Genomic DNA, 288,358 nt, shown 5'->3' with positions numbered 1-288,358 from the left:
CGCTCAGTCCCAATCGGCCAGACCCCAGCAGCAAGCTAACCTACCGGTTGGAGCGTCTACCCCCTCGTGGTCAGTGCATGTCATAGTTCCTGGTTGACCAGTCGACTGTCTGCCCCCTGGTGGTCAGTGCACATCATAGAGCAGTTGAGCGGCCTTAGCATATCATTAGCATATTAAGCTTTTATTGGCTGAATGGCCGATCAGAGGACCAGACTTAGCATATTAGGCTTTTATTATATAGGATAATGGTGCTGTAAACTTTTGTGTGCAACTTTTTTAATTAAAAAAAGATTTTTATTGATTTCAGAGAGGAAAGGAGAGGGAGAGAGAGAGAGAAACATCAATGATGAGAGAGAATCATTCATTGGCTGATTCCTGCATGCCCCTACTGGGGGTTGAGCCCACAACTCGGGCATGTGCCCTTGACCAGAGTTGAACCCGGGACCCTTCAGTCCACAGGCTGACACTTTATCTACACTACTGAGCCAAACTGGCTAGGGCTGTGTGATGTTGATGTAGGTTTTCATTTCTCTTGTCTATATATGTAAGTGGAACTTCTGGGTCATATGATAACTCTATGTTTAATTTTTGAGGAACTATTTTCCAAAATAGCTGCACTGTTTTACAACCCCACCAGCAGTGGATGAGGGTCCCAATTTCTCCATATCCTTGCTAGCACTCTTTTTTATGTCTTTTTTTTTATTATAGCAACATTTGTTTTTATAAATGGTAGCTCTTAATATTTTGTAAAATATTTAGACATTTTTAAATTTCTTACATATTAAAGGCCTGGCTGGTGTGCCTCAGTTGGTTGGAGTGTCCTCCCATATACCAAAAGTTGAAGGGTTTGATTCCAGTTAGGTCATACAACTAGGTTTCAGGTTCAATCCCCAGTAGGGCATATATGGGAGGCAACTGATCAATATTTCTCTCTCACATTGATATTTCTCTATCATTCTCTCTTTTCTTTCCTCTTTCTGAAATCAGTAAAAAACATATTAAATATCCGTATACTAATTTTTTCTCTATGAATTCTGAACTTAAATATACTTATATTAATACATATTTTAAATATATTTTTATTGATTTCAGAGAGGAAGGGAGAGGGAGAGAGATAGAAACTTCAATAATGAGAGAGAATCATTGATCGGCTGCCTCCTGCAAGCCCCCTCCTAGGGATTGAGCCCACAACCTGCATTTTTTGTTTTTATTATTGCAATAAATAATTTCATTTTCTTGTAAAATCTCACATGACAAATTATCTTCAGAGCTTAGAACTAGATAAAACTTTTTCTCTAGTATAACAAAATATATAAATAAATATTTAGTAAGTATTCTTGATCTGCACAGCAATCTCAAGGAAGTAGATAAATATTCCCAATTGTATAAATGCTGAAAGTGATGCAATGCAAAGTGATTTACTCAAAGTCAGAATGCTCATACCTTCTTAGTTGTCACCCATAGTGTCAGTGGCAAAACTGATAACAGAATAGAGATCTTAGAGTGTCTCCCATTTCAGTTCTTTATAGTACCCCACCAACATGCATGACATCACTCTAACACAGACATTTTCTAACATCTGGAAAGTATTCCAAAGTAGCTCCTGTAGAGCTAACACTTAAACATGAAGTGAGTCCCCATGATAAGATGTGCAACTAATACGCTATTGTAATGATTGGGATAGTTCACTCAGGTTCCTTAGGATATTTTAAGAATTACAAACACTGCTATTATAATTTTAGGGCCACCAAAATTACTTTCTAAAATAATTTTTGAAACTAAACCAAATTACTAAGAAAATTACTTTGACACAGACAAAGGGACAAACTTCTGAAAGAGGAACGAAAGAGGTTTAATAGCTCTTATCTATTTCATTCCCTGAAAAAAACATGTTGAGTATTAACTTCACAAGGTAAATATAACAAATGAAAAAGGGGAGGAAATAGAAACCCATCCAATTCTTGAATCATGGATTGAGTTTTGGAAGACAGTTTGATCTTCTACTCTGTTTTGCTGATTCTCTCTTGGCATTTCCTATCTTCTGATTAGCTGTATTGTACCTTCCCATTTCCACTGGCATCTCTTTCCTTCTATGGAATTCATCCATATGTTGTCTTCTAGAAATTTCGTATAAGTGAGAGACCTGAAATAGGCTATTAAAGTATTTTTGGCGTTCATCCTCGACCTTTTTGTAAGCCCTTTCTTCTTGTTCCACTTTAACTGAATAGTATTTCACTTGATTTTCAAGACGCCTTTTCTCTTGGAGTAGCATTCTAAGTAATTTCACTAAATATCTTGTTGACAATTCCATGTAGACTTCAATAGTACCTTGTATATCTTGTTATGCCCAGAGCTCGGGGTCCCCAATAATCCACCACCAGGGAGCCTCCTCCGATGCAAAAGCAACGAGTCTTTATTGATCAGTTCTAGAATTGGCTCCCAGCCTCTATCCGGCACAGCGGTGAGGCGAGAGAGCGTGTCCCAGGAGAACAAAGGTTATATAGGGCTAGCTATTTGGGGTGGGCTTTAGGGGTGGCGTGAGTTACAGAGATTGGTCAGGGTTTTACAGCATAAGGGTCAGGAAGTGACCATCACATCCTGAAGGTTGGAGCCGTCCTCCACTTTAGCCTTATTAGGACCTTAGCTACATTTCTGGAGCTTCGTTGGTCCACTCAGGTGGGTGGTTGGGAAAGTTAGGACAATACCAGCATTCTTGTGGTCACTCTCGGGGGGGGGGGGGGAGCGGCTTGGGCTGAGGGCCCAGCCTTGCAAGACAAGATAGAGGAGAGGACAGGAAGAGTATGTCCCTGCTTTGTCCTTGAAGAGGGAGGAGGGTGCATTTCTGCTTAGTTCTGCTTAGTTCTTTCAAGTTCCGTTCTGTCCCTTCATTCCCCCCTTGTCTTGGAACTCACGGCTCAATCATGAGACGGACTGCATTTCTACCTCTCCCTCCGTCGCTAGAGGCCGGTATTGAGCTTGTAAGACCATTAATTGAACTACCCCTATGCGTTCTTTGACAAATTGAACTAGCTTGTTAATAATGTAGGGGCCAAAAGTTAGCAACATTAGGAGGATTACAAGGGGCCCAACGAGGGCAGAAATGAGAGTGGTTAACCATGGGGACCAATTAAACAGGGATTCATACCAAGACTGAGACCGCTCTTTTTCCAACTTCCACTTCTGCAATCCTTCCCTTATGAGGGCCATAGACTCTTTAACAACACCTGAGTGGTCAATATAAAAACAACATTCCTCTCCCAAAGCTGCACATAAGCCCCCCTGCTGCAGGAATAGCAAGTCTAGTCCTCTTCTGTTTTGGAGCACTACCTCAGATAAGGAGGTGAGAGAATCCTGTAAATGGGTAATAGATTTTTCAATTCTTTCTATGTCTAGGTCAATGGCTGCTCTTAGGGCTCCATAATTCTTGTCTTGTATGACAAGTGAGGATATTCCAGTCCCTGCTCCCGCTAGTCCCAATCCCAAGAGGGCGGCCATAGTTAAGGCTGTGATGGGCTCTCTTTTATTTCGGGGATTGGCAGCGCCGAATTTGTTAAGGACCTCTTTCTCTGAATGGTATATTAACTTGGGAATTAACTGCAGGAGCACGCAAAAGCCCTCCTTCTGGGAATTAAGGACCAGGGAGTGGACACAAGGAGCGAGGCCACTGGAGCAGGCCCACCATGCATTCTTGGGAGGCAAAAGGTATACTGCCTCTTCAGGGATAGTCAGAGTTTTGTTGCAGAGATGCAACTGCTCAGGGGGTACGTTGCCTACGCAGGCCCCCTGCCCCATTACTGCCTGGAGGGTTAGCCTTGCAACAGTTTGCTGCCACCTGCAGGAGCTGACAATCGTGGCGGTTGTATAGTTACCCTTAACCGCGATACCCTCATAGTACGGTGGCTCAACGTCTAGACAGAGCCAGCAAGATTTGGTCAGGTCAGGCCTGGAGGCGTTTAAAACATAATAAGCTCCTATAACCATGCTTATAAGTGGGTCTACTTCAGGCGGGGGGGTATGACTCAGAGTCAGGCTCTTCGTGGTAGGTGCGAGTAGGGTGTTAGGCAGTGATGCCGGGGCCCATGCTCATTCAGTTGTAGATACCCAGGGAGTGGTCAGCTGAGGTTGAGGAGCTAGTACTTTGTTGGGCCCCATTCCCACAGGGGAATGATAGTGAAGGGGGGTATTTTGAACCCGGAGGGTGAACAACATCCCAGGGTCCGCCCTACGCAAAGCCCCCCTGCAAGAATAGATTCGGAATCCCCAAGTCTTTCCGGTGTCCCATCCTGTAGCCTTTCTCCCCTCTTTTGTGAAGGAAATGCTCACGGGGTTGCAGTAGACACGGCCACTCTGGGGACACGGTGGAGCAGCCGGTCGCCCAACGGTGATTAGGTCACCCTTCTTGGGGGCCTTCCACCAGATGTGTCCGGTTGACACACATGACCAGGAAGCACAGAAGTAGTCTCCAGCATTTCCACAAGGGTCATTTCCCCGGGACCGAGCTTGTGAGTGTCCGGGGCAGACATAAAAATAGAGGGTTCTCCTTGGTTTTGAGTCCTCAAAAGCCTGGCATATTGCCGCACCCAGGCAGTAATCGCTGGTGTCGAGTGGGTTGGGAAGGAGAGTTAGGAGGTCTACTCGCAGTTCAGGGAACCAGGTGTCTTTGGGATGGATTTGAGAAGTCTGATTAAGGATCACCCCTGAGTTAGTGTCTATGATCTGCCAGGTGATATTATAAGGAGTGTGCGGGCTCCCAGTGGCAGGAGTGTTCACGAGTAAAGTTACCAACATCAGGTAGGTCGAGTGCACCGCAGCTTGAGCTTGAGCGGGTTGCGCTGGTCTTGGTCGATGCTCCATTGTGTGATGAAGTCTTCCTGGATTGCAGAGGGGTCAGCTGGGTGAACGTGGGAGTGATGGACCCAAGTCGCGATGCCGTCTACCTTGAGAGCGGTGGGTGTAGTCAGCACGACGATGTAGGGGCCTTTCCAGCATGGTTTGAGGGTCTCCCGGCGGTGTCTTCTGATGAACACCCAGTCACCTGGCTTGTACTGATGAGGCGTTGGGGTGGGGCCAGCCTCGTAGATGGCGCGGAGGCGCGGCCAAATGTCCTCATGTGCCCTCTGCAATTCTCTTAGGAAAGAAGATATCTCCTGATTTTAGAGTGTACGGGTTAGGAACGGTTGGGTGTATATCCATAACTCTTTTATTTACTTCTCGGAGGTCCTGGACTGGTCGGTAGTCATTCGTGTGGGGCTTTCTGACTGGCAGGAGGGGTGTGTTCCAGGCAGATTGGCATGGAACCAGTATCCCTAGGCTTCGCAGTCTTCGGATATGAGGCTGAATCCCCTTCCGGGCCTCCTGGGGCATTGGATACTGTTTGACTCTTATCGGACTTTCCCCTGGTTTTAACTCTACCAGGGTTGGGGCCCTGTGAGCGGCCAGTCCTACTCCCCCCGTCTCTGCCAAGGCGGTGGGGAATTCTTGTAGCCATCTGTCCATATTGTTCTCTCCTGGGGGCGCCCCCTGGTGGAGGCGATATTCATCCTCCAGTCTCAGAGTCAGAACCTGGATAGGATGGCCTTTGCCATCAGTGACCTGGGGCCCCCCTTGTCTGAAAGTTATTTGGGCTCCGATCTTGGTCAGCAAGTCCTGTCCTAATAGGGGGTAGGGGCACTCCGGTATTACCATGAAGGAATGGGATACCCGGCCTGTTCCTAGATCTACTGTTCTTCGGGTAGTCCATGAATACTGGCTTATGCCAGTTGCCCCTTGCACCCAGGACTTCTTGCTGGCTAGCTTCCCTTGAGGTGTGCCTAGGACCGAATGTTGTGCCCCAGTGTCGACAAGGAAGTTAATAGGCGTCCCCTCCACTCTAAGAGTTACCCTGGGCTCGGGGAGGGGGTCCGAACCCCGACTCCCCTAATCACTCAGTCCTCCCAGCTCCAAGACCTCCACCCGATCTGTCTTGTTTCCTTTTTTACCGGCCTTCTTTGGGCATTCCCGGGCCCAGTGTCCTATCTCTTTGCAGTAAGCACACTGGTTCCGTTGCAGCTTCTTCTTCCCGCCCCGGGCGGTCCCCTTACCTCCCTCTTGGTCATCGGCGAGCTGGCGAAGGTGGCGGGTCCACTCCTCAGGGTTCTCTGTGGTGGTGGCCAGCAGAATCTTGGCCAGTTTTCGGGTCTGCTTGTCACTGGCAGCCACCATGGCACGGGCTTGCCTATCCTCAGGAGATTCTCGGTTGTTATACACCTTTTCAGCCACCTCCAACAAGTCCTGAAAACTCTTTTCCCCTAATCTATCTATCCTCTGCAGTTTCTTTCTAATGTCTGTGGCTGACTGGTTTATAAAGCTCATGACCACAGCCGCCTTATTTTCAGGAGCTTCTGGATCCATGGGGGTATAGGTGCGATACGCCTCCATGATCCGTTCTAGAAAGGCAGCTGGAGATTCATCCCTTTCCTGTTGTACGTTCCCTACCTTGGTCAAATTGGTAGGCTTCCTAGCAGCCATACGAAGAACCCCCATCAGAGTCTGACGGTAGATTTTGAGCCTCTCCTTACCTTCTGCCGTGTTGAAGTCCCATTCAGGCCTGGTTAAGGGGAAAGAGACATCTATCTGGGCCCGGTTGGTAGTTGGATTCCCATCTACGCCGGGAACCACCTTCCGGGCTTCATTCAGGATTCTCTCTCTCTCTCTCCTCCGTTGTGAACAGGACCTGCAAAAGCTGCTGGCAATCGTCCCATGTGGGCTGGTGGGTGAAGAGAACAGAATCTAGCAAGTCAATAAGCCCCCCCGGTTTCTCGGAGAACTTAGGGTTCTGCGCCTTCCAGTTGTAAAGATCGCTAGTTGAGAAAGGCCAATAAAAATAAGGTTGATTGCCATCCGCATCTGGGGGTCCGGCAGCCCGTAAGGGCATGGTCTTGATAGTGGAATCCGGTGCAGCGACTGACAGCTCCCGCTGTGCTCTCAGGCGGGTGAGGAGCGGACCTCCCATCGGAACCACGGCCATTCCCGGAACTCCCACACCCGCACCCGGAACCGGAACTGCATCAGCTTCCCGCGACGGGGCAGGATCTAATCTCTCCGGAGTCCTGGGAAGCTGATACTGGGGAGGAAAGATTAACTCTTCTTCAGTACCCCCCTGCAAAACTGGGTAGAGGGGAGCTGGAGCCGACGGCAGGGTGGTTTTTTTCTCCTCCTTCTTCTTTTCTGCATCCTGCAAGGCAAGTATGGGTGCCGGCTCCGGAGGGCGTGGAGCCAGGAAGGGCTTGAGCCAGGAGGGAGGGTCCTCCACGAGATCCTGCCAAGTAATAATGTAAGGGAGTTGATTGGGATGACCCCCCTTCGGCCGAGATACGACTTCCCTGACCCGGCGAATGGTGGGGAGGTCGAACGTCCCCTCCGGCGGCCACCCGGCATTGAGAGCCGGCCACTCGCTGGAACAGAAAGTCTGCCATTGACCCTTCTTCACTTCTGCACTGAGGTTGTTAGCCCTTCCCTTAACCTCTTTAAAATGATCAACCATAATGCTTAAAGGAGTAGTTTGAGTCTGTCCCATAGCGTCTGTCCAGTGAGTCCACAAAATCAAACAAAAGAACACAGACTACACCAAACAAACAAAGACACCTAAGAACAGCTTTCCGACCCCGCGGAAGAAAAACTGAAAAAAAGCCAGATGGGGGCTTTTACACCCCGCCAGATGGAGGTGCAAGGCGTCCCTTGCCTCCTCCTGCCCGAGACCCACCAGTGCGTCCACTTAGATCTTTATCAGGCCAGACTGCAGAAGCGAGCTCGCATAAGACAGAACAGATAACACATAGACACTTACCGCAGACAGCAGACTCTCGGAGTGGAGTCCCTCGTGGGTTTTTCTTGGGGATCCCGGACGCGCCCCCAAAATGTTATGCCCAGAGCTCGGGGTCCCCAATAATCCACCACCAGGGAGCCTCCTCCGATGCAAAAGCAACGAGTCTTTATTGATCAATTCTAGAATTGGCTCCCAGCCTCTATCCGGCACAGCGGTGAGGCGAGAGAGCGTGTCCCAGGAGAACAAAGGTTATATAGGGCTAGCTATTTGGGGTGGGCTTTAGGGGTGGCGTGAGTTACAGAGATTGGTCAGGGTTTTACAGCATAAGGGTCAGGAAGTGACCATCACATTCTGAAGGTTGGAGCCGTCCTCCACTTTAGCCTTATTAGGACCTTAGCTACATTTCTGGAGCTTCGTTGGTCCATTCAGGTGGGTGGTTGGGAAAGTTAGGACAATACCAGCATTCTTGTGGTCACTCTCGGGGGGGGGGGGGCGGCTTGGGCTGAGGGCCCAGCCTTGCAAGACAAGATAGAGGAGTGGGCAGGAAGAGTATGTCCCTGCTTTGTCCTTGAAGAGGGAGGAGGGTGCATTTCTGCTTAGTTCTGCTTAGTTCTTTCAAGTTCCGTTCTGTCCCTTCAATCTGAAGGATCTCCACTGAGTTTTCCCAATTTCTCTTTCAGAGTAACTATTTGCTCTCTCAGTTGATAATTCACTTCAAGTTGTGTCTCATAAAGCATTTTCCATTCAATTTTTTTAATGAAGTTGGCTTTCTGTTCCGCTATCTTATGTTAGTTCATTTATTGAGAGTTTTACTAGTCTTTCTTATGGATTTCTTCCAATAACTCCAGTTTCAGTTGTTCAATGCTCATACCTTCAAAGTTGTCACCCATAGTGTCAGGTCAGAGACCTCTCCACGCCCTTCTCATCAGCACATCTTAGAGCAGGAGACCTGAAGGCTCACCCAAAGCTGAGAAGAAAGTGTTGTCATGAGCTGTTACCATGGTGAACTGAATTCTAGAATTCTTGGCTGCAGTCCCCCCAACCCAGCACCTTGCACATGTCATAACACTGCCTTCTTGTCTCCATTGATTCTTTCTTTCTTTTTTTTTTTTTTAAAAAATACATTTTTATTGATTTCAGAGAGATAGGGAGAGTGAAAGAGAATCATTGATTGGCTGCTTCCTGCACACCCCCACTGGGGATTGAGCCCGCAACCTGGGCATGTGCCCAGTACATAGTTATTACAATATTATTGACTATATTCCCTATGCTATGCTTTACATTCCTGTGATTATTTTGCAACTATCAACTTGTGCTTCTTAATCCTTTCACCTTTTTTACTCAGTCCCCAATCCCCCTCCCCTCTGGCAACCATCAGTCTGTTTTCTGTATCTCTGAGTCTGTTTCTGTTTTGTTTGTTTGTTTATATTCCAAATATAAGTGAAATCATAAGGTATTTGTCTTTCTCTGACTGGCTTATTTACTGATCAGAATGTCCTCTGCTGTCCGGAATGGTAAGATTTTATTCTTTTCTATGGCCAGTAATATTCCACTGTACTTATGTATCACAAGTTTGGTTTTTTTTAAATATATTTTATTGATTTTTTACAGAGAGGAAGGGAGAGAGATAGAGAGTTGGAAACATCGATGAGAGAGAAACATCGATCAGCTGCCTCCTGCACATCTCCTACTGGGGATGTGCCCGAAACCCAGGTACATGCCCTTGACCAGAATCGAACCTGGGACCTTTCAGTCCACAGGCCGACGCTCTATCCACTGAGCCAAACCGGTTTCGGCTACCACAAGTTTTTTGATCCACTCATCTATTGATGGGCACCTGTTGCCTCCTTTTGTCTCCATTGTTTCTGATGACAACGCAGCTGTTAATATTATTGCGGTTCCTTTGCATATATATAATTTTTCTCCTGCTGTTTTCAAGTTTTTCTCTTTGGCTTTGGCTTTGAACAACTTGATTAATATCTATCTAGCTGTGAATATCTTTGTGTTTGTTCTACTTGGAATTCATTGAGCTTCTTGGATGTGTAGCTTAAAGTTTTCCATCAAATTTGAGAAATTTTACCCATTATTTCTTTAAATACTTATGTCATTGCCCCCCCCCCCCTTTCTGGAAATCCCATTAAGCATATGTGGTGTGTTTGATGGTGTCTTCACAGGCCTTTGAGATTATTCAGTTTTCTTCATTCTTTTTTACTGTTGAGCCCCTTGAGTAAATTTTTTTTTTATTTGCTATACCCTTTAACTACAGAATTTCCATTATTTCTATAATTTATATCTTTTTATTAATATTCTCTATGTGATGAGTCATTATCATCATATACTTAATTTTTTAAAAAAATTCTTTATTATTGAAAGCTTTATATATGCCTCTTCCCCCCCCCCATTGACCTCTCCCCGCCTGCTCCCACTGCCCCCGCTTTAATTCTTTAAACATGGTGTCCTTTAGTTATTCAAACATATTTATAATAGCTTATTTGAAATCTTTATCTAGGCCCACCCAGAAACAGTGTATATAAGCTGCTTTTTCCTCTGTATGGGCTATGTCTTGTTTCTTTGTTTTTAAATATTTATTTATGTTAGTGATGTGCTTTGTAGTGTCTATTTACCCCGCAGTGTGTGACAACTGGAATCTCTGCTCAGTTTTTTAAAAAATTCTTGTTGTTAAACTTAAGCCTAGTTACCTAGGTTCACCCTTGGGTTATAGCTGGCACCATACATAGTTATTACAATATTATTGACTGTATTCCCTATGCTGTACATTTGTTTCTCCTTTGAACCCTGGGTTATTTGGAGTATATTATATAATTTTCAAATAGAGATGTCCTGTTATATTTTTGTTATTGATTTCTAGCTTAATTCTACTGTGGCCAGATAATATACTCTGCATGATTTCAGTCCTTTGAAATTTAACACTTGCTTTAGAGTCCATAGTATGATAAGTGTTGGTGAATCATTTCATTTGCATTTGAATAGAGTATATATTCTTCAGTTGTTGTTTATAGTATTCTATATTTATCAGGCCAACTTTGTTGATCATGTCCTTCAACACTTCTATTTGCTTAATGGTTTTTTTACTCTGCTTTTTCTACCAATGGAGTCTTTAGGGTTTTCTATGTACAATATCATGTTATCTGCAAATAATGAGAGCTTTACTTCTTCCTTTCCAATTTGAATGCCTTTTATTTCTTCTTCTTGTCTGATCGCTGTGGCTAGGACTTCCTGTACTATCTTGAATAAGAGTGGTTGACATTATTTTATTTTGATTCAATGTAATTAAACTACTGGCATCTTATTATAGTATATGAGGATTGAATTTTCTTCCAATTTTCTCTCCTCCTTTATTTTCCCAATATAGTTTATATCACAATTTAATGTTGGCATCACTATGATTACACAAATATTTCACTGATGGGTTAAGAATTGTATTATGATTACGTTTCCTTTTTGTACAATTTCTGTTTTTTCAGAAGTTAATGATGACCTAATTTATTTCCCCCATTACATAGTTTATTTGAAACTATCTCCAAGTCTTCCTATACCTTCCAACAGTCTTGTAAAATACCTATTGGTACAATTGTTCACATGGTCACATGAGCAAAGATTTCAGATGATCTCTTAGTTTTGTTGTTGTTTGGCTTTATTTGGATTTTGAGGCTTTTTCTCCCTAGAAATGTTGCTCCTGGGACTCTCTGGTCTTCTCCAATCTGAACCATTTGCTTTCTGAACTTACTGCACAGCTGTCATCCTGTAAATTCCTTTCACCTCTCCCCTGGATAAGCTCTATGTTTTGTGATTCTCTTTCTTGGTTTACATCCTTGTTTTGATTGTGCATTCCCATCTGAATAAGGGTTATTCTACCCTTTGATTTGATTAATAACTTAGGTGAAGATAAAATTCTTGGTTGAAAATAATGTTATTCTACCCTCTGATTTGATTAATAACTTAGGTAAAGATAAAATTCTTGGTTGAAAATAATCAGTTACTCAGAATTTTGAAGGCATCATCTCACTGTCCTCTAGCCTTTAATCTTGCTATTGTGAAGTCAAATACTTTGTATGTGATACATTTTTTTCTCTCATTAACTTTTCAGGTTCTTCTCTTTATCCCCAGTGTTCTGGAAACTCATAATGCTCTTTTGTTGGGCTCTAAGTGGACCCTTTAAATCTGAAAACTCAAGTCCTTCAGAGCTGGGAAAGTATTTTGGATTGATAATTTGCTCCCACCATTTTCTGTTTTCTTTCTGGACATTCCTATTGGTTTGATGATGTATGACTTGGATTGTCCTAATTTTCTTCATTATCATATTGTCCACCAAAGTATAAGCTACATAAGCACAGGGAATCTTTGTCAGTTTGTTGTTGACATAATATATTCCAAGAGCCTAGAACAGTACCTGACACATCGTAAGCATTCAAGCAATTTTGATGAATGGAAGCTCTCTTTTTGCTCTTCTTACTAGAGGCCTGGGGCACAACATTTGTGCACTCGAGCGGGGGAGGGGGTCCCTCAGCTTGGCCTGCACCCTCTCTCAGTCTGGGATCCCCACAGGGGTTGTCCGCCTACTGGCTTAGGTTCAATCCCCCTGGAAATCTCTTTTGCAGTCCGGGGCTCTCACATTCCAGCACCCCTTGCCCCTTACCATCTGCCTGCAGTGGAGGCAGGAGAGGCTCCCGCCACCGCCTCTGGGCTCACCAGCTGTGAGCCTGGCTTCTGGCTGAATGGCACTCCCTCTGTGGGAGTGCACTGACTACCAGGGGGCTGCTCCTGAATTGAGTGTCTGCCCCCTGGGGGGGTCAGTGATTCAGCCATTTGGTCGATTTGCATATTAGGGTTTTATTATATAGGATGTGTGATTTCCTCAACTTTATTTTCAAACCTGATTACTGAAATTTTGGTATTATATTTTAATTTTTCAGGAGCTTTTTGTTCTTTGATTATTCTTTCTTTTATATAATCATGATCTTGTTTTAGTGAGGCAATATCTTATTTCTTTAAGAATATTATTGTTTTGCAGACATTTTCTTTTGTTCTCTACACTGTCTGTTTTGTTTGTTTCAATCTGTCTTTTCTCTTTGTGTTGGCCTCTTTCAAGTGGAAGTTTTCTTTCAAATGACTAGTGACCTCTGGATATCCACTTCTATTTAGAGGTGAAGAACTAAAATGTATATTGGAAGTTGTGCTGCATAAAAATGGAGCTTAGTAACTTGTGGACAGACTTATTACCTGAAATTTCTAAGCATTTTCAGAGTCTTCTAAACTTCTTTATTGTTAGTATTCCTTTCTAACCCTTAACTTTCCTTTTAGCATTTATTTATTTAGCCTTTATCTCTAACCACCATCACCACCAAACTATTCATAAGCCCTACAGACTCAGCAGTTATTGGCTGCCATTCCATTTTATTTCACCCTTTATTTCTCTCTCAGCCAGCTTTTCCTCTTCCTATTTTCCTTCTTTTTCTACCTCAATATTTACTCAGCATCTGCTACAAGGCACTGTGCTAAGTGCTATCAATACAGAAATTAATAAGACATGGTCCCTTCCTTCAAGGCACTCACTAATTAGGGAGGGAGATAGTTGTACAGCCAATGGCATCAATATAATGTCATTCTTGCCATTATACAGGGATGCATCGGTTGCTATGGGAGGCCAGAAGAAGAGCATAGGGAAACCTTCCTGGAAATATGATGTTTGAGGTGAAAATGTGCTGTATCAGTTTCCTATGGCTGCCATAACAAATTGCCACAAATTGATTACCATAAAACAACATTCATGTATTATTTCCTAGTTCTATAGGGGAGAAATCTGGCTATAGGGTGGCTTGGCTGGTTCCTATGCTTTGAGTCTCATAAGGTCAAACCAAGTTATCAGCAGCTGTATTCCCTTCTGGGGCTCTGGAAATAAACTCACTTCCAAGCTCATTCAGGTTCATTGCCAAATTTAGTTGCCTGCCAGAAGCCAGTCTTTGCTCCCAGAGGCCATCATTCCTTCCACTGATATCCATATGGCTTCCTTCTAGCAACAGTTGGTTTGTTATAGGCACCTCTCACCGACACCAGAGAGGTGTTACCGGACAGCCCCTTGAGTCAATGGGAGAGGGCTGTTCCCAACCTCTACCCTTGTCTTCTCATATAAATGAATTTTTTCGAGAGAACTTGACTGTGTTGTGAAAAGCCAATTTATCAAAACAATTAAAGCATGTACCTTTATTGAAAAAGCAAAGCAAGGAAACCTATACATGTAGCTTATAAAGCACAGACGGGCTTTCACTAATCTGAAGGGCAGGTTGGGTGCGGGTCTGAGGTATTATATACCCTCCTGTGTATAGGTCTCAAAATTCTTCCGCTATTTTAGTACAGATTAATTCTCAAGGTCTTTTTTTTTACTTTGTTGTGGCCTTCCCAGAATTTATGAGAAGCACCTGGCAACTTTATCTTGCCAAGCCTTGAGACTACTGGCTTTTCTGTTTAGGGAGTAAAACTGCCCTTTTTTCCTTCCCCCTTTTCCCCTTCCTTTCTGCATTCTCTCATTAGGGAGGTTGTAAACCATTTGCTCTCATGTCCTTGGCTGGGAAAGATAATGGCTTGTTACAAGCTGGCTGCAAATTGCCCACACTGTTTGGCCTTGTTTTAACTTTCCTGTTTCAGTTTCCCTACTCCTCCTGCCATGGAATTCTGTAACAAGTTGAATTTCTCTCACACTTCAAACATCTCTTATTTCCCCGTCTGCCACACCTCTCTGACTCCAGCTGGAGAAAGTCCTCTGATTTTAAGGGCTCCTGTGATTAGATCAGTCCAACGGGATAATCCAGGATTATCTTCCCTATCTTGAAGTCCTTAACTTTAATTACACCTGCAAAGATGCTCTTGTTATATAATGTAGCATATTCATAGGATCCAGGAATTAAGACCTGGATAACTTTAGGAGCCATTCTATCTACAATAATTGCATGCAGGAAAAATGGGAGAAAGAGTATTCTGAACAAAAGCCTGAAAAGGTGAGAAAACATTTATTTCAGGAAATTACAAGCAGCTCAATATGACTGCCGCATGCATCAATTAGGTTGGACAAAGAAGCAGGAGACAGATAATAATGGGTCCTCACTCTTCCATCTCTCCTGTTCTCCTTGGTTCCTTTTGGGTGCATGATGATTAGAATGTTTATCATAATGATTAGAATGTTTCATCTCAAATCTCCCATATTGCTAGTTGAAACTATATGTCCTCCCCATGTGAATTTAACCTGGTTGATCCTAGTCTTCATCATGAAGTTATGCCAGCCATAACTATCACATTCATCTCACTGTTCAATTTACCTTTTCAGCTGATGCATTTGCCATTCAGATGGCCATATAAAATCCTGCGAATCCTGGTTTAATTTTCCCACAACATTACTTTCATCAAGTCACTACATTGCTCAATGGATCCTGATGTCTCTTATTTGCCTGTGGAAACCAAACCAAATTCTTAAGCCTGCATTGCCAAGTCTGAGTTTACCCTACTATGCCAACATTTTCACATACTCTATCCTAGTCAGCTTGACCTCTTATTTGCCTTCCGTCCACCATATTCACTCTCTCAGGTCTTTGCTCTTGTTTCCTTTTTTAAAATCAGAATATCTTATTCCCTCTCCCTTCTTGAATCCAAATTGTGCCTAGCATTTCAGACATCATATATTGTACACATCCTTCATAAAACTTTCCCCAAAAGTCCAGCTCCCCATTAACCCTTTATTCCTCTTCCTAACTTCCTACAACTCCTGATGCATGTCTGTACTATGCAGATTTGTACTAAATTATGTGCATTTCAATCCTCATTACAAACTTTGACTTTAATGATGCCATGCGTCGAAGTCTCATTTTTTGCCAATTGTACTATAAGCTACTTGAGCACAGGTCCCATGTCCCAGTAGATTTTGGATGGGATTTTTTTTAGCTCTTATCCAAATACTAGATATTTTGTATACAATTTAGAGAAATGTGAAAATGCATATGTATTTCTGTTCCGTGTGTAAATTAGTCACCTAAACTGAAACTCAAGAGGAGAAGCTTTCCCATAATATTATTATTTTTGGACAGAATTATTAAATATTTATCTCTGGCATCAGAAGTATTTTACCAAGTTTCTCTTTATATTTACACATTTCCATGCCAATGATTGTGTGTAGTTGTACTTGTTTTCTCTAGCTTTCCCCACAGGCCAGTATTCTTTCACTTGATGAAACATGTGGATGATTTATTGATGGTGGTGTTATTTAATCTAATTCTTGCATAGTTTTCACCAGGAAATGATGAGAGGAGAGAACTCCCCTTTGGAGAAGCTGCCAAACTTTGCCCTAAGACATTTTGCAAATAAGATACTGGATTTATTGCAAAACATATTCCAACATACAAAAGTGTATAGTAAATTCCATTCCAAATCACAAAGTCCATAACTTTCTAACTAGAGGGCTTTAGGAACTCAAAAACCCAAATCTTTCTTTGATTCTAAGCAGAAAACTATTACTGAAAGTGCCGACAGTTGATAAGTTTGAGACATATGGTCCTATTCTCTTTGTCCAAAATGAGAATGGTGGGTTTAGCAGTAAATTGATAGTGTAAGTAAATCTAGCACTTGAAAGAATTTAATTAAATTTCCCCCATCTTCAGTGTAAACACCAGACAGAATATATCCTTGTGGTAAGGAAAGGTAATGGAATTCCCCCATGGCAAATGGCTATTGCACTAGACTAGCTCCTGTAGAAAAGGCAGGAATGATGTTCATGTAGGATAGCCTGTAGTTAACAGCAGATAAGGACTCTCCAATTTTGAGAGAGAAATATATCACAACTAGCATGTCTGCTTCTGAGGAACACCATCCTTTCCTTCCTGTGAGCTGTAACATAATAGTTGATAGGTTCCACAGGAAAGGGGGAAGAACCCATCTTCACCAGCCTGGTAAACAATGTTGCAAGTGCAGCCACTGAATGGGGGGAAAAAGGAATGGAAACATGTAAGGTGCAGACTTTAATTGAGAAATATTCCAGGATAATACTAACAGCTAGGGAACTAACAACTACTTGGGGGAGGGGGTCTAGAAACCTGAACTAATTGAATTTTTGTGACTCTTGTGTTTCAATAAGAAAAGGAGTTCTTGCAGAAAGCTTTTAAACCAACTCAGATAAATATGCAATAGATGGTGATGTACCACCCCAAATCCAGTTGTGCCATTCAACACCATGTTTACATGGAAAATATCTGTAAAAAACATTTAGAAACAAAATTTTGCAAACATAGATGTTTCTAACTTTGTGTAGGTAGGACTTGAAGCTATTTCTAAAACAATGGCAATATAGATTGAAGAGTGGTTATAGGCCTGAATCTGAGCAAAGTTGTGAAGACAAAAGTTGTTTCATCTTTTTTTCTGTGCCTCTTCCCTTCCCACAGCCCATTTCAGTAGTGTCACTCAGAACCACTTACAATTGTTCTTTGCACCTCTGCCTTTACGTTCATGTACTTTCTTCTGCCAGAAGTGTCCTTGTCTCCTTGCCTCTTGTCAGCTTGAGGGAGTCCTTCTCCTTCAAGAATCAAAAGGCACCTCCTCCATGAAATTTCCCAGCTTCCCCTCCACCCCCACAAGAGGTAACCTCTGCTTCCTCTGTGCTGCTTCCTACATAGAAACTAACAAAAGTATTCATCATCACATCTGCAACATTTTCTCATGTCTTTACATGTTTGTTTCTTCCCTCTAAAATTGTAAGTTTCACTGAAAACAGGATCATGCATTTTTAACACCCAATATATCTGTAGCCTTTATTGCAGGAAACAGCACATAGTAGTTGATTAATAAATGTTTTCCAAATGAAAATTAATTTAATTAATTAAGTGTAAGGAATAAAGTAAATGTAATGCTAAAGCAGTGTGTCTCAAAAGGATCATTTTCTCATTTTTGATTATTTTATTGATCAATCCCAGTAGACACCTAGTTCTAGTTGATTTATTTGCAGGAATGTAAGAATAATATTTATCTCTACTCTGGCACTTAGATTGTCTCCCTCACATTTCTTATTATTATACATTTTATTCTTTCTCTAATAGACTGCCAGTTTCTTGAGGACAGATAAATGTTTCCTTTGTTCATTGTACACAATAGGCACTCAATAATCATTTTCAGAGTTAATGAATTCCTTATGTGTATATAGCTCTTCACAGCAACCCAATGAGAAATGTAAAACATCATTCACTCTCTCCCTTCTCTTGTCTTAGTTAAATAAACTGATGATCAAAATATACAAGAGCCCATATGGTGCAGCTCAGTGGTTGAGCATTGACCTGTGAACCAGGAAGTCAAGGTTCATTTCTGGTCAGGGCACATGCCTGGGTTTTGGGCTCGATCCCTGGTGGGGGATGTGCAGGTGGCAGCCAATCAATGGTTCTCTCTCATCATTGATGTTTCTATCTCTCTCTCCCTCTCCATTCCTCTCTGAAATTGATAAAAATATATTTTTTAAAAAAGAATATACCAGAGACTTGACCACCTTCAAACAGTGGGCAAGAATCAGGGCTGAAAATCCTGGGAGATGCCCTGCTTCTCACACTATCTTTTGCTCCTTTCCTGTTTAGACCAATCAGTTTCTCTCTGCAGGGTCACCTTTTTGGATAATTGTCCTCATTTGGTTCATTAATGTAAACAACCTAATTGAATGATGTGCTTTTGTTGTTTTTTTTTTTTTTTTTGCTAATTTCAACTTTTGTTAGCTTGCAATATAGCATAAAACAAGTATTTTTGTTTTTTAAACAACAGATTTATTTTATCACAGTTCTAGAGACTGGAAATCCAAAGATCAAGGTGTCAGAAGCAGTGTTGGTGTCTAGTGAGAGCTCTCCCCTTGGGTGGCCCACCATGTGCTCTGATGGCCTTTCCTCTTCGCTCATGCAGAGAAAGAAAATGAGCAAGCTCTCTCTTGTCTCTTCCAATAAGGATACTAATCTTATCAAAGTCCCATCTTTAGGACCTCACTTAATCTTAATTGATCCCTTAAAGGTCCCCTGTCTAACTACAGCCACACTGGAGGGATAGGACTTCATATGAATTTTGGGGAATACAAGCATTCTAGCAAAAACATCTTGTACAGTACTCTGTATCTTTTTGGGGAAACAGCTACAATCTAGATTGTTTTTAAAGCTTCTCAGCTCAAAATTATACTTTGTATTTTTAAAACATTTTAAAAATGGAGATATAATCCTATCTAATAAAAGAGAAACATGGTAATTAGCGTATGACCGCTACCCTTCCCATTGGCTAATCAGGGCAATATGCAAATTAACTGCCAGCCAAGATGGCGGCCGGCAGCCAGGCAGCTTAAAGCAAACATGAGGCTTGCTTGCTTCAGTGACGGAGGCATCCAATGTTCCCCACCTGCCACGGCCGGCCTCTGAGCTGCAACTCTAAGCAACTATGTTAAAAATATAGAAGCTAAACAAATCCCCAGAAACCTGCTTTAGTTGCCAGGCTTCAGCCAGCAGGATCGCAACATTGTTTCAAATACAGAAGTTAAACAAAGGCCAGAAACCTGATTTCACCAGAGGAGGCCTAAGAGCTGGAGCCAAGCCTCAAAGCTAAAGCTGGCCCAGAAAAAAAGAAAAAGAAAAAAAGGAGCGGTTGGGAGCTTCAGTCACCCACCAGCCTGAAAACAGCCCTCAGCCCCTCACCCAGACTGGCCAGGCAACCCAGCAGGGACCCCCACCCTGAAGGGTGTGTGACCAGCTGCAAACAGCCATCATCCCCTCATCCAGGCTGGCCAGGCACCCCAGTGGGGACCTCCACCCTGATCCAGGACACCCTTCAGGGCAAACCAGCCAGCCCCCACCCGTGCACCAGGCCTCTATCCTATATAGTAAAAGGGTAATATGCCTCCCAGCACTGGGATCAGCGGAGCTGCGAGGCCTCCCAGCACCGGGATCAGCCTGACAGGGGGCAGCACCCAAACCCCCTGATCACCCTGCGGCTCTGTGTGTGACAGGGGGTGGGGCCACAACCTCCCTATCGGCCCTGCTCTGTTCGTGACAGGAGAAGGCGCCCCAACCCCCTGATCAGCCCTGCTCTGTGCCTGATAGGGGGAAGCTCCCAGCCCCCTGATTGCCCTGCGGCTCTGTGTGTGACAGGCTGTGGTACCCCAACCCCCTGATCGGCCCTGCTCTATGTGTGACAGGGTGCGGTGCCCCAACCCCCCCCACCCCCCATGGGCCCTGCTCTGTGTGTGACAGGGTAGAGCCATAACCTCCCCATTGGCCCTGCCCTGAGTGTGACAGTGGCGGCGCCCCAACCCCCTGATCGGCCCTGCCCTGTGGGTGATAGAGGGCGACGCCCCAACCGCCACCCACTGGCCCTGCTCTGTGTGTGATGGGGTAGAGCCATAACCTCCCCATCGGCCCTGCCCTGTGACAGGGTGCGGAGCCCCAACCCCCTGATCCGCCCTGCTCTGTGTGTGACAGGGGGCGGTGCCCCAACTCCCCTATCAGCCCTACTCTGTGAGTGACATGGGGGAGCTCCCCAACCCCCTGATGGGCCCTGCTCTGTGCGTGACAGGGGGGAGCTCCCCAACCCTCTGATCGACCCTGTTCTGTGCGTGACAGGGTATGGAGCCCCAACCCCCCTGATGGGCCCTGCTCTGTGAGTGACAGGGGGGAGCTCCCCAACCCCCTGATTGGCCCTGCTCTGTGCGAGACAGGGGGTGGCGCCACAACCTGCCCATCGACCCTGCCTTGAGTGTGACAGGGGGCGGTGCCCCAACCCCCCTATCGGCCCTACCCTGAGCATGACTGAGGGTGGCATCGCAACCTCCCGATCTGCCCTGCTCTGTGCATGACAGGGGCAGCACCCCAACTCCCCAATCAGCCCTGCTCTGAGCCTGACCAGGGGCTGCACCTAGGGATTGGGCCTGCCCTCTGCCACCCAGAGCGGGCCTAAACCAGCAGGTCGTTATCTCCTGAGGGGTCCCAGACTGCGAGAGGCCACAGGCCAGGCTGAGGGACCCCCTCTCCCCCCCGAGTGCACAAATTTTTGTGCACCGGGCCTCTAGTCTATATATATAAAAGTCTAACCATCTGACCATCTGACTGGTACCTATGACATGCAATGACCACTAGGGGGCAGATGCTCAATGCAGGAGCTGCCGAACTGCGATGACTTGGCAACGGAGGTTCTCAGGTGATGCACCCTGGAACCAGAGAGGAGGGAGCCCGATTCTGGGGTGTGTTACCCGAGAACCACCCTCTCACAATCTGGGACCCCTGGGGGGATGTTGGAGAGCTGGTTTTGGCCTGATCCCTGCAGGTCAGGCTGAGGGGACCCCGCTCACTCTGCAGATGCCCTTTGAGCCACTGTGCCGCCCCAGGTGTGACTGGCTGGGGAGGGACCATGGGAAGTTGGCTCCAGGGCGTGTCTGGCCTATCTCGCCCAGTCCCGCCCTGCTGGCCACCTTCTAATTAATTTCCTTTCAATGTGCACAAATCTGTACACCAGGGCACTACTTAACATATAACATTATCTTAGTTCCAGTTGTACAACATAATGATTTGACATTTGGATATGTTGCAAAGAATAATTGCATGTTTTTGACCACGAGTAGCATATGTTGCAAAGAATAATTACATGTTTTTGACCATGCCATGCTTAACTGTCCAAAGGAGATCTTTCAGGGCCTGGCCTTTAGTAATGTATGACTCCTGTCTGTTTTCTGGAGCTACGACAAAGAAAGAAATCTGTCTCTGGAGCCATCCCAGAACCTATATCAAGTTACATCCAAATCCACATTGCCTTAGTAGTTAGTCAATCACACAATGATGTGAAAAAAACAATATTATGCATTTAATATCATGTATTATACTACTTCTTCAACACCCATTCAAATACATGACTGCATTTGAATTGTCCCTCAATCCTGAGAGAGAAGGTAAGGCAAGCATTTTGATCCCCACGTGAAAGATAAGAATTCAAATTCAGCATAATTAGCTACATTGCCTAGGTTTGGAGAGTACTATTTTCTTGGATGTAAAAGGAAATTTAGAAACTTAGAGACTATTTCAAAGAACTTTTATCAGGAGCCAAGTTGAACATACACTATGGGTAAAAAGACTGGAGCTCAATAAAACAAACCAGCCAAACAACAAAAGATGGGAAACCCTTTCGTAGATAACTGATAAATTTGATAAGGTTATTGTTGAGAAACAAGTATCAAATCAATAAAATTTTATTTTCATTACATCAGTGTCTGGCAGGAAATATGAAAGCAATGGTGTACTCTGGTTGGTTAAAATAGCATTGCAACATCAACAAGGAGAAAGTAAATTGTACTAATGCTACATACATTGCTAACTACCATGCAAAAGCTTCTAAAATACACTATGGAGGTTTCCTTTATGATTGTTGGCAAAGTTGAAGGAAGATCCTGATTTCTATTGATGTGCCTCTTAACCTTCCTGAACCTCAGTTTTGCATCTATAAAATGGGGGAAATGATGCCTACTTCATATGGGATTGCTGTAGGAGTGATCTAGTTCAGCATCTAGCATTACTGGATGGCTGAGTGGAGAGGAGATTCAGTAAGTGTTACTTTAAATTTTTTCCTTTAGACGTGAAAGATATTTCTCCCAAAAATGTAACAAGGATCAGCTAATTGTAACAGTTAGTTTTTAACTGTTAATAACATAGCTGGTATTTCTAACTAAACAAACCTTGAAATCCTAATAATAGTAAGTAGGTACTGTTGCCTTCCAAAGTACTTCCCTTTGGAGAACATCTATTTATTCTTGTGATGCTCAAAACATCTCTGGAAATAAGAATTAATTACCTTCAGAGCCAATTACAAGGCTCTAAAGAAACCCAATCTCATTTCTTAATTGTCATACTTAATTTCTTAATTCAAAATTTATAGCCCAGCTCTATCACTTACTAGTCTTATCCATTTGATTTGCCTCTTAAATGACCTTTGGCTATTCCCAAACAGCTTAATTTCACTTCATTTATTCCCCAGTGACCAGGATCTATTCCAACTGAGTAAATATGGACATGTGCCACAGGCTATGAAGGCAGTTATCAAGTATCTAATCTAATAAAAGACAAACATGCAAATTGACCATACCTTCGCTACGCCTTAAGCCATGCCCACCAGCCAATCAGAGCGACTATATGCAAATTAACCCAACCAAGATGGTGGCCGGCAGCCACGGAGCTGGACCGAGCAGGAAGCTTGGTTGCTCCAGTGATGGAGGAAGCCAAGCTTCCTGCGGCCGGCTCTGAGCTCCACTGAAGGCAACAAAGTTTCAATTATAGAAGATAAATAAACCCCAGATACCTGCTTTCAGCCAGCCGTGGTCACAGAGCTGGAGAGAGCAGGATGCTTGACAGCGGGCTCTGAGCTCCACTGAAGGCAACAAAGTTTCAATTATAGAAGGAAAATAAATCCCAGAATAAAAAGAAAAAGAAAAAAAGGAGAGGCTGGGAGCTTCTGTCGCCGGAGGGGCTTGGCCAGCCTCAAAACGGCCCTCAGCCCCTCACCCAGACTGGCCAGGCAACCCAGTGGGGACCCTCTCCCCTAAAGGGGGTGTGGCCAGCCTGAAAACAGCCATCAGCCCCTCACCCAGGCTGGCAAAACCTCCATGGGGTGAGGGTTCCCACTGCAGGGGGCTTGACCAGACTGCAGCCATCAGCCCCTCACCCAGGCTGGCCAGGCATCCCAGTGGGTGCTGGGGGCCAGCCCCAGCGGGTCCAGGGGTTCCCAAAGGTGTGGACGGAGTCGGCAAAGAATGTTTTACACGGAGACAGCGTTCAAAACTCTCTAGCTTTCCTTAGTCTCCGTGGATCTTCCCTGTGCCTGGCTGAGGCCACAGAGAGAAAGATCCCAAGGCAAGCTGAGCCTTTATTTTATAGTGAGAGGTAAACAAGGTAGTGGTTTCCATTAGTTACACAGTTCTTGTGAGTTTCACTTGTTTTGACCATGGTTATACTTCCTGCACTTCCTCAGCCCATTAGCTTCCCAGATAAGATCTAGGGAGCCTCATAAGGTCAAGCCTAATTATGCTAAGAGGACTGTGCCCTCTAAGCTGGGAATTGTTTGTGACTTTGCCCACAGGTCAGTTCGAGGCTTAACCCTATATCAGCTCCCTACATCTCACCCTTCTTTTATTTTTTTAAGCTACTATAATGAGAGTTTTTAAGCTACCATAATGACAGTAAAACTTAAGCATCAAACTTAAGCATCAAGAACAAAACTCTGGCTATTAAAGCAACAACAAAACAATGCCAATGCAAAACCCAAAACATTTTAAAACTTGAACATAACATTTTTAAAACTAGTAATAATAATAAAACAATGGCAATGCAAAACAGCAATAAGTGAGAAATCAAACCACAGTAACATTTTTCTACCAAATGAAAGTTTCTTTTGCCAATTTACTCAAGAGTCCTCTGACTTGGCTGAGAGAGTAGTTTCCATTTCTTGCTTTTCTACCATCTGCAGGGCCTCAGTTGTTAACTTCTTCAGCTGACCCCAAGTCAGTGGTTTGGTTGTCCTTGTTGATCTGGCTAGCGGGCGGTGTCACTGGCGACGGGCTTCCCAAAGTGTCACCGTGTTGTATGGCTGGATCAAAGGGTCCATCAGGGCCATGTTTGATGGTGGTGTCGGTGTCCAGGGAGGAGTCAACTGTGACCTCTGGGTCAGCTGAAATGGATGATACTGGGGAGGAGGAGGATGAGGCAGAGATGGACGGTAGTAGAAAAAGAAGAGAAAGCAAAAGAACTACAAGGCATGGAAGTGTTTAGAAAAAAGAGGACGAAGAAAGGAAGAAGGCAGCATCCTGACACAGCCCTTTCCTTCAGCTGCCCCTTTCCCTGTGGTCCAAGGTAGAAATGGGAAACAAGTCCCGTTGCAGTGAGAGGGCAGCTGCTGTCAGCCAGTCTCTATCTTTACCTGGGTCCCGATCTGAGCTGGGCCAAGTCTCTTTCTGTTCCCGATCTGAGCTGGGCCAAGTCTCTTTCTGTTATCTGGGTCCTGATCTGGGCTGGACATGGGAAGCGAGAAGCAGCCATGGGGGCAGGAGACCTTCCTCAGAAGGGGCGAGTGTTCAAGCCCCTGCACAATTGGGGGGGGGTGAGGATCTGTGCCCCACCTCTGTTGAACCCCAAGTTCTCTCCTACTGGCCCCCGGCTGTGCCTGTCTTAGGTTGTTCCTCCCTGAGGAATCTTACCCGTCTTTGGCTAACCAGCCATCTCTGGGCCAAGTAGGGTGATGTGAGGTTCAGTTCTGTCTCCTTGGTAGCCTATGCCCCTGTGGCCTCCATGCCCAGCAACTGCCTTGGGATCCCCTCGCCTGCTGGCGGGGCCCCGGCATTGGTCACATATCTTGGGAAACCCAGGTTTCTTCTCCAGAGAGGGCCCAGCTTACACCATTGGGCGAGAGACAGATCCATGGTACCAGCCACCGTGACGTCAGCAAGAACAGAGAACTCAGGCAACAGCTGTGGGCCCGGGACAGGGCTTTCTCAGCCCATGATGTCAGGCTCTTAGTACAAGACAACTTCACGTATGGGGCATATACCAGACACCCCCAGTCATGGCAGAAAAGGGAGGTGCCCTTCCTGGAACAGTAGGGTAGGGAGATTCTAGAAAAGGCTGTGTTCAGGAGAGAAGGAGAAAGGCCAAAGAACCAGCAAACAAGTAGTCAGATTTTTTTAAAAAAGGAAAAAGGAAAGGAGATGTGGGGCAAAGCTGGGACATAAGGACAGACAAATAGGAGGCACATGTGATCCTTCCAATGGACAGGTGGTTCCAGCTCAGGGCTGCACATCTGCTGCAGACGGGCACTGGTCAGGTGTGCTAACTCAGCCTCCCAGGGGTGACGGTCCCCAGGAGGGAGGCAGAGGCTGCTCCTTCTGGAAAGATATAAAACATAACCTCTTCCCCACATCATTACTAGATCTGGTAAAACTCTTGTCTGGTTTGTGTATCCTTCTACCAGCCTGAGTTGGCAGAGGCTATTGTACAGGAGGTCCGATGCTTTTTGGCTGCTGTACAACCCTCTGCATTGTATTTCCAAAAAATCTAACATATAACATTATTCTCTCCCCCACCCCTTTTTTTTTTAAATCAGACCAATGAGTAACATATTTTGAATTCCTGATTATTTCAGAGAAAACACATTTTATTTTTTCAAAAACAAGTTATACATTAGATATTTAATTAATTTCTCCCGATTCAATTTGCACTTTAAACTTTCAGAGCTTACAAGTCAAATATTAGTAGTTCTTTGATTAACTACACTTTTATATTTTTAAGAATAAATTTTAAAATCTAATAATTAACTTTAAACCATGTTTTTTCTGCCCGGGGAAACTGAGAAGCAAACTTGTAGGTATTAAAAAATGACTACTGGCAGAAAGCTGATTTCAAAGGAGCCACCTCTTGGCCGCTTGACCTTTTCTGGGAAAGTCGGCTAGCAAAAGGTGTAGCCATTGAAATGCAAATTAACATTCCTAAAGATGGCTGCTGGCTGGAATTGGATTACCTGCTTGCTAGGGGAAGGGCATGTCTACCCCTCCCTCCATTAAAAAAGGGTGTAGCTTTAAACTTTTTAATGGCAAGAAAAGAGACCTTAAACTTTCAGAGCTTCTAACCTTAGGTAGCAAATTAAATACTTAGCATTTTTCAAATCAATACTTTTACATTTAAGGATACATTTTAAATAAAATATAAGGCATTTTTAATTAGTAGATTAATTTCTATCATCTAGACTTCATACTAGGCATACTCAGATCAACATTTCAGTAGTATAAATCTCAATACTTTTAGATGATTTGAACTTAAAAGTTTTAAGTTTCCAGCCAATAAGCCTGGCATAGCTGCTAAATTTCAAAATGGACACAATTTCCCTGCTGGGGAAGTCAAGAAGCAAACCCATAGCCATTCACATGTAAACTTGACTATCAACTTCCTGGTGGTACTTGCCTCAGGGGCGGGAAATTTCAAAAGAGCTACTTTAAATCGCCTTGGGAAACCAGGCTGTATTTCTTTGTCAGGTTCATCTCTGCCATTTTTAAGGCCGAAACAGTCTTGGGTTTTTATTCTGTACACAGCAAAAGGTCAAGTTCAGCTCAAAACTATGCGCACTCGTTTTTAAACTGGCCTTTTCCCTTTACATGTGCACAGAAATCCCGGATGCATTTCGAAATTTTGTAAAACTTTTCAATTACAAGGACTTTAAATTAGAATATTTGGGGACGGGGCGTCCACACTGGATGGCCACATGAGCTTCTTTCTTCCCTTCCCCTACATCCTGCTTTGGGGGAAGTTTCAGCAAATGACTCAGATGGCATATATTTCCCAAAGTCATGCTTAATAGAAAAAGACATTTTAAATTTTTTCCTATTGCGCTTTCTAAAGTCATGGCTAGCACCCAAGGTTATCTTAGCTAAAGTTTCGTTGTCATAAGATGTTCTCCGATAATTTTTAAATAAAACATTAAGTAATCTCATTGTAAGAGAGCTTACAGCTCTGCCCTCTCTTGCCACCTTTGAATCTCTCCATACCAGAAGCGGATTCAGCAGCGGGGTTTCATTTCTTATTACAGATTTTAGATTCCAAACACAAATTAAGATATTAATTTGAACAAGAAACCACATTGAGGTGACCATGGCACTCTTTTTTTTTCAAGTTCTGATTAACTTTTTGGCAAACTTTTAATATCTAATGTACCTTTTTCAAGAAGACAAGGGTTATGTTCTATAATAACATGCAAAAACTGTAAGAGATTACCTTCTGAAACTTTAACTCCTTAAGCATGCAAATCAATAGTTTATCATAAAGTTTCTTACCTTTTTTTTTTTTTTAAAGCCGAATGTACTTTTTTAAAGCCAAATCCTGCCCCGTTAGCCTGGTTAAGAAAACGTTCCCAGCCTACTTACAGATCTGGAGAGCTAACTTTGATGTGTTAAAACTAAATAAAATGCACTTACTCAATCCGAAGCAGGCATTAAAAAGAAAAACCTCAAATGCTCTCTTATATCCATTTTAAGAGTAGGATTGTCGCTTTCTGCTATTACCTGAGTCCTGATTTATCACCCCAGGGAGAGCTTTCCAATCCTGCGCTTTCCCGAGGTGGAAAGGCTGCAGTGGGGTTAAGGATAAGGCTCCTTAGGCCTACCTTCTCCCATGCCTTTACATTTATCTTTCCAGCACCTTTCCTTCCTCAGAAAAGCATGGACACACTTGTATAAAACGTTCCGTCTGACTAGGAGTAACCTTAACTCCTCTGCTAGCAAGCATATGTGTTTAAAGATCAATACAGAGTCTTTTTCCTTTAGACTAAGTATGGCAAATCTTCTCAATCTAAGTTCTGTACTATCCACCTTCTTACCCTACTTATTCTCTATAGGGGGGTCTGCAGCACCCTATGGTGGAGTCCTATCCGTCCCGAGTGCAGGGGTTCTCAGTGTGTGTGGGGGGGCTTACCTAGGGGAATCCTGTTCGGCCTGTCCAGGCGCCATATGCTGGGGGCCAGCCCCAGCGGGTCCAGGGGTTCCCAAAGGTGTGGACGGAGTCGGCAAAGAATGTTTTACACGGAGACAGCGTTCAAAACTCTCTAGCTTTCCTTAGTCTCCGTGGATCTTCCCTGTGCCTGGCTGAGGCCACAGAGAGAGAGATCCCAAGGCAAGCTGAGCCTTTATTTTATAGTGAGAGGTAAACAAGGTAGTGGTTTCCATTAGTTACACAGTTCTTGTGAGTTTCACTTGTTTTGACCATGGTTATACTTCCTGCACTTCCTCAGCCCATTAGCTTCCCAGATAAGATCTAGGGAGCCTCATAAGGTCAAGCCTAATTATGCTAAGAGGACTGTGCCCTCTAAGCTGGGAATTGTTTGTGACTTTGCCCACAGGTCAGTTCGAGGCTTAACCCTATATCAGCTCCCTACAAGCGGGGACTCCCAGCCTGAAGGGGGTGTGACCAGCCTGCAAACAGCCATCAGCCCCTCACCCAGGCTGGCCAGGCACCCCAGTGGGGACCCCCACCCTGAAGGGGGTGTGACCAGCTGCAAACAGCCATCAGCCCCTCATCCAGGCTGGCCAGGCACCCAAGCGGGAACCCCACCCTGATCCGGGACACCCTTCAGGGCAAACCAGCCGGCCCCCACCCATGCCCCAGGGCTCTATCCTATATAATAAAAGAGTAATATGAAAACTGACCCTAACAGCAGAACGACTGGGAATGACTGGTCACTATGACACACAGTGACCACCAGGGGGCAAACGCTCAATGCAGGAGCTGCCCACTGGTGGTCAGTGTGCTCCCACAGGGGGAGCTCTGCTCAGCCACAAGCCAGGCTGATGGCTGCCAGTACAGCGGTGGTGGTGGGAGCCTCTCCCGCCTCCTCAGCAGCATTAAGGATGTAAGACTGCAGCTTAGGCCTGCCCCTCACTGGCAAGTGGACATCCCTGGAGGGATTCCAGGCTGCCAGAGGGATGTCTGATTGCCAGCTTAGGCCCAATCCCCCCGGGAAGTGGGCCTAAGCCAGCAGGTGGTCAGTCATCCCCCAAGGAGTCCCAGACTGTGAGAGGGCACAGACCGGACTGAGGGACACCCCCTCCGCCCCCCGCCGAGTGCACAAGTTTTTGTGCACCGGGCCTCTAGTCTTTGAATAATCTTCTAAGGATATTATTCAAAGACTACACATATGCCTAAGTTCTGTTTTTTTTGTTTTTAAATCCATGTTATCACTTTATATTAGCAGTGTATAGGTATATATATATATTTTTTAATTAAATCTTTATTGTTCAGATTATTACATTTGTTCCTCTTTTTTCCCCCCATAACTCCCCTCCTCCCAGTTCCCGCCCCACACTCCGCCCTCACTCCCCACCCACTGTCCTCATCCATAGGTGCACGATTTTTGTTCAGTCTCTTCCTGCATCTCCCACACCCCTTTCCGCCCCAAGAATAGTCAGTCCATTCCCTTTCTATGTCCCTGATTCTATTATGATCACCAGATTATTTATTCACTTGATTCTTAGATTCACTTGTTGATAGATGCATATTTGTTGTTCATAATATGTATCTTTACCTTTTTCTTCTTCTTCCTCTTCTTAAAGGATACCTTTCAGCATTTCATATAATACCTATTTGGTGGTGATGAACTCCTTTAGCTTTTCCTTATCTGTGAAGCTCTTTATCTGACCTTCAGTTCTGAATGATAGCTTTGCTGGATACAGTAATCTTGGTTGTAGGTTCTTGGTATTCATCACTTTGAATATTTCTTGCCACTCCCTCCTGGCCTGCAAAGTTTCTGTTGAGAAATCAGCTGACAGTCGTATGGGTATTCCCTTGTAGGTAACTTGGTTTCTTTCTCTTGCTGCTTTTAAGATTCTCTCTTTGTCTTTTGCTCTTGGCATTTTAATTATGATGTGTCTTGTTGTGGTCCTCTTTGGATTCCTTTTGTTTGGGGTTCTCTGCGCTTCCTGGACCTCTAAGTCTATTTCTTTCACCAGGTGGGGGAAGTTTTCTGTCATTATTTCTTCAAATAGGTTTTCAATATCTTGCTCTCTCTCATCTTCTGGCACCCCTATAATTGATGTTGGTACGCTTGAAGTTGTCCCAGAGGCTCCTTACACTATCTTCGTATTTTCGGATTCTTTTTTCATTTTGGTTTTCCGGTTGGGTGTTTTTTGCTTCTTCGCATTTCAAATCTTCGACTTGATTCTTGCGCTCCTCTGGTCTGCTGTTGGGTGTCTGTATAATATTCTTTATTTCAGTCAGTGTATGCTTAATTTCTAGTTGGTTCTTTATCACAACATCGAGGGTCTCATTAGATTTCTTGAGGATCTCACTACATTTATCGGCGGTCTCACCAGTCTTTTCGAGAGCCTTACTAAGTTTATCGGCAGCTTCTAGACAGTTCTTGAGAGACCTTAAAAGTGTGGTTTTGAGCTCTATATCTTCCATTTCTGACATTTGTGTCCTGTTTCTTTGTCTCCGCATTTTTTTATCTTTTCTTGGTGCACCCCCTAGTGGTCTTTGTGGGCAGTCTTGTTGTAGTTAAGCCTTGATTGTCGGCAATACCAGGGGTGATTTGACCTCCAGGCTAACTGGCTATGAGAGTCAGCTGTGTCTGCAGTGGGAGAGCTTCTGTGCTGGACCTCTAGGGTGGTGCTAATCTAGCCTTTGCCTGAGGCTATCTGGCAAATGGCTCTGTGCAGGGCTTGGGTGGGGCGGGTCCCCGGGGATCTACAAGGCGGGCGGAACAAGCAGTTATGGCTGCTCTCAGTCCAGTCCGCAGAGGCTCTGCCTCTCAGAGTCCCAGCAACTGCTGAAAACCTCGGAGAGAAAGCTGCCTTCGAGTTCCAACCGAAGCCAGACAGTCCCGCTTCTCCCATTTGAGTCTGGGTCCCTAAAGACTTGCCCGGATCTGGAGCTCAGAGTCTGAAACTCCCTCCCGATTGAAAACAACAACCTTGCCCTCCGCAGCCAGCCCGCTCCGCGCGTGCACTCCGCACCTGAGTATTTCACTTCAGCACTGCGCCTCCTCTGAGTCTGGGTATGATATTCTCTTTCCTCCTAGATGTAGAATTTCCACTCAGCCATCCTTCCTGTGGTTCTGGATGATGTCCGTTCTGTCCTTTAGTTATATCTCTGAAGTGGTTGTTCGAGGCAGCAATCTCCAGCGTTAACCTATGCCACCATCTTGGTTTCTCCTGCAGTGTATAGGTATATATTTAGAAGAGCATAAATGGAGTTGAAGATAAGACAAATGTCATAGCTTTGTTTCATTGTTGGGATTGTGTCACCATACTTATGTGCTCTATTTCTACCTTAGTATTTGTGACCTTCTTGAGTCCTGGTGATAAATGTTTGCTAAATGTTCATGGAACCATTCATCTTCTTACTTTGATTTTTAAGGACATGAGCAGTGTCTTATACAACTTTGGCTCCCACAAAGTACCCAGCATAGTGCCTCACACTGAGTAGAATAATAGATTTATCAATGTAAGAAACATCCAAACTTGTAGAGAATTTTTATAAGAATTAATGTGAGTCAAACTGACAACAATTGTCAGGAAGCAAGATATCTAATGATCTGTAGAAAGACAGTTTTGCAATTGCTTTTATGCATCTGAAATTAAGGAGGAAAGTTAAGGAAGATTAAATGAAGATGGGGGAAGGCCAGGTGGGGATTGGATTACAGGCTAGTTAATAAGATTATGTGCTCCTTAGAGGGTAGTTAGGACTTCCAAGAGGTCTGAAAAAGAGGATTACCCTGTCATTTCAAATATAAGTAAACGGAGATGCACAATGGACAATGTTCTTGTCTTATCTTTTTGATTTGCCTCTTAAATGACATTTGGCTAAGACAAGAACAATAGACAGGGCTTGCTTAATATAAAAAGAAACCTTTTACTAAAAGTTATACACCAGCAGCATGACCACTCACCACCTGCTCAGTTAGGAATTTTTGATCGGATCACACTGTGAGGTTACTGTCACCAGACTTTTCAGTTTTATTACAGAACCCTTTTTTGTCCACCAATTCATAGAGTGTTTATTAGAGCTAGAAAGAGCCTTAGGAGATTGAAACTCATGGAGAGAGAGTGATGAGCCTAGGTTACATAGGAAGTTGATATACTAGTTTAGGAGCAAGTTTTCAAACTGAGAGCTTCATACTTCTAAGTCAGCTGCAGTCACATTTGAATGAATAAACTAAGATATCCTGAATTTTGGACATCCTATATGGGTTGATAGTCTTATTTCAGCAATTCCTCTGATTTCTGATTTACTGCTGCAAATCACACTTTGGTATAATGGTCACAATCCAAGCCTCTGTGCCAGTCATTTCTTAGCATGTTACTACATATGTACTTTTCTTGATGTATAAGCAAAAGACAGTTGACACTCTATTATAACCTCCCCAGTCGGTCTCAAATACTTAACAATATAAACAAAATTATTCATAAAAATACACACTTTGCCCAGAATGTGTGGCTCAGTGGTTGAGCATCGACCTATGAACCAGGAAGTCACAGTTCAATTCCTGATCCAGGCACATGCCTGGGTTGCAGGCTTGATCCCCAGTAGGGGGCGTGCAGGAGGCAGCCAATCAATGAATCTTCCTCATCATTGATGTTTCTATCTCTCCCTCTCACTTCGACTCTGAAATAAATTTAAAAAGTATAAAAAATACACACTTAACAGATCAACCAAAGGACCTGTATACATGCATATACTAGTAAGCATGACCAATGGACACAGACAATAGGGGGATCAGGGCCTGTGCTGGGGAGGAGGGCTGGGAGCAGGCTGGGAGAGGTCAATGGGGGAAAAAGGAGACATATGTAATACTTTCAACAATAAAGAATTTTTAAAAATACACATTTAATTTCATTTCATTTAAATAATAATCTTAGCAGACATTAATGACATATTTGTTTGGATCAATATAAGCAGATCTAAATGTAAACAAACAATGCAGTTAGTTTACTTCAGCCCATATGGAATAGTAAGTAAATATCATCCAATTGGCAGTAACACACAAAATATGAGATTGTGTTCAACCATATCTCATGTGTTCAACCTGATCATATCTCACTGACTCCAAGAAAACTTCAAAGAGTGCATGAAAATATCTCACAAAGTCCAGTCCAAGCAAGAGCCCTCGATGTGCAATACCACAGTACAGGAAGCAAATTCTTCAATTAAAACCCATGTTTAATGTAAACAAATTTCACTGTCTTCTATGTAACAGATATTGGATCCAGGGAATTCATCTTTTTAAAGTATGTTTTTATTGATTTTAGAGAGAGAGGAAGGGAGAAGGAGAGAGAGATAGAAACATCAATGAGAAACATCAGTATTTATCAGCTGCCTCCTGCACGCCCCCCACTGGGGACCGAGCCCACAATCCGGGCATATGCCCTGATCAGGAATCAAACCAGGGACCTCCTGGTGCATAGGTGGACATTCAACCACTTAGCCATGCTGGCCGGGCCAGGGAATCCATCTTTTGAAGAAAACCATGGGACAAAATATTCCTTTTAAGTCATTAAAATTTAAAAATGAACTTACAGATATTCACATACTGCTCTTAATGACATGGAAGGGTAACATAATAGACATTCATATGAAAAACTCATGGTATAAAACAGTATGTACAATGTAATTATATGTTTAGATCTAGATTTGGTAGATATATCTTAAATGTAGTACCCTTGATATGGTGTGATAAAAATGTCACTTTTCTTCTATGGTTTTCCTCCCCCCAAAATAAAAGCATCAGGTAAATCCCACTAAGGGACATTCTACAAATACCTAACCAGCACTACTTAAAACTCTTAATGTCATCAAAAACAGCCGAAACCGGTTTAGCTCAGTGGATAGAGCGTCGGCCTGCGGACTGAAAGGTCCCAGGTTCGATTCCGGTCAAGGGCATGTACCTGGGTTGCGGGCACATCCCCAGTAGGGGGTGTGCAGGAGGCAGCTGATCGATGTTTCTCTCTCATCGATGTTTCTAACTATCTCTCTCCCTTTCTCTCTGTAAAAAAATCAATAAAATATATATTAAAAAAAAAACAACAAAGAAAGTCACGAACTGCCACAGTTAAAAGGTCCTTTCTGCCATAAAGGATGAAATAGTGCCATTTGCAACAACATGGATGGATCTTGAGAACATTATGCTAATTGAAATGTCAGTCAGAAAAAGCTAAGAAGTATATGATTTCACTCATATGTGGGATATAAAACTGAAACTCGTGAACACAAATAGCAGTGTGGTAATTGCCAGAGGGAAGGGGTGAAGAGAGAAGGTTGTCCTAATATAAGGTGACAGAAGATTTGACTTTGGATGGTGGGCACACGGTGCAGTATACAGATCTTGTAACATAGAAACCCACACCTGAAACCAACATTGTTTATGTTGAGCAATGTCACCCCAATCAACTTAATGTATTTTTAAAAAATAAATGTAATGTGGTAACTAAATATAATGGATGGGATCTTGGAACAGAAAAAGGACATTAGGCAACTGGGCTACTGTAGCTCAGTGACTGAGCATTGACCCATAAACCAAAAGCTCCCTGGTTTGATTCCTAGTCAGGGCACATGCTCAAGTTGTGGGCTCAATCCCCAGTGGGGGTGTGTGCAGGAAGCAGCTAATTGAGGTCTCTCTCATTGATGTTTTTATCTCTCTATCCCTCTCCCTTCCTCTCTTTCTAAAAAAAATAGATAAAAATTTTTTTAAAAGAAAAAGAACATTAGGCAAAAACTAAGAAAATTTGAATAAAATTTGCACTCTATTAATAATAATGAGTCAATATTGATTCATTAATTATAACAAGTGTACCATATTGATGTAAGATGTTAACAATAGAGAAATGGGTATGTGTTGTAAGGAAACTGTACAATCTTCACAGTTTTTCTGTAATTTAAATGTATTTTAAATAAAAGTTTATTTAAAATATATCTAACTGTGGTTATCTCTGGGTAGTAGAATTTTAAGTGAACTTTGTGTTCTTTCTTTTGAAGTACAAAGTTTTCTACAATTAACATGTATTGCTTTAGTAATAAGAAAAAATAAAATTTATTTGTAAAAGTACATGAATTTCCATTTTATTCACCAAAATAGCATGAAAGAGATTAACCAAAAAACATAAATTCATGTATGCATAGCCCATGGAAACAGACAATAATGTGGCGAAGGCCTGGGTGGGAGTGAGGGCTAGTTATAGGGTAGCAAAGGGATGGGAAATGGGGGACAGCAGTAATAGTGTCAACAATAAGAAATTAAAATTATATGTATAGATCAGATTTACTTACTGTGCATAGACAAGGTTTCTTTTTTATGTGGATTTGCAAGCCCTAAGTATCCACAGTCCCGTTTGGAAAATTTTACCTTAACCTTAGATGAATCTAAAATCCTGTTCATAGTACAGTCTTTCCTGATCACTCTGAAGTATGCTGAACTTTCCAGGCTATTTGAAAACTTTTGGAATCCCCACTTTAACTTGTTGATACCTTTTCCTATGTCAGATGCATTCCCAATTGATGTAATTAATTTTTAGTTAATTAATTAGGGTTAGATAGAGGGAAGAGTAGGGTAAGAGGTGACTTATAATCTACCTATAAATTATGAATAGTGGAACCAAGTTCACACCAAAAAGATCTTTTCCCAATCTTAATATGAAATGCTTATATTTCCTGACGCACAAATATGTGCCAAAAAAGATATACTTTTTCAAGCTAAATTCTCTTTATTTGCATAGTTTTAATTTTAGTTTGCAAATTAACATAATAGATAGAGAGGGGGGAAATAAAGGGCTTCTTTCCAATAAGGTACCTGGCACACTGTACGAGATGAGTACAAGTTTCCTTCCTTTTGTTATTAGATCCATGGCTCTTGCATCTTTTACACCACTTACTTGCCCTTGGATGTCATCTGAAATGTTCAAAAATTCATTCCCATCCTACCTCATGGTTTATAGAGCAAGGCTGGAGGGGCAAGGATGAAAAAGGGATGAACCTCATTTTAACCCATTAATTTTTTTTTAGTGCCTCCCAGGTGCTGGGGATACAGGCCTGGCACAGAGCAATGTTCAATAAATATTTGTTGAGTTAATGAACAAGGTTCCTGCCAATGGGGACTTTACACATCAGTGGAGGAGACAGACAAACACACAATTAAAATACAGTGTGGAAGTACAGTGTTGTATGGGATCACAGAGGTGGGACACCTAACCTTTTCTGAAGCACCCAGGAAGGCATTTTGAATGAGAAGACATCTAAGCTAAACCCCAGGGGATAAAGAGGAGTTAAGTGGGAGAGGTGGTGAGTACAGGATAGGAGGAGTTGGAAAAGTGAAGAGTACAGAAGCAAAACTACTCATGGTATATGTAAGGAATAATTTAGATATATGGGGTGTTCCTGTAGAGCAGTGGTTCTCAACCTTCGTAGTGCCGCGACCCTTTAATACAGTTCCTTATGTTGTGGTGACTCCCAATTTCATTGCTACAAACTGAACATAATTAAAGCATAGTGATTAATCACAAAAACAATATGTAATTATATATGTTTTCCGATTGTCTTAGGCGACCCCTGTGAAAGGGTCGTTTGACGCCCAAAGGGGTCGTGATCCACAGGTTGAGAACTGCTGCTGTAGAGGATTTATAAATGAAAAAAGTTTTAAAGTCAGTTTTGAACCAAATTAAGGAGATCTTCAAATGCCCAATTGAAGAATGTGTGTTACATGGAAGCATGAAGCCATTATCACTTATTTTTCAGTAGGACACTGACATGTACAAAGTAGTTTTTCAGAACAATATTCCAGGAATCTTGGGTTGACCTGGAAGAGACAGTGCTAGAGGTGGAGAGAAGAATAATGAGGCTCTTGCAGTGTGAGGTGATGAGAACCTTAACTAAGATAGTGAAAATCAGAAGAGGTGAAGGCAAATGGATGCAGGAAATGTTCAAGAAGTTGAATCATTAGGACTTCATGGCCTTATCAGTGTAAGGGAGAAATGGAGATGAGCCATAAAATAGATACTCATTAAGTACATGTGCTTCATCAGTTGATTTGACTTGCCATGGTTCTCAAACGTGATCTTGCATCAGAATCCCCTGGTGAGCTTATTACCACATAGATTGCTGCGCCCACCCATTGAGTTTCTGATTCAGTAAGTCTGCGTTGGGATCTGAGACTTTGCATTTCTAACAAGTAATGCCACTGCTATGGTGATATCACTTTGAGAACCATTGGGTTATCTTATCATATCTTTTTCAGCATAGCGGCCATTATGATCATGTTAGTCTTTTCAACAAATCGTACTGGAACAACTCGTTCGCCACAGGCAGAAGAATGAAATTAGACTTTTGACACACACTATATAAAAATTTACTCAAAATGGGTCAAAGACCTAATTGGAAGAGATAAAACTATAAAACTCTTAGAGGAAAACATAGGTTAACTCTTCATGACCTTGGATTTGGCAGAGCATTCTGGTATGATACCAGAAGTACAAGCAACCAAAGAAAATACAGATAAATTGAATTTAATAAAAATAAAAAACTTTTGCACTTCAAAAGAAACTATCAAAAGAGTAGATAATTTTGTTCATTAGATTCCACATTTCAGTGAAATCATATGATGCTTGTCTTTCTCTGATTGGCTCATTTCACTTGGCATAACTCTCTCCAGGTCCATCCATCCTGTCACAAAGGGTAAGTTCTTTTTATGGCTGAGTAGTATTCCATTGTGTAAATATACCATGGCTTTTTTATCCATTCATTTACTTATGGACACTTGGGTTGTTTCCAAATCTTGGTGAATTAGAAAATAGAGACAGTCTCACAAATAGAAATAAAGCTGAACGCTGTATAGGTTAGGGGGCTGTGCTGTGGGGGTAGAGGGATTGAGCAAAAAAGAGAAAAAAAGAAAAATAACTCATGGACGTGGAAAACAGTGTGGTGATTTCCAGAGGGAGGAGGGGCAAGGGAAGGTGGGGGAGGGGATAGGGAGGATGAATGGTGATGGAAGGAGGCTTCACTTGGGGTGGTGAACACACATCACAGTGTGTAGATGATGTATTGTGAAATTCTGCAACTGAAACCTGTATAATTTTGTTAACCCGTGTCACCCCAATAAAGTTAATAAAAAGGAAAAATAAAGAAAGTAGAAAGATAACTTATAGAATAAGATACCATATTTACAAATCATATGTCTGTGAAGAAACTTGTATCTGGAATATATAAGGAACTACTAACAACTCAATAATAAAAAGACCAATAATGCAATTTGAAAATGAAAAAAAGTATCTCAATAAACATTTCTACAAAGAAGATATACAAATGACCGATAAGCACATGGAAAGATGCTCAACATCATTAGCCACCAGGGAAATACAAGTCAAAGTGACAAGATACCATATCATGCCTACTAGGATGGCTGGAATAAAAATGTCAGACAGTGCCCTAGCCGGTTTGGCTCACTGGATAGAGCGTCGGCCTGGGGACTGAAGAGTCCCGGGTTTGATTCTGGTCAAGGGCATGTACCTTGGTTGCAGGCACATCCCCAGTAGGGGGTGTGCAGGAGGCAGCTGATCGATGCTTCTCTCTCATCGATGTTTCTAACTCTCTATCCCTCTCCATTCCTCTCTGTAAAAAAACAATAAAATATATATTTTTTAAAATGTCAGACAGTGACAAATGTTGGAGGGGATGAGGAGAAACTAGAACACTTATGCACTGCTCATGAGAATGTAAAGTGGCACAGACACTTGGAAAAGAGTCTAGTAGTTTTTTAAATAGTTACATCTAGAGTGATCATATGACACAACAATTCTACTCCTATACATACTCAAGAGAAATGAAAATGAAAATATATGTCCACACAAAAACATGAACACAAATGTTTATAGCAGCATTATTTATAATACCAAAAAGGTGAAAATGTGGAAATAATCCAAATGTCCATTAATTTATGAATGTATAAACAAAATGTAGTATGTCAACACAAGAATATTATTTGGCCATGAAAAGGAAAGAAGTACTGATTTAAATGTTACCACATGGATGAGCCTTGAAAAGATTATGTTAAGTGAAAAAAGCCAGTCACGCCGAAACCGGTTTGGCTCAGTGGATAGGGTGTCGGCCTGCGGACTGAAGGGTCCCAGGTTCAATTCCGGTCAAGGGCATGTACCTGGGTTGTGGGCACATTCCCGGTGGGAGGTGTGCAGGAGGCAGCTGATCGATGTTTCTCTCTCATTGATGTTTCTAACTATCTCTCTCCCTTTCTCTCTGTAAAAAATCAATAAAATATATTTTTTAAAAAAGCCAGTCACAAAAGACCACTTATTATATGAGTCTATTTATATGAAATGCCCAGAATAGGCAAATCTATAGAGACATAAAGCAGATTAGTGATTGCCTAGGGATGGGGAAAATAGGGGGATAGTAGGGCAGCAGCTAAAGGGTTTCTTTTTGAGGTGATAAAAATGTTCTAAATTCGACTATGGTGATAGCTGTACAACTCTGTGAAAATATATATATATTAAACATGCAAATTGACCATACCTTTGCTATGCTAACCAGCCAATCAGGAGAGTATGCAAATTAACCCAACAAAGATGGTGGTTAATTTGCATAAGTAGGCACGAAGCAGCAGAGCGAAGACTGAAGGCGGCTCCGGCTGGAGTGAAGGCCTGGGTCCCGGGTGCCAGAGGAAAACTGGTGCCAGCAGCCAGGGGAAGGGAAAGCCTATTGCACGAATCTCTTCATGCAACAGGCCTCTCGTCTATATATATAAAAAGCCAGAGACCAGAATGCCGGAATGACCGGTCGCTATGATGCCCACTGCAGACAGTGAACCGGCCTGATCAGGGGATGGGGCTGACTGGCCAACCTTCCACGGCCCCTCCCCGCAACCAGCCCTGCCCCTGTTCGCCTCCCCCACCCCAATAGGGGGCGGGGTCAGCTGCCCAACCTCCTGCAGCCCCTCCCCGTGGCCAGCCCCACCCCCGATGGAACCCAATCAGCCCATAGCCCCCCCCCCCCCACTGGCCCTGTCCCTGATAGCCCACCCAACCCAGTAGGGGGCAGGGCCAGCTGGCCAACCTCCTACAGCCCCTCCTCCACCGAGCCCCACCCCCGATCAGCCCCCCCACTCCGATCAGGGGCAGGGCCAGTAGGCCAACCACCCATGGCCCCTCCCCCAGGCCGCTGGCCCCCAATCGGCCCCCCATTTGGGGGCAGGGCCAGCCAGCCACCGCCCACAGCCCCTCCCCATGGCTGGCCCCACCCCCGATCAGCCCCCACCACCCCGATTGCCCACGGCCCCTACCCCCAGACAGCTCCACCTCAATCGGCCCCCCACACACACCAATCAGGGGTGGGGCTAACTGGCCAACTTCCCACAGCCCCTCCCATGGCCGCTGACCCCTAATTAGCCCCCCACCCCATTTGGGGGCGGGGCCAACTGGCCAATCACCCGCAGTCCCTCCCCACAGCTGGCCTTGCCCTGATCAGGCCCTGATTGTGGTGGGCCAGCTGGCCAACCTCCCGCCATCTCCTCCTCCTGACAGAACTGGCCCCAATCTGCTCCTATAGGGGCCAGGCCAGCCAGACTCCACCTGCGCACGAATTCATGCACTGGGCTTCTAGTAGTAAATAACATTGAATTGTACACTTTAAATGGGTGATGTGAATTATATCTCAATAAATCTTTTCTAAAAATAATGCTGACAAGAAATCCATAGGAAAAAATAGGAAGTGAAAAGCCTTCTGGGCAGAATAACATAACGAGAGACACATGGGAAAGAAATATAATATGTATAGACTAGCATAAGCAGTTTAATCAATTCAGCACTTTTTAACAGTATATTGCTGGCACTGTTCTAGGCACTGGGATATGCAGTGAACAAAACTGACAATAACCTCTGTCTTCATAGGGAAATATATTAAATAAAATTCCCATTGAAAGCATATAGTATATTAGAACTGGACAAGTGCTATTGAGAACAAAAAAAAATGAAACAAGAGGGATCGAAGGCACTGTATTAAGGGGATGCAATTATATTTATTTTTTAATTGATTTTTTTACAGAGAGGAAGAGAGAGGGATAGAGAGTTAGAAACATCGATCAGCTGCCTCTTACACACCTCCCACTGGGGATGTGCCTGCAACCAAGGTACATGCCCTTGGCCGGAATCGAACCTGGGACCTTTCAGTCCGCAGGCTGACGCTCTATTCACTGAGCCAAACCAGTTAGGGTGGGGGATGCAATTTTATATTGAGTAGTCTCACTACAGGAGGACAAGACCTAAGGAAAGGAAGGAAGCAATGTGCATGTGAGGAAAGAACTTTCCAGACAGATGGCACAGTAAGGGCGAAGGCTGGTCTCATCTTGGAGGAGCCAGATCATGTAGGGCCTTCTAGACAAATTTTACAAGTTGAAATTGAAGTGTTGTAGCCTTTAAAAATTTTTTAAATGCATATAGAACTTTTCTTAAAGGTTCCTGGACTAGACTCTGGCTTCCCAACGTATATCTCCCTCTCAGCAGCCAGAGTCCCCGCCCCACCATTTAAAAAAAAATGTGTATAAAACTTGATCTTCCATCAAGCTCTTGTTTTGTTTATATAAGTAGATGGGACAACTACAGACCCAGACAAGATGGAGCTCTGCTCAACTTTGGGACAGAAGGACCACAGTTGTCAGTAACAGAGATTACTTCCAATTAACGATATTTTGTATCATATCATTTTATGTCTATTTACACAGCAAGGTCCAGACCTAAAATCACAAGGCAAGAGAATACTATTTCTCATATATTTGGAGTTAACTCTGACAAGCTATTGGTTATAATTTAAATGTATGCACAGGTTTTTTAAAGTAGCATTTAATACACAGGGGTTCCCTATTTGATATTTACACTTTTAAAAAGCTTCTCTAGTATTTAACCATAGTTCTTCTACAACTGTAAGGACTTTGACTTTACTTTGAGCAAATCACTGGAGGGTTCTGTGGCTATAAAAGGATTACCCTGGCTACTGTGTTGAAAAGACACTAAATAAGGAGTATTGTAGCAGTAAGCAAGTGCAGTTGGGATATTATAGCTATAGTCCAAGAAAGTGAAAATGGTTGCTTGAACCAGATTCATTGCAGTGGAGGTGCTAAGAAGTGATCAAAGTTTGGATACACAGTTGACCCTTTAGCAACATGGAAGTTAGGGGGAGCCAACACCCGGACAGTTGAAAAGCAAGCATAAGTTTTGCCTCCCCCCAAATTTTTGTTGTCCCTCAGTATCTATTGGGGATTGGTTTCAGGACCACTCCTCAGATTCCCAAATCCGCATATGTTCAAGCCCCTATGTAAGTTGGCATAGATCAATGCATACAGCTAGCCTTTAGCATCCACGGGCTCCACACCAAAGACTGAGAGCAGCACAGGTATTTATTGAAAAAAGAAAAAAAACCCTGCATATAAGTAGATACATACAGTTCAAATCCAAGGGTCAACTGAATTATGAAGGTAGACCTTCTGTTTCTCCACATGGATCAGCTGGGGCATGAGAGAAACGAAAGACTCATGGATAACTGCAAGGGTTTGGCTTGAGCCACGTGAAAGCTGGAATTGCCATTTATTGAGATTTTTAAGACTGCAACAGAAGCAGGCATAGGATGAGACAGATGTAAGAAATATTAAGGAGGTAAATTTGGCAGGACTTGGTAGTTGTTTGGTTATGGGAAGCTAGGATGAAGGAAGAGGTGAGGATAACATCCAAAGTTCTGTTTTCTGTAAACGGTGAATGGTGGTACCATTTACTGTGATAGAAATCACAAGAAGGGGGTAAAGTTCTGGAGATTAAAAGAAAAAGCAATGATACGCTAAATATAGAAAATAGTAAGTTAGGACCGGTCAACTCCTTAGGCTCTCAAAGTGATCCTTTAAAGTAATTTTGTTAATCTTGTCCACATGGGAAGACCATTCACTGAGTTGATTAACACAAGTGATGTGATCAGCTTCAAAATTAGATTTCTCTGTGTAAAATAATTTTGCATGTAGACTTTTAGGAACTGGTTCACTACAGTGGACTCACTCCTCCACGCGCACCTGCAAACTGCTAATCCCTTAGCTTTCTGGGTAACACAAAATTGAATTCTAGACCATTCAAAGCTGAAGGTCAAACCAAGACAATTTCTTGAGCCATGGTGATCTCCTTAAGGAGTCCACTTTTAGCAGCAACAATAGTCCCTCTCCCACTGACATTGTCACAGCAACAAGGAAGTGTGTTGTCTTCTTTACCTTAAAATCCAGAAAATATATTTTATTTTTATTGCTATAAAAACTTTGAAAATAAAGGAAGAGCAGAGGTAGATGATTCTAATTTAATATTTTGCTGACACCTAGTGCCAGAACTCTGCATATTCAGCTAGCTGCTCCAAATTAAAAACAAAAGGATTTATACATTGCCATGAGTTTGAAACAGACAATTTATTATAGCAAACAACAATATCGATCTTTACATTAATTTTCACACCATCTCACATTTATATATCAGCCTTTTTAAAGCATTCAGACCGTAGTCCTTTTAAAGTACTAAGAATTCAATTTTAATGTGATTTCTTTACAGAGCATATGGAGGCCCCAGTAGGTTAGAATTTTACTTTCCATGGATCAATTTATATATATATATATATATATATATATATATATATATATATATATAATCTTCTTCATCCATTCATCTGTTTCCACATCTTGGGTTTTGTGACTAATGCTAGAGTAAAGATGGGAGTGCAGATATCTTTTTAGAATAGTGATTCCATTTCCTTTGGGTATATACCCAGAAGTTAGATTGCTGAATTAGGTGGTAGTTCTATTTTTAATTTCCTGAGGAACCTCCATACTGTTTTCCCCGTAGTGGCTATAACAACTCACATTCCCACCAACAGTGCACAAAGGTTCCCTTTTCTCCACAACCTCAGCAACATTTATTTCTTGTCTTTTTGACAGTAGCCAAAGAATGACTCCTTACAGTATGCAATGATTTTGAGGAAACAGGCATTATTTGCACACATATACAGTGGGGCCTTGACTTACAAGTGTCCCGACTAATGAGTTTTTCGAGATACGAGCTGTCTCTTGGCCGATTTTTTGCTTTGAGTTGCGAGCTAAAATTCGGGTTATGAGCCAGCTTCAGATACCCCACCACTAGCTGGCGCAGCAAACGTCACAGTGAACACCACAACATCAGCCCAGCATCATGTGTCTCACTCGTTCACTTTTTGATTTGACATAGGAGTAATCTGAATTATGAGCTCCATCATGGAATGAATTAAACTCGTAAGTCAAGGCCCCACTGTAATTTAAAACAGGGTTTGAACTATTTTGCGGTAACTAAATCACATAGGCAGTAGAAGCATCTAAGAGATTTGAGTTTGGAAATGTTATAGCTACAGAAGCAAAGCAAAAAATTAAAATGTAAGGTTTATAAAATTGAATGTAGCAGTTCTCTACTTTTAATCTGCCTCTGCTAGCTGTGTAATCTTAGACAAATTGTTTAACCTCCCAGAGTCTCAGTTTCCTGATATCTACACTAGGGATGGTGACAATAGTACTTGCTATGGGGTCGCTGTGAGAATTGAAGTGTATATACGATTCCAGATGCATAGCAAGTGCCCAATAAGTAATAGCTGCTATTTTCAAAATGGTATTAAAAAATAATTAGGCTTACTCTCTGCCTTCTCCTCCCTTGGAGTTTAATATGGTCCGTGTATCAAGAGAAGGAGATTCTCTGTGGTAAATGCTCCAGGATATTTTAGAAGGTAATTGTGACAACCTCAGCATCAGTAGCAGGTCCCACAGACCCAAGGTCGATGGCTCCTGGCAGGTGATGGAGGCATGTTTTCAGAGGGAGCATGAAATCAGCAGGAACAACCAGCTTTGCTCAAGGTTAGAGAAACAGGAGAATAAAGCTCACATTCTTTAACATTGCCTTAACACCCACTCACTGTTCTACAGTCCAAAGAAAAAAAATTGCTTTCTGAGGAACAAGGAGGTAATACAATGTAGACTCTAGGGTTAGACTGACCTGAGTTGGAATTCAAGCTCTGCCACTGACAAACTGTGTGATGTTGTATATGTCATTTAATTTCTTGGAGTCTTAATCCCATCGTTGCAAACTTGGGAATAATAGCACTTAAGTCTAAGGTTATTGCAAGAATACAGTGATATGATGAGTATAAATCAATTTGCAAATTCCTGGCATATAGTCTGTACCAATAAATAATTATCATTATACCATTCAACTTGCCATATCAAATACGGCCTTGATATTTGAACTAGCCTGATAATTTCAATCTGAAATAATCCATGTCTTTAGCTTTCTAAAGTTCAAAACTGATAATAATCACCATTTGTTATATACCTACCATATTCCAGGCATTTAGGTACTTTCTCTTACTTAATCTTCAAAACATCTAAATAAGGTAGATATTATTTTTCCCTTTACACATGAGGAACAGGAGGCTCAGAGAAGGTTAAGTAACTTGCCCAGGTTATGCAAGCAGCACAGCTAATATTCGAACCTGGGTTTGGATGCCAAATCTACTTTTTCTCAGTAGAGTAGTGTCCCACCTTTGTAAAACCACCTTCTCTGACTTCCCACAGCCTTCAGGGGAAAGGTGAAGCCCTTCAGTTTACTACTCCAGGCTTTTCTTTACCTGCAGCCGTGGGCAAACTACAGCGTTTGAAATGAATAAAACTATTGAAAAAAAAGACCATACCCTTTTATGTGATGATGTTTACTTTGAATTTATATTAGTTCACACAAACACTTCATCCATGCTTTTGTTCCGGCCCTCGGGTCCAGTTTAAGAACCCATTGTGGCCCTCGAGTCAAAAAGTTTGCCCACCCCTGTGCCTCTACTAACCCCCCTGGCCTCCTCGCCTACAGCTCAGTCACCTCTTCCAAAAAACCTTCTCTGGTGCCCTTTCTGAGTCTCCCAGAGCACCCTTGCCATATTTCTATCATGAAACTTGCCGCACTGTAATGTAAATATTGATTTAATTGTCTGTGTTCCTCAAAAGGCCATGAACTTCTTCGGGCACTGTGTCTCATCCATCTTTACATTACCACTATCTAGCAAAGTGCTTGGCCTAGAGTAGAAAGTCAGTCAATGGGTATTGAATGAATGATTGAGCGAGTTGATAAATTAATGAATATTAAGCAGGGAAGATCCAAATATAAAGCCCTACCACTTTTTATAACAGTGGTGCTTACAGTGGGGTCCCTGGACCAACAGCAGTGTTATCTGGGAACTTAGAAATGTAAATTATTGGCCCTGCCCCAGAATCAGGAATTCTGGGGGGCAGGGCCTAGCCATCTGTATTTTAACAACATTTCCAGGTGATTCAGATGCACGTAAATTAAGAGTATGGTTATACAACAGATTAAAATTGGCAATAAACATGCAGAAATAAACAACAAAATATAGTTATTAATACTAATCCCTTAAATTTAGTGGTACTTAATAGATTATAAAATGCTTTCCTATCTACTATCTTTGAAATTACAGATGAAATGGAGAGAGAAAATGATTAAGGAGTTCAGACCTGTTTTAGATACACTCTATTTAGTAGCTCACTGAATTCCAAAGAACTAACTCTTTCAGCTGACACATCTGGAAAATAAGAGTCTTGTGTCTCTATAGCAGTGATGGCAAAACCTTTGAGCTCCATGTACCAGCATTTTGAAAAACCCTAACTTAACTCTGGTGCCTGTCACATATAGAAATTTTTTGATATTTGCAACCATAGTAAAACAAAGACTTATATTTTTGATATTTATTTTATATATGTAAATGCCATTTAACAAAGAAAAATCAACCAAAAAAATGAGTTTGCGTGTCACCTTTGACACACGTGTCATAGGTTTGCCATCACTGCTCTATAGGAATGTTTTCTTGACCAGGCTTGGGTAGCAGTGGCCTCTGTGGTAAGCAGACCTTGCCATCAAATCCCTTTGGTTGAATGAAGATTCCAGGTGGGCAAGGTTGAATGTGAATGAATGCTAATTGGAGTTGTAGGAAAGCTAAAGCTATGGGGAAGAAGGCATACTCAGGCTATAAGTATTTTTAATACTTTGTGCAGGCATGACGTCTCTGTAAGTGAAAGCTGCAGCTTGCAAAACTATATGATCCCATTCTCATTTAAAAAAACATATTTTCACTCTCAGTAAAATTTTGTGAAAGGCACTAAAATATAATGGTGATTTTCTTTGGTTAGTAGGATCACACCTTACTTTTTTTTTTTTTTTTTTTTGCAAAGAACAATTTTTATAATGACAAAAAGATAAAAAAAGATATAAAAATTGGTTCTGTGTACCTGGGGAGACCTACATGCAGAGCCAACAGCTGGTGTAGCTGGAGGAGGGATTTGAAAGGGACGATTGGGATCTTAGAGGCTGGAAGGAGCTGGAAAGAATTCAGGACAATCGCTAACAAGGGGCCTCCTAAAACACTGAAATAAGAAGAGGAGATGTCCTGCTAGTTTTCTGCTAACTTGAAGGCAACTTCAAGCAAAAGAGAAGGAAAGCCCTGGGACATGGAAAGAACAGGGCTCCCCCTCATCCCTCCCCCAGGACTGTGAGAGGTCAGAGGGCTCACTTAGAAGGTGAAAGGGAGGGAAAATTATCCAGAACATTTAATGGCTCCAGGGCTCACAACTGAAGGACGTCTAAACTGGAAAGGAGGGATAAAAGAAGTGAACAACTGGTGCCTGAAGCAAAACGTTTAGCACTTTAAACTTGCACCAAGCTAATTGCCTAAAACAAGAATTATGTGCCTGAAACGCCTGTGTTCTGAATATAGTTTTGTACCCTAAGATTTTTTTCACGCTAGGGTAAAAATTGTCTGAGTTCTTGAAAATGATTGTCCAAGCAATAGTTACTTTGGAGTGGAGGTTGATACAGAATTAAAGCAAAAGTTCTGAATCTCAAGGGCATACTCTGTGGAGAGGTTACCCTCCCCCTATTTTTGAGCCTTGTGAGTGGAAAGTTATTATTTGAGCAGTTTACATTTATTAAGCAGATAGTGTTTGGAAGGCTAAGTGCTTATTCTTCACAGAGGCCCTATAAGCTAGATACAGCTATTATACTCAACTTTACAAATCAGAGAATGGAGATCTAGCTGGCAAAGGGCAATGTTAGGATTATCTGGCTCTGAAGCCCAAATTCTTCTATAACACTACCCTGCATTTGTTCGTCTTGAAAATGTCCTAAAGCAAGTAACAATAGCTCTAAAATACTAAAATTAATAATGCCTAGGGTGAGGTTATAAAGAAACCGTCATACTCTGTTTTCAGAGATGTAAATTAGTTTGACCTTGCTGAAGGACAATTTGGCAGTATTTACCAGAAGAATTTGGAATGCAAGTACAGTGGGGCCTTGACTTACAAGTGTCCCAACTAACGAGTTTTTTGAGATACCAGCTGTCTCTCAGCCGATTTTTTGCATTGAGTTGATAGAGTAATTTGAGTTAATGAGCTCCTTAATGAGTTCCTTAACGAGCTCGATCTCGGAACGAATTAAACTCGTAAGTCAAGGCCCCACTGTATCAGTTTTTTCAGTTATCTCAGTACCAGAAATTCACCTGAAGTATTAGCTGGCAAGATACAGGTGTGTGGAAGATATTCAGTAAAAAGAACTAGGAGCAACCAGTATCCTTAATAGGGAACTGGTTAACTAAATCATGGTTCTGCCATTAACAATACATGAGGTAAATCTATATGTTCTGAAATGGAAAAATCACCAAGATACAGTAAGTGTTTAAAAAGCATGGTACAGAATGCTGTATATAGTGAGATTACTTTTGTAGTAATTTAAAAACTACATATAGAAATTGGTTTGATAGATATACTAGCATATAAATAATGTTTATTCCCTGAAAGGAAATACAAGAAGCTTTTTAACAATAAATACCCTTGGAAAGATTAACTGATTTGTTTTATTATTTTTGTGTCATTTGGAGATATTTGGGTTTTTTAAAAAAATTATCAGCCCAGGACATGCTTAGAGAGAGGAAAGGAGGAAAGGGGAAGAGAGGGAAGGAGGGAGAGAGGGAGAAGGGGGGAGGGAGGGAGAGAGAGAGAGAGAGAAAGAGAGTTATCAGTATCTTGTTTTTCAGCCTTACAATATATATCTTGGCCATTTTTTCATATTGGCACTTCTCTTGTTTAATAGCTGCATGGTAATCCCAATTTGTGAATGTACACACACACACACACACACACACACACACATTACTTTTGATCATCTATTGGAGGACATTTAAATGACTTCCAGTTGTTTGCTTTCCTAGATGCTGCTATAATGAATCCCCCTCTTAATAAAGTTTAGAGCAGTGGTTCTCAACCTTGGCTGCACATTAGAATCAGCTGGGAATCTTTTTAAAATCCTGATTTCTGGGCCTCATCCTCCGGAAATTCTGTGTCTTTGTCACTAACATTGTGGCCTCAACCCATAACAAAAAAAAAAAAAAAAAAAAAAACAATTTCTGGAGGATGAGGCCCAGAAATCAGGATTTTAAAAAGATTCCCAGGTGATTCTAATGTGCAGCCAAGGTTGAGAACCACTGGTTTAGAAGGAACTTCAGACTGAGCATGACATTTATCAACCCTGTAGTTGCTGAGAGCAACCCAGTGGGACTCTGTCCTGAGGGGAGGAGTATGTTTTACTGCGTGGAGAAACAAAGAACTCTCACCAAAACACTTTGACCAACACATTCAGAGCTATTAGAGTTGCCAACAGGTGGGATGACCTCAAAAAGAAGAGCAGCGTGCTCTGGCAGTTTAGTGACAGTGCAGAAAGTTGCCAGACCGCTCAATGCTGATTGCTAGATCAGAAGAGGAATTTCTAGACTCGGTTACAAGCAGGGCTGGTGCAGCACTGTGGATTCCACCAGACAGTCTGGAGACAGCTAGACAAGGAGATGGGCAGCAGAGCTCCAAATCAGGCAACAGCACATGTGGAAGGAGCAGTGACCTATGGGGAAACCTGTAACTCATAGACCAAACCTCTTCCAGCAGAGGGCAGTGTCTCAGATATCAGGCGAGACCCGGACCATCTGGAGCCAGAGCTGAGGACTTCACTGGACTGATTGCACCAGCCCTAGGCCGAAGAGAAATTGAACTAAACTGTCCTTTGGATACTGTAAGTGACTTTGGGGAATACTCAGGGAGAGACACAGTAGGACTTCTTTACACTACTGTGATTTGCCTGTTTTCTATTATCTAACAATTTGAGTTTGGTAATATTTTTATACATTTTGGCCATTAGAGCTTGCAGGCAAGGAGTTTGAAGTCAATTTAACTGGTCTGGCCATTGAGTCTCACAGGTTTCTGGGTGCGTGCCTGAATCAAAGAGGGAGTGACATTCCTAAAATATAACCTAGCTTTCTGGGCCTGTGGATCTGACACAAAGTTTACAAATAGAAAGTTGGCAGAGGGAAAGATATGTAAGAAGTACCAATTTTATCTAAAAATAGAAAGTTAGTGTTTAACACCAGAGTCCTTCCCTTTGGAATTTCAATGACTATGAAGGATGGCCGTTAAAAACTTTGAGGAAAAGCCAGCTTATAAATTGCTGTGCATGCAGATAATGAAAGAATAAAAGAGGTTAATCTGCTGGAATAAACAATTTCCAATCAAATCTTCCCTGAATATTGTTTACCTTTCCTGCTGAGTAGTTTTGTTGGAATCAAAGGGAGGCAAAGCTGAGTTGGAGCACCTGTGAAGTCTATTTGCAATCCTTTTGTTTTCTGAACCTGGTGACAAGAAAGAGGAGTGACTTTTGGCATTTGCTGGTAGAGTCAAGGCAGATTTGTCAGAGGATAAAAGTACTGTGTATTTAATTATTTGCCAGGCACAGCTAAGTAAAACACAAAACATAGGAAATCAGAGCAATAGTGAAGTCTGGGGGTAATTTGCATGCATTTCTTAGAAAAAACTATCATTTGAAAAAAATACCAGCAAAGAGAATAAACTTTCTTGGCCGTTTTATGTTCCTTGCGACTTCTAGTCCATGGATGTTTGGCGTTCTCCGGTCGTTAGATAATTATTGGCCGTCCTGCACAGGCCAACGAGCTCATCAAGTACTCAGGCGGAGCTGAGGGCAGCTGAGACAAGGAGGGGCTTCAATGGCTTTCTGTGCTGTGGGACTGTCAGCAGCAGCAGAATCAGCAGCAGCTGCGGGCTGGCGCGGAAAGGAAGGGCGCTGGAGGTCCTGCGAGAGGCCCTTTGCCAAGGCCACAGCCCCGACCAGAAACAGTCCCCAGCCGTCTAGCTCAGCAGGGCGCGGCCCGAGCGCAAGGGCCTCGCTCCGAAGAGGTGGGACTTTCCCCACCGGAAGTGATCCGGTCCAGTCTCGGGGAACTGGGGCACCTCAAGCTAGTGTGTCAGGGAAACCCTTCCGGGTGTGTGCTGGGGGTGGGGGGTGGGGGGTGGGTGAGGAAAAAAAAGAGGTGGGTTTGCCTGGAGTCTCTGCGGGCCGCCGCCTCCAGGACGGCACCCGCCCCTCTCCCCTCTGCGAATAGCAGCGCTGGGGCGGCGGTGAGACTGAGGAGCCGGCCCGTAGCCATGGCCTTGGCTTGACTGAGCCTCCCGGGCGGCCGGGCGGGTGCAGACAGTAGGGTAAGCGGCGAAGGCTGCGCTGGCGGAGACAGCCGGTCGGGGGTGGGGGGTGCTGGGGGAGGCTGTTGGTTTGGGGCGGGGGGGGAGAGAGGGGTCAGGCGGGTAACGTGGGCCCCTTTCTCCCATCCCAGGCTGGACAACGCCCGCGGGAGCCGCGGCCCTGAGACCCGCCCGGCGGCAGTGGAGGGAGCGGAGCCCACAGGCCTGGGCCAGCTTAGCAGCGAGAGCAGGAAGCGGGGTCCCTGGGCCCCTTTGTGTGAAGGGCGGGGGAGAGGTGGGGGCAGCCCCTGGCTGCGGGCTCCTCCGTCACTCGCCTGCCCGCCAGGGCCCCAGATCTGCGGCTTCCAGCCCTCGCCTCGAGGGGCGCGTTTCTTCTCCCCACCCTCGCCGGGCTTCTCCTGGAGCGCCCTCCTCCCCACGCCCCCTGCCTGGGCTTTAGTTCCTATAGGAGGGGCATTTACCATCTCATCCCCACCCACCCCGACACTTCGCTCTCTCCCCTCCCCCCGCCTTTAACTTCCTCTTCTTTCCCTGTCGGGCCCTCCGCTTCTCTGCACTCTCCTCCCCAGTTCGCAGATTTCCGCCCACCTTCCGCCTCCCCAGCCGCACCGCAGCTAGCGGGGCGTTATTTTTCCTCCCTCGTGCAGGAGTGGGTGAAGGGGAGACTCATGAGGGAATACAAGGTGGTGGTGTTAGGGAGCGGAGGGGTTGGCAAATCTGCCCTGACTGTGCAGTTTGTCACTGGGACTTTCATTGAGAAATATGACCCCACCATTGAAGATTTCTACCGCAAAGAGATCGAAGTGGACTCTTCCCCGTCCGTGCTGGAAATTCTGGACACCGCAGGAACTGAGCAGTTTGCCTCCATGAGAGATCTCTACATCAAAAACGGTCAAGGTTTCATCCTGGTTTATAGTCTCGTTAATCAACAGTCTTTTCAGGTAACCAAACCAAGTCTTGTAATTTGTTAAAAGGGGGTGTGGTAATCCTACTTTTACTTCTGGTTTGCTTGAGCCGTGCGTTAATGACTATGTTTTGCTTTTGAAAGTTAGACATGGCGCATTTTTGAGGTTACCCCTGGCATAAAAAAGTATTGGGTTGTTTCTATAGAGAGTAATAAAATAACAACTGTCAACAAATATTTTAAACTTTTTTTTAAGCCAGAGAAAAGTGAAAAAGAAATAGGTCATGCCGCGTATATTTAGTTTGGAATATAACTTTCTAAAGTTGCTTGTTCAATTCAACAAGTATTGATTAATATACTCAACAAAACATTGACAAATAATCTCGGGTAAATACAACATTATGGAAGGAAAATTATTTGGAGCCTAATATCTGTTGCATATATAATTGCTTTGTGGTTGCTTTCCCCCACCCCTTCTCTGTGCTCACCCAAGTTTCTCAACCAGATTCATAAATCTTAGTGCTGCAAGACGAACTTGAGAACTGCCTTCTAGGCATTTTACTTACTTGGGGCATGTGAAGGAAAAGTTACTAATTAAAAATGTAGAATGCCCCTCCTTTTCTCCAGTTATCCAAATTGTTTCTGATAACACTATCAAAAGTACGGGGATCTGGGAACATTGAACAAATGCAGATTTATAATCCTGGCTGGGTGGCCAAACTGGAGATGGTCCAGTTTCCTCGGAAAATCTGTCCTGTCCTCCATTAAGAGACAGGCTGAAGGTTTAACATTATTTTAAGAGATGCAATAAATGTTGCTATTTATTCCTTGAAAATACCTCATATTGACCCATTATATTGACCTCCATTGATTTACGAAATGGATATTTTTCTACATTTAAAGGTATTCAGTTAATGCTGCTTACTTAAGAGACATTAAGTACTTTAAGTCAAGGCAATGTGCTAATTCCACTTTTCTTAGTATTTTAAAGTACTATAGTGTGAACTTTTTCAGTAACCAGATATAGCACTGCAGGATTTTTTTCTTTTAAAGGTAATAATTCCGGACGAATGAATAAAAGTTATATTGACCAAACTCAAGTCCATCTTATGTAGGCTTAAATTCCAAAGCAAGAATATCATAACAGCGTTTTCCCCCCAAAAGTAGTAAAGGTACTATTTGGCAGGCATTTTCTTTCTGAAGGATCTTGGGAAATTTGTTATTCTATTAGCTGACTCTCTTGAGGCTGGAAGTTTTTTGAAGGGTTTTTCATAGGATTTCAATTATATCTACTTCTGTTATAGCCATAAATACGGAGTGAAAATTCTGCAATTATTTCAACAGAGCCTTAAACTCTTTTAAACTTAAATGCCATAAGTTTGGATTCTCAGCTGAACTTGGGTTTCCATGAAGAGGCAGGGAAAAAGAAACTTAACCATTGAATTGATACATGATCATATAAAATTGTTGCAAATATCACATAACTATGTTTTTTGTTAATTTTCACAGCCCCCTCTTTTTTCTTCATCCTACCTGTGAATATTCTGTTTACTGTAACTAAATTAATCACATATTTATATTTAAGTTAAAACTTTTAAGTTATGAAAAATCAAAAAAGTATAATGTTAGTATAAAATCTATGATACTGTCTTTAATCAATACCTCCTCCCCCCAAGTTGATGCTACTGGAGAATTGCTAAGGCTCTTATCTTTCGTGATTGGTTGTAACTACTTACAAAAACAATACACTTGGGGTAAAATTTAAGTTGGAAACCCGAATGTAGGCAAAGAAAAGTATGACTTTTTCCCACCCAGATTTTCACCTGCCTGTCCATCCCAGGAGCTGCTCATTGTTACAATAGTTTCCACTATATTTAACATATTTTGAGGTATTTAATTTTACTGAGATAAAAATATACCATTAAATTTAAAATGAAACATATAAGTGCAGGAATCTATTTTTAACTTTGTTCTAGGCATGACACAGTGTTTTTGTTTCCACCTTAAACACTTTTCTCTCAAGTGCTCTTACTAAATGGCTAGGAATGCATAGATGCTACAATCCTGTGCTAGGATATCAAGTGTTAGGAGGAGTGATGACAAGTTCACAGGTTTAAGGAGATGGGAAAACACCTTTATATATGAATGGATTCATCATATTTGGGAACTTACTCTTTAAATCAGTATAGACTGTGGGAAAGAAGTGATTAAATGAATCCTAAAGTTAGTTTGCAACCTACATTTTATATTCTTGACAGAAATCCAGCAGGTAGAATCTGTGGAAATAATCTAGTGCCAACTTTAATGGAGAAAATGACATTTTCTCTATTTGGGTGTGTGGTTTTATTTTGGATTCAGCTTTACTCACCGAGGTGTGAGCTCTTATGAGATTGTAATACTTCTGTTATGGTTATGCAAACAGCATAATTTTTTTTCTTTTTGTGATTGTTTGAATAGGATATCAAGCCAATGAGAGATCAGATTGTCAGAGTGAAGAGATATGAAAAAGTCCCACTAATCCTAGTAGGAAATAAAGTGGATCTGGAACCAGAAAGAGAGGTTATGTCTTCAGAAGGCAGAGCTCTGGCTCAAGAATGGGGCTGTCCTTTCATGGAGACATCGGCAAAAAGTAAATCAATGGTGGATGACCTTTTTGCTGAGATCGTCAGGCAAATGAACTATTCATCCCTGCCCGAGAAGCAAGATCAGTGTTGTACAACTTGTGTTGTCCAGTAAAAAAGATAACCTCAATCATGGCCATACCGAGCAGGTTAGTCGTTGATGGAATCTTATGAACCAGAGAGTGTTTTGTTTTTGATCATATATAACAAAGCCGGTTAATATTAAAACACATTGTGCTACCTTAAATGTCTTTATTTTTAAAGTAACATTTTTCTTTGCACAAAATAGTCAACATTCAATGCCAAATGCCTGAAAAATACAGATAAGGGAAACAAAGGTAAGAAATTGCTTGCATTTCCATCAGAAGATGTATTTTTTCAAGTGAGTTACTGCTCTCTTTCTGCTTGATTGATAACATTCCTATGGGGTGGGGTGAGTTAAAGGATAGTACACCTTTTCAATGTTTTGGTGATTTAGCAGCCAGAACGCACAAGAGAGCATCCGTTAATAATTTCAAAAGATGATTAGTTTTGTTCTCTACACTTTTCTATCCTTGACTAGAGAGCTGCTGTAATTGAAATCATCAATTTACTAATCACCCAAATGCTTGATTTAACAGAATGATTATTTAATCAAGTTCATCTTCTGTACCTGGCACTTGAGGGACTTAAGTCACTTCTGATAATAACAAATTATAGTGCCAACAGTGTACCTTGACTTCATCATGAATATATGGTTCAAATGAGAATCTGGCAAAATCATCTGTGATGTGTTAGAAGAAACAGTTCTAAGCCCAGGAAATGTTTTTGTTCATTTTAATAAATAACAAACTTAATAAAATAATAACAAAACCTTGAAACTTTTCATTGAGTTAAATAATGACTTATTAAAATTTTTTCAACTGAATGAGTTTTTGGAAAAGTTGATATATAATACTTATTGAGCAGTTAAAATTAGATTATTTATTCATATCATGATTTTTAAATCTAGACATAAAAATTGGGCAAATAACTTCACTTAGTAACATTTAGATAATGAGATAAAACAACCAATAGTCTGGATGACTGAGAAATCATAGCAAATGCCAGACTAGCCCGACAACATTAGGAATGGAATTGATTATTTTGAGCCAAGACTGACCTCAAGTCTAGAAGGCAATGCTACAAATGGCAACAGGCATTTCAGATCGCAGTGATGATTTCTAATCAAAGGTCTGGCTTCATATGTTCTTCCTGGACAAAAGACTAACGGCCCCTAACTCGTCTTTTCGGACGAGTTCCTGTCAGGTAGTATCATCTTTAAAAAGGAAAGATGGCAACAGTGTTTTATTCAAAGTGCTTTCACTCATCAGCTTTTCAGCATACCAGAATTTGATGGAAACTCATTTATTTTCTTATGCCTAGTCACATCTGTAACCTTATAAAATCACCATTCAGACTATAGTCCAACATGTTTTACTGATAGTGTTGCACTTACACTATAGTCTTTTGAAGCGTATATAGGTGATCAAGACTTATGTTCTTGTTTCTATAATCTCTCGTCTTAAATGTAAGCTAACTTCAAGTTTGAACAAGTTCTGTATAGTGATTATATCTTCACCATTATGCTCTATTTCTCTTCCTGACACTTTTAACTGGACAAATGACAAAAGCGTACATGTTTTAATTTTATCATTTAAAAAAAATCAACCAGTTCTCAAAAATGTTCCCAATTTTCTTTCTACCATTGTTATAGACAGCTATAGAAAGTAAACAGAATAAAATTGGTCTCAGTCAAATCAGCAAATGGGCAATTTCTAAAGTGATTTTTAAGTCTTATTGTGGATTATTTCTGAATTTATTTTATTTTATTATTAGTTTTTAAGCGAAAGCAAAGTTTATTGAGAGATAAACAGACTCCCTTTTGCAGGGGGTGGACCCAAGTAGGTTTCCTGAGTTTATTTTATTTTGTAACTTTTGTGACCAAATTACTTTTAATCCATTTGGTTACCTACAGAAATGATTAAATATTTTTTTTTATATTTCAAGCCAAGTTTGTTTACATATTTTGTTAGCACACTAAAAATCAGAAAATATTAATACCAATAAGTGCTCATTTTTTATAATAATGGCTCAAGTTGCCTGTGTAGTTTTTTGTTTGGTTTTCATCTTTGCAAGCAGAATACACTATTGAAAGAGTGACCACGAAATAAAATATCTAATCAGCTGAGTTTCTGAAAATATTAAAGGGAATCCCTGATCAAGGTCTTTTAGAACAAAGCACATTATATGTAATTTTTTATATTCCATCAAATAAGATTGAACTGATGTGTATTGAAATCTGTAATCTGAGGTCCAGAAAATTTGTGGTTGTACCTCTCTCTTGCTCACTATTTATCTAAAAAAATTCTGAATCCTGTAGCTTGAGTCATGAAATTCTGAAGTCTGTCAGTCCCAAATCTAGATTGAATATCAAATTTTGACAAGTAAATGTGATTTGAGAAATGCTGTCCTTAATATTATGAAGAGTACCTTGTCCAAGTTAGAAATAGTAAGACTCGTGTAAGTCAGAAGTACTGTGATGGCTGAAAGAGAAAAATTAATGCTCTAAGAATTGCTTCTAATAATTCCTCATATTTATTTCTTACCACCTTTCAATTTGGGTCATCACTCTCTTGCCCAACACCTGTTTATTTGCATGGCTCCCAGGATTATTTCCTCACCTTTCAACACCCCACTGGCAGTAATCTTAGTGTAAGTTTGGATTCAGAGCCAGATTCTTTATGTACTGCTTTCAAGGCTGGTTTCCTTACTGACCCGAGGAGCCTTGCCATCAAGTGCACTGAAGGACTTCTTTTACTGTGCAGCAGCATTGTAATAGAAACCCAGGTCAGTGTTGCAGCCTGTTTCACTTTTACTAACTACATCAGAGAAGCTTTTACTAGCTCCTCTGTGTTGGTGTGAATAATTGATAGATGGCTATTTTGGTGTATATATACTGTTGTTGAGAATGATGGCTGTTTTGTTAATCTCATAATGATATAAAAGAATTAAATCACAGTGCTGGAGGGTGGTCAGGAAAAGGAGAGATCACATTCAGTTCGAGCTGGTTTCTCAACATTCTGGGATTTTTGTTGCAGTGGGTGTAGGATGTTTAGCAGCATCCCCCCGCCCCCAAGTTGTAATAAGCAGGAATATCTCCAGACCTGGACATATGTCTCCTAGGGGGCAAAATTCCCACTGGCTAAGAACCACTGATTTAGATGAATTGGGGAGCAGTAGCATTTGAGTCAGGCCTTAAAGAATAGGGGGGCAATGAAGAGAAAATGGGGGGACATCTGTAATACTCTCAACAATAAATATTTTTTAAAAGAATAGGTAGGATGTGAGTGGGTGGGCAATGGATAGAGGTGATTCCAAACAGAGGGAATGCCAAAAAGGAGTAAAATAATATCCTAAAATATTGTGTTGATTTCCTGAAAGGAAGATGGGAAGTGCAGTAAAGTTATCCCTTAAATGTGATAATTTGGTAAATACCCTTTTGGCAAATAGACATTTTTAAAAGATTAGTTTTCAAGGATTCCTATATCCCAGTCCAATATTGACAAAAGTTATTAAAAAAATAAACAGGAATAAAAAATGTGCTCTTCGCTATGGTTTGAAGATCTGCAAAATTTGATCTTATTTTCTTCATGTATTATGGAAAGGGTTCTCCCAAAGAGATAAATGGTACATAAGAGTACCAAACGCCAGGAATCAAGCTGAAAGAACAAAGATCATTATTTATGTCAGCCTCAGTTCATTATATATGTCATCCCGAAGAAAAAGGGAGATTCTTAATTCAAGACTAGCACATCATTTCACATGGCAGCAGAATGCCTGGGATGTTAACAAAGGCTCCTGAAAGGCTGAACAATTTATTAATGTCATTTTAGTCTAGCTGGCCTTACTATTTCTAAACACAGTGGAATTGATTAGTATTTTAATTTTTAAAAATGTGTGGAATCAATTGTTTCTATTATTTTCCCATCTTTTAATTAGATATGATATTCTGGGGAGTTAGCAGTTGTGAGGAGAAAACATGAAAATTAAATTACATTGTATACTTTAATGTGCTGGCATGTTCATATCCAAGTTAAATATTAATCATACCAGTAAAACACTGGGGTGGAATTCTGTTGCAGAAGTTACAATTTAGATAGATACTTCTCCCCGCCCCCAGTCCTATTTTGCACATCACTTTTAGTGGGGAAAGTAGCTTATTTTAAATGCTCATTTGTCATCCAGTTCAAAATGAGCCTGTGGCATGGTGGTTCTGAGTGGAGGAGAAAGCATGCTTTAGTGGTAGTGTGTACCATAAAGACCTGCAATGGCCCTAGGGTAGAAAGGGAGAACAGAGTTGCCTTGTCCGTTCTGCCCTGCTCATTCTCTCAGACCTTTACTAGCCCCTACAAGGTTCATGGTTTGTGACTCTTCAGAGTGGATAGGTGCCTGGTTAGACCTGCTCTGGGTGTGGAAGTGTCTGGTGATTAGAATGATTCTTTTTTTTTATATCTGTCCCCTCTTGAATTGCTTCCTTTAACCTCCAGATTAGGCTTTTATTGCAGAATAAAATGCATGGGAGCCATTTAGTTTTACTTCATTACCTCTGTGGCTTAGAATGAACCATCAGTAGAATTAACAAAAATTGCATCATGGAGTTGGAGAATTGCCACCGAGGAAGTATTCTAGCCATACTACAGGAAAGATTCCCCTCGTGGGATTATTTCTCAGTAGAATTCTAAAATCCAGAAGATAGTATCATTAAGAAAAACTTATCCTATCAAAAACATACCCCCAAATTCTTTTGATTAACCACAGTCTTAGGAATATTGGATACAGTAAAAGTAATTTAGAGTTGAGGGGAGCAGTGCCCTCCCTACCTGGTCTAATTCAAAGTTCGCAGCTAGGATCAAATCATTGGGCTCACACTGCTAACTGCTTATTATCAGTGGACATGGTTATACTATCTAAGATCTCAGAATCGAATTCGTCATATTAATTTAAACTTAACGAGATTTTATTTTAGGTCAGGACATAAGAAAACTTGCTTATCTCTTCTCTCCTACCCTGGGTTCACCATAAATTATTGGGGTGCGTGTTCTCTGTAAAGCAATGTTCCACATTCATTCAAGGATTCTTCTATAATAATCAGCTTTTGCTCTCTGTGTTTAATGGGTGACAGGTAAGCACTTTTAACTACCCCAGTCCTCCCACTCCGCCCCCAATAAGCTTTAATATTATTATGTGAATTAGGATAGAGAAACAAACAAGATATTTAACAAAAACATAGCTTCTATCAACGGAATTCCAGCCTAGCATTTTGCCAATATAACCAATATTTACTTGAATATGAAAATGCAGAGTAAAAAATGTGAAGGGAAATCTAGTTTTTAATTTTTTTTGATAAATTTCCAGAATATCATATGTCTAAAATGAAAAAAAAAACTTAAAATCAATTATGATTGCATATTTATATTTGCTAAAACTAATGCCAACAAATACCATTATATTTAGAAATTGTAAGTGCAGCTAACCTACAAAGTCACTCATAAACTGTTAAGCCTTTCAGGAGCCCTTGTTAAAATCCCAAGCATTCTGCTGCCACGTGAAATGATGTGCTAGTCTTGAATCAAGAGTCTCCCTTTTTCTTCATGCTGACATAAATAATGGTCTTTGTTCTTTCAGTTCTGTGGTACTCTCATGTACCAATTTATCCCACTTAGGAGACCCTATTTCATAATTTCCTGAGCAAAAAGTTTGGCCTGTTATTTGGGATTTTTCTTTGGCTCTTCCATAACGAAATCTAATTTGAAAAAAGTGAAAACAGTTACAAAAGAGTTTAAACAGAGGCTTCCAGAGTTAAGATTTGTTGGGTGTCTTGCTGGAAACTTGAGAGTGAGGACAAGGATCACTTGTGTTCTGTCTTACAAGAAGCAAGTTATACTTCTGCAGTGTGGCTGCAATATCCTGGGAATTAAAAAATATGAGTTTGACCAGCTGCCTATAAAGCTTCTAGAATGTTTTGTAAATGAATGAGAGTTGTTAGTACAGTGAAAATTTTGCTGTCACAGTGAGAAGCAATAACATTTATATTTTACATCTTATAAAATTCTAATCTGAGACTGTCCTTTTTGCTTAATATAAGTTTTTGCTTAATATACGTTTTTGCTTCAAGATTTATTACTCTAGAGAATTAAAATTTATTACTCTCTCGAAAGTAGCTGGTATTAATACTTTGTTTATTTAAAGGAATGCTTCCTATTAAAATTGTCAAGTATGACCCAGAATTTATCTATGTCTCTTTAAGTTCACTGGAGTATTGTCATCCTGTGGAATATTGATGGAGCAAATGTTAACCAGGTTTATAGAGGGTGGTAAATAATGCATATATCGCCTTTTATTTAATGTAGATCATGGTTAATAAGCTGGTTTGTATTCTTAGGGTTTATTTTGGCTAGAAATAAATAATCACTATTTCCTCAATCTAATTTCAGAGAATGCCTGAATTATTAAATCATCACATAATACAAGTTTTCACTGTTTTAGAGACATAATCAAATTTGAAAATCAAAAATCTTTATAATTGTTTAATTTGAAAAATGTGGATTAAAATTTATAGCAAATTTACTAATTCACATTAATTGAGGAAAATTTACAGTGGATTATAGAAACAACTTCCCAGAGAATTGCATGTATGACATATTGTGTTCAAATAGGTATGAAAATTCAAATGAGGGTAGGAAAATGAAATGGTCTTTAGTCTGGGTATCAAAGATTTAATCCTGACCTTGTAGAAATTTGTAACATAGTTGAGAAATGAAAAACTACCTTATATTTCACAGATAAAGTGCTTTCACATATTTTATGATATTTACCAAATGTCTGGTGAAAGAATTTTTACCCTTATTTTAGTAATGAGGAAACTGAACTTGCCCAAACTTAAATAACCAGTGTCCCAATTAACAATTTCCTTTAATACAAAATGTTTTAAATTTAATTGGAAAAAAATGTTTTTATAATAATTTCTAAAGAGATAAACTTTTGCCTATTTTTCCTAATATATTTGGGTGACAGAATTGCAACAATAATGAGCAGAGAGACATTGTTTAAAAGTAATTATTTTATGATATAGCTTCCAATAAAGAATTCTCTCAGGCTCTTTGAATACAAATAAAAGTGTAGCTGTCAAATCACATTGAAATTATGCATGTATAAACATTGGTAGAGTCCTTAGATTATCTTAAATTGGTTTCACTTGACAGTCTTTCATCGTTGCTATTCTACCATTTGTTTTTTGGCTTTATTTAACATTTTTTATTTTTTTTACATCAGATATAAATGTAATTCCACTCTCTGAAGCTATTTAGTGACCCAGCACAGTTATAGGACATTATGTTTGAATAATGGACACCCCCTCTCTCCAATAGTAATTAGAAGGGCAGAAGTCTAACCATTGTAAGAGCAGAGACTGAGACATCCCAATCATAGACGTTCCTATGGTTGGGAGAATGTCCTAAAAAGGGCAGATCAGAGTGGAACGTATGAACTCCAGTCACCAGCATATCTCAAGTCAGGGCACCTAGTAGGTGTTCAATAGCTAGACCCTGATGATATTACATTTTCATATTTTAAATTCTCAAAAAACAAAACCCCTAAATTTTGGGAAAGTTTTGTTCACATACTTATATTAGCATATAAGTAGTATACATTTAATTCTAATACCGTTTTCCATTAAAAAACAAATCAAATTCAAAGTAGAAATAACATGTGCTACTTTTATACTGTAAGATCATTTTTTAAACCAGTAAGAGCATTTTTTTATATTGTATGATGTATAATACAAGCATGACATATAATACTATTTAAAAAATAAACTAGGGTAGTTACATATGTGCAGTTCATTATATCCAATGCATCATTAGAGTGTTTCTACTTTTTAGTGACTTTTATGGACCATGGAAAATTACTTTTTTACTTAAACTGATGGTGAACACAGTACAATTTGACCTTAAGATAGTTATTCTGATCCCACTTCCATGTGTTTATAAATGTTGTCAGTATTCTCATTTTAAACGGTAATCTATGTTACTATATTTTTATGACATTTTTATCTTAATTGCAGATAAAACTCAGAGGAAATTTGCACAGATGCTGCTTTGGAGAACTTTACAACCTGGGTTGCAGAACTGAGCCTTGGTAAACCTGTCTCTATTACAGCATGTTGCCATACATCTAATTAAGTGCATAAGGTCTTTGGCCTTCAAGATCCATTGACCTTAAATAGAAATGCTTAGCACGTTTACCATATGTTTAAAATCTATTCTTTACCAATCAGTCCTTTTGTAGCTTTCTAAGTTCTTATTGATGGCTATTATGCAAGAATTAATTTTTAATATTTTAATTGATTTCTTTAATCAGTTTCTCAACTTGTATTTATTAAATACTCAAACTCAGTATTACCTACTCAATGCCTTTTAAAAGAAAGTTATAATGGAGAAAAAAAATTGAGCCTTAAACAAATGGTTACTTCTGTATATTACCTCGTACCAGTGCTTCATCCTATTTGTAAAATCTTTCTCCTTTAAATGGTTGGTTAATACTTTGAGACTTTGTTTACGTGTGGCAGTGTTGTAAAAAGAAACTAAATATCACATTTTCACCTGAATGGATGGAATATCCCTTTTCTTCAAGTGCAGTTTGTAATGTATTTTTGTAGTTAACATGTTCTGAAAGTCACAATTGATATTTGAAATTGACTGTAGAGCATTTAGCTGAAGAGTTAAATATTTGATTCCATTAGGTTTTCACATGTGTTAATCTCATTTACAGCATCAAATTGCAGCAGTAACATTTTCCTTTCTGTTAAGTTCTAAATTTAGTTATGACCTACATAGCAATGCCTTTGAAAAGGGATATTGTATCCATGGTAAATTAATTGTATATCTAAACAGAGATAGCTCAGCTTTGCCTATCAGGCTTGTAATTGACATCTAATAGACTTCTGCACATGTAAAATTGAATTCAAGTAAAATCATATACACTTTCTAGTTCTTAATATTTGTCTTTCCAAATAATAGTTTAAAGCAATATTGTTAAAGTTTTCTTGCACTATCACAATTGCTTTTTAGTTATTTTAAAGAAGCATGTTCGTAGTAGAGACGAAAATCTGTGTAACGGGAGGATAGCGCCAAGTCTCTGGGCTTTGTTTTTTTTTTTTTTTTCCAAATGTGCTTCTAATAGCCATTGCCTTCCATGTTGTTTACCTAATCAGCACATTTTGTCTGAATACTTGAACATTTTATCAATAACACAGATATAGAAACAGAAAGGAAATTTATAAAGAATAATCTTTTGGTTTAGTTTTACCATCATGACAAATGCTTTTTCTAGCAATGATTTTAACATTTTGTAAGTTTGACAGTATTTTGGTTTTGGGTTTTTATTTGATTTAGTTGTGTGCATTTAATTTGCAGAAGTTAATAACTGCAGCTCACCTACTGCACCAAAGTTCTCGATTTTAGGAGCCCAGCTTTAGTCATTTGAACATGCTTCTAAATAAAACAAAATTTAAAAAACCAAAACTATACTTTTCATCTATAATAATAGCTCAATAACTTTGTCAAGGAAAGGTCTAATATATGCAGTGATGGTTTATGGAAGGGTGTGGCAATTTTAAATTTATATTGTGTGTGATGTTCAAATAAAGTGATATCTACATTCATGTGATTTATTGGTCAGCATGACCATTAATTATTGCATAGAAATTGATTAAACTTTGATTTCCTTTTTTTAAATCGTGTTGCATTTGATTCCTGATCAAATTCCCTCAAAGTGAACCCTTGATCTTAAGTTTTGAATTTTATCTATCCTGAGATTATAAGGGTGGAGGCAAAACATTGTTTCTTATTTATTAACTGCTTGAAATGGATACCTAATTTTAAGTTTGCACTTTAATACCAAACTTAAAACCAAACACTCAAAGTTGGTTAAGTGATTGTGGTTCATCTTTATTTGCTGTGTGAAATCTGAAGGAATCAAATAATTCATGATGATTTAAATTTCTGCAGATGGATTTTTTATACAGTTTCTTTCCTATGGGTAGTTTTTCTCATTCATTTCCCCTCTTTCTCCCTCTGACTCCCCTCCCTTTCTCCCTTCCTTCTTCCCTATCTCTCTCTGTCACTAACCTCAGCAGCAAATTTAACTTGAATTCACTTAGGATCACAGGAATCAGGGGAAAGTGATTTAAAGGTGGTTTCTCCAGCACATTTTAAGAAAAGGGACCAAAAGTTATTTTAGCTTCCTTAATAGATTGCATGTCAAGTTGCTTATTAGGAAAATAAATTAATATTAAATGCAATATATGTCTTGTCTTTACTATGGCATCTGTTTAGGAGTTGTTCAAATCACTGCAGTAGGGCTCTGCAAATAAAATCATGTAGCCTATTATCATGGATCTAATGTACTGTAACTTTATCAATGAAAGCTAAAAATATCAAATAACAAGTACAAACATTGAACAATGACCTATAAAGATTTGTAAAAGTAAAATTTTTCCAATAGATTTCATTCTTGTCATTTTGTAAGACGACCCTGCAGTCCACCTGTTTGTAACTTTTTTAATAAAATAGACATATGTATTACTGAGGTTGATTTCTTGAATTATTTGCTGTATTGCTACTTGTTCTAGATTTGCTAGCTTATAAATCTCTTTCTCATAACTGAAAGTCATTACTTTTTATGAAAATGATAATGGGTATTACAGTACATGTTTAAACAAGTTAAATGTTCACTTGTGTCCTTAGTCTCCATTCGGGCATATGTGGGGGAAATTGTTATATATCTTGAAATGTGTATTTAATCAATTGAATCACAAATAAATTAGAAATTATAAAAAATGGGTAAAACAAAAATACATATAGAGAAAGTGGCCCCATAAATCTGTTGGCTGGGAATTGTCCAAGTATAGGTAATTTCAGATGGTATTAAACAATATTATCAAATTTCGAAATGCTTAATGAATTAAGAAAATTCAACATAATTAACTTATTTTGTTTTATCTAGTGAGAAGTTTAATAATGTACTGCCATAACTCAATAAATTGCTGAATTGAATAGCTTTTTTTAACCTTAGGTTTTTTAAACTCCTAATCTTTTTTAAAAAGTTGGACAGTTCTGTCTATCCAAATGTGTATGAAATGGATTACTTTTTTTTGTAAAAATGTTCATGCTTATATATGTCATAATATATAGAAAATATCTTATTATATTACCATTGATTACTGGTCCTTAGTTGGGCACCAACACCCCATGTGTACTTTTTTTAATTTAAAATCTTTATTGTTTAAAGTATTACATATGTTTCCTTTTTTTCCCCACTGACCACTCCCAGGCCACTCCCACCCCCCAACACATGCCCTCAGCCTCCTACTGTCTATGTCCATTACCCCATGTATACTTTACTAGATGCTGTCCTTGAAGTCCAAAAACCCTTTTCTACAATGAAGGCACTCATGATTTCAGGGCCCTCTCCCTTTTCCACTGAAGGAGTAGTATACCTTCATTTAGTAAGGTTAACATTTTGGGGGTGATGGGGAGTAAGGAGAGATTTATTGATTGAGAAGGTGCCAACTGAGAAGACAGGAGAACTTGTGGTGCCTCAAATCAATCTTTAAGAAGGTACAGTGTTCACACTTCTTTTATGTCCAGGGAAGGGGAAATGGGAGGGGCAAGAGGTGATTGACAATAGACATCTGACTGCCATCAGAGTCCAAGAAAGATTTGACACAGGGTTTCTGTAAATCTTTGATAAATAATCATCATTTTTGTACTTCTCAGGAGAGGCACCTCTGGTTAAGGGGCTGGTTTTGTAAAACTGAAGCAAGCAGAATTCCTCTAATGATTAGCATATTTATATGCAAGACTGAGCAAGAAGCCTGAAGGCCATTGGAACAACTCAGACTTGAAGAGCATTTCACTCTGTTATAATTACCCCCTTTTTGTTGTTCAGTCCTTAATCTTGAGGGAAATAGGACAACTGGGTCCAGGTTCAATTGATAGGGAGGGTTAGCTTTAAGATGGAATCAGACTTGTATGCCCGTTGTGCCCCTCTTACCAGGCTCTTACAGTGTCATGTGCTCCCCTCTTTCTCGATGGTCCCTGAGTAAAGTTAACATTTTTAGCCAAGTGAATAACAGAGAGAGGGGGTGAGAGGATGGAGTAGGGTAAGAGCTAGGGGATACTACCATGATGAGCCAAATCATTGTTGGATATCAGTAGGGTACTCTGTCACAGCCAGGTGACCTTTATTTCTTTCCCTTCTCTACCCTCTTCATGTTTTTCTTATCCAGGGAGAAGATTCATCTTGTCTTCACACTCCTCCAGGATATAGCAGCTTGAGTTCAAGATCCAAGGTTGTAAGACATTTTGCTGAGAAAAGGGTCCATTTTCCATAAAGGCTCCTGCTTCCAAATATATCTATCATTTAAACCTTGCTGCTATCTGACAGTTTGGACTTTATTGTCCCCATTTTGTTGTTGATGAAACCAAGGCTCAGGAAAGTTATGACTTCAGATCATAAAGGCAAGGTCAAACAATTAGAATGTTGTCAAAAGTTCTTTCAGACAAGCTGTAAAACAATTCAAAATTGGGTAGAGTCAAATAAGTGCTATTAAAATTCTAAAACTCATGGAAACAAGAAGGAATAACTTTTAAATCACTATGATAGTCCATATGTAACAGAATACTCTGGGTCCTATTTAAAAGTAATATATTTGTTATATTGCTAAGAGTTTGTATAAGACATAAGCTATTTTCATTATAACTATTTTTCTTTGGAAAGGCAATTGTCTTAAATCAGGATTTGGCAGCCTTTGGCCACTAGGCAGAATCCAGCCCAGTTAGTGCCAAAAAAACTGTAGCTAGATTTAGCAGCTGTATCCTGAATCTATTGCAGAGCTCAGCTGCACCCTTTTGCTACCTTAACGTATCATATTGGAATGGAGATCCGGAAGTGCAGCTGATCCCAAAGACATCCTTTGTCAGCAGCGACCTACTTCTGTGCTTATAAGCATTACTCTCTATACAGGCCCAGACTTCCGTATTCCCAAACCCAGTGGTCCTGCTATTATAATTCATGAGTTTCCCTCCATAAATGGTGAGCTCCTTGAATGCAAGGCTTTGCCTAAGTCCTCTATTCATACACAGTACTTACCTTTAGTGCATTATAGGTGTTCAAAAATATTTTTTAAAATTATAGTCACAGAATCAGTGTGGCAGATGGGTATTCACTCTCCAGAGAATTCTAAATCAAACATTTTCTACTGTTCTTTTTCATTTCTAGTAGTTAGGTAACATGGGAAAGACCTTTTCTCACCCATCTTGCTTCATCCTCTGCAGCATTAAGTTTGTTGGGGTTTTTTGAGGGGGTGGGTTGCGGGGGGGCTTGTTTTCTTGGCTTTCTGTTTGTTTATAATAGAAGTACTTGTTTCTAGACTCACTTCCAAGGGAAATGTATACTATAGAGTTGGTCCATGAGGACATAATGTAAGTATGGATTGAAGGGCCTTGAGTCTGAGATTAAATCCTCCAAGACTCTTGGAAGAAGAATACAATCAAGAAAGAGTATTTACTGTCCATGTCTGAATTTCCTTTCCAGTAGATTCCAAAGCTGACCCAGACCTATCCCAGCCTCATTCTTAGGAAAGTCAGAGGAATGTTCATATTGGCTCCCAAAAGCCTCTCAAATATTTCCCCTTTAATGAGGCAATAATTCCTATTTTCCCTGCAAAACCTCAGGTGATTTCCCATCTGTATCCCTGTAGTCATCCTTTCCAGCTTTCCTTTAATCCTTGTCTCCATTCCCTTAGTGTATGTACCAACTAACTTGTACCCCAGTGTAACCAAACTTCTATCCTTCCCCTCCTTTTTTTTCTGTATGTAGCTTAAGATAGTTTTATGAGTAGTAAAACTAATAGAGGTAAGATTTCTTACTTAGGTTCCACCAGCCTCGAGACTTAATATCCAAGTCCTTTGACACCAATAGTTGGAGACGTTTTTAGGTTGGCCTTAAGCCAATGTGAGGTTATTTCCAAAATATCAGCCCTATGTATGTGCTTCAGTATCTGTGATCTGTGCAGTCTGCCATATAACTGTAGACTTCCTGATGCCCCAGAAAGTCCTCCAGGAATTGGCTCCTGAGGCTCTACAGTCTATATACTTATACTCATGTTGTAAGCTCCAGGAAATGCCCTGAAATTAGTAGTTTGAAGCTCCTTCCAGCTACCCTAAAGTATAGGCAGTGGTGAGGCATGGGATGGGTGTGATGCAGGAAAGACTTAAGCTATGTTGAACTTTTCTTGGAGCTTGAAAGTGGACAGGTGTTAAATCTACAATTGTGAAATATCAAGATACCTGAGGGTTCTGACCCTTCAATGAATTCCAGTTTGGGGGTCATTGTTCCTCTGTTTAAGAGATAGCCCCAGGAAGCCCTAATACCAGTGGACACAGTTTTTGTGGTTTCCTAGAGTTCCTCTTTTGGACATTTCTACGCCTAGCCTTAGAAAAATCCCCAGATGAGGTGAAGACAATATGCCACCCCTCAAGATACCTCTACAAGTGTTTTTGGTTTTTTGATCAGGCCCCAAAATATACAGAATGGGAGGAGTGAATATTTAAAAGGTAAACACAAGGCTTTTATTACACTGCTTGGTTGCAAGCTGAGTCCACAGCAAGTGCGTGAGTCCTGCTCACTATGCCCTTGAGATTAAAGCCCTTGCTCTCTAACCCAAGAGAAGTCTGAGCTATAAGCCTTTCACTCTCCAGCTGGCTAAAAAGAATAGTTGCAATGACCTCAGAATGGAAATCTGGCCCAGAAAAGAGTGACTTCCCTTTATCAGTAAATAGTTGGTTGGTGAGGAAGATAACTAGTCTAAACAAAAAAAGGGGCAAGACGATCAGTGCCTTCATTTAACTGAACTCCTAAGTGTGTGCCAGGCACTGTACTATGAATTAAGTTTATAAGAGGAATGTGATATGGCCTTATCTTCTGGGGGAGCTTACATTCTTGTCTGGGAGACAACCTTGCAAGCAATAATTATGAAGCAATGTGATGTATGCTCTAATATCAGCATGTACCAGATGCCAGGGAGCCCATGGAAGGAAAGAGATTTGTTCTCTATAGGGTTCAAGAGAAGGTCAAAGGAAGTTACCTTGTGAGTTGATTCTTGACAGCTAAGAAGGAATTTGCATTCATGGCATTTTAGATAGACTTTGGGGAAGGAGACTAAGAAGAGGTATGGACCCTGAATGTTCCTGGAAGGCTTGGAAGACCTTGAATTAGCAAGCATAGCAAACCAGGTATGCTGGGCACAGTAGAAAGAAGAGATGGGGCATGAGGCTGGAGAGCAGCACAGGCTGCAATGTGAGGGTCTTGCATGCCATACTGAGCATTAGAGGATTTTTCCTGGCAGGGATGGGGAGCTGCTAGCAGGCTGCAGCAGAAGAATGGCAGAAATAGACAGATGATTTAGAAAAATACCAAAGTGGAGGATAAATTGGAGGGGATTTGCCTGAGTCTAGGAGACCTATTAGACCACAACAATTATATAAATGAGAAAGAGCCTTAATAGGGCAAAATTAGGGAGAAACAAGTCATGGTGCTAAATTGGCCTCAAAATATGGACTCAAGTCACAAATATGATATATCAAATTGTGCTCAAAATTTTCTCTTGACTCTCCAGGATCTATGGCATAAAACAAGCACTTTCAGATTCTAACTTAGCCTATCTCTCTAACCTCATTGTTTTCTATGTCTCCTTTCAGAACCTAAGCTCTAGTCCCAATGACCCCAAACTTGTCGCTGGTTTCCGTGGCTGGTTCCCAACAAGCTGTATTCATTCAGATTTCCATGCCTTTGCAGGAACTATTTCCATCAAAATATCTTCTCCCCAATCTCCTCCCCATAGGGAATTCTTACTCATCCTTCAAGACATACAGTTTCTGTGGATCCCTGATCTCCCTCCCTCCCTCCCTCCCTCCCTTCTTCCCTCCCTCCCTCCCTCCTTCCCTCCCTCCCTCCCTCCCTCCCTCCCTTTTCCTCCTCTCCCTCTTCCTCTAACTTGCATAGCATCCAGTGAATACTTATTATGTTATTTCAAACTAATCTATTTACATGACTGTCTCCCGAACAAGGCAATCAACTTATCTTAGAGAAATGGATTCTTTTGCACCAAGCACATCATTAGATGCATAGAGGGGTTCAATGAATGCTGAGTGATGAAATTAATTTTGATAGTTGAATTGACAAGACTACATGTGATGATTGGTTATAATGAAGAGGATTAGAACCTATGTAGTTTCTAGTTTGGGTAAATGGAAAGTCCTAGATAATCTGGTGTCCTCATAGGCTCCCATGCCTCTACTCCTCAACCACTCTAATCCTTCCTTCATAAAGTAAACAGTGGTCACATACAAATATAAATATATTCCCAATTCTCCCCCGGCATAAAGCTCCCCAGTGGCTCCTTATCATTATCAGATTTAATCTCAACTTCTTAGCATGATCTGACCCTTGCCTACTTGTCTATCCCAGATTCCTGTTTTGCCTGTCACACCTTTGCTTTAATATCATATGGCTTTGTAGTTTTTTGCATACACTCTCATGATTTTACTCATTATCTTTCTTCAATCTGAAAGTCTTCCTATTTTTCTTTGCCTATTTCCCACTCATGCATTAAAATTGCTTATTTCTCTCCTTTTTTAGAAGTTAAGCTCTAAAGGGAAAAGATTATTTCTCATTTAATAGTTACCTCAGTACTTATCACAAAGCAGATGTTCAATAAAGATTTGTTGAACTGAACTAAACTGGGTAGATAATGATACTATTACTAGAACTGTCATACAGCAGGAGGAAGTGATCGGAGTAGTTGGGAATATAGCAGGTGGTGTGATTTTAGTATGTGAATTGCCCATGTGTAAGGACATACAGTTGGGAAGGTACAGTGGGAAATTTCCATGATATCTCTAAGGACAAGCCTCTATCTGTGCCCATTCATGGAGTGACAGTAAAAGCAGCTCCAATCACTGTTTCTATTTAAGCAGGGTGATGTCAGCCTCCAACATACATCAATACCAAATCCACACCCAATGCAAATCCACACCCAAGTCAGCCGAGTCAAATTTCTGGTTCTCTCTGCCTCTTGCTCTGTGCCTGAAGGTGGGGATTGGATATACTAGTAGAGGGTAAGGACTTGTTTTCTTCCATCAGCCTCAATTGGGGTTTTAGCCAAAGTAAAACAAAGCTAATATCAGGCTTCTGAAAGCCTTTAAACCAGTGATTCTCAACCTTGGCTGCACATTAGAATCACCTGGGAATCTTTAAAATCCTGATTTCTGGGCCTCATCCTCCGGAAATTGTTTCTTTATTACTAATGTTGTGGCCCCACCCCATAACAAAGAAACAGAATTTCTGGCGGATGAGGCCCAGAAATCAGGATTTTAAGAAGATTCCCAGGTGATTCTAATGTGCAGCCAAGGTTGAGAACCACTGCTTTAAACCCTTGCAAACTATACAGTGGGGCCTTGACTTACGAGTTTAATTCGTTCCGAGACCGAGCTCGTTAAGGAGCTCTTACCTCAAATTACTCTGTCAACTCAATGCAAAAAATCGGCTGAGAGACAGCTGGTATCTCAAAAAACTCGTTAGTCGGGACACTCGTAAGTCAAGGCCCCACTGTATGTGTAAATTCCTGCCCTTCTCTTCCAAATCAGGATGCTTCTTACTCTTAATGAATAGGTCTTTTCCCATATTTTATGTGGGTATGTACATCAGCACCTAAATATCTTTCTTTGATGTAAGCAGATACTTACAGGCTTCAGCTTCTTATTAAGGTTTTCATGGATGTGTTAGAAAAAAAATATACCCATAATCTTTGGCAATAAATTTGGATTCTGGTATGTTTATTTATTTACTACTAGAGGCCCAGTGCACAAAATGTGTACACTCGGGGGAGGGTCCCTCAGCCTGACCTGTGCCCTCTCACAGTCCGGGAGTCCTGAGATCAATCGCCCCAAAGAGGTAAGTCCCGTCCACCCAGCTGGGGCTCTGCGATGGATCCCCCCTCTAGAGGGAGGTCCTGCCCACCTGCTGCAGCTCATTGGTCAGTGGCCTGGGCCTCCCTCTTCAGGGTGATTGTGGAGCCCCCGATTGATCACCCCGCCAGCCAGTGGCCTGGGCCTCCCTCTTTAGGGCAATCGTGGAGCCCCTTGACTGATCGATCACCCTGCTGGCCAGTGGCATGGGCCTCCCTCTGCAGGGGAATCATGGGGCGATGGCCGGGCCCCCAACCAATCACATCGCACCTGCCTTGGCTGGCCTGGTACCACTGGGTGTCATAGCATGGTCGTCCGGAAGGTCGTCCGGACAGTCGTTCTGCTGTTTGGTCGTTCAGTCAATTTGCATATTACACTTTTATTATTATAGACTAGTGGCCCAGTGCACGAAATTTGTGTATGAGGATGGGGTGTCCCTCAGCCCAGCCTGCACCCTCGCCAATCTGGGATCCCTCAAAGGATGTCCTACTGCTGGTTTACAGGGATTGGGCCTAATCCGGCAGTCAGACATCCCTCTCACAAATCTGGGACTGCTGGCTTCTAACCACCCACCTGCCTGATTGCCCCTAACCACTTTGCCTGCTGGCCTGCTTGCCCCCAACTGCCCCCCGCCACCAGCCTGCTTGTCCCCAAATTCCCCCCGCCCCTGCCAGCCTGATCACCCCCAACGCCCCCCCATGCCAGTGTGCTCGCCCCCAACTGCCTCTCCTGCTGGCCTGCTCACCCCCAATTGCCCCCTGTGCCAGTGTGCTCACCCCCAACTGCCCCCCCTGCTGGCCTGCTCGCCCCCACCTCCCCTCCCCACTGGCCTGCTCACCCCCAACTGCCCCCCTGCTGGCCTGCTCACTCCAAATTGCCCCCCCCCCCCCCGCTGTCCTGATCACCTCCAACTGACCCTCACTGATGGCCTGCTCACCCCCAACTGACCCCCCTGCTGGTCTGCTTACCCCCAACAGCCCCGCCCCCCATGAGCCTGATCACCCACAACTGCCATACCATTCTGGCCTGATCACCCACAACTGCCCTCCCCTCTTAGCCTCTAACTGCCTCTACCTTGGCCCCACCACCATGGCTTTGTCCAGAAGAACGTCTGGAAGGTCTCCTGGAAGGTCTCCCAGTCTAATTAGCATATTACCCTTTTATTAGTATAGATAGAGGCCTGGTGCATGGGTGGAGGCTGGCTTGTTTTCCCTGAAGGGTGTCTGGAATCAGGGTGGGGTGCCACTGGGGTGCCTGGCCAGCCTGGGTGAGGGGCTGATGGCTGTTTGCAGGCTGGCCACAGCCCCTTCAGTGTGGGGGTCCCCACTGGGGTGAGGGGCTGAGGCCCATTTTCAGGCTGGCCACACCCTGTTCAGGGTGGGAGGGTCCTACTGGGGTGCCTGGCAGTCTGGGTGAGGGGCTGATAGCTGTTTGCAGGCTGGCCAAGCCCCCGGCGGGGACCCTCACCCCAAGAGGGTGTGGCCAGCCTGGGTGAGGGGCTGATGGTTGTTTTCAGGCTGGCCACGGCCCCCAGCCACCCAAGCTCCCAATGGAGGCTGGCTGGAAGCAGGTATCTGGGATTTATTTATCTTCTGTAATTGAAACTTTGTTGCCTTGAGGGGAGGCCATAGCCAGCCAGGGCAGGTGGGAAGCTTGGCTTCCTCCATCGTCAGGGCAACCAAGCCTCCTGCTTGCTCCAGCTCCATGGCAGCCAGCTGCCATCTTGGTTGGGTTAATTTCCATATAGTCGCTCTGATTGGCTGGTGGGTGTAGCTTGGGGTGCAGTGGAGGTGCGGTCAATTTGCATGTTTCTCTTTTATTAGATTAGATTAATGATTCTTTATCCCAGATATTTATCATTTTCTTTGCTCATCAACTTCTTGGAATTCACGCCTTCCATCTCAAATTGAATATGATCTTTGGCCTAGAATACACATACTTTAGCATTTCCTTTATCAGAAGTGTGTTGGTGGCAAAGTCTCTGAATTTTTGAAAACTGTATTTCCTTCTCATTATTCAAAGTTTTTTTTGTTGGGTATATAATTCTAGGTTGGCAGTTATTTTCTCTTACCACATTGGTGATATCATCCCTGGGTCTTTGGGTTTTCTTGTTGCTATTAAAAAGTCAGCTATAAATTTATCTCTCTTACAAAGATAATATGATTTTAACCTATTGTTAAACTCATATATTGATTTTTAAATTTAAATTATTCTTTTTAATTTCTAAATATTTTATTTGGTTCTTTTTTCCATTGACTTTTAGAAAGAGTGGAAGAGAGGGAGCAATGGAGAGAGAGAGAGAGAGAGAGAGAGAGAGAGAGAAATATCAATGTGAAAGAGACACATTGATCTGTTGCCTTCTGCACGCACCCCAGCAGGGCTGGGGATCAAACCTGCAACCCAGCTACATGTCCTTGATCAGGAATTGACCCACAACCCTTTGGTGTGCAGGTTGACACTCTAACCATTTAGCCACATTAGCTAGGGCTAGAGTTTGACTTTTATTTCTTTAAGCATAATAATTTATCATTTGTATCTGATAATCCCAATATCTGAGGTTTTAATGGATCTGTCCCTCTTATCTGTTGTTCCTTATTCATGGTATCTTGTTACTCATGGTGTGTGTAGTTACTTTTGGCTCTTAGCTGCTCATGGCCTTGGATAAAGATGTGTTTTTCCAGGGAGGATGTGTGTTCACTTCTTCCTGATTCAGGAGGCAGGGGCACTTTTTTCCTAGGACCACATTGCGCTAAATTTACGTCCGGAATTTGTTTTGTTTGGGTTTTTTTTATGCAGTCGATGTGAATTTGGGGCATAAATCTATGCAAGAGCTGGATTGTGGTTACAACTTTTCGGAGATGGTCCCCCCTTTTCTCCTCAACCAGTTGTGATAGGTGATAAAGCAAATTTTCATACATTTTCCTGAGAATGGGTGTTTATTTATAGTTGACCCTTACACTGAGGATACTAAATATATGGGAACAGGAACTCCTAATTAAACTCTCCATCTTGGTAGGGCCTGAGCCTTATATTCTATCCTTGTAGAGAAATCCCACATACAGAAAAATGAAAGCTTAAGTTGGACTTGTTTGGCAAATGTATTTAGAGAAAAATTAGCTTCAGTGTTCAGCTTGCTTCTTTGGGTTACTGCCTTAAATTAGATTTGGGTTTGATGATTCCTTATACTATCTTATTAGGTTTTTGATGTTTTAAAGAAGGTAGACATTTTTTACTTTATCCAGAACTTTTCATTGTTTCCTGTTTGCAGAATCTGTCTAAATACCTAGAAACTAAAACATATATTTTATTATGAAATTAACGAAGATTTTATAAAAAGGTAATTTTCACTGTTAGCAAACATTTGGTGAAAAGAGTACTCACACAATAATGGTAGTGCTGTACATTGAGTGTAAATTAGCTCAACATTAAATAAAGGGCAGTTTAGAAGTATATATCTAAGACTGTTTTTTAATGTTTTTTAGTATATGCTTGATTTAATAATTCCACCTTCAATAATATGTAATTGTAAATAAGCAAAATGGCACAAAAATGTATAGTTGAGGATGTTTATTGTAATGTTAATTATAACAGCCAAAAACTCATGCTATATCCATACATTTAAATATATGCAGTCATTTATTAATAATATATTTAAACAGAATATGTATTGACATGGGTAAATGTTCTTCATATAAGATTAAGTGATTAAAATCAGACCACTAAATTGTATATACCAGCATAATCCTAATATATATGTATGTGTATATACACATGGAAATACATCAAAATGTTAATGGAAATATATACTTTTTACTATACATATTAATTTATGTTAAATAATTTTTGTTTCCTTCTTTATGAATTTTTGTATTTTAAGTATTCTTTAGACTACTATATATATTTTTTATAATCAGAAAAAAGTTTTTTAAAAGGAACATATTAGGATTAACTGTGACCATTTACAGTAATTATTATAGGGGTTAATATTCTTATTATACAAAGAACTTACATAAATCTAAGAATAGCCCTAAAACTCTACATATAAAGATATTCGTATGTTGCTTCTCAATAGTACTTTGAGTCCTGTGACCCTAAATTCAATGCTCTAACCAACATTGAAGAGATCTCTTTCTGCCCAGCTGAAGAAATGGATTTTCTTTTACTTAAGGGAAAACCACCTTGCCTCTTAGGCAGAAAAACTATGGCTACACATCTTGAGCTCTATCCTTTATATGAGATGTAGAGAAGAGCCCCTGGTATGCATATGCAGTCAAAACCCCACATGCTCACATATTTTTCTAGCTCCTGCCTCCTCTTCATATGTGCTCATGAGTAAGTACTGTCAGTGTTCACATGCTGTTGTGTTTTCTTTTTCCTATTTTTTCTCTTTCAACTTATATGCTCTTATGTGATTTAAGCATCACTATATTTTCCAGGCAAAGCTAACACTTATGTTGTATAATGCTGCATTTGGAAATTACTGTACCACATCCACTGTGTACCAGCTGCCTCCATTGGCTTCTACAACTCACACTGGAAACTGCTGCTTATTCTATGGGGTAATAGTTTCTCCTAGTAGTGGCTTTTCCTAGATACCACCAAAGTTAGTGCTGGGTACCACTATCTTGTGCCCAGAGCAACTGTTGACACCTTGGAGCCTTGTAGCAAGGCCACCATGAACAGTTGTGCAGGTTGCAGACCACAAGAGAGGCGCCTAGCAGAGAGAATTAAGAGGGGTCTGAAATCCAACCTGTGTTCCCCTGCCATACATTATGCCTGAGTTTTTGAATCTGTCTCAGGGAAGGGGGTGGATGCCCATTTTAAATTCACCTACTTAGAGAGGGCAATGGCTCCTCACCAATCTATAGGGTTGCCTAGAGCAGTTGTCATTGTCTAATTTAAGTTCTGTCTGCTTTGTTCACCACTAAATCCCCAACACCTAGCACAGTATCTGGTTTGGTAAAGTTTGTTGACTAAATACATAAAGTACTGAAGTCCTAATGTGGTCATATTTGTGCCCTAATTACAAAATGCTTTTGTAAAAATAGTAATTTTAATTTTTGATTCCACCTTCTTGCCTTCCCATAAATCTCTGACTTTGAATCCATGAGAGTAGGCCTGGAGACAAATTCAAGTGACAGCCACCTAGCTCTAATCAGAATTGTCCTTCCCCTCTCATGTCCAATATTTTTTTACTCATCCAACTTTGTACACATGACTCTTTCCTTAGACTAAATTATTTCCCAAGAGGCTCCTTCAAATACATTTCTGACAGGCCTGTCCCACCAGTTTCCCAGCCATGCCCAGGCATGTGTGAATGCCAGCAATTGACACAGCTTGGACTCAAGTTAAGACCCTCCCTAGTCTTCCCCAACTATACACACATATATAACCACACATATATAACCACATTTAATGAATTTGTAATCATACCCAGGTGCATACATATTGATTCATGCAGGTCTACACATTCACATACTTGAACTCACACATCTATGTAATCACTCATACCTGTAGAAAATAAGCACTCATGCACACATTTACATACATACATGCACATACAGAAGTATACACCAACACACCTTTTTAACACACTTCTAGTTAGAGCTAGGCTCCTGCCAAGGATCTTGATCCCATTTTTTAACTCTATAACAATTCCTCTACTTTTTGCTTAACCCCTCTATTCTAATTTATACAGAGGCCTACCTAGCAGGGATAACGCTAATCCAACTAAGAAAGTCAATGAGCTTCTATCACTACTAAACTCGCTATGCCTAACACTTGCAGAACCATCCCTATCAAAGCACCTTCAGGGATTCTCCAGGTCCTCTACTTTCTTGTTTGAGCCTTAGTTAGGATCGCATGGTTAAACCTCAACAATCTTACCTCTGAGATACAGAGATCCACCCTAGACATAATGATAAATTAAATAAGAAATTGGTGGGAATAGACAGAGACAATGTATAATGAGGATTCTCAAAAATAAAACAGAAAGCAATGGTCTTTGGGGGAATTTTGGAAGAGGTTATGAAAGAGGTATCATTTAAACTGGGTCTTGAAGGCTCTATGGGATTCAGACATACAGAAACAGAGGCAGGAAATTCCAGGATAATGCAAGAATGTTCACAAAGGTCCAGGAATAGGAAAAAGTGATGTATATGGAAAACTGTAGGAGTTCAGGCATCTGCAGTGAGGAAACATGATGGGAAAATTGGCAGGATAAAATCATGGAAGATCTTGAGCTCTGTTAAGAAGCTTGAGCTTTATCGGTAGAAAAACTGTTAGGCAAAGAAGGGATATAAGAAATGGAATCACACTGGCTGCTATGTGAAAGGTTACTTGAAAGGTAGCATAGCTGGAGCCAAGGAGACCTGTTAGCAGGCTGTGCAAGAGTCCAGATTAAATATGATGGCAGTGAGTGGAGCTGTAGAGAAATGGATAATTGTAAAAGATGTTTAGGAGGCAGGGAGTAGCAAGAGATAAGGCTTAAGAGTTAGAGGTTGTATTTTAAGAGCTATACAAAACTATTGAAAGGTTTTAAGACATTGAAAAGTATTTAAACAAAGAAGGTTCCATCAGAATGGCATGTTGCAATGATCAATGTGGCTTCCATATGGAGGAATTGGAGGGGGAAAGGACGAAGGTGGTTAAGGAGGATGCTGCAATCATTAGGTGAGAAGTGTTAGAAGCCTGGTCTAGGCTAGTGGCAGTGAAAATGGATATAAGCAAGTGGACTTGAGATACATATTACGGTGGTAGATTTGACAGAATTTGATGACAAATATATTATGAAAGGCAAGGGAATATCAATAGATCCCACTGTGCGCCTTCCATAAGCGTTAAAGACAAAAAAGGAGTACACATCTCCTTAGTGAACAATGACTCTGCAGCCTCAATCATGGGAGGAATGTGGGCTTTGTGATGCCCCCACCCCCAAATATTACCAGCTCAGAGGACATTTATTGAGTCTACATTCAGATAATATATTTGGCTTGGTCCCCTCCATTCTTCAGATCGCTTTCTCTCAGCTTGTGTAATGAGAACTGATATTTCTAATGCTGGCCTTCGGAGCCTTCAGGCAGAAAAGAAAAACAATAATGACAATAGCTTCCTCTAATAGAGTGTCAGCTTACTAAGTGTCAGACTCTACACATACTTTCATTTGTTTTCCACACTAAATCCTCCTTCCAAGCCTACAAGACAGAAATTATTATCTTCATTTTTCAGATGAGGAAAATGAGGCTCAGAAAGCCACAGCTAGGTCACCTAAAGATATAGTCATTTTGTTCCACTCTGTCTAACTTCATGTGCATGCTCCTTCAACTACATTAGTGGTTCTCAACCTCAATTACACATTAACATCACCTGGGGAGTATTTTTTCCTCTCTCTCTCTCTCTCTCTCTCTCTCTCTCTCTCTCTCACACACACACACACACAGCTTTACGAAGATATAACTTATCCCATGCAATTCATCACCACAGAGTCAGTTTTTGAACACTTTCATCATCTTGAAAAGAAATCCTATACCCATTTGCTGTCACCCTGCTCTCCCCATCCTCCACCCTCTTCCTTAAACAAGTACTAATTAGTCTTCTGTCTTTATAGATTTCCTTTTTTTGGACTTTAATATTGATGGAATCATAATATTTGGACTTTCCTGACTGGCTTCCTTCACTTAACATAATGTATTCAAGGTTCATCCAAATTGTACTATGTGTAAGTTTTCCATTCCTTTTAATGGTTTAATAATATTCTACTGTATGAATATACCACATTTGTTTATCTGTTCATCCATTGATAGAAAATTTGATTTTGTTTCACCTTTTGGCTATTATGAATAATGGTGCTATAAACCATTCAAGTACAGCTGTTTGTGTAGATATATGTTTTCACTTCTCTTAGGTATATGCCTAAGAGTGTAATTATGTGGTCATGTGATAACTCTATATTTAATCATTTAAGGAATTTCTAGGTTGTTTTACCTGGGGAGTTTTTAGAATATACTAATGCCCTGCCCACCCCACCCATCCCTTATCCTCTGACCAAATGAATCATACTCTCTGGGGTTGGGTCCAGTTGATTCCAATAACCTCCATCAGTAGGTTCCAGAGTACACACTGCATTGAGTACCACTGCACTACATCATGATCTCAATGATATTGATATATGGCACTACTTAGAATTATCTACTTCTGAAGAATCATTAACCATAAGGATTCAACAAGAAGCCAGTGGTACTTCAATATTTATTCATTAGCTAAGCCAACCACCCTGGTGACTCATGATTCTGGGAAGAGAAGCTTTGACTAGAACTTTCAAGACGTAGTTCTTTTCTGTCACCAAGGATGATCTTTAGTGCAGGAGGATTGGGCTGAATTATCAATGTATTGAGGAGGTATTGATTTCACACACTGCTTGTCACGGTGCCTAGAATGATACCAGAAAAAGTTATTTCACTGGGGTCTGGGGAAAAAATGGGTCTTTAAGAGTTCCTTAAGAAACTGAATAGCTCCCTGGTAGGAAGGAAGTTGACAAAGAGGGAGAGAGCCAGGTGAAGACATGACTTCTTTTTGGCAAGAGGAAAAGATGGAAAATTGGCAGGAATTATTGCTTGCCTTCTCTCAGCCTCTTTCTGCCTTTAGGCTGTTCCATGTCCCCACATTTCTGTGGAGTGAGAGGGTAAAAAGATATATCCTGGATGTCATTATTCTACCCAAGGAAAATATCTCCCTGTTTGGCTCAGCTCAGTGCCTAGAGATTTATAGCTGAAGATTTTCAAAATATATCCAGGAATATGTTTACAGCATAACACACTGAATCAATTGCTAATTATGAATTCTCTTCTCACTTCATAGTACTTCCAGGCCTTTGCCCGGGTGACCCTTCATCTCAACGTTTCAAAAGAGAAATGCTAAACTTTTGAAAGTTCCACCATTTCTCATTTTCAACATGTGGTTTATAGTTTAGATATATGCAAAATGTTTTTAACAAATGTTAGTTATGATTTTGACCCTTAAAAATTCTATGAGATATTATTACCTCTATTTACAGATGAAGAAACTGAGGCTTAGAGATAGATAGGTGATTTACTCAAAGACACACTACAAGTTTTAGGCAGAAATGAAACTAAAACTTGGGCCTCCTGATTCCATGCTCTTTCTGCTCCACCCAGCCTAGATGAACATCCAATATGCCTTGACAATATCTATAAGTAAAGAATCAATACCAAATATAACTTTGTGAATATTTTTACCCTCAAATTTCTCCAGCCCCTGAACTTTTAATGGGAGTAAAGAGTAAAAAGGATCACTGACATTAAAGAACCAGCTGCACTCCCATTAACACAAGTTTACAATGGGAATAATTAGTGTTGATTATTTTTAATGTTTTCCATTACCATTTTATGAAATAGTTCTTAAACTCTATTAAGGTCCTGAATACTTTTGGAAATGTAAATACAATGGGTGATCTATTCAGATAAAAGCATATACATGTATGTAAGTCAGAGTGTTCATGAAGCCCATCTTTGGGTCCTAGCTTATCCTATATAATAAAGAGGCAATATGCAAATTGACCACCACACCCTTGCACAAGATGAATTCTTTATTGTTGAAGGTATTACATAGGTCTTATTTTTCTCCCATTGACCTCACCTCGGCTGCTCCCATCCCCTAGCACACGCCCTCACACCCCTACTGTCTGTGTCCATTGGTTATGCTCATATGCATTCATATAAGTCCTTTGGTTGATCTCTTACCCCCTCAACCCCACCTTCCCTTATAGGTTGGACAGTCTGTTCAATGCTCTATGTCTCTAGTTCTATTTTTGTTCATAATTTTATGTTTTTCATTATATTCCACAAATGAGTGAGATCATGTCATATTTATCTTTCTCTGACTGGCTTATTTCGCTTAGCATAATGCTCTCCAGTTCCATCCATGCTGTTGCAAATGGTAAGAATTCCTTCTTTTTTTGAGCATCATAGTATTCCATTGTGTAGATGTACCACGGTTTTGCTAATCCACTCATCTGCTGATGGGCACTTTAGGCTGTTTCTAAATCTTAACTATTGTAAATTGTGCTGCTATGAACATAGGGGGGCATATATTTTTTCTTCTTGGTGTTTCTTGCTTGAAGGTTTTTGATGACTGCTTCAATTTCCTCCAGTTATTGGCCCATTCGAAATTTTTTATTCTTCCTGATGGAGTTTTGGAAGGTCATATTTTTCTAGGAATATGTCCATTTCTTCTAGGTTGACCAGTTTGTTGGCATAGAGTTGTTCATAGTATTTTTTTTATAATTATTTCTATTTCTGTGGGGTCTGTTGTTATTTCACCTCTTTAATTTCTGATTTTGTTTATTTGTATCCTCTCCCTTTGTTTCTTGGTGAGCGTGGCTAGAGGTTCATCAATCTTGTTTATCCTTTCCAAGAACCATCTCTTGGTTTTATTGTTCTGTTGTATTGTTTATTTGGTCTCTATGTCATTTTTTTTCTCCTCTGATCTTTATTATTTCCTTCCTTCTGCTTACTCTGGGCTTTTCTTGCTGCTCTCTTTCTAATTTATTAAGTTGTTATCTTAAATAATTTATTACCAGTTTCTCTCTCTCTCTCTCTCTCTCTCTCTCTCTCTCTCTCTCTCTCCCTCTCTCTCTCTTGAGGTAGGCCTGTAGTGCTATGAACTTCCCTCTCAGGACTGCTTTTAATGAGTCCCATAGATTTTGGATTGTTGTGTTTTCATTGATATTTGTTACCAGAATGCTTTTTATTTATTCTTTTATATCTTTGGTAACCTTATCATTCTTTAATAGCAAGCTATTTGGCCTCCCAGTGTTTGAATATATTTATTGTTTTTATTGTAGTTCATTTCTAATATTATGCCATTGTGATCTGTGAAGATGCTTGATATGATTTCAATCTTCTTGGATTTGGAGAGATTTTGTTTGTGTCCCAATATGTGGTCTCTCTTTGAGAATATCCCATGTGCACTTGAGAAGAATATATATTCCATAGCTTGGTGAAATGTTCTGAAGATGTCAATTAAGTCCATCTGATCTAGTGAGTTATTTAGGATTGCTCTTTCTTTGCTGATTTATTTATTTATTTATTTATTTATTTATTTATTTATTTATTTATTGTCTAGAGCAGGGGTGGGCAAACTTTTTGACTTGAGGGTCACAATGGGTTCTTAAACTGGACTCAGAAGAAGGAGCTGCGGCCGTGTCTCCCGACGTTGCCATGTTAACACTGCTGCTGGTGAAGGAGCGGAGGGGAGAGCAAGAGAACCCTCCGCTCTTTCGGCTCCCTGGGCCGGATAGAACAGCTGAACGGGCCAAATCCGGCCCTCGGGCTGTAGTTTGCCCATGGCTGGTCTAGAGGATTTATCCAATTTTGTCAATGGGGTATGAAAGCCCCCTATTGTGATTGTATTGCTGTCTATATCTCCCTTAATATCTTCCATAAGGTTTTTTTTTTTATTTATTTGGATGCTTCTGCATTGGGTGCATATATATTTACCAGAGTTATATCCTCTTGTTGTATCAATTCCTTTAGTATTATGAAGTGGCCCTCCTTATCTCTTGTTATGGCCTTCACTTTGAGGTCTATTTTGTCAGATATACTAGTACATATTGCTACCCCAGATTTTGTGTCATTTCCATTTGCCTGAAAGATATTTTTCCACTCCTTCACTTTCAGTCTGCATGAGTCTCTTGCTCTGAGATGAGTTTCTTGTAGATAGCATATGTATGAGTCATGTTTTCTTATCCATTCAGCCACTTGATGTCTTTTGATTGGAGTATTTAATGCATTTACATTTATGCTCATTATAGATAGGTACTTTTTTGTAGCCATTTTTATTCTTTGTGCCTGTGTTCCTTGTTTCCTTTTTATTTCTTCTTTTTACTACTGTCCCTTTAGCATTTCTTACATTCTGGTTTGGTAGTGATAAACTCCCTTAGCCTTTTATTGTCTGTGATGCTCCTGATTTACTCTTCAATTTTGGATGACATTTTTGCTGGATAGAGTAGTCTTGGATTCAGTCCCTTGCTTTGCAATGCTTTGTATACTTAATTCCATTACCTTCTGACCTGATGTGTTTCTGTTTAAAAATCATTTGATAGTCTAATGGGAGTTCCTTTGTAGGTAACTTTCTATCTCTCTCTTGCAAGCCTTAAGATTCTGTCTTTGTCATTAGCATTTGCCATTATAATTACAACATGTCTTGGTGTGGGTCTTTTTGGATTCATCTTGTGTGGTACTCTCTGTGCTTCCCCCCCACCCCAAATCAGGGGATTTTTCTGTCATTATTTCTTCAAATAAGTTTTCTATTCCTTGCTCCTCTTCTTGTCTTTCTGGCACCCCTATTATACATATGTTACTTTGTTTCATGTTGTCCCAAAGCTGCCTTAGGCTCTCCTGCTTTCTAATTTTTTTCTCCAAGAGCTGTTCAGATTGGGTGTATTTTGCAGCCCTATCTTCCAACTCACTAATTCAGTCCTCTGCTTATTCTCATCTACTGTTGAAACCTTCTATAGTGTGTTTTATTTTAGCTATGTCATTTTTTACTTCCTCCTGATTCCTACATAAGTTGTTGATTTTCTCATCCATCTAGTTTATGACCTGTATGACCATTACTCTGAATTCTTTTTCTGACATATTGCATGCCTATGTTTCATTTAGTTTCTTTTCTGGTGATCTCCTTTTCTTTCCTTTGGGGTTTTTTTTTGTCTCCCCATTTTTGCTATCACCAGTCTGAGGCCCTCCAGTGGGTTGTGCAGGGCTGGGGCTGACACTGTTTTTGGCAGGCAGGAAACACAGTCAGAGGCTTGCCTGCATGAAGCACAGGGCCAGGCCAATACTACTGTCTTGACTGACAGGGAGCACAATCCCAGGCTTGCCAGCGGGATGCGCGTAGTCCCGGGCCCATGCCATGGGCTTGGCAGGCAGGGAATGCAGACAGAGGCCTGTCTGTGGAATACATGGGGTGTGGGCCAACTTCGTTGTCTTGACTGGCAGGAAGCACAGTTCCAGGCTTGCTGGCAGGACACACTGGGGCCAGGGTCCATGCCACGGGCTTGGCGGGCAGGTAGTGCAGTCAGAAGCTTGCCTGGGAGATACACGGGTCCGGGGCCAACTCCATATTTTTGGAGGACAGGGAACTCAGTCAGAAGCTTGCCTGCAGGATGAGCGGTGCTGAGGCAATGCTGCGGGCATAATATTTTTCTTATAATACTTTGTATTTCTGTGCTGTCAGTTTTTACTTCTCCCCATTCATTTCTGATTTTGTTTATTAGCGTCCTCTCCCTTTTTCTTTGATGAATGTGGTTAATGGTTTATCAATCTTGTTTATTTTTCAAAGAACTAGCTCTTGGTTTCATTGATTTATTGTATAGTTTTTTGAGACTATTTTTTTAAATTTCCATGCTGATTTTTATTTCCTTCCTAATACTCACTTTGGACTTTGCTTTGTTGTTGATTTTCTAGTTCTTTTATGTGTACGGTTAGACTTTATTTGAGAATATTTTTTATTTCTTGAGGTAGTCCTGTAATGCTATGAATTTCCCTCTTAGGACTGATTTCACTGTGTCCCATACATTTTTGTTGTGCTTTTTTTTCATTTGTCTCAAGATACCTTTTAATATTTTCTCTTGATCTCATTGTTAGTTCACTCAGTGTATAATAATATTGTATTTAGCCTCCATATGTTTGTGTTTTTCAGTTTGTTTGTTTTTACTTAGTTTCTAGCTTCATACTACTTTTGTTGAAGAAGATGTTTGATATAATTTCAATCTTCTTAAATTTATTGAGATTTATTTTGTGTTCATACATGTGGTCTATCTTGACAAATGTTCCATGTGCGCTTGAAAAGAATATATTCTGCTGCTTGTGGGTGAAATGTTCTGAAAATATCACTTAAATCCATAACATCCATCTGTGTCATTTAAGGCTTCAGTTTTCTTATTGATTTTCTGTCTGGAAGATCTATTCATTGATGTCAATGGAGCATTAGTCTTCTACTATGATTGTATTGCTATTAATCTCTCCCTTTAGGTCCATCAAGATTTGCTTTATATATATAAGTGTTTCTATGTTGGATGCATAAATGTTTACAAGGGTCATATTCTCTTGTTGGGTTGATCCCTTTATTATTATATAGTGTTCTTCTTTGTTTCTTTTTATAGCCTGTGTTTTGAAGTCTTTATCATCTGATATAAGTGTTGCTAGCCTAGCTTCTTTTCATTTTCATTTGTGTAAAATATATTTTTCCATCCCTTTACTTTTAGTTTGTGTGTACCTTTCATTCTGAGTTGGGTCTCTTGTAGACAGCATATCTGCAGGTCTTTATTTTTATTCATTCAGCTATCCTCTGTCTTTTGATTGAAACATTTAAACCATTTACATTTAAAAAGATTATTGACTGACTTATAGATAGAGAGCAAGTAGAAAGCTGTCCAGAGGTGGGGACTTGGGGGAAAAGTGGAGGGATAGACAAAAAGAGATAGAGAAAACTCATGGACATGAACAACAGTGTGGTGTGGGTGGGAGGGGAGGTGGGGGAGGTGGAGGAAGGTGTAAATGATGATGGATGGAGACTTGATGTATACATAATACATTTTACAAATGATGTGCATTTGAAACCTGTATTATTTTGTTAACCGGTATCACCCCAATAAATTCAATTAAAAATAATTTGATATTTGCATGCACTATATAATGAAAACCCTGTAATTCTGGTTTACAGTCCTTCACCATACAATTGATTCCCTTCACCAATTATGCCTTTCTCCACACCCCTTACCCTTTGGTAATCACCAATTAGTTCTCTGTATCTATGGATTGGTTTTTGTTTTTCATGTTTTTTTTTTTAAATTATATTTCACATGTAAGTACAATAATATGGTATTTGTCTTTCTTGGTCTGACTTATTTCACCCACCATAATACACTCTAGGTCCATCCATGTTGTCACAAATAGCAATATTTCATTCTTTGTCATTGTTGAGTAGTATTTGATTGTGTGTGTATGTGTGTGTGTGTGTGTGTGTGTGTGTGTGTGTGTGTGACCCGTTGGTGAACACTTACTTTGTTTCCATATCTTGGCTATTATAAATGACGCTGCAATGAACATTGGGGTGCATATATCTTTTCAAATTAATGTGGTGTTTTTTAATCCTCTCCTGAGGATATTTTTCCATTGCTTTTAGATAGAGTGGATGGAAGGCAGTGGGAAGAGAGAGAGAAAGAGGAAAGAGAGAAAGAGAGAAACAATGATGTGAGAGAAGACATTGATCAGTTGTCTTCTACACATGACCTGACTGGGGCCAGAGAATGAACCTGCAACCCAGGTACATGACCTTGACTGGGATCAAACCCATGATCCTTCAGTGTTCTGGCTGACTCTCTAACCACTTAGCAACACTGGCCAGAGCTCAAATTAATGTTTTTATATTTTTTTGAATAAATATTCACAAGTAGATAACTGGGTCTCATATGCTAGTTCTCTTATTAAACTTACTAGTGGCCCGGTGCACAAAATTCATGCACATTAATAGGGAATTAATTAGAGGAAATATTTTAATGTTGCTATTTGCCCTTTCTCTATAATAGAAATGTAAGAGATGAAAGAAAATTAGTAAAATGTATATGAAAGTCTTCCTCCTGTCAGAGTTGGGGTGTGCCATGGGACCAAGAGTCAAGTCCTCGCCCACCCGCATGTGCCTCAAAATCACACGAGATCAAGACTTGGCTGGCCCCACCCCCATTGTGTGAGATCCAGACCTGGCTGGCCCCACCCCCGTCAAGTCCTTCCAGGCGGGGTTACAGCCTTAGGTCCCTGGCTTGGTGCTGGGAGCGGGGGCACAGCCTTAGGTTCCCTGTCAAGTCCCTCCAGGTTGGGGGTGCAGCCTCAGGTCCCCAGGTACACACTGAGCAGGGGGCGCAGGCTCAGGTCCCCCAGTGCATGCCAGGCAGGGGGCGTGGCCTCAGGTCCCCCAGCCCAGGGTGGGGGCACAGCCTCAGGTCCCCTGGCCCACCACTGGGGTGGGGGCATGGCCTGAAGTCCCCCTTCAAGCCCCGCCAGGCAGGGGGCACAGCTTGAGGTCGCCTGGCCTGGGCTGTGGTGGGGGGCATGCTTTAAGGTCCCCCGTCAAGCCCCACCAGGCATGGGGTGCTACCTGAGGTCCTCCAGCCTGGTCCGGGGTGGGGGACATGGCCTGAGGTTCCCTGGCCTGTGCCAGGGCAGAGGGCATGCTTTGAGGTCCCCCATTAAGCCCTGCCAGATGGGGGGCATGGCCTGAGGTTCCATGTCAAACCCCACTGGATGGGGGTTGCATCCTGAGGTCCCCCATCAAGTCCAGCTGGGTGGGGGGCGCAGCCTCAGGTCCCCCGCCCCGGCACGACACCATGCAGCCTCAGGTCCCTGCTGATTGCTCGTTATGGCTTGTGATGGGAACTGCACCTCCACTGTGGGTGCAGCCATCTTGTGTTATGGGAACCCCGCCTCTTCTGTAGGTGCAGCCATCTTGTGATGGTGTGATGGTGTGAGGGTTAATTTGCATATTACCTCTTTATTATATAGGATGGAGGAATTTCCATACTGTTTTCCTAGTGGCTCCACAAGACTACATTACCACCAATAGTGTACTGGTATGAGGGTTCCCTTTTCTCCATATCTTCACCAACACTTGTTGTTTCTTGTCTTTTTTATAATAACTATTCTAAGAGGGGTAAGGTGATATCTCATTGTAGTTTTGATTTGCATTTATATCTCATTGTAGTTTTGATTTGCATTTTTAATTATTTATATTAAACATTCTTTCATGTGCCTGTTGGCCAGCTGTATGTCTTTTTTGGGAAAATGTCTATTTATAACTTCTACCCATTTTTAATCTTTTTTTTATGTTGTATTGTATGAGTTCTTTATATATTTTAGATATTAACCTCTTATTGGAAGTAACATTTGCAAATATCTCCTCCCATTCATTAGGATAGCTTTTCATTTGTTGATGGTTTCCTTTGGTTTTCAGTTTGGTGTAGTTCTATTTGTTTATTTTTGCTTTGGTTTCCTTTGCTTTTGAAGTCATATCCACAAAAATAGTCTTTAAGAGCAATGTCAAGGAGTGTACTGCTTAAGTTATCTCCTAGGAATTTTATGGTTTTAGTTCTTACATTAAAGTCTTTAATTCATATGAAGTTAATTTTAAAGTATGTTTTATGATAGTCTAGTTTGATTCTTTTGCATCTGGCTGTCCAGTCTTGCCAATATCATTTATTGATTCCCCACTGTATGCTCTTGACTTTGTTGTAAAGTAATTGTCCATCTATGTCTGGCTTTATTTCTGGCATCTCTTTTTGCTCCATTGATCTCTATGTCTGTTTTTTTTGTGCCAATACCATACTGTTTTAATTACTATAGCTTTATAGTATAGTTTGAAATCAGGGCATGTGATACCTCCAGCTTTGTTCTTCTTTCACACGATTGCTTTGGCTATCCAGGATTTTTTGTGGTTCCATAAAAATTTTAGAATTATTTGTTCTACATCTGTGAAAAATGCCTTTGGAATTTTGATAGGGATTGCATTGAATATGTAAACTGCTCTAGGTAGTATAGATATTTTAACAATATTACTTCTTCCAATTAATGAACATGGAATATCTTTACATTTATTTGTTTTCATCAGTTTCTTTATCAATACCATATAGTTTTTAGTGTACAGGTCTTTCACCCCCTTGTTTAAATTTATTATTAGGTATTTTTGATGTAATTATAAATAGAATTGTTTTCTTAATTTCCCTTTTTGATAGTTTCTTATTAGTGTATAGAAATGCCACAGTTTCTGTATATTGATTTTGTATCCTGCAACTTTACTAAATTTATTTATTAGTTCTAACATTTTCTGTAGAGTCTTTAAGGTTTTCCTATATGTAAAATATAGTATCATGTTATCTTCAAATAGTGACAATTTTATTTTTCTCTTTTCAATTTGGATGCATTTTATTTATTTTTCTTGCTTACCTGCTGTGACTTCCAATACTATCCTATATAATAAAAAGGTGATATGCAAATTAACCCTCATGCCCTCACAAGATGGCTACCTTTGACCAGGCTGGCAGGGGGGTTAGTGAGGGACGACCAAACGACTGAACAAGCAGGTTGCATGGGGCAACCAGGCTGGTGGGGGGGGGGGAGTTAGGGGCAACCAGGCCAGCAGAGGGGGGAAGTTGGGGGTGATCAGGCTGGCAGGCAGGGCAGTAAGGGGTGACTAGGCCAGCAGGGGGGGGAGTTAAGAGTGACCAGACCGGCAGGGAGGGGGCAGTTGGGGGCGACCTGTCCGGCAGCGGGAGACAGGGGCAGCCAGGCTGGGGGGGGGGGGTAGTTAGGGTTGATCAGGCCAGCACTCAAAGGCAGTGAGTGGCGATCAGGCTGGTGGTGGGGGTAGTTAGGGGCAACCAGGCAGGCAGGCAGGTGAGCAATTAGGAGCCAGCAGTCCAGAATTGTGAGAGGGATTGGGCCTAAACCAGCAGTCAGACATCCCCCGAGGGGTCCTGGATTGGAGAGAGTGCAGGCTGGGCTGAGGGAATGCCCCCCCCCAAATGAATTTCGTGCACCAGGCCTCTAGTATTGAATAAAAGTGGTGAAGTGAGTATCCTTGTCTTGTTCCTGATCTTAGAAGAAAAGCTTTCAGCTTTTTACCATCAAGTATGATGTTAGCTGTGTGTTTATCATATATGGCCTTTATTATGTTGAAGTATGGTCCCTTTATATCCACATTGTTTAGAGTTTTTGTCATGCATGGGTAATGGATTTTGTCAAATGCTTTGTCTACATCTATTTAGATGATTATATGAGTTCTATTTTTTGTTGTTGTTAACTTAAAAAGCTCTAGGCACTCTGTTACCCCCAGAGTCTAAAGCTTTTATCACATCACTTCTCACCTGGATTACCTGTACTGTGTCAAAACACTCCATCATTTTAAAGGATCTGTTTATGAAGCATTTTCTTATCAATTAATCCAAATAAAAATGATCTTCCTCCTTATTCAGAATCTTCTAAACACCTATAAAACTTTCATTACTCCAACAAACATTTGTTGAGTGCCAACTCTTGTGCCAGGCAGTGTGTTGGATGCTGAAGATATTGTGTTGGGTGAGATCGCAACCCTGATAGAGCTTACAGTATAGGCAGGGATGCAAGTAAATGACCAGGGAATAATAAAGTGTGTTCTGTAGAGCATGAAGGGTGAGTGGAAAAAAGATGATGTAGAGGTAGATGAGACCAGGTTAATATGTCCTTGTCAGCTATTTATTTAACATACACTGATATAAAATTTACTCTGTGCAAGTCATGGTTCAGGACACTGGGAATACCATTATACAAAACAGATAAATTTTTACCCTTGTGTAGTTTATATTTAGTGAGTGGAGACAGCTGATGAAGAAAAAAATAATACATAGAAAAACAGAGTAACATCACAGTGTAAGAGACTGGCATATGCCACTTTAACAAGTAATAAAAGTGCATATTATCATTATTAGAATACATTGTAAGGATGGGCTCCCTGATAAGATGCATTGCAAAGCCTCATTTCTGTGATAATTGTACCAAAAATTCATAACTAAAACCTAATCATTAGACAAACTCAAATTAAATGGAGGAATCTACATAACTGACCTGTAATATTGAAATATATCTGATTTTTAGATTAAATTAAAATTTTAAAACTTGGAAAATAATTGTAACAAATATGATAGACAAGGGGTTAATAGCTTTTATGTACTAAAACTCACACAATTAGAGAAGAAAAACTTAAAATTCTAAGAGAAAAGCAATTGTTTTGTACTCATTTGAGGAATTTCACTTTTCCAGCAAATCCTATATAATAAAGAGATAATATGCAAATCGACCATCATGCCCTCACACAAGATGACCAACCCATGTGGTCAAAAGATGACTACCCCCATATGGTTACAAGATGTCCACAAAAGATGGTCAGCAGGGGAGGGAAGTTGTGAGCGATCAGGCCAGCAGGGGAGGGCAGTTGTGGGTGACCAGGCCTGCAGGGGAGGGAGGGCAGTTGAGGGGAACCAGGCCAGCAGGGGAGGGCAGTTAGGGGTTACCGGGCCAGCAGGGGAGGGCAATTGGGTGGGACCAAGCCTGCAGGGGAGGCAGTTGGAGGTGACCAGGCTGGCAGGGGAGGGCAGGTGGGGGTGACCAGGCCTGTAGGGGAGGGCAGTTGGGGGCGACCAGGCCTGCAGGGGAGGGCAGTTGGGGGGGAGACCAGGCCTGCAAGGGAGGGAAGTAAGGGGTGACCAGGCTGGCAGGGGAGGGCATTTTTTGGGGACCAGGCCAGCAGAGAAGGGCAGTTGGGGGCAACCAGGCCTGCAAGGGAGGGCAGTAGGGGTTGACCAGGCTGGCAGGGGAGGGCATTTGGGGGGACCAGGCCAGAAGGGGAGGGCAGTTGGGGGCGATTGGGCTGGCAGGGGAGCAGTTAGGTGTCAATCAGGATGGCAGGGGAGTGGTTAGGGAATGATCAGGTTGGCAGGCAGAAGCGGTTAGGGGCAATCAGGCAGGCAGGCAGACGAGTGGTTGGGAGCCAGCAGTCCCGGATTGTGAGGGGGGATTGGGCCAAAACTGGCAGTTGGACATCCCCTGAAGGGTCCCAGATTGGAGAGGGTTCAGGCTGGGCTGAGGGACACCCCCCAGTGCATGAATTTCATGCACTGGACCTCTAGTAAGGCTAATAAAGGCCCAGTTCCTTCATACAACCCTATACTTTTCCTTCATTGCACTTTTTCCTTCACAACTGTTATTAACTGAAATATATATGTGTATATATACCTTTGTATTTAATATCTTTCTTCCAAACAGGACTGTAAGCTTCTAAATAGGCTGTGATTTTTGTGTGAGTTTGTGTGTGTCTGTTTTTTGTACATTTCTCTGTCCTCAGTACTTAGTAAAGTGTCTGGTGTATAGTTCTCTGTCAATAAATATGGGCTGTTGGAATAAATATTGGGTGTGTTGAGAGAGCCCATCCTTTAAGTTATTTAGAAGAAGAAGCCCTTTGCATGTTGAATACTGTAGGCAAGCCACAAGACAGTCTGGGAGCCAATGGGGATGTAAACAATTCTGTCACCAATCTGATTTTTTTAAAAAATATATTTTATTAATTTTTTTACAGAGTGGAAGGAAGAGGGATAGAGAATTAGAAACATCAAAGAGAGAGAAACCTCAATCAGCTGCCTCCTGCACACCCCCTACTGGGGATGTGCCCACAACCAAGGTATATGTCCTTGATCGGAATCGAACCTGGGACCCTTCAGTCCGCAGGCTAATGCTCTATCCACTGAGCCAAACCAGTTAGGGCATGATTTTTTAAAAATATATTTTTATTGATTTCAGAGAGGAAGGGAGAGGGAGAGAGACAAACATCAATGATGAGAGAGAATCATCTATGGCTGCCTCCTGCACACTCCCTACTGAGGATTGAGCCGGCAACCCAGGCATGTGCCCTTGTCCGGGACCCTTCAGTCCTCAGGCTGATGCTCTATCCACTGAGCCAGATCAGATCCCAAGGCAAGTGTAACTCTAGCTGTCTGTGGAACTGTGGAAAACTGACCCCTCACCCCCCACACACACACCCCAGCAGAATCCCTCACAATGTTGGCACCTAGGGCAAGGGGAAGTTGTCAGACTACCAAAAGGAGATTCAGTCTGAGAACTTGGCAGCTTCTAAGCCTCATCCGGAACACATCCGGAAGAGCCCACCACAGAAGTTGTCTTTACCCTGAAGCTTCTGGCAGTGTTCCAAGATCCCTGTGCTATAGTGCTCCAGGGCCCAGATGCAAAGGGAGCAATTGTTCAACAGAATGTGTTCTAGGACTTCCCACAGGGATAAGCTCTCACATAGGTCCACCTTTCTTATCTGATCTTCAGACAGGAGGTCTGGCCCTGAGCCTTTTCTAAGCAATCTAGGGTGAAGAAGGGAGAGCCTTCCAGGCAGAGAGATAAGTTTATGTAAAGGCATAAAACAATAATGCACATTGGGATCCTATAAGTATTTTGATAGGACTGGAGCTTTGGGGAGGAGGTGTAGCAAGTCAAAAGATGAGGATCAAAGTGCAAAAGTCCTCTTCTTGAATGCTTCACTTAGGAAACTGAACTTTATCCTGTAAGCAATGGGCAGCAGCTAAAGAGTTTCATGCTGTGACATTTTCACTCTGAATGCCAGGTGGAGAATCATTTGGAGAGACAAACCACTCAATAGGGTTTTAAAATAGTTTAGGCAAAGTATAATGAAGGCTCAAAATAGGGTAAAGGTAGGAAATACAAAGAGAAAGGGTCAATTAAGTGAAGCAGAGCTTGTAGATCAGATGTGAGTGGTGCGATGGGTGGAAACATCTAAACTGATGGTACTTTCATTGAGATAAGCAATATGGGCAGTAAATGAGATTTGTTTGGACATGTTAAATTTGAGGTTCCTATAGATTATCTTAGTAGAGATGTTCATTCAATAACCTGATACACAGGTCTGAAGCTCATAAAAGAAGCTGAGGCTGGGGATACAGATTTGGAAATCATTAACATATAACTGAAACCATGATAGTAAATGGGATCACCCACAGAAGGTGCAGCATGAGAACAGAAAGCCAAAGAGAAAGACTGGGAAATTACCAATGATTAAAGAATGTTCAGAGGAAGAAGAGAGAGCAAAGGGGCCTGTGAAGAAGTGATTATTGAAATTGTAGAAAATGGCAGAGATGATATCTCTTAAGTCTGATAACAGAGGCAGATTGATAAGAGAGAGCAGATTTTTGAGATATGGAGTGTGGTCAATAGTGTCAAAAGTTAATATAAAGCCAAGCAGAGTCAGAGCTGAAAAAAAATTATGAAATGCAGTAATTAGAAGGCTATTGGGCACCTTTACTTAGAGAGAGTGCAGGCTGGGCTGAGAGACACCCCCAGTGCATGAATTTCATGAGAAGCTGTGAGGGCAGAAGACTGACACTGTTAAGATTCTGAAGATTTCTACACCCCAAGACATTTTTTCATAACCATGTAAAACCTTCAGAATTATATGGGAAAATATAAGTTTATTTAGAAATTATACTTTCAGTTTTGAAAATAAATGCAGAAAGATGTTCCCAGTAGGATAAAGAATGGTTCTGTCTGTATCAAAGAAGGTCAATTTTTTCCTGGCCAAACAAGGAATGGCCTAGAACCTTAGAGGTTATAGCTTGATGTCTGGCTCTGATTCATGAAGATGGTATTATCCAATGAGGGTGCTATCTGTGAATGACTGTGCTAGTTATTATATAGATAGATATTGTAGAATATTTTCTACAATGCATGATTACAATATGATCTTTGGTAAGTTCAAATAGAGGCCCAGGGAGAAAGATATTGGTCAAAGCCAGAGAAATGGTGTTGAGCATCAGGTCCAAAGAACAAGCAAAACCACAATCATGAGGATTATGAGATCAGAAGGAAGAATCATGAGATCAGAAGCTGAAAGAATCAGGAATAAGTGAGGAATAATGACTAGGGTGGGACATTCAAAATTAAGACTATGAACAATTTAGGGGGCTAGAGGCCTGTTTTTGGGTGGTTTTCCCTATGTGATGTGAACTGGCAGGCTTCATGGCTTCAAGAAACTATGCAATCCTTCCCAGTGAGAGTGAAAAGAAAAGCTTCTGCAGAGCTTCTGACCTAGGTAGAATCCCTGAATGAATGTTCAGACTGGCGTCTGAGGAAGCATGCTGAACATGGTAGGGACTGTTGGAGTTTTGGTCCACCTAGACTCCCAAGGCTATTGCAAGTAGGAGGTATTGTTTCTGAAAAGGTCTGCTATAGGCCAGAGGCCAAAACTTGCCCACAACTTGACCTCATTTTGCTGTTAGTGTATGGATTGAATTATGTTCTCCCCAAAAGATGTTACAATCCTAACCCCCATATTTCAGAATATGACCTCATTTAGAAATAGGATTGTTGCAAATGTAATCAAGTTAAGATGAGGTCATAGTGAGGAAGGGTGGACCCTTAATACAATATGACTGGTGTCCTTATAAAAGGAGAAGAGACCAGAGAGATACATAGGGACAATGCCATCTGATAACAGAGGCAGAGATTAAGTGATGTAGCTTTAATCCAAGGAACACCAGGGATTTGTGGCTGCCACCAGAAGGTAGGAAGAATCAAGGAAGGATCCTACCTAGAGTCTTAGAGGGATTATGGCTCTGCTGATGCTTTAATTTTACACGCCTGGTCTTCAGAACCAAAGAGAATAAATTTATGTGGGTTTTGTTGTTGGTTAATCCTCACCCAAGGATATTTTTCCATTGATTTTTAGGGAGAGTGGAAGAGTGGAAGAGAGAGGGAAAAACAGAGAGAACCATTGATATAAGAGATAAACATATCAATTGGTTGCCTCCTGCAGGAGCCCTGACCAGAGCCCTGGGCCAGGGAGGAGCCTGCAACCAAGGTACATGCCCTTGACTGGAATCAAACCTGGGACCCTTTGGTCTGCAGGCTGACCAAACCGGCTAAGGCAATTTCTGTTGTTTTAAAGTACCCAGAAATAAGTGGGGAAGAATGGCTAGGTAGGACATTCAAGACTAAGACTGAACAAATACAGTTAGTAAATATGGAAGAATATCATTGCTCCAGAGATAAACTTCCAGTCAAAATAATAAACCCTTAAAGGAGGGATTACTGTAAATATTCCATTCAGACTGTAACTTCTGTTTACATCATAGAAGAATTGAGTAGTGAACATCTTGGTACCATTCCAAGAATTTTAGATAATCTTTGTAGATTTAAGTTACCTTGGTTCATAATTCCCCAAGTTTGAACTGGCAATCAAAATGTATGTCTTTGTTTTGGGTGTTTTTTATCTAAATTAAATCCAGATTTTTAGTCAGGGTGCCATCCTGGTAAGGATAAAAAATAGAAACAACCACAAAATATGTAAGGGGAAATAAAATTTTAGGCAGTTTGCATGGCTTTTTTTTTTCTAATGGCAGGCAAAAGTGTTTAACCATTATTTTCTTTTTTTTAAATTTTGTTTTATTGTTTTAAGTATTACAAAGAGTATTACATATGTTTCCTTTTTTTTCCTCCCCTTGACCTTCCCCTGGCCTCCCCTACACCCCAGTGTCTTGTATCCATTGGTTATGCTTATATTCATGCCTTTCTTTTTTTATGAATATACTTTGCTTATAGAACAGATTCCCCCACACATAATTTCCCCTATTATTAGCCTCTTGCTTTAATGTAAGAAATTGAAAACTGTCATCCAAAGTGGCTGTACCATTTGAATTCCCACCAGTTTGAAAACTCCTGTTGCTCCACATTCTTGTCAGCATTTGTGTATCAGTTTTTTTGGATTTTAGCCATTATAATGTATATATAGTGGCATATTGTTGTTTTTGGAAATAAACTTTCCAGGAATAAAGAACTTAAAATTAAAGCTACAAAATTGACCTTCTAAGATTCTAAAGGAGCTTTATACAGTCTAAATGATTTCTTCATAAATATGGAAAATCTTCAGAATTCCATGGGTAAGTGAGGCTTTATTTTAGAAATAAACCTTCTGTTTGAAAATAAATGCAGAAGTATATTCCCAGTGGGAAAAAAAATGGTTCCTGAATTGTTATGGAACTTGTGAGCATTTCAGAAATCAAGTGATTACTCTTATACCTCTTTGGTAAGTCTGTGACTAGCATTTTATCTTTAGCCTCCCTCTCCACAGACCTACACCCTCCCACAACTCTAAGATAGAATTCCTTCCTGATTCTTCTTTTCCTGTTTCATTCATTTTGTAAAATTTCTGTCTCCATCTCTTTGCTTCCATGTTCCCTAGGGTCTTGCATCTCCTTTGCCTTACTCTGGCATCCCCCACTCTCATGTGACATTTAACTTCCTTCCCCTCATCTGAACCTTGAAAACACTATGCTAAGTGAAAGAAACCAGACACAAAAGGTCATATATTATGTGATGTCATTTATATGAATTATCTAGTATGGGCAAATTCACAGAGTTGGAAAGTAGATTTGAGGTTACTGGGAGCTGAGGTGATGGGAGATGGAACGTTATTGCTTAATGGTACAGAGTTTCTGTTTGGAGTCACTTGAAGTATTTTTTTTATTATTTTTGAACTTATTGAATAGAGGTTTTATGTTTACTCTTCTAAATTAAAAAATTCAGGTGAATGGAAACTTTTGAATTAAAAACAATTACATTGCTCATAACTGAAACTAATCCCAATAATACAGTATTCGTCAGCCTTCTCTGTCTCATCTTAAAGATAAGGTCTTAAATCTCTTTTTGACTTTTAGGAATGAATTTTCCATGTGTGATATAAGTTGATTTGAGCCTAAGGTATTTTCTTGCTAGCCTGGTAGAGGACAATTCTACTTGGCCTGACCCCTCTAAACTGAGAGTGCTGATAAATGTGTGCTTACTTCCCTATGGCTTCTAATTTTAAACACAAAAAAAGCCATTTCTGAAGTCTAAGAAGAACAACACTTTTTAAAAAAAATATATTTGATTGATTTTTTTTACAGAGAGGAAGAGAGAGGGATAGAGAGTTAGAAACATCGATGAGAGAGATGCATCGATCAGGTGCTTCCTGCACACCTCCCACTGGTGATGTGCCCGCAACCAAGGTACATGCCCTTGACCAGAATCGAACCTGGGACCTTTCAGTCTGCAGGCTGGTGCTCTATCCATTGAGCCAAACCGGTTAGGGAAGAACAACACTTTTGATCATAACTGGGGAATATGTTAGCTGTGCATCATTAAATTTCTTTCATTTCCATTCATGCTTTAGTATCAGAGTCACTAGGATGGAATAGTCACAGACATGGACTCTGAATCCTTATAATTACTTGAGTTTAAATCTCAGCTCTATCATTCTTTAGCTATGTGACCCGAGGCAAGTTACTTAAGCTCTACATACTTCAATTTCCATATCTCTCAAATTGTGATAATAACAGTGCACACCTTATAGGATTGGTGTGAAAATTAAATAAATTACTATACACATAGCACACACGTAAGCACATAGAAAAATGTCTGGCACATATAAGTGCTTGCTATTAGTGAATATTATATGATTAACTTTATTTTATTTTTTTCAAAAAATATATTTTATTGATTTTTCAAAGAGCGGAAGGGAGAGGGATAGAGAGTTAGAAACATCAATGAGAGAGGAACATTGATCAGCTGCCTCCTGCACACCTCCTACTGGGGATGTGCCCGCAACCAAGGTACATGCCCTTGACCGGAATTGAACCTGGGACCTTTCAATCCGCAGGCCGATGCTCTACCCACCGAATCAAACCGGTTAGGACTGATTAACTTTATTGCTTACTACGGATATAATGGTGAACAAAATAGACAATTCCCCTGTCCTTGTGGATCTTACAGTCTTGTAGAGAGGATAGACATTAAACAACATTTAAATACTTTTTAAAGTTAGAGTTGTGATTAGTGCTACAAGGGTGCTTATGAGCATGTTTAAGAGGGAAATCTACTCTATCCAGGTAATCAGGAAAGACATCTCAGCTGCAGCGTTGATATTTAAGCAGTGGTATGGAGAATGAGTAAATTAGCCTAGGGAAGAGGGCTAAGAAAAGGAGGGCAAAGAGGAGGACAATGAGTGGAACCAGGATAATTTGATAATCTATAATAGGTGTGTATGGTGCTCAGCCTGCAGGACAACATTCTTAGCAGGAATTGAGGCTGCCTACAGGGAAGGACTATATGTGCTCCACAGTTAAGAGAGAAGGTCCTTGAGGGCCAGGGAAAGAGAATACTAGTCATTTGCCTTTTGGAAACAAATCTTATCCCCTGGGAAATGTGAAGTGAAATGGCACAGGCCAGGGAGAAGGTGACTGCTGAGGGCTACATTTTATCAACATAGATTAAAGCATTCAGGAAGATATTTTTCAAGGAAAAGTTAGGGAATCACACAAAAGTGGCCAAATTGCCTTTGCAGCTGAATTTTAAGATGGCCTTGAACACTTAAGAAATCATATTTGCTGTACATATATGAATGGTTGAATAAGGAGACCTCAATTGCTCAAATGTATTCCTGGCATGTACAGCCTTAAATTAGAGGGTCTAAATAAAGCTGTGGCCTGCCCTTTCTGAAAGTTTGCCAACCACTGATATAGATCATGTGGGACATGGGGCCTCATCTAGGCTGATTTTAGGACAGACATTGGAACTTGCTTTCTTGCTGAAATGTCTGACATCAGCCCTAATTTTTAGTCATTGTATCTCTTTCTCTAAGACACAAAGTACTGAGGGCCCTCCAGGAGGACAGGCTGTATCTCCAGGAGGCTAAATAGTTCCTTGTTTAGAGAATGAATGATTGATTCCTGAGCCCAAGCAATCTGCCCCAAATTGTGTTTTCCCTCTTCATAGATCTATTATCTTCATGCCCTTTGACTTTGGAGCAACATGTGAAGCGTTCTTTTAGTTGTGCATCAGTAAACACTTCAGACCTCCCAGGCAGCTCCAAGTCATGCTCCACATCACCTTGTTTGGAAACATCACCATCTGGTGGATTTCACTGTTTCTGCTCTCAAAGATCTGGCTATATTCTGCCAATTGAGGGCATCCGTGACTTGCTGAGTATTTCAGCTGCACACCACTATGGGATTGGTATTTGAGAAAGCCAGGGTTGAGGGGCAAATAAGGAAGAATGTACTATGCTTCATGCTTTGAAGCTGAAATCTTGGCACACAGTCTGCTGGATACATACTGCTTGGTTGGCTTTTCTCAGAAGCACAATGTGCACATCCCATACCCCTTCTCTTAAAAGAGTTTCATTCTACCTCCACAAACCTGGATTACCTTTGCAAGGATCATAGAAAACCTTCCAGGAGTGGAATAAATAAGTTGTGTCCTTTCCTTCATAGCTGATTGAAATTCAATCCCTGGAATCTGATAGGAGGCAAGACTGCCTTCTTTCAAATACAGGCTCTCCTTGGTATGGTCAATCACAAGGGCCTTGGGTCAAATGACCTACTGGGAAGCCCAGTGGAGACACATTCTGTGGGAACCACACTGCTCTTCCTCTTCCTAGCCAAAGCATTAATGAAGTATCTTGAACACTGTCTTTCATTACTGTCAGTGTAAGAAGCAGAAACACAGCCATGTTCAGTCCCGAAAGAGTATCTGCTCAAGTTAAAAACTGTTTGGGCTTTATAGTTAAACAGACTTGTATTCAAATCTCACCTCTTTCACATAAAGCCTGTGTGAATGAAATAAAGACACATCTTCATGTAAGCCTGGGTACTTCTGTTCCCTAGCAGCAAGTAACTCAATCTCTCCGAGCATTAGTTTCTTAATCTGCAAAATGGGATGAACACAGCAGCTACTTTATGCAGTTGCAATGAAATTTAAATAAGAGAGCAATGGTGCTGTAATTCACCCACCTTATAATTTAAAAATATAATATTTTTATTTATTTGGGGTTTTGTTATAGTTTTGACAATAAAAGAGTTTAAATCTCTTTCTTGCGGTCTAAGCCAAAAGCCATACTCAGAACATATTCATATTTAGAATGATGTTCTCTGAATAAAGCATTTATTTAGTTTCCAACAAAAGTTGTGTTTTTTTAAGACTCAAAGAATCATGTTTAAATTCAGAATCTACTTGAGATATAATGATCTGATTTATTTAGAATAGTCTTTCTCAAATTTCATTTTTTCCTAGGCAGCAGGATCCATTTTTCAAATAAATTCTCACTCGGAACCCCAATATGTTAAATAAAAGCAAAGATGCAGGGGTTAGAGCTAGAGCTGAAACTGAAGGGGAAAAAAGTAGGATTCTATTTGGTTTGCACTTGAGTGTAATCTCTAGAACATCATGTATTTTGCCTGTTTTCTTCACTGCTGCATCTCCAATGTCTATAAAAATACCTCACATTAATGGGGCTCAATATATATTTTTGAATGCGTAATGGATGAATAGCATATGAAGAAAGCTGGCATATAATAGGCACCCAAGAATATCTTAATATCTCTTACCTAACTAAAATCTTGCAGGAAACTTAGTGATATGTTGTTGGTGTGAGAATAAGAATTTCCACCTGGGAGAAGATTCATGTCCTCCCCTGTCACACACCTACCTTGTCATTCCTCTTTCTGTTTTTCTCATAAATCAGTTAGGTGTGAAATGAGATACTGCCTGTGAAGGGGGCATAAAGAAACCAGACAGTGACTTTGGCATCATCACTACTTTCTCACCTTCTCAATAACCTCTGGGCAAATGACATAGCTTGCAGAAATCACACTGAGCACCCAGTGAAACACAAATATGAGCCACAATTAAGCAAATAATCCTGAGAAAGAGTACAAAGTAAGAGGCATTACACTTCTTTATTTAAAACTATATTACAAAGCTATAGTAATAAAAAGAGTGTGGTACTGGCATCAAAATGGACAAATATAACAATAGAACAGAATCAAGAGCTCAGAGATAACCCCTTGCTTATATGGCCAACTAGTGTTAGACAGGGGACTCAAGAATACTCAGTGGAGAAATGTTAGTAATCCTATATAATAAAAGCCTAATATGCTAAGTGTCCTGTCATCCATTCAGCCAATCAAAACATAATATGCTAATGATATGCTAAGGCCTCTCAACTGCTCACTATGATTTGCACTGACCACTACGAGGCAGACAGTCGACCAGTAGGTTAGCTTGCTGCTGGGGTTTGGCTGATTGGGACTGAGCCAGATAGGCTGTACACACCCTGGAGCCCTCCCACATCCCTCCCCAGCTGGCCAACCTCCTGTGTCTCTCCCTGGCCCCAAACATGTACTGGTAGGGTCCTTCGGCCTGGCCTGTACCATCTCAAAATCTGGAACTGCTTGGGGGATGTTGGAGAGCTGGTTTCAGCCTGATACCACTCAATGCAGGAGCTGTCCCCTGTTGGTCAGTGTGCTACCAAAGGGGAGTGCTGCTCAGCCAGAAACCATTCTCACGGATGGCAAGTGCAGTGGCGGTGGTGGGAGCCTCTCCTGCCTCTGCGGCAGTGCTAAGGATGTCTGACTGATGGCTTAGGCCTGTTCCCTAAGGGCTCCCAGACTGTGAGAGGGCACAGGCCATACTGAGGGGCTGCCCCCTCCCCAGTGCATAAATTTCATGCACTGGTCCTCTAGTCTCTTCAATAAATGTTGTTAGGGCATGAATGGAACTGGAGAGCATTATGCTTAGTGAAATAAGCCAGTCAGAGAAAGATAAATATCACATGATCTCACTCATTTATGGAATAAAATAAACAACATGAACTGGTGAACAAAAACAGATCCAGAGACAGAGAGGCATTGATCAGAAAGTCAAACCTCAGAGGGAAGGTAGGGGAAGGTGGGGATAAGGGGGAGAGATCAACCAAAGGACTTGTAGCATGCATATAAGCCTAACCAATGGACACAGACACCAGGGGTGTGAGAGCATGAGAGGGGGGTGAGGGGGTCAATGGGGGAACTAAGGACATATATGTAATACCTTAACCAATAAAGAAAAAAACTTAAATAAATGGTGTTTGGAAAATTGGATAATCAAAAATAGAAGAATGTAATTAACTCTTATCTTACACCACTCACAGAATTAACTCAAAATGGATGAAATAATTAAACATAAGACCTGAAACAATAAGACTCCTAGAAGAAAACATAGGAAAAATTATTCTTGACATTAGTCTTTACAATTAACTTTTTTTGGACATAACACCAAAAGCACAAACAACAAAAGTAAAAATAAGTAAGTGGGACTACATCAAACTAAAAAGCATCTGCACAGCAAATTATACAATTAACAAAATGAAAAGGCAACCTATGGAATCAAAGAAAATATTTACAAATCATATATCTAATAAGGAGTTAATATCCAAAATATATAAGGAACTCATACAATTCAATAGCAAAAAACCACAGATACAATCTGATTAAAAACAGTACAGAGGAACTGAGTAGACATTTTCCAAAGAAGATATACAAAAGACCAACAAGGTTTTTAAAAGATGCTCAATATTGCTAATCATTAGGGAAATGCAAATCAAAACCAGGATGAGCTATTACCTCACACATGTTAGAATGGGTATTATAAAAGATAAGAGATAACAAGTATTGGGGAGGATGTGGAGAAAATGGAACCCTAGTGAACTATTGGTAGAAATAGAAATCAGTACAGCACTATGGAAAACAGTATGATCACAAACAACAGTGTGATTAGGGCCAGAAGGAGTGGAGGGTGGGGTCTGAGTGGAGAGGGGCAGAGTGGGGGGCAAAGTGAGGGGAAATCTGTAATAATGTCAACAATAAAAATTTAAAAAATTATCAAACTCACAGGAATAAAAAAGAAGGAAAGATTAGGACAGGCATACACAGAGGAAAGACCATGAGAAGACAGAGAGATGAGACATTCATCTACAAGCCAAGGAGAGAGGCCTTAGTAGAAATCAACCCTGTTAACACCTTGATCTCAGACTTCTCCAGAACTTGTGAGAAAATAAATTTCTGTTGTGTAAGGACCGTCCCCCCCCCCAGCAAAAAAAAAGAAAGAAAGAAAAATAGAACTAACATATGATATAACTATTTCACTTTGGGTTATATATCCAAAGGAAATGAAATTAAGATCTCAAAGAGATACTGTACTCACATGTTCATTGTAGCATTATTCACAATATTCAAGAGATGGAAACAACCTAAGTGGCAGTTTATAGATGAATGGCATATACACAAGGGACTATTATTAAGCCATGAGAAAAAAAGAAATACTTCTATTTGACAACATGGATGGACCTTGAGGGCATTAGGCTAAGTGAAATAAGTCAGACAGAGAAAGACAAATAATGTATGATATCACTTATATATAGAATATTTAAAAAGCCAAAATCACAAAACCAGAGTAGAATGGTGTAGTGAGAGGCTGGAGGGTTGAGGGCAAATGAAGAAATGTTACTCAAATTGTGCAAACTTCCAGTTATAAGATTAATAAGTTCTGAGGAGCTAGTGTATAGCATGGTGTTTATAGTTATCACTGTATTATATGCTTGAAAATTGCTAAGAGTAGATTTTAATGTTCTCATCACACAAAAAAGGAAACTATGTGAGGTAATGGAGTTGTTAACTAATCCTACTGAGGTAAGTATTTAATAATATATAAGTGTGTCAAATTATCATGTTGTATACTTTAAATTTAATAGAGATATATATAAATTATCTACACTAATAAAAGGGAAAAATGGTAATTGGCGTACGGCGATACCGTTTTCATTGGCTAATCAGGGCTATATGCAAATTAACTGCCAACTAAGATTGGCAGTTAACTGCCAACAAGATGGCGGCTAATTTGCATATGTAGGCACAATGCAGGGAGGCGAAAGGGAAAGCAGGAAGAAGCCCCCTGCCACTGACAGTGATCGGAAACCCAGGGGGGAGCTAAGAGCTGGGGGGCAGGGCAAAGGCGGCCCTGGGGCCGCCTTTGCCCTGCCCCCCAGCCATGATCGGAGAATCAGGCGCCTTTGCCGCCCTGGCCAGTGATAGCAGGAAGTAGGGGTGGAGCCAGCGATGGGAGCTGGGCACGGTCGAAGCTGGCAGTCCCAGGAGCTAGGGGTCCCTTGCCTGGGCCTAAAGCGAAGCCCATGATCGCGGCACCCCCTGCTGCCACTGCAGGTCCCCGCTGCCCGGGCCGGACACCTAGGCCAGAGGCGTTAGGCCTGGGCAGGGGCGGAGCCTGCAACCGCAGGGAGCTGGGGGTCCCCTGCCCAAGCCTGACACCTCTGCCGGAGGCCTCAGGCCTGGTCAAGGGGCCGATCCGGTGATTGGTGATCGGAGGGTGATGAGGGTCAACTCCTCTGGCCGAGGCATCAGGCCTGGGCGGGGGGCGGAGCCGGGGATTGGGGGGATATGATGGTCCTCTTGCCCAGGCCTGAAGCCTGGGTCAGAGGCATCAGGCTTGGGCGGGGGGTGGAGCAAGCAATCAGAGGGAGATGGGGGTCCCCTGCCCAGGCATGATTCCTGGGCCAGAGGCGTCAGGCCTGGGCGGGGGCCAGAGCCGGTGATCGGGGGGAGATGGGGGTCCCCTGTCCAAGCCTGACACCTCTGGCAGAGGGGTCAGGCCTGGGCAAGGGGCCGATCAGGCGATCGGAGGGTGATGGGGGTCAACGCCTGAGGGCTCCCAGTATGTGAGAGGGGGCAGACTGGGCTGAGGGACACTCCCCGCCCCCACACCCAGTGCACGAATTTCGTGCACCGGGACCCTAGTCTATACTAATAAAAGGGTAATATGCTAATTAGGACAGATGTCTTCTGGACGACCTTCTGGACAAAGCCACAGTGGCTGCTAGGGCCAAGGCTCAGGCAGTCGTGGGCGGCTGCAAAGGGCCGAGGTGCAGCTGCAAAGGGCCAAGGTGCAGGTGCAAAGGGCCTAGGCTCAGGCTGGCAGTGGCAGCAGCAGTGGGGTAATGGGGGTGGTGCCTTCCCCTGATTGCCAGGTCACCTCCCATAGAGGGAGGCCAGACTGCAGCTTAGGTCGAAGGCCAAGGCAGAGGTGGTTAGGGGCAATCAGGCCATCAGGAGAGTAAGTTAGGGGCGATCAGGCCAGCAGGGGAGCAAGTTAGGGTCGATCAGGCTAGCAAGGGGGCAAGGTAGGAGTGATCAGGCTGGCAGGGGGGCAAAGTAGGGGTGATCAGGCCAGCAGGGGGACAAGGTAGGGGCGATCAGGCTGGCATGCGGAGGCAGTTAGGGGTGATCAGGCAGGCAGGCAGAGGGGTTATGGGTGATCAGGCAGGCAGGAAGGTGAGCAGTTAGGAGCCAGCAGTCCCGAATTGTGAGAAGGATGTCTGACTGCTGGCAGTCAGACTTCCCCCGAGGGGTCCCATATTGGAGAGGGTGCAGGCCGGGCTGAGGGACGCCCCCCATGCACAAATTTTGTGCACCGGGCCTCTAGTATCTCAATAAAGCTGGGTAAAAAAAACAAAGGACCTCTGAAAAAAAAAACACAACAGCTTTTAACTCTAAAGAAATAAAGCACTAATGATAAAATGCCAAGAAACAGAGCCATAATTTTGGTTAGAATTCTTAAATTCTATCCTTCAAGTCATGCCATAGATAGATACTTTTTGCATCTTGGGGAAAAAACAATTGCGTGGTGCTTTTTATTTTTGGTTCAGGTTTATTCTATTTATTTTTAAATGATAATGGTAAAACTATGTAGTATATACTCTTCTATTTCTATCCTAGCTCACAAATCCTGGAATCCAGCAGGCAAGCTCTCCCTCTCCAACTCCCAATGTGTGGAGGGACTATACTGGCCAGGCTAATTTTTCCAAGGGTGACCTCAAATTTGGATTTTTTTACTTTAAAGTAGAAAGTGAAATTTTCCTTTAGGACAGTTTCCTGTTTTGGATCATAGTCTATTAGTAACATTTTGCCAGTAATAGCTGAAGGAATAAAGCCTAGGTGGAAAAAGAGAGGAAAAGAGAGAACTCATTCTTCATTTACCATTTTAAACTTCAGCAAAAAGTAATTTATTAATATTTCTCTCCTTAATATTCATCTACTGAATAAATAATTATTGTCTACTGTGTACCAGGCACTGAAATATATGATTTCACATGTCAATTTAAAAATATTAATTGATCATGGTGTATGATCTTTCTGATGTACTGCTGGATCCGATTTGCTAAGATTTTGTTGAGGATTTTGGCAACTATGTTCATGAGGGATATTGGCCTGTAATTCTCTTTCATTGTGTTGTCTTTATCTGGTTTTGGTATGAGGGTGATGCTGGCTTCATAGAATGAGCTTGTAAGTGTTCCTTCCTCTTGAATTTTTTGGAATAGTCTGAGGAGGATAAGCTTTAGTTCTTCCTTGAATGTTTAGTAAAACTCCCCTGTGAAGCCGTCTGGCCCTGGGCTTTTGTTTGCTGGGAGCTTTTTGATGACTGCTTCAATTTCTTCCATAGTTATTGGCCTATTGAGATTTTTAGGTTCTTCCTGATTAAGTTTTGGAAGGTTGTATTTTTCTAGGAATATGTCCATTTCCTCCAGGTTGTCTAGTTTGTTGGAGTAGAGTTGTTCATAGTATTTTCTAACAATCCTTTGTATTTCTGTGGGGTCTGTTGTTATTTCTCCTCTTTCATTTCTGATTTTGTTTATTTGGGTCCTCTCTCTTTGTTTCCTGGTGAGCCTGGCTAGAGGTGTATCAATCTTGTTTATCCTTTCAAAGAACCAGCTCTTGGTTTTGTTGATCTTTTGTATTGTGTTTTTGGTCTCTATGTCATTCATTTCTGCTCTGATCTTTATTATATCCTTCCTTCTGATCACTCTGGGCTCTTTTCTTGTTGCTCTCTTTCTAATTCTTTGAGTTGTAGAGTTAGATGACGTGGTACCATTTTTTCTTGTTTCTTGAGGTAGGCCTGTAGAGCTATAAACTTCCCTCTCAGAACTGCTTTCATTGTGTCCCATAGATTTTACATTGTTGTGTTTTTATTGTCATTAGTTTCCAGGATGTTTTTAATTTCTTCTTTGATCTCTTTGGTAACCCAGTCATTGTTCAATAGCATGCTAAAGAGAAAAATAAACAAATGGGACTACATCAAAATAAAAAGTTTTTGCACTGCAAAAGAAACCATCAACAAAACAACAAGAAAGCCCACTGCATGGGAGAATATATTTGCCAATATTATCATTCATAAGGGTTTAATCTCCAACCTTTACAGGGAACTCATACAACTTAACAAAAGTAAGATAAACAACACAATAAAAAAAAGGGGGCAATGGACCTAAATAGATACTTTTCAAAAGAAGACAGAAGAAAGGCCAAAAGACATATGAAAACAAGCTCAAAGTAACTAATCATCTGAGAGATGCAAATCAAAATGACAATGCGGTACCATTGCACACCTGTCAGAATGGCTATCATCAATAAATCAACAAATGACAAATACTGGAGAGGATGTGGAGAAAAAGGAACGCTCCTGCACTGCTGGTGGGAATGCAGACTGGTGCAGCCACTGTGGAGAACAGTATGGAGTTTCCTCAAAAAACTAAAAATGGAACTCCCATTTGACCCAGTGATCCCACTTCTAGGAATATATCCCAAGAAACTAGAAACACCAATCAGAAAGGATATATGCACCCCCATGTTCACAGTAGCACAATTTACTATAGCTAAGATTTGGAAACAGCTTAAGTGCCCATCAGTAGATGAGTGGATTAAAAAACTGTGGTACATGTACACAATGGAATACTATGATTCGGTAAAAAAGAAGGAGTTCTTATCATTTGCAACAGCATGGATGGAACTGGAGAGCATTATGCTAAGTGAAATAAGCCAGCAAGAGGAAGATAAATATCACATGATCTCACTCATTTATGGAATATAATGAACAACACAAACTGATGAACAAAAACAGATCCAGGGGCAGAAACATTGATCAGACCATCAAACCTCAGGGGGAAGGTAGGAGAGGGTGGGGGTAAGGAGGAGAGATCAACCAAAGGACTTATGTGCATGCATATAGGCCTAACCAATGGACACAGACAACAGGGGGGTGAGGGCATGAGTGGGGGGGAGGTGGGGGGTAATGTGGGGATAAAGACACATATGTAATAACTTAATCAATAAAGAAATTTTAAAAAAAAGAAAACATGTACAGGTAAAAAAAATATTGATTGATTTGTGAGAGAGAAAGAGAGAAACATTGATTTGTTGTTTCACTTGTTTATGTGTTCATTGGTTGCTTCTTGTATATGCCCTGACTGGAGATTAAACCTGCATCCTTGGTGTATCAGGATGACACTCTAACCAAATGCCACATGGCCACATGGCCAAATATTTTATTTCTCACACAAGTCTATGAATTAGAATTGTCACTTTCCTTTATAGGTTAGGAAACTGAGGCACAGTGACCTTCCTCAGATCACAATGATGATAAGTTTTAAAATAGATTTTTTGGTCATCAGAGCTACTGTTTCTTCCACCCATCCTCACAGCTGCCCCTCCATTTGGAGTTGTTGTGGAGGCTGTGCTGTGAACTATTAAAATATTAGCAAAGGTATGCACTCTTGTCCATCAGATAACAGCATTTTATTGGTCTAATTTTGCCAGCCTATTTACCTAATGTCATAGAATATGTTGGTTCAGTATAGACAAAGAGTGGTGTGTTAGGCTTCTTGCCTAATCAGGTTTAAATGTATGTTTAAAAATTCCCCCTTCAAAAACCAGTGTTGTACTTAATGGGAAAACACTGGAAGCATTCCTGCTAAAGTCAGGAGAAAGTAAAGGATGCCCACTATTGCTACTATTATTTAACTTATTTTATGGGTCAATGATTTTAAAATTTTTATTTTTACAAATATCTTCAGGTGAGTGTCATGATCAAGAAAATTTGGGAAATACTAATTTGAAACATGCTTTTCAAATCTACTTGCAGATTTTAAGTCTTGAACGATTGATCCCAGAATAACCCACTGAAAACTCTTTACCAGTCCAGTTTTGGGAAAGTAAAGTAAGTTTTCTGAACATTTAGTTTGATACAATTTCCTCTTTGGAAGCATCACAAATACTTTATTCTGGTTGTTTCCTAGAAGACACTGTTTCTTGTTTCCATTTCTGGCCCAGCATTTCTATTATGTTTTCCTTGGAAGGTCCATCTTCCTTGAGTTGAGGCATAGCAAACCAAGTAAATCATTTAAAAAAATTGGTTTCTTATTAAAAGATGGTCCCATTAAAATACCTTTGCTCTGTCTTGTTCCCTTTGTTCTTGAAACTCTTCAGATGGTAGGGTGTTTTTCACCTTAAATCTCATATTGATGGCTCTGGGTATGCCAGCCTAGATATGATTTTCTTTAATGCGTCCAACTCCTTTTAGTGTTTTGGAGATATCTCATTCTCCAAGGTCATTATTTAGAAATGTAGCTGATGATAAAGGATATGGAAAAAATCACAGAGGATGTCTCACCTCCTGTCTGAGTTCAGCATTGCCTTAAACCAGAGCTTCAGGTTGTAAGGGTCAGGGATCTTCTTTTGGGCATAAAGTACTAAGCCAGAGCCCTGACCAGTTTGGCTCAGTGGATAGAACATCAGCCTGTGGACTCAGGGGTCCCAGGTTCAATTCTGGTCAAGGGCATGTACCTTGGTTGCGGGCACATCCCCAGTAGGGGGTGTGCAGGAGGCAGCTGATTGATGTTTCTAACTCTCTCCCCCTTCCTCTCTGTAAAAAATCAATAAAATATATTTTAAAGAAGAAAGTACTTAGCCAGAGTCCTGGGCAGCCCTTCAGCCCTTCTTCTTGTACTGTCCTACATGTCTCTGGCACAGGTCATAGCTGGCTATGTAGTCCATGGACAGAGCCTCCAGGACAGTGCAGCCATTCTTGCCCATCACTGTACTGTTTTAGCTCTTGTTGCCAGTTTTGATTATAGGCAGGCATGAGGATAGCCACCACTTGGGGCGTAGGTGGTGGATGGCTTCAGGAAGAGGACAGGCCTGATTGGCACTGTGCTCTCCACCTCTTTGGGGTGGACTGTGTAGATTCTTCCCACACTCATAATATTCCTCCCACAATATTCTTTCAGAACTGGGACAGCTCTTTGGAGGTTGCTATGGCTCTTATGCTAACATTTCATTTAAGTTATTAGCTAATCCAATTAAGCAAAAGAAAGAATTTAGCATTATAAAAGTTGGAAAAAAAGAGATAAAACCATTTTTATTCACAAACAATATAATTGTTTTATACCTGGAAACCAAGAATCAAATGAAGAAATACAACAAACATTTAAGAAATTTCAGTTAGTTATCAAGATAAATAAATTCAGTAAAGTAGCATGATACAAAGCAAGTATCCACAAATCAATTATATTTTTGGAAATATTTTTTATTGAGTTTACAGAGAAAGGAAGGGAGAGAGAAATAAAAAATCAATGAGAGGGGAATCCTCAATCAGCTGCCTTCTGCATGGGGATTGAGCCCCAATCCAGACATGTGCCCTGACTGGGAATCAAACCGGCAACCTCTTGGTGCATGGGTCAATGCTCAACCCCTGAGCCACACCAGCTGTGCAATCAGATGTATTTTTATACACCAATAATGACTTTCAGAAAGGGAAATTAAGAAAAAATATTATTTACAACTGCATCAAAAAAGTACCTATGAATAAATTGAACCAAGGATGCAAAATATCTGTACTTGAAAATTATAAAGTACTGAAGAAAGAAATTGAAGAAGATGCAAATAAATGTAAGTATATACCATGCTCATGGATAGGAAGAATTAAAATTGTTAAAAGTCCATACTGCCCAAAGCAATCTATAGATTAAATGCTATTCCTATGAAAATACCAATGGTGTATTTTACAGAACTAAAACAAATAATCCAAAAATTTATATGAAACCACAAAATAAAAACCACCCTAATAACCACAGCAATCTTAAGAAAGAAGAACAAAATTGGAGGTATCATGCTACCTGATATCAAACTATACTACAAGGCCATAGTAATCAAAATAGCATAAAAACAGATATATAGATCAATGGAACTGTATAAAAAGCCCATAAATAAACCCATTTCTATTGGTCAATTAATTTTGACAAATGGGGCAGGATTATACAATGGGGTAATGACAATCTATTCAATAAATGGTGTTAGTAAAATTGGACAGATACTTGCACAAAGTTAGACTAAATTCTTATACCATAAACAAGAATAAACTCAAACTAATTAAAGACTTAAATATAAGACTTGATACCATAAAAATCCTAGAAAAAAACATAAGCAATAAAATCTTGGACATTTCTCTTAGTAATATTTTTTCTAATATATTTTCTGGGGCAAGGGAAACAAAATAAAAAATAAACAAATGGGACTACTTAAAATTAAAAAGTTTCTTCACAGCAAAGGAAATCATCAAGAAAATGAAAAGATAACCTACTGAATGGAAGAACATATTCATCAATGATGCGTATGATAAGGGGTTAACATCCAAAAGTTATAAAAATAACTTATACAACTCAACACTAAAACAAACAATATAGTCTAAAAATGGGCAAAGGACCTAATTAGACACTTATCCAAAGAGGATTTACAGATGGCCTATACACATATGAAAAGATGTTCAACCTGGGTATGTGCCCCGACCATGTTATCAACCCCAAATTTTAGTGTAGGAGACAACTGAGCCACATTGGCTAAAGGTACACTGAGATTATTTTCCTCACTTATCAATTGGCAAAAATCCAAAAATTTGATAACACACTCTGTTGATGAACCTAGAGAAAATAGGCACTCTGATACATTGTTGATGGAACTGCATATTGATACAACCCTTGTTATTAGTTTAATAGGTTAGCCATAATAAAGTACCACAGATTGGGTAGCTTAAACAACAGAAATTTATGTTCTCACAATTATAGAGACTAGAAGTCTCAGATCAAGAAGCCAGCGGGATTGATTTCTGGTGAGGCCTCTCTTCTTGACTTGTCAGTGGCCATCTTCTCTTCCCTGTATCTTCAAGTGGTCTTCCCTCTATGCATGTCCGTGTTCTAATCTCCTGTACTTATAAGGAAACCAGTTAGATTGGATTAGAGCCTACCCTAATAACTTAATTTCAACTAAATTACCTCTTTATAGACCATATCTCTAAATACAGTAACATTCTGAGTATCTAGGGGTTAGCACTTCAACACATGAGTTTTTGGGGACAAAATTCAACCCATAATAGCCATTATGGAGTGAAATTTAGAAAGAGCTATCAAAATTGCCAATATATACCCTTGATCAGATTTTGCTTCTGGAAATCTATCCTGCAGCTATACTTGTACAAATATAAAATGACATATAGCCAAGGATATTTATTTCAACCTTGTTTATAATAGCAAAAGTTTGGAAACAACCCATGGCCACCAATAGGGGACTATTTGAGTAAACTATGTATCACTAACACAGTGCAAAATTATGCAGTTGTAAAAAGAAATAAGCTCTCCATGCATAGCTCAAGAGAGATCACAATGACATGTGAAGTAAGAAAAGGCATAAAACAGTGTAATAGCATACTACTTACATCTGAGAAATATATTCACATTTGCTTGTACAGTACCAGCATAAAGAAACACTGGAGGCTAAATAACAATGACAAAAAAGTGATAAAATTGATTACTGATGAGGTTCAATGGGGGGTAGAAGTGGAAATGAGGCTTTTCTATATATTCCTTTTTATAATGTTTTCATTCTAAATTATGTAAATTCAAAAACAAGTACAACTATTATATATAAAGCTTCCTAGTTCAGCCATGAAATTTCTAGTACAATGAGACTAACTCTGGTCCTTTTACTTTTGAGAATGACTATTCTCCCTTTATTGAAGCTTTACCTAGGGTTTTGAAATTGTGCTCTTGTGAAATAAAGGAAACCCCCAGGGGTTGCAAATGCTTTCTCTCTTTCATTTTTTTTTAAAATTTTTCTTTGAAAAAAGGGAACTGAGTTTAAGAGGACTAGAGAGAGTCCAGTTGGATTTGTTGTTGACCAAATAGGAGATTACCCAGATGCTATTAATCACCAGCACTCAGCAGCACAAATGCCCTTGGGTGTGCATCACTTCAAGCAAACAGAAGTGTACCCTGCTGACGATGGGGTGCCTGAGTAGGGGTGTGGGTGGGGTTGGGGAACCCGAGCACACTGCACCCAGCTGAGAGTGAGATTCCTTGAGAAAGCCCCTTTCTGTCACAGCACCCACAGCACTCTGAGCCTGCTTGCAGCCCAACAGCCTCTCCGAGAATGCTACATTTAAAAGTGCAATTTTTGGATGACTCCCAGAAGATTTTTGTGGTTGATGTAAGTGGAAATTACATTGCTATTATTCCTTTATTATTCATTCAATAATGGTCATTTGTGGACAGCCCATTTGCCAGCAATGTTATGTCTTCGTTAGGACTGAATGACGGAGGTCTGTGGTTTTTAGCTTTGGAAAAAGAAATCTGTATTTAATATTACAATGTAGCTCATGTTTTCCCATTAACTTTTCTTCTAGAACAGGTTCTCTTTTCTCAGGGGATGACAAAAGCAAGTTTTAAAGATATGCTAAATAGTTGTAAAAAGACAAAGAAGCAATAACTTAGTAGTCCTGCCCAAAGAGGTAGTATTGCTCATTGAAATAATTTGCCTATGAGTCTCACCCATGGACATTTATGGGGAGAAAACTGGTTCTGAGGGGAAGGAGAAGGGGAAAGCTATCCTCCTTTTTTGAAGAAAATCTATGGGCTTTGGGGTCAGGGTAGAAGTATGCAGTTGTAATGAGACCTTGGGAACTAATGACAAGTATGAAAGAGAAAAATAAGATAAGAGACTACTTAGTTTGATTTAGTGCTTGTAGTTCAGGGTTCTTAATATCATTCCTAGCTGCAAGATGATTGCATACAATTATACCTCATCTCTTCAAGAAAGAACAAATGTATTAAACGTATCATTTGGGACTCATCTTTCAATATAGTATGATATGTACATTTTGATGTCGGGTTTTATGTATGAGCATTTTGAAATCTATAATTTTATTGGAAGAAAAATGCAATTTGCTCTGATATTTACATTAGCTACTAACAAAGAACAAATAGCTCATTTTCTTTTAAATTCATACAAAATGCTGGTTGTTTTCTTTTATACATAAACTAACAACTGCTATTGGGTGTGCGGGTAACCCCTTTTTCAAAGGAGTGTTTCATTTTGATTTGAATAATGTGCTTTGCGGGTGATGGCTTCATGGCTTCAGATGCTGTTTTGCTGTCTCTTCCTTTCATATTTATTTGCAAAAGGCAGTTCAGTTCCACAAACCTGAATGATTTGTTTTTGTAGCAAATAGCTTCCATTAGAGGTATGAAGCATTTCCTATTTTTTTTCTTGGAACTATATTTAAGGAGTGGAAAATGTCTTTTGAGTAGTTTATCCATTTGCAGGCTGGTGGTGTATATTCATAGTGCTCCAGTACCTAAGTTAGTGAGCTGGGTATTCAAAAGACACTGCTTTAGGCTACACTTTTAATAGACATTTCAAGCAACTCAAAAAGGAATCTTTGACAACAAGTGACAGAAGGGCTTTCTGAATGTGGAGTTAAAATTCAGATCCAATTAAATGTGGGAGGGGGTGAGCATAGTACCATAGCTTCACAAAATTTTCCTTCTGAGGAGCTGATTCCAGCAACTTGAATCCAGCATGATTTGGCTTCAAGTCAGATTGTTTCTTTCCAGCTGCAGCACATTGTGTTCCTTGGGAAGATAATGGGAGAGTTTACCCAGCAATTCGGGTGTCACAGCATCTGATTCCTTTTGCTCTATAGAAGGCTACTTCTGTAAGTAGCAATCATGGTGTTACTGAGAGTGGCAATAGCATTAACTGTAGTCCCATGAGAAGCTTTCTCCTGAGAGGAAAGGAACCTTAAGTTAGCAGCCAATTATACAGCAGTATCTTCTCTTCTTCTTCTTTTTTTTTTAAAGAAGTTTTTATTGATTTTTTACAGAGAAGAGGGGAGAGGGATAGAGAGTTAGAAACATCAATGAGAGAGAACCATCAATCAGCTGCCTCCTGCACACCCCCTACTGGGGATGTGCCCGCAATCAAGGTATATGACCTTGACCGGAATTGAACCTGAGACCTTTCGGTCTGCAGGCCGACGCTCTATCCACTGAGCCAAGCCGGTTAGGGAAGTATCTTCTCTTCTTAACAATAGACTGATGATGATGATGTCAGCAGTATTAGTGAGTAACAAATGAATAACACTTTAACATTTACAAAGTAATCTCATATCCATTAGTTCGTTTGATCCTTCATTCTACCCTGTGAGTGAAGGTAGGAAAAAATTAATCTTTTCCCATTTTGCAAATAAAGAGATAAGTACTCAGGGAGCTTAAGTGGCTGTGTAGGATTACACAGCCTATAAATGCAAAGCAATCCAGAACTCACCCCACTATTCAATACACAGTTGTATTCAGAAGACTCATCTGTCAATAGCCTTTTAGTCCTATAATGTTGCTCATGCACATTATTTATTTTCTGTTGCTCTCAGAAGGCAAATAATTTGGCATACGGTCTTTGGTGACTGGTGTGTTCTGAGGAGCTATGTGAGAAAGTGGTTCTTAAGGAGGTTAGGGAGAACATGCTATGAATCTTTTCACTGATTCAAAAGCTTAAAAAACAACCTAAACATTTCCTCTTTTATTAGTACTCATCTCTTAACCAGGATGAAGAAATGCTTGGAACCATAATGGAGATAATCATTAGCAGCTAAGGAAAGTCACATGGAGGGGCTTTTTATACCAAAATTGACTGATATCTCAAGAGGCATGGATCAGTCTCAGAGAGAATTATTCTTCAAGATAAGATTTTAAAAACACAATTGGCTGCATAGGGAGAAATGGTGTCTTGGGCATTGGTGTTGATTTTACAGAAAGTACTGTAGTAGAAATATGAAAAGAACACATGATCAGATAGAATGATGTCTCTTGGGTAAGGCTAATTGGCATCCAGAATGCTTTATTCTACCCCCACTAGCAATTTCTTGGTGAATTTGATGGTGTCCAAGATCTGGCTCGGGCCTACAGAATCAGAAGCCTGATTTGTCAGCACTCCACAAGAACTGAAGTCTGAGACTGTTATTTAAAATCAGGATGTCAGTGTTACTACTTACAGTGGGAATGGGGACACTAAGGTCCTCTCATCAGTTACATCAAATACCAAGTGTCAGAAAAGTCAGATTTAAAAGAATTAAACATCTGATTCTAATATTTGATGGCCTAATAATCATCCATCTCCACAAAGGCCCTATCATTCAGACCTTTTAGTCATTCATTCATTTCATTATTTTGTTAACAAATTATTATCGAGATCATAATGTGTTCCAGGCCCTGTTCTGGGCACATTATACTCTACCATATAAGTAGGTAAAGTTCTAGAGCAAGGGCACACTCTTGACTGGGCCGTGCTGGCTTTTTGCTACCAACTATGGCTTCAGTGATTCATTTTCCCCTCATTGCATGATTGAAAATCTCCCTTTGTTATTGACCTATTTTAACTTGTCAATGCCTTAAATTAGATTACTTGGAAGAGTGGTTGGCCACAGACCCATCCTGGTTTTTTGAAGTTTCTTTGAGTATCTATGTACAGAGGCACTGTGTGCTAATTTTACAGATGAACTCTGAGAATATTTTTCAACCTTTTATTTTCTGAATTTCCAAAAGTATTTGGGAAATGCAGGGTAGATATGGAACTTCAAAATTGCTGAAATGTGCCTACTAGACTGTAATCCAATGAAAAATTGTATTTAGTAAAAACCTCATTTTATTTTTCAAGCTCTCATGTTGAAGAAACTTGATTTTTGTTAAATATCAACATCATATCTAGGATGGCACTAATCATGGACTTCATATACTTAGATAATCAAGGTGGGCTCTCTAGAATGATGATGGGAGTGGGTAAGCAGAAGGAGAAATGGAATAAGGTAATGCTTTAAATAATAATTGCAGATTTTAGCCCTGGCTGGTGTGGCTCAGTTGCTTGGGCATAGTCCCATGCACTGAGAGGTCGCCAGTTCATTTTCCTGTTAGGGTACATCCCCAGGCCGTGGCTTGATCCCCAGTACGGGTCATGCAGGAGGTGTGATGATTCTTGATGTTTCTCTCTCATCAATATTTCTCTCCCTAAAGAAAAATCAATAAAATATATTTTAAAAATAATTGTAGATTTAAATGTAAATTCAGTTTTGTCTATTATGGAGATTGGAATTTTCTTGGCTAAAAAAAAAGGAAAGATCAAATCTAAGGCTTTCTCAGCTTTTAGAAATAGTAGAGGTCAGGTTTCTAGCTTGACTATGGTTCTTCCTAATATGCACACATACCAGTAACAGTAATGAATGTCCTTGAAGGATGACCTTTTTTTCTAAAGACTGGACTGTTTGCTTATCTCGAGTATATACGGAGAGTTTTCAAAACCAATAATCCCATCAATATATTTGACACAGTTATGTCTGCTATTCCCCCCTGCCTGTGGCAGTGCTGTATTTGGAGAAGCATAGTGGAGGTGAAGAACAGCTTTGTTTGTGAATTTTCCCCAAACGTAATTCACTTTGATGGTTTATGGAGCCTAAAGTCAAAATAAGAGGTTCGAAATATCTCAAATCTTACCTTTACCTGATTGCTAAGTGACTGTATTGTTAATCACAACAGGTACCTGGTAGCTTACACAGGGAGAATATAGTGAGTCAGCTTACCTCATTTTTTTAAGAGCAAGCCCATCATAAAGGCCACCAGGCAGCATTTTCTGAAAGAGGCAGAGGGCAGGCAGTACCAGGACAGAGAACTATTCAAGATAAATAACAAAGCAAAGAATGCCTAGTGATTATTTTTAATTGGTAGTGTGGTATTTACCCTCGGATGATAAGGGATCTTTTGTAATTTTGTCAGTGATGAAAAGCTACCTCTCCCTTTCATAAGGAAAAGCTGTCCCAACTCCTATGAGATGGAATATTTTTGTGTAGTGGAATGTTCCTGGACTTGGGGCTACAAATACTGAGCCATTTTAGTGTTGTAACCTTGAGCCAGTCACTTACTCTCTTAGCTCCCTGAGTTGTTGTGAGGGGAAATATAAATGATGTAATATATATTTAGAGTCTGATAATGTAGGATAAATTTGACTGTACCACTTACAAGCTGTGTGGCCTTGGGCAAGTCACTTAGCATATCTGAGACTTAGTTTTGTCAACTCTAAAAACTTGAACCTTATGGATGGTGGGCACAATGTGCAATATACAGATATTGTAACATAGAAATCCACACCTGAACTTTATCTGATCATGTTGACCAATGTTACCCCAATAAATTTAAATAAACAAACAAACAAACAAACAAATAAATAAATACAAACTTGGACTTGAAGTATCAGGAAAAATTTTCCAAATAATAAACAATTTAAGTTCCTGAGTAGGAACTAAGGAGATAAAGAGTGAGAACTAGAGAGTGTTGAGGGATTTATGGTGGTCTACACAAAGGAAAAATTAAAGGCCAATATGAAAAAGAGAACATGTCCTTTCAAGGAAAAAAAAGGTCAATCTGAGTGAATAGTGGAGTGTTGAAAAGAAGATGGAGAGTAGCTAGAAATTAAGATGAAGCACAGATATGGGAAAATTGGACAGATACATGCAAAAAAAATGAAATGACCGCCAACTTATACCATACACAAGAATAAACTTAAAATGGATAAAAGACTTAAATGTAAGTTGTGAAACCAGAAAAATTCTTAAAGTAAACATAGGCAGCAAAATCTCAGACATTTCTCATAGCAATATGTTTGTGGATACATCTCCTAGGCCAAGGGAAACTAAGGAGAAAATAAACAAATGGGACCACATCAAAATAAAAAGCTTCTATACAGCAAAAGAAACCATCAACAAAATGAAAAGGAAGCTCACTATATGGGGGAACATATTCGGCAATGATACATCTGATAAAAGGTTAATATCCGAAATATATAAGGAACTCATACAACTTAACAAAGGGAAGACAAACAATTCAATTAAAAAATGGGCAAAGGACCTAAATAGACAGTTCTCCAAAGTGGACAGACAGAAGTCCAAGAGACATATGAAAAAATGCTCAAAGTCACTGATCATCAGAGAGATACAAATTAAAATGACAGTATGAGGTATCACTTCACATCTGTCAGAATTTCTACCATCAACAAATCAATAAATGACAAGTGGTGATGAGATGAAGAAAAGGGACCCCTAGTGCACTGCTGGTGGGAATGCAGACTGGTGCAGTCATTATGGAAAACAGTGGAGTTTCCTCAAAAAATTAAATATGGAACTGCCATTTGACCCAGTGATCCCACTTTTAGGAATATATCCTAAGAGACCCAAAACACCGATCAGAAAGAATATATACACCCCTATGTTCATAGCAGTGCAATTTATAATAGCTAAGATCTGGAAACAGCCCAAGTGCCCATCAGTAGATGAGTGGATAAGAAAGCCGTGGTACATTTACACCATGGAATACTATGCAATAGTAAAAAAGAAGGATCTCTTACCCTTTGAGACAGCATGGAAGGACCTGAAGAGTATGATGCTAAGTGAAATAAGCCCAGAGAAAGACAAGTATCACATGATCTCACTCATATGTGGAATCTAATGAACAAAATAGATCCAGAGACATAGAAGCATGGAACAGACTGTCGAATCTCAGAGGGAAGAAAGGGATGGGTGGATGGGTGGGTGTGAAGAGATCAACTAAAGAACTTGTATGCATATATGCATAACCCATAGACACAGACAATAGGGTGGTAAAGGCCTGGGGTGGGGAGCGGGGATGGGCTAGAAGGGGTCAATGAGGGAAAGGGGACATATGTAATACTTTCAACAATAAAGATTTTTTTTAAGATGAAGCACAGCTAGCCATGTGGTTTATATTCTGAAAGTGATAGAGAATCACTTGAGAATTTAAGAAGCTAAAATTGTGGATATTAGCATGTGCTTACTAATTAATTTATGCATTCATTTGCTAAGCCAATATTTAATAAAATGTGTTCTAAGTGTTGGAGATGCCAGGTAGAAACTGAATAATAGCCTCAAGTTCAGAGGCTCCAATTTTAGATACTCAACCTATGTCCTAAGAAGGACATAGGAAAAAATGCTCAAACATCAATATTCCAACCTGAAAGTGAATGGTGGAGACAGACAGGCTTTATGCAACAGATGATAATAAAAAGTAGAATTTCTAGATGCATTTGATCCTGGTCTACATATGAAAGATGAGTGAGAGGAATCTAGATGACCTTCAAATTTCTGGCTTAGGTGACTGGATGGTGGCTCCCTTTCACCAAGACAGAGAACAGAATAAAAGTAGTAAGTTTAAGATGGGCAATACGAGTTTTGTATTGGACTTATAGATTATCAAAAAAGAAACATGTCTAGATTGGGCAGACCTGAGTTCTATTCCAAGCTCTAACAATTTTAAGTTGTGAAACCTCAGGTGAATCACTTCACCTCTCTGAGCCAGTGCCCTTATCACTAAAACTAGAGGCCTGGTGCATGAAGTTCAGATATCCCTCTCACAATCTGGGACTGCTGACCCCTAACTGCTCACCTGTCTACTTGCTGGATAGCCACTAACCACTTCTGCCTGCAGGTGGATCGCCCCCTAACTGCTACCCTGCAGGCCTGATTGATACCTAACTGCTTGCTGCTGGCCCAATCTCCCCCAACAGCCCTACCCTGCCAACCTGATCACCCCCAACTGCCATCCCCTGCTGGCCCAATGGTCCTCAACTGCCCTCTCCTGCCAGCCTGATCACCCCAACTGCCCCCCCTGGTAGCCTGCTGGCCCCAAACTGCCCTCCCCTGCAGGCCTGGTCACCGCCAACTGCCCTCCCTTGCCGGCCTAGTTTCCCACAAATGTCCTACCCTGCTGGCCTGATCTCATGCTAACTGCCCCCCCTCCCCGGCCAGCCTGATGGCCCCCAACTGCCCTCCCCTGCAGGCCTGGTTGCCCTCAACTACCCCGCCCCCCCCCCCCCGGCCTGGTCACCCCCAACTGCCCTCCCTCCTGGCCTGATCTCGCCCCCATCTGCCTCCCCTGCTGGCATGATCTTGTCCCCAACTGCCCCCACCCTGCCAGCCTGATCACCCCAACTGCCCTCCTCTACAGGCCTGGTCCCCCCCAACTGCCCTCCCCTGCCGACCTGATTACCCACAACTGCCCTCCTCTGCCAGCCATCTTGTGGTGATCATCTTGTGGTGGCCATCTTGTGATGACGTCATGAGATGCCACCTAGGCTTTTATTATATAGGATAAGGATAATCACAGCACCTACCTCACGAAGTCATTGTGAATATAAATGAAATTCCAGAGGTAAAGTTTCTGATGCAAAATAAGTGCTCAAACCATGTTAATTCCTCCCTTCCTTGCTTATAGACCTCTTTATTTCTCTGGTTTGCAAATCAATATAGAATGACCTTTCACCCTCAACCTGGAGTTTCTTAAGATAAGCTTAATTTTGCCACCCACCTCCAGGCAATAGAACTTTGTTTCCCCAGGTCTCCACTTCCTCTTGGGTTTCCCAAGGTTAATTTATCCTGCCTTTCTGAGTGGTTTGCCTTTGCTTAGTCAATAGTCCCAGGGGATTTGTTCTTCTCCTGGAGTCATTAATCCTGGGAGGGTTCATAAAAGCTGTCTAGAGTTACCTAAAATAATGTTGGGCTTCCTTAAGGAAGCTGATGGAAATAGCCAAACCCTTTGTGATTTAACTACATTTTAAATTAATCTGTGGTTAGTTTCTTAATCCCTTTCACCTTTTTCATCCACCCCCCCCCCCCACTTACCTGGGATATAAAGTACAGCATAGGGAATATAATCAATAATATTATAATAATTATGTATGATGTCAGATAGGTAGTAGCCTGCCGGGAGCCGGTCCATCCTTGGTGTTTCAAGGGACCTGGCATATATGGCATACTGTTCTTAATATGTTTGCTCACCTTCTTGGCACTATGTGTTTTAACCAAGGTCTCCTCTCTGAGAAAGGTTGTTTCCCCAGGTAGGGATTTTCCCCTGAAGTTAGGGAGGGAATAAAACCCCTCAACTAAGTGCCAGGCGGGTAATTAATCACTTTAACTATGAACAATCATGCTTAAGCTACATAATCTTTACTCCCTGGAATGGAGATAAGAAACGCCCTAACCTTTGTAATAGAGATTGATAGGATTGAATCAACTGGTATAAATACAGATGTAACAAGACAGCAAGACACAGAACCTAGATACAGAACCTACACACAGAACCTAGACACAGAACCTAGACACAGAACCTAGAGACAGAACCCAGCTACAGAACCCAGCTACAGAACCTGGCGACCAAACCTGGCTGGAGAACCTAGCGAGAGAACATGGCTACAGAACCTGGCTGGAGATCCTAGACAGAACTTGGCTGGAGAACTGGCTACAGAACCTGGCTGGAGAACCTGGAGAACCTAGTGTTAGGTTAGGTGGCTCAGGAGGCGGTGCAAGAAATAGAGTCCAGTGAATCAGAAAAGAAAGGAAAGGAAAAGGTTTATTCTGCGTCCCTGGGAGACCCATGTACCCCAAGGACAGGGCACGTGGATTCACGCCAACAGGGAGGGGGGCGCTTTTTTTATACTGCGGTTGGGTGAGGGGCGGGGACATGAGCTGAGGAATTCTCTGCTGCAGGGAATGGGCGGAATATTCAGGACGAAGTTCTTACCTGTGTGGGGGTATGTGAATTCAGGGAGAAGAAGCTGGTATCTGTGTCTGGCACCTTGATCTGTGAGAAATTCCAGGGGAAGTCCATTATCTCATCACATGCCTGCATGCATCCGAACCTGCGCTCTCTCCGACCTAACACCTAGCAAGAGAACATGGACACAGAACCTGGCTGGAGATCCTAACCAGAACTTCGCTGGAGATCCAGACCAGAACTTGGCTGGAGATCCTGGCTAGAGATCCTGGCTAGGCTGCTGATCAACTGAACGCTGTCTCCATGTCATTCCTTCTTCGCCGACTCCGTCCACACTTTTGGGGACCCCTGGACCTGCTGGGGCAGGACCCCAGCAGTAGCCTTGTCGGGTGATTAATTCATAAGGTATATAAATGTCTAATCATTATATTGCATACCTAAAACTAATATAATATTATATGTCAATTGTAATTATAAAATTAATTTTAAAAAAATAAAAACAAAAAGCTTAAGAAAATTGCTCTGTGGTAACTACTCTTAGTAATGCTAACACAGTTCATAACAATGGTAACAACAATACTACTGACTAATAATATCAATAGCCTATGTTCCAGATATATTTTGCATACACTATCTCATGTAATGTTCACACACAAAAATATGATTGTCACTATCTAGGTTATTTATATAACCTCTCTGTGCCTTGGGTTTGGTCATTTGTAAAATGAGGATAATGTTAATGCCCACTACATAGAATCATTACAAGGGTTGAACGAATTAATATATCTAAAACAGAACAGTAGCATAAAAATATTTTCTACATGAATACCCCATAAAATTTGGCTCCAGCTCTAACCGGTTTGACTCAGTGGTAGAGCATTGGCCTGTGGACTGAAGGTCCCAGGTTTGATTCCGGTCAAGGTCATGTACCTTGGTTGCCTGCACATCCCCAGTGCGGGGGTGTGCAGGAGGCAGCTGATCGATGTTTTTCTCTCATCGATGTTTCTAACTCTCTATCCCTCTCCCTTTCTCTCTGTAAAAAAATCAATAAAATATATTTTTAAAAAATTGGCTCCAAATTTAGATGGTAAATATGTCCTAATACTCTTGTCTACACAGCAATATCCAAGTGAATAAGACCAGGAATGTTATTGCTATCTTTATTTTACAGGCATGTAAACTGAGGTACAGAGAGGTTGACTTATCCAAGGTAGCATTGCTATTTAAGTTAATGGGCGATCTGGGATTCAAGCCCCATTTGAGCTTCAAAACCCTGGCTGGTTATTGGTTAGGTAATAGACTTATGACTCAAGTGGGATTGCTGTATGTGTTTGTTGTAAAGCTTCCTGGTTTTCCAGGACTTTTTGATATATGTTCTAGTTGCAAGCACCTGGTCCCATCAAAAGGTGCTCAATCAACTTTTGATGACAGGCTGACCAACAGGCTGACCATAACAACTCATCACCACCCCCGTGCCTGTACAAAAAAACTCAATTGATGAAGCTTCTAAACCATGTTAGGAAAATCATCCTGGAATCATAATGTCCCACCCTAGCCAATGTAGGCTATTTCTTTGCCAGGGATTTATTTGTCATTGCCAGGGATTTATTTGCCAGCTGCTATGATGAATGTCTTTGTTTAAACTACTGAGTTTGCTTTGCTCCTTGTAGCCTAAGGTTTGTTGATTCAGAGAATAAATTGAATTGAAAAAGAAAGTGCTTGTGCTTTATAGGCCCAAGGCCAGGCTGAGCAGTGGCCAAGGGTGGTTTAGGTGCCCTCTCTCCCACTCCTCTAGGGCCCCCGTATCCTCTGCTGTCACCTGGCTGCCAGGCTTCCCTCCTGATATTAGAGCTCAAAGGAAAGGCCTGGACTCAAGCTTTCCCACCCACACCGCTCCCTTGGCCCTTCCCATTCCCACAGCTGAAAGGAGGAGGGAACCTGAACCCAACATTTAAGGCACTGGGGTGGGGATTGGGAAACTGTCTTTGGAGTTGGGTGGTTGGTAGTTGGGTGTTTGTTCAAGAATCCACTGGTGGGAATCTCTATGAAGAGTTTCCGTTAGTTGGGGCCTTGACACTCCTTTTTTCATCACAGTGCAGAGCTCCATCTGCTGCCTGGACACTGGGAAGGACTAGCTGAAGCAAGAGCTCTCAACAGAATTTCTGAGTGAAACTTGCTAAAGGTCAACATTCTTCTGAATTCTATAATAGTTTCTCTCTTTCCTTTACTAGTAAATGCCATTTACCCTGTATTCGCATCATTGTTTGACCTGTTAGTTTTAACTGGTGCTTTAAGACACGAGGTTGTCAATTGCAACTGAGAGACTGAGAAATTCTTCAAATTGAATGAACTGAGTCCAATCCCTTGAGTTCAAAAGGGTATGGCCTGAAGGGAAGAACCACTTGGGAGGTGGCCAGAGTGCCTCAGAAATTTCCTAAAAGAACCAGGAGCCTACCGTTCCAGCAGCAGAGAGAGCAGTGCTGGCCTTTGTGGTAGTAGGTGCCACTAAGCAGTTTTGTGCCAGACTCTCAGAACTGAAAAAAATGTTTGGTTAGATCAGTTTTACTCTGAGAGATTCACCCTTAATAGACTGTTTGCCCCACAGGAGGTAGTGGGGAACTGGCCAATGAGGTGCCAGAGAAAGGCACCACTAGGGAGATCTGCTGAAGGCTGCAAAGCTCAGGAAAAAATGGAAGGTGACAGAAGGGCCACTTCTTTGGGGGTTTTAGAACTCTCTATTGTATAGCTGGTCTGTTCACAACATGGCTGTTACGCAAAACCTCCAACTGTTAACCCCAAAGAATCTTATTCCAGCCCTCTTTCCTATATTCCCTCTTCCTCTTTACTCACTTCCTCATTCCTTTCTGGGTCCAAGGTGTGAGGCTAGAGAGGGGTGGTCTGTCTGGGTGAGATGACCTCAGGCCCTGGAAGCACTTAGGCATGGCACCTCACCACTAATAGCTGGTCTGTGCTGTCTTAAACAAAAGGTACTTTGTTCTCTGAGATTCCATCTACATGGTGGAATTTACTTTCAACAAACTTAAACAAAGGCAAAGGTTCTCCAGAATTTTATACTCAGAACATTCTAAGTGATTGCAAGAGATCTGTCACAAATTTACTATCATTTACCGTTTATGCTACGGGATATTTTCTGAACAAACATTGTTCTAGGAATTTCCACTTGCATTATTTCATATAATTAGTTGATAAGTTTTTAAAATAGGCATAATTATTCTATTTCATTCATTAATCACTCATTTAACAAATTCTTATGAGCCCTCACTGCTTCCATGCACAGTGGTAGCTACTGAGGATGCAGAGAAAAATAAGAAATAGTATCTGATCTCAAAGACCTCCTAGTCTAGTAGAAGAATTAAAAACTGAAACAGGTATGTACACTAAAGTGTGATTTATACAAATGACAGTGACAAGAACAGTTTTTTAATAGAAAAACAAAGGAGGAGCACCTAACCTAGATTGAAGTGTGTCTGTGGAGGGAATGGTCAGACAGGTTTTCTTGAGGGGGATAATGTCTAACCTGAATCTTAATGACCAGTACTAATTACTTATGTTTTTAAATATTTTTTATTGATATTTAGAGAGAAAGAGGAAGGGAGGGGGAGAGAGAAACATTGATGTGAGATTGGAACATCAATTGGCTGCCTCCTTTTGGAAGTTAAAATTGAGGGGAGAGAATGCTGTGAGAGTGGTGAGACAATGTGAGATGAACTAGAAGATACAAACATGGGCCAAGTCATAAAAGGAATTTTTCATATGATGAAGTCAAGGTTCAGCAAGGTTAAATATGAACCCACAGTCATACAACTGCCAGGAATTAAAAGTACATGTATTGACTCCAGAGCCCACACTATTTCCTCATACAGTCTACTACCTTTAAATTTCTGATACCCAGTAGGAAGTTTGGGTTCATAAAATCCTTTCACAGCTTCACCAAACAAGGGCAACCACTGTCATGAATCTTGTCCAGAATTTGCATTTGTATTTCAGTATTTAAATAAAATTTTACACAAAAATATTTTAGTATTTAATTGAAAGTCTTAAACAAAAATAGGACAAACAACCAACAATGCAACCTAAATGAGATGGGGAATTCAATTTCTGGAAAAACATTGTTTAAGGAAATGATTAAGATTGTGTATAAAGATGGATATACATCTTTGTGTTTTGTCTACCTTAGTGTTTTTTTTGCAATAACTAAAAGGAGAATATAATTTTCATATTTAACAAGGTGGTCTCCTATACAGTAACTAATGGTTATATTAATAATACAATACTACGTTTTTTAAAAATTTGGTCACCAAAAAGTGTTGCATCACATGTATTATGAATTATCCGAAAAGCTTTATCCTAAGGTTCTAATACTGTCTTGTTTCTTGATGGATGGGATTACAAGCACTTTATTTCTTTCTGCTTGCTTTTCTGTTTCTTTTTTACCCTGATTTTTAAATGAGCATATTTTGCTTTCTGAATGAGAAAAAAAAAAACCCTCAAAAACAAAACAATGAAAAAAACCCTTCATTTAAAAAATGGTTGCTAAATATAAGTTTTATTTTCTACATAAGCAATCAAAATAGGGAACTCCTCACAAAATGGCAGAGCCAGACATTTCAATCTGCTCACAGCCACATCATATGATCTGTGAGGGCTCCAGGCATCTATCCCAAAATATCAACCCCATTGTCCACTAGCCCACAATTACTATTCAATTCATTTCAAAGGTAAATAGTAACAATAATAGCTAATATATCAAAAGAAAGTTTATTATGTTGTAGGCACTATTATAAGTATTTTACATGTATTAACTTATTGAAATCCTCGGTGAAGTAAGGGCTATCAATATCCCCATTTGAGTGTGCAATAAATTGGATAGAGATGTGAAGCAATTTGCCCAAAGTCACAGAATCATGAGTGATAGAAATATAATTTCAATCAGGCAGTCTGGGTTAAGAGGCCATGCACTTAACTACTATATTTGTTCTTTAAGTCTTGTCTTTTAAGAACCTCTGTGTTGGAGTTATCTTGGCATCATTTCACATCTTAAGCAGTTAGCTCTTGTGTGTGTTGGGAGTAGTGATATAGAAAACAAGGTCAGCAGTTTCAGGGAAGAACTGACTTGGGGTAAACAGGACCTATAAGAGCTGTTAGGGAGCTTTCATGGGACAGTTGGACAATGGAAACAGTTCAGAGGAATGAGTAGGATTAGAAAGATAAGATATAGTACGTCTGAGAATTGCATGGGTTCAATATCAGGGAGTGATTATAGAGCCAAAAGGACACAATGGATTCTCTTCATTCAGCAAAGTCAGTGACTGTCTATAATATAGTCAGCGCTTTACTTGAAACATAGTAGATGCTCAATAACTATCTGTTGAAGCAATGAAAGAATGAATTCTCTTCTTGTTCTCAGCTGCCAGGCAGCTAATCTCTGCTCCAACAAGTTAGCTGAAAAAATGCCAGTTAGCTAATAAAACATTCTAGGAAGTCAAATATTGAGTCAGATGGGATGTAAACTTACCCTGGATGAGCCCTGCATCCATGTAAAACTGTGTGGTCACAGTAAGCCATCACTAACTGTTTGAAATAGTATTACCAGAGATGAGAAATGCTCTGACTTAGGTTCCCCCAAAGTTCGATAAAGGAGAGGTTGTCTCTACTCATACTAGCTTACAAAGGCTCCCCAAGTGTGTCTGCAATACCACCAGGAACATGTTGTTTGTTTGTTTCTGCATTCGGAGGGCTGTGCATTAGACCCTCCTAAACTGGGACAAACAAATGTCAAATTCAACATTCAGAAGGGAGAAATATATTTGATTTTGATTTCTAAATGGCAGTGAGTCAGCCTAACCAAATTTTTATGCACAAATAATTCCATCTAAGCTATTAAGGGAGAAAGATATTAGAAAAGCTTGAATTGAGAGTTGGCACAACTTTAAGACACAAAGGTTAATATCTCTTGGGACCCAATATCCCACTAAAGGTTGCTAATAAGTAACAATTCTTGCTACTATTCTCTTCTCAAGTGCCCACAAATCTACATTTTTTCAAGTTAAACCATGATTTTGTTTTCTTTCTTGTACATTAGAATTTTAGATGTGCAGTATTCTAAAAATATGTGAAATAATTTTTTCTGGGTTTGGCTGTCCTTATCATTGGGTACAGTTAGAAAATACCAGAAAACTATTTTGAGTTATGTTGTAGACCCTAACAGTAGATCTGGGATATTGAAATATCCCTGTGGAGGATGATGACAGAGGTCTGAAAACCTGGGATCAACCCAGACTAGGCCAGAGAAGACTGTGTGACTTCTAGACGTTGGGTTGTAGAGAGGGCCCAGGCCACCTCAAGGCCCTATTGTGTGAGTTATCATTCAGAACGTTGATGGCTATATGCCAGGGTAAACTACAGGGAAAGGGGTGGAAAGTTGCAAACAGGCCTGGGAATTAAGTTATAGTAAGCCACAGGTTAAGCAAATCTTCATGAAGCCCCTACTGTGTATACAACTTAGGTAGAGATCCACCAAGGGGAGAGCAGAGCTTAGTGGAGCCCAGCTGGCTGCGTTATAGTCTAAGTCAGCACCAAACAGCCGGGACCCAAGTGAAAAGACTAAGTGAATAAGGTTCAGAAAGTCAGGTAGAAGTCTGGGTAAGAAAAGAGGAATGAGCCCTGACTGGTTTGGCTCAATGGATAGATCATCAGCCTGAGGACTCAAGGGTCCCAGGTTCGATTCCAGTCAAGGGCATGTACCTTAGTTGTGGGCACATACCCAGTAGGGAGTGTGCAGGAGGCAACTGATTGATGTTTCTCTCTCATTGATGTTTCTAACTCTCTATCCCTCTCCCTTCCTCTCTGTAAAAAAATCAATAAAATATATTTTTTTTAAAAAAAAGAAAAGAGGAATGAAAGATCAGGTGCCAAGTGACTTCTGCAAGGGTACGAAGACTAAGAGGATTCCCTTATAGGATTCTTGCTGCATGGCAGAGCTGGTCCCTTAGTGTTAGTCCACAAGCAAACACACTTGGCTGGGGAAGGGGACACTTTGTGACAGAGTGATAAGCTCACAAAACCTTTCATTTTGTGAATCAATTAGAAGCCCTTAGAAGTTCATCATCGTTCTTATTTTTTGAAACTTTCAAATGTAGCTTCAATATATGATAGAACATAAATTCATTATTGAAAGATTAGAAAATTCTACCAAAGAGATCAAAGAAGAAATAAAAAGCATCATGGCAACAAATGACAATGAAAACACAACAATCCAAAATCTATGGGACACAGCAAAAGCAGTCTTGAGAGGGAAGTTCACAGCTCTGCAGGCCTATCTCAAAAAACAAGAAAAGATGGCAATAAATTATCAAACCCTACAAGTCAAAGAGAAAGAGAACAACAAGAAAAGCCCAGTGTAAGCAGAAGGAAGGAAATAATAAAGATCAGAGAGGAGATAAATGACATAGAGACAAAAACAAACAAACAAACAAAAAAAACAACAATACAAAAGATCAACAAAACCAAGAGCTGGTTCTTTGAAAGGATAAAAAGATTGATGAACCTCTAGCCAGGCTCACCAAGAAGCAAAGAGAGAGGACCCAAAATCAGAAATGAAAGAGGCTAAGTAACAACCAATCCCACAGAAATATAAATGATTATGAAAAAATACTATGAACATCTCTATTCCAACAAAATGGACAACCTAGATGAAATAGACATATTCTTAGAAAAATGCAAACTCCCAAAACTCAATCAAAAAGAATTAAAAAACCTGAATAGACTGATAACTACCAAAGAAATTGAACCAGCAATCAAAAATCTTCCAGCAAACAAAAGCCCTGGCCCAGATGGCTTTACAGGGGAGTTCTACCAAGCATTCAAAGAAGAACTAAAACCTATCCTCCTCAGACTAATCCAAAAAATTCAAGAGGAAGGCACACTTCCAAGCTCTTTCTATGAAACCAGTATTACCCTAATTCCAAAACCAGATAAAGACACCACAAAAAAAGAGAACTACAGGCAAATATACTGGATGAACATAGATGCTAAAATTATCAACAAAATTCTAGCAAATTGAATCCAGCATTACATTAGAAAGATCATACACCATGACCAAGTGGGATTTATTCTGGGGATGCAAGGATGGTACAATATCCGCAAATCAATAAATGTGATACATCACATAAACAAACTGAGAGACAAAAATCATATAATCATATCAATCGATGCAGAAAAAGCATTTGACAAAAATCCAACACCACTTCTTGATAAAAACTATAAGGAAAGTGGGAATAGAAGGATCATACCTCAACATTATCAAAGCCTTATATGACAAACCTACAGCCAACATCATACTCAATGGGAAAAAACTAAACTCATTTCCCCTAAGAATGGGAACAAGACAGGGATGCCCACTTTCACTACTCCTGTTCAATATAGTACTGGAAGTGTTGGCCATAACGATCAGACAAGATGAACAAATAAAAGGCATCCAATTTGGAAAAGAAGTAAAACTGTCCTTATTTGCAGATGACATGATTTTATACATAGAAAACCCCAAAGACTCCATCAAAAAACTACTGGACCTAATAAAGGAATTTGGCAATGTAGCAGGATACAAAATTAACACCCAAAAATCTATTGCCTTTTTATACACTAATAATGAGCTCACAGAAAGAGAAGTGAAAAACCAAAACAGTCCCATGTACCATTGTACCAAAAAAATTAAGATACCTAGGAATAAACTTAACTAAGGAGGTAAAAAACCTGTATTCAGAAAACCACAGGACATTGAAAAAAGAGATAGAGGAAGACATAAACAAATGGAAGAACATACCATGTTCATGGATTGGAAGAATCAACATCATTAAAATGTCCACACTACCTAAAGCAATCTATAGATTCAATGCAATCCCCATTAAAATACCAGCAGCATATTTCAAAGATTTAGAACAAACTCTCCAAAAATTCATCTGGAATTAAAAAAAAAGACCCCAAATAGCCACAGCAATCCTGAGAAAGAAGAACAAAGTTGGAGGGATCACAATACCAGATATCAAGCTATATTACCAAGCCACGGTTCTCAAAACTGCATGGTACTGGCACAAGAACAGACATATAGACCAATGGAACAGAACAGAGAACCCAGAAATCAACCCAAGCCATTATGCTCAATTAATATTTGACAAAGGAGGCAAGAGCATACAATGGAGTCAAGACACTCTCTTCAATAAATGGTGCTGGGAAATTTGGTGAGATACATGCAAAAAAAAATGAAACTAGGCCACCAACTTACACCATACAGAAAACAAACTCAAAATGGCTAAAAGACTTAAGTGTAAGACAGGAAACCATAAAAATCTTACAAGACTCCATAGGCAGCAAAATAGCAGACATATGTCTTAGCAATATCTTTACAAACACAGCTCCTAGGGCAATGGATACTAAGGAGAAAATTCAAAAATGGGACTACATCAAAATAAAAATCTTCCGCGCAGCAAAAGAAACCATCAACAAACCAACAAGAAAGCCCACTGTATGGGATAACATATTTGCCAGTGATATTTCCGATAAGGGTTTAATCTCCAAAATTTACAGAGAACTCATACAGTTTAAAAAAAGGAAGATAAACGATCCAATCAAAAAATGGTCAAAAGATCTAAATATTTCAAAAGAGGATATACAGAAGGCCCAGAGACATATGAAAACATGTTAAAGTCACTAATCATCTGAGAGATGCAAACCAAAACAACAATGAGGTACCATCTCACACCTGTCAGAATGGCTATCATCAACAAATTAACAAATGACAAGTGCTGGTGAGAATGTGGAGAAAAAGGAACCCTCCTGCACTGCTGGTGGGAATGCAGACTGGTGCAGCCACTGTGGAGAACAGTATGGAGTTTCCTCAAAAAACTAAAAATGGAAATCCCATTTGACCCAGTAATCCCACTTCTAGGAATATATCCCAAGAAACCAGAAACACCAGTCAGAAAGGATATACGCACCCCTATGTTCATAGCAGCACAATTTACCATAGCTAAGATTTGGAAACAGCCTAAGTGCCCATCAGCAGATGAATGGATTAAAACACAGTGGTACATCTACACAATGGAATACTATGCTGCTATAAAAAAGAAGGAACTTTTACCATTTGCAACAGCATGGATGGACATGGAGAGCATTATGCTAAGAGAAGTAAGCCAGTCAGAGAAAGATAAATATCACATGATCTCACTCATATGTGGGATATAATGATCAACATAATTTGATGAACAAGAATAGATCCAGAGACAAATGGTAGGGGAGGGGGGGGGTTAGAGAGCAACCTATGAACTTGTATGCATGCATATTAGCATATCCAATGGACACAGGCATTGAGGCGGTAGGGGCTTGCCTGGGGTGGGAATGGCTGGGGGGGGGTGGTCAATTGGGGAAAAAGAAGACAAATGTAAAACTTTAGACAACAATAATAAAAAAGATTAGATAATTCTGGTAAATAAAAAGAAATAAAAATTCAAGTATAATCCCATCATTCAGATTTCAACATTTTGGTGTATATTTATACAATGAAATACTACTTTCTTATGGATTCCTAAACTCCACATGTGCCTCCCTATTCCATTTAGTTTGGAGTAGTTTCCTGAATATATTTTTTAAAAGAATGTCTGTTTAGTCAACCTAGATTCTCCACAGTAACATTAATACATTGGGTTTCATGGCCTCTTATTAAGTAAATGTTTTAAAAGGCATTATTCTTTAATAGCTTCTGTGAAATTCACAACCTGTCAGAATAGAGTGGCTTCCAACCTGTTCACACTCCTGCTGGGCTTCATAGTGAGCATTCTCTATAAATGGAGTAAAACTTATTCTAGGAAAGAAAAGACAGGAATGGAGAGCAAGTGAGGAAAGGGAGGCTAAAGAAAAAGAGACATTGAAGTAATAAGCAGAAGGAGAGAAAAGTGAGTCAACAGTACAGACAAAAGGTGAGAAAAGATGATAAAGAAAAAACAGTAAATATGAAAGGAAAGAGTGAATCAAAGAAACAAGTTTTAGGTGTTTCTATAATCTCTTCCTTATCTCTCATATACCAAGCTATTAGTTTTACCTTTATGTTTAAGGACAACCTGGGATAATACTGGTAAAATGAGTTCATTACTGGAGGCCAGAAGGTCTGAATTTCTGTCTCAGTTCTGCTGTTAACCTACTGAACAACCTTGGGCAAGTCTCTTCCCTGCTCTGGATGTTATGTTGTGTCCTGAATGTCTCATATTTCTAGATATACATAGTATGTTTTATCAACCTGAAGTTTAAAAAAATTCCAAATACCATTTGGAACCTGGTTATGCATCATGTGCACCATGTAAATTTAATGCTAAGGCATTACTTGGAAACAAACAATTATAATTGTTTTAATTACCCAGAGAAGCTAGTAATTTCAACAAGACATAGGAGCACTGTCTTGACAATGCTATTATTACACTGTCACTTTTCAACAGCCTTTCCAATATAGGCATGGTAATTTCAATGTACTAGGAGCGGGGGCAAGATTAAGTGGTAAACTTGTCTTTTTTCTCCCCTAACTCTGAGCAATGAGAGTCTCTTAGACAACATCCAACAAAGAGTATGAATCATATGCAACCTGTCTAGGTCATTATCAGGCCTGCATAAGGCCTCAGGAAATGACAAATCATTCCCTTATAGATTTAAAAAGGTATCTTCAAGAAAGGATCATTTATCAGGAACTAGACTAGCTCTCGGATTCCAGGGTTATCTTCCGAACTTAGTTTACCCAATGTAACTGGGAGTAAAGGGTGGTGGTCAGGCAGCTGCTCAGTTTGATTCTCCTGGACGCCCTTAGGACACCCATGTGGGGTTGGAAAGTTTTCTGAGCAGTTAATTCTGAGCAACTTTAAGCCTCCCATCTATCACACATGCAGTATCTTGACTGCTTTGTGTTTTCAGGAATAAAATAAGAACTAGTTATAATTTGGTGTGAATTTCACACATGCACAAGACAACTACAAGTGTTGGTCTCTCTGCTTACTGCCACATGAAATCTTAAGTACCCAGTTAAATTGTGCCTCCCTCCAGGGTTTATTGCTGAGTCCTATGGGCTCTGGGGAAAATGCCTCAGTTCTCTTCCTACTTATTCTTTGTTCTTTGATGTATTTAACTGCACCTTGCTCTCCACCAGATGCTGAAAAACTAGACTGCCTGCAGAGAAGGCTCCGTTTTAAAATGAACTGCTGCTACCTGATAATTAGCCTCTCACCACTCTCAGCAGTTCTCTTTTTATCAGGGGTTCAACCCCAGCAGCCCTCCCTCGCCTCCGCCCCAGAAGGGTTACAGCCTGGCCAACAATTTCTTCTGCCCTGCCCTAAAGGAGCTCCATTTCCTAGTTCTCAGGGTGGTTTACCCAGTTCAAACTTTGAAATTATGTTCCAACTTCTTTCTTAGAAAACTGGTTGCATCTGACTATATTAGTAAATGTGTGAGATATGTGCCCTAGTTTTTTGCAATGTCAGGACATTTGCATCTTTTAATAAAAGGTAAAACAGTCCTTCAAGAGAAGCAGTTCCAGGGTTTAATCCCTAAGGGATTCTGAGATTTCTGGGAGTAGCCTGTAGATGATAGAAAAGGAGAAAGACTTATCTTTGGAAGGTTCCAAACTCTCTGTAAATGAGGAGCATGCCTATTGCTGTTATAAACAGAGAGATGGATTGAGGTGAAGGAGTGTATACTAACCTGCAGAACAAAATTTTCCTACATGGATGAAATTAAATCAGGGTAACCAAAAACATGCTTAGCCTAAAACTGCACCAGATGGTACCAAAATGCACCAATATATCTAGACTTCCTGTTTTAATCATCAAAAGTCATATCCTCTGACTAGAGTGTACTGCTCGGTTCTAGGTTCCAAAATGTTATTCAGCGTTCAGGATAGGAAGAGTAAAAGGAGACATGGAAATTAGCCATCAGGGCAGTCGGAAGGTATCAGTTCACAACTGTCTCCCTGAAAATGCTGAGTGGCAATGTACTTATACTATTCCAGATGACACTGATTCCGGACCAGTGCCAGAGTCAGTGGTTGGGGTAAGTTGCAAGTAGGAAGCTATCAGATGTACCATAAAAGACCAGAAAGAAAATTCTAGATGGGTGACTTTTAAAGGAATCAGTGACACATAAGTGGTGGTGTGCCCAAAAGATATTTTATAAGTTTATGTCAGCAGAAAGCTTTTGATAAGACAAGCGGTGCATTTCTTTCCACATTGGCACAAAGGGTAGGGAGTATCAAAAGAGGAGCTTAAATATTTGCAGATATTGGTGAGGAATGCTCCCAGTATTTCTATTCTCAGATAGGTGGGTATGGAGAAAAAATGTCAGGAATGAGCAAAGCGATGCATGAAGGTGAATGAACAGCAGCCAAATGTAGCCTAACTTCAAACACAGTGTGTGCAAGCCCTAACCCTGGTGAAAGGCAAAAGGGAAGCAAGCAAAGAGAATATCAAGATCTCCAGGCCTCTTCCTCTCCCTGATCTCCCCAACTCCAATTGAACTTACTACGGAAAAGGGTCTCACATCTCACATTTCACATCTCACTACCACGGCCAAAGTCCACACTACTATCTTTTTTTTTTTTTTTAAATTTTTTTTTTATTTTATTGCTTAAAGTATTACAAAGGGTATTACATATGTGTCCATTTTATCCCCCCGCCCTAGACAGTCCCCCAGCCTCCCCTATCCCCCAGTGTCTTATGTCCATTGGTTATGCTTATATGCATGCATACAAGTCCTTTAGTTGATCTCTTACCCTCCTACCTCCTGCCCCCCAACCCTCCCCGGCCTTCCCGCTGCAGTTTGACAATCTGTTTGAGGCAGCTCTGCCTCTGTATCTATTATTGTTCAAAAGTTTATAATGGTCTCTATTATCCATGAATGAGTGAGATCATGTGGTATTTTTCCTTCATTGACTGGCTTATTTCACTTAGCATAATGGTCTCCAGTTCCATCCATGACGTTGCAAATGGTAAGAGTTCCTTCCTTTTTAGAGCAGCATAGTATTCCATCGTGTAGATGTACCACAGTTTTCTAATCCATTCATCTACTGATGGGCACTTAGGCTGTTTCCAGATCTTAGCTATGGTGAATTGTGCTGCTATGAACATAGGGGTGCATATATCCTTTCTGATTGGTGTTTCTGGTTTCTTGGGATATATTCCTAGAAGTGGGATCACAGGGTCAAATGGGAGTTCCATTTTCAGTTTTTTAAGGAAACGCCATACTGTCTTCCATAGTGGCTGCACCAGTCTGCATTCCCACCAGCAGTGCACAAGTGTTCCTTTTTCTCCACATCCTCTCCAGCACTTGTCGTTTGTTGATTTGTTGATGATAGCCAGTCTGACAGGTGTGAGATGGTACCTCATTGTTGTTTTGATTTGCATCTCTCGGATGATTAGTGACTTTGAGCATGTTTTCATATGTCTCTTGGCTTTCTGAATGTCCTCTTTTGAAAGGTGTCTATTTAGGTCCTTTGCCCATTTTTTGATTGGATTGTTTATCTTCCTTTTGTTAAGTTGTATGGGTTCCCTATAAATTTTGGAGATTAGGCCCTTATCAGATATGACATTGGCAAATATGTTTTCCCACACAGTGGGTTTTCTCTTTGTTTTGTTGATGGTTTCTTTTGCTGTGCAGAAGCTTTTTATTTTGATGAAGTCCCATTTGTTTATTTTCTCTTTAGTTTCAAGTGCCCTAGGAGCTGTGCCAGTGAAGAAATTGCTTCGGCATATGTCTGAGATTTTGTTGCCTTTGGATTCTTCTAGAATTTTTATGGTTTCCTGTCGTACATTTAAGTCCTTTATCCATTTTGAGTTTATTTTTGTGTATGGTGTAAGTTGGTGGTCTAGTTTCATTTTCTTGCATATATCTGTCCAATTTTCCCAACACCATTTATTGAAGAGACTATCTTGGCTCCATTGTATGTTCTTGCCTCCTTTGTCAAATATTAATTGAGCATATTGGTTCGGGCCGATTTCTGGGCTCTCTATTCTATTCCATTGATCTATATGCCTATTCTTGTGCCAGTACCAGGCAGTTTTGAGAACAGTGGCTTTGTAATACAACTTGATATCTGGTATTGAGATCCCACCTACTTTGTTCTTTTTCAGGATTGCTGCAGCTATTCGGGGTCTTTTTTTATTCCAGATGAATTTTTGGAGAGTTCGTTCTAGATCTATGAAGTATGCCATTGGTATTTTAATGGGAAGTGCGTTGAATTTATAGATTGCTTTGGGTAGTATGGACATTTTAATGATGTTGATTCTACCAATCCAGGAACACGGTATGTTCTTCCATCTGTTTATGACTTCCTCTATATCTTTTTTCAACGTCCTGTAGTTTTCTGAGTAGAGGTCTTTTACCTCTTTAGTTAAGTTGATTCCTAGGTAGCTTAATTTTTTTGGTGCAATGGTAAACGGGATTGCTTTTATAATCTCTCTTTCTGAAAGTTCACTACTGGTGTATAGAAATGCCTCAGATTTCTTGGGGTTAATTTTGTATCCTGCTACATTGCCAAATTCATGTATTAAGTCTAGTAGCTTTTGGATGGAGTCTCTGGGGTTTTGTATGTATAATATCATGTCGTCTGCAAATAAGGACAGTTTTACTTCCTCTTTTCCAATTTGGATGCCTTTTATTTCTTCTTCTTGCCGAATTGCAATGGCTAACACTTCCAGTACTATGTTGAACAGGAGTGGTGAGAGGGGGCATCCCTGTCTTGTTCCTGTTCTTAGGGGAAATGGTGTTAGTTTTTGCCCATTGAGTATGATGTTGGCTGTGGGCCTGTCATATATGGCTTTTATTATGTTGAGGTATGATCCTTCTACTCCCACCTTGCTGAGAGTTTTTATCAAAAATGGGTGTTGAATTTTGTCAAATGCTTTTTCTGCATCAATTGATATGACCATGTGGTTTTTTTCTTTCAGTTTGTTTATGTGATGTATCACGTTTATTGATTTGCGGATATTGTACCATCCTTGCATCCCTGGGATAAATCCTACTTGGTCATGGTGTATGATCTTTCTGATGTACTGCTGGATCTGATTTGCTAAGATTTTGTTGAGGATTTTGGCATCTATGTTCATGAGGGATATTGGCCTGTAATTCTCTTTCATTGTGTTGTCTTTACCTGGTTTTGGTATTAGGGTGATGCTGGCTTCATAGAATGAGCTTGGAAGTGTTCCTTCCTCTTGAATTTTTTGTAGTAGTCTGAGGAGGATAGGTTTTAGTTCTTCCTTGAATGTTTGGTAAAACTCCCCTGTGAAGCCGTCTGGTCCTGGGCTTTTGTTTGATGGAAGCTTTTTGATGACTGCTTCAATTTCTTCCATAGTTATTGGCCTGTTGAGATTTTTAGATTCTTCCTGATTGAGTTTTGGAATGTTGTATTTTTCTAGGAATTTGTCCATTTCCTCCAGGTTGTCTAGTTTGTTGGAGTAGAGCTGACCATAGTATTTTTTAACAATCATTTGTATTTCTGTGGGGTCTGTTGTTATTTCGCCTCTATCGTTTCTGATTTTGTTTATTTGGGTCCTCTCTCTTTGCTTCTTGGTGAGTCTGGCTAGAGGTTTGTCAATCTTGTTTATCCTTTCAAAGAACCAGCTCTTGGTTTCATTGATTTTCTGTATTGTTTTTTTGGTCTCTATGTCATTTATTTCTGCTTTAATCTTTATTATCTCCTTCCTTCTGCTCACTCTGGGGTTTCTTTGTTGCTCTCTTTCTAATTCTTTGAGTTGTAGAGTTAGCTGATTTACTACCATTTTTTCTTGTTTTTTGAGATAGGCCTGTAGAGCTATAAACTTCCCTCTCAGGACTGCTTTCAATGTGTCCCATAGGTTTTGGATTGTTGTGTTTTCATTGTCATTAGTTTCCAGGATGTTTTGAATTTCTTCTTTGATTTCATTGGTAATCCAATCAATATTTAATAGCATGCTATTCAGCTTCCAGATGTTTGAGTATTTTGGGTTGTTTTTAATGTAGTTTATTTCTAATATTATGCCATCGTGGTCTGAGAAGATGCTTTTTATGATTTCAATCTTCTTGAATTTGGGGATACTTTGCTTGTGACCCAGTATATGGTCTATTTTTGAATATGTGTCATGAGCACTTGAGTAGAATGTATATTCCGTGGCAGTGGGGTGAAGTGTTCTAAAGATGTCTATTAAGTCCATCTGATCTAGTGAGTCATTTAGGATTGCTGTATCTTTGCTGATTGTTTGTCTAGAGGACTTATCCAGTGCTGTCAGTGGTGTATTAAAGTCCCCTGCTATGATTGTATTGTTGTTGATCTCTCCTTTGATATCTTCCAGGAGTTTTTTTATGAATTTGGGTGCTCCTGAATTGGGTGCATATATGTTTACCAGGGTTATATCTTCTTGTTGAATTGATCCCTTTAGTATTATGAAGTGGCCTTCCTTATCTCTTGTTATGGCCTTCACTTTGAGGTCTATTTTGTCCGATATAAGTATTGCTACCCCAGCTTTCTTTTCCTTTCCATTTGCCTGAAAGATATTTTTCCATCCTTTCACTTTCAGTCTGTGTGAGTCCCTTCTAATGAGGTGGGTTTCTTGTAGACAGCAGATGTATGGGTCATGTTTTTTTATCCATTCAGCCACTCGACGTCTTTTGTTTGGAGCATTTAGTCCGTTTACGTTTAAAGTTATTATTGAAAGGTACTTATTTGTAGCCATTTCTTTTTTTGTGTGTGTGGCTGTTTTCTTTCTGGGCTTTTTATTATTTTTATACCAGTCCCTTTAGCATTCCTTGCATTGCTGGCTTGGTGGTGATAAACTCCCTTAGCCTTTTTTTGTCTGTGAAGCTTCTTATTTCCCCTTCAAGTTTGAATGATAGCCTTGCTGGATAGAGTATTCTTGGATTCAGTCCTTTGCTTTGCATCACTTTGTAAATTTCTGTCCATTCTTTTCTGGCCTGATGTGTTTCTGTTGAGAAATCATTTGACAATCTAATGGGAGATCCCTTGTATGTAACTTTCCGTCTCTCTCTTGCAGCCTGTAAGATTCTCTCTTTGTCCTGAACATTTGCCATGGTAATTATGATGTGTCTTGGTGTGGGTCTTTTCGGGTTCACCTTATTTGGGACTCTCTGGGCTTGTGTGACTTTTTTCTTCCCCACCTCAGGGAAGTTTTCTGATATTATTTCTTCTAATAGGTTTTCTAATCCTTGTTCATCCTTCTGTTGTTCTGGTACCCCTATTATTCGTATGTTGTTTCGTTTCATGTTGTCCCAAAGCTCCCTTAGGCTCTCCTCCTGTCTTTTAATTTTTTTCTCCAATTGCAGTACATTTTGGGTGCACACTACTATCTTCAATCACCTGAATTACTACCGCAGCCCCAACTGATCCAGCCATCACCTGTTTTGCCCCAACCTCCATCCACTCCTTACAAACTTGTTCTTCAGTGTGGCCACAAAGCAGCATTATCAGTCTTACCTGGCAGTTTGAGAACTGCAGATGCTCAGGCCCAACCCTCCCCCCCCAAATTGTGAATTTGGGCATTATCTTAATAAGATGCCCAGGTGATTCATATGCACTTTACAGGTTGGGAGGCTCTGGCCTAACTACTGTCAGGATGGGGTTTCTAGAACACAACTCTGACCATATAAATTCCCTTCTTAAAATCATTCAGCTACCCATACCCAAACCCAGCCTTCAGGTATATGGCTTCATCTGGCAAAAAAGGCCTGTCTTGGTAAGGCTTTTGCCCACTTTTCCAGTTACTGCATCTCACTTGCTCCTTTAGGAATGCCATACTACTCAAAGTTTCATTGTTCGCACCAGGTTTTCCAATCTCCTCTGCCTCTCACACTTTTCTATCCTCCTCTTAACCTGACTAACTTCAATTCCTGCTTCCTGTCTCAGATTGGGTGCTGCTTCTGTTAGGAATCCATTGTGCTACACCCTTTCCCATATTTATGGATAAAGTGCCCTCTGGTTGTGATCTCATATTATCCCTTCTATGTATAATTCCACAAGGGCAATTAGCCCCAACTACTGTTGTTATCTATTGATATGCCTGCCTTGCCTGCCAGTCTACGTATTCCTTGGTGGTAATGCCTGTGTCTTTTTCACCTAGGTATGCCTGGAGCCCAAGAAAGTACCTGCCATGAAACAGGTGCTCAATAATGTATTAAATTAAAGGGACAGTGGAAAGGGTCACAAAAGATTAAGGACAAAGGCAAGTGCATCAAAAGTAAGCCTGGAGTTTGGACAGGGAGAAATTACAATCTGAAAACAAAATGAATTGGAAAAAGAGAATAAAGCATGGAGAAAGAACATGTTAAAGGAGAGGTGAGGGATTTGCTCTTGAAGTGTTTAAGGAGAAGGTTAAGACAGATGAAGTAGTCTGGCAGGTGTGGTTCAGTGGTTGAGCGTCAATCTATGAACCAGGAAGTCATGGTTCAATCCCCGGTCAGGGCATATGCTTGAGTTGTGGACTCAATCCCCAGTGTGAGGCATGCAGGAGGCAGCTGATCGATGATTCTCTCATCATTGATGTTTCTATCTCTCTCTCCCTCTCCCTTCCTTTCTGAAATCAATAAAAATATATTATATAAAAAAGACAGATGAAGCAGGTTTTTGTCCCTATCTTTTTTTGACTATTATGGCTGAGCCTTATCTATGAAAATGTAAAATCAGAGTTAACATGACGAAAAGACAACTCATTTACTTGCCAGTGAAGGAATGGTCAACAGGCACTGGTTTCTATGAGGGCAATCTAATTGCCAGGTGTGCAGTCCCTAATATTCTAGATCTTGAATATTCCAACAAATTCTACCCTTATTAAAACAGACCCTTTGAATGGCCCAAATGTTAATAGTTAGGAAACCAGACATTAGGAAAATCCTGGTTTATACCTGTTGTGAAAATGTAATAATTACTAGTGCCTTTATAATCTTTAAAAGTGTCCCAATTTAGATGATAAAATATGGCCACCCTACAAAACAATCAACACTTCTTGAGCTCTTCTTATGGACCAGACACCGTGTAAAGTACTTGACATAAATATTCTTTTTTGATGTTCACTATGATTATTTTCTTAAATTGAGATACAATCCATATACCATAAGATTCACCTTTTAAAATGTAAAATTCAGTGGTTTTTAGCATATGTACTGTGTTGTATAACCATAACAACTAATTCCAGAATAGTTTCATCCTCCCAAAAAGAAATTCTATGCTAATTAGCAGTCACTCCCCATTTTCTCTCCCCCACGTACCTGAAAACCATCAATCTGCTTTCTGTCTTAATAGATTTGCCAGTTCTGGACATTTCATATAAACGGAATCACATAATATGTGACCTTTAGTGTTTGACTTCTGACAATTCTATTTTACAATTGAGGAAACTGAGGCTTAGAGAGATTAAATAGCCTCCCCAAGATCACCCCCCTTAGTGGTAGAGGTGTCAGAACTAGATCCAGGTGTGTCTGGCTCCAGAGCCACATTCTTAACCACCATGATGTGCTGCCTCCTCATATTTATTGCAGGTACTCAACACATTCTTGGAACTCTCATTTTTGGCCTTCTGTAACTGGATGCATTCTTTCCAAAATGCCTCACAAATCTTCATTATTTGAGAGTGTATTTAATGCTTGGAAAGAGCTAAATGTTATTAAGAGCAAGTAAAGGTAACTAAAGTGAGCTATCAAGCTGGGTCATTGCTATGGATTAAATTGTGTCCCATCTAACCTTCAAACAGGACTAAGGTGTCTATTTGGGGATAGGGATTTTTGGAAGTAATTAAGGTTAAATTAGGTCATAAGATTGGAACCCTAATTCCATAGGATTAGTGGTCTTATAAGAAGAGGGAGAGAGAAGAAGAATTATCTTCCTCTTTGCTTTGTGAGGACACAGCAAGAAGGCAGCCATCTGAAAGACAGGATGAGAAGTTTCACCAGAACCCAACAAGTCTGGCACTGTGATCTCAAACTTCCAGCCTCCAGAAGTATCAGAAATAAATTCCTGTTGTTTAAGCAACCCAGTATATAGTATTTTGTTATGGCAGGCAAAGCTAATACAGTCATATTTTGGGATAAAAAATGAGATATATCTATAAAATCAGAAGAATGAGTGATTATCATCTGTAACTTCAAGAACAATTTTCTTAGAAAAGCATGAGAAATATTTTGAATGTTGGAGTCAGCATTGGAAACAGGAGAAGCATCTATAAGACTCTTTGTATGGCACTATGCTTTTACATTTTATAATGTATATTGCATTTATTGGAAAATATAACAACCATAAGAAAAAACTAAAAGTAACCTATCCTGCTACTGTTAATAATATGCTATATTTTGTCTCAGTTTGTTATTTTTCTGAAATCTGAATTGTATAGTCTGTACTTTTTAAGTATATAATCAACATATTGATACATTACACTCCCCTTTACCAAATGTGGTCAAAGGTAGTTGTTGGTCAGTTGATAGATAATATTTGCTAAAGCATAATAAATATATTCATACATACAAACACCTTAAACTTTTTATTTTGATCTAAAATATATACTTTCATATTCATATACTAATCTTTTGATGTAGGGTCAAGACTTTTTTGAGTAAGGACTTCTGATTGGTTTCCCTTTGTCTTTCTTCCATAAAACATACCCATAATGCATCATATATAATTTTCAGCATTTGCTTATTTAACTTAGAACAAGAATGTAGATTCTGCAAAGAGTCCTTTCACAGTTTCCACCCCAAATATTTTATTACTATCATAACCAAAATTAATTTGACAGCACATTTTAGAAGATTTTTCTCCCTTATTGAGTTTTTGCAAAGTGATCAACTTGGTTTTCATAGAAACAACTCTTGTTTTAGTGCTCATAAATCTTTGGCATGCATAATTTAATTAAGTTGTGTAATAACAATTATAAAAATTGTTCAAGAAAATAATAATAATTATTATGTATGGGGCTCTATTCGTAGGTATAAAAGTGCATGATCATATTAGAGTAGCATACTAACCTTGAGCTTTCATCATGACATAAGCATCAGCCAATGCTTTATTTTTATTTATTTTTAAAAAATGCCTTATTGTTTAAAGTACTACATATGTCTCCTTTCCCCCCCATTGACCTCTCCCCGGCCACTACCACCCTCCAACATGCCCTCACCCCCCTAGTGTCTGTATCCATTGGTTATGCTTATATGCATGCATACAAGTCCTTTAAGTTGATCACTTACCTACCCCCCAAAACCTCCCCTGCCTTCCCTTGGAGGTTTGATGGTCTGTTCGATTCTTCTCTGTATCTGAATTTATTTTTGTTCATCAGTTTATATTGTTCATTATATTCCATAAATGAGTGATATCATGTGATATTTACCTTCCTCCGTTTGGATTATTTTGCTTAGCATAATGCTCTCCATGTCCATCCATGCTGTTGCAAATGGTAAGAGATCTTTCTTTTTTTACAGCAGCATAGCATTCCATTGTGTAGATGTACCACAGTTTTTTAATTGACACATCTGCTGATGGGCACTTAGGCTATTTCCAAAACTTAGCTATTGTAAATTGTGCTGCTATGAACATAGCAGTGCTTATATCCTTTCTGATTTCTTGGGATATATCCCTAGAAGTGGGATCACTGGGTCAAACGGGAGTTCCATTTTTAGTTTTTTGAGGAAACTTCATACTGTTCTCCACAGTGGCTGCAACAGTCTGCATTCCCACCATCAGTGCACAAGGGTTTCCTTTTTTCCACGTCCTCCCCAACACTTGTTGTTTATTGATTTGTTGATGATAGCCATTCTAACAGGTGTGAGATGGTACCTCATTGTCATTTTGATTTGCATCTCTCAGATGATTAGGGACTTTGAGCATGTTTTCATATGTCCCTTGGCTTTCTCTATGTCCACTTTCCAAAAATGTCTATTTAGACAGGTCCTTTGCCCATTTTTTGATTGGATTGTTTATCTTCCTTTTGTTAATATATATGAGTTCCCTATAAATTTTGGAGATTAAACCTTTATCAGAGATATCATTGGCAAATATGTTCTCCCATACAGTGGGCTTTCTTGTTGTTTTGTTGATGGATTCTTTGGCTGTACAAAAGTTTTTATTTTGATATAGTCCCAAATTTGTTTTCTCCTTAGTTTCCATTGCCGTGGGAACTGTACCTGTAAAGATATTGCTACGACATATTCTTCTAAGATTTATTCTTCTAAGATATTCTTCTAAGATTTTTGTGGTTTCCTGTCTTATGTTTAAGTCCTTTATCCATTTTGAGTTTATTTTTGTGTATGGTATAAGTTGGTGGTCTAGTTTCACTTTTTGCATGTATCTGCCCAATTTTCCCAACACAATTTATTGAAGAGACTGTCTTGACTTCACTGTATGCTCTTTTCTCCTTTGTCAAATATTAATTGAGCAAAATGGCTTGGGTCGATTTCTGGGTTCTCTGTTCTGTTCCATTTGTCTATATGTCTGTTCTTGTGCCAGTACCAGGCAGTTCTGAGAACAGTGAATTTATAGTATAGCTTGATATCTGGTACTGTGATCCCTCCAATTTTGTTCTTCTTTCTCAAGATTCCTGAGGCTATTCAGGGTCTTTTTTTATTATTCAAAATGAATTATTGGAGAGTTTGTTCTAGAACTGTGAACTATGACATTGGTATTTTAATGGGGATTGCATTGAATCAATAGATTGCTTTAGGTGGTATGGACATTTTAATGATGTTGACTTCACCAATCCATGAGTATAGTATATTCTTCCATTTATTTATGTCTTCCTCTATCTCTTTTTTCAATGTCCTGTAGATTCCCAGTACAGGTCATTTACCTCCTTAGTTAAGTTTATTCCTAGGTATCTTAAATTTTTTGTTGTAAGGTAAATGGGATTTTTTTTAGTTTTTCTTTCTGGGAGTTCATTATTGGTGTATAAAAAAGCCATAGATTTCTGGGTGTTAATTTTTTATCCTGCTACATTTCTGAAAAAAATTATTAAGTCTAGTAGTTTTTTGATGGAGTCTTTAAGGTTTTTATATACAATATCATGTCATCTGTGAATAATGACAGTTTTACTTCTTCGTTTCCAATTTGGATGCCTTTTATTTCTTCTTCTTGTCTTATTGCTATGGCTAGCACTTCCAGTACTATGTTGAACAGGAGTGGTAAAAGTGGGCATCCCTGTCTTGTTCCTGTTCTTAGGGGAAATGGTTTTAGTTTTTACCCATTGAGTACGATGTTGGCTTTATGTTTGTCATATAAGGCTTTTATTATGTTGAGTTATGATCCCTCTGTTCCCATTTTGCTGAGAGTTTTTATCAAGAAAGGGTGTTGGATTTTGCCAAATGCTTTTTCTGCATCAATTGATATGATTATATGATTTTTTTCTCTCAATTTTTTTATGTGATATATCACATTTATTGATTTGTGGATATTTTACCATCCTTTCATCCCTAGAATAAATCCTACTTGGTCATGGTGTATGATCTTTCTAATGTAATGCTGGATTCAATTTGCAAGAATTTTGTTAAGGATTTTAGCATCTATGTTCGTCAGGGATATTGGCCTGTAATTCTCTTTCCTTGTAGTGTCTTTATCTATATTTGGGATTAGGGTAATGCTGGCTTCATAGAAAGAGCTTGGAAGTGTTCCTTCTTCTTGGATTTTTTGAAATAGTTTGAGGGGGATAGTTTTTAGTTCTTTTAATGTTTGGTAAAACTCCCCCGTGACTCTGTCTGGATCAGGGCTTTTGTTTGTTGGAAGTTTTTTTTATTACTTCTCCAATTTCCTCCATAGTTATTGGCCTATTTAAAATTTTTTATTTTTGAAAAAAGGTAAACTTCCTGATTGAGTTTTCATAGGTCATATTTTTCTAGGAATATGTCCATTTCTTCTAGGTTGACCAATTTGTTGGAATAGAGTTGTTCATAGTATTTTTTACAATCCTTTATATTTCTGTGGAGTTTGTTGTTCACCTCTTCCATTTTTGATTTTGTTTATTTGAGTCCTCCCTCTTTGCATCTTGGTGAGTCTGACTAGAGGTTCATCAATCTTGTTTATCTTTTCAAAGAACCAGCTCATGGTTTTATTGATCTGTTGTATTATTGTTTTTTATCTCTATGCCATTTATTTCCATTCTGATCTTTTTTTTTTTGATTTTTTTTTTATTGCTTAAAGTATTACAAAGGGTATTACATATGTGTCCATTTTATCACCCCGCCCTAGACAGTCCCCAAGCCTCCCCTATCCCCCAGTGTCTTATGTCCATTGGTTATGCTTATATGCATGCATACAAGTCCTTTAGTTGATCTCTTACCCCCCTACCTCCTGCCCCCCAACCCTCCCCGGCCTTCCTGCTGCAGTTTGACAATCTGTTTGAGGCAGCTCTGCCTCTGTATCTATTATTGTTCAAAAGTTTATAATGGTCTCTATTATCCATGAATGAGTGAGATCATGTGGTATTTTTCCTTCATTGACTGGCTTATTTCACTTAGCATAGTGCTCTCCAGTTCCATCCATGACGTTGCAAATGGTAAGAGTTCCTTCCTTTTTACAGCAGCATAGTATTCCATCGTGTAGATGTACCACAGTTTTCTAATCCATTCATCTACTGATGGGCACTTAGGCTGTTTCCAGATCTTAGCTATGGTGAATTGTGCTGCTATGAACATAGGGGTGCATATATCCTTTCTGATTGGTGTTTCTGGTTTCTTGGGATATATTCCTAGAAGTGGGATCACAGGGTCAAATGGGAGTTCCATTTTCAGTTTTTTAAGGAAAATCCATACTGTCTTCCATAGTGGCTGCACCAGTCTGCATTCCCACCAGCAGTGCACAAGTGATCCTTTTTCTCCACATCCTCTCCAGCACTTGTCGTTTGTTGATTTGTTGATGATAGCCAGTCTGACAGGTGTGAGATGATACCTCATTGTTGTTTTGATTTGCATCTCTCGGATGATTAGTGACTTTGAGCATGTTTTCATATGTCTCTTGGCTTTCTGAATGTCCTCTTTTGAAAGGTGTCTATTTAGGTCCTTTGCCCACTTTTTGATTGGATTGTTTATCTTCCTTTTGTTGAGTTGTATGAGTTCCCTATAAATTTTGGAGATTAGGCCCTTATCAGATATGACATTGGCAAATATGTTTTCCCACACAGTGGGTTTTCTTGTTGTTTTGTTGATGGTTTCTTTTGCTGTGCAGAAGCTTTTTATTTTGATGAAGTCCCATTTGTTTATTTTCTCTTTAGTTTCAAGTGCCCTAGGAGCTGTGTCAGTGAAGAAATTGCTTCGGCATATGTCTGAGATTTTGTTGCCTTTGGATTCTTCTAGAATTTTTATGGTTTCCTGTCGTACATTTAAGTCCTTTATCCATTTTGAGTTTATTTTTGTGTATGGTGTAAGTTGGTGGTCTAGTTTCATTTTCTTGCATATATCTGTCCAATTTTCCCAACACCATTTATTGAAGAGACTATCTTGGCTCCATTGTATGTTCTTGCCTCCTTTGTCAAATATTAATTGAGCATATTGGTTCGGGCCGATTTCTGGGCTCTCTATTCTATTCCATTGATCTATATGCCTATTCTTGTGCCAGTACCAGGCAGTTTTGAGAACAGTGGCTTTGTAATACAACTTGATATCTGGTATTGAGATCCCACCTACTTTGTTCTTTTTCAGGATTGCTGCAGCTATTCGGGGTCTTTTTTTATTCCAGATGAATTTTTGGAGAGTTCGTTCTAGATCTATGAAGTATGCCATTGGTATTTTAATGGGAAGTGCGTTGAATTTATAGATTGCTTTGGGTAGTATGGACATTTTAATGATGTTGATTCTACCAATCCAGGAACACGGTATGTTCTTCCATCTGTTTATGACTTCCTCTATATCTTTTTTCAACGTCCTGTAGTTTTCTGAGTAGAGGTCTTTTACCTCTTTAGTTAAGTTGATTCCTAGGTAGCTTAATTTTTTTGGTGCAATGGTAAACGGGATTGCTTTTATAATCTCTCTTTCTGAAAGTTCACTACTGGTGTATAGAAATGCCTCAGATTTCTTGGGGTTAATTTTGTATCCTGCTACATTGCCAAATTCATGTATTAAGTCTAGTAGCTTTTGGATGGAGTCTCTGGGGTTTTGTATGTATAATATCATGTCGTCTGCAAATAAGGACAGTTTTACTTCCTCTTTTCCAATTTGGATGCCTTTTATTTCTTCTTCTTGCCGAATTGCAATGGCTAACACTTCCAGTACTATGTTGAACAGGAGTGGTGAGAGGGGGCATCCCTGTCTTGTTCCTGTTCTTAGGGGAAATGGTGTTAGTTTTTGCCCATTGAGTATGATGTTGGCTGTGGGCCTGTCATATATGGCTTTTATTATGTTGAGGTATGATCCTTCTACTCCCACCTTGCTGAGAGTTTTTATCAAAAATGGGTGTTGAATTTTGTCAAATGCTTTTTCTGCATCAATTGATATGACCATGTGGTTTTTTTCTTTCAGTTTGTTTATGTGATGTATCACGTTTATTGATTTGCGGATATTGTACCATCCTTGCATCCCTGGGATAAATCCTACTTGGTCATGGTGTATGATCTTTCTGATGTACTGCTGGATCCGATTTGCTAAGATTTTGTTGAGGATTTTGGCATCTATGTTCATGAGGGATATTGGCCTGTAGCCATTCTGATCTTTATTACTTCCTTCCTTCTGCTCACTCTGGGCTTTTCTTGTTGCTCTCTTTCTAATTCTTTAAGTTGTAGAGTTAGATAATTCATTACCAGTTTTTCTTGTGTTTTTTCTTTGTTTGTTTGTTTTTTTTTTGTTTTTTTGAGGTAGGTCTGTAATGCTATGAACTCCCCTCTCAGGACTGCTTTCACTGTGTCCCATGCATTTTGGATTGTTGTGTTTTCATTGTTATTTGTTACCAGGCTGCTTTTTATTTCTTCTTTGATCTCCTTGGTAACCCAATCATTGTTTAATAACATGCTATTTAGCCTCCAAGTGTTTGAATTTTTTGATTGTTTTTATTGTAGTTGATTTCTAACATTATACCATTGTGATCTGAGAAGATCCTTAATATGATTTCAGTCTTCTTGAATTTGAAGAGATTTTTACTGTTCCCCAATATGTGGTCTTTATTTGAAAATGTTCTATATGCACTTGAGAAGAATGTATATTCTGTAGCTATGGGGTAAAATGTTCTGAAGATGTCAATTAAGTCCACCTGATCTAGTGAGTCATTTAGAATTGCTGTTTCTTTGTTGATTTTTGGTCTAGAGCAGTGGTCGGCAAACTGTGGCTCCACAAACCGTGGCTCGTGAGCCACATGCAGCTCTTTGACCCCTTGAGTGTGGCTCTTCCACAAAATATCAGCTCTTCCACAAAATACCGACTTCTGTGCATGGGCCATGAAGTTTCAATCGCACTGTACGTGCACACCTGCACATGGTATTTTGTAGAAGAGCCACACTCAAGGGGCCAAAGAGCTGCATGTGGCTTGCGAGCCGTGGTTTGCTGACCACGGGTCTAGAGGATTTATCCAGTGATGTCAATGGGGTGTTAAAGTCCCCTACTATGATTGTATTGCTGTTGATCTCTCTCTTGATATCTTCCAGAAGTTTTTTTAAAAATGTATTTAGGTGCTCCTACATTGAGTGCATATATGCTTACCAGAGTTATATACTGTTGTATCAATCCCTGTAGTATTATGAAGTGGCCTTTTTAATCTTCTGTATGGCCTTCACTTTGAGGTCTATGTTGTCAGATATAAGTATTGATACCCCAGGTTTGTTTGTTTTTTTCATTTCAATTTGCCCGAAAATTATTTTTCCAATCCCTTCACTTTCAGTCTGTGTGAGTCCCTTGTTCTGAGGTCAGTCTCTTATAGACAGCATATATATATATATATATATATATATATATATATATATATATATATATAATGTTTTCTTTTTTAAAATATATTTTATTGATTTTTTACAGAGAGGAAGGGAGAGGGATAGAGAGTTAGAAACATTTATGAGAGAGAAACATCGATCAGCTGCCTCCTGCACACTCCCTACTGGGGATGTGCCCACAACCGAGGTACATGCCTTTGACCGGAATCGAACCTGGGACCCTTGGGTACACAGGCTGACACTCTATCCACTGAGCCAAACCGGTTAGGGCTGGATCATGTTTTCTTATTCATTCGGCCACTCAATGTCTTTTGATTGTAGCATGTAACCATTTACATTTAAGGTTATTATTAATAGGTTCTTGTATGTAGCCATTTTTATTCTTTATGCCTATGTTCCTTCTTCACTTTCTATTTATTTTATTTTATTTTTACAACAGTCCCTTTAGCATTTCTTGCATTGCGGCTTGGTATGATGAACTCCCTTAGCTTTTTTTTTTTTTTTGTCTGTAATGCTCCTGAATTTTCCCTTCAATTTTGAAGGGGATAGAGTATCCCTTGCTGGGTATAGTATTCTTGAATTCAGTCCCTTGATTTGCATCACTTTGTATACTTCATTCCATTCCCTTCTGGCCTGGTGTGTTTCCATTGAGAAATCATTTGATAATCTAATGGGTGATCCCTTATAAATAACTCTCTGTTTCTCTCTTCCAGCCTTTAAGATTCTCTCTTTGTCATTAACGTTTGCCATTGTAATTATGACATGTCTTGGTGTGGGTCTTTTCAGGTTCATCTTGTTTGGGACTCTCTGTGCTTGTGTGACTTTTTTCTTCCCCAAATCAGGGAAATTTTCTGTCATAATTTTTCAAATAGGTTTTATAATCCTTGCACCTCCTGCTTTCTAATTTTTTTCTCCAATTGCTGTTCAGATTGGGTGGTTTTTTTGTGATTTTTTTCGCCTGTCTTCTAACTCACTAATTTGGTCCTCTGCTTCTTCTAGTCTACTGTTCAAACCTTCTATTTTGTGTTTTTATTGTAGCTGTATCATTCTTCATTTCCCCTTGATTTTTATTTATTTATTTTTATTGTTTAAAGTATTACAAGTAGTAGTACATATATCTCCTTTTTTCCCCCAATTGGCCTTCCCCCAGCCTCCCCTACAACAAGGTGCATGCCATCACCCCCTTCCCAGTGTCTTGTGTCCATTGGTTATGCTTATATGCATACATGCAAGTCCTTTGGTTGATCTGTTACCTCTCCCTGCCCCCCATCCCTCCCCAGCCTTCCCACTGTCATTTGACAGTCTGTTTTATGCTTCTCTGCCTCTGTATCTATTTTTGTTCATCAGTTTATAATGTTCTTTATTATCCATAAATGAGTGAGATCATGTGGTATTTACTTTCACTGACTGGCTTATTTCACTTAGCATAATGCTCTCCAGTTTCATCCATGCTGCTGCAAATGGTAAGAATTCCTTCTTTTTTTATAGCAACATAGTATTCCATTGTGTAAATGTACTACTGTTTTCTAATCCACTCATCTGCTGATGGGTACTTAGGCTGTTTCCAAATCTTAGCTATTGTAAATTGTGCTTCTATGAACATAGGGGTGCATATATCCTTTCTGATTGGTGTTTCTGTTTTCTTGGGATATATTCCTAGAAATGGTATTACTGGGTCAAATGGCAGTTCCATTTTTAATTTTTTGAGGAAACTCCATACTATTTTCCACAGTGGCTGCACCAGTCTGCATTCCCACCATCAGTGAAGGAGGGTTCTTTTTTCTCCACATTCTCTCCAGCACTTGTCATTTCATTTCCCCTTGATTCTTACCTAAGTTGTTGATTTTCTCATTCCACCAGTTTAGAAACAGTATGACCCTTACTCTGAATTCTTTTTCTGACATATTGCATGCCTCTGTTTCATTTAGTTTCTCTCCTGGTGACCCCTTCCTTTTCTTTCCTTTTGGGGTTTCTTTGTCTTCCCATTTTTGCTGTCTTTTTTTTTGGCCCTGGGCTCCCTGCTTGGGGTCTGAGGTGTTGCAGCCCCTAGCGGTTCAATTATCTGGGACTGGCTAGACTGGAGCCTGGGTGTGCCTTGAGTTTTACACCTTTATTGTCTCTGCTCTGAGTTGTACCCCCTTCTCCCCCAGTTCTGGTCCCTTACTGGTCCACTTCAGAATCTTGGAGTCAGTGGGGGCACATGCACAATTCCTTTGGTTTGTAATTCCCTGTGAGGTCTCAGAGCCCTCTGGCATACAATTCACTGTGAATCCCCAGCACCCAAGGCAGGATGGCACCCTAGGTCCCTCTGGCAGCACACATCCAACATGGTCCCATGACCTGTGGCTGGGCTCACTAGGTCCCACCAGCAGCTCTGACTTGGTCAAGGGGTAGGGCATGCACTAGGTGACAGCTCTGTCTGTGTGGTGGGTGGAGGGAGGTGGAGCCTGCACTAGCCCGAAGGCTCTGACCAAGCTAGGGGGCAGAGCCTGTGGCCTGCTTGGCAGTAGGGGCCCCCAGTCCGAGTCTCACCAAGGGGTCCAGTTGCCAAGTCACATAGGGCCTATGGCTGAACCAGTGTGGTTGTAAGGAGGGGTGCACTCCAAGACTCACCAAAGTGTCTAGTTGCCAAGTCTCACGGGGCCTGTGGTGAAGCTGCAGGCTTGGCAGGAGGGTCCCACACTCCAAGACTCACAGATGGGTCCAGGCACGGAGTTGCCTAGGGCCTGTGTCTGAAGCGGCGGGCTTGGTGGGAGGGAAGCACACTCCAGTGCTCACAGGAGCCTGCAGCTGGGGAGGCTGGAGTCCCAGGGTCTGTGGGTCTGCAGATGAGGTAGCAGGTCTTTGGCCAGAGTGGCTGAAGGGTCCAGGATGGTGTCTGAGGCCAGTCTGGGTGTAGATGAGGCTGGGCTCCTAGTCACAGCAGCTTTACCCTTCAAGATGGCGTGGTTTCTGTGCCAGAGCCAGCCACCCAGGAGTGCTTACAGTGGTAGCAGGGGCTCCCCATTTAGGAGAGCCGGGTCTGCCATCCCCAGAGACTCTTGTGGGATCTAACTGTCCCTCCCTCACACACACACACACACACACACACACACACACACACACACCACACCAGTCTACATATTCCCCTTTTGCTCCCTCACTCACATTCTCCCCCTCCCTGCCATCCTGCCGGCTGCCATCTTCAAATCCTCCCATCAGCCAATGTTTTAGAGGGGTAATGGAATGCATTATCTGCGCTTTGTTGAGCAGAAATTGGTTAAGATGTTACAGAGAACTGGAATAAATCAAGCAATGCTCAGAGAGTTTGGAAGTACACTTTACTCACCGCTGTGGGCTTAGAGAAAATGAATTCAAATTCTAAGCCAAGCTACAAGCAGAACTTCCCTTTTTATGAAAGAGCCAGCCCTATGTGTGCTTAGTGGTTATCTCTCTGGTGGCCTTGAAAACTACACAGTTCTATCCAATTAAAAAATGCACCTGGCATGGCATTGAGAGTATGGGGGTTTCTAGTCTCTGGCCTACAAGGTCAGACAGCTAAGTTTATCTTCCTCATTATTCAAGCAGGCTAAAGCAGGCTAGAAAGCAAAGTTATTTTTTTTTTTAGAATAAGAGGCCGTCTAAAGAATAGCAGAGAATTCCAAACAGTAGTTTTACAAAATAGGGGTTAACTTTCTCAAAGAGAGTTTTTACATCCTTGCTCATTTAAAAAAATAAATCTAGATATGTACAGAATAACAAGTTAAAGTTCCCTTTAACCTATGCTCTCTGCAGAGAAAATGCTCTTAACATTTGGAATGTATCAGTCCAGACTCTTCTATGCATTTATCTTTACATGTGCATGCCTTAAGTTATATGATTTACCAGACACTGTACTAAGACGTTGATGTGAATTATCTTGTTTAATCCTTACAACACCTTTATGAGAATACTACTGTTATTTTCATTCTATAGATTCATAAACCTAGGCTCAGAAAGGTTCAGTAAATTTCTCTAGGCCACATAGTGACTAATTTATTCTTCCTCCTGCGAGAACTGTCTTAATTAATGTATATTAATCAAGTTTAATGTTTGGATCCATTACTTTCTTTTTAAAAGTATGTTTTTATTGATTGTTAGAAAGAGACAAAGGGAGAGGCAGAAAGAGAGAGAGAGAGAAAGAGAGAGAAACATTTATGGAATAGAAACATTGGTCAGCTGCCTCCTGCACACACCTTACTGGGGATTGAGCCTGAAACCGGGCATGTGCCCTGACTGGGAATTGAACTGGCAACCTCTTAGTGCATGGGATGATGCTCAACCAACTAACCACAAGTGCCAGGGCCCATTCATTTCTTCAGTAAACATTTATTGAGAATGGCCATTCTTGGCCAGGTACTGAACATAAAGCCATGTATTCAAACGCATGGTTTCTGTCTTAAGGTGTCTGAAAAAGGTGGGTGAATCTGTGACCTAAAAGATTCCCCCCAATCTTAGTAAATAGATAGAGCAGGATTATAATTCAGGTTTTTAAAAACAATTGCTTTATATGATTCCTCTAAGTGCACAGACATTTTGGTAGATTGTTGTTTGTTTGTTTTTTGTTTTGTTTTTTAATTTTTTTTTAGAGGTGGTCAACTTGAATATTATTGTTTTCATGAGAAGATAAGCTTGGAGCTCCCAGAAATCAGTGTCCAATTGTGAAGACCCAGTTTGTAAATTGCAGACCATAAATACACATTGTGAAACGTTTTATATATATAACGCTCTACTATAATCCAAGGATGATTGGGATATGATGGGATGCAAACTTGGAGTTCTAATTCCCTAAGTGGGAGGACTGTGGTAAAGAGTTTAGATCCACTAAGGAGCTTGATTAAAATATCGAAAAGTGGTAGCTTAAACAAGAACAAACAATTGAAAAGAGAATCAGAAGTCCAGAAAAGAGAAAATAAGAAAGTTGTATATAAAGAGATATTATGAGGAAAAGAATCATAACATAAAAATTGAGGAATTGGATCATAATGTTTGAAAAAATTTAAAGGCTACATGTTGAGACAGAACCAAGACCTTACCTATTATGCAACACATTCCACAATGCTGACCAATTTCAACGTACACTATGGAGGACTAAAGGGAAATGTCTCTCCCCAAGATGGGGGTGGAGAAATTGAGCCACATGAGTGTCTGACCTTCAAATGCATAAATGCCAAAGGCATTTAAAGCCAGTTGGCAACATGTACTGGGATGGAAGAATCAGGGGATTATTCTTATAAACATATTATGGGATCTTACATAAGGGAGCAAAAAGGAAGCCTTGATTGGAAACCTTACAAGAATGGCTATATATTCTTTGTGACTGCTGAAACATTTACATGTACAAACACATGGAATGTGGTGGCTATGATGGAGAGGATTAAGCACCAGGATGGGGAAAAAAATAATAAAAAATGAGGAAGAAAGTGAAAAATGTTGAATTTCTTAAATTGTTTGCAAAGAAACTGGAACCTGTGACGGAATTTAGTTCACATGACTGAAGTGTTTCTTTGGTGTAGGAAAAAATATTGCTGTCATATCTGTCTTTAGAAAAAATTTTTAATAAGAAAAATTTTGTGGTAGCTCCTTGCCTGGAGGACTTTAAAAATAGAAATGATTTCATCTGTCTGGAATGGTCTGTGTCAGCACTTGCCCTAGGCAAAAACTTCCCCTCCCTCCTCCCTACCAGACAACCCCTCCCCCACTGCCCCTTTCCATGCCCTACAACTTCTGCCATGACACCTTTTTCCTGGACCATAGTTCTAATGTGACCTTCCACAAAAAATCAAACCCCTTTCCTTCAGCTCACTCAAAGTGCTAGGGATGCAGTAGGTTTCACCCTTTGTGGCCTACTTGCATTTAAAAATATGATCCTGGTTAACCCACAGGAATACCCAGTTGGTGGAAGTTGGGACAGAATAACCAAGTGGAGAGAAGTCCAGGGGAGAGGGGAGTATTTTTGGTTGCTGGGGGAAGGGGGAGGGGTAACCCGCCTTCCTGGAAGCTATTAAATCCCAGATGTGGGCTTAGTTCAGTGTGGTACTGTCTTGAGGGAGCCAGCAGGGAGAGGAGAGAAGGTGGCTGGATTTTTGACCTCTCAAGTTTGCTGTTAATTCTATGGGTCAGTGATTTCCAACTACATTTCCCTGCACCCGGCTTTCCTTGCAGCACTCTAGCACCGTGTGACTTGGCTTTAACTAGGGATTTTCAGCATCGTCTTTGTGGCTAATAGCCTGTGCCCAAATGTGCCATCACAGTCCTCCCTGCAAACATCAACCCTGGGGTTCAGCAGCCACACTCAGCTCAGAGAGATTTTCACAGAGAATTTTTCAAAGCTCCAGTTCTCAGAGAAGCATAAGAAATGGGCTGTTTTGTGCCCACAGTGTGTGTGGGCTTCATGAAAAACAAAAAACAAAAAGCAACAAAACAAAACATGTGGCTTTCTGTGAATGAAATGAAAAGCTGCCAAAAGAAATCTACTCAAGGAGTTCATATGAGTAATTTGGTAAACTTCATATTGGATCAACAAACATTCAGGAGCTCCTACTATGTGCCAGGCTCTGTTAGACCTGGTGCATACCAAGAAAGAAAAAAAACAATGTCCCTTTATGAAGGAATTCAGTCTAACAGACGTCCTGTGTAAGAAATGACACATTTGAGGTAAGCAAGGGTGCTCTTAGCTCAACCTGTTGCTGATAGGTTCCAGAGAAGGCTGCCTATCCCAGGGAAATGACATCTGAGCAGAGTAGGAGTAAGCCAAACCAAAGAAAGGTGGGGAGTGTGGTCTGTGTAGAAGGAATGATATGAGCAGAAGCATGGAGGAATGAAACTACTTGACATGCGTGGGGAACGAGGAGCAGGCTGTAATTATTAGAGCAAAGTGTTGGGGGGGGCAAGAAATGAGGCTGGAGGGGCAGGTGGAGCTGCCTTAGGGAGAGAGGGCTAGCTTATGATGCTAAGGAGAATAGGTTTTATCCTGAGGGGAATCACTGAAGGATTTTAAGCAGGTTAGATCTGCATCTTGATTAAACTGTCAATTTCAGGAAAATCATTCAAATTGCCTGTGTGATGAATTGATTAAAGAATTCTATTGAAAGGGTAGATTTTCAGGTCTAGCCATAGTTAAGTTCAAGGCTCTGTTTTTCCAAGAGGATTTATCATTAGTCTGAGACCTTTTAAGGTATACCCTTAAAACAATTTATAGATAGATGCATGGATCTACCAGTAAAACTCAACATCTTTTGGGGGTAGGGGGGGGATGCAGCACTTCTAAATAGTGCTTAAGGGAAACAGTGTTTGAAGAGCCTTATCACTTCTACCATTTATGCACACTGCAGTGATATCGGGTTAGGAATGCAAATTGTGCTATGGTCTCTTTGTTTTGTTCAGCAAAAGTCATCCGGGAAGGCGCTGTTTAACCTGAGTTGCAGCCATCTAAACCTTGCTGAAAAGGAATATTTTGGACTAGAATTCTGTAGCCATTCTGGAAATAATGTAAGTTGGTTCTTCGTGTCTACAACTGCTTGTAAATGCAGTTTGCAGCTAGGTATATAAGGCTCAAACCACTGACTGAAAATGGAAAAAAAGTTAAACCCTTGCAAAATAACTTCTCTGTTAAGTCACCTCAATTTGCCAAACACAAACTCTTCTGCCCCATGCTCCTCTTTTGTCACTCAGTGAACAGCTATCTATGCTTTATCTATTTTGACTTTCCAGAGGTTGAACCTCAACTTCCAGAATTGACTCCTAAACTCTCTAATGCAGTGGTTTTCAACCTGTGGGTCGCAATCCCTTTGGCTGTTGAACAACCCTTTCACAGGGGTCACCTAAGACCATCCTGCATATCAGATATTTACATTGCGATTCATAACAGTAGCAACATTACAGTTATGAAGTAGCAACGAAAATAATTTTATCGTTGGGTCACAACATGAGGAACTGTATTTAAAGGGCCAGAAGGTTGAGAACCACAGCTCTAATGAGTCTTCAGGGGACTTTCCTTTCCCCTCTCTAAAGTCTTAATATTCCCAATATTCTTCCTGCTGTGTCCTCCCTGTTATCTGGCACCTTCCCAGAAAGGCTCATTATATCTGTTAAGCTGGCATTTGGGGGCTGTAGTATTCAAACATGGAGCCAAATGCCTTCATTAGTTTTTATAGCAACTAATGAGCCTTGTATATGACACCTCTGTCATCTGACAGGCAGGGGAGCAGTGATTCAAATGCCAACAACAAAGAGGTTATAGATCAATAATGTTCACTGTCATTGAGAAAATACAAGGGGGCAGATTGAGTGTGGTGGAGGTACCTCACCTCAGTCATTGTTGTTTCTATTTTTAGAAGTCTAAATAGTTTTGGTATTTATTTATTTCATGTTTACTTTTATCGGGTACCAAAAAAGAAAGATGCATTCAATGTCATGTTCTACCAGTTTTTTTCATTAATATTATTGCAGGTCTGGTTGGAACTTCTGAAGCCTATTACAAAACAAGTAAAAAGTAAGTATAGAAAATAATTTAAGGAATATAATTCCCAGCTAAAACTTAAGAATATTTCAGTAGTGCCACACTATTCCTCACATTAATATAAGGGAAGAAAATGGCTTTGATGTATTATTTTAATCCTTCATACGTCTAGTAAATTCAGCAATTTAGAAAATCATTTTAACTTTCCTTGAGATGAAGAAAATCATGCTGCTGGATCTTTGATTGAATTTGAAGAAGCCTGGTAATTATAGCACTCTGTGGATTGGCTCTGGGAATATATTTCAGGTTCTAGCATTACAAACGTTTGAGCATCCTTAATGTTAATCTGCAATGCCACTCACCTTCTGCCTGAAGATGTTTTTGTTTTATCCTGTCACAGACATTATTCATTCATTTCAGTTCATATTTGAGTGCCTACAATTATGAAATATACCTCCCCTATATATCACAATCTAGTGTGGTGATTCTCAAATTTTAGTGTGTATTAGGATTATTTGGAGTTCTTGTTAAAATACAGATTATTGGGCCTCATTCCTGCATTTTCAACAAATTCCACTGGTGTTTCTGATGCTGGTGGATTTCAGTCAACACTTTGTGAAACATTTTCTTATACTGTCTCTTCTCTCACCTGTTCTTTACATGCTGGTGCTTTCCATAGCTCAGTCTCTTCCCCACCGCAAAATGATAATGTCACATTATTCCAACAGCTTCTGAACTGATTCTCCCTAACTCATCATATACACTACTCCCAAAGGGAACTATTGAAAATACCAGTCTGACCACATCACTGTTCTGCTTACAAAGCTTTCATGGCTCCATATTGCCCTTAGAATAAAGTACAAACTCATTAGCACGATCCATAAAACACTGGACTCTGCCTGCATTTCTAGCTTTACTTCTGCCACTGATCACTTTGTAGCATATTCCTACCCCTCCTGATTTTGGCTAAACTAACTTCATCTGTAGGCTTCACAGATAAAATAAAGGATGCCAAACTAAGTTGGAATTTCCAATAAACAAAGGATAATTTCCTTGTATATGTATGTCCCATGCAATCACTTACCTGAAATTCAAATTTAACTGGGAATCCTGTATTTTATTTGGTAAATCTAGCAACCCTACTCAGATTTCAATTCTCATAGGAAGCTTTCCTTTACCTTCTCCAAACTCTTTTGTTCCCCTCATGTGCTTCCCCAGTACTCAGTGCTTATAACACTTGGTGGCACTGTAATTGTCTGTCTAGATGTCTGTCTCTTATACCAGAATATGAGTGCTTTATTGTCATTTTATTTCCAACTAGAGGCCCAGCGCACGAAATTGTGTGGATAGGGTCCTTAGGGCCTAGCCTCCTGCCATCAGGGCCATTTTCTCCCCAATCACCAGTGCCCAGGTTGAACGCCGCCTCAGCCACCAGGCTGTCAGGCCGTTGGGATCACCAGCTCATCCCTGGCTGCTTGGGGGCTCAGGCCTGCGGGAAAGCAGGTGCTGGTGACTTCACCTCCACCCGTGTACACTGGGCCGACCGCTGATGGAACGGCTGCCCAGTCGGGGCTGCTCATGCTGCTGCCACCACTGCCGCTGCTGCTGGGGCTTGAGGTGCTGAGGGAAGCTGCGGAGCATGTCCCGGACCTACCTGCCTCAGAGTGAGCGGCCTCGAGTGGGCGGCATACATCAAGGGCAGGCCCAGCGCACATGCATGGAAGTGAATTCACTGGTGCCTGCTTTCCCGCAGGCCTGAGCCCCCGAGCAGCTGTGGATGAGCTGGTGATTCCAACGGCCTGACAGCCAGCCTGGTCCTCCCGCCACCCATCCCGATTCCCCTGTTCACCATCGCTGATCCATCAGAGCCTGCAGGCCAGGGGCAGGGACCAAGAGGTCAGCTGTTCAGACCACTCACCAGTCCCCAGTCCTGCCTGGCCCTGCTTGTGGGCCAGGGGGGAGAGACCGAGAGATGCTCAATGCACCTCATGGTGACCAGTCATTTGGTTGTCATGGTCATCACAGACACTGGCTATATATATATATATATATATATATATATATATATATATATATATATATATACATATATAGTCTACTACAGTGCTTGGCTTAAAAAAGCACTCACAAATATTTGCTGAATTATGCTAAATTCTGCAAGCCTCAGAGTTACTGATTTTCAATGCAAGTAGGAATGAAGGCAAGTAGATATGTTTTAATGTAGATTTTAAGATACATAGAGGCATCAGACCATACTTTTTCTGGTTCCCTTTATGAGATCCTTCAACCAGGTGATACTCACCTGCTTTTAAAGCAGGATACTTCTCTCAACCAGGAATGCAGAATTCAAAGAAGCAAGTGGGACATTTTTCAAAATGAGGCACTTCTTAAGAGAGGACACAGTAGACCCCTAAGAGGCACATCTTTAGGAAAAGAAACTCAAAGGGAAGGAGGGTAGGAAGAGGGTCAGGAGAACATTCTTAATTGCTATTCACATAGAGGCACAATAGAGAAATAGCAGCATCTTACAAATGTGAAAAATTAAATGTCTGTGAGGGAGTGATGGGGAGAGGAGGGAAGATAGAGGGGATATATATATATATATATATATATATATATATATATATATATACACCTATAACTGTTGTGATGGACATGTAAATAAAACTTATGGAGATATTGTGTTTTAAGATCCTAAGGAGGTTGTTTTCAAATTTATGGTGAAATTTTTCCCAGTGGACCCTGGACATCTACAAGAAGAGCTTACAAGGTTAGTACTTACCTGTGTGTCTGCTGTATGATGTTACTTAAGAATTATTATTCTCCATTTACCAGGGAATGGGCTTATTGTCTTTGGATGGCTTGGCTCTCAATGTCACTCTCTGGAAGATGGTGAGGAGCTGGAGAGAAGAAGGGCTTGGCTAGTACCCAAAATGTTATTCTTCCAAAGTGTGGGGACTTCACAGAGAAGGGGGTGTTCTAGAAGTGGTAGCTAGCATGGGTGCCCACTTGCGGGTTATGCCATTAACTGCTGCAACAGAGTGCTTGCCTTCATTGCATCTGTGCTCAAATCAGAGGGCAGCTTGACAGCACAAGTGTAATGCCAGCTGATTTCATGGATATTAAAAAGTGTGTGTGTGTGTGTGTGTGTGTGTGTGTATCCCATAGGTAGAAAATGATGATGATGTATACTTATAAAAAATTTAAAAAGTAAAAACTATACATTTTTATAAATTATTTATAATGTTTAATATACATTATTGGCAATTTTATTATAATTATTTAATAATTAAATATTATTAAAATTTTACTATAATTCACTTATAATTTATAATGATAAATTTTTAAACTTTATAAAAGTAAAATATTTTTACTTATAAAATTAAAAAGTTAAAACGTATAGAACATTTTATTTGTTTATTTATTATTTATTTATTTATTTCCTCACCCAAGAACATTATCATTGAATTTTAGGAGGAGGAGAAGGGAGAGAAGGAGAGAAAGGGAGGGAGAAATATCAATATGAGAAAGAAGTATTGATCAGTTGCCTCCTGACAGCTCCCAACTGGGGAGAGGGATTGAACCTGCAACGTAGGCATGTGCCCTGACTTGGAAACGAACCCAACCCAGTCCTACTGACTGAGCCGCCCGGCCCAGGGCTAAAACATTTTAAAAAGTGCAGTACTTATTTAAAATGCCCTTTAAAATTATAATGTAAATCTACTTCTTCAAAGATACATTTTCAGCATAACACTTCCCAAAACCTTACTCTGCTTTCCAGAGCTTAGACTTTTACATGTAGAAGTGATATAACAGATATTTGAGATAATCTAGTCTAGTCCTCTTTGTTTACAGATGAGGAACAGGTCCTGGAAGCTAGAGTGACTTAGTTGGCAGTTATTCTCCCTGAATTCTCTGTTTCACCCCTTTTCTACAGGGATGCTTCTTTTATGAGGGGTCTTTGCAGAAGTCACCTTTCACAAATCTCTCTCTCTCTCTCTCTCTCTCTCTCTCTCTCTCTCTCTCTCTCTCTCTCCAATTCTCTCCACATTCGTGAGTTGTAGGCTACTTTCCTAGATAACTTGATTTCTTGGTAACTATATTAATTTGCATTTGCCAGCCCATAACCTATTGCAGTTGAGTCTCAAATTGTGAACAGTTTTGATGGAGATAAACTTTCTCCCCCCCCCCACCAAAAAAGAATGAGAAAATCAATGTGATGATAAATGATTCATCAGCTGTTCAGAGCAAGGATTTGGTATTTGTAGCAGACAGCTGCCTTCTTAACAGCAATGAACGTGTCAAATGACGAGAAGTTTCATTTTTTTTCTTGCTAGGAGCAAAATGAAATTCACTTTCCCTTTAGCAATTGAGGCTGATGGTTGTATTTACATCTATATTTGAAATCAGGCAGTGACAAAAGTTAGAATTCCTTTATTTTATCCTCATTGGTCCATCTAAGAATACTTAACTATAAATGACTTGATAAGGATGCTTTGTTTAGGTCCAATACATAAGTTTCTGACACTTGTGTGCAAATAATAATTTCTAATCGAATCATCTCTAACTCATTTGGGGAGCACACAGTAGGAAAGATTATAATATCAAATGTTTTGTAAATTGAATAATTACCTGCTAATTTACTTGTATGTTTTCTAATCGGAGTTGTCATCTATCACCTGAAATTAATTTTGATTCTCCACATTGCCTTCAAGGCTTAATTGGTTTTAAATAAAAGTCCAGGCAGAGCTTTATATAAATAAAGGGAAATGCCCACAGCAGATACAATAAATGTTTTAATGTATAAAATAAAATATTGGAACCAATTTTGGACTATGAGATAAAGCAATCAGTGGTAGAATCTTAATTATATACATCTTTTCAAAAGTTGATTCTCCTTTGATAATGGCTTAAAAGTGTGAGACAAATGCTATCTGTTTGGCAAAGCTCTGGGTACCAACCAGCACTTTATGGGTCCCCGATGATCTGTTGGTAGAAAAAGGACAGTTTGTCTTCCTTCCATTCGGTATATAGTAATTCCATACCTGCTCTGTGCAGAGTGCTACCTTGGCTGTGGTGACACAGGGAAGGTGATCCAGCCCAGCACTCTGCACAGAGCAAAAGAGTGGTCTCAAGTCTTTGATTTCTGAAACACGATCTTTAGAATAGGAGGAGGCCTAAATTCAGTGGCAGATGAGTTCTGGCCACAGTTTCACTATCTTTGGGTGATTTAACCTTGCCCGTATCACCTAATCTCTGTCTTCCCATAATTGTGAAATGGGGTGATTGCCCTGCCAACCTCTTAAATAGTTTTGATAGTGAGTGCTTGATTGTACTTTGTAAACAGAGCAGTACTGGCTTCCTGAGCAGGCTGATTCTTGCTGAATTTCCCTTTCTCTCTGGCTGGGTATGTGGCTTTGCTACGTGGCAGAAACCACCAGAGGATGATTGGCCAACTCCTTCAAGTTGGCAGGAGGATTTGGCTAGGGTGATTCCTAATGGCTGTTAGTCCTGCCAAAGTGCTGGATCAACCAAGTTGTGGTCTAGTACTGGTTTGGGGCTGAAGCAAAGCCTGTGCATTATTCACCACCCCCAAAAACATCCTACTGACTGGGGGTGCCGTTTCATTCTTGAAACATTTTGGATCTGGGAGAAGGGATATGCTTTTTTTTTGGTTTCTGTTTCTTTCTCAAGAGATTTTCCCCCAACTTCCTTGCAGGTATCTTTTTACTCTTCAAATAAAGAAGGATTTGGCTTTAGGAAGGCTTCCATGCAGTGACAACTGTACAGCGTTGATGGTATCTCACATCTTACAATGTAAGTAGCAAATGTTGGCTTTGGGGCATATCAACCAGGCAGAGAACCAAGCAAAGGAGCTGAGCACCCTCAGCCTGCCCACCATTATGTTAGGAGAGAAAGCCTAGATAAAATATATGAAAACAGCATGATCCGGTAGAAAGAGGCTGTCATTGTAGTCATGGAAATTTAGATTCAAATACTGTCTCTACTACATTGTAACTGTTGTATGTAGCCTTGGGTAAAGTCCTCTCACCTGACTACGCATGAGATTCTTAGAGTTTAAAATAGTGACAAAACTATGTTGTCACAAAGTGGTTGTGTTTATGTAGATTAAAAGTAAAGGCTGATTTTCTTCTGTCTGGGTCTAACTTTCCCCTCCCACTGCCTGGGGCTTACTGTCCAGGAACTGGTTTGGACTAATCCAGGCATAGACTTTGCCAGGCAGGCCCCACTCTCTCTGCTTGCCCCAGGATACATTTCTGCTATGTGCTTTCTGTGGCACATTGTCAGGTCTGATGTGATTTCTGTGTTGCTCTGTATCATGATTACAGAGAACAAAGCACAGAGTATATCAGGTAGAGAGAGGCTAAAAAGGAAAAAGGCCCCAGGCATGTTAAAGCTCTCCATCCACTAGCAGCTAAGTAGTTGGATTAGGCTGAATAATGAAGGCAGGGAGAAAGAGCCTGGGAAACAGTGAGGGGCATGCTTGGGAGTGGGTGAATCTGGGCAGACCAGGCTGCTCAGAATAGGAGGAGGGCAGGGTTGAGGCAACTAGAGATAGCATTTCTTCTTCTAGGGCTGGATGTGCTTTCTCTTTGAGAGAGGCCTTCCAAGAACAGTCTGTTCCTTACCATTCCTGCAGGATCATACATTCATTTTTTGTTTGTTTCAGAAGTTCATCTGTTTGCCTCTATCCCTTACATCATGACGGTCCATAATGGGTAGATTTCTGTTCTCACTGGGAACTTCAAAATGAAGTGCTTGGATAGGGACAGTTTCTGAATCAGTATTTATCAGTCAGTGACTTCTGACTGGGATAGGTAATGACAGCCCCAGGATCTCAGGAAGGCAGTGAGCAGTGAGGGCAATAGTAATCAGGGAAGGCTTATGGAGGACGTGGCTTTTGTGCTGGTTCTTAAAGGGACACATAGGTATTGGATAGGTAGTAATAGGAAGAGGAAAGAGCATGGAAAAAATGGTAGTAGGGCAAGAAGTCATGTATATAGAGGATGCAACTCAAGTAAAGCTCAAGCATAGGGCCTGTTTAGGAGAGGTGGCAGAAAGGGCCTTGAATATCAAGGACACTAACAGTATGTTCACTATTGTGCTTTGCTTGGCGGGGGTCACAGGGTAAGGCAAATAGGGAAAACAATGTTGAGAGACATCTTTCTCCATTAACTATTAAGGTAGCAACCAGGGGATTGAAGCTCAGTGACAGCCTCTAATGGGGGAGCCCAGTGTCATTCTTAATGGTGCAGCATTATAGATTTGGGCATTCCCTAGTGGCCATTTCAGGCATAGCATGGAACACTTCAGCTTTTGTCAATAGATGCTGTTTCCATAGAAAAAGGCTAAAGTTTCAAGGAGTCAGCTCTTTACAATCCATCCATGTCAGACAATTTCACTGGATGCTTAGGCAGTAAGCAGAACACAACCAAATTTCTCAGTCATTTGCTAATTTATTAATTCATCCAATATTTATGTTCTACACATTCAAGAACCTCCACATTCTGACCTCATCACTTAAGTCTCTCTTACACAACTTTCTGGCTCTAGCCAGACACTCCCTCCCAAACACAATCTGTACATTTCAAATGAAGCCTCATTTTTATGAATGCCTTTATTTACTCTTCTTTGTCATTTATTCAACAAAAATTTCTTGAGTACCTACTACATGCCAGGTACTGTTAGAGGCACTGGGAACATCGCAGTAAAATAAGCAGACAATAATTCTTGCCTTTGTAGAACTCACATTTTGGCAGTGGAAGAGAATCAGACAATAACCAAAATAAGGAAATATGCTATGCATATTAAAGGTGATAAAAATGCAGGAGAAAATAAAGTATGAAAAGGAGATGGGGAAATCTGGGGGGTGGGTACTGATTTTTTCAATAAAGTGGTCAGGATAGGATTCACTATGAAGGTGACAGTTGAACAAAGAATTAAAGGAGGTGAGAGAGGAAGCCATGTAGAAACCGGTGGAAGGAACATGCTGGAATGTTCAAGAAATATCAAGCAGACTTTGTGGCTGCCTGGAACTGAGAGAGGGAGAGAATAATCATGGGGTACTTTAAAAGCATGTTAAGACCTAGTACATGACTCTGAGATGGGAAGCCATCAAAGCATTAAAGCAGAGGAGTGAAATGATGTGAACTAGATTTTAACAAGATCATCTTGGCTGCTATGGTAAAAATAGAAACTTGTACTGAGTAGTAAATAAGCCATAGAATTCTAACACACAGTATAATTAATAGAGACCATAAATTGTACTATAATTATGTAATGTGATAATATTGCTACACCAATCATAGTACAATATATAAGTATATGAAAGTAATAGCCTGTACATCTTAAATTTATGCAATGTTACATGTCAAATTTATTCAATAAAAAGGGAAAGAAAATAGAAATTTGTGAAGGAATGGTGGAAGTGGGGAAACCAGATAAGAGACTATTGCAGAAGAGAGGGATAATGGTAGCTTGGACCCGCCTGGTAACAGTGAAGGTGCTCATAACATTTGTTACCTTCTGTTACTGATGATATTTACTCATTTGTATGTCATAGATCTCTTCCTAGATTGTCATAGTCTTACACTGAGAGAAAAAAAAGCAGTCTCACGTGTTTTTATGTTTCCCATAGGATCAATATAGGGTCTTACAACTCTGAATTTACAGAGTTGTGCAACCATTAGCACAATCTAGTTTTAGAACATTTCCATCATGACAAAAGAGATCTCTCATGCCAATTTTCATTCACTCATTGTTCTCATGCTCAACCTCTGCAACCACTAACTTACTTTATGTTTAAATATATTTGCCTTTTCTGAACATTTCACGTAATTGGAATGATAAAATATGCAGTCTTTTTTATCTGTCTTTTTTCACTCAGCATAATGTTTTTTAAATTCATGTATGTTCTAGCATGAATCACAGCAGTTTATTTCTTTCTATTGCTGAGTAGTATTTCATTTTATGGATATATCACATTTTATTTATCTATTTACCTGGTCATGGACATTTGGATTGTTTGTAGTTTAACTAATATGAATAATGTTTTGAACATTCATGTGGACACATGTTTTTATTTCTCTTGGGTAGATTCCTGGGAGTGCAATTGATTGTTTCATCTTATAGTAATTTATGATTAACATTTTAAGACACTGCCAAAATGTCCTTCAAATTATGACAATATAATCAGAAATGTATGTGGTTTCCAATTTCTCCACATCTTCTTCAGCACTTGGCGGTGTCTATTTTTTGTTGTTATTGCCATTCTAGTGGATATGAAGAGGTAACTCATTGTAATTATAATTATCATTTTTATTGACTAATGATGTTGAGCATCTTTACATCTGCTCGTTAACAATATCTGTTTCCTTTGTTAAAATGTCTATTCAAATCTTTTGCCCATTTTAAAATAGATTGTCTTCTTATTGAATTTTAAAAGATTTTTATATATTCTGATTAAAATTCTTTATGATATGTAATTTTCTATTTTCTCCCAATCTGTGGCTTGACTTTTCATTTTCTTGATGCTATCTTTTTTAGTGGAACAGTTTTTAATTTCGATGGAATTCTACTTTCTCAATATGTTTTAATGGATCATGCTTTTGGTGTAATATCTAAGAACCATTTGCCTAACCTAAGGTCACAAAGATTTTCTCTTAAGTTTTCTTCTAGAACTTTTATAGGTTTACCTCTTAGATTTAGGTCTATGATTTATTTTGAATTATTTTTGTATGCTTACATGGTATATGTTGAGAAATAGGAATCTAACTTCATTTTTATTTCTTTTTGCATTTGGATGTCTATTCATCCTATTTGTTGAAAAGACTATTATTATTTTTCCATTAAATTGTCTTGACAACTTTGTCAAAAACCAATTGTCAATTAAATGTAAGGGCTAATTTATGGATTTTCAACTATGTGCCATTAATATATATGTTCTATACTGTATTATTTATATGCCCTATTCTCTTATTCATTCCTATACTATCTTATTTATTGTAGCTTTGTATAAAGCTTTGAAATGGGGATGTGTACATCCTCCAGCTTTGTTCTTTTACAAAATTGTTTTGTTATTTTGCATCCTGTGCATTTCCATGTAAATTTTAAGATCATTTGCTAATTTCTACAAAATGCTGGTGGGGATTACATTGAATTTGTGCATCAATTTTGGAAGAATTAAAATTTTTACAATGCCGAGTCTTCTAATCCATGAACCAGAAATGTCTTTCAATTTATACAGATCTCTTAGAAATTTCTCTTGGCAATGTTTTGTACTTTTCAGTATATAAATCTTATACATATTTTGTTAAATTTATTCCCAAGTATTTTATTCTTTATATATGTTACTAGAGGCCCGGTGCACAAAAATTTGTTCACTCGCGGGGGGGGGGGGGGCGCGTCCCTCAGCCCGGCCTGTGCCCTCTCGCAGTCTGGGACCCCTTGGGAGATAACAACCTGCTGGCTTAGGCCTGCTCCCGGGTGGCAGATGGCAGGCCCAATCCCTAGGTGCAGCCCCTGGTTGGGCTCAGAGCAGGGACGATTGGGGAGTTGGGGCGCCGCCCCATGTCATGCACAGAGCAGGGCGGATTGGGAGGTTGTGATGCCACCCCCAGTCATGCTCAGGGTAGGGCCAATTGGGGGGTTGGGGCACCGCCCCCTGTCACACTCAAGGCAGGGTCGATGGGGAGGTTGTGGCGCCAGCCCCTGTCATGCACAGAGCAGGGCCAATCAGGGGGTTGGGGCGCTGCCCCCTGTCACGCACAGAGCAGGGCCCATCAGGGGGTTGAGGAGCTCCCCCCTGTCACTCACAGAGTAGGGCCGATAGGGGAGTTGGTGCACCGCCCCCTGTCACACACAGAGCAGGGCGGATCAGGGGGCTGGGGCGCCGTCACTCTCACACTCAGGGCAGGGCCGATGGGGAGGTTATGGCTCTACCCCGTCACACACAGAGCAGGGCCCGTGGGGTGAGGGGGTTTGGGCGCCGCACCTTGTCACACACAGAGCCGCAGGGTGATCAGGGGTGTGGGGAGCTCCCCCCTATCAGGCACAGAGCAGGGCCGATCAGGGGGTTGGGGCGCCTTCACCTGTCATGAACAGAGCAGGGCCAATAGGGAGGTTGTGGCCCCGCCCCCTGTCACACACAGAGCCGCAGGGCGATCAGGGGGTTTGGGCGCTGCCGCCTGTCACACTGATCCCGGTGCCCGGAGGCCTCTCAGCTCCGCTGATCCCAGTGCTGGGAGGCATATTACCCTTTTACTATATAGTGTAGAGGCCTGGTGCATAGTCGGGGCTGGCTGGTTTGCCCTGAAGAGTGTCCTGGATCAGGGTGGAGGTCCCCACTGGGGTGCCTGGCCAGTCTGAGTGAGGGGCTGAGGGCTGTTTTCAGGCTGGGACTGAAGCTCCCAACCGCTCCTTTTTTCTTTTTCTTTTTTTTTATTCTGGGCCAGCTTTAGCTCTGAGGCTCCAGCTCTTAGGCCTCTGCTCCTGAAAGCAGGTATCTGGTTTATTTCGGTTCTACAATGGAAACTCTGTATCAACTCCAGCTCTGGGATCCCGGCTTGCTGAAAGCTGGTTTCTGGGGTTTTGTTTAGCATCTATATTTGTTACAATGTTTGAAACTGCAGGCTCAGAGGCCGGCAAGGCAGGCGGGGAACGTTGGAGTCCTCCGTCACTGAAGCAAGCAAGCCTCATGTTAGTTTCAAGCTGCCTGGCTGCCGGCCGCATCTTGGCTGACAGTTAATTTGCATATCTCGCTGATTAGCCAATGGGAAGGGTAGCGGTCGTATGCCAATTACCATGTTTCTCTTTTATTAGATAGGATTGTAAATGACATTGTTTTCCTAGTTTCGTTTTTTGAATTGGTTGGTTGCTAGTATATGCAAATATAATGATGTTTTGTATATTGATCTTCTATTTTGCTACCTTGCTGAACTCATACATTAGTTCTAGTAGGGTATTTTTGTGTGGATTCTTTAGAATTTTCTACACACAGGACCATGTTGACAATAAGTAAAGACAGTTTTATTTCTCTATTTTCAGTACAAATATTTTCTATTTCTTCTTGTTGCCTGATTGCACTGACTAGATCCACCAGTACAATGTTGGGTAGAAGTCTCAAGAGTAGACATCCTTGTCTTGTTCCTGGTCTTAAAGGAGAGCATTCATTTTCACACCATTTAGTGTAATTATAATGTTAGCTGTAGATTTTTAATTGTTAACTTATTTCAGGTTTAAGAAGCCCCCTTCTATATCTTGTTTGTTGAACTTTTTTTTAATCATGAATTGGTGTTGGGTTTTGCCCAATGCTTTTACTGCATCTATTAAAATGATAATGTATTTTTGTCCTTTATCCTTTTAACATAGTATGTTACATTAATTAATCTTCACATGTTGAACTGATCTTGCAATCTTGGGATAAATCCCCCTTGGTAAAGATGTGCAATCTTTTTATAATCTTTTTGATATGTTGCTAATCATTTTACTAATGTTTTGTTGAGGATTTTTGCCTCTGTATCCATATGTGCCTGATTGATTTTTAAAGAGATTTGTACATTTATCAGTTTTGGCAATAAATAAATAAAGTCATTGATTTGGTCTTTTGAAAAACTTGTTAGGGATTTTCATTGTAATGTGATTTTGAAATACACATACACATATACCTCACCTGTCTAAAAATGAGTATGCCTTCTGTCTAAAACACCATAGAAAGCCAAGACAAAAAAGAAAATATTAACTTCCTAGCACCCAATATGGGTGCCCCCATGTCCATGTATTTTATCAAATAGGAGAGCACCACAGGGTTCCATGGAAAGTCTATTTATTCTTACAATTCATAAACTGCTAACAGGTTTGAATATCTGTATTCCAATTTTTAAATGTTACAATGTGAATTTTAATTGGAAGATTAGTTTTGGGTTCCCATTTTATGGCAGATTAGAAGTCACAATTTATTTATTTATTTATTTTTTAAAAAATATATTTTATTGATTTTTTACAGAGAAGAAGGGAGAGGGATAGAGAGCTAGAAACATCGATGAGAGAGATCGATCAGCTGCCTCCTGCACGCCCCCCAGTGGGGATATGCCCGCAACCAAGGTACATGCCCTTGACCGGAATCGAACCTGGGACCCTTCAGTCTGCAGGTCGATGCTCTATCCACTGAGCCAAACCGGTTTGGCTAGAAGTCACAATTTAGAACCAAGTGGAGACCTAACTCTTTAGGTCTGAAGCCAATGACCAGGAAGTGATTCATATCAATCTGACAGAGAGGGAGAAGGCATAAAAATTATAAAGAAGACACAAGAATTCAAAAGCAAAATAGTTTGAAGCCATTCACTGTCAGGGCAAATAGTCCTATATACCTCAATTGCCTTTGTAGACATAGTGCTATAATATAAGTTTCTAACAATAAACTGGAGACATCTAGAAAAGAGTGCACTATGATCAGAGATAAACTGCAAGTGAATTGAAAAAGCTAGAATGATTCCCAGTATGATTTATCTACTGGGGATTACAGATAGCTCCGGTTTTACTAGATTCCCAGAGTAACGGATTGCTGTGACTGGCTTACATCATAGTTAGGAGGCTGAATTAGTTTGCTGGGACTGCCATAACAAAATACCAGAGACTAGTTTGGTTAAATGACAGAAATTTAGTTTCTCACAGCCTGGAGCCTGGAATTCCAAGACTGAAGTTTTGGTTTCTTCTGAAGCCTCTCTCCGTGACTTGCAGATTGTTACCCTCGTGATGCATCCTTACTTGGTCTTCCCTCTGTGCACCTGCATTCCTGGTGTCTCTCTGTGTGACTAAATTTCCTCTTTTTATAAGGACACAAGTCAGATTGGATTAGTGGACACACATCTGCCTCATCTAACTTAAATCACTCCTTTACAGAGCCTATCTCTAAACACAGTTGCATTCTGAGGTGCTGGGGAATGGCATATCAACATATGAATTTGAGAGGGGGGTGGGATACAATTCAACTCATAAAGGGATTGATCAGATGTAAAAGAAACCATAAACAGAATGTAGGAGAAGAAAATAAAATATTCATCTGTGATCCTATAGCCTGTGAGTTATTATACAGGGACTTCATAACAACCCACTGCTTCTGATTTGAAAAAAGAATCAGATATACACCCTGCCTCCCCCCAAAAATAGACATAAAGCATGGGATGGGATGCCTCGGCCTGCATTGGCTGCAAAGAAAGGGCTATTTGTGGGAGGTCAGGGAGTCTTCTGGGTGCTCCATTGCTTAACTCCTCAATGGTAATGTGGAAAAAAATGTCACTTTTATATTATGCAGCAGAATTGGGAGACTTTCATGAAGAAACAGATAGGAAACATCTGTCACAAACCCGGTACTTACCGAACCAAGACTGTTTGGAGAGCAAGATCGTGCACTTTCATCAGAAGCACATGTAAGTACTTTTAACTGGCACCTGTTTTCACCAGCAGGGAGCACTGCAGCTGAGAACAGATTTAAAAGCAAACCCCTCAGTCAGAGAAGCTTGAGGCCTAAGAAAACACTGAACTCGTCATGGAGCTCTCAGGGTGAAGTTGTCATTCTTGCCACATTTATTAGGCTCATAAATTCTTTCCCCTTGCAGTGGCAGGAGCCCAGCTGAATCTGACATTCTGCTACTGGACATAGCAAGGAAGTTGGATATGTATGGCATCAGGCCTCACCCCGCCAGTGATGGTGAAGGGATGCAAATCCACCTGGCTGTTGCTCACATGGGAGTACTGGTGTTACGGGTAACAACTGTTTCTTTTGAAGTCCTTTAGCTTTGGGAGTTATCTTGATTCAAATTTTAGTGTCTGTTCCCAAGGTGATCCAGCCCCTTAGTCTTACTACCAGTAAGAAAGAGAGGTGATGCTTAGAAGTATTTTGGGCCAGTCTTCTCCCTTCAATGTGGTTTGCTTCCATTTGCAGTCTATACTTGATTGTTTTGATTCTGAGAAACTCACATATAAGATCAGGCCAGCATGGTTGAGAGAGGAAGTCAAGAGCATCTTTGGAACTTTTAGACTCTAAGTAAAGAATATGAATATTGGCATCCTAAAACCTTAGGCTGCGACAAATTCACCAAAAACAACTCAGAGGTTCCAAAATGTGGTGTTCTCATTCAGTTACTGGTTTTATTGGAGGCACCCAGTGTCAGCCAATAGGGAATTGGTGCCCAGTCCTGCCAGCAATTGTTGCTGTTTACTGGCTCATCTTTACCCAGAACTTTGTTTTTTAGAAACAAACTCATGGCTCTCTTTGTCATTAATCCTCACTCCACAGAACTTGGACAAAAGCTATTTTTTTCAGCGTATTTTTTAATCTATTAGGTCTACTCACATCTGTGAATATTCAACGAATTTAGGTCTATATTAAGCTTCAAGAACACTTGCCTAAACTTCGAAATGAAAAGCAGATACCTAGGAAGGTTTGGGAATGAATCACATTTGAGAGAGGAAGGGCTAACCACAGACCTACTGACCCTAAGGACCAAATTAGACACTGAATTAAGTCACAAAGCAGGTCAGGCACAGATTCAGCTAAAAGAATCTTTGCCTTCTCATTGATTTGGTTGTAAACTTTAGAGTACAAGGGTCACATTGATGGGCAAAAGGCTAATGGATCACAGGCATACCTATTCACCCAGGAAGGAATTTTACCCATTCCACTCTAACCCCTGATCTTTGGTATTTTCTATTGTATAGGAGCAGATGGGGAGGGTAGGTGTGCATGGCCGTAGTGTTAGTTGTGATGTCTTTCAGTGTGAATACTTCTGTGGATAACTGGGAACAATATAGCTGGTCTATTTTGTCTTACTCAAATCCAGTCGAATAATACTTAGTATTGAATACCTTCCATGTGTTCTTCATTGAATTATTCTTTCTTAAAAAAAAACAAAAAAACCCTGTCTTTATCAATATATAATTTTCATACAACAAAATTCACATGTTTTAACTATAAAGTTAAATGGATTTGAGTGTATTTATGGAGTTGGGAAGCAATATATTTATTCATCCTTCTATCAATATATTTATTGTGCATTCACTCTGTTCCAGGGACTAGAGCCACAGAGGTAAATAGTAATGATTCTGACCTTGTGGAACTTGCATTCTAATAGATGGAAGACAGATAATGAAGCAAGTAATTATAAGTGAACATGATGTGCTTTGTGCTAGAAGTATGGGGTGCTAAGTAACATGTGAAAAGGGCTTGTGTCCCACCTGTAATGCCTTCATTGGCTATAGCTTCTATCAAGTACAGCAGGATCAGTCTGTGTAAGAAATAGATCAAGGGTAGTCTCATTCATGACATAGATTTTCTAACAGGTTTGCATTGTCTTACAAACCAGCTTGTGCTAATATTCATCTCCCTGAAATCTTCCGTGTATTTAATTATAGGGAAATACAAAGATTAATACTTTTAATTGGGCTAAAATCCGCAAGTTGAGTTTTAAGAGAAAGCATTTTCTCATCAAACTTCATGCCAACATCTTGGTAAGTAGCTTTCTAATAAATTCTATCACTTTCTGTTCACCTGGGATTTCTTGGTTGTTTCTGCAAATAGTTTGATTGTGAGTGGTGAAAGCTAGCTGGCCCTGAGGGGTGATGTGCTCCCCCTTTTGACTCTACATAAATAAACCAGAGCTTTACTTAGTCATATTTTTACTAAAGGCAAAATACAAAGAAATCCTATTGGCAATTTAGGACGAATAAAATAATAGGAAAATGCAGTGGTTGGGATGAAAGACAAGTTTCCTTAGAAACCATTTTTCAGGGATCTGATAAGTCAAATAGATGTGATCGGATCTAGAACTATGGACATATTTGTTCTGTTTTCTGCTCCATTTTATAAAATATTTTCATCTTCTTTCCTTAAGCAAAATAATCGATCACCTACTACATGCCAAATAATTGAACACCTACAGTTTACAAAAGCAGGATGTCGGGGTTAGGTGTATATTAAGCAAGAGAAACAACTATTGGTCAAGGCTGCATTGTACAGGGTAAGACAAAGGTGCTAGAAAGGATGTTCTTTTATGATAAAGCAAATATGCATAAAAAAATTTTTACCTACAGAAGATCCAGTAATTTGGGCTTCATTCTCTGGATCTTAACCTTTTATAGAATCATCAGGAGACTGTATCCAATTTGAAGCTCATGGAGAATCCCAGGGTTGTATATAGGAACATGGAAAAAAATAAGAGATGGGAGGCACCATCAAAGTTGGGGGGCTGCTGAAAATATGGCTACACACATGTATAGGAAAATGGGGATATATAGTATATTAAAGGAATGGAAAAAAACTTTTATGTCTGAAAGGCTAAGCCTCTCCCAGAGCAGATTAGAACATGCTAAATGAAAAATACAAACTATCACAGAACAAGACATCCTAGAGAGGAAGAAGTGCTTCTGGTGGTATATTAAAAAGATTCATATACATGTAATCATACTATAAAGCCTGTCATCTATATGGAAATCTCCTCCCCACTCCCCTTTCTTGTTGGTCATTTATAATTCTTGTTACCTTGAAAGGTTACTCTTTAATGTTTATTTTAACCTAATTTACAACTTCATAAAAATGTTCCTGGCAGAAAAGAAGGGGTGAAAAAATGTTTGAGGTGAGGGGGGTGTGCAAGGTAAAATTTGGTTCTTAGAGAAGGCTCTGTTTTTGAGCAGTGGCCCTGGCTGTTCCTCGGAAGGTTGCCAATAATTTGGTTTCAATAGGTGTGAAGCTTATAGGGAGCCAAGTGGAAAACCAGAAGCTGCATGGGCACCTGGACCAATAGTTTGGAAGGCTTTGGGATTTGAAGGTCTTTATAATCTTGAAGGCTATTTTGCTTGATGGAACTTGGTTTATACAGGTGTTGTGCAAGGACACCTTGGAGTTCACCATGGCCAGCCGAGATGTCTGTAAGGCTTTCTGGAAGACTTGTGTGGAATACCATGCTTTCTTCAGACTCTCTGAAGAGCCCAAATCAAAGCCCAAAACCCTACTCTGCAGCAAAGGTTCCAGTTTCCGCTATAGGTAATTTAATATTACACATAGGCAAACTACACACACAAATTTTCAATAAAATGGAAGACAGTAGAAGTTTGAATTCTAGAAGCAATAAATAGTTTATTTTAATCACTTAAACAATGATACTCTTTACTACTCATTCTCTGTGTGACATATTAAGTCAATATTTTCTAAATGGGAGGCAGGGGGAGAGAAACATCTTAAGGGGTTTGATCAGAATTCTGCAAGGATGAGGTGACATATGCAGTTTGAGAAAATATCAATGAACCTATTGCTTTGCTTATATGCAACTTACGTGCAAGTCATGGAAAAGAAAGCTCAACAACATTCTTTTGGCGGTGGTTAGGCAAAAGATAGTGTGAGTAAGCATGAAAGGGGCCAAGAGATTAAAAAGCTTGAGCAATATTGCAGTAGAAGCTCCTTATTACAGGTAATACCTTGGAGAAATTGAAGCAACGTCTAAATAAGATCTTGTCTCTACTTGAAGACACCAAACTAGAAATTCTTAGGAAAAGCCTTTTAAAACTCTTTGCTAAGAGAAAAATATACTAATCAAATGCTTCCCATAAGGTCTTTTTCAAATAGTGGAGGCCTGCACCAGTAAGAGCTGAGATTTTTTTAAACATACATATTTTTTTGATGGAATCTTTCCAAAATGTATTCTATAATTTCCCATTTTCTTAAACAGATGATACTGATCATATTTTGCCTTTTTAAATGGCCTAAGTAATTATAAATATCACTTATTATCGTCTGCAGGCAGCTGTAGTAAGGTGATGGCCTCAGGGTGGGGGACACATGTCAGACCCTATATCTCAGTGATAAATGGCCCAGAATTGTTGGGTTTTATTATTCTTGTGATTTCTTTTTTGACTCGTGTTTCTTCCAGCATTCAACTGGCTTTTTTGCTAGTGTATGTCTGACTGAAGCAACCCTCTTTTACTGTTTAATTAGTTGTTTTTCTTCTGTCATGGGTTAGGAAACCAGTAAAATAGCCTCATTAGAAATCACTTATAAATTTGGAAGTAGAGAGAATGCCTATAAAAAGAAAGCATATTAGTTTCCAAGGCCAGAATTTTCAACTGTTATAGAGCTCTGTTTCGAGGCTTTTTAAAATTTTCTGGGATCTGAGTAATTGAGGTTGCTCTATGCCTGCTGGTTAGTTAAGTGGGTATTATCATTAATATGCTGGTCAAAGATACATGACATATGTTAGTCATCCAGACTCTTAATATTTCAACAATTAATGAGGCCTTTGAATGTTAGTAGCCTATTCACTTACAAATAGCATTAATAAAATGTTTACCTTTTTTCTTGTCATAGTGGAAGAACCCAAAGACAGCTTTTGGAATATGGGGGGAAAGGGAGGTTGAAGAGCTTGCCATTTGAAAGGTACAATGTTTTCTCTCTCTCTCTCTCTCTCTCTCTCTCTCTCTCTCTCTCTCTCTCTCGTTGAATTTGACTTGAATTTAGAGATTTATATGTATCCTTTATTCACATAAACACTATTTCAATACATTCTTCATTTGGTAATTTCAGGAAACATTACCCATCTCAGTACCATGAACGACAGTGCAGGTCCTCACCAGACCTCCTCTCTGATGTCTCAAAACAAGTAAGGTTCTGAAAATGCTTTTTTAAAGATAAGTGTAATGTGTTGTTTCAAAAGCTTCCAAGAATTGATTCTGCCAGAATCTTCCAGTTACTGTGTTTGAGTAGGTTAGCCTCCTGTGGAGGTCTGTCAGCTCCATCTTTCCAGCCAATAGAAGAGCATTTAGTACACTACCACTGGTGTGTATCTTATAGACTGGAAGGATCTGGCTTAAATTGCCATATGCAATGCTAACATGTTGAAAAATGTAGTCAAATGAATATATATGGCTTTGTATTACCTATAAAAACTTAGGCACAGAGGAAGCTATAAGGTGTTGGGTTAAAGTTTTAAAGTACTTTTGCTGTATAATTTTGTAACTCAATTTAAGAACAAAGTGCTGTTATTCTGAAATTGAGATGATGGCTTCATTTGAGTGTTATAGTATGAACCATGTTGTCTTTTACTCTCACAAAAAAATAATTATAGGTCTCATAAACTCTTATGTCTTCATTCAAATCACAGACAGTTTTTATCTGAAAGGCATCACAAAGGTATAATGTTGAAAGGTACCATATAATATATGACCCTCTCATGCCAGTCATAGGCCTCCTCCTCAGCATTTTACAGAAAATAGGCAGGAGGCTGGAACAGGGAGGTTAGAAGACTTGCCTAAGGTCACACAGCAATGAGCCAGGACAGAAGTCAGAATTCCTGGCTCATTAATATAGGTACTAAACCATACTGTTTGAAGTACAATGCTGGCTGAGTACATAGAGATCTTGGAGCCCGAGAGTGGGATGGAACTGAGAAAGGATAGTGTCATGTGTATTTTTTGCACATGAATTGGGATATGGTACAAGTTATTACCCTTTCTGAATATATTTATCAACCCTGGAATAGAAGATGATTTGAAATAACTTTGTGACCAACCACCTTTGCAAAACTTAAGACTAATTTAGATTCCTGATTCCACCCAACCAAATGACTGTTTCCTTCTTTTACCAACATGTCCTTTCTCTCAAGGTGGAAGATTTGAGACTAGCATATGGCAGTGGGTACTACCGAAATGTGAATGGAGTGCACGCATCTGAGCCTGTGCTAGACAGTAGGAGGAGAAACTCTGCAGTAGAGGTGACATTTGCAGCAGAGCTGGAGCGTTCCAAACCAGAGGCAGATCCCACATTGTTACATCAATCGCAAAGCAGTTCCTCTTTCTCTTTTTTTTATACTGAGCCTGTCTTTAACACTAACCATGATCCTGACACTGATTCTAGAGACTACTTTGAGGAAAGAAGTCCTCTAAGCTCCTTCCGAACAAGCTGTAAGTTTGCTGACAATCACATGAACACATCTTCTGGCCTTGCAAGCAAAGTGAGTCCAGCAAAGAGGCTAACATACACAGATGTGCCGTATATTCCTTGTACTGGTCAGCAGGTTGATATTATGCCTCCCCAAGTCTTTTTTTATATGGACAAACCACCCCAGGTGCCCAGACGGTCTCCAATTATGGTAGAGGAAAGGGAAAGGCTAGACAGCTGTCTAGAACCCACTGCAATGAAGCCAGTCAAAAGAAGCCCAAGGAATATCAGAATGAAGAGCTTTCAGCAAGACTTTCAAGGACTCAAAGAAGCTATGGATAGGACAAGTGGTAGGAGCAACATCAACGTAGATCTAGAAGACCCAGCTTTAGAAGATGCATTTGTATATAATATTCAAGAGCAACCCCCTAAACGCTCCCACAGCCAATCAGACATGAAAACTATCCGTTTTCCTTTTGGGTCAGAATTTAGACCTTTAGGGCCTTGTCCTGCGCTGAGTCGTAAAGCTGACCTATTTACTCATATGTTTGCAGAGCAGGAGTTTCCAACAGTTCTAATGGATCAGGGAGCAGCAGAAAGGTATGTAGCTAATGAATCCAGTGATTCTGAATCAGAGATTCTTAAACCAGACTGTTACTCTTTGTATGGTAAAGGAATGAGGTCACCCATGGCCAGAATTCGCTTGTCTTCTGGTAGTCTACAGCTAGATGAAGAAGATGAAAATGTATCTTCCAATACAACTGCTGAAGACAGGACTTTGTTAAAACCATGTAATTACTTTTTAGCTTAAAACTGTAAACTCTGTGACCATATTTGGACCAGTTCTGTTACCAACTTAGGTAAAAAGAAGGAACCTTCTGCATAAACCATTTTCTTAGTTCCTATTCATTGGTATTTAGGGAATCTTCGAAGTTTAGACATGTGGCTTATGCAAGATTCAACTGCTGCCTTGTTTATCAACTTCTCTTCTATTCCCTCTAAAAGAACTGTGGAACATGCCCTCTCCTCATTAGCACTGTGGTGAAGTGAGGTGGGTATTTGTCATCTCCATGACACATTTTCCCATAGAGACATTATAAATGAAGATCAGACTCCTTAATACTGAAGAATGGTGACAGCATGGGTTGGCATATAGAACTGGCTTCTTTTTTTTAAAAAATATATTTTATTGATTTTCCACAGAGAGGAAGGGAGAGAGATAGAGAGTCAGAAACATCGATGAGAGAGAAACATCGATCAGCTGCCTCCTGCACATCCCCCACTGGGGACGTGCCCGCAACCCAGGTACATGCCCTTGACCGGAATCAAACCTGGGACCTTTCAGTCCGCAGGCCGACACTCTATCCACTGAGCCAAACCGGTTTCGGCAGAACTGGCTTCTTATGTCATTTAGTGATTTAGTAGATCGTGACTGTGTTAGTCATTTTTGTTCTTAAATAGTACTATGACTAAAGGTTTCAGTCCTCATTATCTGTGTGGGGCCCAGTAAAAATGGTCGTGTAATATGTTAAGAACTTCAATTTTTATAAGATATGTTAGGGGTATCATGGCCCTCCTGAAGCTCAGGAACAAGATGTGCCATAGATTCTCTCAACAGCCACAAGTTTATAATTTATCTAGGACTTGGCAGAATTCTAATCTTCAGAAATGAATGAATTAATGAATTTCTAAAGCCAGATATATGCCTGCTGAGGATATAATAATGTTTAACTTATTACTTCTCTATTCTTAACTATCTATTATATGTAGTGAAAGAGAAAAGCTAACTGTTGGTTTGTTTAATCTCCTGTAAGACTTTTTTTGCTATATCTTGTTGCATGTATGTAGGCAAGGAAATGAGATGAACAGTATTTTAACAGAGTGACTAAAATCCATTTTTTTAAAAATGCTATAAGTATTAGGTTCGTTTTGTTTTAATAAATTTCAGGAGTGATTGGTTTGAGCCTGTTACTAAGGAAAAGGACTGAAGAAGTGAAAGGAGGGAGGCCGGTGAAAATGTATAGTCATGGATAAAGAAGTGGTAGAATTAGGATAGCTGAAAAAAATGATAGTACTAAAAGCAGACTGAGTTAATAAACCAAAAGTCTATTCTTAACCCATTCAGAATTTTTCTACTATTCCCCCTGGAAGGCATAGCATTCTATTTAAGGACATCATTTTGTTTACTGATTTTAATTTTGAGTAAAGCATATAAAATAATGTTAAGTACTAACTTTAAAAGTGTTGCAATTATATAAGCAAGCTATTTTTATATATGACTTAATGGAGAAAAGATGGATAGAATAATTTCCTTATTCTCCTAGTCTTTACATCAGAAAAATCCCTTTTTTAAAAAAATATACTTTATTGATTTTTTACAGAGAGGAAGGGAGAGGGATAGAGAGTGAGAAACATTGATGAGAGAGAAACATTGATCAGCTGCCTCCTGCACACTCCCTACTGGGTATGTGCCCACAGCCAAGGTACATGCCCTTGACCGGATTCGAAGCTGGGACCCTTGAGTCCGCAGGCCAATGTTCTATCCACTGAGCCAAACTGGTTAGGGCAGAAAAATCCCTTTTAATAAATGTTCCTTTACCCCTTTCCCATAGTCTAGCACTTTCTTTCCTGCTCCTGAAATTGTATCCAGTAACTCACAAGTATAGAATAGCTAGTTTATAATAAGAATATACAGGGATGAGCAAAAGTATGTTTACAGTTGTTTGTATGGAAAAAGACATGCAGGTTTTGATGATTACAATAGCTTTATTAACTCTGTATTTCACATACTCACAATTGTAAACCTAATTTTGCCCACCCCACTATTGAAGTCCAATCACCTATACATTAATCCTAAACATCCTCAAACCTATATTAAGTTCATCTTTGACTTTTCCTCTAGGAAAAACTCAAATTCATTTAGGCTTATATATTGTTTCTTGTTTCAATTTCTGTAAGTCTTTGTAAAGTTTGCTTTCCCCAGAGAACTATAGGATTCAAATCTTTATGAGATTTCCTAATAAAAACTATGATCAGGGGGAACATATAAATTATTGTTCAACCTAGGACATTTTTGAGTGAAAGAGTACTCTGTTAATAATTTTTTCAGGATAGAAGGCAGAAATAAGGACATATATTCACTGTAGCTATAATCAATGCTTAATAAAATGTGAATAATATCTTTTAGGTCCCAATTAGTATTAAAATTCCCACAATAAATTAAAGGACAAAGGGGAAATGATCTGAAACAAGCAAAATACCACACCATACATTCCTCAAGAAAACAAACACTGAGGACCATGAAATTTAAATATTTATTTTACACCCCTGCCAAACACTGGAGTACGCTTCACCTAGAAACAGTTTACAGGACTAATAACTACAATGAATAAGCAATACAATTTCTATTTATGATGCAGTTGTGGTGTAAAGTTTTAAATAATCAATTTATAAATTGGTTGCTTTTACTTTTATAAAAATATTCTTTTAACTCATGATATGAGTGGCAAATTTATTTCCTGACCTCTACAGATTATAAATTGTAATTGAGTTTCAGTTCCATAGAAGGTGGAAAATTTTAACTGAGCCATTACTTGAAAATACAATGTGTTAAAAGTAATCTTTAAAGTGTAGGCACCAATGAAAATAATTTTCTTGGCACATGACATGACAAAAACTTAATTGTCTTTATTCTTACAAAAAGAGGAGGTAATGGCCACTTTGATTAAAAACTATATTCTTTACTTGAAGAATATTTTTCTTCTAATATTTGGCAATTATTCAGACTTTAAAAAATGACTTTTGTGCAAAAACAAAATTATGCAGTTCCAAACAATAAAATGTCAACCATCAAAATTAACTAATATCAATAATTAGACAACTACAGTTCAGAACTTAGGCAGGCATAATATATATACTGGGCTTAAAAAAGGTATTACCCACATAACAGTACCATAAATATAACTGAATATTAACTGTACAGTCTAACTTACCTTTGTACAGACAGAAATCATCCTGTACTATGGTTACTTTCATATGAACCAGAAAATTCCTATTTAAATACCCTTTCAAAAATGAACAAATGATGCTTATGTACTAGATAATTATGAAGAGCAAAAATGTATAAATAGTTTATAGCATATTTTACTACCATGATAAAAATATGCTGGTGTAAATTATATTCCTACCTGTTGATTAGGTTTCAATCACATGAAGAGCAGCTTTTTAAGCTCCCCCAACCTAAGCATATAATATGCTATTTGAATTGAAAATTTAAAAAATGAAGACTAATTCCTACAGTATTACCAAAAACCCATCCTTGGCATTGCATTAAATCCTCAACCATGTTAAATAAGGGTTAATTTCCTCTTCTAAAGGAGATGATAAATACTGCACACCAAGAAGTACCCCTGTTGCTACATGTTGCCTATAAATGCTTTAAACACAGGGCTCTTCAATGTGATCGCCATTGAGCTACCTGGAATATCATACCAACTTTGTAGGAGAGTCTATACTTTTCCAGGTACCATTTCCAAGAGTTTATTAAAAACTTCTCTTTTAAGAAGGTATGACTTGTTTGCACCTCTACACCAACAGTAATTTTTAGAACATGCTTATGTTTTTTTAAAAAGCTTTTTGAGATTTGATAATTTACAAAAGTTGAATATTTAGAATGACTTTGAAAGACCTATGTTTCATCAGTGTATAGTTAACTAAAGATCGAAACATGAAAGGTATTCATCCTAGTAACTTAATAATGATATCTAAAAGCAAAACTATATCTCAACATTTACTAGAAAACAGATGAAACTATAGTATTAAAAGTTATTCCTTACAAAATAATCTCTTTAAAATATAAAATGATAAACACCATCACAAAATAGTTGAATAGTTTCTTTCACATCTTCAATGTTGCAAAGATCCAAAAGGCACATGGAGCTCATGAGTTAAGCATTGTTAAGCTTGAAGTAACTTTGGTGGGTTTCTCTGGGTCCGCATGAAATGAAAGCCAATATTAAGTTTCTTAGGGGGATTCATCTGCTGAACACCTACAAAATTAAAAAAACACTTATATTGATATACAACTATGCATTTTTATATTTCACATCTGTATGAAATCTACAATAAAGAAACTGATTCAGCAAATTAAATCGTTTCCATTGAATCCTAACATGTAGATCAGGGGTGGGCAAACTTTTTGACTCGAGGGCCACAGTGGGTTCTTAAACTGGACCGGAGGGCCGGAACAAAAGCATGGATGGAGTGTTTGTGTGAACTAATATAAATTCAAAGTAAACATCATTACATAAAAGGGTACGGTCTTTTTTTTTTTTTTAGTTTTATTCATTTCAAACGGGCAGGATCCGGCCCGCAGGCCGTAGTTTGCCCACGGCTGATGTAGATATTAAAGATTTAAAGAAGTTAAAAAATCCCTTCCACATTTGATTTTACAACTGGCAATTGATTTTCTTTTATAAATTGGAAAAAAGGGGTGAGTTTTCCATTAAAACCTAAGGAGTTTTAGGTTATAAGTACAAGTAGGCTTTATCAGATCTAAAGATGTATGAGAGTTTATGCTTTTACAGGCTTTATAGTTTGTTCCTACTTGATGCCAGGGACATCACCAATACAAAGAAATATAAAGATGCACCAAGAAGCGATATAATGGGATTAAGACTAAAATTAGTATTGCTTTAAACTTGCTTGAGCTAAGGAGTTGTGTATGTGCACAAAAGCCTTGTTCAAAAGAGCATTTAAAAATTAAATGTAAGGACTTTGTTGAATGTTAAAAAAAATTAAACCAACAGTTTAAGAAACAGCATAGAAACTAAAGTTAATTATAAGGAATATTTATAGTCTTCATTGAGTTCCTCTACCTAAAATCCATTCCTTAATTTTTTAAATGGGGGTTAAATTTATGGACTTTAGCACTAGAAACTGTAAATAGTGGTGGTCTGATGAGAGTAGTGGCAAAAATGAACGCATTCCTAAATGATGTTTACAAGGGCCCAGATAAAAATATACTCCATACATAATATTTTGTCTCTACTTCATCTAGCAGGGAAAATGGGTGGGGGGAGCCATTTCATTCAGTGTAAAATTACTTTGTAATGCCTGAAGATAATAATTCTAAAAGCTAATGTTTAACATGGGTAACAAACAAAACTTTTTTGAAATTTGTTCTTTTTTCTTCTTTTTAATTCAGTTTATTGTGGCGACATTGGTTAATAAAATTAAGCAAAAACAAACAAACAAACAAACAAACAAACAACAATCACACAACAACTTCATAGGCACAGACAATAGCATGGTGATTACCAGAGGGGAAGGGGATTGGGGGAGGTGGAAGAGGGTATAGGGGGAATAAATGGTGATGGAAGGAGACTTGACATGGGGTGGTGAACACACAACACAATATACAGTTGATGCATTATAGAATAAAAGAGTTTTTAAGCATACAACTATAAAAAAGTGATTTTGTAAGGAACAATTGAAATGATTGAATCAAGGCAATTATATTGCATTATAAATTAACATCAAACAGAAAATGTCAAAATAGTTTTTTTAAAAAATGACATTTCAAACTTACTTTTGAAATTTTTCAATTAATTTCTTCACCATTTTATCTGTGATGCCAGGACAGGCAGCTTCAGCCACAGCAATACTTTTCTCGAGTTCTTCAATTGCCTGATTCCTGCTAGCATTATTCTCATCCTGCTGTTTAAGCTGAGAAAGATCAATAGCTATAACATTTAAAATTACTATACTTCTTAAGATACATAGGCAATGATGAATCTGTACTTACTTCAGCAAATGCAGGTGTGATGATCATAGACAAACAGCTCAGGGTTTGCACAAGGTCTTTCTCCTTTGAACAAATAATATAGATTATACACATGAATTTAAAACATTCATTTGTATTTTTCTTTGTTTTTCTATGGTAAATGTGCATTAATTCGAATCCCCCCCCCAAAAAAAAGACCCAATATAAGGCAAATCTCCATGCTTTCTTCCCATCACTAATTTCATCCATCATCCAGAAGGCTTCTAACTTCTAGGATTATAATAGATATCCATGATTCCACTGGATATATATGTATCTCTAGGTAAAATACATTTAAAATTACACAAGTGTCCACATAAATTATTTCTATGACCTTTTCTTAATTAGCTCATAACTAATGACAAATGAGGTATAGTAGGGACACAGTGAAGTAGATAGGCATTTAGGGGTATTGAATTCCAATAATTTTGACCATCAAAATCTCACTACATAGTTTGAAAAAATCTATCAAGAGGAAGTGATCATTTCCATGTACATACTGCCCCATTCTGCAGTTTCTTTGGGTCAGGCTTCTTTCGCACAGTGGTAAAGCTCCATTCAGGATGCGTATTATTTTCCCTGCTGGTGGATTCCCTAAAATGATTGCCAAAGATATTTCAATAAGTTCTTAAATAATTCAGCTTGGTGAAAATGCCAAATCAATGCAGTCAAACTCTTAAGAGAGACTGTCCCAATGTATAAAATAATATAGTATAAGACAGCATTTGATTTCAGTTCCAGGTAGATAATACATTTTATTGAAGAGTAGAAATGGTTCTCAAGTCTAAGTGTGCATCACAATCACATATGGGAACCTCTAACCATATATAAAGCCCTGTACCTACCCCTCCTCACTGACTGGATTGGGATCTTCTATAGGGTGCCTTATTTTTTTAAGGCTCCATGGGCAACTCTCATGGGCAGCTAAGGCCAACAACCACTAGAACAGGGTACAAAAACTATCCTGGCATTTGTTTATCCCTTTCAAAAATTAGGCAATTTCTCATCAATGCAGGACTCAGAGTATTTCAGCCAGTGGAGTAGTACATTCTGGTGCAGTCTATAGATTTTTCTAGTCTAAGCTACGGACTTAGAGCAGTGATGGCGAACCTTTTGAGCTCGGCGTGTCAGCATTTTGAAAAACCCTAACTTAACTCTGGTGCTGTGTCACATATACAATTTTTTTTTTATATTTGCAACCATAGTAAAACAAAGACTTATATCTTTAATATTTACTAGTATATTTCAATGCCATTTAACAAAGAAAAATCAACCAAAAAAATGAGTTCTCCTGTGACCTCTGACACGCGTGTCATAGGTTCGCCATCACTGACTTAGAGACTAAAAGGTTAATGTAAATGCAGTTAAAAAGCAGTGTAAATTTTTGGGGTATAAATCTATATCAATAAATTTAGTAGGTCCTCGAATAACATCTTTTCATTATAATGTGGATGAGGGTTAAAAAAACAAAAAGATTCCCTGTCTGGGCCACTATCTCTGTGGAGTTCAACATTCTCCCCGTGTCTGTGTGGGTTTTCTCTAGATTCTACAGTTTCCTCCCGCATCCCAAAGATGTACATGTGAGGTGAATTGGAGTGTTTAAGTTGTCCCACTCTGAGTGAGTGTGGGTCTGTGTGAGGGGCCCTGTGATGCAAAGGCGTCCTGTCCACAGTGGGTTCCGCCTTTTGCCCTGAGCTACTGAAAAGGCTCCATTCACCCATGACCATGAACTAAAAAAAAGTGGGCTAGAAAGTCATTATTTGACTCGTCATTATTCATCTTTCTTAAATGTATGCATAGCTTATATTTATTTCAATGCTTTATTTAGATGCTTGGTGATGTTTTTGTGACTATATATATATATATATATATATATATATATATATCATAGGAATTTAACTCTTGCTTCTATTGATTATTCTATGGTAAATTTGGTTTCATTATAAAACATTTTGTTTTAGTTTGCAGTTTCCAAGAACCTATTAGTGATATTAAGTAAGGACTTATTGCATTTAAATGTACCAGTCTGACTATGGTTTGGTTCATGGCCAAGAGGTGGGAAAGACCTGCAGGTTATTCTCCAGAAAGATTTTGTAGGTTAACAAAAAAGTCTGTGAAGACATAGCCCCTTATCACTTTGGGCAAACTAATACAGACAACAGGGGGGTGAGGGCGTAAGTGTGGGGAAATGGGGGTAATGTGGGGATAAGGACACATATGTAATAACTTAATCAATAAAAAAAAGAAAAGAAAAAAATAGCACCTTTAATAAAATCTTATTCCAAAATTTTGTAATATACTCAAGAATCCACTAGGGGTTAGACTGAGACCATTTAAAACCGGAGCAACTCAATTCTAAGAAAAACATGTTTTTAAACTCATTGTACTTCACAAACTGATTTTAAAGACTTTCACAGTTTCTAATATAAAACTTTAAAATATAGTTTATATTTTATGCTAGACAAAGCACATTGGATCATAGTTAAAAGATATACAATGTTAAAACACGTTATGTAAATAAAAATGAAATAATTTGTACATACGAATCAGAGCCCTCAGAATCAGATTCATCATCACTGTGTCCTTCTGCCTTCCATCTCTTAAATCGATCGATCAGTTCAGTGAGATAAGAAGTCTTCTTTGAATTTTTTACAATGAATTTGTGTTTCAGAAGTTCTTTAGCTGTAGGACGCTAAGGAAAAAATGAAGCATGCATAAATATTTCTAGGCTCTTTATGACTGAAGGGGATAAGAAATCATTTCAATTATGAAGTTGAAAGGTGTGAAAGTATGAGGACAACTAAAATGCTGTAGGACAATAGCTAATTCTATTGAAGTGGCTCAAGGCAACCAAATTGAACTCATTGCCTTGGTACTAATTTGTTAAAGCTCAATGGGCAAAAGATGGCCTATCTACCAGCAAACTGGCAGGCAGGCCTTCTAAAAACAGGGAAAAACATGGCAAGATTTTGAAAATAAAGTAAAAATTTAAAAACATCAAAATAGTGCTTTGAAATACTTTTATTGTATTAACTGTAAATAAAACAAATGGATGAAAACTAGCAAGGCTGTAACTTTATTATTATCTGCACACAATTTATGACTCAGATTAATTTATATTGCGTCTAAATACAAATACCAGGTGCTACAGGGGATATTTTCCCCTTAGTACTTTATTAATATCAGAATACAGTTCTTATATGTTTCTAGTTTCTAGAAGTTACTAGGCAGATTTATTTTAAAAACAGTAAAACAACTGTAATCAAATTTGTTAGGTAAATGAGTGGAGCTTACTATACTTCAGGAAAGGTATGTAACTTAATTTTGGAATTTCTAAATTTAAATGTAAAAATAATTAAATGAAAATATAACTTTTCATGAAAAGTGAAAACACAGTGAATAAAAATCATTGTGAATAGTCACACATATACTTTAATAATGACATCCTATTAAATAAATTTTATTTCTCAAATTTCTTTCCCCCTGAAATAGGAAATGATCAACAGAATAAGGAAGAAGCTATGGACCATGAAAAAAAAAAGATAGAGGGCGGGGGAAGGGAGAGAAAGGAACTAAGGATCTTGTTAAGAACTGAATAGAATTAGCAATATAAAGGAAAAACCAGTTTCCTGAATGGACTTTTGACAATTTTCACATGCACTTTATTTCCTCACTGTAGAAAAAAACACATTTGTTCTATGTAGATTTAATAATAGACAACAGTGGCCTCATATACTCACAAATGATGGATCTTTGTTCAGGCAAGCATCAATAAACTCCTTAAAGGACTTAGTAAACTCTCCGACAAGAGTTGGAGGATTGCTTTTTGGAATAAGAAACAAAACTCTCATTGGATGCATATCGGAGTTAGGTGGCTCTCCCTTGGCTAGTTCAATAGCAGTAATTCCCAATGACCAAATGTCAGCCTAAGTTTAAGAGAAAGAAAAAAAATAGCTTGAAATTCCATTCCAAAATACTGCCACAAAATAGCCTGTGGAATTTTAATGGTCACAACAATATTAAAGTGTCTCAAGAAATGTGATCTTAATAAATGTTTTTAATAAAATTAATTTATTTTTAAAAAGTATCAAATTCTCTATATTATGCCAAGTACCACAGTCTAGGCACTGAGGATTCAGGTGGTAATAAACCAGACAAAAATTCCTGCTCTCAAGGGGCTTATGTTCTAGTAGAAGAGACAGATAAATAAATAATATCATGTCAGATGGTGCTAAGTTCTGCAAGGAAAAGAGCTCAGGATAAGGAAATAATGAATGATGGTGTTGAGGGGCTGCAAATTTACACAGGATAGCTAGAGAAGACTATTCTGTGTAGGTAATGCTTAAAGCAGAAAACTGGTTGGGAGAAAGGTTATTCCAGATAGAGGGAAGGTAAGTACAAAAGTCCTGAGGCCAAAGTATGCTTGCTATGTTTGTGAAACAGAAATCAGGCCACTGTGGCTGAAGCAGATAGAATATAGAGGAGAGTGACATGAGATGAAGCTGGAGAGCTGGACAAGGGCAAGATCTAGTGAGCCATGTATGTGATACTGCGGACTTTGGATTTTACTCCAAGTTGTGTGGAACAAAATTGAAGGGACTGGGGTTCCAATATTATCAGCATCAGGGAAGTTATAATTTAACAGCAACATTTGTCATAACTCTAGCTTTAGAAATACTTTAAAATGAAGGTAAATTAAGGCAGTTTATTAAATAGGACAGTATGTTATATAAAACTTATTATAAAAAACAAAAGTAGACAACGCTTTACTTTTGAGTCATAAGCAGACTGTTGAATAACTTCAGGAGCCATCCAAAATGGTGTTCCCACAAAAGTATTTCTTTTAATTTGTGTATCTGTCAGCTGGCCAGCAACTCCAAAGTCAGCAAGTTTAACATCTCCTTGTTCTGAGAGCAAGACATTAGCAGCTAGGAGGGGGGGAAAAGACAATGAAAAAAATCTCAGCTTCCTCAGAATGTACCTATTTTTCTCATGTTCATATTAAATTTTTGTATACCTTTTATGTCTCGGTGGATTTTCTTTTCTGAATGCAGATAGTCCAGACCTTTCAAAATTTCCTTTAGCATGGTTGCGATCTGGAACTCATCAAATGGACCAGCTCGCAGCTTAGGGGGGAAAATACACACACATACATGTATGAAAATTTAAAACAATAAAATTCAAACTTGATATTATATTCGAAATAAGGGAACCACCTAGATGTATGAAGCAGCTCTGTTTATTAAACCAATATTTAAATAAATAAGAACAAATTAAAAGGCGAGGGAAGAAAGTAAAAAAGTTAAGGAATAGAAGGGCTTTTAAATGATTAAATTTAATTGTGAAAGATAATAATACAAGCAGTGTGACCTATATACTAGTTCAAAATCCTGAGGTTTTTAAATATTTACATAAAAAATTTAAGATACACTTACATAATGACAAAACTAGCTTTATTTTTTTATCTGAGAAAAAGGAAATTAGTTACTTAAATTTTTACATTTGTTCAAAAGTTATTAAATATTGCCCAGTTGGTGTGGCTCAGAGGTTGAGTGTTGACCCATGAACCAGGTGGACATGGTTTCAATTCTCAGTCAGGGCACATGCCTGGGTTGCTGGCTCGATCCCCAGTAGGTGGCGTGCAGGAGGCAGCTGATCCATGATTCTCTCTCATCATTGATGTTTCTATCTCTCTCTCCCTCTCCCTTCCTCTCTCTGAAATCAATAAAAACATTTTAAAAATAAAAACATAGCCCTAGCTGGTTTGGGTCAGTAGATGGTGAGAGCATCGGCCCTCAGATTGAAGGATCCTGGGTTTGATTCCAGTCAAGAGCACGCACCTTGGTTGCAGGCTCGATCCCTGGCTATGGTTGGGGCTCATGTGGGAGATAACTGATCTATGTATCTCTCTCCCATCGATGTTTTTCTATCTCTGTCTCTCCCTCTCCCTTATACTCTCTCCAAAAAATAAATCAATATGGAGAAGTATCCTGGGGTGACGATTGATAAAAATAAAAAATAAAAAACTACATTAAAAAAGTTATTAAATATTTACACTGAACTTATTTTTAGCATCAACCCAATTTGATCATATAGATCAACTGTGGCATAGTTCTTAGCATTTATGTGTTTTAATAACATTGTAAAAGCATAGAGACTTTTGGGGGTCTCAAACTTAAAATTTAACCAGGAGTATAATAATTAAACTATTCAGACTTTCACAGTTAAAAAAAATGATCAAATCATGGAAGAATACAGTTTTTAAAATAAATGTAACACACTTCCCTTTCTTTCCCCATCCCGGTACCAAAGCCAATAGTTTCAACTGGAATACAAGGGAAGCAATGATTAGGTTTCAGGAGAAGTTGTAATGGAATAACTGAAAATCTCTCTTTAAAATAAATGGTTATTTTAAAATTCTGCTACCTCATAAAGCACAAATAGTAGACTGTACAACATTTACAGGAAAGGGTGGGAAACTAAAGTCAGAGCTGAGGTAAAGTTCTGTTTGCTGGAAGGAGGGAAGAGGTGGTGAAAGTCAAACATTGCCCACTCTGCCTCACATTGGTAGGGATTCACAGCCCTTTGGCACCTTGTGTATTTCATCTTTCATGAATGCCATATTTATTCCGAATAAAGGGTACTTTCATGTTGAAATTTAACAGCTTAAAATAGAACCCATACTTCGGTCTCACCATTTAATATTAACTGTGGTCTGGATATAGAGTATACTCCAGGCATATCCATAATTCAATAGAAGCCTTTCCTAGGTAACATTACCTATTTACTTTCAAATCTATCAACTTCTACCCCAGAAATTTATATTTAAACAGCAGTGATTAAAGTCATTGTAAATGGTAAAAATTGAATATTATTTTATTGATTATTGGCAATGAAATTCTGATGTACTATCAAATAACTGAAAGACAAACATCATACTACTCAAAATTAGTAGTGAGTATCACTGATCACAAAATGTTGACAAGGCCATAAGAGGTATACTCTCAGTTACTTAAGAAATTGGGCAAGGTTCCTATAATGGATACCAGCTATCTTTCTGAAGGACTTCTAAAAAGTCGCCTGGATAAGCCAGTGTACAACCTAAAATGGGATTTAAAAATATATTTCAGTAAAAACAAACAAAAAAAGAGGTCCTAAAAATCCATTAGCTTATCTGGGAGGGGAGATTCCCGTGGCAGGGAAATGAGAATGGGGTAGTAGTATACTTGAGTTTTTATGGCTCATTCCAGGATAGAAAACTATCCCAAACCTGTGGTTAAAATGTTTCCTTAGTCATCTTAATAATGATTAGACAAAGAGGGGGAAAAGGAGTTGGAAAGAGAAGAAAAGTAAAGTAGATGGAATAGAGGGTTTGTTTTTTTTGGTGTGTGTGTGTGTGTGTCTCCCAATGCAACCTTGGGAAAAAGAATGTCTACTGTACTTGGAGTGCATATTTGAACTTCTCTCCAATGACTGAAGATTGTGCCATGTCTCTAATAGCTAATACCTCTGCCTCTAGGGCAGCATACTGGCCTTCGGTAATATGCCTCTGTTGTCAACTGAAGATATGCAAGAGAGGAACATTTGTTCTTTCAAAGAATGTATACTTGTGCATTTGGGGATTTTCCCCACAATCATTTGACTTTCAGCCTGTCCCCAGTGCAACATGTTATGTTATGCTTTCTTACAGTTAGCATATTGTTTCTTTTTTTCATTGGTGCTCATATTTTATTCTATTAACCTTATTATATGTGATTTTGTTGTAAACCACTGCAATTCAATATATATCATACAGTATGCTCAAGAATGGAAGAGAATCTTGAGGTATAGACTATATAATGTTGACATAAATTAAAAGTCACAGTCATATTCCATTAGTCAGGTACCAGCTTAATGTTAACAATAAATTCTTTCTGTTCAGCATCCCTCTTTTTTTTTCTCTTGTTCCTGGTAGCCTAAGCCTCTAAGCCTAATCCTTTATTAGATTCCTTAAATGATAGTATTCATTTGTACAGGACTATAAATGGAGAAGAAATAGCACATTTTCTCATTATTTGCTCTCTTTACAAAGTCCAGTTAAATTAGATTTATACATAAATCACAATATTATTATATTTTAGAGCTAGAAAAATAAGACTAGAGACTACTAACTTAATTTCTTCAGTTAAGATTTGAATAAATTAAGGCAGCTAGTCAATGGAAGAACCAAGACTGGAACCTAGGACTCTTGATATTTAGCCACTACAAGGCTAAGAAAAATTTAAGTTCATTGAATTTGTGCTAATTCAAATTTGATTAGGCAGAGGTCAGAATGGCAGGATGAGATTAAGGTCTCACAATCATTTAATTCATAGATTTCATAAAACTGATCAAACTATCACTGGGGGATACAGACTGTGTTAGTTAGGGTTGGGCCAGTGTCTAATGTGTATCACTCTTATCAGTGATCCTGATGAAATCAGTGGACTAGCTTTGTCAATGCCAACTAAGCAGGGAAGAGACATTGTGAGCACCATGGGAGATCAGATAACTTAACTGTGATAAATTTGGAAAGGGCTCTTAATGTATAAAAAGTGGAAGGAGGATCATGGAGCACCTGTAGACTTCTTATGGAGCTAATAAAAAAACAAAACAAAACAAAAACTATTGCATAACAAAATTGTGACAAGACGAATAGAAATGAGATTATTTAACTTCAATATAAGAATGAGATCTGACTCCATATATGAAGGATTATTATACAAAGAAACACCACTTGTGTTCTATCACTAGAGAGGGAACAGAAAAAAGAATGAACTTTAGAATATAAGAATGTGTATCACATATTCCACAAGGAAGGATTATTTAACTCAGCTGATTAAACTGAGATGAATTCCTAGGAGGAGATGAAACTCTCCATCAAGTTTAATTATCATTTCTTTAGAATGTTTTAAGAATAGTTCTTTTTTAAAAAAAGAAAAGAATGGTTCTGTTTAAAGGAAAGAATCTCTTATGGCTATTTCTGTTCATAGGATTATTGGAAACTTTGAGTTACCGGCAGTCAGGATTAAACCCTATTTAAAATATTTAATCATTTTCAGTTAGGAAAACTCATCTCCACTGAAAAAGTAAGAATTAAAATAGTACTTGATGATCTTATTTTTAGAAGTAGCATATTCTATAATTTCAAAAGCAGAAGCATACTAATAAAATGTCATATAATATTAAATATAACTTAGAAATAACTTAGTGCCACTTCTTTGTTTTATATGACATCAAAGTCCAAGGATTTTATGTGTTTGGTTCACAATGATTTAGTTATGAACAGAGCCAGCTCTATAAACTCAAACTTCCATAGGCCATCCCAGTAGTCATTCTACTACACAAAGCTGCCTTTAGTACTTCACACTGAATTTTAAATACAATGCCATTTTAATAAAGATTGTAAAGGGGCAAAAAACAACATTGATAGAATCACAGTAATTTGGCAAAAATAACCAGTATTTCTCAAAGGTGTTTTGGGTGTGAGCACATCTTCATTGGGTGGAATTTCTGCACACTGGAATTTTAGCATCCTCATCCCTGTCCACTAAAAGTGCTGTAGCACTTCCAAGTCATTTGACAACCACAAATGCCATCACATTTTCAAATGATCTATAAAGGAGAAGAGAAAACTATAGAGAATGGGATCTATAGGCCTATGTGGTCAGAACCCAAGAACCACTTTTAGTAACAGTTACTTGAATTACATTATGTTTAAAAATCTAAGAACATTCAGTCTTTTTAGGGATAACCTTACGAAGTAAAACTCTAAACTGACAGCAACTGTCACACACTCATTCCTAAATTGGGGGGCTTGATTTTATTAAGCTATTTGCACTTCTTATATACTCTAAGAAGGTGAGCAACATGGTCAATCCTGCAATACAACTAAATCTACATAAGGGTAGTGGTCCTGAAGAGTTTAAGGTGAACATATTAACTAAAGCAATCACTTAGCTTGCCCAAAAGCTGTTGTTTACTCCAATTAAAAAAGAGGTTATAGCATGGATGTGTGTGTTTATTTAAAAATACTTACAAGATCCAGCGCTGAACCGCCACCTAGGTATTCCATTATTATCCATAATTTTGAGCCCTGCAAGAGCCATGAAACAATGTATAAGTACAAACCTGAGCATAACTAACATAAACGTTAAATCTGATATACTAATGTACTGGTTTTAAAATACAGTACATTAAAGTTCAGTGTTTGGAACCCTGAATATTATTTTTCCATAGAACATTAAAAATGAAAGTAAAATTCTGAGACTTGATCCTCCTCAAAATTTAGTTAGCTTATGATATAGCTAAATAAGTAGCTATTGTTTCTTATTATGGAACTATTAGCAATTTTTATAAAACCCAGAAAATATAAACCATAGCTTTAAATTATTATTTCAAATGATAATATTAAAGGGAAAAGAAAGATGCATTACAGAATGAGGAAATAAATGGAAACTTGAAGAAATTTTGAATAGGAATTCTGAGTGTTTTCATTCAATTTTTGAGTTTAAGGACCCCGGATATTTTGCCTTCTTTTAATTTTTGCTTTTTGTTTTTATTACTTTACAACTTTATTCAGCCATGATTAATGACATGTTTTATAAACGTAGAACCTAGAAATAATACTGTCCCCTACCCAGGTAAATAGATAAGAGAAGGGAGTATATCGTTTAAAAAGAATACAATCACTCCAGGTATAGATAACTTCACTGTAAGTTGTACAAGAGCAAATGGGGTGCATAGAGAGAATGCATATATGTGAATTCCAAAACAGTTGTACACACACACACACACTATTCAGCTCTATCAGATAAAAGTTGGAATAAACTATTGTATCTTTTTTCTTCCTTCTTTCAACTATAGCTTGAAATACTAGGGACGTCTCTCTCTCCATAGCATTTCATGAGTGGTATTCTCTGAATTTTTGTGGGACCACAGAGTTGACTGGAAGAGAAATGGTTGGTTTTACTATACTGGCAAGTGCCAAGTTGAGATTGGATTGTGTTCCAAAAGTACATTTTTAAGTAAGATGTTTGGAATTTAGAAAGCAAGCATTTTCCCATAAAAATAATGTCTAGTTTCCTGGGGTTATCCCCCAAAAGACAATTTAATGTAAAAGTATCCATAGTATAGCAGGAAGAGTAGCAGAGAAACTAACTACTATTTATACCATAACAATGTTTCTAGGGGGAAATATATATTCAATGTGCTTAACTTGGGATGCTAGTTAACACCTTTCTCAGCTTTACAACCCCAGCTGTGGGATAAAGATTCTCAAACTATTGCCAGTAGCCCTCAAATTCTAAAATCCCTGGGAGTACTCATTCAAAGTGTCCGAGGAGTTTGAAAATATGCAAGCATCTTCATGAGGCTGGGGCTTTATCATGGCAGAGAATGGATTCCAATAATATGATGATGAGTGTTTAGGTGACATTACAGTGTGGAGAATGGGATGTGGCCTAGAGTTAGTTAGAAACCAGGGAGGGCGGGCTCCGTTAATTTAAGATGAAAGGATTCCTCCTTCCTCTCCTTTCTTTCTTGATGCTGACACTATGTAGGATGTATAAGAGAAAGAGAGGAACAATGCTCCCTCCCCCTAGTCTTGACATCCACTCTCTCCTGTCACAAAGGACCAGCTTGACCTGAGGAAAGAAAGAGCTGAGAATCTTTGATAGCAGTAGTGTCTATAGAAGGAGAGAGAGGAAATAAATTCCCATTATGTTGGGAAGAAGAGAGGAATTCCAGTATTGGGTCTTGTAACTCATTTTTATGTATAGAAACCAGGTATTCTGAACCTCAAAATTATGAACCTGATGTGTATTTTATATTCTTTTCAAGAGAAGGAAGGGCTTCTCACAACACTGTATAGCCTGAGATTTTTCTTTTGCACAAGTTTATTTCTAACAATTATTATATTCTACCTTATGAATTCCAAATGCTTCCCATTCACCTGAAATTTAAAAGAAAAATGAAGAATCTTATAAAACATTTTTATCTGTTTCTGCAGTTCTGCATGAATGAAAGCACCTGTTTTCCAAGTTAAAAACAATGTGTTTGGTACAAATTCAAAACAGAATCTTACCAACTTCTATTCTTCACCAAAAATATTCATATAAAGTTTAAAATGTGATTAAAGTTATTACTAATTAACTTCTCGATCTGAAAAGAAGGCTTCCTCTTAGTCCCTCCAACCCAGTGGAAGTAGGTAGAACTCTTTTGACACCGGCAGAGAACCAGAACTGCTCAATAGCTTTTCTGTTTGCTTCCTTCTGATCACCATTTCCAGAGACAAGCCTCACTGGAGGATGGCCATAGTTCTGGATATTCAGAAGATTGCTAGGCAGGCATGAGTACTGAAGCAAGGACTGAGTGGGCATAGGCATAAATGGTGAGCTAGTGGGGTTCCTCCCTGCTCAAGGAAGCTTAACCCACAGAGGCTCTGTTTACCAGTTCCTCGGCCACCGCAGTTCTCAATAAAAAACACCAATCACAAGCAAAACAAAATAAAAAAAATCTAGATCCTATGTTTTCCTTCTTTTGGAGGGACTAAAACTTCTATCTTTGATTTCTGGTAAAAGATGTTTGTATTGGAGAAAGCAAATAAGTATGTTTGGTTTGCTTTTAAAGAATTTAAAAAGCTAAGACGATGTCTACATACTGGTTTACAATTCTAAAAGAGCCAAGTGACTGGAAACCATAACCATACATCCTGCACATGTAAGCATTGGAAGTCTCTGTAGGAAAAACTCCACTTCTTCACTTATAAAATGATCCACACATTTTAAAAAATGGGTCAGAGGAATAAGTTTAAAGTCCTGCATCAACATAGTTTGTCAGCTAAGTGTGAGGAAGTAGTTCTCTGTTCCAAAATTCAAACTGCCTAAAGAGCAAGTATTCTATAATTGTACTATTTACTGAGGAGTGGTTGGAGTCTAGTGTTAAAAAATTACTGGTGTCTAGAGTATCAACTCTTTTACCTCATGAAGCCTTTGAACCCCACTGTTTGTTGCTAAAGGCGACACTCAGCCAAAGGGGAGAAAAATGCTGCTGTGGAACTTGGAAAGCATTTGTTCATAGAAAATAGATTTAAAATGCTAATTTTATGTATTTGAGAGATCATTACTATATATCAAGTACATGTTGAATGAAGTGAGCTGGTCTAAAACTCCAATAGCCAATCATGACATTGACCAGATAAACCAGCATGTATAACTAAAATAAGCTGGTCACCAAAGAACAAATACTCTATGATTTCACTTATATAAGGAAATTAAGGTAGTGAAATTCAGAGAGACAGAAATTAGGATGGTGGTTACCAAGGAGTGTAACGAGGAGAGAATGAGCACTTACAGTTTAATGTGTACAGTTTAAGTTGAGGAATATTAAAACGTTCTGGAGACGGATGGTGGTGATAGTTGTACAATAAACAATGTACTTAATGTCACAGAATTGCACACTTAAAATGATTAAAATGGTAAATTTTATGATGTATATTTTACCAGGATAAAAAAAAAATAGAATGTAGCATAGTCCTAACTTGTGTGGCTCAGTTGGTTGGAACGTTGTCTCATACACCAAAGGGTTGTGGGTAAGATTCCCAGTCAGGGCACATACGTAGGTTGTGGGTTCAATCTCTGGTTGGAGCATACAGGAGGCAACCAATTGATATTTCTCTTTCTCTCTCTCTCTCTCTCTCTCTCTCTCTCTCTCTCTCTCTCTCTCAAAATTGGTGAACATGTCCTTGAGTGAGAATAACAACAAAAAAGAATGTAAAATTTTATAGAACTTCAAGTGACAGTAGAGATCATCTTGCCAGATACTTTACCATCTCTGAACTGGTTTATTTCAGCTTAGAATTCTTGTCTATACCCCACCTTCACATTCCAACCTCCCTCAAAATCATACTCAGGACTTAGTTCAAATACTACTCCCCAGTTTTGGGGTCATTGCATTTTACGTACCACAGGTAAGTGGATAATATGAGGCAAATTAGATGTACATATCTGGAGCTAAGGAGAGAGGCTGGAACCAGAGACATGAATTTAGACATTGTCAGAAGAAAGTGGATGAGACTGACCAGGGAAAATATGCATAATGACAGCAATACACATAAGTAAATGGCTGTTGAATTGAACCTTATATGGGGCTTCGTAGAAGTGTGTTATGTGAAGTTGAAAGCTATTCTTATTTTGAAAAGAAAGAAAAATGTAAGGAGAAAAAATTTCTCTCCTCAATTTCCTTCATGTATTTTTTTTTTAAAGTCCTGGACATGGACAACAGTATGGTGATTGCCAGGGTGAAGGGGGTGGGAGGAGGTAGAGAAGGGTATATGAGGTATAAATGGCAATGGAAGGAGACTTGATTTGGGGTGGTGAACACACAATACAATGTAGAGATGATGTGTTGTTGAATTGTGCACCTGAAACCAGTATAACTTTGTTAACTAGTGGCACCCTAATAAAGTCAATATAAAGGAAATGAACATAACAAAGGAAAACTCATATTATTTTTAAGGAATATTCTGGAAACATTCACCCAACCCTGGAATTATGTACATTATGCACACACAAAAGTCTCAGGAAAAATGAGACGGCTACAAAATTGTACAGACTTTATTCTGGAATATTTTACTTAAATCATTCAATTAATTTTTTAAAAAAATAAATATTGGTGATAGTATCAGGAGGGGAGCATATTTCCTTAACATAAACATAAATCTAAATCTAAAGGCATTTTGAACAGCAAATAAAGGCATGATTCAAATTCTATTCAATGCCTGAGTAAGCTTCATTTTAATATTTACATTGAACTAGAAAAATATTTAAAGATTATAAAATATTCTTCCAATATTATGAGATCAGAAAGGAAGGGTTCGCTTATTTTAGTACACTTTATAAAGACTAACTTTGTTTCTCAAGAAAATCTGCAGTGAACTAAAATGAAAGGAAAATACTGTGGTCATACTGATGTGTTTGTCTTGTTTTTACTCTTGTTTTTAAAAACGAAGTTATACAATGAGCTCAGTCAAAATGAACACCAGTACATTTTTTCATGTCTCAAAAAAAAATCATTACAACTGCATACAGTTCCAAAGAGAATATAATTTTCTCTCGAAAGCAATAACTTTTCCTTCAGCATACAGTGATTTCTTGGTTATGTGAAGTTTAAAGCTATTCTTTAAACTCACATATCCTGTGTAGGATATGTAAACCACATATCCTACTCTACTCAATTGACTTGACCCACAAAATTCCCCATGTCATCTGAAATGGAAGGATGGGTCACAATAAGAACATAAGTAGACTGATAATGCAGTTCCCAGATGGTATTTAAAGGATGCAGCCTTGAATTACACTGACTTCATTAAACAGAATCCTGTTACACTTGATAGGATTTTACTTAAAAAATACAAGCCCATAGAGCCACACTATGTTTTAATATAAATGGAAAATAAACAAGTTGGTCGATTTACGAAAATAATTTAAATAAAATATATTAGAAAAGGTTATAAAATAATAAGACATTTCTTTTTTGTGTATATGTGTACATTTATATAGAGTTAATACATATATGTTTATTTATTTTAAGGTAAATATATTCAGGATACAAATAGTATCAGCCAGCTGTGAACTTCAACAATTTTATCATGAAATGACATGTTTCTTAAAGTAACATCATGGACTTTACTTACTGATGGATAAAAGAAAAAAAAATAATTCTGTTTAATCCTTGAAGAAGACATCTTAGATAATGGTTTTATGTCACTAACTGGTGTGAGAACATTCTACAGTCAAGATTTGGATAAGAAATATCAGTTTTATTTGCTTAAAAATTAAGTATTTACTGGGTGACTGGTACATGAGGGAAATTTTTTAAAAGGTGAAATATTAGGAATATATAATACAAAAAGACTTACAATTCATTTTCCATGAGAATATTGAATATGAACAAAAAGACTATAAGCAACCAATAAAACAGTCAATATCATTTCAGTACTCATTTTCATTATAATATAGAATAGCCCATTTTAAATAGGGCTTATTTAATATTTTAAGTTAGTTATCAAAAATAGCTTATCTATGCCTAAAAATAGGAAGGGTCTGGAATTAGCAGGATTCAATCCAGGAAGAGTAAGCCAGAACGAACAAACAACAAGGACAATAACAACACACACATACACACAACAAATTCTTGGGGCTGTCTATAACCAAGGCTGCTACGGGAATTAGAAGGGAGACATAAAACTACGAGAGTGAGTGTCCCTAGGATTACTAAAAAAGAATATTACCACTAAATAAGCTTCCTATATAATTATTTACATAGTAAAATGGAGTAATGGCTCACTGTAAGAAGTAAATTGAACAGAAATTGCCAGCAGAAACACCTTTTCTTGGAAGCCTTTCTTGAAGCCTTCACCCTCTCCTCCAAAAAAAGGATAGAAGTGACTACTTGCTTATTTGTGCTCTACTTGTACCTTGTACATACTTAATAACAAAATTGGCCCCTTTTTAGTGCAATATGGGATGGTGAGCTCCTTAATGGCAGTGGTGAGTTGTTCATTTTTATAGCTAGCACCTAGTAAAATGTATAATACATAGTGACTATTTGGCTGTTTAATGATTCATTCTACTATGCATTCTTTGCACATTCATCTAATTCTTGTAATATTAGAATAAATCAAACTTTGTAAAAAGGCAGGAAAATTGTTGATGAATTTCTATATCTTTAGATAGGTTATCCTAGGGCTTATTTGGTCAGCAGAACATAAAAATATAGCATTAATTTTTATGCAGGTCAACAGCTTGAGAAGTTATAAACATACCCCTTTTGGCCTAGAAATAAATAAAGAAAAAAATTGAACAAAACAAACCCTCACCCACCCCATGTAAACCCTAAAAAGCAAAGATCTAACTAATAGTGCCTTCCATTGAAAAATTTCAACACCAGGAAAATAAATTTTAATTTTAACATAATTTAAACTCTAAGCTAAGCTATTTTTGTATTTATGCTTCACATGCAATAGACACAAATTGAACTACCTCTGGAACCCAGGAACTTGTGGATTTACTAACTAAAGAGTTTTCTGTTATGCAGTAACATCTCCATCTGCTGGAATTTTAGGTGTCTGCTAATTCCACGATCCTAGAAACTAAAAATCCATTTTTTTGGACGGGTGTAGGAGGGAACAGATATTATTCATTTTAATTTCATTTAAACAAATATTTATCACTTGCATAAGATGTGCCATGCCCTGTGCTAAGTGATGCAAAAACCAAGACTAGTTGAGCTAATCTCCCTCCATCACAGAGCTCACAATCTGGAGGGAGAGAGAGGTGTATAAATAACGACCAAACCTCAATGGAATAAGTTACAGACTTACATATTCTATCAATTCTGAAGTTGAGACAGACCGGACCACTGAGAATAATGTGTGAAAGCACTGGGGGAAAGTTCTTTCTTAACAAAGGATATGTCTCAAGGACCAGCTGCATTTCTGCTCCTCCATCAATCCAAAGGTTCAGGTGTGGGAAAAATGATGCAGCTGAGTACTGGGATGCATTGAAGATACAGCTGCTAGATCTATACAAATTCTATTTGGCACTATAAATGGGGCTGGATTCTGCCTGGAAGCTAAAGACTGCCAAATCCTAATTTAAGACATTGTATTTCAAAAAAAAAAAGAATTTAAAAAAAGAAAGAAAAACTTATAATGAAAATACATTATGACAAATAATACAGCACACACATTACCTTTAAATATGATCCATAGTATTTTGTTACATATGAGCTGTCACACTGACTCAAAACAGTTATTTCTTGCTGAATGTCTTCAATTTCATCTTCAGCTTCCTCAAGGTCTATAATTTTAATAGCAACCACTTGCTGGGTACGGTTATCAATTCCTTTGAAAACTTCTCCAAAGGAGCCTTTTCCAATGCGTTCTAATTTTGTGAACAGTTCTTCTGGATCAGCTATATTATTCTAAGAGGAGGGAGAGAAAGAAAGGAATAACACAAATGTTTTGCATCAATTCTTTTAAATGAAGGAAAATAAATCATATAAGACATTAACACGTTTTTTTAAAGCATACAAATTCCCTTGACTCTTCACATGTGCTTTGTTAGAACAACAGTAACTCCAAATGGTGGGCTAGTCCATATTCTACTGGATCACACTCCTTCACTGAGCTTCCTTGATCCTGCTACCATAAACAATCCTATACAACAAATGTTGTCTCTGAAGCCTGCCAAAGGGCCAGACATGTTTTAGAGTAAAGCAGCTGGCTATAGATAGGTTGCACATTAATGTTATGATAGCAATACTGAGAGAACTCTTAAGCTAAGTTATAGGTAGGTGAATCATTAAAAATTCTAACATTCCACCACCAATGTTACCTTTTAATTCTCCTTTTACCTCTCCAACTTGGAAAACTCAATCAGCCCCACCTACACTTCTAAACCACCATGTAAACAACACAGAACACAAAAGACTCAAGAATCTACGAGTCTCATTTTTTTTTGTTTAAAAAAAACTTTATTGTTGAAAGCATTACATAGGTCCTCCTTTCACTTTTTTTCTTTACTTGAGATCTTATCCACATGCATTGTTCTCATCAATGATTGAAATAACACTCTATCCCTTTATCATCATAATTGCTAGTGCTCATAAGGAAATGGTAATATGTTGAACTTTCACAACTTATCTCACGGTGGCAATCCAGAGTAAGTCCACATAAAATTTATAGTCAAGCATATATTTTAATAAATGTATAGGCATGACTTAGATTTATAAATCACTGTCCATTCCTGGTTCAATATTATCCTTTATCTTATCATCTACAACTTTTAACTAAAATTTTATGCCCACAAGACAACCTTTATATGCCTACTTAAACTCATATTGCTTAATACTGTACATACTTCTAATCAAGTAGAACACAAGATCTACAAACCTCCCCAAAAGGCATGTTATTAATTTATATTGAAGTGATTTATTACTCTGTACCTAAAACTTTACTTTTAGATCCTTCAAATATAGGAGAATATTAGCTAGTTCTGGTAGCTATCTATATTTAATTTGACAGTTGGATCCAGATCATCTGTTCATTTACAACTTTACCATCAAGTCATCAATTTGAGGAGAAAATTATAGAGTTAGCATGTTCCTTTATGTCTTCTTTAATTGGACAAAGTGATCATTAAAGTTTACTTTTTTCTCTCATCAAGTTCTCTGCACCATTATGACCAAATAGATCCACTAGCACGCCAGTAAACTAATTTTGAGTAATTTGAAAACTTATAATTGCCTTAAAATTTTTTTCACCAGCTTTTCTTTTTTCCAACCTGCTTAAATACAGTTTGCACATGACCTGCTTATTTTATAAACTTCCACATTTTCCTGGGTTGGATATTTTCCATTTATAAAAGCTGCACTTTCCATGTAGCAGTCTCTTTGATGTTGCAAGCTACTCATTATTGATGTCATTGGTATTCTCTTTCTTACCAAGACATTGTGCTTCATTGTGATTACTATTACATAGTAGCTAAACCAAAGGTACCTCTCTTCCTACTTTTGGTGATGGTTCTTATCTTTCCAGTACCTTGTGGCAAAAACAAAACAAAACAAAAGCTTTGTCAAACAGCTTGGTGACAGGTTCACCACCCTATTACTTCCTAAATTCAGTAGATTTGGGAAAAGATAAGGGAAAAAAGCTTTCAGTCTTTCTGACATAACTATAAAACAAATCTAAAAATTGGAAATATGCCATGATTAAAACATACATAGTATGTACTTTCTGATACACTGTCAACTAGGAAGTAGATTAACCTTGGTTGTAGAGAACATTTATGCTCTACATAACAAAAAATGTTGTATTAAATCCTAATCTTATTTCTTTATTTATAGTTTTAAAATTAAATTTATTGGGGTGACATTGGTTAATATGATCATATAGGTTTTAGGTGTGGGTTTCTATGTTATAAAATCTGTATATTGCACCATGTGCCCATCACCCAAAGTCAAATCTTCTCTTGTCATCTCATATTAGGACTCCTTTCTCCCCACCCACTTCCCTCTGCCAACTAGCACTCTGCTGTTTGTGTTCATAAGTTTCAGTTTTATATCACACATATGAGTGAAGTCATATGGTTCTTAGCTTTTTCTGTCTGACTTATTTCACTTAACATAATGTTCTCAAGGTCTACCCATGTTGTTGCAAATGGTGCTATTTCATCCTTTCTTATGGTTGAGTAGTATTCCATTGGGTATATGTAGCACATATTCTTTATCCAGTTCTCTACCACAGGACACTTTGGTTGTTTCCATGTCCTGGCCACCGTGAATAATGCTACAGTGAACATGGATACATGTTCGAATACATGATTTACATATCCAGGAGAGGGGTTTCTGGGCCATATGGTATCTCTATTCTTAATTTTTTGAGAAATTGCCAGACTGCTTTCTATAGTGGTTGTACCAGTTTACATTCCCACCAGCAGTTAATAAGGGTTCCCTTTTCCCACAACCTCCCCAACACTTGTTATTGCTTGTCTTGTTGATAATGGCTACTCTAATAGGTGTGATGTAACATCTCATTGTAGTTTTGATTTGCATTTACCTAACTGCTAATGAGGTTGAACATCTTGTCATATATGTGTTGGCTGTTCACATGTATTCTTGGGAGAGGTGTATTTTCAGGTCCTCTGCCCACTGTTTGATTGGGTTGTTTGGTGTTGAGTTTTATGAGTTCTTTATATATTTTGGAAATTAAACTTTTGTTGGAGCCACCTTTGTTTTGTTGTCATTTCTTTTGCAGTGCAGAAGCTTCTTAGTTTGATATAGCCCCATTCATTTATTTTTGCCTTTACTTCCCTTGCCTTTGGGGTCAAGTTCATAAAATATTCTCTACAACTAGGGACCATTAAATTTGGTACCTATATCTTCTTTTATGCAACTTATTTTTTAGGGTATTATACTTAGATCTTTGGTCCATTCTGAATTAATTTTTGTACATGGGGACAAACTGTAGTCCAATTTCATTTGTTTGCATGCGACTTTCCAGTTTTCCCAGCACCATTTATTGAAGAGACTATCTTTACTCCATTGTGTGTTTCCGGCTCCTTAGTCGAAAATTATCTGTCCATATACATGTGGTTTTATAGCTGGGCTCTCTATGCTGTTCCATTGATCTGTGTGTCTGTTTCTGTGCCAATACCATGCTGTTTTGGTTATTATAGCTCTAGTATAATTTGAAGTCAGGTAGTGTGATACCTCCAGCTTCATTCTTTTTTCTCAGGTTTGCTTTGGCTATTTGGGGTCTTTTGTGGTTCCATACAAATCTGATTATTTATTGTTCTATTTCTTTAAAATATGACATTGGGATTTTTATGGGGATTGCATTAAATCTGTATATTGCTTTGGGTAAAATGGCCATTTTAAATATGTTGATAATTCTAATCTTTCTAGTTCATGTTTTAAAAGAATTTGACTGAAACACCAACCCCAGGGAGAACACAGCTATTCTTGCTTTCTATAATAAATGGGTTCCTGAAAGTGTGTAAAACAAAGATTTAAAAATCAAGTCACACTGTGCATTTTAAAGAAGCTCTGAAGTGAATCCTAAAACTAGTCAATATACTTTAAGATTTTAAATCAAGAAATACCAACTTGAAGAAAAAAATCCATCATTTATACAATATTTGTACTTTCAACTTTTTATTTGGAGACTAAAACTTCTCATACAGAGTAAAGGAAATAATGAAAACAGGTTTTCACTAGTAGTATAACCTCACCTACTTGACTATCTGATGATAGAGATTTCTGCTCTATTTGCCAATTCCTGAATTTTGGGTAGGTAATACCTAAATTCTAATCCCCCTTCAGCATCTCACCAGCTTCTTAAACCAAAGTATCCTAAGTCTTAATATTAAGAAGATAGATTCATTCTCTTTTTGATGCAAGGGCAAAAGTCGAGTAAATAAATGATAAACATCCTAAGTAATGCAATTTAAAAACCACCTATATATAGAAGCTGATTAGTCCAATCCTTTTTTTTAAATTATTACTGGGGACGCATACTTAATGATTTACTATTTTTAAATTCTTTATTGTTTAAAGTATTACACAAGTCTCCCTTTTTCCCCATTGACCTCTCCCCAGCTACCCGCCCCCCCCCCAGCACATGCCCTCACCGTCTCTGCCCCCACTGTCTGTGTCCACTGGTTATGCTCGTATGCATACATACAAGTCCTTTGGTTGATCTCTGACCCCCTCACCTCCCACTTTCCCTCATAGATTGGACAGTTTGTTCAATGCTTCTATGTCTCTGGTTCTACTTTTGTTCATCAGTTTATGTTGTTCATTATATTCTACAAATGAGTGAGATCATGTGATATTTATCTTTCTCTAACTGGCTTAGCATAGAATGCTCTCCAGTTCCATCCATGCTGTTGCAAATGGTAAGAATTCCTTCTTTTTTTAGAGCAGCATGGTACTCCACTGTGTAGATATACCACTTTCTTCTAATCTACTCATCTGCTGATCGGCATTTAGATTGTTTCCAAATCTTAGCTATTGTAAATTGTGCTGCTATGAACATAGGGGTGCATATATCCTTTCTGATTGGTGTTTCTGTTTTCTTGGGATACAGTCCTAGAAGTGGGATTATTGGGTCAAATGGAAGTTCCATTTTTATTTTTTTTGAGGAAACACTGTACTGTTTTCCACAGTGGCTGCACCAATCTGCATTCCCACCAGCAGTGCAAGAAGGTTCCTTTTTCTCCATATCCTCACCTGTTGTTTGTTGATTTGTTAATGGTAGCCATTCTGACAGGTGTGAGATGATACTTCATTGTTGTTTTGATTTGCATCTCTCAGATGATTAGTGACTTTGAGCATGTTTTCATATGTTTCTGGGCCTTCTGTATATCCTCTTTCAAAAGGTATTTAAAGAGGTGTCTATCTAGGTCCTTTGCCCTTTTTTTGGATTGTTTATCTTCCTTTTGTTAAGTTGTTATGAGTTCCCTATAAGTTTTGGATTCAAAATTTTGGATTCAACCATTATTGGAGATAACATTGGCAAATATGTTCTCCCATATAGTGGGCTTTCTTGTTGTTTTGTTGATGGTTTCTTGATCTGTCCAATCTTGTTCACATTACTCTTCTTCAGAGCCTCTAAGAAAGTCAAGTCAGCTTCCTTCCCACTCAAATCAAATATTCTTTTAAGACTATTAAAATGTCTAAATCTTTCTATCGCTACTGCAAGATTGCAGTTTACTATTATATCTGTATTTGTATTACCTTCTCAAAGCTGTAGCTCAGGAAGGAGCTATAAGTTCTGCAGCAGCAAATAGGAAAAACGGCTAATTAACGTCGTATTGATTTACAATGAATGGTAGCCGATTTATTTGACCCAATAATCCCACAGGTCTGCCAAAATAAAAATCTCACATATCCACCTCAGAACATTATTATTCTTTGACTGTCTTTATCTTTCCTTTGCTTGAAATTGATCTCTTCAGCTATAAGTACACTGTTACAAATTTAAGTCTGAAGCAGAGGTATCATTACTATTAACAAAACAACAATGATAACAATAACCTTTTAGTATGGAAATGCTCTTAGGAAGTCCAAAAGGGAAAAACATAAGATGATCATTCTGTTTGTCTCCTGTGTAAAGTCAGGGGCAGATGAAAGAAGACTACTTGCATACTTAAAACACAGAATCAGCAGGTGGGAGAACTTTTGAAGATTCTCTAAGTGCCCTCCAGTCCTGGCTGCACGTAAGAATCACCAATACAACTTTTAAAATGCAGATACCTAGGTCTCATTCCAAAACTACTGATTCAGAATCTCTGAAATTGGGCCCAGCAATCAGTATGTTTTTAAAAAGTACTCCAAACTATTTTCCATATATTCATTTTAGCCCCAGTTTTAAGATTAGCATTTGGGAACCAGTAAGCAGACAGATCTTGAATTTGTATCCTTGATTATATGGAACTCCTTACCACTATTTTTTCCCAGGCAAGCCTGTGGCTCTCTTCTAACTTTGAATGTTAAGAGGACAACTTGGAAATTAAAATAAAACCAAGAACACTTTAATATTTACATATATGTACCTATATTTTAAAAATTAGGTCTTCAATACTTCTTATATGGACACATCCCTAAAATCACCCTCAAATAAAACAAGAAACAATAATTTACCAAAACATATACAATGTGTTCTCTACATTTTATATATGTACTCTTGAACTTTAAAAAAAATTAATTGATTTCAGAGAGGAAGGGAGAGGGAGAGAGAGATAGAAACATCAATGATGAGAGAGAACCATTGATCGGCTGCCTCCTGCATGCCCCCCACTGAGGATGGAGCCCGCAACCTGGGCATGTGCCCTTGACTGGAATCGATCCCAGGACCCTTCAGTCCACAGGCTGATGCTCTATCCACTGAGCCAAGCCAGCAAGTACTCTTGAACTTTTTTTTTAAACCCAGCATAATAGCTTAACACGTTAAACGCCCTGTCAGTCTCCAGTGACTGACACTATACTTTCCGTCCAGAAGACAAAACGGGGGAGGGGGGGGCGCTTAACGTGTTAAGATTTAACGGATGATAGTTTTGAGTTAACAGTCAACATTGACAAAGAGTAAAAGTTTAGTTCTAGTCAGCTAGGAAAAAATGGGTACAAACTGTGGAGAGTGATGTAAGGGAGAAAAAAAAAAAAGGTCTCCTCAACCCTATTAGTTTCCCTGGTTGGATCTGAACATTAAACTGACAAAGACAGATGAACAGAAGAAAAGTCTATAAATCTATTTAATATAAGTTTTACATGACACCAGAGCCTCCATAAGGAAATAAAGACTCAAGAAATCGTTAAACCTGTGTGTTTTTGCTAGGTTTGATGAAGACTGGAAAGTTGTAGAAAGATGTGAGCTAAGTGTCATAAACTGAGGGAAACTTAGCAAGGCCTCTTTTGTTCAGATTCTTCCTGGTGTCCACCTGTCTTTGGAGATATGGATGCTTCTTTCCTCCTGGTATAGGGAGAGTACCTCTCACAGAGGGCCTTAAGACCAGTTTCAGGAAGAAGAGCAGGGAGCATGTGGGGAGGGTGGTGTGGGAGAATAAGTCAAAGTAATCTTTCTTCTGTCATTTTCTCAAAGTCCTTCAGTTTAAAATATCCAATATGCCATGGTTCCATACTTTGAGGTAGCCTGTCCTGAACCCCATCAGGAGGCATTAAGAATAGCAATCAGGAGAAACAAGAAAACGTAGACAGAGTTAGAATTCTCCCTGGGGTTCCAAGCAGAATGGAGACCCGGAGAGCTAAAGGATGGCAAGAACAAAATGTAACAAATCTAGTTTCTTTGAATCTGACGTAGTTTAGCCAGACTTCTAGTCTGGAGCTGAGAGTGAAACATACTAGATTTAGGGAAGAGGGGTAGATTTCTCAGAGGATTTGACCAGAAAGAGTTGACCTCAGTGTTCCAAAGAACCTTGCAGAACTATGAACCAAGCTGAGCAAGGCTGACCTCAAACTACATTTTCCTATAGCCTTCCTACCTTGATAAAACCCATTCTATGAATGTTCTTGGCTATAAGGCACTGTTTGCATTTTTACAAAGACTGATTATGTGTAAAGGCCTCCCAGTGACTCACTGATGAGGAGGGGTATACAGAAAATACTGAGCAAAAAATGTGCTAGTGACATCAAACCTTAGAAAGGAAGACCTCTTATCTATTTTAATTCTCAAGAGGTAACAACAGGGGTAACCTGCAATGAACTCAGGATGCCCTGACAATCATGGAGAGCAATTAAAAACCTTATCCTAACAATGTACTAAAACCTTGAGACACCCAGTTAACTACATAGTATTTAAATTACTCAGATTAGTTCTTGCAAGATAGAGAGAAAATACTTTTCTGGATTACTTCCATGTCTATATTATTACCTGCCATCTAACAAGTAGAATGCATATAGATAAAAGTCATTCTCTAGTGATGCCATGAGCCTCAAATTCAATTAGTTCTATTATGATTACCTATGTTAAGATTGTTCAATTGCCCTATGAACACTGCCTTATAAGTCTGTTGAGTGCTTCCTAATCAAGATACTGCCAGAAGAAAAAAAAAGGTTAAAATCAACAGACATATACCTCTCAGCACTGCTTGTATTCAAGATTGCAGGATAATAACTTTTTAAAGTATTTTATATGATCCAAGCACAACTGAGTTCTCCCTGGATAGAACTATAACAGTCCCAGGCTTTTAGAGTTAGAAGGAAATTTAGGTCATTTGATCCAATTCCTTATCACCACCACCAACAAAAAGCATTTATTGTGTGCCTGCTGTGTCCTAGGCTTATACTACCAAGTGGAAACTATGAAATTTAAAGCTATTTATGTCAAAATAATGGTAGAAGTAGGGAAAGGTAATGGAGGGAAAAATAAATCCTGGAATTAAAAGAATTATAGACTCTTTGAGATAAACAGGTACTTAGCAAACATGATACAAAATTTATTTTTATAGTGAAAAAAAGTAAGACCTGTAGCCTAGAGAGGTTATAAATTGTTCAAGGTTCTAAAGTGGTTCATTAGTGGCAAAGCTCAAACTTGAACCTAGGATTTCTTACTTTTAAGGAATCACTACAGCTTCGGTTAATTTGTAACTTAAATGATATTCTTTTTCTATAAAACCAAAATTATTTTCTATCATAAACAAATCAACGACTGCTCAAATGCCTACTTAGAAATAGCCCTACATCTCAAGAATTTAAAAATTTGAAACATAAAATTTTGAAAAACGTAGAAAAGGGACTTTTCCTATTCTTTGAATGATACCATTACTTACAATTATTGAACCACTATGTGATTGGTTGGTCCTTGTTTATATGCACAATTACCAAATATTTCATATTACAGTCTTACAGAGAAGTCAGCTATATGGTATCTTGACTTTTTGTCAAGGTTACTGTACTCGGTCCATTTTTTTCCATGTCAATAACTAGACTGGAATGGGCTAACTTTTAGAGTATGGGAGGCAAGGAAGGAATGCTATTCCACACCATAATTCCCATAGGATCCAATGTCCAGAAGCCAATAGCTCCAATTCCAGCTTCATCAGTGATTTACTGTAGACTTCAGTAACCCTTAACACTAAGATTTTCAGTTCTGTTCTTAAAAAAGACCCTCAAATTGGTCAAATTTTACAAGAATAAAATATTTATGTAGCAGGTTTTATATAAGCAAAGAATTGTTCAAAGGACTAAGTGAATACTCAGATTTTTTTAATGAGAAACATGAAAAAACTCATTAGTTTTTCTAAACTTTTGAAAAATGTGATATTAGAAGAGTAATTCTCTTCTTTATACAACCTCATGTTCATATTATAAGTATGTGATAAAATTGTATGGATTCTTAAGAGACCTCTGTGATTCATATTTCTGAAATAAAATATGTAGCCTCACTATATTTTGCATATAATAAAATAAAACTTAAGATAAAAATCAAGTAAGTCTGTACATGTTTCAAAATTAAATATGAAGAATTTGGCTTGTAATCAACTTTCTTTAAGTTGTCAAGTTGTTTTTTTGTTTGTTTTTTGTATTTCCATGTTCATGAGAGCTCAAAATATTTATCTAAGCACAATAAAATAAATATCTTATTTACTTATTTCATGGCATACTCACATTTTTAAATATCTCTCAAAGGTTATTATATCTTGCTTTTGAAACATAAAGTAGAAGTCAAATTGTCTCATTTTATGTATATGCAATGAAATGTAGTTACAACAGCCTCATGTTTCCTTCTGGTAATCAGATAGTTTTATCAACTCACAGCTGAGTTCCTGTCTTTATTCACTCACTTAAAAGACAGTTTTGCGATGGATGAGGCAGCATCAAGATAGCTCTGGTCTTCATAGTAAAGCATAAATTCAAAAGTCTCACACAGTATTATTTTCTACTCTTAAGGCAGTGTAAACTTTCAGCAGTATTGTGCATAGCAACAAAAAAATGTGTTTATAAGGCAGAAATAAAATTAAAATTTATAAGTACTTTTTCATCTCTTTATTATTCCTATTTTTAAATGCACATTAGCAAAAGTACTTAGAATGCAAATGTTTTAGTAAAGGATAACATCATTAAATTTATTACAAAGATTTTGACATAGCTGTATGAATAAGAGCATTTTGAGGAGTTTCTCCTGATTCATTATTTTGAGTCTACTTCATCCTTAAGAACAAAAGAATAATTGGTAATATTCTTCATATTAAATCCTCCTACTCAGGATAAGAGAAGTACTTCCTCTGTCTCCTAACTTGGATTCTTCTGTTTACCCAAGCTCGGATCAGATGGGGGGGTGGTGTGGGGGGGCAATGAAGTAAGTGGGACACATTCTGGGATGTGAAGAATGCATTTCTTTATATATTTTTGTAAAATAGTTCAATTTATAATCCAGTAAAGAAGAATGGAACATTTTTTTGATTCTATTATCACTTTACACATACTACATTTTTCTACAGAAAATGAAATACAGGCAGGATAATAAGGAATTTAACCATAAAAGCCTCCACCTTAGAAATCCTCAAGCAAGAAACCACGTCATAATAGGCAGCACTTTCATTAGCTCCATTTCCCAGATAGATCTTTAAATTCCTGTTATTTTAATTGAAAGTAGAAATGTCAGATTATTTTATTTAGCCATGTAAATTATCTTTGTATCTAAGACCTCTTAAAGGAAATTACTAATTTTGTCTTTTTGACTAAACCTTTAATTATATCCATGGGGAAGGGGAAGGAAACATCCTGTAAACAACCACATTCTTCTCTCAATAAACCAAAAGTCAGGGCTATCATCACAATAAATGCTGGATGCAAATTCCATTGCATCATTTAACTTATTTCTCTATGACCTTACAACCATTCCAAACGAAAAAGGACGCCTACTTTCTCATATGTATTACGGAGGTAAAAAGAAGAGTGAAGTCAGGCAAAATTTGCTTAATTTTGCTTATCCCAGAAATTAGAAGAAATCAGTGATTAAATGTCAACTTCACCATCAGTATGATGAGGGAGAGAGGTGGTATCAATGATCTCTAGTCTAAATGATCTACTATTCTCGCACTGTGAATTTGTGAAGTATTAGAAACCAAGATCCTTTGCTCCCCTGCTTGTATCACTAGCAATTGCCAATTCTATTTCTGAAGCAATCATTAAGGTGAGGGATGAACTGGCATTGACCACAAGGCCAATTCCATAGTGGAATACAATGGTTCAAATTAAAAAGTACATACTACCTCATTGTTCAAGTAAGAAATTCAGAATCACCAGTTGACTGCACTCAAGTCCCAATTCTCTGATACTATAGTGAAGCAGGCTCAGAAGCCAAGGATGGAAAAAGAGCATCAGAATGAGTACTGTCCAAAATGACCTCTCCCCCCTCATACTGGCCATGTTCCATTATATGAATGGCTGCTGCAAGGAAGTCAAGGGGAGCCAGAGTTTAGCTTATACAGAGCCTAAGCTTCTATTAGTCTCCTTCTCCTTCAATTGTAAAGTAAATTCATAAAGAAAGTAAAGTAGCATTCAGAAAGTAACCTGGTTTATATCTGACCATATACAGAAGCACAACATCCAACAATGAAGTGCCCAAAGGGGAAATTTCAGGGATGTCTTAACCATATATCCAACCCAAGGCTTCGGTGAGTAGTAGTTAGTCATTCAAACTTAAATGCAATGTTCCACTGGAGAACAATTCTACTTTTTTACTTTTGAGCCTTTGGGTCATGCCATTTTCTCCATCGACAATAACTCTATCTCTCCTCCATCTCTGAAAATTCTTCATCCCTATTTTTAAATTAATTAATTAATTAATTAATTAGTTTATTTATTGTTTAAGGTATTACAAATAGTATTTAAAAAAATACCTCTCCAACTCCGAAGGGGAAGCTGGTCACCAAAACAGAGTCAATTGCTTCTTCTTCTGCCCTCCCACAGCCCTTTGCTTTAACTTCTATTACAGTACACATTTTATTATCCTTGAATTCTATTTAATTGCCATGACCTTTCCATGTTTTTTTCTATTTTCTAATGAGTAAGCTCATTATGGATGGGTCTCTCTCTTACTAAGCACCACCTACCCTGAGCACTACAGGACCCAGTATAGTACTTTGTATACTCTGGGTTGGATATATGCTGGGTGTTTACCTGGAGGCCTTCCTCAGATGAAGTCATTGACATGAGGTTTTCCTTTCATTTATTATTTGATTTCTGACTTTTGGTGCAAGGGAGATTACATTCAATAAACCAAAGGATATTAAAATAGGTATTAAATTCTAAGTCAGTACCCTTTCTCATGTGTGATTGACATAATAAAAACTTTCCAAAGTGACAACTTTGAGATTTTTTTTCTTTCTACTGAAGAGCTCTTTTTTAATATCTCAAGAAAAAAGATTTTAAATATAATAATATTACACACAATAAACACCAATTATTGGAAAAATGATCTTAAATATAATATTACATGCAATAAACATTAATATTTTAAGAAAAAAAGGATTTTAAGTATAATATTACCAAAACTGTACTAACATAGTATGATATCACAAAAGTTGTAGGAAATATTAAAAATCTGCAAATAACAGGATTACTTCTATTATATTCTAAAATATTTTTTCCTCTGGTTTGAAGAGCTCTTTTTAAATTAAAATTATTGGGGTGACATTAATAAAATTATATAGGTTTCAGGTGTACAAATCTATAATACATTTTCTATATATTATATGGTGTGTTCACCACCCCAAGTCAAGTCTCCTTCCATTATCATTTATCCCTCCTTTAACCTCTTTTACTTCCCTCCATTCCCCTTTTCCTCTGGTAACCATCATACTGTTGTCTCTCTATGAGTTTTTTTTTTTTTTTTGGCATAATCACTTCATCTTTTTCACCAACCCCTATCACTCCTCCCCTTTGACAGCTGTCAATCTGTTCTCTGTATCTGAGTCTATTTCTATTTGGTTTGTTAGTTTATATTGTTCATTAGATTCTACACATAAGTGAAATCATATGGTACCTGTCATTCTCTGACTGGCTTATTTAACCTAGCATAATATTCTCCAGCTCTTTAGTGTGCAGAGAACAACAGGTCTTGAAATAATATGGAGCTACACCCAAAAGAGAGTTGGTAGTAACCATAAACACAAGGATGCATATCGGTGCTATATGCAAATCTTATTTTGAAAGCACATCTGCAGTCATTATTAACCAGAGCCACAGGACTCTTCTTTGTGCGGTAGAGCCCAGTATGATTTCATACTCGAATGCAAAGATTAGAGGCCTCAAAGAGCCACAGTCTGTGTATCACTCTGCTTTACATTTCAATTTAGTTGGGCTAAACACATAGAAATCCACAATTCAATCAGGGATCAGGTTTAACCATAAGCATTCATGTTAAAATTGAAGGGATTATTTCTGACTAGACAGGAAGTTACATAAATATGACCTGGGATTGATAACAAGTTCTAACTATAAAATATTAATTTGGAAAGGGGGCAAGGTCATACAATGAAAGGAAGACAAAGATTCTACTAATATATAAATTATAAAACAGGTATCCTAATTTATTCAGGCCATTATTTAATCAAATCCACATAGGGCACTTTAACATGATGGACACTGAGAGCTTGATTTTATGCTATCCATACTGGAGGATGTCATTAAAGGATGTCATTCCAGTACTTTCAGAAATAAATACCTTTGTAGAGAATCTAAAGCAGAGACCCCTAATAGCAACTATCGAACTATCACAGATAATGTTATGGTGAATCTTTAGCTCACTTATTAAAATGCATTGGATTGAAACAAAATTGATTTTTTTCACTGCCCATCTTCCTTCTAGATGCAGAACTCCAATTAAAATCAATAGATTTGAAGCTTGTAAGCACAGCACTAAATTATTAACACCATGAGTTCTTTTAGAAAATTAACACTGATTGAAAAAGTGGGATTTTACATAGACTTACCTTTGCATTCTTAATGAGAAAGTGGCTGCAGTATAATTTCCCTCTTTAATCAAATCTATACTTTGAACAAATTTAATCAAATAGTATTTGCAAGGAGTTACTGAATGAAATCTTAGGACTAAGGAAAATTATCTCTTGGGTTCTGCTGGCTTTAACATTCTATGATCCCAAGAAAATGATACTGTTGGCATGATGTGGTCAATAGCAAACAATTTTAATCTTGGCAAAGACTAATAATGGAGCAAAGAGGAGATTATAGATTATTCTAAAAGAATGGTCTCTAATATTTTCAACAATCTACTTTTCATTTTTCAAAAGTGAAAAATATCATCAGAGTGTCTGTTTATGTGTGCATATGAGTGCACGGTTAAAAAATAATGCTTCTTTAAGAGGTTTGAAACAGTAAAATAATAAACAAGAATTAACTCAGAAACCAAGTAAAAAGGGATATGTGGGTGTGTGCACGCGCACGCAATAGTTGAACCTGAAACCCTAAGCTAAGAAGTACTACTACTACTAATGGGAATAAAAGTTAGCTCTGCACTCAGAACCATGATGCACCAAACATATATGAGAAATAAGCTTACCTGAAAAAATGTGTTATATTAACACAACAGGGGCTAGATTTTTAATATTCTCACTAATGATGATTTTATTATTGTTATTCCCTTTCCCTTGCACAAGGAATATCAGTTCATTGGGAGGGGGCGAATACTAAATATTGTCATATTTCCATTTTCCCAAAGAATTCCAGCTTAGATAACTATTATTTTTGTTGTAAATTAATCTCCTCTCAAAGTTCACCAGCATTTTCTGAACTGGAGTTTCTCAAATTGACCTCCATCCTACCCTACACCTCATTGTCAATAGCACTTGTGACTATCCTAATCCCTATTCCTAAAGGTACAAATTCACCTGTTTTTACTCCCAATGATCTGTGCTAATATTGCTGAAATCTATTCATGTTGCCAAAGCGCAACATTTGACAACTTAAATGTTCAAATAAAGGAAGAAATGTTATTGAAATGATGAGATATCCTATCTAATAAAAGAGAAACATGGTAATTGGCATACAACCGCTACCCTTCCCATTGGCTAATCAGGGCGATATGCAAATTAACTGCCAGCCAAGATGGCGGTGGGCAGCCAGGCAACTTAAACTGAACATGAGGCTTGCTTGCTTCAGTGACGGAGGACTCCAACGTTCCCCGCCTGCCTTGCCGGCCTCTGAGCCTGCAGTTTGAACATTGTAACAAATATAGAAGCTAAACAAAACCCCAGAAACCTGCTTTCAGCTAGCCGGGATCTCAGAGCTGGAGTTGATACAGAGTTTCGATTATAGAACCTAAACAAACCAGATACCTACTTTCAGCAGCTGAGGCCTCAGAGCTGGAGCCAAGCCTCAGAGCTAAAGCTGGCCCAGAATAAAAAAAGAAAAAAGAAAAAAGGAGCGGTTGGGAGCTTCAGTCCCATCCTGAAAACAGCCCTCAGCCCCTCACCCAGACTGGCCAGGCACCCCAGTGGGGACCCCCACCCTGAAGGGTGTGTGACCAGCTGCAAACAGCCATCATCCCCTCATCCAGGCTGACCAGGCACCCAGTGGGGACCCCCACCCTGATCCAGGACACCCTTCAGGGCAAACCAGCCAGCCCCCACCCATGCACCAGGCCTCTATTCTATAAAGTAAAAAGGTAATATGCTTCCCAGCACCAGGATCAGCAGAGCCATGAGGTCTCCTGGCACCGGGATCAGCATGACAGGGGGCAGTGTCCAAACCCCCTGATCGTCCTGCGTCTCTGTGTGTGACAGGGGGCGGGGCCACAACCTCCCTATAGGCCCTGCTCTGTTCCTGACAGGGGAAAGCGCCCCAACCCCCTGATTGGCCCTGCTCTGTGCCTGATAGGGGGGAGCTCCCCAGCCCCCTGATTGCCCTGCAGCTCTGTGTGTGATGGGGTGCGGCGCCCCAACCCCCCACCCCACGGGCCCTACTCTGTGTGTGATGGGGTAGAGCCATAACCTACCCATCATCCCTGCCCTGAGTGTGAGGGTGGCGGTGCCCCAACCCCCTGATCGGCCCTGCTCTGTGGGTGATAGAGGGCAGTGCCCCAACCCCCTGATTGGCCCTGCTCTGTGTGTGACAGGGGGTGGCGCCACAACCTCCCCATCGACCCTGTCTTGAGTGTGACAGGGGGCGGTGCCCCAACCCCCCAATCGGCCCTACCCTGAGCATGACTGAGGGTGGCATCACAACCTCCCAATCCGCCCTGCTCTGTGCATGACAGGGGTTGGCGCCCCAACTCCCCTGCTCTGAGCCTGACCAGGGGCTGCACCTAGGGATTAGGCCTGCCCTCTGCCACCCGGGAGCAGGCCTAAGCCAGCAGGTTGTTATCTCCCGAGGGGTCCCAGACTGCGAGAGGGCACAGGCCGGGCTGAGGGACCCCTCCCCCGCGCCGAGTGCACAAATTTTTGTGCACCGGGCCTCTAGTCTACTAATATGAGTTGAACCTTTTTTAAAAATATATATTTTTATTGCCGAAACCGGTTTGGCTCAGTAGATAGAGCGTCGGCCTGCGGACTGAGAGGTCCCAGGTTCGATTCCGGTCAAGGGCATGTACCTGGGTTGGGGGCACTTCCCCAGTGGGGGGTGTGCAGGAGGCAGCTGATCGATGTTTCTCGCTCATCGATGTTTCTAACTCTCTATCTCTCTCCCTTCCTCTCTGTAAAAAATCAATAAAATATATTTAAAAAAATATATATATATATTTTTATTGATTTCAGAGAGGAAGGGAGAAGGAGAGAGAGATAGAAACATCAATGATGAGAGAGAATCATTGATTGGCTGCCTCCTGCATGCCCCCTACTGGGAATCGAGCCCGCAACCTGGGCATGTGCCTTTGACCGGAATTGTACCCGGGACTTTCAGTTTGCAGGCTGATGCTCTATCCACTCAGACAAACGGCTAGGGCGAACCTTTTAATTTTTAACAAATATTATTATGAATATAAGGTTGTTTATATATTCTCCACAAAACTATGGCTAGGATATACTTTATTAGTTGAAATTTATAGTCCTTGCTCATTTGCTAATCAACTTAACAAAACTGTAAGGATAATCAACATTTAGTACCAAATGTGAATATAGGTACAAAATCTGAATTTTTTTCTTTTAAAGAATCTATATAATGTTTAAGAATTTTAAAAGACCATAGGATTTTAGGACTGGAAATGACCCTCATAAGGTACTTGGATTTCTTTGACTGTATAATGAGTGATTTCTAACTAGGGGTGGGATGGACAATGATAAACAGGTAACCTCAGGATGGAGACAAATGACCAAGTTCCTTAATTAGTTCTTGAATTGCCATAGCCAAAATAAGCATTATGAGCAATGCAAAGTAATTAAAATAATTTGAACAGTGTGCTACCCGAAAAGATCTGTGATCTACAACTGGAAATCACATACCCTATCATTCACAGCCCTGACCAGAGAGAAAGTACCATTCAGCAAACAAATCCTCACTGTCCACCCCAAAAGGACCCATAACCATTTTGAAAAACACAATCTTAGAACTCCCTTTGTCCTTTCTTGCCTTGGCTAATATCATTCCCTTCCTTTCTCTTCTTTTTACCTAGTCTCAAAGCCAGTCCAGCTAGCCAGTGATGCCTTTCCTGCCCACCTCGGTAGCCTGGCTTGATTCATCCTTCCTAGGAATTTCTGGTCAGGCTAGTAGGAAGCCACTGAAAGCTTTCATTAGAGGAGTCTGAAAAAATAAAGTCTGTATTTCAGGCAGCTGCATCATGTCTGCATGTTGCCTCGACTCTACACAATGACAAAGGACAGAATAGCATGATTTAAAAAAGGTATGATGTCTGACATTTTCCAGAGAAGAATACTGATAGAACTTCATGATTAACTGAATATGAAGATAAAGGAAATCAGTAGTAGCTAATTATAAATACCTGCTATCCTTTTTCTCCTTTCATAATTTTCTGATTTACCAATATATATTTTATGGCTGATGGCACTTTCCCCACTAAATCAAGTAGATAAGTGGCATTTGGTAGAGCCTGATTATTTCACATTATGATCTCATAATTTTAATGAATTTTTGATTAAGTACTATTCTCTTTACTGCTGACAAGGTACCTGAGATGTTAATTGTAGGGTGAAGACACTTATTCAGCCCAGGAGGAAACAAATGTGATTATATCTGACACTTAACAGTCTCTAGTCACTGTCCTTCTCTAATAGATATGGCCTTTTAATTTAAAATAGTGATCAAAGCAATCAATGCCCTCCTTTATATTCCTGCATAAAATTTGTCCAGTCTTATTTCTTGCTTTAGAAACTACAAAAAATGTTAAAATGCATCTGTACACATACACACAAATTACTACTCACTACAGTTACCAATACAACTTTCCATATAATTCAACCATTAAAATTTATGTCTAGAAAACAAACAAAAATATATCTACCTCTTTACTATAATCTGGAGTCTCTCCTTGAATTAAGCATTACAGTAGTGGGACCAATATACATTTTTCATTAGATCAGCAATTCTCAATAGGTTCCATGCCTTAAGACAGGGATCTGCAAACTTTTTCTCTAAAGGGCCACAGAGTAAATGTCTTGGGCTTTGTGGGCCAGTTACAGTCTGTGGTCTCTGTCACATATTCTTCTTTCTAAACAACTCTTTAAAATGTAAAAAAAACCCTATATTTAGCTTATAGGCTACACACAAACAGGCTGTAGGCAGGATTTGGCTATGGTTTGCTGTCTGGTGCTCTAAGGAATCCATTGTATATAATATATAAACATCTTCAGTGAATCTGGAATAGTCTTAGCTGTGCCCTTCTTGAAAGAATTGAGAAACATTAAATCAAATCCTTTTCTCTGTTTTGTGGTTAAGATGAAAATTGTGGTTGAGAAAGGGTTGCATTAATTAACAAAGCTCCAAAAATACTATTGGAGGAAGGTGATCATTATTATGTAAAAAAATACAGGCATTCAAAAGTTTATTAGGGAAGAGTTAAAATCCAAGATTCCAAGGAACTGTCATTTTTGTCTAAAGCATAAGTCAAATGTTATAGCCTTACTGTCTCTTAGTAGAAAATTAATTACATGTAGTAGTAAAGTAATTACACATTCATTGCCTCAGTATAAAATTAATTACATATAATTCAAACTTTGCTTGGAATGGATACCTGATCACTTTTATATATAGTCATGTGTGCCTTATCTTTTATAAATACCAGCCTAGTTTAGACTCCTTAGAGCAGCGGTTCTCAACCTGTGGGTCGCCAACCTGTGGGTCGCGACCCTTTCGGGGTCAAATGACCCTTTCACAGGGGTCGCCTAAGATCATCGGAAAACATATATAATTACATATTTTTTTGTGGTTAATTACTATGCTTTAATTATGTTCAATTTGTAACAATGAAAATACATCCTGCATATCAGATATTTACATTATGATTCATAACAGTAGCAAAATTACAGTTATGAAGTAGCAATGAAAATAATTTTATGGTTGGGGGTCACCACAACATGAGGAACTGTATTAAAGGGTCGCAGCATTAGGAAGGTTGAGAACCACTGCCTTAGAGGAATACTCAAGGCTTAGTTTTAGAGTTTAAAGGTTAGCTAAACAATCTCCTCACTTTACATTTGAGGAGATGTATGCAGGCATTATTTCATAGTATAGTAGTGGTCAGCAAACTGCGGCTCGCGAGCCACATGCGGCTTTTTGGCCCCTTGAGTGTGGCCACGAAGTTTCAATCGCACTGTACGTGCGCGCCTGCACATGGTATTTTGTGGAAGAGCCACACTCAAGGGGCCGCAGTTTGCCGACCACTGGTATAGAGCAACAAAACACACTTCATTCTGCATTCTAGTAGTCAGGAGAAAACAATTTAGTGGCCTACCAGGAAAAATAATTAAATTATCAAGTTCTGGAACCACTTGGCCATATTAAATAAGATTATTCTTTCACAATATACAGATCATCTTTTCAGTTACAGGAGTTTTTAAAAATTGTCCAAAACTGTGCTTCATCTTTCATTCAGAATCAAACATTATAACTGCATGGCATACTGTAATAAAAGGTACACAAAAGAGTAATCAAATTAAAATACTTTTAAGTTATATAAGTTGACCCTCCCAAAGAACCCAGGCTTATGAATGGACAACAGGAGCGAGCTATCTCTATCTTGGAATGTGGGCAGGGGGCTGTAATCCCTGAGCAGAAAACAATGCTTGTTTTTTAAGTCTGAAGACATTGATATCTTTTAAATTACTGGAAAGTCAAAAGCCAACAACAGAATTAATACAGTATTTAGTATCCATAAGTGTTATTAGAAAAAAGTAACTGGACAGCATACCACTTAGAACTCCTCTCTCAGCCAAGACATAAATCAAATAGTGCTAAAAAGTCACTAAGCAAACTTATTTTAAAGTAAATCTGAGATACTACTCAGCATTGATGGCTCCAAAGAACTGTTTTAATCATTTCCTGAGAAAGAATTTTAAGGCTAGAACCTATTGGAAAAGTAACAATAATAATAAGTCCAGTCATATGGAAGAACAATTTCTTCCCTTTAACCTCCCTCCCCCAATAACAGTCTAAATTAGCCAAATGTAATCCAGTGATAATCAGGCACTTTTCCTTGTTAATGGAAAGTATTCCTTTTGCTTACAGAGAAAAAAAAAGGCCACCCAAAATAACTCCAAGTATCTAGAAACAATTTATTGGCCCTGTACACATGCCACCAAAATTGCACATCTTAAACAGAAAAGCAGCTGAAATCACCATTCCTATGATGTCAGCTCTTTCCCCTGGTCTTTCACAAGCTTTCTCTCAACCAAATATACTCTTTACAGACATTTCTTGCCATAACAAAGCAATTATGTACACATAATTCTTATCACAGAAGTCATAAGAAGAAAGAAATTACTATTACCTCCCCAATTTCCTTTTCTGTTAGCTTTTTCTCCTCTCTGCAGAAAGTAGAGAAATTTCCCATTCTAAAAAAAATAGAATTCTCAAACCTTTAAAGCAAAATACTACTTTTCTCCTTCCTTGGAAATACTGTCTTTCTCTTCTTCCAGAGTCCAACACCTTTTCCCTCACCTACATTTTCTGTTTGCTCATGAGGCAGCAGTAATCCTCTGGTATCATGAAATTCTACCTTCCCTAAGCAGGGTTTACACTGCAGCCTCCAAAATGATGCCTAAACCTCACCAGATAGAAGATCCATAGCAACAGCAGGAATAGTTTTTTTCACTTGCTATTACCAGAAATCACAGTCCAAAAAGATGACCATGGAGGTGTCACCTATGCGAAAACCTCAAAATTGACTCATTGTTTAACTACTCAAACCCCACGTTTTCATTTTATGTGTCCTTTGGGAAGCCTGTGACACAGTAAAAAAAGATCTTTCAGTGACAGTCACCATTTTTTTTCATAAAGAAATAGGTTTTGTGTTTTTTTAAAACAGCTTTCTGGATACAAGATTTCGTCACTGTAGGAGAATTTAATTCCCCATCCCTCCCATTCTCTATCACCTTAGAATAAACAGTATAACATACCTATGACAATATTAGCTTTAAAATAAGAGCTTAGACAATGATCACAAGTTTCCGTTAACTATGAGTCATTTGTATAATACCCATATACCACTGATTATACTAACAGGTAAACTGGTTTATATGTATCAAAAACAGTTCCTTTGATGTGATGATATTCTGTAAGGCTACTATATGGGATAAATTAAGCAGAAAATTGAGAATCTTGAAAAATATAATTCTATGTAATGTTCAATTAAATTCTAATTCACTAAAAGAGCTCAACAGTGTTATTCAGTTTTATTAAAAGTAATTTCCCATTATCTGCATCCTGTATAGAGTAAGACTGATGTGAGTCCAACTTTTTCAAGAATAACAATTTATATATTAAAGTCAGAAAGAACTAGCCATGATAAAAATGCAACATGTATAAAACCCTGATAACCCTATTATATATTTAGACCGAGGTACATATAAATATGTGTATTTACATTGGAATAAATATTCCTAAAAAGGGTAAAGAATCCTATATACTTTCTATCTATTAAAATATATTTAGCAAATCCATGGATACCATAATTTTTACTGAGTACATAATTTTTACTGAATTCTTGTTATATAAAGACCTTCTTAAATGACATTGTCAAACTGTAATTTTCTGCTTCTTTAACTTAGTGATCATCTTATCTTTTACCCATTTTTATTACTATAATTCACTTTTCTACTAAAAAATTATGTCTAAAATTGATAGAGTTGATTAAAAACTCTATAGGCAAATGTTGAGCCTTATTTTCTTGATTAGATTAAAAGTGTCTTCAGACATAAAATATATTTCATGCACAATATACAGTTGACTCTTGAACACTAGTTAAAACTGTGCTGATGCATTTATATGTATATTCTTTAATAAATATACACTCTGCCCTCTGTATCCATGGAATCAACCTACAGATGATGCAAAACAGTATTTTCCATCCACAGTTGGGAATCTTCGGATGTGAAGGGCTGACTATATGCATTCTATATGCACTGCTCTACACCATTTTATATAAGAGACCTGAGCATCTGAGGATTTGAGTATCTGCATCAGAGGTTCTGGAAACAATCCCTCACAAATACCAAGGGATGATTGAAGTTAGGTTTTTTGGGTGTCAATAGTTATACCCAGACTTTTGACTGACCAGGATTCAGTTCTCCTAACTCCCATGTTGTTCAAGGGTCAACTGGACATTTTGTATGCATATATATACACCCCCATCAATTTTCTCCCACAAAAACTTAATCTACCACTCAGAATAATGAAAAAAAAAAAGGGTCACAACAGTAATTATGTATCCTGGAAAACAGACAGCTACCACATAAGCGGTGAGAGATATAAAATAAACATATCAGAATTTTTACACCCAAACAAATTGTATTCCCTAAAGTCTCTTAGGGACTCAAGGGATTTATTCTAATGATAATTAAACATCCTTTAAAATCTAGAGGTACATTTCTGCACATGTTTTTGAGCATCCTCATTGGTGGCAAACCTTTGATTATCAGGGTTAATTTTGTTTTTATTGGTTGTGTGTTCATTTTAGAAATTGAAAGTGATTTAGGCCCAAGACTGATGAATGAAGTGGGTAATCAAGTTTGTTCACATTGTTTGGTGTTGGCAAACTCATTAAGTAGGCCCTATTTGCTTTTGTCATTTTCAGTCCTAATCCTTTGTTTCAACTAAGCTCTGAGCTCTTCTACATGGTACCTGTTGGAAAACAGTAATTCATTAATCTGATAATATGGAGAATATTTTAGAGAGCTGAAGCTGGAGTCAAAAAGGTCATTTAGGAAGTGACTTGATATTTCCTAATGGTTCAGAAGTAACTTCCTCTCCTCTCCAGGAATTTACATATGTAAACACAACTTTCCAAAGTTTTTACTGTGAATGGGTAGTTTTCACATAATAGCAGTCCAGGGTTATTAAGTCCAGGACTTGGAGGGGGGAGAGGCGAGTAATAACAGCATGAAGAAAAGGAATTATAAATAATAAAAATTGGCGATATATCAAAATTGGGAAAAAAAGTCTTAAAAATGTCTATGCTTGGGGGGAAATATTGCCATTTACTGGCATATAGGATACTGGCATTTTATTTTATATTAGCCAAATTGCATTTTTATAACTCTAAGCACAAATAGATTTCATGTTCTTAATAAAACTGTTTTCATTTGAAGATATGAGCATTTACTAAGTGTTCAAACCTACCTGGATCAAAGAAACAGAAGTTGATGGGTGAGCGAGATTTTGGAAGTTGTAGAATTTAACACAATGTTGAGCTTGGCCTCTTAGAATGATAATTGGAAAGCACGTTATGTTATGTTATTTATTTACTAGAGGCCCGGTGCATGAAATTCGTGCATGGGTAGGGTCCCTAGCCTGGCCAGTGATCAGTGCCGATCTGTGGAGAAATCAGTGGGGTAACTGAGGGGCCCCTGCTAGCACCCACCTTGGCTGGCCTGGGGCCTGCAGGCAGGGGGGCAGCTCCTCCATTGAGCTTCTGCCCCCTGGTGGTCAGTGTGCATCTAGCAACCCATTGTTCTGCCTGTTTTCTACTGTTCAGTCAATTTACATATTAGGCTTTTATTATATAGGATTTGTTTATCTATTTATTTTAAAGAGAGTGGAAGGGAGTGCCAATATTTTAGCCACTAAGAAACACCAGCTAGAGCAGAAATCATGTTATTTTTATTTCTCACAATTTCATCTATCTATTCCCATGCAGCACCTCCAATATCGATCTTCACTCTTGAACAAACCTGTAACTAATTACTTCTGCTGGGATGTGTGGCACTTAAAAGTCAACATTTCTAAAAATGAACCAATTGTCTTTCAAACTCAGCCATATCTTTGAGTCTTTACTCTCCCATCAAATTTCTCCCCTTTCCATATCGAATTAGTCACCAAGGTCTGTTAGTCTTCCTTGAGTGGTGCTCAGAGTGATCCTCAGACCAGCAGAACATCTGGGAACTCATAAGATATGCAAATTCAAGACCCCACTTCAAACCTACTGAATCAGAAATTCTAGATCTGGGGCCTGGCAATCTTTGTTTTAACAAACCCTCTAGGTCAGTGGTTCTCAACCTTCCTAATGCCGCAACCCTTTAATACAGTTCCTCATGTTGTGGTAACCCCCAATTTCATTGTTACAAATTGAACATAATTAAAGCATAGTGATTAATCACAGAAACAATATGTAATTATATATGTGTTTTCCAATGGTCTTAGGCGACCCCGGTGAAAGGGTTGTTCGACCCCGAAAGGGGTTGCGACCCACAGGTTGAGAACCGCTGCTCTAGATGGTAATTGTGTATGCTCAAGTTTGTCCATCACTGCTCCACATTAAAATCCTTATTTCTACAGCCTGAGCCATTACAATATTTGCATAATATATATAGCCTTCCACTTCTCTAACCTAGCCTGTTGGGTTGGAAGCCTAATGCAATCTCCAAAAACAAACAAACACACAAAAAAACAAAAAAATTGATCTCATAAGTTTACTTTCTTGCTGAAAAACTCCTTGTTGTAGACAGGATTAAATAAACTGTCTGGAATTCAAGGCCTTTTATAATTTGGTCCTATCAGTTCATGGCAATAAGCACCTACCTCAAACTTCTGTTATAGAAAGAACCTTGTGTGTGCTTCTTTGTCCTTTTCTCTTATCTATCTTGCATTCCCCTTTAAGGGTCTGTTGAAGGCTGACCTGCCTAGAAGCAATGTGGTGCAGTGGTATAAAGCATGAGTACCTAGCAGAAAGGTACTCCGTAAATGAGAGTTATTTTCCTTAGTCCAGTCTTCCTTGGAATGCTTCTATGGCAGTTTCTATCCTATTTGGAATTCATCACTATTGCTCTGTGTTCTTAGATTTCTATATGTACCCATGTCTAGTTTCTCCAATCTCTATATATATAATCTATCTATATATAAAAGGCTAATATGCAAAATATCCCCTCAGGAGTTCGACTGGGAGTTCGATCACTCACTATGACCTGCGCTGACTACCAGGGGGTGGTGTGGAACGAAGGAAGGTCCCAGCCAGTGGCCAGCAGCCAGGGGAGGGAGACCCCGGCCAGCAGCCAGAAGGCCCCGATTGGCCCTGATCACAGGCCAGGCCTTGGGACCCTACCCATTATCTCAAAGATAGACATTGAGCACCTCATTCGATACAAAGTAGACCTTCCAAATTTTGCTGCAAATACTTTTCTAGTTTAAATTACACCATTATTTCATGCAGACTAAGCATGAAAAACACTAAACCTGGATCACCAGGGTCCAACGTGGGAAAGTCAATTTATTATTACTTACTGACAGGCATATGGGAAGGCTCAGAGTTAAATTGAAACAAAGGAATTTGAACTAAAACTATAGAAGCAAACAGGATCCTAATTAATGAGTTTGCTAACTGTCCTTCCCATTAGGTCAGTATCATTTAAAAAGCATACATTTGAAATATGCGTCTTTCCCTGAAGCTGCCAGACACACTGACTATACCCTCCTTAACCACAGAGGTCAAAGTTGTATTTTCTATCACCATACTTAGTAGCATATGTGCATGGTTTGCTGATTGGTTTATTTTGTGCTTCTGCTTAAAGTTAAGGCTGGCATCAGGAAATTGAGACCAGAGAGTTGAGAAACTTTCCTAGCTATAGCGGTCAGACATAATCATGAGGCAGAGGCTTTGGGAAGAAATTATGACTATGATTACTATTGGCTCAGCTTCCACCAAATTTCTTGCATTAATAACAACTTATACCCCACCTAATTATCTGTGTTGCTCATCCCTTCCCCATCACCCACTGCTGTGTTATTTATACTATTCTGCATCAACAAATTAAATCCCAGTTTGATATACTGCAAAATAATATGTTCAAAGCCAATGGTTTAATGGAAAGCTGGGGGAGGGGATAAAAAGGCACTAACCACATGACTCAAAAAATGCATTTTCAAAGAAAAATCTGGATTGTCTAGATATCCTTGAAGTATTTTTTCCACCTGCCAAAAATTCACTACTAGTATTGTGTTACTAGGCACTCTTGAAACCTGGTAGAGTAATTCACTAGTGTGCTTAGAAATTCCCTAACACATCTAGTGTGATATGGATTTCTTATCCAGGAAAACTTCATTAAGATGATAGTGGTAAGCTGTTTCTATAATTCAAAGCAACTGTTATTCTCCAGCAACACACTCTATTGTTCTGTAATAAACAAATTGAAAAATCCAATGATGGTGGATTTGAATCCCTATTCTTTTTTAGTCCTTTGCATTTTAAACTAATAGAGTTTTACATATTTATTTTCCTTACTTTTTTTAAACAGATGAAAGGGGCTTGGAAAAAAATCACTAAGAACACAATCTCTGTACAAGTATCACAAAGAAAGGTTGAAAAGTTTTTCTGTAAACATTTTTCATAAGAAAAAGACAAAAACATATTTCTTTTTTGATTTCCTTAACAGCACACTTTTTAAGTTACTTGACCAGAAAGAAGTGGACACCTAAATATAAAATTAGAATATTTTCAACTCTTTCACCTGAGCTGTCTACGATTTTGCTTACTCTAGTCCAAAAGAAGTATGAACCATAATTTTGTTCTCATTTTGCTAGAATATCCAGAGCTATGTCAGACCAATTGGCTAATCTGCCATTTTAGAACATGGATCATTCTAATCCATGACCATATGATAAATGAAGGAAAGGAAAGCCCAGTGGGATTCTGTCAGGAAAATGCTGGAACAAGTCCAGAAAAGGTTGAGAGGGAGGGTACCTCTATCTCCAGTGAGGTAAATGCTAGTGAGAAGTGGTGGGGAGAGACAGGCAGGAATAGAGAAGATCGGATCTCCTTTGTACTAGGTTTCCTAGTTTCTCTGAATGTGCAAGTCAGGTGATCCACATATAATCATATAATTCCTCAATTATATGAAATTTTAGGAAGGGGCAACAAAGAGAATGGTGGTTAGAGTTGGCCAGCAATTTGCTATTTTGTTTTTAAATCCACATTTGAAGGCCTTTTCCTATTGGATAACTCTTCCTATTTCATAGTATTGTTGAGAGGAATTAGTCGATATCTTTTGAAAATGTTTGATTTCTATAAGCATTAATTCAAAGATGTTGTCCCTACCATATAACACCTTAGTCTAAAATGGCAGGCAACCATATGAGCGATGTACTTCAGATGGAGTCAAAATGTCATTTGAGTATATTTTATTGATTTTTTGTTCTTTTAAAAATGAGTTACCACATGGCATTCCTCCAGAGACACGTTGTTTTATATGTTCCTGTGGTAGAAAGTCTTTGGGACTTAGTGATGAAAAATGAAAAGGAGTTTGTTGCATCACAATATTGGTGTTAATTTTTGTTCTCCTAATCCCATTTTTCTAGCAACAATTAAAACGAGTAAAACTACCACTCTTTCAAAAGACATCATTCAGTCAAAAATGATCATTAAGCTGTCCAAAATTTACTATTAGATTTCCTTTTTTAAAGGCACTATTCCCTGTAAAATATGAACATCCATGGGAGAAGTCATACACTAAGTCATTAATCAAAAACACCTTACTATGAATGAAATTTATCAAACTTTTCTAATGTGACAGCTGAGAGAGAAACGTAGTTTCTTTTTTTATTTGTTTGTTTCGGAGGGGTGGAAACAGAGGGAAGGTACAAGAGGTCCTTTTTCTCCCAAAGACACAAATTTGTCTGGAATCAGCCCTAGTTACAGAAAGCAATGAGGCTCCTTATTCCCTCAAAGGCCTTGGAAGGTAAGGGAATGAGAGCTTTTGTGTGAATAGCTGATTATTTACAAGTATATTTTCTTAAATATAATACATAAAAATCATTTCAATAAGGTGAAAAAATCGACATTGTGTATATATAGACGAGTCTTTATGAACTACAATAATTTAAACATCACACAATATATATACTTAAAGAAACAGAATGGAAAAAAGTTAGAAAAGTCTAATCTATACTGCACTCAGCCAACACTTTTACATATAATTCATACCTAATAGTCCTTGCCTTTAAGAAATTTACAACCTAGTTTGGAAGACAAGTATAACATATATAATTAGACAAAATCTAAGGCAGCATATAAATCAAGGACTGAGTTGTCGACTACTATCAATAGATAAAATAGGTGCTTGGAAATGGGAGAGATTTCAGTAGCCTGGAACATTCAGAGAAAGTTCATGGAGAAAGTAAGATGGAGACCCTGAATATCAGGTAGGATTTGGTCCGTCAGTGATTACTAAACTGTAACTGGCATAGTATAACAAAATGGATTTTTTTTTCCTTTTTTTTAAATATATTTTTTATTGATTTTAGAGAGGGAGAGGGAGAGAAAGAAACACCAATGATGAGAGAGAATCATTGATTGGCTGCCTCCTGCACGGCCCCCACCAGGGATCAAGCCCACAACCTGGGCATGTGCCCTTGACCGGAATCGAACCCGGGACCCTTCAGTCTGCAGGCCAACTCTTTATCCACTGAGCCAAAGCAGCTAGGGCAAAAAGGGATTTCTTATTGAAAAGTAGTGATAACTAAGTTTATATCTGTAGCAAGGAGCTAGATAACAGAAAGTCTGGAAAGTTGAGCAGAGGATTTGGGGCCTGGTGGTGGTAATGGCATGTGTATGTGTATGGAGGGGTACTGGATTTCAAAAAATGTGGGTTATCGCACAAAGGATAGATAAAATAATGACATGAAAACATTGCTTGGCAGGATTAACTGTCCATATACATCATAAATTTTATAAAGGAGCTTAAAATATATCCTACAAATGATAGTTAATACATCTTAATAACATTTCTTTGAGGCAAAGGAAATTTAGCTTTTATTATTCCTCATTTCATAAATAATTTGTTCAAGGTCATTAAATAAATGAAAGCCAGAATAAAAAAACACAGTATCACAATGCTCAATGTTTCTCAAACACCTTCTAAATAATATTCTCTCATTTTTTATGACTCAAGCAAGGGAGGTAGATGATGGACCTTTGTTGTCAAGTGCCATTTCTAGACCCTGATTAGTGTTCAAGGCACATGTCATACCACACCTAATTACTGTTTACTCTTCCTATAGCCTCTAGCCCCCGGACACCATACTTTCTAACCACCCCCAACTTTCCCAGCTAACAGTTGTCTTGAATTATCCTGTCCCAGATGATCTTCTGCCATTATCATTACCATATTCAACATCTCTGTATCAACCACTCACCAACTAGGACAATGGTTTGAGTTTAATCAATGCAAGGCAATGCTTTCCACTTTTACCTCAAATTGCAAAACTGATTATTACCTTCGGAAGGTACAAGGGAGGTTAGAACTTCACATACTAGATTCTGGCATCAAACCAAAATCCTTTTCTCCAATTTAGGTTTCATGATGAGAGTGAAAGTTAAGGAATTCCCCTCAGTTAACTCCCTCTGGATCCTGACACATTTTCTCTTCCTCCCATGCACCTTAAAGTCACTGGTCCTTTCCTTACAAGCTGATCCTTCACCTATACTTCCTATCTCATGAGTGCCCTCACTTAAACATTCTCTCTGTCATTATGACCCTCTCCCTCCTTGGTGGCTCATATTCTTCAGTTTCAAGAAAAGAGACTGGCCGAAACCGGTTTGGCTCAGTGGACAGAGCGTCGGCCTGCGGACTGAAGGGTCCCAGGTTCGATTCCGGTCAAGGGCATGTACCTGGGTTGCGGGCACATCCCCAGTAGGAGATGTACAGGAGGCAGCTGATCGATGTTTCTCTCTCATCGATGTTCCTAACTATCTCTCTCCCTTCCTCTCTGTAAAAAAATCAATAATATATATATAAATAAAAGAGACTGGCATATAGCAAATGCTTAGTAAATGTGTGATAAATGACTAAAGCATCAAACCTACATTTTCAAGTATTTGCTGAACATTTTTTGAAAACACCTTGAGGCATATTGATATACAAAAATGTATAAATTTAATGTATACAATTTGATGAGTTTGGACATAAGCATGCATGTGTGAAACCATCACCACAGTCAAGATAAATAGATGTGTTCTATATTTTAACTTTGTCATCCCATTGTTACCTCAAACCTAACAGAAACTAAAAAGTAAAGCAACGAACCTATTTCTTTCCACTCAAATATTTACTCTTTTATGATGTAAGACATGTTTTTCTTTGAAGTTTTCAGTTATAAACCATACTTAAATTGAAGATATTTCCCCTTAAACAGAAATCACTAACTTCCTATTAGATCTGGCTCTTCTCCGTGACTTTCCAATTATTTAAGATATATCATAATTCTCCCAGTTCCCCATATTAGACACCACAAAAGCTTATATTCCTCTTTCTTTAACTGGCTAATTATTAAATCTGGTAATCATATATTTTTTCTTCATAGTATTAGGCATATGGAAGGCAGGTAATGCAAGGTCCATTGCATCTGGACAGACATTGCCCCACTGAAATAGCCTCAGTAGATCAAATGGCCTCAAGTCTCTCAATTCTCCAGGTCATCCATTCATCCAATGTTGAGGTTGCTCTTCCTATATATAACTTTGTTCATTGCATTTCCCTTATTCAGAAATGTATAATGGCTAGTCCAAAGGCCAAAATCCTTCCTTAGAATTCAAGAACCATTATAATCTGGACCTAATAAATTTTTCCAATTTTGCCTTCTATTATTTCTCTAGAGGAATTCTTCATCATAGTCCAAGTGATTTTATCCCACTCTCAAAGATTGTGTGCACACACATACTTGGCAGGTGTGCCCTTCCCTGTCTACAAGCATTTTCTCAGATTTTTTCTCTGCTTAGAAATGCTTTCCCCAATAAAGATCCTAACAACAATCCTTTGGGGTCAGTTTATCATCTGTAAATCTTCAACTCTTCCACTCAGAAAATTTTATTATAGAGTATGTATCACATATTTTGCAATAGTTGATATTTCATGTGTTAGATTTAACTCCCTGACAACATTTTAAGATTTTCAAAGGTAGTGAGCATTTAGTATATATACTTCTGTACCCTTCCCAGAACCCAGTAACTAAGTTCACCAATGCAAGCCAATGTTTTCTACCTCTTAGAAGCCTTCAATAAAGTGTTCATTAATCCTTAAACATCATTTCCATCTCAAACCTCAAAGCTCAAGCCATTCAAAAATAGTACCAACTTGGTCCCATTTAAAGATACATGAAAGTTAATTTTTAAATTCTTTAGCAAAAACTTAAAAATTATTTCACAAGAGAAATAACATAAACACAACATAACAGTACTCCAATTCAGCATTTAACTTTATTCTCCTACTTACATTTTATAAAATATTTAACAACCAGTGTAGAATACTTATCTTTAGAAATACCAATGCAGGTTCTAAGGGGAAATAACTTAAACTTAAGTATGATTTATAACTAAAAACTTCAAAGAAAAAAACATGTTTTAAATCATTAAAGAGTAAATATTTCAGTGGAAAGAAACGGGTTTATTGGTTCATGTTTTTTTAAAAGTTGTGCTATAAAAAATCTGTGCTTTAAATATTTTTCAAGAGTTTAGCTCCTGGCATGGAAAATTCCTTTAGTTATATACTAAAGAAGTAAAGCACAAATTAAATACAAAAAATTCATATCCTCGACTTTGGTGTAATGTGGCAAAAATGTTCATTACCACAATATTAAGAAATATCAACAATGAGTTTGAATAACTAATTCATAAGGAAGAGTTTAAACTGGACCAAATCCTGGGTTTTCTTTCGTCACTCCAAGTTTCTTTTCTATTTTAAACTAGTCGCAACAGAAATTTCTTTGTTTGAAAGTCAGGAATGCTGGAAGTCTTAAGTGATAGAACAGGTAGCTCAGCTTCTACTTCACATCTCTCCTGGGGCGGGGGGTGAGGGGGAGAAAAACACTGTGGATAAAGTAATTTTGTTTTTATTTCTGGAAAAATCATTTTTCCCATCAATCTTCATAATTCTCTAAAATAAACTGTTAAAAAGTTATAGGCCAGGCGACCACTTCATCCTGATTTGTGGAAATACTTACTATACATTAATTTCAAGAACACATGGCTAATCCAAGTTTTCTTACTAGTCTAAAGGTCTAAAAGTTACTCCTAACTCTTTAACAAAACTCTAGGGGAATTTCAAAAGCTCATGATATATTTCTGCATCTCATCTGCAATATTTTTGAACAAAATAATAGTAAAAGAAATCTCGGCTCAAGCCACACTGCACGCCGTCAAATTTATTTTTAGAGTACTGTACAATTTTAACTGTGGAAAACATTTGTGTTGCACCAAATGCTTAAAAACCACCTATACTAGAAAATGGAAATAAGAAGTTAAGACTTTACCATTTTTATTAAGACAGAGAAAGTGACAAAAAATATTTCTCTCTTCTTTGCTAATATTGAGATGATTGCACTCTCCAAATTAGTTGAACAAAGTAATCACAACTTTGGGAAGGCATAAAGTGAAAGATAGAATTTGTCATTTAAAATACATGATTCACAGTCTAAACCATTTTAATTAACATTTAGAAATTCCAGAGATAGGGAACTCAGATAATTCAACAAAGCTGGGAGCAGTAAGAAATACTGAACAGCAAGCAGTTCCTAAACCATATAAATCAAATAAAGACAAATCAAATAAGGACCAGAAACCATATAAATCAAATAAAGTCAAGACAAATGAAAAAACCCCAGAAACTATTTTCTCCTTAGTACACAGATTTTTCCAGCACACTGAGTTTTTCATAATCACAAACTTGGTGAAGGGGAGGCACTCACTCTGGTGACAAATACAAGCAGACTCTCCAGCACACAATGGAGAGAAAGGCTTGGAAACCCTCGGAGACAAACTTTACCTCTGTAAAGATCTTCTCTCCACATAGTGGAAAGAAGGGTACTGTGAGAAAATCTTCACACTTTCTTCCACATCAGACAGAGCAAAACTGTAGTGTTGCAAACTACTAATTCCCTTAATACAATCAAAGGCAGAACTGAATGAATGGGGTGTGGGGCAGGGCCCATGGGGGAAAGCGGGAGGGATGAGGGGGTGTCCTGAAAAGAAAAAAAAATGGGGGGCATTTTGTAAAGATTGAATGGATTAACCTTTTTAGAAGCCCTAATATTTCTTATTTTCCCCTTTTTCTTCCTCTCATTTTCATTAAATACACACAGACTTCCTGGGACTCAACTTAGACTTGCTCTATAGTTTATTCAGCTAAATGGCCTGGTGCTTAGGACACACTGGAGCCCTTAGATTAGATATATGTCTAACACAAACAGTCATTTTTTTTGGGGGGGAGTATCTTAAAAGTAACTTTTTTGTGACCGTGTATAAAATGTGACCGATTGCTTTAAAAAAAAAAAAAAGATGATTTTCATGCATCAATTAGCAGTACATTGAGGCCCTAATGAAATATAAGCTATTTACTAATGAAAAAAATTTTTGAACTTGGAAAAAGTTTGCTTTCACATTTTTAGAAGATAATGAGAGACTGAGGCTTTAGTGTTTCTGGTCTCTCTATATAAGTAGGTTGTTTAGGCTATGTGACAAAGGAAAAAATAAAACGTGAATGCTTAAAAGTTAGTAGACTTGGATAACATTTAGTAGATAGCTTGAAATGCACTGATTAAAAACAGTAATAGCATAAAAAGTATGGATATAGCTACTTCTTCTTTAATAAAATGAAAATATAATAAGGGGGCTGAGTAGATCTCCAGTAAGAAGTTGAGTCCCATGCAACAGTCCCTTATCCAGTACAAAAAGCTTCCTTTAACCACATGCAACAGTCATCTTGTGGGAAAGGCAGAGGAGGGGGCTAGAGAGTCATCTCCTAGGTGACTCTGATATGGGATCCTGCATTTCTCACACGGAACTATGGGTTGGGCCAGGTGGGGGAGCGAGATACAACTTCGCCCGTAAGCTGCACCAAAAAGGGAAACGAAGTCACCTCGCTCTTCACTCTATGCACACAGGAAGAGCCCAATTCAATGTCGCTGCCAACAACACCCCCTAGTCTTGCTCCGCCCCAACTTGTATGTGTTGGGGGGGGGGGAAGGGGAGGAGTAGGCACAACTTGCGTTTTATCCCACAGATTCGGAGGCGCCTCCGTCTTTCCCAAGTTAAGTTCTCCCTTCTCCAGTGCCCAAGGGTACCACCCTCAGCAGGCGCAGGTGTCTCACTCTGGCCTATTTTTATAACCGACCCCCATCCCGACATCGACGAGCGCCCCAGTCCTTCCCCGCCTTCCCAGCACAGTGCACCGCCGAGCCTGAACACCAGAAAAGACTTAGAGCCCAATTCCCAGGTCACCTGGCCAGAGCGCCGGCCCTGCCTTCAGGGGAGTCCTGGGGCCGCCTCAAGGCCAGTGCCCAAAGCGGAGCGCGCCCAGGCAGTCACGTGGGTGCCGGGGGCGGCCTGGGCTTCCTCACCTGCATCCCGGGCACTCGGACAGCCACCGGTGAGTGGGCCATGAAAGCGACTGCTGCTCCGCACGGCTTCTGTGCTGGTGGCGCCTTGGGCTGGGACTGGCTCCTCCTCCAGGGGTAGCTCTGCGGCCCTCCCAGGCTTTTCGACCCGGGCCTGGAAGGACACACAGAAGTGGGGTTACTGGGCTAGTGGCGCGCGGCCACGGGCTGGGAGGTGGGCATTTCGCGGCGGGACTCCCTGGGACTCAGTCTACCTTTGTGGCGCCCCCCGGCCGCTGTTGCCGCCGCCTCTGCTGGTGCTCCTACTCCTTAATTCGGGGCGCCGTGTGTGGCGGTGGCTGGGACCTGGGCTCCAGTGATGCCGCTCGTCTGCGCCTCGCCGCTTTAGGAAGAGGAGGTGGAGGCGCCCCAGCTACCCGCCCGCTCGGCTGGGCTGGCCCGGGAGGCGGTTGGGGGCGGTTCCACCACTGGCCCTGCCCCCGCCCCATAGCCGGGCGGTGTCAGAAGAGCTAAGACTCTGAGGGAAGGGGTTTGCCTGGGGTTGCTGGAGCCTGAGAGGGTGGAGACTCTCCAGACACGCGGAGGGGAGAACCCAGGGACTGGGGCACCTGGAACACAGCTCGGCCTGGACAAAGAATGGAAGAGTTTGGGTGACTCTGGGAGTAAGAGGACGTCCCAGACGCGGCCACGTTGCAGGCAGGCGTGCAAGGCTGGGGCACACGAAGCCTGGGAGACCTCTTGAGTTGAAACTTGGGGAGTGTTGGCATCCTGATCTGGTCAAGGGTGGGGGCACAGAGAGCCACCGATTTAGTGGACTCTTGCCTAGTCTCGGAGTCCGGTATCCCCAGCTTGGGGCCCTCACGCCTTGGGGCAGATCCATAACCACTCTCCTGCTTTCCGGATTCCCTGCCCCCAGACATGCTTCAGGTGACTTAAATCTGAGGCTACCCCTACCTCTTGTGCTATCATTTGGTGGGGGGCAGCCAGACTAGGGGTTCTCTTCACCACAAATTCTGCAGGTGTAAGAGAGAGGTAAGTTAGAAAATAGATGATTCATCCGCAGAAATTTTAATGAGAATAATGGAGATATGGGAAATGAGATTGGATCAGTAGCAGTACATATTACTGAACTCAGCATACACAGCAGTGGTTTTAGCAACTCCCTGCCTCCACCCCATGTTAGGTTCCACTCCAAGAGGGAGTAAAGCTCGTTTGAGAGTACCCTAATAATAACAGTAACAATGATAATAACAATTACAGGAATCTCCTTCTGAAGGGACCTCTGACAACCCACAGGGGTTACCTATATTTTAAAAATGTAATATCCAAGTGCTAGTTTAAAATGAGGATGAAATTCCCTATCTTGCAGGTTGTTATAGGTCTGTACACAACATAATGTTGGGGCTCTATAGACACTCAATATTTCTTTTGTTCCTTTTGAATCTTTCTCAAAGATAGCCTATTATGGTTATCAAAATTATTATTAATGGATGTCATTGTCTTTATACCAGAGACTGCTAAATACTATAAGTGTTACCTTGCTGAATCTTTTTACAAGGGCCCTCTGAGGTCATATAGCACCACCCCCCCACCCCCGCCCGACACACACACATTTTACAGATTTTTTAAAAAGGCTCAGTGAGGTTAAATAATTTTATTTTTAAAAAATAATTTTTTATTGATTTCAGGGAGGAAGCAAGAGTGAGTGAGAGAAACATAAATGATGAGAGAGAATCAATGATCAGTTGCCTCTTGCACACTCCACAATGGGAATCAAGCCCACAACCCAGGCATGTGCCCTGACCAGGAATCGAACAATGACCTCCTGGGTCATAGGTCAAAGCTCAACCACTGAGTCACCCTGGCTGGACAGGTTAAATAATCTGATGTAAAATTTCACACAATTAAGAAGTGGTAAAGCTTGGAATTAAAACACAGGTACCTCTAACTTTTAAGATCTATTCTGTTAGCAGATTTCAAGTATACAAAATAGTATTGTTAACTATAGTTACTGTGCTGTACATTAGATCCCCAAAACTTATTTATCTTATAACTGGAAGCTTGTACCCTTTGACCACCTTCACCAATTTCCCTCATCTCCTGCCCCTGGCAACCACCAATCTACTCTCTGTCTAAATTTGGTATTTTTTAGATTCCACATATTTGTATTTCTCAGTCTGATTTATTTCATTTAAGCATAATGCTTTCAAGATCCGTTCATATTGTTGCAAATGGCAGGATTCCCATCCTTTTTATGGGTGGGTAATATTTCATTTAATGTATATACACCACATTTTCTTATCCATTCAGATGATAAAAAAATATAATTGCATTTCCCTTACTCCTTGTTTCCCAAGTCCAGGCCCTCACTACTTCTAATATGATGATAGTCCCCAATCCAGTCTCTATTTCCACTAGCTCAGCATACACTTAATAATGCCACACTGACAAGAAACCTGCAGTGTGACCTAAACTTAAATGTCCATAGAAATTCCCTGGGATTATCTTTAAAGTGCAGGTTTTCACTTAGCAACTGTGGAGTGAGCCCAAGATTCTGCATTGCTAACAAGTTCACAGGTGGTGTCAATACTGCCGATCTTTAGACCACACTTTGAGTAACAAGGGTCTGAATCAAGTTCCATCAGGTAAGGCTCATCTCAAATCTCCTCCCCATTGAGGCTTCCTTGTTGCTCCATGCCTTCCCTCAAATTTCTCCTATTGCATGTCAGTGGAAGCAGCACTCGCATTGTAGTTTTGCTCTTATTTTATGCATTTCGTTTGTTTAGTTTGCTTAACACGATTATTAGGTCTCTGAGGCCAGAGTTCCAACTTCTCTTACATAAGAATTATTCAGGTAGGATGCCAACACTCAGTGGGCAACATTCTTGTCAGTTTGGATCATCACTGTATCCTCAGTGTCCAGGACAGGGTGATACTTGTAGTGGGTAGAGGCCAGGGATGCTGCTAACCATCCTCCAATGCACATGACAGCCCTCACAACAATGGATTACCCAGCCCAAAATGTCAATGGTGCCAAGGTTTGAAAACCCATGTTTCACACTCTTTGCATTAGAGGTCATTAGCCAAGAAATAGACTTAGGGATTACTGTTCCCTGAGGATTTCAGTTCAATGTGGTGGCTGTTCTTCTTCCAAAACAACAATAACAAAACCCACAAGATATTGGGCTGCATCAAGGGGGTACTGGAAACAAAGTAGTATTTTTATATTACTTTTGTATTAAATCAAAGATCACTTGCCCCAAAGAGTGAATACTACTTAATGAAAACTAATATTGAACAGAAAATAACTTTAAGAAAATGTAATGATTTGTTTAAAAAATGTTTAATCATGGAGCATATTCTAATGTACCAGGCATTAGCTAGAAACATTCAAATGTGATACCTAATTGAGATAAATTTGACTTCTTATTCCACTTTACAAAATTTAAAGGTGGGTTTTCACATTTTGGACTTTCATATTTTGAGCCTAATAACTACTTTGAGTGTACAAATTATATAAATGTATGGAGTTTAAGAGCAAATTGATACAGTCATTTGGATTTCTTTTAATTATCTGTTTATTTAAAACTAAAGGAACTTATCTGAGTAATTCTAGAAGCTCATGATCCAGTCATAAGAATATTTTCATTAAAGTTACTGGACTCTACTAACATTTGGAAGGACAACATTTAAGAGTCCCTTTTATCTATCTATCATCTATCTATCTATCTATCTATCTATCTATCAATCAATCATCTATGCATGTTTGATGCCTCAGATCTCCTCTTTACTCTCTGTGGGTATCAAATTGGAAACCATGATATAATAGTTCTTGCAGATGTTGTATCCTTGCTATTGTTCTAGCAAAGCATCCCCAGGGAAAACCTATTGAATCGATTCTTGGTGAAGGAGCATTAAACCTATGTGATTGCTTCTCCTGAGTAACCTTGCACCTTTTTGGGATTGCACAATACCAAAGTATAATTTAAAACAACAAAACAATTTTATAACAAAATTTTTCTTACTAACTTTACTTCCTGATGTTACTGAGGTGAATAGAGCAACAGAGGAGGTGGGGGGAAGCAGATGCTGCTTAGGTGGTTTCCTGCTTATAACATTTCTTTACATATATGCTTACTCACTTCGAAATATTTGCATTTAGTGACCAAAAAAAATCGAGGTGCTCATAAGTTCTTGCTTTACAAATTGGTTGCAAAACTGAGAGGAAAACATGGTCCAGACAATTTCATTCAGATGTAGAGGTAGGAGTCAAAAGATGCAATGTTAAGAGAATCTTCCTGGTTTCAGTTTTCTGCCTGCCTAAACTTTCACAGAATTGCACTGTTGATCTTCAAATGCTGTGGGCCCAAGGTAAGCCTTCAGAAGCCTAAATGTACTCATAGTTGCTTCAGTGGTGACAAAACCACTGTCTGTACACCAGTCATCCCATAATGATAGTTTTGTGTTGCCAAGAAGGGACATGAAGAGACTGGGAGTTTCTTAGAACAGAGTCTTTGGGTGACTAGACTCCTTGTAATGAAGTCAGGTAACTTCTTTTTGCTCTTCAGTGTGCAGTTTTTAGTCACAGGAGAACCTTTCATGTGCTTCCATGAAATGATGCTAAGCAAACAATTTGGGTGATATTTTCCCCTCTGAATTAACTTTTTAAAATGTCTTGAATTGACCACTTGTTCTTTAATTTGTAGGCTTCTCAAGAAAACAGTTCTAGTCAAAGGTGGCAGTTAAAAACAGGAAAAAAACTGGCAGTTGAGACCAAATAGGAAGTGACTATGCCATCAGCTCACACTGAGGAAAAGGAAGTTGTTGCCAGGACCTCTAAGAAAGGCAGTTGTGTAAAATTACCACCCTTCAACTTGCTTGCTGAAGTTCTGTCACTGTGGTAAAAGCTCTCATATTACTGCTGTACTCAAAAGAACATGAACAGAGCAGGGGAATAACAGGCACCCCTTACAGGACTGTTATCAGGGACTACCAGAAGTTTCTGGGGCAGAAACTCAACATTGTAGACAAGCAAAGCTTCCACCCTACTCATTTTTTCCACTCTGCTAAATAGATATTTTAAGATTAGTTAAAATTTAATATATTATACCATGGGAACCTCCATAGGATCCAACTATAGACAGTAACAGGGGATTTTTGCTAAGAAATAGAAGACAGAATGTCTTTTCATATTTTCACTTGGACCGCAGAGCACATTTCCCTTTTTTCCTTTCCTTTCTCCTCCCTTCTTTTCCTTCTCACATATTTCTTGAGCACAGTGCCAAGAACTGTGCTAAGGGCTGGGAATGCAAATAAACACAGGAGTTTGCTTTCTCACAGGAGAACACAATAAAAAATAGGGAGTTCTAAAAATGATACATGATTAGCCTGACCAGCGTGGCTTAGTGGTTGAGCATCGACCTACAAACCAGGAGGTCATGGTTCGATTCCCAATTGGGGCACATGCCCAGGTTGTGGGCTTGATCCGCATTGTGGGGTGGGGTAGGGGGTCTGCAGGAGGCAGCTGAACCATGATTTTCTCTCATCATTGATGTTTCTATCTCTCCCTCTCCCTTGCTCTCTGAAATCAATAAAAATATGTTTTAAAGAAATGATACATGATTATAGTAGTAGTATATGAAAAAATGTTATAGCAACAGGCATAAGAGAGAAATTCATTTTACCTCTGTAGATCCTGGATGGCTTTACAAAGGAGCTAAGGCTTGAAAATGAGTAGGAGGTAGCCAAGTAGAGAAATGGGGAGAGAGGGGAGAGAAGAGAGGGAATTCCAGATAGAAGAAACATCATGAACAAATGCCTAAACCAGGCATGTGAATCACTCATTACCTGATGACCTGATTAAAATACAGATACTGTGCTCCATTTGTATAGATTCTGATTTTGTAGGTCTGAGATTGAGAAAACAACAGCTCCCAGGTGATTATAATATGACCTTTTAGTTATGAACCACTAGGTTAGAGAAATGACAGCTTTCTTTCAGGACTAGCTGTTTGGTTTAACAGGCAGAAACAGAGTACATGAGGCATTCATCAACAATGAGTTTGGAAGGAGAAAAGTTTGAAAGGAGAAGATTGTGAGCCTTGTATGTCATTCTAAAGACTGGACTTAATGCCATCGGTTCCTAGAAGTACGGAATGGTTTTAAGGAAGTAAGGAATTTGCTTCAGATTTGTATTTTTTAAAAAAAGAAAGAAAAATAAAAAAAAGAAATCGACCAAACAAGCAAAAACCTCTGGTTTGTACATAAAAGATAGATTGGATATGGAAGAGACTAGAAGCAGAGGTACCTATTAAGAGGCTATTAGTAGGCCATTGTAGAAGTACAGGAGAATGACTGAATTAAATGAATGGCTGTGAGAATAAAGAGGAAGGGATAGATTCCAGAAATGATTTGGAGGTGGAATCAACAACATTCAATAAATTGGATGTGGACAGTATCAAAGGGAGAGGTTTAAAATGCCAGAGACATCCAATTTAGGGAAATGAGTAAATGTTGATGCCTGGAACTAAACCAGGGACTACAGGAGGACCAGATTTGGGGGAAGATAAGGAGTTAAATCTGGGTATACTGAGTTTGAGGTGCCTAAGTGATGATATCTAAGTGATGATCTCCAGAAAGAAATTGAAAATATCAGAAGTCAGATTGCAAACATAGATTTGAGAATTGTGGAGAGAAATCCTTTGAAACCTCATAGCAAGGTGTCAATAAAGAACATAAAAAATAGAAACCAAGTAGAAACATTCACTTCCTATTTAGAAGATCACTATTTAGAAGATCCTATGTTTTAGTCCAGTCAAATGCTGCCTGTGCCCACTGACACCATACCTATCTGCAGAGAGCCTACCATTTTTTCAAAGTAATAATTGTTGGTCTCATGTCTATAAGAGTGTATTACTAAATATTTCTGCTGTGTTCCTGTATACATAGACTGCCCTTTGCATGCATGATAATAAAGGATATAAATTATGTGAAAAGATCTGAATGCTATCTTTCCAGGTTTTTTGGGATGGTTTCCTTGGATGCAACTGTAAAATAGATTATTGTGCAACAGAACAATTTGTATTATATTTCCCCTCCTACACTCAAAAGAAAATGAGGTGGGAGATGACATGCGTGCCTGGTTTCATGAAGCCAAGTTAGTGTCTTCCACATGGAAAAATAATAGGAACAATTTATTGCAATATGAAGCACAGATTACTGGCAAAGCCATGATATTTGCCTGCTGTGAAAGTGCACAGCAACTTGAGTTAACATTTCTCCAATTTTTCAGAATCAGTCATGCCGTTCTGGTTCTTCCATTCTTTCTGTGCTGTTGACTTTTTATGAAACTTCACATATCCCTATAGTTTGCCATATGTGAAGGTAAGCATTAAAATGGCTAAAAGCCAACTCGAAATTAACATAGATAAATCATGCTTTCATATAAATTGTGAAAATAGTGGTAGACATTTACAATCTGAGATCATGAAAGCAGATACAAATAGATTGTATTTTAAATGTTTGTACAACGCATTTTATTATGTGTTTGGGTTTTTCTAAGGTGTTACAAGAAACTGAAATATACCAGCTCTTAAATTTTAATGTTATTTTTGCATGTTGTCAATATAAAGATTCCTGCTATGCAAATATAGAGAAATGAGTGCTTACTATGTTGTGAAGGATAGATTTAGTTTGTAAAACAAATATAAAAAAGATATTTTCTTATTTTTTCAAACTCTCAAAGCATAAAAAGGTTATTGCTGTATGGAAAGGTCATTTCTATGAACAATAACGGAAGAAACTGTTTCTGGGTTGTAAAGTGCAGGTTATTGAACATGCTTCCTAATAAAAACATAAGGTATTCTATGTGAGCATACTAGTATATAGCAATTCACTTCAGTATCACTCTTCTAGCAGTACTTTGGTTCTGCACATAGTAAGTGAGGTATAAAATAATTATTTAATTGTCCTATTTATAGCAGAAGCCCAAACCAAACTCATATTAATGTAAATAGAGGGATTAGCTAATTATAAGAGTTTCATTTACATAATGCTTATTCTGTGTTCGGAATGGTTGCAATTTACATATATTCCCAGGTAATCTTCACCAGAACTCCATGAGCTTAGTACTACTATCATAATGTCATTCCCATTTTACAGTTGACCAAACTGAGGCACCGAGAAATTAACTCATCCAAGGTAGGGTTGCCAGATAAAATATAAGATGCCCAGTTAAAATTGAATTTTAGATAAGTGATGGATAATTCTACATGAGACATATTTATACTGAAAATATTATTTATCTGAACTTAAATTTAACTGGCTCTCCTGTATTTTTATTTGCTAAATCTGACAATCCTACAACCCAAGGTCACATGGTTATTATGGGGTGGAGCCAGGATTTAAACCCAGGAAGTGTGATTATAAAGAATGGAGCTTAGAGTGCTTCATTATCCATATGTGGAATATTAAAAAAATAAAGACTAATGGATACCTCCTGAGCAGGATGATAGGTCTATACGTTTTAATTTATTGTAATTTACTCTAGTGGTTAAGTATTATTTGGTCACAGTGTTTATAGCGAGAACTTTTGTTCTAAAAGTGAAAAGATCTATAACATTTTAAAACTTTCTTCAGTGATTTCTAAGTTGGGAGATTACAGAAAAAGTATAATTCACTGTAATAAGTGGAATTAACTGATCTGTACCATTGTTGAAAATACTTTTTTCTTCCTTCACAAAACAGCCTTGTGTTGTTATAGAGTAAGAGTTTGCTTTTAGTAAGAAGTTTTTAAAATGCAAGTATATATTTACTTATACCATTTTCTTCTCTCTTCCTTTGATATTTTTACTCTAAAGCATGCAAAGGGCATCTACTTTTTGATAGGCACTGCAATTTAATGGGTAAAAGGAAACAAAAGAAATGGGCTTTGGAGCCAGACAGACCTTATGAGCTGTGTGAACTTGATGTCTGAGCTTCATATTCCTCAGCTGAAAAATGGGGATTATTAATACCTCCTTAAAATGGTGATGGTGAAGATTAAATGAGATAATGAACATAAATTGCTCTAATGCGATATCTGGCACAGAATTGACACTTCAAATATAGTGGTAGGTCCTTCCCCCTGTCCATTTACCTCTTCCCCTGAGCCACCACTCTCAGCAATCTTCATGAATCTTTGAAAATCTAATCCTTTTTTTTACAAAAGCATTTTGACTTGCCCAGAAGTTACATAAGAATCAAGGGGTAGAGTAAGTTGGAATCCAGTGTACCTAAAATATTTCCCTTTCTTCTGTGATTTTTTTTGAGTCCCTCAATATTTAGGTTAGAACAAAAGACTACAGTATGATTTCTGCTCTTAGAGATTAATTGCAAGGATTTTTAGAGAGTTTTTTTTCATTGAGAATGTTCATCTCTGAGGGACACAGAGAGGCATAAAAAGAGATGGCAAGGGCAGGGAGATTGTATCATTAAAGTATTTTCCTGTGTATATATGTGTGCATGTGCATTGAAGCAAGAGGCCATGATATATAATCAGGGGAAATACAAAAGTAAGTGCAGCTAGGGTCAAAGGCAAAGTATCATAAGGTTAGAAAGCAAATAATCTTGTTATTGAAAAAAATCAATTCTGAGAGGTGGTATATAGTGTGCTAATTAAGAACATGGATGTGGAGCCAGACTACTTAAGTTCAAATGCCAGTCTTGTTTACATATTAACTCTGTGATCTTCAGCAAGGTATTTAGTTTCTCTGTACCTCAGTTTCCTCATCTGTCAAATGTAGGTAATAAAAATATCTACCTAATCAAGTTTATTTATGGACTTAACTTATTTTTTCTTTAAACTTTTATTGAAGTATGGCAAACAGAAAGGTGTACAAATCATAGGTGTCAAACAGCTGAATAGATTTTCACAAAATTAACACACTCATGTATCTGTCAACCAGATCAAGAAGTAGAATAGTACCTGTACTCCAGAAGTCATCTTGACACCCTTATGCAATCATTACCTCCTCCAACCCAAATGTATCCATTTCCTTGTCTGCAAACATTGTGAATTCATATTGCTACTTTTGAAGTTTAAATGAGGATCTATGTCATATGCTCAGAACAGTGCCTGGCACATAATAAACACAATATAAGCTTAACAATATGATTTTAACAATAACAAGAAAGCAGGTATGTTTTGGGGGTAGAATTCTTAACAGGAATAATGAAATAAAAAGCAAACTTTGGAGCTAAAGTATGACAATAAGTTAAGTGTAATAAGCCTGTTTAAAAAAATGATTGAGTTCTTAAAAACATTTTGCTTCCATAAATTATATCTATTGCATATTCTATGCTAAGACAAATACATTGAATTTGAAACATCAGAGAAAACATATGCCCTAATGTTTTTGCATAATCCAGAATAAGAATTAAAAGACTAATAAAATTAAAAATGAGTTTGGCTGAAGCCTTTTTAGGCCTCGGTTTCTTCATTATAAAGTGAACAGAATTAGGTAATCTCTAAGGTTCTTTCCAGCACTGACATTTAATGATTATGTGAAAATTTTCTTAAAAAGCAAAATCTGGAAATATCTGAACCATCTTTTTATAGCCAAATAATATATCTAGAGTCACAGTAAAACCTGACCTTTTGGAAGAAAGGCAGCTGGGTTTATGTGAAGGGTAATCATGTCTGACTAATCTGTTAGTGCTCCTCAAGAGAGTAAATAACATATGGACATGGAAGAACCAGGGGATATAATTTGCATAGACTTTTTAAAGAGCCTTTGACAAGCTTCCATATTATTGACATTTTTTTGTTGTTAAATGAGTTCTTATGGGATTTGGGGAAACATGTCATGAAAGGTGAGCTAATTTACAGAATGAAATAGAAGATAGGAAAAATGGGTGCTTCTCTGAATGGAGAAGTGTTGGCAGTAAGATTACCATAGTCCTAGGCTTATTTAAATATTATAGGTGATGTAAAATAAGGTATACAAAGTGGCATTTCTGTATTTGTAGCTGGCACTAAGCTCTTCTCAGTAGAGAAATGCCAAGCTGCCGTAGGATAAATGGCGAGAAAAATCTCTGAAAATTGAGGGAATGGAGAAAAAAAAAGGAAGAGTAAGTAGATTATCTCAGCAAGGCATAGCATTTACAATAAAAAATCCTAACTATACAAACAAATAATAAGATCTGGTACTTATGGCTCTAGAAAGAGATCTCGGAGTTATAGATATTTCTGAAACAATTGCAGTTCTCTGTGCCATTTTGGCTGGAAAGGTCAACAAAATGCTGTGCATCAATAGAAAATAGACTAGAAAGAAAATAAAACATTATCCTATTTTGAAAAAAAACATTAAAACCTGGAGCATCCTTATCTGGACATAATGTTTAATACAGAAGGCCATAAATCAAGGAAGGCAAAATGGAGCTCAAGGTGGTATAGAGATGGGCAGTATGAATGAAAGAATGAGAAGGCACCATACTGAGACAGACTCAAAGTATTAGGATCCTTTAACCCAAAATCATGAAAATAGAGCCAATGGCCAAAGTTAATAATAATACTAGTATTACTGATAATTACCACTTATTTACTACTCATTCTGTGCCTGGCACTGGTCTAAGCACTTGACATGTATTAAATTATTCAATATTTATTAACCCTATGAGTTAGGTATCACTATTATAAAAGCATCATGAAGGGTAGGTACAGAGAAGTAGTCAAGGTTATTTATTTACTGCCTAGAGCTCAGCACAGAACTTCAAACTCAACTCAAAAGAGTAAAATCCAAGACAAACAAAAGGAAGTGAGACTTTACAAGTGGTCAGTAAACCTAGGGAACTTGCCACCTCAAGCAACAGTACAAGTTGAGCTGAAAAGAGAGTCAAGGATTAGAACTATATTTGTAGAAGATAAAACCAAGATAGCTTATGAAGAAAGTCTTGTAAATTTTATTTAAACTTTGATGCTGTCGCTAAGAAGATAATCACACTCTCTCCACTCCTACTTGTCAACATATCTCTGAACCCCCTAAAAAATTCTGGGATGGATGGACCAGAAGTTTGCCCAAATGTGGCTTTTCTTTTTACAATTTGACATAAGTAGTGGAATAGAATGTGAATTCCCTGTGGGTATTTCAAGATGAAACTTATACTCTATGTGGATCTGTTTTCATTGATAGCTTAATTACACAGAATCCTATTTAAAGTAAAGTTTTTCCCATTATAAATGAAAACTTTTTAAAAAATTATTTGCAGAAGAATGATTTGCCATAAAGAGAGCACGTAGAGGGTTTTCCCTTCAACATCCATATTCCAGTCAGCATTTATTTTGGGTTATTTCAAGCCCATATTTCTTTAATAAATTATATTACAGATAAAATACATTTCATACAAGGAAAAATGGGAAAGTAACTTAAAACAGTGCCCCTGTGTAAAAAAACCCCTCCCATGAAAACGTACATAGTGCCTTCTCTAACACATCAGTCCTCACAACACCCAAGGACAGACTCATCCAGTGTTGCTTGGGGATTCTTCTGTCTTGGTGTAATACTGCCTGTTTCCACAAAATGTCCTACTATCCTCCCTTGGCTTGGCTACCTCTACCTTATTGGAACACTGTCAGTGCTCTGGGCACACCATGAAAAAGAAACAGAGAAGAAAAGAAAGGCTAGGAGTGAACATCTAGTTGACAAAGAGCTAACCTTATCTTTGGGAAAGAAGTATGAAAAGAAAAAAAATTTTGGAACCTAAGAAACAGAGGAAGGAGAAAGGGAAAATGAAAGCACAGGATTTTCTGAAGTAGAGTATGATACAATTTTTAAATTGTTTAAAAAGAGAGATAGGATTAAGTGTGGTTTTAATGATAATATAGATAATTGGGCCATAGCAAAAAGGTGAAGTTGCCCAATCCTTTGAGCTCTTCTATTTCTCAAAGCACAGAGTCTCTGCTCTTTGTGTCCCCTGACCCTGACCCTGTGTCCTCTGGCTGCCCAAAGTCTGTTTCAGAAGCTAGTGGCTAAGCCAGTACTCCCCCAGACAGACCTTGGATCAAAACCATTCGCACCTCGTTTGTTTAAAATATATTTGTGTTCTTCTCATTTTAAACCCTGGCCTGAGACCATTTTTATCTTAATAGAGAATACTTATTAAATATTGTTTCTAGTTGCAGGTAGCATTATTTTGAGAGCAGAAGCTTCCACATAGCCTCAAATAAGAGGTGGAAAGGCAACAGTTTTTGTCTAAGTCAGGTAACCACACTGACCTTAAGTTTTCTCATCTGTAGAATGGCAATACATAATACCTTTCATTTCTATTATAATGGACAAAACTTTCACATACATTTACCTACTTGACCCTCACAGCCACCCTCTGAGATAAGAATTATTTTTCCATTTTACAGACAAGGGAACTAAAGCTCCGTGAGGTTAAGTAACTTGTCTTGGGATAATATGTGAAAGGGTCCGTGCATAAGAAGAGGAGTCAGAATACCAGGATAGTGAGTTGACATATGATGACAGAAGCTGCCCAGACAATGGGAACTATATGACTGTGTAGAGATAGCATGAAACCAAGGTTATGGGTATGGGCTTTGAAGTCACAGACATCTAGTTATAAATCCTGGCTCTGCCCCTTATTTCCTGGCATCCCTTGAGCAAGTCACCTCTCAGAGTTACTTTCCTCATTTGGAAGATGCAGATAATAATGCCTACCTTATAAAGCTGTTGTGAGAAACAGGTAAAACACTGAATGTAATGTGCTTAGTACAGTGGAGAGCATATGAGAAACAGGCAAAAATGAGGAAGTTTCTGAAGTGATTATTAGTAGTAATACTTGGTGCACCTGCTAGCCCAAATCATGGAGTAACTGGACCAAATGTAGAGTTAGCCAGTAGTGACCAGGCCATAGGAAAACCAAACACAGTAGACACAAGGAAAGAAAGAGTAGTTTGTGTGTTCTGCAGGTAGGACTGGTCAACACTACTCAAGAATAGGTTGCAGTTTCCTTAGAACAGTGGTTCTCAAACTTGAGCCTATTTTGGAATCATGTGAAAGGTTGTTTGGTTTTTACATTTTTTAAGTTTTTTTCAATTATAGTTTACATTTAATATCATTTCGTATTAGTTTCAGGTGTATAGCATAGTGGTTAGACAATTATATACTTTACAAACTGTTCCCACTGATATTTCTAGTATCCAAATGGCACCATACATCATTATTACCATACTAGTGACCCATTGCATGGATTTGTGCACATTGAAGGAAATTAATTAGAAGAAAGATTTGTGCAGTAATTACATTACTGCAAAATATTACATGTCAAAATAGTGTATATACGTAATATAGTATTATAAAATTAAACCATGCATGTGATTGGCACCAGTGAGAGCTTTATATGTATCGTGCATGTGCGAGTTAATGTTTATTTTTAAATTGCCAATGTGCATCATATGTACTGGTCGGTCAGTCAGATGGATGGTCGGTTGGTCACTTAGCCTTTTATATATGTAGATTATTGACTTTATTTCCTATGCTGTACTTTACATCCCCAAGACTATTTTGTAACTACCAATCTGTACTTCTCAATCTGAAAGGCTTGTTAAATGATAGATGTCTGGGCCTCACTTCCAGAGTATCTGATTCAGAAAGTCTTGGATGAGACCTAAGAAATTGAATTTCTCATGAGTTCTCTAATATTGCTGATACCACTGATCTTAGGAGCCCATTTTGAGAAACATTGTCTTAAAATAAAAAATCCTATCCAGGAGAGAACCAAGATGGTGGCATAGGTAAACACCAAGTTTGCTGCCTCAAACAACCACTTCAAAAATACAACTAAAAGACGGAACGGACATCACCCAGAACCACAGGAAGGCTGGCTGAGGGGAAATTCTTCAACTAGAAGGAAAGAGAATAGCATACCAAGACTCAGAGGAGGCGCAGTGTGGAAAATACAAAGGTGCGGAGGTGCACGTGGAGCGGGCTGGTGGCTGGGCTGAGGGCGCGGTTGTTGTTTTCAATCGGGAGGGAGTCTCAGGCTCTGAGCTCCAGTTCCAGGCGAGTCTCTAGGGACCCAGACTCAAACGGGAGAAGCAGGACATCTGGCATCGGTCAGAACGTGAGGGCAGCTTTCTCTCCAAGGTTTTCAGCGGTTGCTGGGACTCTGAGAGGCAGAGCCGCTGGGGAAGGGACTGAGAGCAGCCATAACTGCTCCCTCCGCCTGCCCTGTTGATCCCTTGAGACCCGCCCAGCCCAAGTCCTGCACAGAGCCATTAGCCGGATAGCCTCAGGCAAAGGCTAGATTAGCACCTCCCCAGAAGACAGAAGTTTTCCCACTGCAGACACAGCTGACTCTCACAGCCAGTTGGCCTGGAGGTCAAATCCCCCCAGTATTAACTACAACAATCAAGGCTTAACTACAACAAGACTGCCCACAAAGACCACTAGGGGGTGCACCAAGAAAAGATAAAAAAATGCGGAGACAAAGAAACAGGACACAAATGTCAGAAATGGAAGATATAGAGCTCAAAACCACACTTTTAAGGTCTCTCAAGAACTGTCTAGAAGCTGCCGATAAACTTAGTAAGGCTCTCGAAAAGACTGGTGAGACCGCCGATAAATGTAGTGAGATCCTCAAGAAATCTAATGAGACCCTCTATGTTGTGATAAAGAACCAACTAGAAATTAAGCATACACTGACTGAAATAAAGAATATTATACAGACACCCAACAGCAGACCAGAGGAGCGCAAGAATCAAGTCAAAGATTTGAAATGCGAAGAAGCAAAAAACACCCAACCGGAAAACCAAAATGAAAAAAGAATCCGAAAATACGAAGATAGTGTAAGGAGCCTCTGGGACAACTTCAAGCATACCAACATCAATTATAGGGGTGCCAGAAGATGAGAGAGAGCAAGATATTGAAAACCTATTTGAAGAAATAATGACAGAAAACTTCCCCCACCTGGTGAAAGAAATAGACTTAGAGGTCCAGGAAGCGCAGAGAACCCCAAACAAAAGGAATCCAAAGAGGACCACAACAAGACACATCATAATTAAAATGCCAAGAGCAAAAGACAAAGAGAATCTTAAAAGCAGCAAGAGAAAGAAACCAAGTTACCTACAAGGGAATACCCATACGACTGTCAGCTGATTTCTCAACAGAAACTTTGCAGGCCAGGAGGGAGTGGCAAGAAATATTCAAAGTGATGAATACCAAGAACCTACAACCAAGATTACTGTATCCAGCAAAGCTATCATTCAGAACTGAAGGTCAGATAAAGAGCTTCACAGATAAGGAAAAGCTAAAGGAGTTCATCACCACCAAATAGGTATTATATGAAATGCTGAAAGGTATCCTTTAAGAAGAGGAAGAAGAAGAAAAAGGTAAAGATACAAATTATGAACAACAAATATGCATCTATCGACAAGTGAATCTAAGAATCAAGTGAATAAATAATCTGATGAACAGAATGAACTGGTGATTATAATAGAATCAGGGACATAGAAAGGGAATGGACTGACTATTCTTTGGGGGGGGGGAGGGGTGTGGGAGATGCGGGAAGAGACTGGACAAAAATCGTGCACCTATGGATGAGGACAGTGGGTGGGGAGTGAGGGCGGAGGGTGGTGTGGGAACTGGGAGGAGGGGAGTTATGGGGGGGGGGGAAGAGGAACAAATGTAATAATCTGAACAATAAAGATTTAATTAAAAAAATGAAAAAAAATCCTATCCAGTTTTAGGCAACAGTTTCCTTGCTTTTGTTTTCTTTTTCCTTCTTAGTAAAAATCCTCTTAAAAAACACCAACCCTATTGTAGTAGGACAACCCATAACTGGTCCAGGAGAGTTAGGACTGCTGGAAACCAGGGATGGTTGTGACAATGACTGCCCTAGGTAATAGGCGGGGAGAAGCCTTAGAGCAGAACAAAAGTCAAAACTCAGCTGGGAAGGACCAGAAATAGCTGTGATGACTGAACCTTTCCCAGCTTGAATTTTCCCTCATAAACTATTTCTTACTTAAGCTCTTTATCCCTTTTATAACTACTACTATATTTTGGGGGGTGGGGAAAGAGTCACTGTATTTTCTTTCTGTATTTTCCCCACTCCTTTGTTTTACAATTTTTCAATTACAAGGCAGAAATGAACTTCTTGGAGAGCCTAGTGCAGCATGCACAGGCTATGGCAGCCTGAGCAGAAAGCTTAATGAAATTGGACATCTCTCTTGAAGTAAAATATGTGCTCTGTGCTCTGTATCATGTTACAGCAAATTTGAAAGCCAAGGGCTATGTTCCAAGTCAGCGCCTGGCAGTTGTCAGTAACTAAGCCTTCACTACCTATTAAATACAGTTAATGAAGCAGTCTGTGTTTATAAATTAGAGTGTTTGTCTTTGACAATAGTAACCCATTAGAAAGAGGAAGATAGATAGCCTTGGACTTGTGGTCTTGTTGAGAACATATATTTCTACTGAAAAACTTAGGAAACTGAATACAAATAGAAAATCCTGCTATAATTATAAGAATGTAAGTTTCAGCTCTTGAGGCAGAGATACTTTAGATTAGGAATTCCATATAAGTTGTCTGGGCCTGTTCAGTGCCTTTAAGCTATCAGGTATTTGCCTGTACCAACCTGCCCACACGGAATGAAAACAGGCCTCCCACATTTTTTTTTTTTTCAGAATTCATGGCTTCTGGCCTGAACCATTCACCCCAGCTTATCTCATATGCATTTCTAACTCATCCTCAGTCTATTCTAATTTCTGACTTTGTGACTCATTTTTCCTCTTATCTCCTTGCCTCTCCCTAGGACCTGGCACTTGGTGCTACTTCTCAAACTTGAACTTTTGCAGTCTTCTTTGGTCAATAATCTGATTCCTCACTGGGCTAGACAACTATTGGCATCCTTGGATGCGTGCCCCACTGGGACCAACCCATGCCCTGGGCCTTTCACACAGGCTGTCATGGAAGATACCACTACAAAATCAATCAATCCCTTGGAGCAGAACTCAGACTTGAGATTTGTGGCTCCTTGATACTACTCTCAGAAGGATCAGAAAATAAATGAAAATGGGAAAAATTCTTGCCCGATTAGCTATACTAATAATAGAGGAATATGCAAATAATCTGGGACTCCATCACCATAATGACTGAACAGCAGGCTGTGTGGGGCGACAAGGCTGGCAGGGGATTAGTGAGAGAGGGACAACCAAATGACTGAACGGCAGGCTGCATGGGGCAACCAGACCGGCGGGGGGGGGGGGGGGGAGGGTGCAAGCAGGTAGGGGCGATCAGGCTGGCAGGGGGCACAGTAAGGGGAGACCAGGCTTGCAGGTGGGAGGACAGCTAGGGGCAATCAAGCTGGCAGGCAGAGGTGGTTAGGGATGATCAGGCTGGTAGGGGGGCAGTTAGAGACAATCAGGCAGGCAGGCAGGTGAGCACTTAGGAGCCAGTGGTCCCAGATTGTGAGAGGGATGTCCGACTGCTGGTTTAGGCCCGATCCCCCAAGGGGTGACAGATTGGAGAGGGTGCAGGCTGGGTTGAGAGAACTCCCCCACCCCCTGCAGTATGAATTTCATGCATCAGGCCTCTAGTGATATATAAAAGAGCCAACTGAATTTTTGTTTGATTGAAGTACATGAATAAGAAAAGGATGGTTTGTAGTATATACTATTTAGTAGTTCTAACTTCTCAGATGTGAAGAATTGCTATTTCTTTTTTCCTCTCCTTTATATCCACCTCTTCCCAACAGCCTATCCATCCATTATATTCAAAGACTTATTAATTCTACCCTCTATAACAGTGGTTCTCAACCTTCCTAATGCCGTGACCCTTTAATACAGTTCCTCATGTTGTGGTGACCCCCAACCATAAAATTATTTTTGTTGCTACTTCATAACTGTAATTTTGCTACTGTTATGAATTGTAATGTAAATACCTGATAAGCAGGATGTATTTTCATTGTTACAAATTGAACATAATTAAACCATAGTGATTAATCACAAAAACAGTATGTAGTTATATTTGTGTTTTCTGATGGTCTTAGGCGACCCCTGTGAAAGGGTCATTCGACCCCCAAAGGGGTTGCGACCCACAGGTTGAGAACCACTGCTCTATAATAACTCTTGAGTTGATCATCTCTTTCCTGAGCTATTTGTAATAGCACCCTCGTAATTGGTCTACTGCAGCCAGTGTCTCTTTCTCTCCTGGTCCCACTGTTGCACACCTTCCATCTCTTGCCAATCCATTCTCCATACTTCTGCTAAAGTAATCTTTCTAAAGCACAGATCTAATCAAGTTACTCCTCTTTTTAATACATTTTATTGCCATGTATGTTTCTGACTGTTATTATATACACTAGTTGTCCGGTGCACGAAATTTGTGCACATTAAAAGGGAATTAATTGCCATAACCGGTTTGGCTCAATGGATAGAGCATCGGCCTGTGGACTCAAGGGTCCCAGGTTCAATTCTGGTAAAGGGCATGTACCTTGGTTGCAGGCACATCCCCAGTGGGGAGTGTGCAGAAGGCAGCTGATCGATGTTTCTCTCTCATCGATGTGTCTAGCTCTCTATCCCTCTCCCTTCCTCTCTGTAAAAAATCAATAAAATATATATTTTTTAAAATGGAATTAATTAGCAGAGATATTTTAATATTGCTATTTGCCCTTTCTCTATAATAGAAGTGTGAGAGATGAAAGGAAATTAGTAAAATGTATATGAAAATAATATATACATTTATTAATAAATAAACAGTAACAAAAGGAGCTGATTCCATGAGGAAAGGGGCTCCCTCCTCCCTCCTGTCAGGGTCCAGGGTGCAGGAGAATGGGGTTCCTGGCTGGCAGGCCACTGACAGCAAGCTGTTCAACAGCAGATTCTGTGAGGAATGGGGCTCCCTCCTTTCTACTTTCAGGGTCTGGCTTGAAGGTTGGCTATGCCCGCTATTGGGCCAGACCCAGAGTTCTACCACGCCGTGGCCTCCATCTCAGCAAACCAGGACTGACTGCTGCAGGGTGCTCCTGGTGCTCTGAGGGTGAGTTCTTTCCTCAGGCCACATGGGAAACATCTGGGGAGGGTGCAGTTGTTGGCAAAACGACCCAGGATTCAGTGGGTCCATGCTCCAAAGGTGGGTTCCTGCCTTAAACCCCGCTCTCACCAGAAACAGCTTGGGGGAGGGCACAGTGGTTGCCAAGACAACCCCTGCAGGACTGACTTCCTTCCGCTTGGTCGAGCTTCTGACTTGATGTTACACCCAAACAGCTCCGGGAAACAGCTTGGGGAGGGTGCAGCCCTTGACAAAGTGACCCAGGATTCAATGGGTCCACGCTCTGAGGGCAGGTTCCTGCCTCAAACCCCACCCTCACCGGAAACAGCTTGGGGGAGGGTGCAGCTGTTGCCAAGACAACCCCTGCAGGACTGAATTCCTTCTGCTTGGTCACGGCGGTTCAGGTTGTGATGAACACCATCCATGGTTTTTATATAAGTAGATGATTCTGGTTTTCTAGAAGATAAACTATTCTAATTGTTCCAATAATATCGATCTACTATGCTATGTCTGCATTGTGCTTTAGAGTGTTTTCACAGCTATTATATAATTTTAACAATAACCCTATGACTTACATATTTTATCTCTATATTTGAGGAGAGAGCATAACTTGTACATATAGTGAATTGCACATAGTATGAGGTGTGTATATTAAAAATTAAATGTGTACTAGATCTGAGTTACTTTTAAAGAAAATTCAACATTTTAGTTCTAAAGAATGAATTTGTTAAAGCTGTTCAGATGCTGCTAAACATTAGTTGTTTCAAACATGCAATTACTGAGGTCAAAGTTGTGCTTCAATTCCCATTTGTTTAAGTTAATCGCTTTCAGTTTCATGGACATAGTCTGTAACCCTAACCTCAGTCATCTATTTTACAATTGCAGGTCCCAATGGAACATCAGTAACAGAATATGGATAAGTCTCTATCATGACTCTATCCCTTTTTACTTGAAAAATTGAATATAATAGTAACTCTTCATATATATATATATATATATATATATATATATATATGGTATATGCAGTTGTATAAAGGCATTTTAGTAATAATCATCTAGACAAAGAGAAACTATGATTCTCAAAAATGGTATGTTAAGGGCCCTTATGGATCCTCCATAAATAGCTCATGGATATAATAATTTACTAATCATACAATTCCTGTATAGACATGCTAGTTCCATCTCTACTGATGACTTAGATAACAATTATTAATATAGTATCAGATAAATACTGTAGTAATTCCACTTATTAACTTCTACATTCTTTTTTGAATGATTAACAAATCCTTGTACAGATCATACTACCTTTTTCATTTACAGAGATGTGATTAGAACATCAGTTTCAACCTTATGTACATCTGATCCCTTCCACTGAACACTTATCTAAAAGAGGTGCCTTAAGGAAGACACTTGGCTGGTACATTTTGATGGTAAGATAGTGGAGACAATGAGTTTACATTCCCTAAGAACAGACGTAGGTCAAATCCTGAGGGTACTCTAAAGATGGGACACATATGGGTAAAGTAGGAATATTTCTGGAAGAGAGAAGCAGAAAAGTAACAGAAGATGAGCTTCTCTTACATACCCATTTGGCTTTAAGCCAGCAGTAATTAAGAATATATGAAATGGTATTGTATTAACAGCATCCTATAATGGTTAAGAAACTAAGTTCTTGCTCAGCTGGTGTGGCTCAGTGATAGAGCATCGACCTATGAAGCAGAGGTCATGGTTTGAATCCCAGTCAGGACACATGCCAGGGTTGCAGTCTCGATCCCCAGTAGGAGATCTCTCTCATCATTGATGTACCCATCTTTGTCTTCCTCTCCTTTCTTCTTTGAAATCAATAAAAATATGTTTTTTAACCAAAAAACCAAGTTCTGGAATCAGACAGACTTGAGCTCAAATTCTAGTTCTGGCACTCTCTATCTGTGTGGCCATTGGCAAGTATCCTAATCGTTCTGAGCCTTGATTTGCTGATATTTAAAATAATGATAATACCTACCATACAGGGTTGTCTTGAGAAGTTAAATGGGGTAGTTCATGTAAAACACTTAATGGAATATCTGAGATATTATAAGTAATTAAGAAATTATATATATATATATATATATATATATATATATATATATATATATATGTATTAGAGGCCCATTGCACAAAGATTCCCACAATAGGCCTTCCTTCCGCTGGCTGCCGGCACCGGTTTGCCTTCTGCACCTGGGACCCAGGCCTTTGGTCTGGCCGCAGCAGAGAAGCCAAGCCTCTCTTCTCTAGCCACAGCAGCGAGGCTTGGCTTCTCCACTTGGGCCACAGCAGTGAGGCTTGGCTTCTCTGCTCCAGCTGCAGCAGAGAAGCCAAGCCTCTTCAGTCTTTAGTCATCTTCAGTCTTCGCTCTGCGCCTGCATATGCAAATTAACCGCCATCTTTGTTGGGTTAATTTGCATACTCATCCTGATTGGCTGGTGGGGGTAGCGGAGTGACACCAATTTGCATGTTTCTCTTTTATTATATTATTATATTAATATATATATTAGAAGCCCGGTGCACAATAATTTGTGCACTGGCGGGGGGGGGGGTCCCTCAGCCCAACCTGTGCCCTCTCACAGTCTGGGACCCCTCGGGAGATAACCACCTGCTGGCTTAGGCCCGCTCCCCTGGTGGCAGATGGCTTGCCCAATCCCGCAGTGTATGCCCCATCTCCCCCAGTCACAGATGGCAGGCCCAGATCCCGCATTGGGTTGGGCAGCCAGTCAGATCGTGCTACCGCCCGCCCCACCCAACCCACCCACCCTGGCCCACACACTGCAGGCCAGGGATCACGCTGCCGCCCGCCCTGGGCTGCACAGAGCAGGCCCAGGTCCCGAGCTGGGGCAGGCGGAGGCTGGGGATTGCGCTACTGCCCACCCCGCCTGCCCTGCCCGCCCCGCCCCACGCACAGCACTGCCGCCTGCCCTGCCCCACACAGGACAGGCCCGGATCCCGCCGCTGGGGTGGGCAGCAGCTTGGGATTGCGATGACACCCACCCTGCCTGCCCCGCCCTCCACACGGCAGGCCAGGATCTCCCGCTGGGGCGGCCATCAGCTGGGGATGGTGCTGCTACCAGCCCCAGGCTGGGCGGCGCAGCGGGATCTGCCTGCAGTATGCAAATTAGCTGTCATCTTTTGTTGGTGGTTAATTTGCATATCACACTGATTAGCCAATGGGAGGCATAGCAAAGGTATGGTCAATTACCATGTTTGTCTATTATTAGATAGAATATATATATATATATATATATTATATGTAAATTTAAGGTTGCTTTTTCTTTTTTTATTTCTTAAAGTATTACAAAGAGTATTACACATGTCTCCTTTCCCCCCCTCCTTGACATTCCCCCGGCTTTCCCCACCCCCCAGTGTCTTGTGTCCATTAGTTATTCTCATATGCATGCATATAAGTTCTTCAGTTGATCTCCTACCCCCCAAAACCCTCCCCAGGGTTCCCACTGTAGTTTGACAGTCTGCTCAATGATGCTCTGCCTCTGTATCCATTTTTGTTCATCAGTCTATAATGGTCCTTATTACCAATAAATGAGTGAGTTCATGTGGTATTTTTCTCAGATTCCCAGGGGCCGTCTCAGTCTCACAGGGGCCATCTCAGCCTCACAGGGGCCGTCCCAGCCTCACAGGGGCTGTCCCAGCCTCACAGGGGCTGTCTCAGCCTCACAGGGGCCGTTTCAACCTCACTGGGGCCGTCTATTTAAGGTTGCTTTTTCTTAAGTAAATATATTTTCACTGAAAGACTACATTAGTGGAGCTAGATTCATAGCACTTCAAAATAAAAACTCAAGCTAATTTCTTTGATGCTGGAAAGAAATAAATATGGTTAAAAAAGCATAAGAAATAAGCCCAAGAAATACATGAGGATAGAAGGATCCTTGTATCCCAACAGAGACCAAAAAGTCATACTTTGGAAATATAAGGTCTAATCAAATGTATATAGTTGATAACTGAATTAGTACCATGAGAACTCAGAGCAATGTAGAAGGTAAGAAGATGATACAAAGCTGGAAGCAAAAGCAAACATTACCTATTCACCTAGAAATGGGTATAATCTCTGGTCAACTTGTAAAAAATACATGTAGTTTCCTTTGCAAAAATAATTTAGAGGAAAAGAATGGAGGTACAACTCCTTATAAAGATAGGAGTTTAGGGGAAAGACCTCACTATTCACAGGTTATGTTTGTTATTATTTATGTAGACTTTTGCCAGTTCAGAGAAAATAACATTTGTTTTTGCATTCTCCTTGGGCCTGAGCACATTTTACTTGTTCAGAGATAGCTGATTAGCTGAGATAAACAATCTCAAATTGCCAAGTTATAACTGTTGCTTTTTTAGGATATAAACAATGATTCCTTACCTATGTGACTAAAAGCAGGCCAAAACAGTAGGTCTGATGGAATGTTAAAAGTATGGCTGTTGAGTGTCACCTACACAATAACTCCTGACAGCCATTTCCTGTTTGGCAGCATAGAGGAGAGGGCTGATTGACTTATCATCCTGATTCATCATTATGACTCAAATAATCTCTTCTGTCTACCTGTCCTGCACAAGCAACTTTTTCTTTAATTATGAAAAACATAGTGCCAGTATCTGGCCCTAAGGAAGAAGGTCATGGTTTGGTTCTGTTAAATTAAAAAAATGTGAGTTTTCAAGTCAACAGAATAACAATTAACATTTATATATAGCAATTTGAAACATGTTAAGCATACTTTTATACATGATTTCATTTACTCATTTTTTAAAAAATAATTTTTATTTTTCCATTGATTTTTAGGGAAAATGGAGGAGAGAGACAGAAAGAAAGAAACATTGATTGGTTGCCTAAAGCCTGCAATGAAGTACACGCCCTTGACTGGAATCGAACCTGGGACCCTTCAGCCTATGGGCCAACACTCTATCCACTGAGCCAAACCAGGCTACGTGATTTCATTTAATTCCTACAACAGATCTATGACGTAAGCCATAGCTATTTGTGCTTCTACTGTGTGAGGAAACTGAGTTTCCAGAGATGAAAAGGCTTGCCCCAAACGTCAGCTGTTAAGTGATGAATATTCCAGATTTAACTCCAAATTTTAGGTTGTTGACTTCAGACCTAATCTTGGTTCCCATTATGTCTAACTCTCCTTCAAACCCTTTCTTCTACTACTTATAAGATGCTATTTATTTTACCTCCATAAAGCTTCTTAAATGTATCCGCTATTGAAGTTCCCACCTCCACTCCCATGACCCTAGCCCAGGCCACCATTGTTTCTCCTCTGGATTATTGCAATAATCTTCTAACTATTCTGCTCATGATCTTATGATCTGTTCTACATGTTGCTACTAAAGTGGGCTATTTGAAAGTAAAAATCTGAACATGATGCTTACTTTCTTAAAGCCCATCAATGTCTTCTCAATATTTTCAAATAAATTCTTAATGCATTAGCATGCCATACCTCATGCATTTCCTGGTCTCCTTCTTACATACCTTATGTTCTGGCTAGAACAAGCTCCCTTCTTTAACTTGAACTTCCATGACCTTTGTTGTTTTTGTGTTTTTCATTTGATTGGAAGAATTTCTTTCTCCTGTTGACTGCCTTATTATGTAGGAGGAACCTATAAGAGATGTCTTCAGTAAGATAGTCTAACTCTGATGGAATGTTTCCATTAGTCTTCATATAAACTCCTGTATAGCATTAACAAATTTAGTTGTAATTATTATTTTTTCTTTATTATTTAAAGTATTGCATATGTCTCCTTCCCCCCGACCCATTGACCTCTCCCCAGCCACTCCCACCCCCAGCACATGCCCTCACCCTGCTAGTGTCTGTGTCCATTAGTTGCAATTATTAATTGGTATGTTCATCTGACTCACTAGACTCTGAGATAAGGGTTAAAGACTTGTCTTATAAAATGTATACCCATCGTTTTTGTCTAACAAAGCATTTGGAACAGAAAGGAGTAAAAAATGTTTATTACATGAAACTCATAAGCAATGATTCATTATCATATGCTCAAATATATCACATGTAGGGAGTTACTAGGGCCAAGCCTTACTTTAAAAAGGAGAATTGCCGAAACCGGTTTGGCTCAGTGGATAGAGCGTCGGCTTGCGGACTGAAAGGTCCCAGGTTCGATTCCGGTCAAGGGCATGTACCTGGGCTGCGGGCACATCCCCAGTAGGAGATGTGTAGGAGGCAGCTGATCGATGTTCCTCTCTCATCGATGTTTCTAACTCTCTATCTCTCTCCCTTCCTCTCTGTAAAAAATCAATAAAATATATTTTTTTAAAAAAAGGAGAATTACACAATTCATTTTGTTAAGGAACAACATAAGACATTTTATAATTGAGATATTGTATAGTACTGACTGAAAGTCTATAGCAATTCAGAAGAAGATTTGAAATTAGGGAGGTACCTCTTTCCTTTAGAAATGATGATTATTTATGAAGGGCCAGCAGCAACTGAATATTTGCCATCCAGCAGCTGACACAGTACTCATTGTAAATCATACTTAATAAACCCAAGTCCTTTTAAAAAGTGAAGGTGTTTGCCAATCAGAAAGGATATGTGCACCCCTAGTTCATAGCAGCACAATTCACCATTGCTAAGATCTGGAAACAGCCTAAGTGCCCATCAGTAGATGAATGGATTAGAAAACTGTGGTACATCTACACGATGGAATACTATGCTGCTGTAAAAAAAGAAGGAACTCTTACCATTTGCAACAGCATGGATGGAACTGGAGAGCATTATGCTAAGTGAAATAAGCCAGTCAATGAAGGAAAAATACCACATGATCTTACTCATTTATGGATAATAAAGACCATTATAAACTTGTGAACAAAAATAGATACAGAGGCAGAGCAGCCTCGAACAGACTGTCAAACTACAGCGGGAAGGCCGGGGAGGGTTGGGGGGCAGGAGGGGAGGGTGAGAGATCAACTGAAGGACTTGTATGCATGCATATAAGCATAACCAATGGACATAAGACACTGGGGGGTAGGGGAGGCCAGGGGATTGTCAAGGGCGGGAAAAAAAAGAGACATATGTAATACTCTTTGTAATACTTTAAGCAATAAAACAATTTAAAAAAATAATTAAAAGTGAAGGTGTTTGGTATTTAGGGAGAAATACCATCCCCCCAGGAGATTGACTCAAGGAAAGTACTTAGAAACTGAATCTAAATTCCTATGAGTATTAGGAGGCAGAATTCTACCTGGCTGGGATGTTACAGGTTTGGAATACAATCTTTAAGGGAATACATATCAATTATTTTTATTGAGAAGAAAACACACTTGCTTTTTATTTAACCAGTCAAAATTTGGATAAATCACTATGGATATTTGGTGCTACCCATTTGGTTGCCTTTCCCAGGCCAGCACTACCAAGTCTCCCCTTACACTCAAACAGAATGTGATACCAGTGGTTTTCTTGTTTCTAGCATGCGCCCTCTGTAATAATACAGCACAATCTACAGAAATGCTTCCCTCCACTATCAGTAAGCTAACTGAGAAGCTACATGTCTTTCCCCAAAAATGATTCTGTATGCCCCCCAACCACCCCTACAGTGAATTAGAAGTAATTGCATTCATTTTTTAAAGTATTTTTCTAGTAAACTTGAAATAAATTGGAATTGTCTTTACATCACTGATATGCATTGCAGAACACTAAATGGGAGATATTATTCAAGAATATCAAATTAACAAATCTTTATTGAGTATTGGCTATGTGTAAAGTCCTGTTCTTATTTCTGTGTGGGGCATTCAGAAGCATACACCATGGTCCTTGCTTTAAACTAAGTTGTTTAGTTAGGTCACATAGAGATCCCTTAACTAGATCAGGGATGGGGGAAGGAGGTAATGTTGACCCTCAGCTGGTAGTTATGAATAATTAATTGAGGCACTTAAAGAAAAATGACAGAGCAAGCAAGCTATGATAGAAGAATATATAGGCTGGGGAAAGATTGGCTGAAGAATTAAGAAGGGAATAAAATGAAGATTCAAGGCAGAGGATCCTAGATGCTTGGTATTGGGTAATGCCAGGCAGTACCTTCTAAAACAGAAAAGTACATAGAAAAGTTCATGAAGAGAGCAAGGCTTGTGCTGTGGGCTGGGGAAAGGAGGTAAAAAAAAATCAAAATTCATAGAGCAGAGTAGTCAGAATGTACTAATTGTGATGGCGTTGAAGGTGCTGACTGCATACACAGAAATGGATTCTATCAGAAGCAAATGGATTTTATTTAGGGTTCAAACAAAACACAACCTGACTTCTCTAGAAACCAGGATGAGAAACAAAGATAATAGCTCCAACCTAGACTGGGGGTGCAAGTAAAGTGAACCAACCAGAATCCTATCACTTTTGATAAAAGGCCCGTGGATTAAAAAGGAATGCCAATAAAGGGATCCTGAATGGAATCTATCCATGACTTACATCTGTGTAAAATGAGTGACATGAACTGTACCTGGGAAAAACTTAACTGGTATATAGTACTTAGATTGGACTTTTTTGTATTAGTGGGGGATTTTGTTATAAATCTAAATTACATGTTGTCCTGGTCACCAAGATAGAAGAAGAATGCTACTTGAAATTCTGGACAGTCTTGTGAAAATGGGGAATCTACTAGTATAACTCTGAATAAAGAAATCTCCAGCGAGCGGCGCTGTGCTGCGGCGGAGCCAGCAGCAGGCAACCTCTGGCCACCCTGGACCGGCAGCAGCCCAGTCCCCAGCAGTGGGAAGGGATGGCTCTGAAGCTGATCAAGAAGGAATTGAGTGACCTGCAGAGGGATCCTCCTGCCCAGTGGTCTGCAAGACCTGTGGGAGATGATTGGTTCTGCCGGCAGGCCACCATTACCGGCCCAAATGACAGTCCTTATCAAGGAGGCATTTTCTTCCTGAACATCCACTTTCCTACAGATTATCCGTTCAAACCCTCAAAGGTTGCTTTCACGACCAAAATTTACCACCCCAACATCCATAGCAACCGCAGCATTTGTCTCAACGTCCTACAGTCCCACTGGTCTCCATCACTGACAGTGTCTGAAGTGCTCTTATCCATCTGCTCCCTGCTCTGTGAGCCCAACCCTGATGACCCTCTGGTGCCAGAGAGCTCACACCTACAAGGCCAACTGAGAGAAGTACAACAAACTGGTGCGAGAGTGGACACAGAAATATGCTATATGAGTGCCTTGGAGGTTGCACAGGGAACACTGCTCAAGAAAAGCTGAGCCCCTGGCTGAGCCTCCCAAAGGGGGTTCTCTCTTCCATGAGCAAATGATGGTCCCACCCTCTCTAGCCGCAGCATGTTGGTGCTGCTCAGTCCGCGTGGCTTTGACACAGTCCCATCCTGATGCCAAAGCAGTAGTCACCGTTAGATCTGCAGCCTCCTCGCTACACTGGAATCAGTCCCTCCACCCGACTCACTGCTGGATTCATGGGGGACAGTTTGCTGTCACCTCCCCTATCCTGCCTCACTCATGGTGGCATCACTGGCCCTGGCACCACAGAGCTTGGCCCTCACCTTCTGGGACTCAGTGCCAACCTGGGCGTCCAGGGCAGAGGGGGCAGGCTTTCCTCACATCCTGTCTGCCATAAACCATATCCCAAGGAGTCTCAACTCATCCCAGGAGGCTCCAGGGAATTGGAGAGTATCCCTTACACTGAGAAGCAGCAAACAATGTTGGGATAGAAAGCACAGAACACCCAGGAGATGACTGTCTTTTCAGAAGCAAGACCTGGAGCGATTAGGGTTTTGCCTTTCCATGGGAAGAGGTTTTTCACCACCTCCCTCCCTCCATGGAGCCTACACTAAGTCCAGTGTGTACCGCCCACAGACCAGAGCACAGGGGCAGGGAGAGACTTTTAAATGTAAATAAAATGTAACTCACCCATAACCCTAAACGATAACTGAAAAAAAAGAAATTAATCTCCAGCCCCATCATACATAGCATCTTAGGAATCTGAGATAAGTCAAAGTGGGGAAATCTATTAATCCATGAACACAGTATATTCTTCCTTTTGTGTATGTCTTCCTCTACCTCTTTTCTCAGCATCCTGTAATTTTCTGAGTACAGGTCCTTTACCTCCTTGGTTAAGTTTATATCTAGGTATCTTTTTTAAAAATATATATTTTATTGATTTTTTTATAGAGCGGAAGGGAGAGGGATAGAGAGTTAGAAACATTGATGAGAGAGAAACATCAATCAGCTGCCTCCTGCACGCTTCCCACTGGGGATGTGCCCACAACCAAGGTACATGCCCTTGACCGGAATCGAACCCAGGACCCTTCAGTCTGCAGGCCAACGCTCTATCCACTGAGCCAAACAGGTTAGGGCTATATCTAGGTATCTTAATTTTTTTTTTTTTGTTGCAGTGGTAAATGGGATTTTTTTAAGTTTTTATTTCTTTGAGTTCATTATTGGTCTATAAAAAAAGCCATAGACTTCTGGGTGTTAATTTTGTATCCTGCTACCTTGCTGAATTCATTTATTAAGTCTAGCAATTTTTTGATGGAGTCTTTGGGGTTTTCTATGTACAATATCATGTCATCTGCAAATAATGACAATTTTACTCTTTTCCAATTTGGATGCCCTTTATTTCTTCTTCTTGTCTGATCACTATGGCTAGCACTTTCAATACTATGTCAAACAGGAGTGATGAGAGTGGGCATCCCTGTCATGTTCCTGTTCTTAGGGGAAATGGTGTTAGTTTTTGCCCATTGAGTATGATGTTGGCTGTAGGTTTGTCATACAAGGCTTTTATTATGTTGAGGTATGATCCCTCTATTTCCACTTTGCTGAGAGTTTTTATCAGGAAAGGTGTTGGATTTTGTCAAATGCCTTTTCTGCATCAATTGATATGATTATGTTATTTTTGTCTCTCAATTTGTTTATGTTATGTATCACCTTTATTGATTTGTGGATATTGTACCAGCCTTGCATCCCTGGAATAAATCCCACTTGGTCATGTAATACTGGATCTTTCTAATGTAATGCTGGGTCTTCCTAATGTAATTCTGGATCTTTCTAATGTACTGCTGGATATGATTTGCTCGAATTTTGTAGAGAATTTTAGCATCTATGTTCATCAGGGATATTGTCCTGTAATTCTCTTTCTTTGTAGTGGCTTTATCTGGTTTTGGTATTAGGGTGATGCTGGCTTCATAGAATGAGCTTGGAAGTGTTCCATCCTCTTGAATTTTTTGGAATAGTCTGAGAAGGATAGGTTTTAGTTCTTTGAATATATGGTAAAACTCCCCTGTGAAGCCATTCGGTCCAGGGCTTTTGTTTGCTGGAAGTTTTTGTTTGTTTGTTTTTAAATATATTTTATTGATTTTTTTACAGAGAAGAAGGGAGAGGGATAGAGAGTTAGAAACATCAATGAGAGAAAAACATTGATCAGCTGCCTCCTGTACACCCCCTACTGGGGATATGCCTGCAACCAAGGTACATGTCCTTGACTGGAATCAAACCTGGGACCCTCCAGTCCGCAGGCCGACGCTCTATCCACTGAGCCAAACCAGTTAGGGCTGGAAGTTTTTCGTTATTACTGTTTCGATTTCATCAGTAGTTATCATCTAGATATTTTATTTTATTTGTTGAGTTTATTGGAGTGTACACTTCTATAATATATTAGCTGTATTGTATTGTGCATTCACTACCCCAAGTCTCCTTGTATCCCCACTTATTTCTCCCTTTACCCTCATATACCCGCCCCACCCCTTACCTGGGAGGAATGACTTTATCTGATTCATTTGTTTTGTCACCATTTGTTCAACAAACATCGAGGGCCTGGCATAATGCTAGGGGGTGCACATATGCATAATCCTTTCCTTCAAGAAGGTCACAGGTCATGCGGGGAGGTATAGTTGGGAGGAGGCTGCAGGAGAGAGAGAGAGAGAGAGAGAGAGAGAGAGAGAGAGAGAGAGAGAGACACTAAGAAAATTTTAGAGCCTGGAGCTCTATGGGGGTTGACAACCTAAGCACCTGGGGAGATGGGAAGGGGATGATAGCCAGAGAAGAGATAGTATGGTAAATTCTGTGGATTGGAATACAGATAATAAAGTGTACAAGGAAGACAGAGGAGGAAGCCAAAACTGGAGGAAACTAAGTTTTCCTAAGTCTAAGTTTCTGATGGAAAGAATGTTTATTATTTTAATATAACACCTGGTGTGTGTGTGTGTGTGAGAGAGAGAGAGAGAGAGAGAGAGAGAGAGAGAGAGAGAGAGAGAGAGAAAGAGAGAGAGAGATTGAGAGAGATTGAGAGAGAGAGATCGAGAGAACTTCTGTTAACCCTTTTAACCATTGGTAACAGGGTGGAGACTGTAACCACTAAAACAAAAGCAACTAGATCAGTGAGCCTAATTTGAACTTAAAAAAAAAAAGAGGAAGTGAAGAAAGTTTGTTTGTGAGCTCTGGTGGCAGGAAATCCTGTGACTAACCTTATTTCACACATCTCAGATTATTCAAAGGGATCTTAACTTTCTTAAGAACAGTAACTTAAAATGGAAGGGCTTGTCTCAGAGGCACTGATGTCTGAGAAGAACTGACACCCTTGCCAAATAAAGTAATCTTGTTTGGGTTGCCCATTACTATATGAAGAGATGCTTTAGGAAATATGCCTCCCCCCTTTCCTGGGTATTTTCAATCAATAGAGTAATGCAGCATTAACAAGTGGGATATGACTCTATTGAAAAAAAAAAATGGCAACATGTTGGAAACAAAATCAACAGGCAATCCTCTTTTTACTTGCAGAAATATTTGTATAAGAATGAAAATAATCATTATATATGTACTATTATAATTTAAAGTATCATTGGTAGAAGTGTGGACTATGATGAGAACTGCAGGGGGTTGAATAGTTGGTGAGGAGGGGAGATGATGATGGTCAAGGTTAGGCAATTGCAAAACAACAAGCATCCAGGCAAGTAAAGACATGTGCTTCTGCAGGGCCATAATAGTGGGAAGGAGCCCCTATGCTGGGTTAGGCTGGCCCATTAGCAGGGACAGTTGGGGTTCCAACCACCTGGAGCTTTCATTTCTAGCTGCAGGTGCAAGTGTAGCAAGAAGGAGGTCTTAGACTTATCTTTCATTAACCAGGGGTGAAAATATACTTCAGGCAAACAGAGAAGCACTTTGCTCTTTTATATTCCAGAAGTATATATAAAGCACACAATTTTCTGAAGACAATAAAAGAAGAAAGTGCATATGCTAAGGGCTGGGATAGTTCAGCCCAACTGACTGCATTTTCTAAATAGCCAGTGGGACCCTCATTTCAATACACCACATCAATGCTCTCCTTGATGGAGTCAACAGGACTCTCACCAAGAGACTAGTCTCCCTTTCAAATAGAATCATATTATCTAGAGGTGCACAAACCATGTCAATACTCATCTTACCTCCTCCTGTATGGGCCATGTGACTCTGCCTCGGTGTGCTGTGGGGCTGCTTGTCTCTACAAGCAGTTAAGCCTTACAAAAAAAAACCAGAATCCTATTTACAAGCCTGACTTGCCATGGACTGATGATGTCAGGGTTCTTTCTATGCTGTCTGAAATCATTTGGGGGAACCTGCTGTGTTGAAAATACTCAAACAAAAGGCAGAATGTGTAAATAGGTTATATATTTGCTAGCACATGCTAGAAACCAGGCCTCCAGTTGACATAGACATACTGGTGGTGACCTCTCAGGGCTCTTTGCCTCCTTAACAGGCTCACACTTGGCATCCACCAGATCTGAGGGGCCAGGTCAAGGTTGGAGACCCTAGTAGGCTGAAATAAGTACTCCCAGCTGGTCTGGAGAGCAGGGACTGGAGCCTGAGGCTGGAATTACATCTGCACCTGGTTCAGGCAAGGTTCAGGAATCTGAGACAACAGCCAGGCAGAAGCCAAGACATGGGGGAGGGGGTATCCCAGACCAAGGGAATACTGCGAACAAAGGCACAGACAGGAAGGCAGGGAGCACTTCTGAGGAATAGGTAGGATCTGTTGTCAGTGCCAGGGATAGGAGGAGATAGAAACCCGAGGACATTGGAATCAAGCTTCAAGACCCAGGAGAACACCTTGAATATTGTCCAGGGCTGGGGGCCGGGGGTTCAAGAAAAGAGCTTCTCATCATTGACTTCAGAGGGGAAAAACCAATTACCTCAGATCCCTGTGATTGGGTAATGACAGTTTCAAGCTTAAGTGAGGCCTTTGGGCTGGAAAACCAGTATAAAGGAAACTTGGGACAATTAAAGTCATTTATTGAGTACCCACTGTGTGCAAGGCACTCTGCTAGTTTCCGAATCAGGAATGTGATCATTTGGAACTCAAAAGTCATATCAAGAGTGTAAACCATGCCGATTTGATTCTGTCAGAAAGGCAAGTGTATGAAATCTACAGATCTGATTAGACATATGATATGCTATCAACTCCTTATAAATATGACAACTATAATTTATGAATCCCAGATCAGACACATGATCTTAATAAGGTTTTTTTTTTCCCTCATGGCTGACCTTATTTACATGTATTTATTATAAATTAATATAAAGTTTAAACATTATATTACATTTAATTATACATTTTACAATTGATCTTTATTAAAAGTTATAAACACACATGAAGAAAAATACAAAATACAGCACTAAAATGTATATGAAATAGAAGCAGAGAGGTAAATTAGAAAGTGCATACACTTTGGAGATAAAAAACATGGTTTCAAATCCTATCCATACCATTTACTTGCTGTATGACCCTGGAAAAGTTACTTAGCCTTTCTGTACATTGGTTTCTTCATGTGTAATATGGGGATAAAATCAACCAAAGGACTTGCATGCATGCATATAAGCCTAACCAGTGGACACAGACAACAGGGGGGGTGAGGGCATGAGTGGGGGTGGGGGGACAATGGGGCGATAAGGACACATATGTAATACCTTAATCAATAATAAAGAAAAAAAATAAAAAGGAACACTTGTAAGAGTTATTGTGAGGATTAAATGAAATAATGTACATAAAATACTTAGCAAACTGTCTATATTTAAGCAAGTGCTCAAAAATGACAGTTTAATTTCTATTGTTGATTTTTGTCATTCATCTATTTTTGAAGCTGATAACATATTGTTCCATTTATACTTTCTTTTTAATTGTATTCAGTTTGTTCCAGAAATCTTTATCCTTACATTTTTCAAACAACTTTTCCCAAGAAATCTTGACAAGAATTTGTCTATTTATTTGGATTATTCAGAGAAAATTAGTGATCAGGAGTAGTTTTTTCTAATTTCCTTAATTTGCCAATTTGTGTAAATGACCCTTGATCCCAACATTCCTACACTGTAGTAAAATGCTGACTTTCCACATCTCTTACATTTAGAAGATTGATATTCTCAAGAGGAAATTATTTAAGTATATTACACTATATCTGATCTATAGTTATCCTCTCTATATCTCATTTGGCTAGTAAGTCCTCATTATGCTATGATTTAAGAACCAAAGGTTCATTATACAGATTATTATAAGACAAAATAGTGAAAACACTTTGGGAAAGATTCTGTCTCATTCAGGAGTCTTTTTCAACTGACTCAAGGATAATCATGCAATCTTAGCTTGGATTCTCCAGGAATCAGACTCTGAGACAAAGGTAATTGAATAAAAGTGATTTGTTTGGGAATTGCAGGTAACACCTGTAAGGAAATGGGATATTTAAAAGGAAAATGAAGGCAGTCAGTAGAGTGTGCTAATTAAGCCAGCTATCACAGTGATGGACTGACAATCGGAAAAATTCTGAAAAACAGTACAACACACAAACTCCAGAATTATCCCACCCAAGAGGCAAGGGAACTGAAATATTTATACAACAAGTTGTGAGCCACATCTCATCACTCTTGGGGGCTGTTAATTGGCATACCTTTTAGATTGTTGCATGTAGACAGCACAGAGATCTATAGTTGTGGGAAAGGAGCCCTCCAGCAGGCATGCAGATAGGGCAATTGGAACTTGGTCTGAGAATATGGAAAGGTCAAAGGGACATAGGTGGAGCTCTTACAATATCTGTTATATCAAGAGAAGCTCAAATGGGCTTTGGTTCCATGGGATGCAGGGCTACTGGGCTAAGGTTTAGTCTAAGCTCTGACTCTGATTCTGGTTCTTTTACCCTGTTGCCATTATCTTTTAGTCTAATTCCCACTAGCTGACATGTTTTTATTCTTGCTATGAGAGTAGTAATATCTTATAATTGAGGATGATCTTGGGGGCAGAGATGAAAAATAGATACAGAGAATCAGAGCAAGGGCATTTCCCCCTATACCTAGAACCATTTGCCCTGTACTTTCTGTGTCCATGCCCTCATTTTGTCTCCTTACCTCATGGAAGGAATGAAGCCAAAAGAGAGAAAGTGAGAAGAGGACACAAAGAAAACAAAGCTGATACCTATTTAACCTCATGGAAGCTAGAGATTGCCTGGAGAGGAGATCCCAAGAAAGAAGCAGACTCTTGAACTCCTCGTACAATGGACCAATACAGTGTCCTGGAATTTGTTGACTCTATTGCTATGCTGCTATTCTTCAGTGTGCCTGGGAGATGTTAGGAAAAGGAGGAAGTTGGCCAACATTAAGATTTTTCTTCCTAAGATCTAGGTCAATAGTTTTCACACTGTAGTCATAGGTATAGTAAACATATCCAGCATATCCCCCTTAATAGTGTCCCAGTATCTCTTTGGGAGATGTTCCCATTGCATGTGGTCTTAGTGGGAGGCAGTGCTTACCTTTTATTACAGTATCCCAAGGGCCAGAACCTCATTCTCCACAACTTTTTGCAGCCATGGGACAAGCATATAATTGTCAGAAAATCCTTGGAATTGCTAGGCTAGTGTTGCTCAGTGATTGAGCATCAACCTGTGCACCAAGAGATTGCTGGTTTGATTGCTGGTCAGGGCATATGCCTGGATTCTGGGCTCATTCCCCAGTATTGAGTGTGAAGGAGGCAGATGGTCAATGTTTCTCTCTCATCGATGTTTTTATCCCTCTTTTCCTCTCCCTTCCTCTCTCTCTAAAATAAACAAAAACATATTTAAGAAAAAAGAAATTTCTTGGAATTAAGTTGCTCATATGCAAGACTTGGAGCATATGATAGCAACTGAAATAAATCTATATTCTTAGAATCATAGAATAAAATGAAGAAGCTTTTTTTTTATTACTTCTATGAATGTTAGAGGTGGAATGTTTCAGAGTTAACAGAAGGAGCTTTCTGTTTAAGGGCCATCTGGACAGTTTCATCATAATGGAAGCAGAAATGGTGATGATTATGATGACAATGTTGATGAAGATGGTGATGGTTAACATTCACTGAATAGAGACACTCTGGGCCAGATACTTCAAATGTGTGATATCATTATCTTTACAACAACCCTGTGATCTGAGTGGTATTATGATCTCCATTTTTCAGAAGAGAAAACTGAAACTTGGAGAAGTTGAATAACTGGCCAAAGATCATACAACTAACAAATGGGCTTCAAATCCAGTTCTGTCTGACTCACGAGCCTGAAATCTTTACTGTCATGCTGGGCTGCTGCTTCCCATAGCTAGGAATTCAAATTGTTGGTATGAGCTTAGGTGAACCTCGTGAAAGGAAAAGAGTCCAAGGGCACCATTAAATTAGCTGAACACAGGGTGTGACCTATGAAGAGAGAGGTTCATATGATCAAATCATGTGGTTGTGATTCAAAAGAAATGGGTGGTACTGAGTGATTAGACCTTGTAGGGACCACTTCAGGTACTACAAGCAGTGATGGAAAAGGTACGGAAGAATGATGTGATTAGAGATGGAGAATTCTGTGTTAAAAGCCACATGTGCTTTTCTGTGGCTTATGTGGACTTAAAGGAGCCAGATCATTTATCTTCTGCCATTTTCTCCTTCAATATTTTGTTGATTTCCTTATTTTTATAAAACTCAGTGGAATATTGACTTTACAGTTTTGTTCTTCTCCTGGTCACTCAAGTACAATTTATGTTGTTTAACTCTCTGTTTTTAAACATTCTCTCATGCAGTTCTGAGTCACACTGGGACAAAATTCAGGTAATGTTTTGGAGTGTGTGCATGTGTGTGTATATGTACCTGTGTGTACACACATGCTTGTATTGTGTGTTCCAGCTTATTTCTTTTGATGTCATATATATCTGTTGATAGGAAAATTCTATTCGAAATATTCAGTTCAAATATTTATGATATTGAATGCTTGATAAGTTCTAATAATGGTGAATTGCATATTTGAAATGTAAAAAAAGTCACTTCTGGTGTTCTTTTTAAAGAGTTTCTAAGGGTTTATAAAAGCTGCTTTGGAGTATGGCATGAGAATTATGAGTTTATGCTGGGAAGTGTGTTTGTGTTTGTGCATTTGTACACATGTGCATGCTTCTCCCTATCCCAGTGCATTGCTGTGATTGCACCATTACAGAGCAGTCTTCAGCAGAAAGTTGGCATATACCCTGGGGCTACTAGTAGGATGAGTTGTGAAAAAGAAACTTGAGAAATCTTGTTAAAATGTTTTTAATATACTAGGGCCTTGGGAATTATAGTAATATGAACAGATATAAAATTCACTCAAGTATCTATCCTCAGCATAAATTGGAAAGGATAAGACATAGTACCCTTCCCTCACACATACTCCTTACAAACACTTCCCAAGATCCCTTGTTTAAATTAGTTGTTGGGGAATTGTGCTTTCACTTGAGGGGCAGAAAGGGTTGAAGGAGAATGAGTGTGTGTTCAGGTGTCTTAATAGCTGTGTAAGAGAATAGTTGCTTCTGAAAGTCAGTCCTTTGCCAAGGTCCAGGGCTCCTATGTATATCTAACTCTACCTCTCCCCCCACCCCCCACAACTTCCCCTGTTGTGAGACTCAAGACTAATGAGCGTGAGCTTGGAGGCTTGCAAGCTGGGTGTGCCCTAAATCAGAGATCCATTGTTGTTGAAAGGAATCATAGGACTTACCCAAATTACTGAGACAAGGGTCACAATGGGGACCAAATCCAATTTTCTGGTTTGAGAACTTTGTGGTAAGAAGAATAAACTACCAGGTGTCTTATTTATTTAAGGACACATAGGCCTCTTGGGATAAATGGGGAAGGTTCTTAGCATAGCAGCATTAAAAATGTGAATGAAAAAAAGGAGAGACAAAGAATCTTTTAACATGGGAGTTTGACAGGAATATACTTCCAAGTTGGAGAAGTCTCTGGGCTACGTCATGTGACAACAGTTTGGGAGTAATGAAAAATGCAGTTAATAGGACACTCGAGGGCAACCCTAAAATGCCCTCTGGCCTATCCTTTGGATTTTGTCACAGCAAAGGAGAGAACAAAACCAAAATAGTTAGGATATCTTTCCTAATACAGTATAGTATGCATATGAGTATAGACCACATTAGGCTGGTCAAGATAATGTTACTGAAAGAAAGAGATGCTCCCCATTGAGGTCTCCTGTAGCAATTGCGTTGGCAGTAACAGCAGAAATGGAGTGGTAAAAATTGCATTAACAGTGCTGGAAGCAGTTAGCGATGCTACAAGTATTAATATAATAATAATAAATGCCACTTATTGAGACTTATTATGTATCAAACTTTTTTCATACATTTGACTAATTCTGTGGTATAGGTACTAGTTTATCTCCAATTTACATACAGCAAAACAGAGTAAGAGAAGTAAATATCTGGTACAGGGTCACATAACTGCCAAGCAGCAACCAAAGTTGAAAGACTTTTAACACCAAACCCCATGCATTTAATTCCTGGGCTATATGGTAATAAGAGTTGCCAAAGAGAGCATGAGATTTCTGGGACTAAGCTTGGAGTTCCAGAATATTTCTGATTGGCAACTCTAAGTAGATCCCACTGAAAGGCTTCAATGACCCAGCAAAAGAAAGGCAGCATGATTTGATCCTTCCTTTCTCTGGGATCCTGTTTGCCCAGGTGAGAACTGAGGTCAGTGCAGAATAGTCGCTCTCAACAGGGTCTAATACTACCCTCTAGAACAGTGGTTCTCAACCTGTGGGTCGCGACCCCTTTGGCGGTTGAACGACCCTTTCACAGGGGTCGCCTAAGACCATCCTGTATATCAGATATTTACATTGCAACTCATAACGGTAGCAACATTACAGTTATGAAGTAGCAACAAAAATAATTTTATGGTTAGGTCACAACATGAGAAACTGCATTTAAAGGGCCAGAAGGTTGAGAACCATTGCTCTAGAAGATGTTTTGGACATTTGTTGGAGCATGTTTTTTTCTCCCAATCCTTTACATATAGAAATAAATATTGTTTTTGTAATAAATCACTTTCCCTTTTACCCTTCCTTTACATCATAGGACATTTACAAAAAAAAAAAATACATGTGGAGGCAGGTTCAATCACCTATTGTTTTCATTTCAGGATAATGGGAGGAGTTAATTTTTTATTATTAAAAAGAAGCATTAGGTTAAGAATGATTGTCCTAGAACCGTGGTCAGCAAACTGCAGCTTGCGAGCCACATGCGGCTCTTTGGCCCCTTGAGTGTGGCTCTTCCTAAGCCTTAGGAGTACCCTAATTAAGTTAATAACAATGTACCTACCTATATAGTTTAAGTTTAAAAAATTTGGCTCTCAAAAGAAATTTCAATCGTTGTACTGTTGATATTTGGCTCTGTTGACTAATGAGTTTGCCGACCACTGTCCTAGAAGGTTTGACCCCTCCACTTGTGATAGTCTATGACAGTAGTTCTCAACCTTGGCTGCACATTAGAATCACCTGGGAATCTTTTTAAAATCCTGATTTCTGGGCCTCATCCTCCGGAAATCTGGTTTCTTTGTCACTAATGTTGTGGCCTCACCCCATAACAAAGAAACAGAATTTCCGGAGGATGAGGCCCAGAAATCAGGATTTTGAAAAGATTCCCAGGTGATTCTAATGTGCAGCCAAGGTTGAGAACCACTGGTCTATGGTTTCAAATCGGTCTTTGAGCAAGTGAAGCAATGCATCAATTCTCAGTATCAGAAGTATTGGGACAAATCTGACAGCTGAGGCCTGCCTGCCTGATCCTTTGGACCTGGAATTGCCTACACCTAGGGCACCCTGAAGTTAATGTTCTCTTGCCACCATCCGAGGTCACAGAGGTTCCTCCACAAAAGACCACATGATGCTGGATTTTGGCCTCCTTCTTTTTCTCTCCAGTACTAGCCTGTCTGCATCATGGGGCTATAGAGAGGGTAATTATTTTTGATTCTCTGGGCCAGAGGGATGGGATAATAGAGGAAATCAATTTTAAAGTTATGAGTGTGAAAAAAGTTGCAAGTGTGTCTTCTGACTTCCCCCAGTTTAGCTCAGGGCACACTGATTAGGTTCAGACCATAACTTTTTCTGTTCTACTTACCTAGCTTTAGCCCTCCCATCCATACTGGTGGGCTGTTCTTACTCCTAATTTGTAGAACTCTTCACTCTTTCTTTTTAGGCCAGCTCCAGCCATAATCCTTGGGTTTTAGTCTAAGACTGTGCATTAGGCAGGTAGCTAAACTAAACTCCATAGCTATGTCCTTCCAAGGCTTCCACTAGCATCTCTTAACAAGTCTGACCTGCCAGAGTTGCTCTAGAAGCTGCTTTCTCTTCTAAGGCTCAGCTGAAGTACCCCTAGCTCACTGCAGCCCCCAGTCATTTCAACTTGAATGAAAAATTTGATGTTGTTATTTGACCTCAGTTTGTATGCACAGTATATTTTCTCTCTAGCAGTCTTTCCATTGAGTTCAGTCATCTTATATGTTTTTAAACATATTTTAATGCCTTTATTTATTTTACAGAGAGAGAAAAGGAGGGGGGGAGAAACATGGATGAGAGAGAGAGAGAAAGAGAGAGAGAGGCCCTGTGCGCTAGAATGTGGGGTTGATAGCAGGAGATGCGCTTTCCTGTGCCCTTGTGGCTTATGGCATGTGGTCCTCCACGCGTGGGCTGATAGACTTTAATTAGCTTGGACACTAAACTACTCCCGACTGGGACATGGGAAGGAAGCTCTGGACACTGGCCTGTTCCTGGAACCCCAGCTGCACCTTTTGCAGGACTCGCTTCTCTCAGTAAACTTTTGTCTCACTAATCATTTCCGTCTGGGACTGCATTCTTCGATTTCACGAGACAACGAACTAGGACGCAACACCCCACATTTGGGATTCACTCTCTCTGCTGGACTGTTGAGCTGAATTTTCTCCTCTGCCCTTTGTGCTCCTAGTTCTCAGGCCTTCAGCCTGGGGCTGCAATTTACATCTTTGGCTCCCGGGCTCTCAACCCTTCCAACTACACCGCCACCATTCCTGCCAGCTTACAGATGGCAGATCATGGGACTTCTGTGCCTCCATAATCATAAAAGGACAGTTGGAGACTGCGGCTGAAGCCTCTCCTGGTGCGCCAGCTAAACAGCGGAGACTGCGCCATCTTGGGTGATTGTTGCCGGCATCCAGAGACCAGCTACTAACCTGGAAACAAGGGATCTCAAGCAGCGTGACTGCGTGAACTCAGACGAGCACTGCTTCTTCTCACGGAAAGGTTGGACATCCCCTAAAGGTGCGGTTTGCAGTTCGGGTTGGAGGGAGGACCGAGCTCGCGCCCGCGGGGCGGAATCTGCGCCCCACAGAGTCCGCAGCCGCTGGGACCAGCGTGACCCGAGAGTGGGGAAGGGGCCCCACAGGGCTGCTGGCAGAAGGGAACGCGAAAAATGAGCCCATAGCTGGACTGGATGTAAAGGAGCAGCCTTGGACTTTGCCAATCTGCTGGCTGCTTGGTGCCAGGGGCGAGTGGGCGCGCGGAGACTGCGCGCAGAGACTGTGCGCAGACCTGGAAGGTGGAGGCTTGCGAATTCGCACAACTATCAGGCTCTTGTTACAGTTCCCCTTAGATCCGTGCATTTGATTATTAAACCCAGCGCATGGGATTCCCTAGTGGGGGTCATTCGCAGAGCCTGTAGGGGAAAGTTCTTTTTGGGGAGCCTGGGAAACAGCGGACAGTGGCAAGGAACCAGCTCTGGGCAGTGGTCTTTCCCGAATCAATTCCAAATACCATAGAGGACAAAACCCTACTGATAGAGAGGACTTAGAGCCTCGGAGGTAAATCCAGACACACTGCCACCCAGAGGCAGAGCCACGAACTGTCTCTTTTGCGATCACAAATAAAGGCAGTCTGGTAAAAAAATACAACCTGCCTTAAAATCAGGTCTGTGGTTTACTGCACGGAGGGACAGTGTATCGCAGGGAAGTTCAACACTCCCCTGAATGCCTGGCAGGACTGAGGCGTGCCAAAAAGAAGAGTGGAAGATCTGAAGCACCTTCACTTCCGAATATTTTTATATATTTTTTTTTTAATTCTTTTTTCACCATTTCATTAAGAACCTATTTTATTTATTTTTTTATTTTTTATTTTTTTCATCACCTGATTTTACCTTTTTAATTACTACATTTTTTAACCAGTATTATTGCTATCCTTTTACCATTTTTTCAAGGGTCATTTTATTTTTTATTATTATTTTTTTTTATTTTTCTCTATTTTACTTTGGGATTAGTGTTCTACACTCTATTTTCATCGTTCCTTTAGCATCATTTCTCTCTATCTCACATTTACCCTTAAGCCAAAACTCTCTTCCTCACTTTTCCCCTTTTGTTGTCCTGTTTCTCTTACCCTATTCCTGCTTTGGATTTTACCTATTCCTTCTTTCTACCCACTGTCTAAATTTCACCCTACTTATATATCTAATTTCCAATCCCTCGCTCTCCCCATACAAATAGCCTCTTCCCCACCTCTATTTCATTCTCTTAATTTTTTTTTTGTTTTTGTTGTTGTTGTTTTTTTTTTGTTTTGTTTTTTTTGGTCTTTTTGTGTTTTTTTTTTTTCTCTCCCTTTTCCCAATCTCATTTCGGCACTCCTTTTTGTTTTTTATTTTTCTCTCTAATATTTTTCTCTTTTTTCTTCTTTATCCCCTAATTCTCTTTGCTCGGGGGTCACCTTTATTTGGGGTTATTAATATCGTGAATGCATTTAGTTCGGTGCCTTGTACGTTGTGCCTTGTTGTGTTGTATTTTGTGCCTTTGAATCAGCGCAACAGAGAGAGATCTACATAACCAAACACCTTGAGAAGAGAAATCATGGTGAAACAAAGAACCAACCCAAATATGAAAGAAAAACAGGCATCATCAGAAAAGGAAGTAAACGAAATAGAGGCAATGGAGGCAAGCAACCTGTCAG

At 39.4% G+C, this 288,358-nt stretch overlaps 3 protein-coding genes and 1 pseudogene across 5 annotated transcripts; 3 read left to right on the top strand and 1 right to left on the bottom strand.

Annotated features, from left to right (window-relative positions):
* Positions 1-52,137: 52,137 nt before the first annotated feature.
* On the top strand, positions 52,138-66,200 carry RAP2C (RAP2C, member of RAS oncogene family). The gene is made up of 3 exons (XM_081115258.1): positions 52,138-52,947; positions 55,368-55,680; positions 63,675-66,200. Exons 1-2 carry the CDS (start codon positions 52,675-52,677, stop codon positions 55,644-55,646), a joined length of 552 nt encoding a protein of 183 aa, XP_080971384.1. The 5' UTR covers positions 52,138-52,674; the 3' UTR covers positions 55,647-55,680; positions 63,675-66,200.
* Positions 66,201-116,431: 50,231 nt separating this feature from the next.
* Positions 116,432-185,033, top strand: FRMD7 (FERM domain containing 7; the record flags this gene model as incomplete). Of its 2 annotated transcripts, none has more annotated exons than XM_081081148.1 (12): positions 116,432-116,488; positions 162,204-162,308; positions 163,269-163,311; positions 166,015-166,048; positions 168,998-169,095; positions 177,611-177,725; positions 177,915-178,062; positions 179,710-179,805; positions 181,173-181,336; positions 182,654-182,722; positions 182,870-182,945; positions 183,948-185,033. In XM_081081148.1, the coding sequence occupies 12 exons, from the start codon at positions 116,432-116,434 to the stop codon at positions 185,031-185,033; spliced, it is 2,091 nt and encodes a 696-aa protein (XP_080937274.1). The 2 variants fall into 2 exon arrangements, with proteins under 2 accessions (XP_080937274.1, XP_080937273.1); XM_081081147.1 differs by having other exon boundaries at positions 165,970-166,048.
* A 2,484-nt stretch (positions 185,034-187,517) lies between these two features.
* Positions 187,518-244,473, bottom strand: STK26 (serine/threonine kinase 26). The gene is made up of 12 exons (XM_081115127.1): positions 244,343-244,473; positions 244,092-244,242; positions 208,818-209,048; positions 201,103-201,159; positions 196,063-196,171; positions 195,816-195,973; positions 194,786-194,971; positions 193,589-193,737; positions 191,546-191,639; positions 191,028-191,090; positions 190,812-190,948; positions 187,518-189,270 (listed from the first exon to the last, which is right to left on the bottom strand). The coding sequence occupies exons 2-12, from the start codon at positions 244,131-244,133 to the stop codon at positions 189,246-189,248; spliced, it is 1,251 nt and encodes a 416-aa protein (XP_080971253.1). The 5' UTR covers positions 244,134-244,242; positions 244,343-244,473; the 3' UTR covers positions 187,518-189,245.
* A 28,406-nt stretch (positions 244,474-272,879) lies between these two features.
* Positions 272,880-273,321, top strand: LOC308511808 (ubiquitin-conjugating enzyme E2 D4-like; annotated as a pseudogene). Its single transcript has one exon. The product of its transcript is annotated as a ubiquitin-conjugating enzyme E2 D4-like (transcript).
* Positions 273,322-288,358: the final 15,037 nt, after the last annotated feature.

The sequence above is a fragment of the Myotis nattereri genome (assembly GCF_964212035.1).
Source record: "Myotis nattereri genome assembly, chromosome: X".
Lineage (NCBI taxonomy): Eukaryota > Metazoa > Chordata > Mammalia > Chiroptera > Vespertilionidae > Myotis > Myotis nattereri.
The sequence above is the reverse complement of the archived record's forward strand: the minus strand, read 5'-3'. Positions and strand labels throughout refer to the sequence as shown.

What these genes read in the sequence shown, in the direction of transcription:
- RAP2C (XM_081115258.1), top strand. Translation starts at nt 52,675, where the DNA reads ATGAGGGAATACAAGGTGGTGGTGTTAGGGAGCGGAGGGGTTGGCAAA. An exon ending in TTAATCAACAGTCTTTTCAG is followed by an intron (nt 52,948 to 55,367) that starts GTAACCAAACCA and finishes TTGTTTGAATAG; the next exon opens with GATATCAAGCCAATGAGAGA.
- STK26 (XM_081115127.1), bottom strand. Translation starts at nt 244,133, where the DNA reads ATGGCCCACTCACCGGTGGCTGTCCGAGTGCCCGGGATGCAG. An exon ending in GCGGTTCAGCGCTGGATCTT is followed by an intron (nt 196,172 to 201,102) that starts GTAAGTATTTTT and finishes TTCCCCCCTAAG; the next exon opens with CTGCGAGCTGGTCCATTTGA. An exon ending in AGTCTGCTTATGACTCAAAA is followed by an intron (nt 194,972 to 195,815) that starts GTAAAGCGTTGT and finishes TCTTAAACTTAG; the next exon opens with GCTGACATTTGGTCATTGGG.